The sequence below is a fragment of the Pseudophryne corroboree genome, chromosome 1, assembly GCF_028390025.1.
Source record: "Pseudophryne corroboree isolate aPseCor3 chromosome 1, aPseCor3.hap2, whole genome shotgun sequence".
In the NCBI taxonomy this organism is placed as follows: Eukaryota; Metazoa; Chordata; class Amphibia; order Anura; family Myobatrachidae; genus Pseudophryne; species Pseudophryne corroboree.
Genome location: NC_086444.1, coordinates 101,057,032 through 101,345,389, shown reverse-complemented (window position 1 = coordinate 101,345,389; position 288,358 = coordinate 101,057,032). Strand labels below are relative to the sequence as shown.

Sequence of the window (288,358 nt, the reverse complement as noted above, 5' to 3'; positions counted from 1 at the left end):
CCACCGGAAAAGGGGATACCCCAAGGGTGGCGGCGACCTTCAACGGTTGGGTGTAAGGTCATCGCTGGCACAAAGCCTCAGTCACCCAGATTTCACACACTTGCACTCTCGCGCATAGAGTGATGAAGGGGTTCTCACGTCTGTGAGCAAACCCCTATTCCGGCGCTCGGGGACAGACAAGGGGACAACCGTACACAGATGCTACTCACCGTCGTCAGTCTTGAACTGCGATCTTCCTCTCCACTTACAGGTCCCTGTAAGGAGGCAAACAAACAACAGCCGTGCAGGGCCTAACTCTACCCTAGTGTAACACCCCTATACCAACTATAACAGCAGAGCCCTCAAACTAACTCTGTGAGTGTGGTGCAACAGAACTAGACACAACCTTAAACTCTTTGCCCTGCACGGTAACAACATACATCACAATACACGGTGCGAGTAACAACCACGGTGCTGTCCCTTTAATTACCTGAATCAGAACCCCAGGGGGTGGGTGCCGTACAGCTCACCCACCTCCCATACACTGTCTTTCCAGGGGCTCAGGCCGAGCGGGCCTGCCTACCGAAACACCTCGGGTTGGAATGGACCTATTGCCCAGTGCCACCTGTATTCACCTTCGGGGGGAAACTCTTATTGACTGGGCCTAGTGCCCCCTATTTGCGCACAGGCCAGAGGCCTGACATCACTCACGGGCCTAGCGCCCGCCTAACTTGTCGCCCGTTGGGTGACCTGGGCCTAATACCCAGGGCCACCTTATACATACCTAATGGCCCAGTGAACTAGGGCCTAATGCCCTCTAACGCGGCTCAGGCCTAATGCCTGTTTTTGTCCCCCGGGCCTAGTGCCCGCCTATAGCGCCAATTCCCGTGGCTTGGGCCTAATGCCCAAACCACCAAATCGGGGGGGGGGGGGGACTGAAACTCCTAACTGCGCCACAGGTCTTGTGCCTGAACTGTGCCTCGGGCCTAATGCCCGTCCCTGATGGTCTAGGGAGGACAGGGGAGGGGGTGAGAGTAGCCTCACTGAGGCCTCACCTGCTCCAGGGGTCTCCGGCGCCCTCTTCTGCTGCTGACCCATCCTGGCCAGCAGCGCCGCCTCCGCCGTCCTTCTGAGTCCAGCCGCCGCTGGACATCTTCTTTCAGGAGGTCGACGTCTTCCGGCCTCTCCAGCGGCCACCGGAGCTCTTCTCCCCACGGCCACCGTCTTCTTCTTCCACGCCGCATCTGCTCCCCGTCCGGCTCTTCGCCGCTCTTCCACGCCACCTCCTTCTTCGGCTCCCGCCCGGCATCTTCAGCGCTCTTCCGCACGCTCCGGGTCTTCAGCTCCCGCCTGGCGTCTGACGTCAGATGCCGGGGGCGGGGCCTATGACGCGGCGAGCGCTGATTGGCTCGCTGCTCCCCTCTCCGATTGGCCGCCGCGATTGGCTCCCGGAGGGCGCCAATATTCAAATGCCTCCGCAGTCTCCGGTCCGTTGCAGGGAAAAGTCTAATCCCTGCACCGGACACCCGCGGCTCCTGCACACTGACAGGCGCTGGGGACAGACAAGCTGCCCCAGCGCTGTCCACAGCCAGGAACTACCGGGGATGCAGATCCCCTGCACCGTGCCGGTCTGATGTGCCCTGGGACACGGGGCACATCTCTACATTTTCCCCCTCTTTTTCCTTTGTAGTCCTTACAAAAATACTCACGATATCCATTGTCCGCGGGTCAGGGAATTCCAAGGTCCTTCCGGCGAGGTTGTATTCGAGGGCCCAGCCCGGACAGACTGTGACCCCACATCCTTCCTCCACCGGTTCCGGATTCCTCCTCTTCGTTCCTCCTGACCTCCATCGGTGGATCCTCTGGGGGAGTGACATCTCCTCACGATCGCTCGACGTGGGCCACCAAGGGGAATCTTCCTCCACGGGTACAACAGTCACCCACTCTTGGCCTCCCATATCGTCTGGGGCATCGCCCCTGTCTTCAGGGTGTGGTACCGACCACTACCCAACAGCGGAATCCTCCGGGGCATCCGTTTCCTCATGGGCAACAACCACCATCTGTCGCATTTCCTCGTGGGGCTTCTCCAAAGGTCTTCCTCTGGAATGGGTCCTCACACGGCATCACGATCCTCTCCCCGTACGTACGTCCAACTCAGCACTTCCGGCAGGTATTCTTGCTCCAGGACTATCTCCTCCTCTTCACGGAGGGCAATCAACTGGGAGCACGACTCCACCTGATCCTGCCAGTCACACTCGTCGGCACTCCCGATGCCCGAGTCGTCCTCCATCTGCTCTTGGAGGGATTCGTCGGCGGACATCTCACAGTAGTCCGAGTCCTCCTCCACCGATACCTGGACTAGGGGATTATTTTCCTCATCAGCGTACTTAGGCCCTCATTCCGAGTTGTTCGCTCATTATTTTCCTTCACATCGGTGCGATTTTCCGCTAACTGCGCATGCGCAATGTTCGCACTGCGGCTGCGCCATGTAAATTTGCTAAGAAGTTTGGTATTTCTCTGTCCTCCATCTGGGGGACGCTGCGCCGTTACTTGTGGGTTAGAGGTGTGTGGTAGTGGAGTTTGGCACAGAACTATCAAAAGCTGACTCCTCCCCCCTCTAACCCCTCCCATCTCCTTCCTGCTCAGCCCTGTTCAGTTTTAGTTTTGTGCCTGTGGGGTACAGACACAGTTTTTATTTCTCTTTAGATTTTCTGTTTATTTTTATTTCTTTTGACAAGTACCTAGTCCCTGTTTACAGGTGACAGGTATAACAGTGGAAGGGGTTAGTATCCCATTCCAGACTGCTGCATGGAGGCCACTATACCTTGGTCACTGGGGCCTTCAGAGAAGAAAGCAGAATCAGGTACTGGACAGCCACAATCTGTCACTGACAGTATTGGGCTGTCCCTATTTCCTATTGCCTGGGGATTTTATCCTTATCTATACAGCATGCGGCCGCCGTTTCTCTCCCCCCCCGGAGCACGCGCGACCATCCACAGACAGCCGGATGGCTGAACTGTGATGGAATGCGGTGGGGGCGGACTGTGTTTAGGTCCGGGAGGGTGTTATTCACTCCCTAGGACCGTTGCTGTGCTGCCGTGACAACCGCTCTGTGTAGCGGCGCACGGGAGCCGAACTTCCGGTTTTGCCGGAGAGAGAGAGAAGTTACGTCAGGCGGGCAGAGCCGTCTTCCCGCCCAGCTCTGCCCGCGCGCGCGCTGCTGTTCACGGCGCCATCTTCTCTGCCTGCAGACGGGGGGACGCTGTGCTACGGAGGGGGATCACACTTACACAAAAACCGCAAGTATAAGAGGGGGGGGGATCACACAAACTTGGGGGACAAGACATAGTACACCAGAGTACAGGATGACCAGTAAGCCAGAGAAACTTGCAAAGTGAAAAACAACCTCAGTGGTTTATTTCTCATGTTCACAATGTGGCACAAAGCTGGCTAAGGGGAGTGCTGACGCAGGGACCCTCTGTACATCATGCTCTGGTGCACCAGCGGCAGATCAGCAGGGCAGATCCACAGATCAGTCAATGCCCCCTTGGGTCAAGGCCATGGTGGATGCAATTTCAGATTTGCGTCAGTCAAGGTCGGAAGCAGCTTTGGCCCAGACTCAGGTGGAACCGCTGTGGGCCCAGAATATGGGAAAGTGTCTCACTGATTTGACTCAGTCTGTAAATAAATTTGTAAATTCTGCCAGTAGTTCGGCGGCTTCTAAGCGAACGCAGCCGTTGCCCGCTATTACGTTTCCGGGAGAGGAGTTGGATACTCTGACATCTCCATTGGAAGAAGGGGAGGTAGATCCTGAATGGGACGAAAATTCGGCTTGGGAAGATGAGGAATTATCTACTAGTTCAGGTGTTAGGCTACTAATCGAAGCCATTCGTCAGACCCTTAATATTCAGGATGAGGCAGTAGCCGAGACTTCTTCCCCTTTCTTCAAACGACAGAAGAGACAGGTTACTGCCTTCCCTTCTTACTCGCACTTTGCGGATATTTTAAAAGAACCCTGGCTAAAACCGGATTCTCGTTTCCAGGCTCCTAAAAAGTTAAAATTTCTATATCCTTTTACAGAGGAGGATACAAAATTTTGGGAGACTGCCCCAAAGGTAGACGCTCCTATTTCGCATTTAGCAAAAGCTACGGTTATTCCGTCAGTACAGTCTGTGACTTTAAAAGACTCTACCGATAGGAAGATAGAAGCATTACTAAAATCTATGTTTTCCTTATCAGGTGTCTCTCTCCGTCCAGTTCTGGCGAGTGCCTGGGTGCTTAAAGCCGTAGATGAGTGGCTTGCACAGGTTGTATCTGGGATGCAGTCAGACGATCCGACGGAGGCCATTCAATTAGCAGAACAGATTTCTGAGGCCCTTACTTACGTGGGTGAGGCCTTATTGGATTCGGTGGCGCTACAGTCCCGTATTTCTGCCTTAACAGTATCCGCAAGACGGTCTCTTTGGCTTAGGGTTTGGAATGCTGATTCGGACTCAAAGCAGACCTTGACGGCAGTTCCTTTTGAAGGCGAGTTTCTCTTTGGATCAGAGTTAAAGAAGATCATTTCAGATACTACGGGAGGAAAGAGCCCTTTCCTTCCGTCTGCTCCTAACAAACCAAAACCTACAAGATTTCGGTCCTTTCGTACGCAGGGCAGAGGTAACTTCCGGTCCTTTCGTACGCAGGGCAGAGGTAACTTCCAGTCCTTTCGGCCCTTCTCCAGATTTCCACGGAGGGGATCATTCAGAGGTAGAGGAGCTCAGGCTACTCGCAGACCGGCCAGTAAGCCTGCCGACAAGCCTGAGGCATGACGCTTCGGGCCCTCTGGAGGGATCAATACAGGTTGGGGCTCGTTTACTTCACTTCAGGGAAGTGTGGCTCCTATCGAAACCAGATCGGTGGGTAATGGGGGTCATTTCCAGAGGATATATGTTGGACTTCGAAGAGACAGTCCCAACCCGACTATTTGTCACACCTCTCCCAGACGACCCCTCCAGACGTCAAGCTCTCCTTCAGGCAACAGCAACATTATTACAAAATGGAGTAATCCTTCCGGTCCCAGCTCCTCAGAGAGGTCGGGGCTTTTACTCGGGTCTTTTTCTCGTGGACAAGCCGGACGGTTCGTTTCGACCCATTCTAAATCTAAAAGCTCTCAATCCGTACCTCTCATCCCAAAAATTCAGGATGGAATCCATTCGCTCCATTATCGCAGCCATGGAGCCAGGGGAATATTTGGCTTCAATAGACATAAAGGACGCATACCTACATGTTCCAATTTGGATAGGACATCAATCCCTTCTGAGATTTGCAGTAGGGCCGTGGCATTTTCAGTTTCGGGCCCTTCCCTTTGGTCTCTCTACGGCTCCCCGGGTTTTTACGAAGGTCCTGGGTCATGTCGTCGCAGTTCTCCGTTGCAAAGGGGTCAACATCACCCCATACTTGGACGACCTGTTGATCAAGGCCCCGTCACCGGAGATTCTCACTCAGAACCTGCGTCTAACGACAGAGACTCTACAGTCGTTTGGGTGGATAATCAATTTTCCAAAGTCGTCTTTACTCCCGTCACAGAAAATGGTTTTTCTGGGTCTTCTATTCGACACCAACAGCCAGAGGGTGTTTCTTCCTACAGACAAGATTCAGGACTTACAAGCCAGAATCAGAACCCTGTTAAAATTGCCGGCAGTGTCAGTCCTCAGATGCATGCAGGTACTGGGCAAGATGGTGTCCTCATTCGAGGCAGTTCCATACGCCAGATTTCATGCCCGACCTCTTCAAGCTCAGATTCTCCACTGTTGGACTCGGACGGATTCACGTCTCGAACTGCAGTTGATACGCTTGTCGATAAGGACTCGTCAGTCGCTCTACTGGTGGCTTCACAGTCACAATCTGAGGAAGGGTGCGCCGTTCACGGTCTGGTCTTGGATGATGGTAACCACGGACGCAAGCCTCAGCGGTTGGGGAGCAGTGTTCCAGACTCATCATTTACAGGGGCGCTGGAGCACTCAAGAGTCAAAACTACAGATCAACATTCTGGAATTGAGAGCGATCCGGTATGCTCTCATTCGGATTCAGACCATGGTGCAAGGCCATCCAGTTCGGGTGCAATCCGACAATGCCACGGCAGTGGCTTACATCAACAAACAGGGAGGAACTCGCAGCTGGTCCGCAATGAGAGAGGTTGCTCAGATTCTCACGTGGGCGGAGCATTGGATTCCCGTGATTTCAGCAATTCACATTCCGGGAGTCGAAAACTGGGAGGCAGATTTTTTGAGTCGTCACACGATTCATCCGGGAGAATGGGAACTTCACCAGGAAGTGTTTCTTTCTCTAGTGGATCGCTGGGGAATGCCAGACATAGACCTGATGGCGTCACGCCTCAACAAAAAACTTCCTCTTTACGGATCAAGAACTCAGGATCCTCAAGCATTTCTGATCGATGCACTAACAGCTCCGTGGCAATTTCAGCTGGGTTACGTGTTCCCGCCAATTCCATTGCTTCCACGTCTACTCCAACGCATTCGGCGAGAAGGCCTTGCAGTAATTCTGGTGGCTCCGGATTGGCCGCGCCGATAGTGGTACACTCTTCTAAGCAGCATGGTCGTCGGAGATCCCTTTCGCCTCCCTCTGCGACCAGATCTTCTTCTTCAAGGACCTTGTCGCCACCCAGATTTAAATCGGCTGGCTTTGACGGCTTGGTTCTTGAATCCAACATTTTGAAGGCAAAGGGTCTTTCTCGTGCGGTTGTTCAGACAATGATTCGGGCTAGAAAACCGGTGACTTCTGGCATTTACCATAGAGTATGGCGTATTTACATTGCTTGGTGCGGGAAAAGGAACTTGACTCCACATTTGTTTAGACTTCCTCGCCTGCTCTCCTTTCTCCAGGAGGGTCTTGACAAGGGTTTAAAACTTTCTTCCCTGAAGGGTCAGGTTTCGGCCTTGTCGGTTCTTTTTCAAAAGAAATTAGCAATCATCCCAGAGGTTCAAACATTCCTGCAGGGAGTACTTCGAATTCAACCACCTTTTGTTCCTCCGATTCCTCCCTGGGATTTAAACTTGGTACTTAAGGCCCTTCAAAATTCTCCATTTGAACCTCTAGAATCTGTGGAACTACGTTATCTAACACAAAAAGTTGTTTTTCTTTTGGCTATTGCCTCAGCTAGACGAGTGTCTGAGTTGGCGGCTCTTTCTTGCAGGCCGCCCTTGTTAGTGTTTCATGAAAATCGGGTGGTTCTGCGGACAAAGCCTTCATTTCTTCCAAAGGTTGTTTCAGCATTCCATTTAAATCAGGACATCGTTCTTCCAGCTTTTAATCCGTCATCTTCTCAGGGGGAAGATTCCCATTTGGCTCTCTTGGATGTTGTTCGGGCCTTACGTATTTATTTGTCTCGCACGGAGTCTTTCCGTCGTACGGATTCCTTGTTGGTATTGATTGATGCTCCCAAACGAGGTTGGCCTGCCTCTAAGAACACTGTGGCCCGTTGGGTAACTTCGGCCATCAGACAGGCTTACGTGTCCTCAAACGTTTCGGTCCCTGACTCAATTAGGGCTCATTCGACTAGAGCAGTTGGAGCGTCTTGGGCTGTTCGCGGTGGTGCATCTGTTGAGCAACTATGCAGGGCGGCGACCTGGTCGTCAGTCCATACGTTCACAAAGTTTTACCGGTTTCATACGGTTGGTTTGGAGACTGCCTCTGTTGGGCGTCGTATTTTACAGACGGCTATGCCGTCAACGTCTCCCTCCTCTCATTAGCTTGCTTTGGGAAGTCCCACAAGTAACGGCGCAGCGTCCCCCAGATGGAGGACAGAGAAATTGGGATTTTTGTTTACTTACCGTAAAATCTCTTTCTCTGAGTCCATCTGGGGGACGCTGCGATCCCTCCCATAGTTTGTCTGGTTTAATTGGTTAATTTTTTATTCTGGTCTATCTCCTTTGGCTTGGCTAAACGTTAACTGAACAGGGCTGAGCAGGAAGGAGATGGGAGGGGTTAGAGGGGGGAGGAGTAAGCTTTTGATAGTTCTGTGCCAAACTCCACTACCACACACCTCTAACCCACAAGTAACGTCGCAGCGTCCCCCAGATGGACTAAGAGAAAGAGATTTTACGGTAAGTAAACAAAAATCCCAATTTTACTCACGGCATTACTAGGTTTTTTCTTCGTTCTGCTGATCGTAGTGTGATTGACAGGAAGTGGGTGTTTCTGGGCGGAAACTGGCCGTTTTATGGGAGTGTGTGAAAAAACGCTGCCTTTTCTGGGAAAAACGCGGGAGTGGCTGGAGAAATGGGGGAGTGGCTGGGCGAACGCTGGGTGTGTTTGTGACGTCAAACCAGGAACGACAAGCACTGAACTGATCGCACTGGAAGAGTAAGTCTCGAGCTACTCAGAAACTGCACAGAGAAGTCTTTTCGCTATATTGCGAATACTTCGTTCGCAATTCTGCTAAGCTAAGATTCACTCCCAGAGGGCGGCGGCTTAGCGTGTGCACTGCTGCGAAAAGCGGCTAGCGAGCGAACAACTCGGAATGAGGGCCTTAGTCCCTTTCGCTGACATCTCTACTTCCTCAGCGTACTTCTTCTCTTCTGCTGGCATCTCTACTTCCTCAGCGTACTTCTTCGCTTCCGCTGGCATCTCTACTTCCTCAGTGTACTCCTTCGCTTCCGCTGGCATCTCTACTTCCTCAGCGTACTTCTTCTCTTCTGCTGGCATCTCTACTTCCTCAGCGTACTTCTTCTCTTTTGCTGGCATCTCTACTTCCTCAGCGTACTTCTTCGCTTCCGCTGGCATCTCTACTTCCTCAGTGTACTCCTTCGCTTCCGCTGGCATCTCTACTTCCTCAGTGTACTCCTTCGCTTCCGCTGGCATCTCTACTTCCTCAGTGTACTCCTTCGCTTCCGCTGGCATCTCTACTTCCTCAGCGTACTTCTTCGCTTCCGCTGGCATCTCTACTTCCTCAGTGTACTCCTTCGCTTCCGCTGGCATCTCTTGGTACCCAGTACACACCTGTTCCACACGTCCTGGTCGTGGACAGTTCCAACGCGGGGAGATTCCGGACGTCCCGCCTCTGCTCCCCGTCCGGCTCTTCGCCGCTCTTCCACGCGGCCTCCTTCTTCGGCTCCCGCCCGGCGTCTTCAGCACTTTTCCGCGCGCTCCGGGTCTTCAGCTCCCGCCCGGCGTCTGACACCAGGGGCAGGGCCTATGATGCGGTGAGCGCCGATTGGCTCACCGCGCCCCTCTCCGATTGGCCGCCGCTCCGGGAGCTGCGGTTGGCTCCCGGAGGGCACCAATATTCAAATGCCTCCGCAGCCTCCGGTCCGGTGCAGGGAAAAGTCTAATCCCTGCACCGGACACCCGCCGCTACTGCACACTGACAGGCGCTGGGGGGCAGACAAGCTGCCCCCGCGCTGTCCACAGCAAGGAACTGCCGGGGATGCAGATCCCCTGCACCCTGCCGGTCTGATGTGCCCCGGGACACGGGGCACATCTCTACACTATCCCTATTAATTTGAGGCTTTTAGGATCACCATTATGGAAATCACTGTGTTGTGAGGAAAATCTCTTCAAAACATTTCTGTGGTGTTCGAGGAATCTAGTTCTAAGTTTCCTCATGGTGCGGCCTACATAGCTAAGGCCTCATTCGCATGATAAAATGTAGATCACATGAGTCGAATTGCAGTTGATATGGCTTTTTAATTTCATACTGTTTTTCCTTTCTATCGGTCTTCACAAATTGTATTTAATTTTCTATGTGATTGCAAGTAATACATTTATTACCTCCACATTTATAAAAGCCTTTTTTTTTTGGGTAAAGACCACAAATCTCTGTCAATTATTTGTTTCTTTTCAGGTTTCAGAAAACTAGGTGCAAGTGAATTCCTCAAGGACTGGCCTTTTTGGAAGATGAACACCGGTTCTGCTGGAAGTATTAATCTGTAAACAGATTAATATTAATCTGTTTATATAAATAGTCCCTCTATGGAAGTGGGTCTGTCTCCTGTCTATATTTTTATTGTTTTTATGCATACTATAATTGATTGATTGTACCAAACACCCAGGTGTTAATGAAGCCACCATATTGCTTAGGGTATATAAACCCCAAACAGAGACAATGCATCATACCTTTGAAAAAGCTGCAGGCTATACGCAGCAAAACGTGTCAGATGTTACTGATTGGGTCAGGACATTTCATCTATTTGGATCCGAACCAGCCCTTGGGATTTACCTATTTACCAGAAGAGTCTCAGAGAGGATTCCGACACATTACCGACACCGTATTGCATAAGGAACCCACCAACCAAACGGGACAATTTACAGCTGTTATTCCCTCAGGGTGCATTGGACATTGCATTATTGATCGGACTCTCCACATCGCCAAGAGACTTTCGCTGCATTGAACTTTATTTCCTAAAGGGCACTTTAAGAATGGACTCCTTTACCGACTCAATTATATACTTCCTGACCCATTACACAGGGAAATATATACTGTACCTTTTTAATATTGCACATGAATTCATGTTATATAATGTTTTATGCATACATTTGTGATTTTTTAATAAATTGTTATTTTTAAATGTATCGATTTGAAATCCGCTATTATCATTTAAATCTAAAGAGAGCGCAGCCTCATTCTGCTTTACCCTATATGTATGTGGGAGTGACTTCCCTCTAATCTTTGGCTGCAGCTTGGCAAAGGATCCCATACACCTAGTACCCGAATATATCTTGGTATAACCTTGCTTTTGGAGTCCGAGATCTAATCCAGCTTGAAAAAAGCAAGGATCCGAGAAACTCGAAAAACCTTAGGGTTGTAGCATCTGGCAACACACCATTGGAAATAGCTATGCCACACACGGTAATAGATATGGTCTGAAGCCAGTTTCTGTGCTCTGAGCATGGTCTGGACCACAGAGCGAGAGAAACCTTTGGACCTTAAGAAGGATGACTCAAGAGCCACACCATAAAAGACAGACGGGCTAGGTCTGGCTGTAGACAGGGACCCTGAGACAACAGGTCTGGTTGCAGTGTAAATGGAAAGGGGACGTCTATGGCGATCGGAGAACCAATGACACCTGGGTAATGCAGGGGCCACCAACAGGACGGTGCCTCCTTCTTGCTTGAACTTCCGAAGAACCAGCGGAAAAAGGGAGACTGGAGGGAAGACATATGGCAGCCGGAAGGTCCATCTCACTGCCAGGGCATCCACAAAGACTTCTTCAGGATCTTGTGTCCTGGACCCATAGACTGGAACCTTTTGGTTGTGTTGTGAGGTCATGAGGTGCACGTCCAGTAGGCCCCATCTCTCCACCAGAAGCTGAAAGACCTCTGGGTGTAGAGACCACTTGCCAAAGTGCACATCGTGATGGTTGAGGAAGTCCGTTTCCCAGTTGAGGACTCCCAGGATAAATGCTGCTGAGATGGATGGGAGATGACGTTCTGCCCAGCGGTGTATGCGAGTCACTTTCTGCATCGCCAATCAACTGCGGGTGTCTCCTTGATGGTTAAGGTAGGCCACCGTATTGGCATTGTCAGCCTGGAGTTGAACTGGCCTGCTCTGGAGAATGTCCCATGCCAGCGTGGGTGCTCTGTAGATGGCACGGAGTTCCAGGATGTTGATTGGTAAATGACTTTCCATGGGAGTCCAACGGCCCTGAAAGGAGTATGGCTCAGACACTGTCTCCCAGCCACAGAGACTGGCATCCATAATCAGGAGAATCTAATCCGGGATCCAAAACATGCAACCCTTGTCCAAGTGGGATTTGTGTAGCCACCAAGCTAGAGACAGACGAACTTCCGGAGAGAGGACCATCATTTGGGACCTGATCAGATGCGGTTGTTTATTCCATCTGGAGGGGATAAGGTGTTTCAGGGGTCTGGAATGGAACGGAGCGCACTCCACCATGTCGAAAGTGGACCCCATGGACCTTAAGACCTGCATAGCTGAGTAGATTGACACTCGCCGACTGTGAAGCACCTTGCGGACCCACTGCTGTAGTGAGGAAGTTTTGTTTGCTGGTAGGAAAAGACATTGTATCTGAGAATCCAGGAGAGCTCCCAGATGCAAAATCCTTTGAGAAGGCAGGAGGGATGACTTCTTCCAGTTGATGAGCCAGCCGTGCTTCTGTAGGAATGCAATGGTTAGGTGAAGATGGCAGTGAAAGACATCCGGAGAGTGTGCTAGGATCAACAGGTCTTCCAGGTATGAGAGTATTCTGACCCACTGATAATGCAGCTGTGCCACGATAACAGCCATAACTTTGGCAAAAGACCCCTGGAGAAGTAAAAAGACTAATGGGCAATGTCCGAAATTGGTAAGGTTGCTGAAACACAGCAAACCGTAGGAACTGCTGATGAGAAAGTGCTATAGGTACATGCATATAGGAATCCTGAATGTCCAGAGACATGATGAAGTCCCCTGGCTCCATAGCCAGAACAATAGAGTGGAGGGTTTCCATACGTGAGAAAAGGAAGAGAGGTGAAGCTGACCGCTGTTCCCTAGCAACTGGCTCTGACAGCCAGAGTTTCCGCAGTGCTGGCCTTCCTAACACCAACCCCATTGGTAGACAATAGCCATGAATGTGGACAGGCAGGGAAAACTCAAGAACTTATAGGTTGTAGCTTAGTATGTAAACCCTTAGGATTCTATAATGAGTCTTTGAAATAGAGAAATAAGGATATGCATTTTGGAGCTCTATAGAGGTCATAAAACCTTCCAATTGTGTAGCTGCAAGTATTGACCTGCAGATTCCATAAGACATTGGGACAGATGCATGGGTGGATTGGGATGGAAAACCAGCCCGGGAAATTGATGGAAGCAGCCCTAATGGGGGTGCGGTCTGATGAGGGGGTGGGGTCTGTTGAGAGTGGCGGCATCCTACCTCATAGGGCCTGACTGTATGCAATTGTGGCCTTCCTTGCATCTTTTGCTGCAGTCCAGGGGTGGATTGGGAACTAAAAGTGTCCCTGTAAGATTTTGTGGAAGTGGCCCGACATGGGCAGCACAAGGGGTATAACATACCGTGTAGCCATGGCGGCATCACTGGATGGCAGAGTTGCTTTACTACAGAGGTGTTATTACAGAATGAATTGCGACAATGCAGTGCACTGAGTGTGGTTGGCTGCCTGTCATGTGGGAGGTGGGGCCCGATCCTCACAACACACAAAACTGGCTCCACATACGACGTGAGCCCGATCGCCAATCCGCCCCTGGACAGATGCATTAAGTCTGGAGATGTGGTTAAGCAGTGATAAGTGGAAGGTGATAACGCACCAGCCAATCATTACAGGTTTGAAAAATGACAGGAGCTGATTGGCTGGTGCATTATCACCTTCCACTTATCACGGGTTATAGTTATGTGACCGGCGGTCAGAAGACCGCCAGCCAAAATACTGGCACCTATATCCTGCCCCCTCACTATCTCAACAGTCGGCATTCCGACCAACATGGACTATTCCAACTCGTGGGTGTCCATGACACCCATCATAGAGTGGGAATGGAACCTGTGGTGAGCGTTGTGCTCCACTTCCCCTGCTGGGTATCTATATGCTCCTGACTGCCAGTCACACATACCCAACCCCTTATCACTGCTTTATCACTTCTACAGGCTTAATGCATCTGCCCCAAGTATTTGTTCTGATGCATATAAGGTCCAACATAGTTGAAAAGCCTCCATTGCTTTTTCCTACGACCATAGATATGGTAAGAACATACCTTTGTTAAATCTCTTTCTGCAAGGTACACTGGGTTCCACAGGGATAACATCGGGGTGTAGAGTAGGATCTTGATCCGAGGCACCAACAGGCTAAAAGCTTTGACTGTTCCCAAGATGCTCAGCGCCGCCTCCTCTATAATCCCGCCTCCGTGCACAGGAACTCAGTTTTGTTAACCAGTCCAATGCAGTAGCAGGTAAAAGAGACGACAACCGTTAGTAGCCACATACACCACATTCTCATGACAGGAGAAGGTATCAGCGGCTAATGCCATACAAACCCAAAGAAGCTTAGTGCGTCAGGGTGGGCGCCCTGTGGAACCCAGTGTACCTCGCAGAAAGAGATTTAACAAAGGTAAGTTCTTACCATAAATCTCCTTTTCTGCAGCGGGGTACACTGGGTTCCACAGGGATAACATTGGGGATGTCCTAAAGCAGTTTCTCATGGGAGGGGATGCACTGTAGGAAGCATCCTGGGAGGCAGAAGTATCAAAGGCATAGAACCTTATGAACGTGTTCACTGAGGATCACGTAGCCGCCTTGCACAACTGCTTAAGGGTCGCACCACAGCAGGGTGCCCAAGAAGGTCCAACAGACCGAGTAGAATGGGCCTTGTGGTAGCAGGAGCAGGAAGACCAGCCTGTACATAAGCCTGTGCAATCACCATTCTAATCCATCTGGCCAGGGTCTGCTTATTCGCAGGCCAGCCACGTTTGTGAAAACCAAAAAGTACAAAGAAAGAATCAGACTTCCTAACGGAGGCTGTCCTCTTCACATAGATACGGAGAGCCTGTACCACATCCAAAGACCGCTCTTTGGAGGACAAGTCAGGAGAGATGAAGGCTGGAACCACAATCTCTTGGTTAAGGTGTAAAGAAGACACCACCTTAGGTAGATAACCAGGGTGCGTCCTAAGAACCGCACGGGCACGGTGAAAAAGCAGAAACGGTGACCGACAGGATTAAGCACCCAAGTCTGAAACCAGTCTAGCAGAGGCAATAGCCAGCAGAAACAAGACCTTAAGAGTAAGCCACTTAAGGTCCACAGATTCAGGAGGTTCAAATGGAGACTCTTGCAAGGCCTCCAGAACCACCGGCAAATCCCAAGGAGCCACAGGGAGGTTGAATCCGTAAAACACCCTGAGTGAATGTATGAACATCAGGCAGAGTCGCAATTTTTCTCTGAAACCATACAGACAAGGCCGAAATATGAACCTTGAGGGAGGCCAGACGAAGGCCTAAGTCCAGGCCCTGTTGCAGGAAAGCCAACAGCTTGGCTGTACTAAACTTGTAAGCGTCATGATTGTTAGATGCGCACCAAACAAAGTAAGAATTCCAGACCCTATGATAAATCAGAGCAGAAGCTGGTTTACGGGCCTTCAACATAGTTTGAATGACCGCCTCAGAAAATCCTTTGGCCCTCAGAACTGAAGCTTCAAGAGCCACGCCGTCAAAGCCAGCCGGGCCAAATCCTGGTAGACACAAGGGCCCTGAACAAGGAGGTCTGGACGTTGCGGTTGCGGAAGCAGAAGAGGATGCTCTAACGAGAGACCCTGTAGGTCTGAGAACCAATGCCATCTGGGCCACACTGGAGCAATCAGAAGTAGGATTCCTCCTTCTTGCTTGAACTTCCTTATTACTCTGGGCAGGAGTGACACCGGAGGGAACACGTACGGCATCCGAAAGTTCCACGGAATTGCCAGTGCGTCCACGAACGCCGTTTGGGGATCCCTTGTCCTTGCTCCGAAGACCGGAACTTTGTGATTGTGTTGAGACGCCATCAGGTTTACGTCTGGTAGGCCCCACTTGGCCACTAGTAGCTGAAATACTTCTGGATGGAGGCTTCACTCTCCGGCGTGAACGTCCTGACGACTGAGGAAGTCCGCTTCCCCGTTGAGGACCCCCGAAATGAACACTGCCGATATGGCTGGCAGATGGCTTTCCGCCCACTGAAGAATCCTTGACACTTCCCTAATTGCCATGCGGCTTCGAGTGCCGCCTTGATGATTTATGTACGCCACCATGGTGGCGTTGTCCAACTGTACTTGAACAGGCCTGTTCTGTATCAGATGCATTGAACACTGCCCGCAATTCCAGAATGTTTATCGGTAGGAGAGACTCCTCCCTGGTCCACCGACCCTGAAGAGAGTGTTGCTCCAACACTGTGCCCCAACACCTCAGACTGGCATCCGTTGTCAGGAGTACCCAGTTGGAGATCCAGAAGGGACTACCCCTGCTCAATCGTTGGTCCTGTAGCCACCAGCTCAGTGACAGGCGAACCTCCGGAGACAAGGAGATATTTTGAGACCTGATCTGGTGAGGCAGATCGTCCCACTTGGTAAGAATCATCTTCTGCAGAGGGCGGGAAAGAAATTGAGCGCACTCCACCATGTTGAAAGCTGATACCATGAGGCTTAGTACTTGCATCGCCGAGTGTATCGACAGCCGCGGGCGAGAGAGGAAGCATTGAATCCTGTCTTGAAGGTTCAGGACTTTCTTCTGTGACAAGAACAACCGCTGGTTGTGAGTGTCCAACAATGCCCCCATGTGCACCATGCTCTGAGCAGGGACCAGGGAAGATTTCTTTCAGTTGATGAGCCACCCGTGGGCTTGCAGAAACTGGACCGTCAGATCCAGATGACGGATGAGAACTTCTGGTGAATTCGCCAGGATCAGCAAGTCGTCCAGATACGGTAGGATCCTGACGCCCTGACAGCGGAGCAGGGCCGTCATCACCGCCATGACCTTCGTGAAGACTCGCGGAGCCGTGGTCAATCCAAAAGGTAAGGCCTGAAATTGATAATGGAGGTTGCCAATAGCAAACCACAGGTATTGCTGATGCGACATGGCAATAGGAATATGGAGGTAAGCATCCAGGGATACCATATAGTACCCGGGCTCCAAAGCCAGAACAATAGAGCGAAGAGTTTCCATACGAAACTTGGAGACCCTCACAAACTTGTTCAAGGACTTGAGTTTGAGAATGGGCCAGGAGGAACCATTCGGTTTCGGGACTAGGAACAGTTGTGAATAGTACCCCCTGCGTCTCTGAGCCAGAGGCACCAGCACTACCACTCCTGTGTCCAGGAGGGACTGTACCACCAAATGAAGAGTTTTTGCCTTTACCTGATCCGAAGGGATGTTTGTCAGGCAAAATTGATGAGGGTGATGTTTCTTGAAGGATATGGTGTATCAGTGAGTGACGACTTCCCTTACGTAAGCGTCTGAAGTGATCTTCAACCATACCTGGGTAAACTGTAGAAGTCGGCCTCTCACCGTCATGCAGCAGGCTTGTCTGATTTTGAAGCAGGCTGACGGGCAGCCCAGGCACGTTTAGGTTTGGGCTTAGTGGTTTTGGAAGTGCGAGCCTGTTTCGGGTACGCCTGACCCTTTGCTTTACCTGGAGGTCGAAAGGAACAAAAGGAAGTACTCTTAACCATCGGAGCCGAAGGAACAGTACTAGGTAGACATGCCATCTTAGCAAAAGCTAAATCAGCCACTATCTTGTTGAGATCTTCACCAAAAAGGATGTTCCCCTTGAAGGGGAGCACCTCCAGGGTTTTCTTAGAGTCCAGATCCACAGACCAGGACTGCAACCAGAGAATCCGGTGAGCCAGAATGGACGTAGTAGAGGCCTTGGCCGCCAGAACACCGGCATCAGAAGCCGCCTCCTTAATGTAATGAGAGGCTGTGACAATATATGAAAGACATTGTCTAGCATTATCAGAAAAATTGGACGGCAGCTCTGCATCCACCTCCTGAGCCCACGCTTTAATAGCTTCTGCAGCCCACATAGCCGCAATAGTGGGCCGATACACAGCTCCTGCAAGGGTATAAATAGACTTTAAGCAACCCTCCACACACTTATCCGTAGGTTCCTTCAGAGAGGTGACTATAGTGACAGGAAGAGCAGACGACACCACCACCCGAGTGACTTGCGAGTCCACCGGTGGCGGCGTTTCCCAATTTTTGCCTAACTCCACAGCATGGGGGTAGCGAGCTAGCATCTTCTTGTGAGGTGTGAATTTCTTTCCTGGATTTTCCCAGGATTCCTGACGTATATCAACTAAGTGGTCAGAATGAGGCAAAATTAATTTGGTAACCTTCTGACGTTTGAATCTATCAGGTTTCTTAGAAGCAACGACAGGTTCTGGGTCATCATCAATTTGAAGAATCAGCCTGATAGCCTCTAATAGGTCAGGAACATCCACCTGTGAAACAGACTCCCCATTAGAAGCATCTGGATCAGTGTCTTAGGGCTCAGTATACACGCCATCCTCATCGGACGAAGTATCATGAGTGGATTGCGAGGAAGTAATGGCCCGCTTAGAGGACCCCTTGGTCTTAGGCGGGCAAGGGGAAAGTTTCTGTTTAGTCAATGAGTGATTCAATTGCTGTAACTGAGTGGACAGGAGATCTGCCCCATAGGGGGCGTAAGTCTAGTTACCGGCGTAGTCAGTAAATTAGAGAAAGTACCCCAAGGCGGGTCGTGATGTGCTCCGTTGCTACAGACTGACTGGGGGTAAGGAACCCCCAGAACCTGAACCCTCCGCTGCTATGTTTTCCTCTAATGCATCTGTGACATCACCACCGCATATTGCGGGATCAGCCAGAGAACCATCGCCCTTTGTAGCTGACATGATATGAAAGCGTAAACAACGGGCGACACAGTACAATATCAGCAGATATAATACCTAACCAAGAACCCCCTGTGCAGTGTGACAGCACAAACAGAAGATTCAGGAGGTATATGGTGACTGAAAATCACAGAGAAAAATACAAAATAAGTATATCCTGTTAAATACGTATATCAGATAGTAACTCTGATGCACTTAGCCCCCCTCAGGGTACAGAATATAGAGATAGCAGTATGAGTGAGATACACAAAGTAGATATCACACAGCAGCTGTATGCACACACACAGTCACATGTACAATGCAGAAATTATGACAAACAATAAAACTGCACTGGACTAGCAATACTAAGTAGTACTAAGTAAAACTATATAGACTTATATATCAATGCACAGTAAAGACTGGATGTATATCACAGGGTACTTGTACTAAATAGCCCTGTAGTAATGCACTGTTTCTTAACTAACACTGTCAGCAGACATGTAGAATACTTAAGTGTCCTGTAAAATGCACAGCGCTGATGAAGCAGGCGGCTTTACAGAGGAGACTTTGCCCGTGCAGTCCCAGAATCAGCTCAGCATGTAGTTATGGCGCCAAACGCTGACAGGGAGTGAGGGAGACAGAGAGATGCAGCTCCAGGGCGGGAATATTTACTCTAAATGGCGCCCTGGGGCTGGGGGAGGGACTACAGGCCAGGGCCCTCTCCCCTAGCTGGACTTCACCACCGAGTACTGTGGGCCTTAGAAAAATGGATTATAAGAGAATCCGACCTGTGCCCCTGCCCTTGTGGTCTAGTGGGGTCCCTGTACCAATGCAGTGTCCACGCCAGCACGCTCGGCCCATCTCCTAATGGCCGCGTCGGATTGCGATTTGCAGCAGGTCCCGCATGGGGGACCCTCTTACCTCCTCCCTAGATGCGGCAACGCGATCCCGGAGAGCTGCGGCGAGTGTGTGTGCCTGATGAAAAAGACCGGAGCCCTCCGCTGTAAGTACCTGGCAACCAGGGCACGGGAGTATACAGCGCCGCCTGGGGAGGTGATGGAGCTGCAGCATGAGATGTCAGAATGACATCTAGCACTAAGAGTGCCTATGCTGCAGCCGTTGAAGTCTTCTATCTTCTTTAAAAAGCTCTTTTCAGGTCTGCTCCACCTGTTAGTGTTCTGCACTGCAGGCACCAGCTTACAAACTGAGCTCCTGTGCACGGAGACGGGGTTATAGAGGAGGTGTCGCTGAGCATCTTGGAAACAGTCAAAGCTTTTAGCCTGTTGGTGCCTCGGATCAAGATCCTACTCTACACCCCGATGTTATCCCTGTGGAACCCAGTGTACCCCACTGCAGAAAACTTATTTTCTTTATTAGTAATACTTCTGTGATGACCCTCTCTTAGTCATGACAGCTTCTGGATCATGGCATGGTTTTCTTCAATGAAATAATTCCCAGTAAGGGAAAAGTAATGCAACCTTTCCTTGACCATGGTCTGAACTACAAGTCTGTACTAACAATAGCTTGTGCCACAGATCCGACAAAAAGACTGGAGAAATCCTGTACGTTTGTCTCTAAGCTGGCGCTCCAAATTCTTATCATTCCAGCTACAGAGGCTGTAGTTTCTGGAGACATTTCCTGTCCATATCAAAACCAAAATTGCCACCTGAGTATTTAGTGCTTATCCTATCCTTTTCCATAAAACAGAATTATTTCCACATTCCTGACTTTTATAAACTCAGGGGAACTCTCATTTGAAAGAGGGGGGTAACCCTACATTATGAAAATACATGAGCCTGGAGATGGTGTTGGGTGGGGTTATTATTAAAGGGACTGACCTCCCCGATCCTGGCACCTTACACATAGAGGCACACTCTCTTCTAAATAATGTGCCCCCTCAGCAGTTATTATCTGCTGATCACCAGACAAAAATGCCCTGAATGGCAGACGTTAAGCTTTCCTAGACAGGGATACCATTTTATTAACATTAACCCACATTAAAGACGCAGTCTTATTTATGAGGGACGCTAAAAGAGACGGGCTGCTGGGTTCCAGAGCCAATGCGATGGCTATTTCTGCGAGGCGAGCTCTATGGACCCGCCAATGGACGGGTGACGCAGACTCCAAGAAACATATGGAGGTTTTACCTTACAAGGGTGAAGTGTTGTTTGGGGAGGGGCTCGCGGACCTGGTTGCCACAGCTACCGCGGGTAAATCTACATTTTTACCTTTTGTTCCCCAACAGCAAAAGAAAACTCCACAGTATCAGATGCATTCCTTTCGGTCGCATAAGGCCAGAAGGTCGGGGCTCCTCTTTCCTTGCCAGAGGTAAGGGTAAAGGGAAAAGAACACCTGCGTTGGCTAGCTCCCAGGAGCAAAAGTCCTCCCTGGCTTCTACAAAATCCACCGCATGACGCTGGGGCTCCCCTAAGGGAGTCCGCACCGGTGGGGGCACGTCTTCGACTTTTCAGCCAAATCTGGGTTCTTTCAGAAGTGGATCCTTGGGCAATCGAAATTGTTTCCCAGGGCTACAAGCTGGAATTCGAAGAGGTGCCCCCCCCCCCCCCCCCCCCCCACCGATTTTTCAAGTCGGCCTTGCCAGCTTCGCCACCGGAAAGGGAGGTGGTGTTAGCTGCAATTCAAAAGCTGTGTCAACAGCAAGTGGTGGTCAAGGTTCCCCTGGTTCAACAGGGAAAAGGGTATTATTCAACCTTGTTTGTGGTCCCGAAGCCGGATGGTTCGGTCAGACCCATTTTAAATCTGAAATCCCTAAACCTGTACTTAAAAAAGTTCAAATTCAAGATGGAATCGCTCCGAGCAGTCATATCCAGCCTGGAAGGGGGGGATTTTATGGTGTCACTAGACATAAAGGATGCATACCTTCATGTCCCCATATACCCTCCTCAACAGGAATACCTGAGATTCGCTGTACAGGACTGTCATTACCAGTTTCAGACGTTGCCATTTGGGCTTTCCACGGCCCCAAGGATTTTCACCAAGGTAATGGCAGAGATGATGGTGCTCCTGCGCAGGCAGGGAGTCACAATTATCCCATACTTGGACGATCTCCTGATAAAGGCGAGATCGAGAGACAAATTGCTGGAGAGCGTGTCGCTCTCCTTGAAAGTGCTGCAACAGCACGGTTGGATTCTCAATCTGCCAAAGTCACAATTGGTTCCAACGACTCGGCTTTCGTTCCTAGGCATGATTCTGGACACGGAACAAAAGTGGGTCTTTCTCCCATTGGAAAAAGCCCAGGATCTCCAGAACATGGTCAGAGACCTGCTAAAACCAAAAAGAGTGTCTGTTCATCAATGCACTCGAGTTCTGGGAAAAATGGTGGCAGCCTACGAGGCCATCCCATTCGGCAGGTTTCATGGGAGGACTTTTCAGTGGGACCTTCTGGACAAGTGGTCCGGGTCTCATCTACAAATACATCAGAAAATAACCCTGTCCCCCAGGGCGTCTCTCCTGTGGTGGCTGCAGAGTGCTCACCTTCTAGAGCAGGCATTCCCAACCACGGTCCTCAAGGCACACCAACAGTGCAGGTTTTAGTGATATCCAGGCTGCAGCACAGATGGTTAAATCAAAATAACTGAGCTACTAATTAAGTCACCTGTGCTGAAGCCTGGATATCACTAAAACCTGCACTGTTAGTGTGCCTTGAGGACCGTGGTTGGGAATGCCTGTTCTAGAGGGTCGCAGGTTCGGAATTCAAGACTGGGTTCTGGTGACCACGGACGCGAGCCTCCGAGGATAGGGAGCAGTCACACAAGGAAGAAATTTTCAAGGAATATGGTCAAGCCAGGAGGCTTGCCTACACATCAACATACTGGAATTGAGGGCCATATACAATGGCCTGCAACAAGCGGAGACTCTTCTTCGGGGCCTTCCGGTTCTGATTCAATCAGACAACATCACAGCCGTGGCTCATGTAAACTGCCAAGGCGGGACAAGGAGTGGCGATGGCGGAAGCCACCAGGATTCTTCACTGGGCGGAAAATCACGTAAGTGCTCTGTCAGCTGTCTTCATTCCGGGAGTGGACAACTGGGAAGCAGACTTCCACAGCAGACACGATCTCCATCCAGGAGAGTGGGGACTTCATCAAGAAGTTTTTGCAGAGATAACAGGTCTTTGGGGAATTCCTAAAATAGACATGATGGCGTCACGCCTCAACAAGAAGCTTCGGAGGTATTGTGCCAGGTCACGGGACCCTCAGGCAGTAGCAGTAGACGCCCTAGTGACACCATGGGTGTTTCGGTCGGTCTATGTGTTTCCTCCTCTTCCTCTCAAAGATATTGAGACTCATAAGACTAAAGAGAGTGCAGGCAATACACATTGTCCCAGATTGGCCTCGAAGGGCCTGGTACTCAGATCTTCAGGAAATGCTCACAGAAGATCCGTGGCCTCTTCCTCTCAGGGAGGACCTGTTACAGCAGGGGCCATGTGTGTTCCAGGACTTACCACGGTTACGTTTGACGGCATGGCGGTTGAACACCGGATCCTAGCTAAGAAAGGTATTCCGGAGGAAGTCATCCCTACTCTCATCAGGGCTAGGAAGGAGGTGATGGCTAAGCATTATCACCGTATCTGGAGGAAGTATGTATCTTGGAGTGAAGCCAAGAATGCTCCTACGGAAGATTTCCATTTGGGCCGATTTCTCCACTTTCTACAGACAGGAGTGGATATGGGCCTGAAGTTAGGCTCCATTAAGGTACAGATTTCGGCCCTATCTATCTTCTTTCAGAGGGAATTGGCTTCTCTCCCAGAAGTCCAGACGTTTGTGAAGGGAGTGCTGCATATCCACCCCCCCTTTGTGCCCCCAGTGGCACCGTGGGACCTTAACGTGGTCTTAAAATTCCTGAGTTCTCACTGGTTTGAACCTCTTCAAACAGTTGAATTAAAATTTCTCACGTGGAAGGTGGTCATGTTATTGGCCTTGGCATCTGCAAGGCGGGTGTCAGAATTGGCGGCCTTGTCCCACAAAAGCCCCTATTTGATTTTCCATGTGGATAGAGCTGAGTTGAGGACGCGTCCTCAATTTTTGCCTAAGGTGGTTTCTTCTATTCATATGAACCAACCTATTGTGGTGCCTGTGGCTACGGGGGACTGGGAGGACTCCAAGTCCCTGGATGTAGTCAGGGCCTTAAAGATTTATGTAGCCAGGATGGCTAGGGTTAGGAAAACAGAGGCTCTGTTTGTCCTGTATGCAGCCAACAAAGTTGGCGCTCCTGCTTCTAAGCAGACTATTGCTCGCTGGATCTGTAACACAATTCAGCAGGCTCATTCTACGGCTGGATTGCCGTTACCAAATTCCGTAAAGGCCCACTCCACTAGGAAGGTGGGCTCTTCTTGGGCGGCTGCCCGAGGTGTCTCGGCATTACAGCTTTGCCGAGCAGCAACTTGGTCGGGTTCAAACACCTTTGCAAAATTCTACAAGTTTAATACCCTGGCTGAGGAGGACCTTGCGTTTGCTCAGTCGGTGCTGCAGAGTCATCCGCACTCTTCCGCCCGGTTTGGAGCTTTGGTATAAACCCCATGGTCCTTACGGAGTCCCCAGCATCCTCTAGGACGTAAGAGAAAATAAGATTTTAAACCTACCGGTAAATCTTTTTCTCCTAGTCCGTAGAGGATGCTGGGTGCCCGTCCCAGTGCGGACTAAATCTGCAAGACCTGTATATAGTTATTGCTTGCTTAAGGGTTATGTTACAGTTTTGATCGGTCTTTGACTAATGCTGTTTGTTTCATACTGTTGACTGGTTCGTATAGTCCAGGTTATACGGTGTGGATAGTGTGGGCTGGTATGAATCTTGTCCTTGGATTAACAAAATCCTTTCCTTATATTGTCCATCTCCTCTGGGCACAGTGCTCAAACTGAGGTCTGGAGGATGGGCGTAGAGGGAGGAGCCAGTGCACACCCATACTAAAAGTTCTCTATAGTGCCCATGTCTCCTGCGGAGCCCGTCTATACCCCATGGTCCTTACGGAGTCCCCAGCATTCTCTACGGACTAGGAGAAAAAGATTTACCGGTAGGTTTAAAATATTATTTTCTCGTAGTCCGTAGAGGATGCTGGAGTCCATATTAGTACGATGGGGTATAGACGGGTCCACCAGGAGCCATGGGCACTTTAAGACTTTGATAGTGTGGGCTGGCTCCTCCCTCTATGTCCCTCCTACCAGACTCAGTCTAGAAACTGTGCCCGAGGAGATGGACAACTTCGAGAGAAGGACTTAACACAGATAGTGGCGAGATTCATACCAGCTCACACATACAAGGCAAACCAAGCTAACCAGCTTGAAAACTCGGCAACAGCTGAACAAGAATACTTAACCAAGTAACAAACAGTACTTAACCAAGAACAAAGCAGTACTGAACCAAGTAACCACTGAAGAATCACGAAGCGCTGGGCGGGTGCCCAGCAACCTTTACAGACTACAAGAAAAAGATTTACCGGTAGGTAATTAAAATCCAGAATGGGAGGTAGAGCACGGAGGCTCCTGCAGAACTGTTTGACCAAACTTTAGGTCCTCAGAGGCCAAAGTATCGAACTTGTAAAACTTTGCAAACGTGTTCGACTCAGACCAAGCTGCCGCTCGGCAAAGCTGTAAAGCCAAGACACCCCGGGCAGCCGCCCAGGAAGAACCCACCTTACGAGTAGAGTGGGCCTTAACAGATTTTGGACACTGCAATCCTGCCGTAGACTATGCATGCTGGATAGTGACCCTGATCCAGCGAGAGATAGTCTGCTTAGAAGCAGGACACCCAATTTTCTTGGGATCATACAGGAGTCTGATTTTCTGTGATGAGCAGTCCTCTTCACATAGATTTTCAGAGCCCTTACAACATCCAAGGACTTTGACGGAATAGAGGTGTCAGTAGCAACTATAGGTTGGTTGATATGAAAAGCCGACACAACCTTTGGAAGGAATTGCTGACGTGTCCGGAGCTCAGCTCTATCTTCATGGAAGATCAAGTAGGGGCTTTTACAAGACAAAGCCCCCAACTCCAACACACGTCTAGCAGAAGCTAAGGCCAACAAAGTGACAGCCTTCCACGTGAGAAACTTGACCTCAACATCCTGTAGAGGCTCGAACCAATCCGATTGGAGGAACTGTAACACCACGTTAAGATCCCAGGGTGCTGTAGGCGGCACAAAGGGAGGCTGGATGTGCAGAACCCCTTTCAAGAAAGTCTGAACCTCAGGCAGGGAAGCCAGTTGTTTCTGGAAGAAAACGGATAAAGCCGAAATATGGACCTTTACGGATCCCAACTTCTGGCCCATATCCACACCTGCTTGCAGGAAGAGGAGAAACCGTCCCAGTTGAAACTCCACCGTAAGAAACTTCTTGGATTCACACCTAGATACATACTTTTTACAAATGCGATGGTAATGTTTAGACGTTACTCCTTTCCTAGCCTGTATCAGGGTAGGAATAACCTTGTTCGGAATGCCCTTCTGAGCTAATATCTGGCGTTCAACCTCCATGCCATCAAACGTAGCCGCGGTAAGTCTTGATAAGCGAACGGACCCTGTTGCAGCAGGTCCACCCAAAGAGGAAGAGGCCTCGAATCTTCCAGCAGTAGATCCAGAAGATCCGCGTACCAAGCCCTTCTTGGCCAGTTCGGAGCAATGAGGATTGCCTGAACTTTTGTTCTCTTTATGAGCTTTAGAATCCTGGGAATTAGTGGAAGTGGAGGAAACACGTACACTGACTGGAACACCCACGGAGTCACCAGGGCGTCCACCGCCACTACTTGCGGGTCTCTTGACCTGGAACAGTACCTCCGAAGCTTCTTGTTGAGACAGGAGGCCATCATGTCTATTTGAGGTACACCCCAAAGATTTGTCACCTCCGTGAACACCTCCGGATGGAGGCCTCACTCTCCTGGATGGAGATCGTGTCTGCTGAGGAAGTCCGCTTCCCAGTTGTCCACTCTCGGAATGAAGATTGCTGACAGCGCCAATGCGTGCCTTTCTGCCCAGAGGATGATTCTTGTTACCTCTGACATTGCAGCTCTGCTCTTCGTTCCGCCCTGTCAGTTTATGTAGGCCACCGTCTTTACACTGTCCGACTGCACTTGAATGGCCCGATCTTGTAGAAGATGTGCCGCTTGTAGAAGACCGTTGTACACGGCCCTTAGTTCCAGAATGTTGATTGGAAGAATGGATTCCAGACTTGACCACCTTCCTTGGAAGGTTTCCCCTTGGGTGACGGCGCCCCAACCTCTGAGACTTGCATCCATGGTTAGAAGGATCCAGTCCTGAATCCCGAACCTGCGGCCCTTTAGAAGGTGAGGCAATTGTAGCCACCACAGGAGTGAAATCCTGGCTTTCGGCGACAGACGTATCCTCTGGTGCATGTGCAGATGAGATCCCGACCACTTGTCCAGGAGGTCCAGTTGGAAGGATTGTGCATGAAATCTTCCGTACTGATGAGCCTTGTAGGAGGCAACCATCTTCCCCAGAAGGCGAATGCACTGATGAACCGATACCCAGGTAGGCTTCAAGACATTCCGGACCATACTTTGGATCACTAACGCCTTTTCTACCGGAAATACCCTCTGCACTTCCGTGTCGAGGACCATCCCCAGGAAAGACAATCTCCTTGTCTGCTCCAAATGTGATTTTGGAAGATTCAGGATCCATCCATGTTCCCTGAGCAGTCGAGTCGTAAGAGCAATGGACTGCCACAACCTCTGAGTGGAAGATGCCTTTATCAGCAGATCATCCAGATAAGGAATTATATTCACCCCCTGCCTGCAGAGGAGGATCATCATCTCTGCCATTACCTTGGTGAACACCCTCGGTGCAGTGCAGAGGCCGAACGGCAGTGCCTAGAACTGATAGTGACAGTCCAACAGCGCAAATCTGAGATAAGCCTGGTGTGGTGGCCAAATCGGAATGTGGAGGTATGCATCCTTGATGTCCAAGGACAGCAGAAACTCTCTCTCCTCCAGCCCTGATATCATCGCTCTCAGAGACGCCATCTTGAACCTGAATTCCCTTAGATAAGGGATTAGCGACTTCAGGTTCAAAATTGGCCTGACCGAACCATCCGGTTTCGGTACCACAAAGAGGTTTGAATAGTAACCCTGGTTTACCAGATGAGGTGGAACTGGAACAATAACATCTGCCCTTTCCAATTTGTGAATGGTTTCCTGATGGATAGCCCTGTCAGCAAAGCTGGCAGACCTGATTTGAAGAACCTGTGGGGTGGGAGCTCTTGAAACTCCAGTTTGTACCCCTGGGACACAATATCCTGTACCCAGGGATCCAGACCGGACGACACCCAGACGTGACTGAAACGTCTGAGCCTCGCTCCCACCTGCCCGTTCTCCAGGCAGGGAGGTCCACCGTCATGTTGAGGATTTTGAGGACACAGAGGCAGGTTTCTGGTCTTGGAAACCTGAAGGTGCCGTTTTTTTTTATCTAGCTCAGCCACCCCTGAAGAACGTGATAGGAGTCTTGGACATTTTAGCTTTTGCAGACCGAAAGGACTGCACCAAATACGTAGAAAAGAAGTTCTTAGTCGTCTGAGAAGCTGAGGGAAGAAAGGTAGACTTACCAGCTGTTGCCGTGGAGATCCACGCATCCAATGCTTCCCCAAAGAGAGCCTGACCTGTGAAGGGTAGGTTCTCCACACTTCTCCTGGATTCCGCGTCTGCAGACCATTGGCGTAGCCAGAGTCCCCTGCGTGCTGAGACAGCCATGGATGATGTCCTCGCAGTCAGATTACCCAGGTCCTTCATGGCCTCCACCATGAAACTGACAGAATCCTGTATGTTACGTAAAAACAATTCAATGTCACTTCTATCCATAGAATCTAAGTAATGTGCCTGACCACTTTACTATGGCTTTAGAAATCCATGCACAGGCAATAGTGGGCCTTAACGCCACTCCTGAAGCAGTGTATATGGATTTGAGCGTAGTTTCAATTTTGCGGTCTGCCGGTTCTTCCAAAGCGGTAGACCCCGGGACAGGTAAAACCACCTTTTTAGACAGTCTAGATACAGAAGCATCTACTATAGGTGGGTTTTCCCACTTTTTCCTATCATCCTCAGGGAAAGGAAAAGCCACAAGAACCCTCTTTGGGATCTGGAATTTTTTCTCTGGATTTTCCCAGGATTTTTCAAATAATGCGTTTAATTCCTTAGACGCAGGGAAGGTCAGGGAAGCTTTCTTATTGTCTGTAAAGTAAGTCTCCTCTACCTGTTCAGGTGGTTTGTCAGTAATGTGTAACACATCCCTAATAGCCTCAATCATGAGTTGCACCCCTCTTGCCAGGGAAGCCTCACCCCCCGCAAATCCGCATCACCCTCTGCAGTGTCAGAGTCGGTGTCCGTGTTGACCTGCATAATCTGAGCAATCGCACGTTTCTTGGACACACCAGGGCATTTTGAGGTAGTGGGGACAGAACCAGACAAATCTGTGATTCAGTCTCATCATGTGCAATCCTAGTAGAAATCTGGGATATCATTCCCTTATAGAAGCTACCCACTGGGGCTCGGATTCGAAAGGCTGAGACAAAATATTACATTCCTGAGTACATGGAATGAAGATACATATTCTGCCGCACAAGACACAGAATCCCTGGACATGGTTATGTGACAATTTGCATACACACACACAGGAAAATGTCAAGACACCGTTTCCCCCAAGTACCTTCAGAGAAACAGAGATTGGAGCCAGCACACACAGCAGAGCCGGATTAAGGGGGGGGTCCCGGGGATACGTACCCCGGGCCCCCCTTTCTAAAAGGGGCCCCCTTCCACAGAACGGATCGCTTTACCGATCCGCTATGTGGTGATGCTGCGCTCCCGGCTCCCCGCTGCGGCGCTGCATAGCAGAGAGTAAAGGACAGCTGAGCGACGGCTCAGCTGTCCAATAGCGGTTGAAGCAGCAGCAGCCTGCGGCTCAGTCATTGGCTGGGCGCGCAGGCTGCAGAGGGGAGGAAGGAAGAAGAGACCGAAGCATGTGGAGCCAGCCCAGCAGAGGAAGCCTGGTGCCCTTAGAGACAGAGAGGATGGAGCTCTCGATCGCCTCTGTCTCAGCAGACACTGACAGCAGCCTGATCAAGTAAGGCTGACTGTCTTTCATTGTTTTTTTCCCTGTTGCAAAAAATTAAAAACATTTAGGCTCTGGGTTATATATGTATATATATAGTGTGTGTGTGTGTATATGTATGTATATATATATATATATATATATAGTGTTCACTCTAGGCTGTTTTAGCAGGGCGCCGTGCCCTGCCCGATTTTATTAAGGCAAAACCCGCCCATCCCTTTCTGCGGCGCCCTGCTAAACAGCCTGCCCGCTTCCTGCTGTACCCGCCCCCTTTAGTGACGCCGCCAGCCGCCCACACCCCCTTTAGTGACGGCGCCAGCCGCACATGCCCCCTTTAGTGACGCCGCTGCCCACCCATGCCCCCTTAAGTCTGAAGAGTGCCGCATTTACAGAAGTTTGTTTTACATATTTATTTATTTATTTCTTCATTGAAAAAATGCCGGCACTCCAGTGGTAAATGTTTTTACTTGTTCCAGTGCCCTCCCGGGTCATCTATATATATATATATATATATATATAATCTACTTCCTCTTTAGTAAGGGCCCCACAGTCTGAAGTGCCCCGGGCCCCCCATAGCCTTAATCCGGCTCTGACACACAGCGCTCCAGTAGACAGTTACAGAGTAATTGCCTGGCGCTGACTGTGTACCTTAATAGATTACACAGTAATTTTGCAGCCTCCCCCCCCTTCTACAACTCCCTGGTACTGCACAGGATAGCTGGAGTTGTGTGGAGGCAGGGCCGGCGCTTCCATTAGGCAGCTTTAGGCAGCTGCCTATGGGCGGCGAGACTTGAGAGGGTGGCCCGATTCTCCCCTCCCCATATGAGGAGGTCAGTGCTAGACCACTCCCAAAGCTCGCTCAAGGGCCGTTAAATAGGAGCGGCAGAAAGGTAAGGGCAGAGTACGCCAGCCACTGCTGACTGTTACCTATGACCATACCCTCCAACTGTACCTTTTTGGCCGGTACAGTACCGTTTTTATAAGGTCTGTACCGGCCAAAAAGGGCTTTGTACCGATTTTTGACTCACTGCATCTCCATTGAAAGTACAGTTCCTTGTTTGTACCGGTTTTTACGTGTACAATGTTGGAGGGTATGTATGACTGCAGCTGACAGACAGCTACCAGCAGCACCTTGGTGAGGGTCCGGCGCCACTGACTCACCGGCCGCCCACTGTGACGCTTTGTGCTCCAGGGTGCCCCGCGCTGACTCTGCGCTGCTTCGTTGCTGTTCTGCGGCTGCCTGCAGTCTTAACCCTCCCAATCCTGTGTTGAGTCCTCGGCCCGGCCAAGCAGGGGCCCGAATGGCAGCTGTGTTTAACTGTGGATTAGTTCTGGGCCGCCAGCCTGCTGTAGCTGGTACACCTGCAGGCAGCCGCAACCATAGAGAGACACTTAAGAGCCGACGGCATTTCGGATTCCTCCTAGTAAGGAGTGCAGGGCGGGCTGTTCCACTCTTGTGAAATAACTCTGCCCCCTCATGCTACAGCTCCTCCTCCCCAGCAAGTACTTCCCCCTGCGCTGGAGTCTCTGATGGTGGCTGCTGGGTGCTTTCCTGTGTCCAGGGCAGTGAGTTGGACTGGGGTAAGTTTTATTATTCCCCAAAGGGAATCACAAATTTCAGACTCCGCCCCTTTTCCACGAGGGGCAGAGCTTAGCGGGCCGCGATCGCTCGGGTTGGGGGGTTACTGGAGACACTACTACCAAACTGCCTCACTAAATACAGTGGCAGCGTGCAGCTTGTCTGTGGGTCCAAGTGAAGATGTGCCCATCATATCAGTGAGGTGGGAGGAGCCACACAATCCATGCAGCAGCAGCACCATACAGGAGGAGGAAGAGGGTACCAGCCCAGGTGCCGTTCCAGGTCTGGATTTAAACACTTTACTTGGCTCTGCTCCAGACATGAAACTTGACCTGCTACTCCCCCACCCCCATCACTCTGTCTAAGCTCTCCCAACCATACCTGCATTGCAACCATGTGTGAGACATAGCCAGAGGCGTAACTAGGGTTTTTGGAGCCCAGGGCAAGATGGAAAATGGCGCCCCCCCCCCCCTTTTAAAAAAAAAAAACAGTAAAAGAAGCATGTGCGCGCGCCTTCGGCGCGCGCGTCAAAAAAATGGGCGTGGTCACACCCAAGAAGGGGTGTGGCTACGCTCCAGAAGGGGTGTGGCCACTGAAAATGGCCCACAGTGCCAGTTACATTGCCCCACAGTGCCAGTTACATTACCCCACAGTGCCGGATACATTGTCCCACAGTGCCAGTTACATTGTCCCACAGTGCCAGATACATTGTCCCACAGTGCCAGTTACATTGTCCCACAGTGCCAGTTACATGCCCCACTCAGTGCCAGTTACATTGTCCCACAGTGCCAGTTACATGCCCCACAGTGCCAGATACATGCCCCACTCAGTGCCAGTTACATTGCCCCACAGTGCCAGTTACATTGCCCCACAGTGCCAGATACATGCCCCACTCAGTGTAAGTTACATTGTCCCACAGTGCCAGTTACATTGCCCCACAGTGCCGGATACATGCCCCACTCAGTGCCAGTTACATTGCCCCACAGTGCCAGTTACATTGCCCCACAGTGCCAGATACATTGCCCCACAGTGCCAGATACATGCCCCACAGTGCCAGTTACATTGCCCCACAGTGCCAGATACATGCCCCACAGTGCCAGATACATTGCCCCACAGTGCCAGATACATTGCCCCACAGTGCCAGATACATTGCCCCACTCAGTGCTAGATACATTGCCCCACAGTGCCAGTTACATTGCCCCACAGTGCCAGTTACATTGCCCCACAGTGCCAGTTACATTGCCCCACAGTGCCGGATACATGCCCCACAGTGCCGGATACATGCCCCACAGTGCCAGATACATGCCCCACAGTGCCAGATACATGCCCCACTCAGTGCCAGATACATTGCCCCACAGTGCCAGATACATGCCCCACTCAGTGCCAGATACATTGCTCCACAGTGCCAGATACATGCCCCACTCAGTGCCAGATACATTGCTCCACAGTGCCAGATACATGCCCCACTCAGTGCTAGATACATTGCCCCACAGTGCCGGATACAATGCCCCACAGTGCCAGATACATTGCCCCACTCAGTGCCAGTGCCAAAACCCTTCCATACAGTTTTTGAATTGAGGTAACAGCAGCCCCCCTGCCACTCCCAGCGCAGTGATCAGTATGCAGTCACTTCTCTTTTAGCTCCCCCCGTCTTCTGGCCAGCCAGCACTGTCCGCCCCCATAAACCCGTACCTTACAGATAGTGCTGTCGGACTCGTGTCAGTTCCAACCCGTACGTTGGATTCTGGACCCCCATCCGCCACCGGCGCCCGCAGCTCCCCCGCCCACCTGGCATTTTCTTACCACGGCTAGTGTGGCTATAGCAGCCAGGTCCCGGCCGGCGCCACCAGCTCCCACGATCACCCGACGGCAGCACCGTCTCAGCGTGGCCAAGTCCTGCACTCCCGGCCAGACCCCGCAACGCGACCTCTGCTTCAAACAGCAAGTGGGCGGGGTTGGCTCTGAGTGTCACGGGGGCGAGGATCCGCCACTGGCATACCCGTCCTTTACTGGCCGACCGCAGCGTCAGCGCCGAAATCCTATCGCACGGGGCGAGCGGGCCATGCAGGTGCCGGTGGCGCCCCCCTCTGCTGGGGCTGCCATGGCGCCCAGGGCACATGCCCTGCTCGCCCCGTGCTAGTTACGCCTCTGGACATAGCTCATTTTATGGCAGGGTGTGTAGTGCAATGTACATCTTTTCTGTTTTCTAGCATCCCTGATGTTGTAAACATGGGGAGGTTGTATTTATCTCCACTTTCTCAGGCTGTGGGTCATGTCACATACATGGCAGCAGCACTAGCACAGCCCTCGTCCTGATAGGAGTTTTGCACCGCAATCAATAGGGTGGTACTGCTGGGATGCGGTTAATATCCTGGCTGTCGGGATCCCGGCTGCTGAAATACCAACACCGGTATCCCGACACCCATCGGAATTCCAACAGGGTCAGGATACCAATGCCTAAACTTCAACAGTCAGGATCCCGACCGCTGTAAGTATAGCCGCCGGAGCTCTCATTAGTGCTGGGGGGGTTTAGGTTTAGCCAACATCGGAGGGGTGAGGGTTAGGCTGCAGGGGTGGGTGGGAAGTTAAGGGTTAGGCTGTGGCCAGGGGGGTTAGAGTCAGGCACCACTGTGGGGAGGTAAGGTTTAGGAACTAAGGGGGGAGGATTAGGTTTAGGCTGCGGGGATAGGGGGGGCTAGGTTTAGGCACCAGCAGGGAGAGGTTAGGGTTAGGCTGCGGGTACGGAGGGTTAGGGGACAGGGGTTAGATCACTAAAATCACCCCTGTCGGGATTTCACAAATCAGAATGCTGGCGTCTGTATTTTTACAGTTGGCGTCCCGTCTGCCGGTCATTCATTCCGCACCCGTACTGCTATTAGAAACCACAGACAGCAGCTACATAAGAGAATATTTATGTTTCTGTCTAATATGTTACTGTGTATTTCTGACTTTTATATACCCTATGTTGTAGAGGACTGTGTAATGGCCCTGATTCCAAGTTGTTCGCTCGCTAGCTGCTTTTAGCAGCAATGCAAACGCTAGGCCGCCGCCCTCTGGAAGTGTATTTTAGCTTAGCAAAAGTACGACCGAAAACATCGCAGTGCGGCAGCAAAAGACTGTGCAGTTTCTGAGTACCTCCAGACCTACTCCTTCCTTGCGATCACTTCAGACCATTCAGTTCCTGATTTGACGTCACAAACACGCCCAGCGTTCTCCCAGCCACGCCTGCGTTTCTGCAGGCACGCCTGCGTTTGTATCTGACACGCCTGCGTTTTTTCTCACACTCCCTGAAAACGGCCAGTTACCTGCCAGAAACGCCCCTTTCCTATCAATCACTCTGCGGCGTGTAGTGCGATTGAAAAGCGTCGTTCGAGCTTGTGTGAAAGTACAATGGATGATGTGAAAGTCCGCCGCGCGTGCGTATTGCGAACCATGCGCAGAAATGCAGTTTTTTCACTTAATAGCAGAAATGCGTCCGAAATCTGCTAGCGAACAACTCGGAATGAGGGCCAATGTTTGGTGTGAATTTGGAATGTGAAACGACGGGAAGTGGTGATGTTATGTCACATGTGTGTGAATGGTAATCTTTAATTCATTATACTGGATTTTGCACTGTAAATGATAGTGTATTTTATTAAAATCAGTGGAGTCACGGTGCTCACTGTCGGGTTGGTCACTTGTGACTACCCTTTCCACTGTATACCTTCCTCAGTAGTATACTCCCACTATTAGGGGTACCCACTAGTAGTGGGAATTATATGAACTTTTAGAGAACACCATTAACATAGGGTCTTCACCCAGAGCCTATGTTCCTATATACATGTGAAACATCCTTTGTAAACGTCAGTCCAGGATGGGGATAAAACCTCTAGTGGCGTCCCATGTAATGTCTAAGCACACTGTCAGGGTGTGGAGTTACAGCCATGTAGTATACTCACTGGAGACTCGCTCTGCGCGCCTGTGCCGGCTTAGTAGCAACACCCACATTATTCACAGCTCCGCCCACCTCTGCACCACTGTCCTCACCCAGAGGGGGGCCCTGCTTATTTGGTCAGTCCCGGGTCCCACAATTTCTGATGGCAGCCCTGCATACACACAGCATACTTACATACAGACATGCATAGATACATACACACAGCAGACACACACAGTATAGTATACATACTGTACACACACACACCTCTTTCATATAAAAATAAAACATAGGCACCATAATTTAATATAGACGCTGCCCACCCCCGCCGGTTCAGAGAGTGCTCACCCGGCCAGCATCATTTATTAAAGATGCCCGCATCCCGATCCCCCTACTCGACCCGCCGCTACCACTGGCACCCCCTGACAGGCGACACATACCTGCACTCAGGCGACACTGCTTCTGACTTGGCCAGGCCAGCTCTATCTGCAAGCCCCATGGGAAGGGAAATGCCTGAGGAGCTGCTCTCTGCAGCTCCCACTAATTCACCCAGCGTGATCTCCAAGCACTGACCCCGCCGCGTCACCGATGACTTCACCAACCCAGCCTGAGGCGGTTCGCACCCTGGAAGCTCCTGTGTCAGGGTCCCGGGTGCGACCCGCCCCAGGTGGTCTGTAAGGGGTATTATCCACTACATCTGGTAAAAAATAAGATTTTACTTACCGATAAATCTATTTCTCGTAGTCCGTAGTGGATGCTGGGGACTCCGTCAGGACCATGGGGAATAGCGGCTCCGCAGGAGACAGGGCACAAAAGTAAAAGCTTTAGGATCAGGTGGTGTGCACTGGCTCCTCCCCCTATGACCCTCCTCCAAGCCTCAGTTAGGATACTGTGCCCGGACGAGCGTACACAATAAGGAAGGATTTTGAATCCCGGGTAAGACTCATACCAGCCACACCAATCACACTGTACAACCTGTGATCTGAACCCAGTTAACAGCATGATAACAGCGGAGCCTCTGAAAAGATGGCTCACAACAATAATAACCCGATTTTTGTACCAATAACTATGTACAAGTATTGCAGACAATCCGCACTTGGGATGGGCGCCCAGCATCCACTACGGACTACGAGAAATAGATTTATCGGTAAGTAAAATCTTATTTTCTCTAACGTCCTAGTGGATGCTGGGGACTCCGTCAGGACCATGGGGATTATACCAAAGCTCCCAAACGGGCGGGAGAGTGCGGATGACTCTGCAGCACCGAATGAGAGAACTCCAGGTCCTCTTTAGCCAGGGTATCAAATTTGTAGAATTTTACAAACGTGTTCTCCCCCCGACCACGTAGCTGCTCGGCAGAGTTGTAATGCCGAGACCCCTCGGGCAGCCGCCCAGGATGAGCCCACCTTCCTTGTGGAATGGGCATGTTCATATTTTGGCTGTGGCAGGCCTGCCACAGAATGTGCAAGCTGAATTGTACTACACATCCAACTAGCAATCGTCTGCTTAGAAGCAAGAGCACCCAGTTTGTTGGGTGCATACAGGATAACAGCAAGTCAGTTTTCCTGACTCCAGCCGTCCTGGAAACCGATATTTTCAGGGCCCTGACAACATCTAGCAACTTGGAGTCCTCCAAGTCCCTAGTAGCCGCAGGTACCACAATAAGCTGGTTCAGGTGAAACGCTGACACCACCTTAGGGAGAAACTGGGGACGAGTCCGCAGCTCTGCCCCGTCCGAATGGACAATCAGATATGGGCTTTTGTGAGACAAAGCCGCCAATTCTGACACTCGCCTGGCCGAGGCCAGGGCCAACATCATGGTCACTTTCCATGTGAGATATTTCAAATCCACAGATTTGAGCGGTTTAAACCAATGTGATTTGAGGAATCCCAGAACTACGTTGAGATCCCACAGTGCCACTGGAGGCACAAAAGGGGGTTGTATATGCAGTACTCCCTTGACAAACTTCTGGACTTCAGGAACTGAAGCCAATTCTTTTTGGAAGAAAATTGACAGGGCCGAAATTTGAACCTTAATGGACCCCAATCTGAGGCCCATAGACACTCCTGTTTGCAGGAAATGCAGGAATCGACCGAGTTGAAATTTCTTCGTGGAGCCTTCCTGGCCTCACACCACGCAACATATTTTCGCCACATGTGGTGATAATGTTGTGCGGTCACGTCCTTCCTGGCTTTGACCAGGTTAGGAATGACCTCTTCCGGAATGCCTTTTTCCCTTAGGATCCGGCGTTCAACCGCCATGCCGTCAAACGCAGCCGCGGTAAGTCTTGGAACAGACATGGTACGTGCTGAAGCAAGTCCCTTCTTAGCGGCAGAGGTCATGAGTCCTCTGTGAGTATCTCTTGAAGTTCCGGGTACCAAGTCCTTCTTGGCCAATCCGGAGCCACGAGTATAGTTCTTACTCCTCTACGTCTTATAATTCTCAATACCTTGGGTATGAGAAGCAGAGGAGGGAACACATACACCGACTGGTACGCCCACGGTGTTACCAGAACGTCCACAGCTATTGCTTGAAAGTCTCTTGACCTGGCGCAATACCTGTCCAGTTTTTTGTTCAGGCGGGACGCCATCATTTACACCTTTGGTCTTTCCCAACGGTTCACAATCATGTGGAAAACTTCCCGATGAAGTCCCCACTCTCCCGGGTGGAGGTCGTGCCTGCTGAGGAAGTCTGCTTCCCAGTTGTCCACTCCCGGAATGAACACTGCTGACAGTGCTATCACATGATTTTCCGCCCAGCGAAGAATCCTTGCAGTTTTTGCCATTGCCCTCCTGCTTCTTGTGCCGCCCTGTCTGTTTACGTGGGCGACTGCCGTGATGTTGTCCCACTGGATCAATACCGGCTGACCTTGAAGCAGAGGTCTTGCTAAGCTTAGAGCATTATAAATTGCCCTTAGCTCCAGTATATTTATGTGGAGAAAAGTCTCCAGACTTAATCACACTCCCTGGAAATTTTTTCCCTGTGTGACTGCTCCCCAGCCTCTCAGGCTGGCCTCCGTGTCACCAGCATCCAATCCTGAATGCCGAATCTGCGGCCCTCTAGAAGATGAGCACTCTGTAACCACCACAGGAGAGACACCCTTGTCCTTGGAGATAGGGTTATCCGCTGATGCATCTGAAGATGCGATCCGGACCATTTGTCCAGCAGATCCCACTGAAAAGTTCTTGCGTGGAATCTGCCGAATGGAATCGCTTCGTAATAAGCCACCATTTTTCCCAGGACTCTTGTGCAATGATGCACTGACACTTTTCCTGGTTTTAGGAGGTTCCTGACTAGCTCGGATAACTCCCTGGCTTTCTCCTCCGGGAGAAACACCTTTTTCTGGACTGTGTCCAGTCCCTAGGAACAGCAGACGTGTCGTCGGAAACAACTGCGGTTTTGGAATATTTAGAATCCACCCGTGCTGTCGTAGAACTACTTGAGATAGTGCTACTCCGACCTCCAACTGTTCTCTGGACCTTGCTCTTATCAGGAGGTCGTCCATTTTCTTCGAAGAAGAATCATCATTTCGGGCATTACCTTGGTAAAGACCCGGAGTGCCGTGGACAATCCAAACGGCAGCGTCTGAAACTGATAGTGACAGTTCTGTACCACGAACCTGAGATACCCTTGGTGAGAAGGGCAAATTGGGACATGGAGGTAAGCATCCCTGATGTCCCGGGACACCATATAGTCCCCTTCTTCCTGGTTCGCTATCACTGCTCTGAGTGACTCCATCTTGATTTGAACCTTTGTAAGTGTTCAAATATTTCAGATTTAGAATAGGTCTCACCGAGCCTTCTGGTTTCAGTACCACGATATAGTGTGGAATAATACCCCTTTCCTTGTTGTAGGAGGGGTACTTTGATTATCACCTGCTGGGAATACAGCTTGTGAATTGTTTCCAATACTGCCTCCCTGTCGGAGGGAGACGTTGGTAAAGCAGACTTCAGGAACCTGCGAGGGGAAACGTCTCGACTTTCCAATCTGTACCCCTGGGATACTACTTGTAAGATCCAGGGGTCCTGTACGGCCCCAGCGTCATGCTGAGAACTTGGCAGAAGCGGTGGAAGGCTTCTGTTCCTGGGAATGGGCTGCCTGCTGCAGTCTTCTTCCCTTTCCTCTATCCCTGGGCAGATATGCTTATGGGGACGAAAGGACTGAGGCTGAAAAGACGGTGTCTTTTTCTGCATAGATGTGACTTAGGGTAAAAACGGTGGATTTCCCAGCAGTTGCCGTAACCACCAGGTCCGATGGACCGACCCCCAAATAACTCCTCCCCTTTATACGGCAATACATCTTTGTGCCGTTTGGAATCTGCATCACCTGACCACTGTCGTGTCCATAAACATCTTTTGGCAGATATGGACATCGCACTTACTCTTGATGCCAGAGTGCAAATATCCCTCTGTGCATCTCGCATATATAGAAATGCATTCTTTAAATGCTCTATAGTAAATAAAATACTGTCCCTGTCAAGGGTATCAATATTTTCAGTCAGGGAATCCGACCAAGCCACCCCCGCGCTGCACATCCAGGCTGAGGCGATCGCTGGTCGCAGTATAACACCAGTATGTGTGTATATACTTTTTAGGATATTTTCCAGCCTCCTATCAGCTGGCTCCTTGAGGGCGGCCGTATCTGGAGACGGTACCGCCACTTGTTTTGATAAGCGTGTGAGCGCCTTATCCACCCTAAGGGGTGTTTCCCAACGCGCCCTAACTTCTGGCGGGAAATGGTATACTGCCAATAATTTTGTATCGGGGGAACCCCGCGCCTCATCACACACTTCATTTAATTTATCTGATTCAGGAAAAACTATAGGTAGTTTTTCCACACCCCACATAATACCCTTTTTTGTGGTACTTGTAGTATCAGAAATATGTAACACCTCCTTCATTGCCCTTAACAAGTAACGTGTGGCCCTAAAGGAAAATACGTTTGTTTCTTCACCGTCGACACTTGAGTCAGTGTCCGTGTCTGTGTCGACCGACTGAGGTAAAATGGGCATTATAACGTCCCTGACGGTGTTTTAGACGCCTGGACAGATACTAATATGTTTGCCGGCCGTCTCATGTCGTCAACCGACTTGCAGCGTGTTGACATTATCACGTAATTCCTTAAATAAGCCATCTATTCCGGTGTCGACTCCCTAGAGAGTGACATCACCATTACAGGCAATTTGCTCCGCCTCCCAACATCGTCCTCATACATGTCGACACACACGTACCGACACACAGGGAATGCTCTGATAGAGGACAGGACCTACTAGCCCTTTGGGGAGACAGAGGGAGAGTTTGCCAGCACACACCAAAAACGCTATAATTATACAGGGACAACCTTTATATAAGTGCTTTTCCCTTATAGCATTTTAATATATGTAGTCATATCGCCAAATCAGTGCCCCCCCTCTCTGTTTTAACCCTGTTTCTGTAGTGCAGTGCAGGGGAGAGCCTGGGAGCCTTCCCACCAGCATTTCTGTGAGGGAAAATGGCGCTGTGTGCTGAGGAGAATAGGCCCCGCCCCCTTTTCGGCGGGCTTCTTCTCCCGTTTTTCTGAGACCTGGCAGGGGTTAAATACATCCATATAGCCCCCAGGGGCTATATGTGATGTATTTTTAGCCAGAATAAGGTACTATCATTGCTGCCCAGGGCGCCCCCCCCAGCACCCTGCACCCTCAGTGACCGCTGTTATGAAGTGTGCTGACAACAATGGCGCACAGCTGCAGTGCTGTGCGCTACCTTATGAAGACTGAAAAGTCTTCTGCCGCCGGTTTCTGGACCTCTTCACTTTTCGGCATCTGCAAGGGGGTCGGCGGCGCGGCTCCGGGACGAACCCCAGGGTGAGACCTGTGTTCCGACTCCCTCTGGAGCTAATGGTGTCCAGTAGCCTAAGAAGCCAATCCATCCTGCACGCAGGTGAGTTCACTTCTCTCCCCTAAGTCCCTCGATGCAGTGAGCCTGTTGCCAGCAGGACTCACTGAAAATAAAAAACCTAACAAAACTTTTACTCTAAGCAGCTCTTTAGGAGAGCCACCTAGATTGCACCCTTCTCGGCCGGGCACAAAAATCTAACTGAGGCTTGGAGGAGGGTCATAGGGGGAGGAGCCAGTGCACACCACTTGATCCTAAAGCTTTTACTTTTGTGCCCTGTCTCCTGCGGAGCCGCTATTCCCCATGGTCCTGACGGAGTCCCCAGCATCCACTAGGACGTTAGAGAAACAATTATATTGATCAACTGGGCCGATCCATCTGTAGGCAGGGGGGGGTGTTCAGGTACTTATATATATATATCCCCAGCTCCAGAAATATCTATATACTGTACATCCCTCTATCTATCTATCTGTCCAACCACCATATATATATTTACACTATAACATTCCTGGGGGTCTCTGCAAAATATTGCGCATAGTTTTTACAGATTTTTTTGGTGGGGGCGTTTCCCTATTTGACAATGGCTGTGAAACATCTAGGAAGCCAACTTTACACCTGGGCAGCGGGTATTGGGGGGGGGGGGGGGGGGGGTGGGTGCGTGTGCATGTGTGTGTAGGGGGAGGGGGGGGGGGAGGGAGGGAGGAAGGAGAGGGGGGGAAAAAGCATATGGTTTTCCTAGGGTGCTGGGAAACCTTGCACCGTCCCTGTGTGGAGGGCAGCGCTCCCTGTCAGCGCCTCTTAGTGATGAACTGCAGGAAGAAAATGGCGCTGGTGAGCTGCTGGGTCCGCTCTGAGAAGCTCTGCCCCCAAACATGGCGCTGCTTCCCGCACTTTACAGGATTATTCTGGCCTGAGGTAATGCATTCTAGCAGTAGAACGAACGTCACTGATAGGAGAGGTGACCAGTTTTTAGGATATATGCGCTGGCCCAGGGCGCCCCTCACAGCGCCGCACCTGATGTATCGCTGAGCCATCCGGAGCGCAGTGTCAGTACTGCGCTCCCACCCTGATGCCGCCATTTATACCGGCTTCCCTCTTGTCGGGTCACCGGTGACACACTCACCACCGCGATCTTCTGGCTCTATTGGGGGGGCGGCAAGCTGCAGGAGTGAGCGGTGGCCTCGGGGGCTAACGATCATCACCCTCAGGAGCTTAATGTCCTGTCAGCGGAGATAGTGGCCATTAACCTCTGAGGGTTGGACACTACTCCCCCCCCAAGTCCCACGAAGCAGGGAGGCTGTTGCCAGCAGCCTCCCTGCACCTAACATCTTTAAAAAGATTAGAAAAAACTAGAAAAGCACTAAGAGCTCCCCTAGCTGTGACCAGCTCCTCCGGGCACATTTTCTAAACTGAGTCTGGTAGGAGGGGCATAGAGGGAGGAGCCAGCCCACACTATCAAAGTCTTAAAGTGCCCATGGCTCCTGGTGGACCCGTCTATACCCCATAGTACTAATATGGACCCCAGCATCCTCTAAGACATAAGAAAAATTTTGGTTGACAGTATGTAAGTACATAAAAGATGCCTATGGTATTACCCTTACTCCTACACCAGAATGGGCCCTCTGGGACATATACACGGCTCCAGTACCAACCAGGCCACATGTTGGTCAACGATTATTGTTGGCTAAAATAGCGGCAGCAGTGAGGAAAACCATATCGTCTCAGTGGATCTCCCCTGATACCCTGACATTATCGCTATTACTGCCCCAAATCTCCTATTTATTCCACATGGACTGGAAAGAGATGTCCCTCAATAAGGAACAAAAGGCTGAAAAGTTCTTTGATATATGGCTGCCCCACGTCAAATCCTTGTCCCCATCTCTCCGTAATACGCTGCGGACAGCAGTGTCTCTGACCTCATGGTATAATCTTGCAGTACTTACAACTGGTCATCCTCCATTCTAAAAATGCTATGTCTGTTTCTGCTCACCTATTTGTTCATTGCTTCCTCCATTGCTGGAAGTATACTCTCTATTTAGTGTATCTTTTGATATTAAACGCCCGTGTTTTTGTATACATTTGCTACCAACGTGTTTTCTCAATGATTTTCCTGCTCTTACCCTGTTATCTGGCCTTTGTGATTACATATGCAGTTCACCAATAAAATGTTTGGAAAAAAACAAAAACCTTAAGACAAAGGTTTGTTAGCAAACAAAAAATTTTAGTAATTGGGCAAAACCACGTGCACTGCAGGTGGTACAGATGTAAACAACATAACGTGCAGAGAGATTAAATTTGGGTAGGGTGTATTCAATTTAAATTGCAGTGTAAAAATAAAGCAGCCAGTATTTACCCTGCACAGAAACAAAACAACCCACCCAAATCTAACTCTCTCTGCACACGTTACATCTGCCCCACCTGCAGTGCACATGGTTTTTCCTAAAAGGCTAACTTTTTTGGTTTGCTAACAAATCTGACTAATCCCCTAAACACACACATTTGCTTGCCGTTCACTTTCTAGCAATCTCAACAGAAAATAAATGAAAACTTTTTTTTAGATATTTTCTGTACATTCTATTTGCCATGTCAGAAACAGTAAGCATACTAATGGTATTTTCTCAAAGCCTTCTTAAAAAAACAAGGTATCATTTGTAGAATACTGCATAAACAAATGATTGATCTTACAATGTGACAAGCCGAGAAAGTGCCAACACCGGAGTGAGAAAATAGGATTTTAATACCTACCGGTAAATCCTTTTCTCTTAGTCCGTAGAGGATGCTGGGGTCACATCAAGAACCATGGGGTATAGACGGGATCCGCAGGAGACATGGGCACTTAAAGACTTTCAAAGGGTGTGAACTGGCTCCTCCCTCTATGCCCCTCCTCCCGACTCCAATTATAGGAACTGTGCCCAGGGAGACGGATATTTCGAGGAAAAGGATTTATTGTTAAACTAAGGTGAGATACATACCAGCTCACACCTCAAGCACGCCGTACAACATGGCATTCAACATAACGCAAGTCAACGGCATGAACAACATCAGCAACAGGCTGACTAAAAACGTAACACAACGTGTTGAAAAGTAACAAAAAACTGCAGATACAGTACGCACTGGGACGGGCGCCCAGCATCCTCTATGGACTAAGAGAAAATAAGAATTTACTTACCGATAATTCTATTTCTCGTAGTCCGTAGTGGATGCTGGGGACTCCGTCAGGACCATGGGGAATAGCGGCTCCGCAGGAGACAGGGCACAAAAATAAAGCTTTAGGATTAGGTGGTGTACTGGCTCCTCCCCCTATGACCCTCCTCCAAGCCTCAGTTAGGATACTGTGCCCGGACGAGCGTACACAATAAGGAAGGATATTGAACCCCGGGTAAGACTCATACCAGCCACACCAATCACACCGTATAACTTGTGATCTGAACCCAGTTAACAGTATGACAAAACGTAGGAGCCTCTGAACAGACGGCTCACAACAAATAACAACCCGATTTTTTTGTAACAATAACTATGTACAAGTATTGCAGACAATCCGCACTTGGGATGGGCGCCCAGCATCCACTACGGACTACGAGAAATAGAATTATCGGTAAGTAAATTCTTATTTTCTCTAACGTCCTAAGTGGATGCTGGGGACTCCGTCAGGACCATGGGGATTATACCAAAGCTCCCAAACGGGCGGGAGAGTGCGGATGACTCTGCAGCACCGAATGAGAGAACTCAAGGTCCTCCTCAGCCAGGGTATCAAATTTGTAGAATTTTGCAAACGTGTTTGCCCCTGACCAAGTAGCAGCTCGGCAGAGCTGTAATGCCGAGACTCCCCGGGCAGCCGCCCAGGATGAGCCCACTTTCCTTGTGGAATGGGCCTTGACAGATTTAGGTTGTGGCAAGCCTGCCACAGAATGTGCAAGTTGAATTGTGCTACAAATCCAACGAGCAATCGTCTGCTTAGAAGCAGGAGCACCCATCTTGTTGGGTGCATACAATATAAGCAGTGAGTCAGACTTTCTGACTCCCGCCGTTCTTGAAATATATATTTTCAATGCCCGGACCACGTCCAACAACTTGGAATCCTCCAACTCGTTAGTAGCCGCAGGCACCACAATAGGCTGGTTCAGGTGAAACGCTGACACCACCTTAGGCAGAAAATGAGGACGCGTCCGCAGTTCTGCCCTGTCCGTATGGAAAATCAGATATGGGCTCTTATATGATAAAGCCGCCAATTCTGATACTCTCCTGGCTGAAGCCAGGGCCAGTAGCATGGTTACTTTCCATGTAAGATACTTCAGCTCCACCGATTTGAGCGGCTCAAACCAATGGGATTTGAGAAAATCCAAGACTACATTAAGATCCCACGGTGCCACTGGGGGCACAACCGGGGGCTGTATATGTAGTACTCCTTTTACAAAAGTCTGGACTTCAGGAACTGAAGCCAATTCTTTCTGGAAGAAAATCGACAGGGCCGAAATTTGAACCTTAATGGACCCCAATTTGAGGCCCATAGACAATCCTGTTTGCAGGAAATGTAGGAATCGACCCAGTTGAAATTCCTCCGTGGGGGCCTTCCTGGCCTCACACCACGCAACATATTTTCTCCAAATGCGGTGATAATGTTGTGCAGTCACCTCCTTCCTGGCTTTTACCAGTGTAGGAATGACCTCTTCCGGAATGCCTTTTTCCTTTAGAATTCGGCGTTCAACCGCCATGCCGTCAAACGCAGCCGCGGTAAGTCTTGGAATAGACACGGTCCCTGCTGAAGCAGGTCCCGTCTTAGAGGTAGAGGCCACGGATCCTCCGTGAGCATCTCTTGAAGTTCCGGGTACCAAGTTCTTCTTGGCCAATCCGGAGCCACTAGAATCGTTCTTACTCCCTTTTGCCGTATAATTCTCAGTACTTTTGGTATGAGAGGCAGAGGAGGGAACACATACACTGACTGGAACACCCACGGTGTTACCAGAGCGTCCACAGCTATTGCCTGAGGATCTCTTGACCTGGCGCAATACCTGTCCAGTTTTTTGTTGAGGCGGGACGCCATCATATCCACCATTGGTTTTTCCCAACGGTTCACAATCATGTGGAAGACTTCTGGATGAAGTCCCCACTCTCCCGGGTGTAGATCGTGTCTGCTGAGGAAGTCTGCTTCCCAGTTGTCCACTCCCGGAATGAATACTGCTGACAGTGCTATCACATGATCTTCCGCCCAGCGAAGAATCCTTGCAGCTTCTGCCATTGCTGTCCTGCTTCTTGTGCCGCCCTGTCTGTTTACGTGGGCGACTGCCGTGATGTTGTCCGACTGGATCAACACCGGCTGACCCTGAAGCAGGGGTTTTGCCAGACTTAGAGCATTGTAAATCGCTCTTAGCTCCAGTATATTTATGTGAAGAGACATCTCCAGGCTTGACCATACTCCCTGGAAGTTTCTTCCTTGTGTGACCGCTCCCCAGCCTCTCAGACTGGCATCCGTGGTCACCAGGACCCAGTCCTGTATGCCGAATCTGCGGCCCTCTAACAGATGAGCACTCTGCAACCACCACAGAAGAGACACCCTTGTCCGTGGCGATAAGGTTATCCGCTGATGCATCTGCAGATGCGATCCGGACCATTTGTCCAGCAGATCCCACTGAAAAGTTCGTGCGTGGAATCTGCCGAATGGAATCGCTTCGTAAGAAGCCACCATCTTTCCCAGGACTCTTGTGCATTGATGCACAGACACTGTCCCTGGTTTTAGGAGGTTCCTGACAAGTTCGGATAACTCCCTGGCTTTCTCCTCCGGAAGAAACACCTTTTTCTGAACCGTGTCCAGAATCATTCCCAGGAACAGCAGACGTGTTGTCGGGGTCAACTGAGATTTTGGAAAATTCAGAATCCACCCGTGTTGTTGCAGCACTACTTGGGTTAGTGCTACTCCGTCCTCCAGCTGTTCTCTGGACCTTGCCCTTATCAGGAGATCGTCCAAGTAAGGGATAATTAATACGCCTCTTCTTCGCAGAAGAATCATCATTTCGGCCATTACCTTGGTAAAGACCCGAGGTGCCGTGGACAATCCAAACGGCAGCGTCTGAAACTGATGACAGTTTTGCACCACGAACCTGAGGTACCCTTGATGTGAAGGGCAAATTGGGACATGCAGGTAAGCATCCTTTATGTCCAGGGACACCATAAAGTCCCCTTCTTCCAGATTCGCTATCACTGCTCTGAGTGACTCCATCTTGAACTTGAATTTTTGTATGTACAGGTTCAAAGATTTCAGATTTAGAATAGGTCTTACCGAGCCGTCCGGCTTCGGTACCACAAATAGCGTGGAGTAATACCCCTTTCCCTGTTGTAGGAGGGGTATCTTGACTATCACCTGCTGAGAAAACAGCTTGTGAATGGCTTCCAATACCGTCGCCCTGTCTGAGGGAGACGTTGGCAAAGCAGACTTTAGGAACCGGCGAGGGGGAGACTTCTCGAATTCCAACCTGTAACCCTGAGATACTACCTGCAGAATCCAGGGGTCCACCTGTGAGCAAGCCCACTGTGCGCTGAAATTCTTGAGTCGACCCCCCACCGTTCCTGAGTCCGCTTGTAAGGCCCCAGCGTCATGCTGAGGGCTTTGCAGAACCCTGGGAGGGCTTCTGTTCCTGGGCAGGGGCTGCTTGCTGCCCTCTCTTACCCCTTCCTCTGCCCGGAGGCAGATATGACTGTCCTTTTGTCCGCTTGTTCTTATAGGAACGAAAGGACTGCGGCTGAAAAGACGGTGTCTTTTTCTGTTGGGAGGGGGTCTGAGGTAAAAAAGTGGATTTTCCGGCAGTTGCCGTGGCCACCAGATCCGATAGACCGACGCCAAATAATTCCTCCCCTTTATACGGCAATACTTCCATATGTCGTTTGGAATCCGCATCACCTGACCACTGTCGCGTCCATAAACTCCTTGTGGCAGATATGGACATCGCATTTACTCTCGATGCCAGAGTGCAAATATCTCTCTGCGCATCTCGCATATAAAGGAAAGCATCCTTTAATTGCTCTATAGTCAATAAAATACTGTCCCTATCCAGGGTATCAATATTTTCAGTCAGGGAATCCAACCAGACGACCCCAGCACTGCACATCCAGGCTGAGGCGATGGCCGGTCGCAGTATAACACCAGTATGTGTGTATATACTTTTTAGGGTAGTTTCCAGTCTCCTATCCGCTGGATCCTTGAGGGCGGCCGTATCAGGAGACGGTAACGCCACTTGTTTTGATAAGCGTGTGAGCGCCTTATCCACCCTAGGGGGTGTTTCCCAGCGCGCCCTAACCTCTGGCGGGAAAGGGTATAATGCTAATAACTTTTTTGAAATTAGCATTTTTCTATCTGGGTTAACCCACGCTTCATCACATACATCATTTAATTCCTCTGATTCAGGAAAAACTACAGGTAGTTTTTTCACCCCCCACATAATACCCCTTTTTGTGGTACTTGCAGTATCAGAGATATGCAAAGCCTCCTTCATTGCCGTGATCATATAACGTGTGGCCCTACTTGAAAATACGTTTGTTTCATCACCGTCGACACTAGATTCAGTGTCTGTGTCTGGGTCTGTGTCGACCGACTGAGGTAAAGGGCGCTTTACAGCCCCTGACGGTGTCTGAGACGCCTGGGCAGGTACTAACTGGTTTGCCGGCCGTCTCATGTCGTCAACTGATTTTTGTAATGTGCTGACATTATCACGTAATTCCATAAACAAAGCCATCCATTCCGGTGTCGACTCCCTGGGGGGTGACATCACCATTATCGGCAATTGCTCTGCCTCCACGCCAACATCGTCCTCATACATGTCGACACACACGTACCGACACACAGCAGACACACAGGGAATGCTCTTATCGAAGACAGGACCCCACTAGCCCTTTGGGGAGACAGAGGGAGAGTTTGCCAGCACACACCCAAGCGCTATAATATATATGGGAACAACCTTATATAAGTGTTGTTCCTTATAGCAGCTTAAATATATCCAATATATCGCCAAAAAATGCCCCCCCTCTCTGTTTTACCCTGTTTCTGTAGTGCAGTGCAGGGGAGAGTCCTGGGAGCCTTCCTCACAGCGGAGCTGAGCAGGAAAATGGCGCTGTGTGCTGAGGAGAATAAGCCCCACCCCCTATTTCGGCGGGCTTTCCTCCCGTAGATTTAGATAACTGGCATGGGTTAAATACATACATATAGCCTTAATGACTATATGTGATGTATTCTTTTGCCTTAAGGTATTAAAATATTGCTGCCCAGGGCGCCCCCAGCAGCGCCCTGCACCCTCCGTGACCGCTTGGTGTGAAGTGTGTGACAACAATGGCGCACAGCTGCAGTGCTGTGCGCTACCTTCATGAAGACTGAAGAGCCTTCTGCCGCCTGTTTCCGGACCTTCAATCTTCAGCATCTGTAAGGGGGGTCGGTGGCGCGGCTCCGGGACGAATCCCAGGGTGAGACCTGTGTTCCGACTCCCTCTGGAGCTAATGGTGTCCAGTAGCCTAAGAATCCAATCCATCCTGCACGCAGGTGAGTTGAAATTCTCTCCCCTAAGTCCCTCGATGCAGTGAGCCTGTTGCCAGCAGGACTCACTGAAAATAAAAAACCTAAAAAACTTTTTCTAAGCAGCTCTTTAAGAGAGCCACCTAGATTGCACCCTGCTCGGACGGGCACAAAAACCTAACTGAGGCTTGGAGGAGGGTCATAGGGGGAGGAGCCAGTACACACCACCTAATCCTAAAGCTTTATTTTTGTGCCCTGTCTCCTGCGGAGCCGCTATTCCCCATGGTCCTGACGGAGTCCCCAGCATCCACTTAGGACGTTAGAGAAAAGGATTTACCGGTAGGTATTAAAATCCTATTTTCTCATATGTCCTAGAGGATGCTGGGGTCATACCAAAGCTCTAGAACGGGCGGGAGAGTGTGGATGACTCTGCAGCACCGATTGACCAAACATGATGTCCTCATCAGCCAGGGTATCAAACTTGTAGAACTTCGCAAAGGTGTTTGAACCCGACCAAGTAGCCGCTCGGCAAAGTTGTAATGCCGAGACCCCCCGGGCAGCCGCCCAGGACGAACCCATCTTTCTGGTAGAATGGGCCTTCACCGATTTCAGTAACGGCAATCCAGCCGTAGAATAGGCATGCTGAATCGTAAGACAGATCCAGTGCGCAATAGTCTGCTTGGAAGCAGGAGCCCCAATCTTGTTGTGAGCATACAGGACAAACAGAGCCTCCGTTTTCCTAAACTGAGCCGTTCTGGCGCCATAAATTTTCAAAGCTCTGACTACATCGAGAAACTTCGATTCCAGCAAGGCGTCAGTAGCCACTGGCACCACAATAGGTTGGTTCAAGTGGAATGACGAAACCACTTTTGGCTGAAATTGCTGACGAGTCCTCAACTCTGCTCTATCTTCATGGAAGATCAAATAAGGGCTCTTGTGAGACAGGGCCGCTAATTTAGACACCCGCCTTGCGGATGCCAAGGCCAACAGCATGACCACTTTCCAAGTGAGGAATTTCAACTCTACCTTCTGTAAAGGTTCAAACCAACAAGATTGAAGGAATTGCAACACCACGTTAAGATCCCACGGTGCCACTGGGGGCAGAAAGGGAGGTTGGATGTGTAACAAGCCTTTCACAAAAGTCTGAACTTCTGGAAGGGAGGCCAATTGTTTTTGGAAGAAAACTGATAAGGCTGAAATTTGTACTTTAATTGAGCCCAACTTTAGGCCCACATCCACAACAGATTGTAGAAAATGGAGAAAACGTCCTAACTGAAATTCTTCCTTAGGAGCCTTCCTGGATTCACACCAAGACACGTATTTTCTCCAAATACGGTGGTAATGTTTAGACGTTACTCCTTTCCTGGCCTGAATAAGAGTGGGGATGACTTCCTTGGGAATACCCTTTCGGGCTAGGATCCGGCGTTCAACCGCCAAGCCGTCAAACGAAGTCGCAGTAAGTCTTGGAACACGCACGACCCCTGCTGTAACAGATCCTCCCTCAGAGGAAGAGGCCAGGGATCTCCTATAAGTAATTCCTGAAGATCTGGATATCAAGCCCTCCTTGGCCAGTCTGGAACAATGAGGATCGCTTGAACCTTTGTTCTTCTTATGATCTTTACTATTTTTGGAACGAGTGGAAGCGGAGGAACCACATACACCGACTGAAACACCCACAGTGTCACTAGGGCGTCCACTGCTATTGCTTGAGGGTCTCTCGACCTGGAACAATATCTCTGAAGTTTCTTGTTGAGGCGAGACACCATCATGTCTATTTGAGGAATTCCCCAAAGACTTGTCACTTCTGCAAAGACCTCTTGATGAAGACCCCACTCTCCTGGATGGAGATCGTGTCTACTGAGGAAGTCTGCTTCCCAGTTGTCCACTCCTGGAATGAAGATCGCTGACAGAGCGTTTGTATGCCTTTCCGCCCAGCGTAGAACCTTTGTGGCCTCTGCCATTGCCGTTCTGCTCTTTGTTCTGCCCTGGCGGTTTATGTACGCTACTGCTGTTATGTTGTCCGGCTGAATCAAGACGGGCCGATTGCGAAGATGTTCTGCTTGCAGAAGGCCGCTGTAAATGGCCCTTAGCTCCAGAACGTTTATGTGTAGACAAATTTCCTGGCTTGACCATCTTCCCTGGAAGCTTTCCTCCTGTGTGACTGCTCCCCAGCCTCGGAGACTCGCATCCGTGGTCGCTAAGATCCAGTCCTGGATCCCAAACCTGCGTTCCTCTAGGTGGCGAGAGCTGTGCAGCCACCACAGGAGTGAGATTCTGGTCTCAGAAGACAGGATTATCCTTCGGTGCATGTGCAGATGGGACCCGGGCCACTTTTCCAACAGGTCCCACTGAAACACTCTGGCATTGAATCTGCCAAACTGAATGGCCTGGTAGGCCGCCACCATCTTCCCCAGCAACCGAGTGCATTGATGGATCGATACTTTTGCTGGTTTCAGAATTTGTTTGACCAGGTTCTGAATTTCCAGAGCCTTTTCCACTGGACGAAAAACTCTCTGTAATTCTGTGTCCAGAATCATTCCCAAAAACGACAGCCTTCTCGTCGGAACCAACTGAGATTTTGGCAAGTTTAGGAGCCAACCATGTTGCTGCAGAATTGTCAGGGAGAGCGTAATGTTCTGCAGTAATTGGTCCTTGGATCTCGCCTTTATCAGGAGATCGTCCAAGTACGGGATAATTGTGACTCCTTGCTTGCGCAGGAGAACCATAATTTCGGCCATTACTTTGGTGAAAATCCTCGGAGCCGAGGACAGACCAAACGGCAACGTCTGAAATTGATAATGACAATCCTGAACTGCAAACCTTAGGTAAGCCTGATGTGGAGGATAAATGGGAACATGTACGTAGGCATCCTTTATGTCTACCGACACCATAAAATCCCCCTCCTCCAGACTGGAGATCACTGCCCGGAGAGATTCCATCTTGAATTAGAATTTTCTTAGGTAGAAATTTAGGGATTTGAGGTTCAGGATTGGTCTGACACAATTTTTGTATTGCGGCGCATACCACCTCCCTGTCCGTAAGAGAAGCTGGTAAGGCCGATTTGAAAAATCGGTGAGGGTGAACGTCTTGAAACTCCACTTTGTACCCCTGGGACACTATTTCTAAAACCCATGGGTCCAGGGCCGAACGAGCCTAGAACTGACTGAAGAGCTTGAGACGTGCCCCCACCGGTACGGACTCCTGCAGAGGAGCCCCAGCGTCATGCGGTGGATTTGGCAGAAGCTGGGGAGGACTTCTGCTCCTGGGAACCGGCCACGGCCGGTGATCGTTTACCTTTACCCTTTCCTCTAGTAGCAAGGTAGGAAGACCCTCGGCCTTTTCTGTATTTATTGGGCCGAAAGGACTGCATCTGATAGTGGTGTGCTTTCTTTTGTGGTGCAGGCACATAAGGTAAAAATTATGACTTACCCGCGGTAGCCGTAGATACCAAATCAGCGAGGTCGTCACCAAACAATACACCACCTTTATACGGTAGAGACTCCATAGCTTTCTTAGAGTCAGCATCAGCATTCCATTGATGAATCCACAATGCTCTCCTAGCTGAGACTGCCATGGCATTGGCCCTTGATTCCAAGAGGCCAATATCCCTCACAGCTTCCTTTAGGTAGACTGCAGCGTCCCTGATATAACCTAGTGTCAAAAGAATGCTATCCCTATCCAGGGTATCTATTTCAGATGACAAGTTATCTGCCCATTTTTCGATAGTGCAACTCACCCACGCAGATGCAATGGCTGGTCTGAGTAGCGTACCCGTGGTGACATAAATGGATTTCAATGTATTTTCCTGCCTACGATCCGCAGGATCCTTTAGGGCTGCCGTGTCAGGGGACGGAAGAGCCACCGATTTTGGACAGCCGTGATAGAGCTTTGTCCACAGTGGAGGAAGACTCCCATTTTTCCCTTATCCCCAGAGGGAAACGGATACGCCACTGGAATCCTTTTGGGAATCTGAAACTTTTTGTCAGGATTTTCCCAAACCTTTTCACAAAGCGTGTTCAGTTCATGAGAGGGAGGAAACGTTACCTCAGGTTTCTTTCCTTTATACATACAGACCCTAGTATCAGGAACAGCAGGGTCCTCAGTGATATGTAATACGTCTTTTATTGCCACAATCATGTACTGAATGCTCTTTGCCAGTTTTGGATCTAATCTGGCATCACTATAGTCGACACTTGAGTCAGTGTCCGTGTCGGTATCCGTGTCTGCCAGCTGGGCAAATTAACGTTTTTGTGACCCCTAGGGGGTCTGGACTTGTAACAACACATCCTCTATGGATTTCTTCCATGCCTGGTTCTGAGACTCAGATTTATCCAATCTCTTATTTATCAGAGACACAGCATTCAAAGCACCCAAAACATTCACCCAATCAGGTGTCGGCGGTGCCGACAGGGTCACTCCCACAGCCGTTTGTGTCCCTAACATAGTCTCCTCCTGGGAAGAGCACTCTGCCTCAGACATGCCGACACACGTGCACCCAACACACACAGACACACTGGGCCTATAGGGGACAGACCCACAGTAAAGCCTGTCAGAGGGATACAGAGGGAGTCATTGCCAGCTCACACCCCAGCGCTCAATCCCGGTCTGAAACACCACTGAAAATGCCCCAGACCTGCAGAGCTTTTATAATTAACATATAATGCTCCAAAATAACTGTCCCCCCCCCCCCCCCAGTTTTTCACCCTGATACTTATGTAGCAGTGTGAGGAAGGACAAGCGTCTCTGCAGCCTTGTGTAGAGAAAATGGCGCCAGGCTGTGTGCTGTGAGTGCTAAGCTCCGGCCCCGTAATGGCACGCTTCAGACCCGCTCTTTTCAAATACATTTTTATACTGGCGGGGGTCCGGACAGTGCCCTGGCACTATGTCCGCTCTTGCCAGTTACTTATAGAGGTCATATATGCTGCCCAGGGCGCCCCCTCCCCGCACCCTGTAGTGTCGCTGTGTGTGGGAGCATGGCGCGCAGCGTGCGAGTGCTGCGGTACCTCAGAAGCCGTCACTGAAGTCTTCTTTTCTTCTTCTACTCACCTGTCTTCTGACTTCTGGCTCTGCAAGGGGGGTGACGGCGGGCTCTGGGAACGAGCATCTAGGCGTACCTAGCGATCAGACCCTCAGGAGCTAATGGTGTCCTGTAGCCAAAGAAGCAGAGCCTTTAAACTCACAGAAGTAGGTACGCCTCTCTCCCCTAAGTCCCACGAAGCAGGGAGACTGTTGCCAGTACTCCCTGAAAATAAAAAATCTAACATAAGTCTTTTTCAGAGAAACTCAGTAGAGCTCCTCAAAGTGCATCCAGTCTCATTGGGCACAGATGCTAAACTGGAGTCTGGAGAAGGGCATAGAGGGAGGAGCCAGTTCACACCCTTTGAAAGTCTTAAAGTGCCCATGTCTCCTGCGGATCCCGTCTATACCCCACGGTTCTTGATGTGACCCCAGCATCCTTTAGGACGTATGAGAAAACCTGAGCGGGGAAGGGGTTACGGTTTCAGCTTGTAGAAGTTCACAATGTGCTTCTACCAGGAATACATTCTAAGTTATTCAGGGTTAAAGGGCCGCACTGCCGGGGAGGTTTCCCCAGAGTTGTGTGCTGAGCGGTCTAGCACATCTTTCTTCCCCGCTGAGCACAGCGCGATGTGCTGAGGGAGGGGGAAGACGGACACGGGGGGCAACTCATTTCACCCAGCGGTGAAATGAGCGACCTGCTAGATTGTGCCTGCATGCAGGCCATTCTAGCACCAGCAATAGCGCAGTGCAGGACCGCGCATCGCTGTCGCCGGCACCCCTACACACGGAGCCATGTTCAGCTAATTTCTAAGCAATCTAGTCAGATTACTTAGAAATTAGCTGTACATCGCTCCGTGTACACCCCCCTTTAGGTTCAAGGATTTTCTGCATCATATATATAGGAAGAAGGGACAAAACGGAAACATCTAAATAAAATGTGAGACACCAAACACATTGAAAGTTAGTGGTTCCTCGTGGGCATGGCTCATGCTATAATTAAGCAAGTATCATTCTGCATCGTCAGGGTGATATCTAAAAAATATTTCTGGCCCTTGTTGCCTATGATTACGGCTAAAATGGCTGCAACAAGAGACATCAGTGAATGTGAAACAGGTGTGACTAAGGGCGTGTTTGGCAGGAGCTTGCTAATGTTTCACAAGCAAGTGTCCTAAGGCAATGGTTCCCAAATTTTAATGAATCATGGTGCCATAGCGTATCAGTATTTTTTTTCACGCACCTCTAGGCCAAAAGTTTGAGAAATTCAGCAAACATGGGGGGAATAAAAATCTTACCCTGGGGGTAGCGAGCTGAAATAAACTTGTCACGCCGGTCGCCAGTAACATTAGAATAAAGCCGGCGGGCGAGACGGGGACATTTGAATCCTGCCCTATAAATGTAACTGAATTGCGCTTACCTGTCACCCGTTGCGTCAGTTATGTGGTGGTGGCCATGCTGCAATTTTGTTGTCCACGTAATTGTTTGATTGGCAGCTGCCAGCACTGGTTTTGACCATCACATTGAGCATAAATAATTTAATTTGGTCCTGAGCTCACCAACCTGTGGCACCCGGTTTGAAAACCACTGGTATAAGGTGAGGTTTGTCTTTAGGAGGAGATGTACTAAGCAGTGATAAAAGTGGAGAAGCTGCCCATGGCAACCGATCAGCTGCTCTGTATACTTTTGTAGTTTGCAAATTTTAAATGTTACGTCAATGCTGATTGGTTGCCATGAGCAACTTCTCTACTGGCTTACTTCTCCACTTTTATCACTGCTTAGTACATGTCCCCCTTAATCTCTTAAGGAAAAACCACCATCACCGGCAAAGGACAATAGTAGGAGGGCATGTGTTTTTCAGGATCGTCTTATTCGCTTGAATGTGCGTCTTAGTTGATGCCACAAAACCGCTTAACGAGACTTCATTAATTAATTTGATATGCGACACTTGTACATGTGTGTGTGATGAGTCTGTATCTAAATGCACAGTGCTACGATGCAGCAACTGCAGCTTTATTCACGCCAAGTTCCGCTGTGCTTCGTCTGCAACGTTGTACATATTTAAAACTAATTCCTGGCAGTTAAAGTTGCAGCCCCACATGGAAGCATCTCCTATGGGCCCTTTGTTTATTTTGGCGTGTCAGGAATAAAAACTCAATGTGGCAACCCAGTATTAGCAACCTGCCGGGGAGAACACTATCTAAATTAACAAACATTACAAATAAATTCATTAATTTAGTATACATTTAAATATAATAAAACACCTACCCGTCAACTTTTTATTCCTTTGCGATGACAGAAAGCAGGACAGCAGTGAAACCATTTAAGTTAACTTGTTTAATGGATTTCAAGATGGTACAGCTGAGAATTAACTTATTCAGTGCTAGAGGAATCGTCACAAATAATAAGTGTGTGGCCACGGTCACGTCAGTTTATCATCATCATCTACCAATAGGAACCTGTATCACTTCAAAAGGAAAACTCCTAATGTTATACACAAAGCCAAAAGGTTAATGTGTTTTATGTTCTGAAACAAACTGGGAGATGACCGACACAAATGACATCAGTCAGAAAACATGGAGACAAAATGCGTTTACAGCTGATGAGGTCTGAACATAAGAATCTACATAAAAACCACCAATCCTGTTCTATCATCTGTCGCTGTGGAGAACAATGACAAGAACTGGAAGAGAAATGCCTTTAAAATGGCACCTGTTGCCCACATGAAAAAAAGGCGTCCATTTTGTGGGCTGAGCTAAAATATGTGAGAACACAGCCTGTCATGGGGGAAATGGCATAATCACTGCCCCGCGGTATTTCCTAGGGACGTCAAAGAGGCACAGTCTGCAGTGTCACATAGATTACCTGCAGCCCTTAAATCTTAATAAAGACTCTCCCCATATATATATATATATATATATATATATATATATATATTTATTTTCCAATCCATGGATAGTGCTAGAAGATAACCTGAGATGTGGAAATTTTAAGAACTGCACGTGACCAGTCGACCACATAATGTTACACGGCCTTGCGTGTTGTTGTCTGTTTCCTTCTCTACAGATGGTTACCTGAGAGCAATCATGATGCCATGGTTTCAGGCTAGCATCTTACTGAACAAACATATACATGTATGTGTATATATATATATATATCTATATCCTATGAATCGTTTTGTTTCATTTCGGTAAGGTTACTCTTTCTAAGGCAGCAGGTGAGGTGCGAAACGTTCTGTATCTTATTACTAAAAGCTGCTTCAACATTAGATAGTGTTAACATGACAAACTTGATATGGATGTTTAGTAAAAAAAAAAAAATTTAAAGTGATTAATGGTATAGTTTATGGTCAAGTTAAGTCCTTTATCAACACAAATCCAGTGACACCCAATTAGTGATTAATGCAAAGAATTCTGTATAGATGATTGCTTTCGAGTTCAATCTCAACTTTAGAGAAGTAGTTTGTGTTGCTAGCTTATCCCTTTAATACGCAGTATTCAGCTTGTACCTACAGTGGTTCTATAGTTACATTCTCTATACATATGCAATAAAGAACAGTTCGTTCTATTCTTCAAGTGCATGCCACAAACTAGTCCTTCTGTAATGTTCACAATGCTGTCAGAAATTAACAAAAATACTACTTTGTTACAACATACCACAATAATACAGTCAGAACATAATATATTGGTGTTAGAAGTGGGGTGCATGGATGTTATGCTAGCATATTTCACACAATTTGTATTACGGTTTCTTTGACAGCTGGCAGCATTACCCTTTGCGTGCATTATCTAATGCTTGGATTGGCTGGATAGTGTAAACCTCTGAATATTGTTATGCTCTACTTGACTGCAAGTCTTCGTTGTTGCAATGCTCCGTTAGCTACAAGTTGGGCCATTCCCCCGTTAACACTAACTGGCAACAACATTGGTTATTAAACGGACTTTTGATCGTCACCGTAACAGTCTGGATAAGTCTCTAGACTTTTGGCATTATAGGATAAATTACTTAAATTAATTAGATTAAACAGGATTGCGTGTGCTGGGTTCATGTATATTTATCATTGAAAATGTAAAAAAGTTCACCTAAAAATGTGCCTTTTTTTTTTTAATTAGCATCTATTTCTTCATGAAAACAGCTTTGTTTATTTCAACATTATTCAACATATGGTGCACCATGAAGAATTACCTACATGGAAGCTGTGTCATCGTATAGGTAAAACTTAGGAGCAAATCGATTGGCCGCAGCTCCGCCGTAAAGTTTGCAATGTTCTGATTGGCTACACGTTGATCTAGCCCTTGAACAATCTAACGCATCGATGAGCTACAACTTGGTGGCCACTCTTTGAATGTTCCAAAGCTTAATTGAGTCAATGCTGCAATTGGCTACAGTTTTGTCTTAGCCCAGTCAACTTTCCAGTGCTCCAGCTGGTTACAAACTGGTTTGTGAGAAGCTAGAACCAATATCCCCAACAGATTGGAAACTTCTTGTGTCACTGAATACATTACTGGGACCATTTCAGTCAAAATGCAGAACTCACTGAGATCAGGAGGGTAACAAAATAAGGTCTCTAAACTTCACATTATAAAACTTCAATGCATTGTAATTGTTAAGAAAGGCCGTATGCTACAGTTACTTAGAAATATATAAAACATTAATTGCTTTCATGTACAGTATTCTTCTTTTGAACAGGCTCATGCAAAAACTGGCATCAACGGCTCATAATACCAGGTCCCATATTCTGTTTGTTTCAGCCACGTAATACCGGTCTTCCTTTAAAGCGAACAAGTTCTAGCATAAAAATTGGGTTTTATTTCAAAACGGGCAACACTGGCCAGTAGAGAGTGTTTGTATAAAATCCACTAGGGGCCTCTAGTTGTGCAAGGCCTCCCGCACTTTAGACTGCAGAGCATCACAGGTCTTCTTGGCATCTCCTAACAGCATATTAGTGTTGGGTTTGTAGAAGATGGGGTTGTCAACAGCAGCGTATCCAACACCAAGAGACCTCTTCATTACAATAACCTGCAAGTAAAACATAAACATCAGCTTGTAGCAAAATTACCAGTTTAATCTATAATTATGGTACAAGGAGAAAGATATGTTGTAAATCGGAAAGGACAAAGCTATTACCGCTTTCACATCACAAACCCAGGTCTTTTGAATATGGGTCCAAGCAGCCTCAGACCCTTTCACATTGTAATTTCAACCCGGGTTATTCCCAGGTTGGTGCCTTTCACGCTGAACCCAGGTCACCCATGTTAAATACTGCGATGTGATTTAAAATGGACTTCTGAGCAGACACAAACAGCCAATCAGCACCTTTTTCTGAGACCCGGTTGATTATCCCGGGTTGAAATGCAGGGTTGCTCAACCCGGGTTATTCACTTTGGCGCTTTCACACTGCGCCTCGACCAGGGTATGTGAAAGGGGTATAACTCTCCTGGTGTAGCAGTTAAGGGAGCACTAGAGAATGCAGTAAAGTGTGTCTGAAGCTGGGTACACATTATAACGATGTGTAACCCAGCTGATGGCACGACTGTTACCGATGGGACAACAAAGAGAACGACCCGTGGGAGTGCATGTTCGGCCGCACAAACTACACAATATGGCCGATATATATTGTTCCGATCTGCACCAAGATGACATATCGTCTTATGTGTACCTAGATTTTATTTTTTTTAATAATAAAAATGAACAAATATATAAATATGTCTAAAGCTAGGGCCACACAGGATTTTCACTTGACCCGTTTCACAGGGCTTTGGTCTGGTGAGAACACTATGTGGATTCACACAGACTTTTTGCAGGATGCCACAGTACAGCACTGTGTGAACACATACATTCAAATGTATGTGTTCTCCTTGAAATCAGGTTGTCCTTTCGTCCGGCTGAACCACAGCATGCTGCGGTTGGGTGCGTTGAATGCCGCATGTGTGCGCGGCCGCATAGGCCGCCATGAACGGGACCCACTAAAACGCAATGTGTGGCCACAACCTTAGCAAAAAAGAGTAACTGGCATTAAAGTATCTAGGGGCTGTGATTAAGGTCCGTACCTGTTTAGCTTTCCACACCTCCAGAACGGGCATACCAGCAATTATAGAATTGGGATCCTCTTGAGCAGCGGAGTTGACTGTGTCATTGGCACCAATCACAAGGACCAGATCAGTTTCTAGGTAGACAGGGAATCGGCAACAATCAGTTGTATCAGGAAATATAACACATTGCTTAACCCTTTCATCAATACTCTTCATAGGACAGCTGCCCCATGGTTTACTTTCCCCATTTATTCCTTTGCTAAACTAAAGAAAAACACTTCACGTTTAGGGCTGACTGATTCGATGACACTACTGCCTTCGAATTCAATGCGAATGATCAGGATGTAATCCCTCTTACCTGGGAAATCTTCATTGATCTCATCCATCTCCAGCACAATATCGTACGGAACACCTGCTTCAGCCAAAAGTACGTTCAGTTGACCGGGCATACGTCCTGCTACCGGGTGGATACCAAACCTAGAAAATAACATATAATAGCAGATTAGTGATTACAGATTAAATTCCATATCATTTAATATTTGGTAGAATTATTATTTTATTTATAAAGCACCACCATATTGCAAGAGGTATACAGGACCATGACAGAACATCTCAGCAGACCAGAACAGCAGGTACTGAGAACCCTGCCTGTCAGACAGAGATTACTGTGTGAAGTGAAAGGGAGAAATCACAAGGGTACATATATTGGCTTCCACTGGCAATATGGTGACCACAAATAGTAGCTGGTGTCTAATGCCTTTTGTAAACGACTTAAATAGTCTGTTTTGATTACTGGAGAATATTATTATTCTAAGAAATATACACTTGCATTGATAACTAGCTGTTCTACCTGTTCTTCGCACGGGAGTTTCTTGTTTTCACTATTGCAAATATAACAGACTGTTAAAAATTGGGTAAATCTATAGAGATGTACATTTGAGACGTCTTAATGTAAGTAAATAGGTTCTTGGCGTTACCCGAGGAGCACCCGTAGCACATACGGTAAAAAGTGACAGGACCACTTTTGTAGTTTATTCAAGTCTACACACTGGAGGTGCAATCCAAATTTTGATCAGATTGTCCGTTTGGGCGTGATCGTTGAAGCAATGCAAGCCACGCATTGGTAATGATGTCATTATGTCATCCCCCTTTTTATCCCCTTGGGGAGGTTTATTAAAATTCGAACTACCTGCAGAATACCTGTTACATTTCAGCTTTCTAACATATCAGGAAATAAGAGTATTAGTGATGAGACAGTAAGTGAGGGCTTTCACACACTCACACAGATAGATAGATAGATAGATAGATAGATAGATAGATAGATAGATAGATAGATAGATAGATAGATAGATAGATAGATAGATAGATATCTCTTCCATCCCCCCCAAAAAAATAGAGATCTCCCCCTTCTCCCAAGAAAAAAATATATATTAAAAAAAGATAATGATCTGTTAAAGGATCACAGACTGCTTTTTCACCAACAAATAAACTAGGATAAATATATTGAAACAAAGCAGAAAATAAATATACCCACACTCTGTTTTGCCCAAATTGCACATGGTACCAGCTGCATGGCAGTATTAATGCCATATTTATACAAAACAGAGAGACATTTGCTATCAGCGCTAACAATAAGATACTGCAAATCTATATGTATGTAGCAAATATAACAGAGGGGATTTTTTTGATCAAAACAGTTAAGCCTGCAGCCCATCGTCACGGGACCCCAATTTTAATAAACCTATACATATGTAGAGAGACAGGGAACAGAAAAAGTGAGTCAATTTATTAATACAGAAAGAATGGATGCTTACAGCAATTAGTTCATTGTTAGGCTCTCGGTAGGTAATGAAGAAATCAACTAAATAAATTTGACTGGGAAAATAAGCTTTTTACACAGACTTGACAATATATCATTTTTTGCAATCTGTATTTTAGCTAGCAGAGAAACCCAGCTGTACATAACGACAAATGTTCAGAAATTGCATGATATGTGTACAGGAATCAGACAAAAGGCTACATTACAGCAGGAAAATTCCTAGCACCACCAGCATCAATTGTTCTCCAGCAGAATTATATAGGACTAATAAAAAGTTATGGGAAAACATTAGGGGTGGGAAAAATGTTGAAAGGATGGAAAAAATTCCGGGAATGCCAAACGCCTTTGAAGAGCGTGAGTCATCGATAATTAAGAGAGTGAGATGGAAGGTCTGCTAAATATACAGAGGTAGTTAGATGTGTCAGATAATAGGCATTAGCAAGAGGCTGCAAATTGTCCCAACCACCTGGACCAAACACGCTGTATTCCTGACTCTTCTCAGTGGATGCGAGAATTAAGTCATCCGTGCTTGTATAGAAGTCAGGCACAGAGAAGGGGAACACTGGTATCACAGCCATAGGCTTGGACCGGACTTCATAATGCGTCTTCACAACAGAGGCGCTTAACAGGCCTGGGGTGTGCGGAGCATTCCTGTCCGATACACATCTCCCTCCACACCATCCAGTTATAGACCTATAACCCAGCTTTACACAGATGGTGTTGCCACTTGTCCATCTTTCGAGCCCCTTATATATATATATATATATATATATATATATATATATATATATATATATATATATATTTATACCGTTTTGAGAAGTGGTGCAACAGATCTACTTCCCTAAAAGGATGCTTCACTTGATACAAGGATTAAATGGGTTCAAATGCATATATTAACCGGCATTACATGTTACAAAAGGGGAGAGATGAGGGTACAAATACAAAAGAGGGTGAAATGGGATAAAATTTAGAAGACAAGTTCCTCTGGAATTGCCAATACGAAGAAACTCTGACACCTAAACGTATAGCTTCTTTTCCTCTGGAATGGTTTAATAATTTTCTCAAAAGAGTACAGTATTTAATTCCAGTAATCAAAATCTTTTGGATTCAATTTGAACCATTAATTAAGAATATTTTAGACTTTCAAACCCAGTTTGGGAAAACGAAAAGGTGGCCCGAAACAGACATCGATCATTTTCCAACATATGATAAAATCTGGTCCTTGTGGGGGAAATATTCAATTCACTAATGTTTGTAATGTTGAAATTTCCATGTCCACAGAGTTTTTCAACTTCATACACTCTCATGCTGACTACGGTATGATATCGTCAGTGGCTTCCGGATGTGCAAGATGCCAACTCCTGGAAGGTAAGTAAGCTAACCCTTACCTTCTACCCCCTTAACCCTCCCTTCCCACAGCCTGACCCAAACCGCCCCTCCCCCACGCCAGGTCTAACCTAACTCTCCCTGGTGGTGCCTAAACCTAACCATCCCGCCCCAGCAGCCTAGCCCTAACCATCTCCAGTGGCGCCTAACCCTAATCCCCCCTCCCCGCAGCCTAAACCTAACCACCCCCCTCCGTCCGACTTACTTCAGGATGCCGGCAGTTGCGATTCTGACGCTGGCATTTTGATCCATGTTGGGATTCCGGCGTCTATTTTCCAACTGCCAGTATCCCAAACGCTGGTAAGCTGACCGTATCCCCTTATTATTATGTCACTATAGTAAAGTGTTTTTACTTAAATTTTGTTTTGTTATTTTCTTGTTTTCTTTTTTCACTGTGCAAAACAATTTTTTGCAGAATGTATTGTAATGAAATACTCCATTGTTTTCATGTTAACAAAAAAATCAAGGAAAACCGAAAAAAAAACCTAAAAGGATAAGCAAATTATACGTTTGCAGTTTTAATTGTGGGTTCTGACATGTAGCCATCAAAACGTATTCAGGATTAATTATATTTTAATAAGTAGAAGACAATTCTAAAACTGGCCAATGTGCCACATGATTGAACAAGAAAGAATATTTGCAGAATACTAAATAGCAAATAATAATTTAACAAAGCTAGACGACAACGATCAATTACGTTTAGAGCAGACCGAACAAAAACCAGTTATTGAAATCATAGGATATGTTTTCATAAAGAGTGCCAAAGTATGTGGAACTAATGGTTGTGCTTTTATACGGCATACTTGCGCAAGACATGTGGTGTGTGGTGAAATATAAAGCCAAATGAACGGTGACCAAATACTTGCAAACAATTGACCTGATGCTCTACACTGCGTTAAGTAAGGGTCTATAAGGTCATCTGGACTTTACTATATAGGTAAGCTCGGAAATCAAAACTCAAGCAGATAAACTTTATGCAACTTATCATCCCTAAGTAATGTCTGCTTCTGTATCGCTTAAGCGTAAGGTCATTATTATTTTGGGTATATCAAAACGTAAAGCTGTCGAAATGGACAGGAGAAATTGCAGCATTTCTTATGAGGAGAAAATTTTAACTACTGACATATTTTACTTGTGCGGATCAGGCAGCCATTTTGTAGACTCTCTGGTTATTAGTGAATGGATAGTAAAATGCATCCTCATGAATGCAAACTCCACCCACAAAATGGCAACCCACAGGATTTATAGGTGATAGGCGCATAGTTTAATATAATAACCATACATAAATAACGATTTTCCATTTATAACTAAATAAAAATGAACAGTACTTTTGTTTGTATATATTTATGTATGGCAGGTATTTGCTGTGGTGAAATGAGGGAGTACCATCATTTGTTTAGTCATGTACTTTGTCCCTCACACAATGAGAATAAAAAACAGATCCCTTTTATAGCCCTAAATGTAAATGCATATATCACTGCTCTTTTAGTCGCAGATTTATCAAGCCTTGGAGAGTGATAAATAGCACGGTGATAAAGTAAATTAGCTCCTAGCTGTCCTTTTTTCAAACTCGGCCTGTAACATGACAGTTAGGAGCTGATTGGCTGGTACTTTATCACCGTGCAATTTATCACTATCCAAGGCTTGATAAATGTGGGCCTTAGTCTAAAGCAGAACCATTATGAGATAGAAAGGGCTAAACGTAATAACCTCCTAGTTGCCGGAGGTGAGGAACTTTCTGCAAGTCTGTCCGTCTTTTTTTAAGGCAGCCATCATTTACAAGGAAAACCCTACCTGGTTTTGCCTTGCAAATTATTGCTGCTTTAAGAAAAAACTGACAGACTCGCAGAAAGTTCTGCAACTCTGACAACTCGGAAGGCTATTACATTTAGCCCAATACGATACAATAGTTTCTGCGCACTTTCAGTGAGGTATAAGGTACCGGGTTTTCCACATAATAACCCAAAGAACCTGGTTGTTGTAATTGTGGAAAGTAATCCTCTAGGAAATGTCAAATCAATCAGTCTGCATAGCAAAGTACTCTATCTTGATGTCAACCCAGTTCCTCCAATTGTTTCAGTAATCCACACACTTGGGGGTATATTCAATTAGGGTCGAAAACTGCCGTCTGTCGAAAAGACGGCAGTTTTCGACTTTTTAAGGTCGAATAGTGAGTCTGTCAGTTTTTTCTGGGATATATTCAGTCCCAGCAGTTTTTATTCGACAAGTCGTGGAATTCGACTTGTCGAATAGTACGTGAATCGGCGGTATAGCTGCCGATTCACGTACTTTTGAGGGAAACGGGACCAAATTCGACAAGATTAGGCCCCGTTTCCGACCATCTCAGTCCGACATAAAAAAAAATGTCGGACGGAGATGTGGGACCCGAGAGGAGGAGAGGGGGGGGGGGGGGGAGCAGCGCTACAGCACAGCACGAGGATATGTCACAGCCGCACCGCTCACTGCAGCGTCCACCCGGCTCCAGCAAGTGAGGTCACGCTTGCTGGAGTCGGATGGACACTGCCACGAGGTCGGGCGGCTGTGTGACATACTCCTGCAGCGCTACTGTAGCGCTCATCTCCTCCGTCTGCCCGCCGGCTGTGCGCGCGGCTCCCCCCCCCCCCCTCCCTCTCGGTCCCTCATTTCAATTCAACTTTAGAAGTCAAATTGAGATGAGATTGAATAGGAGAGGTCGGATCCATTCCAACAAATGCATGTCAGAATGAATCCACCCTTATTGAATATACCCCTTGATCTGTTGGCTCCACCTTGTTTGTTCACTCTATGTGGTTTCTCTGTGTGGAACCTCTGAAGAATTTGTTCCTCCCTGGGCAGACAGTGTCTCCAGTCGGTAGGAGTAGGAGTTTACACGGTCCGGAAGCCACCTTTATACACGAATAATCACCAAATGTGCAAGTGCCCAGTGCAGACCAGCTCCCACGTTTCTGCACTGGGCACTTTCACATTTGGTGATTAATCATGTATAAAGGAGGCTTCCAGACCATGTAAGCTCCTACATGAATTGTGAACACCGACTGAAGACACTGTCTGCCCACTGAGGAACAAATTCTTCAGAGGTTCCACACAGAGAAGCCACATATAGTGAACAAACAAGGTGGAGCCAACAGATCAAGTGTGTGTATTACTGAAACAATTGGAGGAACTGTGTTGACATCAAGATAAAGTACTTTGCTATGCAGACTGATTAAATTGACATTTCCTAGAGGATTACGTTCCACAATTACAACAACCAAGTTCTTTGGCTTATTACGTGGAAAACACGGTACCTTATACCTCACTGAAAGTGCGCAGAAACTATTGTATCGTATTTGTCTCATGTTTTTGTGATTGGTGATATTCACATCCAGTTTCAGCAGCCTCTCACAGCAAGGGGCGCAAGTGGTTTATTTTTATTTATACACATTTAGCTCAATGTCTGAAGGCTTCTTAGTAAAGTAGAATGATCTGCTGCACATTTCAATCTATGACTAGCGGTATAGTACATGTCCCACAAATGCCACGTCATGTTTTAGACACGCGAGATACGGCTTCCTATTATTTATGATTAAATAGGAATTTTAGCTTTGTCTGGTCTCCAGAAATATCTATTTGTCCTACAGGTCTTTAACAGAAAATAACATGCGTTGCTGGAGCATCTGGCACACTTCTGCTTTCATCCTTGGGAGTATTTGATGCATTATAAGACAACAGAATAGGGCCATGGGACATAATATTAGGAGTCTCTCACAACATACACAGTAAGCCAATAACTGAAAGCGTAACATTGGAGTGGTCTTATGCAGCTCATCTGTGACTGCCTACTCCTGTCATATGCAATTTCCAGTAAGTGTTTAACATCTGTCCATTACCCAACTCTGCACAAAAGAATGACATACAAATACATTACAGAGGGAGCAATAGCTGCTGTGAGGTCCAGCTCCTTTCACCTTAACCAAAGGACCTGATAAGCTTCATATTTTATCTGGTGATGGTGGACCATAGAGAAGAGGAGACACAATGAGTAAGACCCTTGACATGTACTGGTGAGCTAATTAATGAGGGAGAATCTAGGCTGCAACCCCAGAAAGCAAACAGTAAATCACATTAATTCCTGTCTCAATAAGGCAGATGCAACAGGATAAACATGTACAGTGCATCTGGAAAGTATTCACAGCGCTTCACTTTTTCCACATTTTATTATGTTACAGCCTTAATCCAAAATGGAATATATTTATTTTTTTTCCCCTCAAAATTCTACACACAATACCCTATAATGACAAAGAGAAAAAAGTTTTCGAGATTTTTGCAAATTTATTAAAAATAAAAATTAAGAAATCACATGTACATAAGTATTCACAGCCTTTGCTCAGTACTTTGTTGATGCATCTTCGGCAATTACAGCCTCAAGTCTTTTTGAATATGATGCCCTATCTTTAGGCAGTTTCGCCCATTCCTCTTTGCAGCACCTCTCATGCTCCATCAGGTTGGATGGGAAGCGTCGGTGCACAGCCATTTTCAGATCTCTCCAGAGATGTTCAATCGGATTCAAGTCTGGGCTCTGGCTGGCCACTCAAGGACATTCAGCGTTGTCCTGAAGCCACTCCTTTGATATCTTGGCTGTGTGCTTAGGGTCGATGTCCTGCTGAAAGATGAACAGTCGCCCCAAGAGCACTCTGGAGCAGGTTTTCATAAAGGATGTCTCTGTACATTGCTGCATTTATCTTTCCCTCTATCCTGACTAGTCTCCCAAGTTCCTGCCGCTGAAAAACATCCCCACAGCATGATGCTGCCACCACCATGCTTCTGTAGGAATGGTATTGGCCTGGTGATGAGCGGGGCCTGATTTCCTCCAAACATGACGCCTGGCAAAGAGTTCAATCTTCGTCTCATCAGATCAGAGAATTTTGTGTTTCTCATGGTCGGAGAGTCCTTCAGTTGCATTTTGGCAAACTCCAGGCAGGCTGCCATGTACTTTTTTTAATAAGGAGTGGCTTCCGTCTGGCCACTTTACCATACAGGCCTGATTGGTGGATTGCTGCAGAGATGTTTGTCCTTCTGGAAAGTTTTCCTCTCTCCACAGAGGAATGCTGTAGCTCTGACAGAGTGACCTAGGAAGAGTCTTGGTGGTTCCGAACTTCTTCCATTTATGGATGATGAAGGCCACTGTGCTCACTGGGACCTTCAAAAGCAGCAGATATTTTTCTGTACTCTTCCCCAGATTTGTGCCCCAAGACAATCCTGTCTCGGAGGTCTACAGACAATTCCTTTGACTTTTGTGCTCAGACATGCACTGTCAAGTCTGGGACCTCATATAGACAGGTGTGTGTCTTTCCAAATCATGTCCAATCAACTGAATTTACCACAGGTGGACTCCTATTAAGCTGCAGGAACATATCAAAGATAAGTGGAAACAGGATGCACCTGAGCTCAATTTTGAGCTTCATGGCAAAGGCTTTGAATACTTATGTACATGTGATTTCTTATCTTTTTTTATTTTTAAGAAAATTGCAAAAATCTAAAAAAAACAACCTTTTTTCACATTGTCATTATGGGAAATTGGGGGTCGTTCCGACTCGTTCGCACGCAGTTCCTTGCTGCGGTGCAAATGGGTCGGAAATGCACATGCGCGGCGTACGCATTGTGAACGTGCGTCGTTGCCTGGCGACAATTGTCACCGGGCAACGACGCCGCCAGCGACAAATGCCACAAATGCGATCGCAAGAAGATGGACAGGCGGGAGGATACTCACCGTTTCCAGCGAGTGGTAAGAAAAACGCAGGCGTGTCCAGGCGAACGGAGGCTGGATGTCTGACGTCAAAGCCGGGACCTGCATCGCTGGATCTGTCGCATAGAGTAAGTAGGTTTAGGGCTAGTCTTGTTTTGTGTGAAACTTTAGCATAGCAAAGCGTTCGCAGCCCTTCTATGCTAAAATACACTCCCCCATAGGCGGAGATTAGTTGATCGCACCAGCAGCAAAAAGTTGTTTGATGCGATCAACTCGGAATGAGGCCCATTGTGTGTAGAATTTTGAGGGGGAAAAATTAATTTATTCCATTTTGAAATAAGGCTGTAACACAAAAAAAATGTGGAAAAAGTGAAGCGCCATGAATACTTTCCGAATGCACTGTATACTGTGAGCGGAACTTTGAAACAGCTAGTATTAGCATGTGTAATTATTTAACAATGTAACACTCACATAATTTAATGTTTGCTTTGCTGATATAATGGAGGTCAGGGAAACAGAAACCAATCGGCACAGGAAGAACAGGACTGGAAGGTAGTCCGTGCTCGGGTGGTTATGGCAGCATCTGCCACAGCCAGCCAGTGTAAATGTGTGCAATTAGATGTCGCCTTTATACAAATCCATCCACCACTTAGCCATGTCTCCTTGTAGCCCTTCCTCACCCTCCTGCCTCCGCCATGTCTCCCACTTCCTACCTTGACTTTCTTACCCTGTGTTCCTTTTTCTGTATTGTCTTAGCATGTACGGTCTTTTTGTATGTTCAGTGTACAGCACTACTGACCACTTGTGGCTCCTTAATAATAATGTTTATTAATAATAATAATAATAATAATAATAAAATATTGAACTCATGCAAGGAAAGAAAAAATATCTGAGACCCCAATGTTAGAGCACTGGCTGTATAGGGTATGAACCTGATGTAACCTGCAGCAAGACATCCCATGTAAGATACTGTATTTTCTGATTCCATGATATTGTGGAAAGACAGAGGATGGAACATTTGAAGTCTGCACAAGATCAGGAATATGGGTTTTATAGACAGTCTGAAGGATTAGGTGATACCCGAGACAAAGTGAAAGGCTGCATACTTGATATAAGAAATAAAACAGATCATCCTCGGTGCAAATGAACGTCTGCTGTTCTTGTAAGATAAAGACACAAATGTATATGGCACTTTCCAGGTAGATACTAAAATGTCATGTTACAAATGTACTTTTTCAGAGGTTTTACATTATGTCCCCAACTGAAATCAGATCTACCAATTAATATGGGGATTTGCAGATGTTATGCCTTTATTTCTACAGCATTAGGACTTAAAAACATTTTAACCCATCAGCTTTGATGCGGCACCTGTGTTGGAGAGTAGTCCAACATGGATTCAACAGAGTAATGGCCACCTATCACGTTTACTACAAGGAAACATTGGAGTTTAAAGTAGAGAGGCCTGGGGCTTTGCAAATGATACATGTCCAAAGCAGACGATTGGACAGCTGACACAACCAATCCGTGTGTTCCCCATACAACGTTGCCAGCAGCACTGACCATCAACTTTCTCTTACCAGCAGGGGCAGGAGAATAATATGTTATATGACTGTCTTGTGAATGGAGGAAGCATCAGCCACCTGAGCAGGGGATGTGCTTGCCACTTAAATGGGGAAGTTAATCATTGAGCATTTGGTAAAGGTTGCAGCTTTCATCTACTGGGTGAAGTCAAATCGTAAAAGTTGGCAAACTCTTCTAATTGGAAAGGACTAAGCTAAACATTCATTACCCCGCACTAAATAATCTGTCCTTAGAGCATTACATAGTTATTTTGCTCTGTTAAACCGTGGAAAAATAAAAAATAACAAAAGTGAAAAACGCGAATTAAACAAATATGTAAACAACGTTTACGATTCACAAGAGGATTCTAGAAAGTAATTGTTTAAACGTGTGCATAATTAGCAACACAGTGCCGTATTACAACTACTCGAGGCCTCACACTGCTAACCGCTCTGCATGAGGTCCATGATAAATCACCCCAGACCACGCTGCCCAGTGACACAGAGGATTTGGAGAGAGATCTTCATTCTATTGTGTCAGCATACACTGTGACCAGATTTTGCAGCCTTCAAACAAACATGGTGGTTAAGCAAAGGCGGGAATGTGTTAAACTGGTGTCCATCTCGCAGCCATTCAGGACACTATCTGCAGCACTGGCCATACTGCTCAACTATGGCCCAGTCACTAGTGTGTGCACGTGAATGGAGACATGTTGGTTTATGCTGTTGGCTGTACGCGGACTGTACACGATCGCAGCAAACGTCTCTGACTTCCATCATTGACTGATGCTAGAGAACTGAAATGATGAATTATCCACCAACAAACACCTGAATTCAGTGTGGATAAGCACACTATTCGGTAATGCATGGTCCCCAATCACTATGAAGCGCCCTGCTAAACAATTCAACGCCAACATGTAAATTGTTTAGCAAAGTGTAATTTAAACTTAGGCCAGGGAAAGTATGAGGCAAGATAGGCCCAAACATTCTGTTCCATATATCACTCTCCCTCTCTCTCTAATTACAGTATCTAGCAGGAAAACAGGAGATCTGGAAATAACACTGCCGGGAGCAGGACTAAGTGACATTTAGCTAAACGACGCAGTATCATTGTCAAAATGATCTCTCAATCAGGGGCGAGACAGACAGACACACACACACACACACACACACACACACGTATATAAAGTGATGTTAATGGCAATGTGTGAGGTTGGTACAGCTTGGCGTCTGGTTTTCGGTCTCCTAAATCTGGATCGCATTAAGACTTTGTACTTTTTTTTTTCTACTTAATGAACTCTGAAAAAGGCAGTTGTAGATGACATAAATCATTTGGCACATGTTGTGATCATGGCAAAGGCTTACGGGCTTGTCTGCCTTTTGGGCTCTCTTAGACAAGGGCGAAAGCTTCGGGAGGATGTGCGGGACGTGTTTGGAGAAATGTAATTTTTCAAGTAGTCTCAACGTACAAAGAGATGGGATGTATTCAGAGCACATGAAGGATATATTTTTTGGAGCAGGAAGGATGTGGATAAAAATAAAAAAATCTGTCATCCACATACAATTCAGGTTGGCAGGACCACGATGAGGTGTTTACAGTGTGGAATAAGGCACAGCTAACCTACCAGAACACCAGACACAGTGGATACAAAAAGACACACACCCTTATGTGACTTTGAAACCAAAAATATGCAAGTGAAAAACAAATATACAATTTTTAGGTTAAAGTAATAAAATACAAAATCCGCAATACCCCGGTTGCATAAGTGTGCATACCCTTACATAATGGGACTGTAGCTGTATTCAGAGGTAACCAACCACATTCACAAACGGGTGGTCTTCAGGTTGCCGGCGGCCGGGCTCCCGGCGACCACCATACCGGCGCCGGAATCCCGACTGCTGGCATACCGACACCTTTTCTCCCTCTTGGGGGTCAACGAACCCCCTGGAGGGAGAATAGATAGCGTGGTGATATGGGCTCATTTGCGCTCGCCCAGCTGTCGGAATGCCGGCGGTCGGGATTCCGGTGCCGGTATGCTGGTCGCCGGGACCCCCACCGCCGGCAAACCATACTACACCCTCACAAACATATGCAAAGTTAATCTATACACCTGCTAGCAATGAAAGCTATTCTGGTATATCTCCAAACATAGATCAGCTCTCGCTGTAGGATTTCCTTACTTTCCTTTGGTTGCATCCTATTTGGACAGTGCTGGCCCTCAAGAAACTTTCAAAATATCTACAGGTTCTTACTACACAAGAATTTCCATTTACTATAGAACACTGTGAATCTATACAATCAGCAGCAGTGATTTGTCACACCTCTGTCATACGCAGTGAGGACGGAACACTAAATATTCTAAATGTTAGACTGCTGCTAATTTGTCTGATTTATAAAAATTGCAGGACTTTCTTCAGGCAGCACCCTTATGGAATTCCTTCCCACGCACGATAAGACTCTCCTCTAGCCTCCAAACTTTCAAGCGTTCCCTGAAAACTCACCTCTTCAGGCAAGCCTATCAAATTCCTGAACCGCCCACATGACTTTCAGAAGCATTCATATCTATTTACATCCTATCAGGACTGTCTTTGCAAGCTGGTGGTATGCTACGATATAGATAGCGCCTATCATTGTGTATCCTGCCTAATTCCCTATAGATTGTAAGCTTGTGAGCAGGGTCTACCTACCTCTATGTCTGACTGTTATTACCCATTTTGTCTTATCACTGTTTCCAATTGTAAAGGGCAACGGAATATGCTGCGCTATGTAAGAAACTGTGAATAAATAATTATTTATCATCCAGAAAGCCTGGGAAACAGTTTTCTGGATGTGTTTTCCAGAATTTTAAGCATTATATTATTGTGTAAACTTATCCAGGTCATTTACAAACAATAGTATGGCCTTGGTACGGATTAGTTTTCCACATAGTCCCTATACTTGTCTAAGCATTTGTTCCAACGGTACACAACGCAAAGCATCTATCCTGGCATAGAAGAAATCAATGTCAAGCACCTAAAGACAGCACATGACAGCTTACTGAACTTCACAATCTGAGGCAAATCACCTTCCACCCTGGTGCTTCTACAATGGTCCAAAGAGATGGAAGTTACTTGGTGAATGGTCAGGGCTGTAGGAAGGATGGTCTAGTGCCTCCTAACATCGTAACCCCTCACACACATGGGCAGCTGAGTGTGACCTGGCGTAAACATGTAGCAATACACCACCTGTTCACCTCGGCAAGTTGGCGATGAATTTCACCTGCGGATGTGCCCTTTAGGTGCAGGAATCTGAACACGCAACGCACCTCAAATGTGTGACCATGTTTCCGCCAGCCCGCCATCTTACGCCTGATGTTGGGACAGTATGGGTAATATGAAGCGCAGTCTAATGGCCGTGAGGGGAAGCAGTGGTCTACCTGCTCTGGCCTGGTGGAATAAAGAACATTACACACAAGAGGTCTTGTTACCTTACTTACTGAGCCACTCTCTTATAGATGACCCCATGGCATATGGCACATAGTGTTTGGTAATCATGTTGATACACACACCATTACCATGGAGATGCATCAATTCCTCTTTAATCTCTTCTCCTACGTGCACCGATTACCCAACCAAGAAAAAACAATGTTGTTTAATTGCCAAGGATATTTGAATGAATTTAGGATATTTTGAGGTTGCCGAATTCAAAAAAAGTTGTTTTTTTAAATTGGATCTAGTTAACAGAGACCATCAATTAATAGGGAACTTAGCCATAAGGCATGCATATGGAAATCTTATCAGAATGTCCTAGAAGGGGGAGTACATGAGTATCCTAGATCACAGGTTCTCAAACTCTGTTCTCAGGACCCCACACAGTGCATGTTTTGCAGGTCTCCTCACAGAATCACAAGTGAAATAATTAAGTCCACCTGCGGACCTTTTAAAATGTGTCTGTGAGTAATTAATACACCTGTGCACCTGCTGGGTTACCTGCAAAACATGCACTGTGTGGGGTCCTGAGGACAGAGTTTGAGAACCACTGTCCTAGATCATTCTAGAATATTCCCCAAAATAAACGCTCCAGAAAGTATTGATCAGTGTTATCAGCCACCCCCCTCCCCCCCCACCAAGTGTGAGTTTTTATTACTAGATATTTCTATAATCATGAAAACCACATTCTTTATTTTTAACAGCAATATTTGCAGTGTATCTAATTGTAGGAGTGGTGCAGTATTTTCAGAACTGCTTCCTGGGCAGACAACGCAGAATATTGTTACTCTAATCCCGTGTCATGTTACATTTTACTTTTCCTGCTACAACGATACAAAATAAATGTAATTGAAGAATCTCAATAGCTACTTTAGGTTAGGAAAAATAAAAACTAACGTGAAGATCGAAGATAGCGAAGTGAGATGAAGCAAAATAAAATCTGTAGCCTACTGTATGTACACTTTTTAAAAAAATCTTAAAAATAAACAAAAATATACATATTTTTTTTTTTAAAAAGCAAAGCCGAATCGTCTCACAAAGCGTTCTTTTGTTGAATAAGAGAATCGTCTACCTTCTCCCCGTTTCTGTGCCTTGTCTGCTTTTAATATTCGAGTGATTTCCTGAAAGTTAAGCCCCAGGATTTTGCTGTGAAATCCGCTGTACTAGGAACATAACAAGTTTATGTAACTAAAACCTTCCTAGATTTGCAAACACACCACAGATCACTGGTGTCAGCTTTCTGAAGCTTGGACGATTAAATAATACACCAATCTTGGAGATCTCTAAACACTGCCGCATTTGTACGGAATACCGAGTGCCAATCGTAAAACTGATGCTGCAAATACAATTTTCAGTTTAACTCTTATTTAAAAAAAAACAAAACTTTTTAATACTACTTTTTCCAGAGCACCTGGTTGCAGAACACCTACTTGAAACAGAGACGGGAATCAAACAATAATGAAACAAGTTATATTTCCTCTTGTGAACAAATGGGATACAAAAAACACCCCACTAAGAAAAAAAAACAACTTAAAAATACTTTTTATGGCAATGATATGATACGGCGCTAAGTATTCGCAGATGACCGAGGCCACCAGGCTGTAGCAAGGACAGCCATACACAGTAGCTCCATCACACCTAGCAGGTCCTTCACGGCAAAAAACCTCCTGAGTAGGGTCTGTAGATATCAATTCTGCAACAGCAGCCTAGGAGAGCGTAGCGTGTTATGGCTATGGCCAGATCTGAAACTAAGCATTTGCGTGTCGGAATCTGTCATAAGTCACATAGCTCTATTGACAGATGGGAATGGTTTCTTGGCTAAGTACGGGCATGACTAATTGATGACAGCCGTATGTCTGTGTTGGCATGTTTCCAGGAGGGATGGGCGTGTGTGTGTTGTGTCACTGTGTCTGGAAAGCGAACAAGACGTGGTCCTGAGGCAGTGCAGAGCAACAAAAACCATAAGGGGGCAACGAGCAGCTGCAGTCAATGAACACCGTGGGAGCACCACAACATGATGAAAGACCCAGATTAAACAAGAGGTTCCTGTCGCGGTTACATAGTAATTGTATGAAATAAATCTGTATTTACAGTTTGCGGTAAACAGACAGGGCATTTAGAAGTCATTTACAATGATTAGGTAGAGCTTAGACACATCTAGCTGCCGGAGTGACATGGTAAATCTTTGATCAGGTTTCCACTCTGCGCAGATCAAAGCGCGCGGCAGACGTTGTTTTCATTCAGTGTTTCATTGACTTTTCATTGCCGCTTAGGGCCGCGCTACTTACCTGTCAAATGAGTCAAGAGAAAAACAGGCTGCGCTTATCAGTTTAGCCAACAGACCTTTCCAGCCCTCCAAAACAAAGGAGCACGATGTTGGGGATTTAACTAAAGTGACGTTCGTCTGCAACGGACAGCAATGCCGCCGGAGACTAGAAAATGCTCGCCGCTGGCTATTTTACCAATCGGTAAAACACATAGACCTTAAAAATGTTACACACACTGAAAGAGTAGATACTTATACTGACTTGGCGTAAGAGAATCTGCCTTGTCCGCATTTTTGCGCAATTGGTCGGCCATGTGATGACCAAGATCAGGGCACACAATAAGAGCAAGGGGACCAGTACTTATTTCAAATATCCAAAATGCTGTTATCAATGTGCCAATATTACCTACGCCAATTCCAGTTCAGTCCAAAACCAGACTGAATCCAAAACAGTGGTGTATGTTAATTTAATTTGCTGAATTTGCAAGGTGCTCATATTGATTTTTTCAATAAAAAAAAACAAAAAAACGTACATGTGCATTATATATTAAGTTATTTATATAGCGCACGCATATTACACAGCACGTTACATAGAATACAATCCCTGCCCCAACGGAGCTTACAACCCATATTCCCTAACACACACTAGGGTTAATAGTTTTGTAAGAAGCCAATTAACCCACCAATATGTTTTTGGAGTGTGGGAGGAAACCGGAGCACACGCAGAAACCCATGCAAACACAGTTGCACTGCCTTGGTCAGGAATTGAAGTCATGACATCTGGCCTGTAAGACCGCAATGCTAACTGCTACGCCAACCATACTGCCACAATGTGTGTATAAGTATGGGGCGTAAGAGTGCTGTATTGAGACAGAGCTTTCCCGCATCACATGCGCAAATCTCACACCATCAGAGAGCGCCATCGGGCCTGTGTAAAGCTCTGAATCACAGTATGCCCATCATTTCATATAGAGATGCGCTACATGCAAGCTTTTACATACAGGAAAGGTGAAGCAAGGACACGGGCAGTTACTCGAAAGCATTCTACTGAAACAAAACAAAAATTATGCTCAGCACAACCAAACTACAGTGTCCCAGCGCAAACTCAGCTCCAAAGTCGGTCCATAGGGACATGGCCAATTTTAGATGGAACACAAAAGGAGCCCTTAGTGCGATGTGCCTAAAAATGTGTTTTTCTTTGGCAAATTCCATTCTTCCCTGAAGCAGCTGCAGAAACAAAAGGATGCTCGGGCACACTGCAAACTAAATGGAATCTATATGGAACAAGCCACCGGAATGTACAGGAATGATGTAGGATGTACCAACACCAGGAGGACACAAGAGATAGGCAGGGGAGGATGGCAGGAATGTTAGAGGACAGTGCATGGGACAAGCAGTATACATTTCTACGAAGGACACTGACGCCTAGAATGTGTACAGACTGTATGACCTAGAGCAGAAGCCCAGTAGCTGGAGACGTGCAAGTCCAGAGAATATTGCTAGCACTACAAAGGTTTCCTTTGGCTAACAGTTGGTGCAAGATAAGCAGATGGTCAAAGATGGATCCCGAGGGGTTTGAATGGGAAGCCAGAGATGAAAGGGAATAACTGCCAGAAAAACATGACATGTGTGTCACTAAACACTGGCTGACAAGTGCCTGAAAGCAGCACATTCAGCCTGAGAAGAATTCCGCATAGGTCAATGGCGAGTGAGAAGTTATAGTGAACAGTCAGACACGTGAAAAACACCCTGTAAACCACGTCAATGTTCCTTAGAGAGAAAAGGTGATGGCAGCTGGGCACAAGGGTCTGAAAAACAAGTGAACAATCAAAGCTTGCCTGGCACCTAGGCACAGCGAGGCAGCCGTTTTGTTAGCACACCCAATATCCATGCCACACCTAGAGACTGACGACGGTCTCCTGCCTCCGTCATGTCACTGGCATCTAGCTAGTGGACAGCCTTACCCACAAAATGTGTGACACGCTTTAGACTGCCCAAAATGCCGCACTGTGCTCCAGCAATATTTTTACGTGCTGAGTCCAACATATATTCCTGCAACACATGTTGACAATTATACATTGGGCCATATTGTGACATTAAGACATTTTGAAGTTAATAAACTCGTTTATTCTCCCCTAGGACAACTTTACAGCCACGATTGTCCATTGAGATTAAATAGAGGAAGAGAGTTTTTCTAAGAACTCAGCGCACCATGGCCCTCATTCCGAGTTGTTCGCTCGGTAATTTTCTTTGCATCGCAGTGATTTTCCGCTAATTGCGCATGCGCAATGTTCGCACTGCGAGTGCGCCAAGTAAATTTGCTAAGAAGTTTGGTATTTTACTCACGGCATTACAAGGTTTTTTCTTCGTTCTGGTGATCGTAGTGTGATTGAAAGGAAGTGGGTGTTTCTGGGCGGAAACTGGCCGTTTTATGGGTGTGTGTGTGAAAAAACGCTACCGTTTCTGGGAAAAACGCGGGAGTGGCTGGAGAAACGGGGGAGTGTCTGGGCGAACGCTGGGTGTGTTTGTGACGTCAAACCAGGAACGAAACTGACTGAAATGATCGCAGTGGCAGAGTAAGTCCCGAGCTACTCAGAAACTGCTAAGAAATTTCTATTCGCAATTTTGAGAATCTTTCGTTCGCAATTTTGCTATGCTAAGATTCACTCCCAGTAGGCGGCGGCTTAGCGTGTGCAATGCTGCTAAAAGAAGCTTGCGAGCGAACAACTCGGAATGAGGGCCCATGTACGGAGAAAGGGGGCAGGAGAGATAGGGGTTGTGTGCAATCATAGGAGAATGTATTCCCTGCTTCCAGGAACAGTTCAGTTACAAGTAAGCAATTTACATTTCATCCATTTACTCAGCTGTTACTTTCCCTTCTAGGAAGGGAGGGGAACTAAAAGCCTATTTTAAGATTAGTTGCTGACATGCACAAGGAGAGAGCTGGACATAGGGAGACAGTTACAGGAACAGTCAAAACGCATTTAAATTGGTAACTAGATTGATGACCGGCGGCGCTGTTCCACCATGAAGCGCAACAACGTGATGCAGGCTCGCCATACAATTAGTGATTGCTACAAACAGTAAACAAAGTGGGGCAGTGCTATGTGTAGTAAGAAAATGAAGAGCACGATGATCTTGATTCACGTAAAACATTAAACTAAAATGATTTTAGTGCACATGTAAGGGGGGGATCAGTACTAAATGCCGCCGGCCGGAATCCCGGCGGTCGAAATACCGACCACACAATCCCGACAGGGGTGGCGAGCGGAACGCAGCCCCTTGCGGGCTCGCTTCGCTCGCCACGCTGCGGCAACGGTGCCTCGCTACGCTCGGCACACTATTATATTCTCCCTCTATGGGTGTCGTGGACACCCACGGAACGAGAATATGTCGGGATTGTGGCGGTCGGGATTCCGGCGTCGGTATTTCGGTTGACCGCATCCCGTAAGGGGGGCAGGGGTTTTCTTTTTTTTTTAATATGGTCCGAGGGGCAGATTGGGAGATTGAGTCATCTGAAGGGGACACAATAAAACTCAACTTTGGTAAAACAACGTAGTACAGTAAAAAAAATAAAAAAAATAAAAATCCTTGTAGCAGTCACGCCAAACCTGGCAATATTGTTACTAAGGGGTATATTCAATTGATGTCTGATTCTTTAGGACGGAAAGGATCCAACATCGGAGTATTCAATGTACGGCCAACTTGCCGGCATTAATTAGGTTGGAACCCCTTCTGACCTAAACACGTCGGAAACTGCCGTCTTTCCGACAAGCCGGCAGTTTCTGACAATAATTGAATACCACACAAAGTCTCCATGGAGATACATTTGTAATTACTGCTGCTTAGCACTGCCACTGATGGGGCATGGTCAGATCGTGCAGAGGGCACGGCATGCTCCTCCTCTGATGCAAATCTGCCCCACCCTCTGCATATCACTCCCCCATCCCAAGTAATTCCCTCCACCATCTACTTACCTGTCCTGGTGGCACAGTCTCCCAGCCAGCAAAACTTAGGGGGGCATGTACTAAGCAGTGATAAAAGTGGAGAAGTGAGCAAGTGGAGTGACCATGGCAACCAATCAACTGCTCTGTATACTTTTATAGTATGCAAATTATAAATGTTATATCAATGATAATTGGTTGCCATGGGCAACTTCTCCACTGGCTCACTTTTCCACTTTTATCGCGGCTTAATACATGTTCCCCTTAGTCTCACAAGATAAGGCCTTGTAGCTATCATTATGGTCCCCGTGTGTTGTGTACCAATGGTCCATACAGAAAATGCACTATACATATATTCATTACATTTATTCAAAATGCATAGTTTCATTATTCTTATTTGCAGGAACATAAAATGGTGAAGAAAACAGCCACGTAATCTGAAGCTATTGAGAATTCCAGTTGGGGTAACGGCTCTCTGGTGGGGTACAGTGACTCCCGAGGATTGCACCTACCTGACGTGTTTGCCATGTTCTGCCAGCATCTTCACTAAATCTGCGATGGGGTACTGAGCTTTGGCAGCACACAGGCCATAACCTGGAAAGGACCAATGTAAACATGAAATAAACGTGGCACATGGGTTTTTTTTCCCCTTATTTACTTTGTTTTAATAAACACTAATTTGAACAATATAAACTACATGTTGTATGTCACGTCCCAGTGACCTGTGACCCCTGTTCCATTCCATATTGGATCAATTTGTAGTTTTAGGTTGGTGGCTCTGCTCACCAGAGCTGCACATCAGGCCTTGAAGGTGATCAGAGATGATATTATGGATATTGCCAATTATTCCCAGTTGTGAAAAATTCCTGTGCTGATAAAATCGTATCCTTAAAGGTCAAGAATGCTACTGACCTCTGTCAGTAAATCACTGCGAGCCAACGTGAGAGCTGTGTATCAGCGCAAACTCGCACACAAGGAAAGTGCAATAAATAAGAACAGCCACGGTTTCGTTTTCAGTGTTACAACATATAAAGTGAAACAGGTGTAACAGACGGAGAAACACATTGAGGGAGTAGTGTAATCGACTCGGATTTGGAAAAACTGGCAAAACTTGACGAATTTCAAGTAATAGCGTTCCCGCTAGGCTGTTTCAGCGGGGTGCCGCACACTGCTGCAACTTAAAGTATTAAAATGCGCCCTACCCTTACAGATGCGCCCTATTGATCATGCAGCTGCTATGTGCTCAGCGGATGGATGTGTGTGTGGGGGGTGTATTCAATAGCTGCCGGAAGCTGCCGTCTTGTCGGAAAGACGGCAGCTTCCGGTCGGAAGGGGTTCCGACCTATTCAAATAAAGAGCATTTTTTTTCCGACAAGGAAAACACGTGGATCAGCGGAATAGGAGCCGATCCGCGTACTTCTGCCGGAAATGGGGCCAAATCCGACAGATTTTGGCCCCCTTTCCGACAATCTCAATCCAACTTTAAAAAAGGTCGGATTGAGCAAGGCGTTTCCCCGCAGACATCTCCCCCACTGCCACAGGCTTTTCCCTCCGCCGGCCAGCTCCCCTCCGCCACTGCTGTCAGCACACCCAGCAGCGGCAGGACAGGACCCCGGGTATGGCCAAATCCGACAGTCGGATCTGGCCGTCCATTAAATAGCCATTGTCGGATCTATTCCGAAAAATGGATGTCGGAAATGGATCTGACACTTATTGAATACACCCCTGTGTGTGTGTCGGTTGAATAGATGCCATGTGCAGTGGGGAGAGTTTGGGGGCAAACAAATATCTCTGTGTGTACTAAGAGAAGCCGCCTAGAGTGACGGAAAGAGGGCATGCAATGAGACCATGTCCCTTTTTAGGGCGTGTTAATGCGCCCTCTCTGGTGATCTATGTCCTGCCCTAAACAGACCCTAGACTGATCACTGAGTAATAGAAACTCTCCAGAAATCCGCCAGAATCACTATACAAGCCGCCATCCTGATTTTGGTAATATCACTCATACAACAGTCTGGGACTTGTAAACTCACCGGTAGAATCAGCAGAAAAACTCGCTGAATAAAAGTGCAGCCACTGGCTGGCGAGATTGCCCAAACTACAGGCGGAAGATAACTAAAGAGCCACATTAAACACATGTATCACTTTGTCACTACTTTAAACTCAATTAAGAGGCCGCAGGAAGTAATAAATATCTTGATGTGCCATAATTATTTAATTCGTTTATTACTGGGGCAATAATGTTAAAATATAAGAACATTTAAAATTCTAAAGACAATATTTTTATGTTGAGGAATTCTTAATTAATGATATAAGTACATCCATGTTAGCATTTGTAGTGCTACACATTTATAATCTAATTTGTGCTTCTATCAATGAATATGGCCCCAATTAACATAAAAAGATTATCCGCATCATTTAAAATTATATTTTTAACCGTGGTTGCCCTTAATAATAAGAATTTACTTACCGATAATTCTATTTCTCGGAGTCCGTAGTGGATGCTGGGGTTCCTGAAAGGACCATGGGGAATAGCGGCTCCGCAGGAGACAGGGCACAAAAAAGTAAAGCTTTACTAGGTCAGGTGGTGTGCACTGGCTCCTCCCCCTATGACCCTCCTCCAGACTCCAGTTAGGTACTGTGCCCGGACGAGCATACACAATAAGGGAGGCATTTTGAATCCCGGGTAAGACTCATACCAGCCACACCAATCACACCGTACAACTTGTGATCTAAACCCAGTTAACAGTATGACAACAGAAAGGGCCTCTTAAAGATGGCTCCTTAACAATAACCCGAATTAGTTAACAATAACTATGTACAAGTATTGCAGATAATCCGCACTTGGGATGGGCGCCCAGCATCCACTACGGACTCCGAGAAATAGAATTATCGGTAAGTAAATTCTTATTTTCTCTATCGTCCTAAGTGGATGCTGGGGTTCCTGAAAGGACCATGGGGATTATACCAAAGCTCCCAAACGGGCGGGAGAGTGCGGATGACTCTGCAGCACCGAATGAGAGAACTCCAGGTCCTCCTTTGCCAGGGTATCAAATTTGTAAAATTTTACAAACGTGTTCTCCCCCGACCACGTAGCTGCTCGGCAGAGTTGTAATGCCGAGACCCCTCGGGCAGCCGCCCAAGATGAGCCCACCTTCCTTGTGGAGTGGGCTTTACAGTTTTAGGCTGTGGCAGGCCTGCCACAGAATGTGCAAGTTGAATTGTGTTACAAATCCAACGAGCAATCGACTGCTTAGAAGCAGGTGCGCCCAACTTGTTGGGTGCATACAATATAAACAGCGAGTCAGATTTTCTGACTCCAGCCGTCCTTGCAATGTATATTTTTAAGGCTCTGACAACGTCCAACAACTTGGAGTCCTCCAAGTCGCTAGTGGCCGCAGGCACCACAATAGGTTGGTTCAGATGAAATGCTGATACCACTTTAGGGAGAAAATGCGGACGAGTCCGCAGTTCTGCCCTATCCGAATGGAAGATTAGATAAGGACTTTTATAAGATAAAGCCGCCAATTCAGATACTCTCCTGGCAGAGGCCAGGGCTAGTAACATAGTCACTTTCAATGTGAGATATTTCAAATCCACCTTTTTCAATGGTTCAAACCAATGGGATTTGAGGAAATCTAAAACTACATTTAGATCCCACGGTGCCACCGGAGGCACCACAGGAGGCTGTATATGCAGTACTCCCTTGACAAAAGTCTGGACCTCAGGGACAGAGGCCAATTCTTTTTGGAAGAATATTGACAGGGCCGAAATTTGAACCTTAATGGATCCCAATTTGAGACCCATAGATAATCCTGATTGCAGGAAATGTAGGAAACGACCCAGTTGGAATTCCTCCGTCGGAACCCTCCGATCCTCGCACCACGCTACATATTTTCGCCAAATGCGGTGATAATGTTTCACGGTGACTTCCTTCCGTGCCTTAATCAAGGTAGGAATGACTTCTTCTGGAATGCCTTTCCCTTTTAGGATCTGGCGTTCAACCGCCATGCCGTCAAACGCAGCCGCGGTAAGTCTTGAAAAAGACAGGGACCCTGCTGTAGCAGGTCCCTTCTCAGAGGTAGAGGCCACGGTTCGTCCGTGAGCATCTCTTGAAGTTCCGGATACCAAGTCCTTCTCGGCCAATCCGGAACCACTAGTATTGTTCTTACTCTTCTTTGCCGTATGATCTTCAATACCTTTGGTATGAGCGGCAGAGGAGGAAACACATACACTGACTGGTACACCCAAGGAGTTACCAGTGCGTCCACAGCTATTGTCTGTGGATCTCTTGACCTGGCGCAATATTTGTCCAGTTTCTTGTTGAGGCGAGACGCCATCATGTCTACAATTGGTCTTTCCCAACGGTCTATTAACATGTTGAAGACTTCTGGATGTAGACCCCACTCTCCCGGATGAAGATCGTGTCTGCTGAGGAAGTCTGCTTCCCAGTTGTCCACGCCCGGGATGAACACTGCTGACAGTGCTATCACGTGATTCTCCGCCCAGCGAAGAATCTTGGCAGCTTCTGCCATTGCACTCCTGCTTCTTGTGCCGCCCTGCCTGTTTACATGGGCGACCGCCGTGATGTTGTCCGACTGAATCAACACCGGCTTTCCTTGCAGGAGAAGTTCCGCCTGGCTTAGAGCATTGTAGATTGCTCTTAGTTCCAGAATGTTTATGTGAAGAGACTTTTCCAGACTCGTCCATACTCCCTGGAAGTTTCTTCCTTGTGTGACTGCTCCCCAGCCTCTCAGGCTGGCGTCCGTGGTCACCAGGATCCAATCCTGAATGCCGAATCTGCGGCCTTCTAATAGGTGAGCCTTCTGCAACCACCACAGAAGTGACACCCTTGTCTTTGGTGACAGGGTTATTCGCAGGTGCATCTGCAGATGCGACCCTGACCATTTGTCCAACAGATCCCTTTGGAATATTCTTGCATGGAATCTGCCGAATGGAATTGCTTCGTAAGAAGCCACCATTTTTCCCAGGACTCTTGTGCATTGATGTACTGACACTTTTCCTGGTTTTAGGAGGTTCCTGACCAGATCGGATAACTCCTTGGCTTTTTCCTCTGGAAGGAAAACCTTTTTCTGAACCGTGTCCAGAATCATTCCTAGGAACAGCAGACGAGTTGTCGGGATTAAATGGGATTTTGGAATATTCAGAATCCACCCGTGTTGTCTTAGCACCTCTTGAGATAGTGCTAAAGCTGTCTCCAGCTGTTCTCTGGACCTTGCCCTTATTAGGAGATCGTCCAAGTATGGGATAACTAATACGCCTTTTCTTCGAAGAAGAATCATCATCTCGGCCATTACCTTGGTAAAGACCCGAGGCGCCGTGGACAATCCGAACGGCAGCGTCTGAAACTGATAGTGACAGTTTTGAACAATGAACCTGAGGTACCCCTGGTGTGCGGGGTAAATCGGAACGTGTAGATACGCATCCTTGATGTCCAAGGATACCATAAAGTCCCCTTCTTTCAGGTTCGCTATCACTGCTCTGAGTGACTCCATCTTGAACTTGAACTTTTTTATGTAGAGGTTCAAGGACTTCAGATTTAGAATAGGCCTTACCGAGCCATCCGGCTTCGGTACCACAAATAGAGTGGAATAATACCCCTTTCCTTGTTGTAATAGGGGTACTTTGACTATCACCTGCTGAGCGTACAGCTTGTGAATGGCTTCCAACACCCTCTCCCTTTCGGAAGAGACGGTTGGTAAGGCAGACTTCAGGAAACGATGAGGAGGATCCGTCTCTAATTCCAACCTGTACCCCTGAGATATTATCTGCAGGATCCAGGGGTCTACCTGCGAGTGAGCCCACTGCGCGCTGTAATTTTTGAGACGGCCACCCACTGTCCCCGAGTCCGCTTGAGAGGCCCCAGCGTCATGCTGAGGTTTTTGCAGGAGCCGGGGAGGGCTTCTGTTCCTGGGAAGGAGCTGCCTGTTGGTGTCTCTTCCCTCTTCCTCTGCCTCGTGGCAGGTACGACAAGCCCTTTGCTCTCTTATTTTTGTAGGAGCGAAAAGGCTGCGGTTGAAAGGTCGGTGCCTTTCTCTGTTGGGGAGTGACTTGAGGTAAAAAAGTGGATTTCCCGGCAGTAGCCGTGGCCACCAAGTCTGATAGACCAACTCCAAATAACTCCTCCCCTTTATACGGCAAAACCTCCATGTGACGTTTTGAATCCGCATCGCCTGTCCACTGTCGTGTCCATAAGGCTCTTCTGGCTGAAATGGACATAGCACTCACCCGAGATGCCAGTGTGCAAATATCCCTCTGTGCATCACGCATATAGATAAATGCATCCTTTATTTGTTCTAACGACAGTAAAACATTGTCCCTATCTAGGGTATCAATATTTTCAATCAGGGATTCTGACCAAACTACTCCAGCACTGCACATCCAGGCAGTTGCTATAGCTGGTCGTAGTATAACACCTGCATGTGTGTATATATTCTTTTGAATAACTTCCATCTTTCTATCTGATGGATCCTTAAGTGCGGCCGTCTCAGGAGAGGGTAACGCCACTTGTTTGGATAAGCGTGTGAGCGCCTTGTCCACCTTAGGGGGTGTTTCCCAGCGCGCCCTAACCTCTGGCGGGAAAGGGTATAATGCCAATAACTTTTTTGAAATTATCAACTTTTTATCAGGAGCAACCCACGCTTCATCACACACGTCATTTAATTCTTCTGATTCAGGAAAAACTGTTTGTAGTTTTTTCACACCATACATAATACCCTGTTTTACGGTATCTGTAGTATCAGCTAAATGTAACGTCTCCTTCATTGCCAAAATCATATAACGTGTGGCCCTACTGGAAAATACGTTTGAATTTCTACCGTCGTCACTGGAATCAGTGCCCGTGTCTGGGTCTGTGTCGACCGACTGAGGCAAAGGGCGTTTTACAGCCCCTGACGGTGTTTGAGGCGCCTGGACAGGCATTAATTGATTGTCCGGCCGCCTCATGTCCTCAACTGACTGTTTAAGGGAAGATAAACCATCACGTAATTCCACAAATAAAGGCATCCATTCTGGTGTCGACCCCCTGGGGGGTGACATCTGCATATTTGGCAATTGCTCCGCCTCCACACCAATATCGTCCTCATACATGTCGACACCACGTACCGACACACACCGCAAACTCACAGGGAATGCTCTAATGAAGACAGGACCCACTAGCCCTTTTGGGGAGACAGAGGGAGAGTCTGCCAGCACACACCACAAAGCGCTATATATACAAGGGATATCCTTATATTAAGTGCTCCCTTATAGCTGCTTTAATATATATATATATAGCCATTAATGTGCCCCCCCTCTCTGTTTTACCCTGTTTCTGTAGTGCAGTGCAGGGGAGAGACCTGGGAGCCGTTCTGACCAGCGGAGCTGTGACAGAAAATGGCGCCGTGTGCTGAGGAGATAGGCCCCGCCCCTTTTTCGGCGGGTTCTTCTCCCGCTATTTTTCCAGTCAGGCAGGGGTTAAATATCTCCATATAGCCCCTATGGGCTATATGTGAGGTATTTTTAGCCTTGTATAAGGTTTATATTTGCCTCTCAGAGCGCCCCCCCCCAGCGCTCTGCACCCTCAGTGACTGCCCAGTGAAGTGTGCTGAGAGGAAAATGGCGCACAGCTGCAGTGCTGTGCGCTACCTTATGAAGACTGAGGAGTCTTCAGCCGCCGGTTTCCGGACCTCTTCACGCTTCAGCATCTGCAAGGGGGTCGGCGGCGCGGCTCCGGGACCGGACTCCACGGCTGGGCCTGTGTTCGATCCCTCTGGAGCTAATGGTGTCCAGTAGCCAAGCAGCAAATCCACTCTGCATGCAGGTGAGTTTACTACTTTCCCCCTAAGTCCCACGTTGCAGTGATCCTGTTGCCAGCAGGACTCACTGTAAAGAAAAAAACCTAAACTAAACTTTCTCTAAGCAGCTCTTTAGGAGAGCCACCTAGATTGCACCCTTCTCGTTCGGGCACAAAATCTAACTGGAGTCTGGAGGAGGGTCATAGGGGGAGGAGCCAGTGCACACCACCTGACCTAGTAAAGCTTTACTTTTTTGTGCCCTGTCTCCTGCGGAGCCGCTATTCCCCATGGTCCTTTCAGGAACCCCAGCATCCACTTAGGACGATAGAGAAAATAATATATTTAAATAATTATAGCGTATTAATATTTGTATTATTTTTGGGGCCGTTAATTCAGCATTAATTAGTGACAAAGTAATAAATATGTTTAATGTGGCTCTTTACTATGTACTAACTGGAGAGACAGCTCACGTTGTTTGATCGGCCTCTCTGGTCAGAGCCATTTTCTGGTGAGTTTTAGGCGACTGTGTTTTTGTGAGCTTATCCTTTTTACCTGGCAAAAATCACTGAACCTCAACATTAAATTTCATACTAAGACCCAGGTTCATCGCGCCATGGAGTTATAAACTGCACATTGATAAAGTACCAACCAATCAGGTCCTAGGTGTCATTTTTTCATCATACCCTGTAACATGACAGGAGCTGATTGGTTGGTACTGTTATCACTCTGCAAGGCTTGATAAACCTGGGCCTAAGCCACAAAATGTCCTACTTTTACATCTGTTGAACTTGAAGCAGCTGTGATTTCTGGCAATTTCAAACTCGTTGAAGAAAAAACATTTGTGTTGGGTTCTCCATTACTGGCACACTATACTTATTTCCATATTGCACATGCACACTAATAACACTAACTTAGACTTCTCTGTACTGCAGACTTGCGTTACCTTATGTGTAAGTGAAGCACAATAAAAGTGTATTTATGTAACTGCAACATATTTAGACATGGAGGCATCCCAGAAATGCTATAAAACTGTGTATCCGTTGTGGAGAATGGAGAGGTGAGGTGAACATAGGGGTAATTCAGACTGGATCACTGCCAGAGTATGAATTACTATGCACAGTGCAGCCAGTGAGATGCCATCAACATCTCACTGGTGCGATTGCCTCTGCCTGATTGACAGGCAGAGACGGTCGCGGGGCGGGAGGGGCCATGCCAATGGCGTTAGAACGCCATTGGCGGGGCACGGTCCGGACAACGTAGGCGTGTCCCGACCGTTGGGGGGGCCCGCGGCGGCTGCGTGACGTCACACTCAGCCGATGCGACAAGTAACTACATGCTAGAGTATAGAGCAGGCCCGGCCAACTTGCGGCTCTTGTGTTGTGGAACTATACATCCCAGCATACCTTGCCACGTTTTAGCATTCCCTAATAGCAAAACTATGGCAGGGCATGCTGGGACTTGTAGTTTCACAACAGCTGGAGAGCCACAGGTTGGCCAGGCCTAGTATAGAGTACTTAACCCGTCAGCATGGTGGATGCACTGTAACAAGTTACAGCCATCTATTTGCGATCATTTCCATTTAGACTGCAGCAGGAAAGAAGACTGTCAGCGGATTTTTACACGGGGGAAGTTACATTAGTATTTAATAACACTGTACTTAATATAGTAAATGCGTTTTTGCCTTTATGGACACTGGGGTAGATGTAAGACCAGGCGATATGGGGGAGAAGCGATATAAGCGCACGTTATGTATGCTGATACCGCGTCTCACCCATGTACGACAGCAGTAATTACCGGCAAATGTCGGGGACACTGTATGATTGACCGTTCCCACACCGGCAGCTATGTATTGCAACAGCTGCAGGTGTCGTTGTGCATTCACCACAGCAGCGACAGCCCCGTCACCCTGGCTGGGGCGGCTGCTGGCTCCGGGCTGCATGAGACCTTGCAAATGCCCAGTGAGCCGGCCGGGAGGAGAGACACAGTGCATCAGCACTAGGCTATGGCGCTACGCACTCTAGCAGGGATCGCCGGAGGGGGGGTTTCACTCCCCTACTTCAGCAAACGAGATGTTTATACATCCTGTCGCTACTGCTTCACCTTGGTAAGAGGCGAAGCAGGAAGCGCTAATTGCGTGGTTATAATACATCAACCCCTCTATTCTCTCTTGCTCACGACACTAAATGACATTCTTATATTGTGTACAAATAGGGTAATGTCATCAAAGCCTCTGTAAGCTTTCTCAAATCAACTTGCGCAGCACACTCCATGAATGAATGAATGCGAGACAGCCGAATCTGGAACATAGGACCAATAGCCTACAAGTCTCCATCTCTAAAGGACACATTACCTGGTGTAATGATGATGTTATTTGCATCCTTTATCAATTCCACTGCATTTTCCAGATTTATTTCTGTGTGGGTACCAGTGATCTCCATAGGCTTGCCCCCTGCAGTAGATGTAGTTCCGTATCCCCCGAGGATCACATTAGCAAGGGATCTGTTCATGGCCTGGTGAAAAATAAAAGTCAAAGACTTTATTACCTTTAGATCGCTAAATTTCAGATCTTTCATAAAGTGCTGTGGAGCTATTTGGTCCAATGGAAGAATTCCTCTTAGCTGCACAGAATACCAAACTACTAATAATGTAACACAATACGCTGATTCACAAGCATGGGATTATACCATCAAAACTAAAGATCACAGGGAAAATGTTTAGTCTGTGAATGGGAGTTAAATGGTATGTATGGTATGTGGCAAGACGATTCTCTCTCCTCACCTCCACATACTCCAGTGGCCGGCATAAATGGGTATTAACTTGATTTTACTTTGATACAGTTCAAAAGAGGTGAGAATAGACAAAACATTACACAGACACTAATCTCCCGAAAAATTATACTCTATAGAACTATCATTTCCTGAAAGACATTTCACAGAAAAATATGTTCTTGTATGCACACTCGATAAGTGAATTCCTGATACATACTTGTCGCAGGCTTGCTGTGTATTTTATCTTCGACTATTTATAATATATATATATATATATATATATATATATATATATATATATATATATATACACATACATATACACACAGGTTGAGTATCCCATATCCAAATATTCCAAAATACGGAATATTCCGAATTACGGACATTTTTGAGTGAGAGTGAGATAGTGAAACCTTTGTTTTTTGATGACTCAATGTACACAAACTTTGTTTAATACACAATGTTATAAAAAATATTGTATTAAATGACCTTCAGGCTGTGTGTATAAGGTGTATATGAAACATAAATGAATTGTGTGAATGTACACACACTTTGTTTAATGCACAAAGTTGTAAAAAATATTGGCTAAAATTACCTTCAGGCTGTGTGTATAAGGTGTGTATGTAACATAAATGCATTCTGTGCTTAGATTTAGGTCCCATCGCCATGATCTCTCATTATGGTATGCAATTATTCCAAAATACGGAAAAATCCCATATCCAAAATACCTCTGGTCCCAAGCATTTTGGATAAGGGATACTCAACCTGTATATATATATTAGATAGATCAATAGATAGATCGATAAAACAAACTGCATTGCCACTACAAAGTGTGGCTGCTGTTAAAATGGTCTTCTTGGGTTTGTTTTTTTTAAAGAAAATTTTTTTCATGTATAATACAAGTTAAAAAATGTTTTTATCCTTCTCAATCCTTTATTTTTAACTGCTTGTTTACATGGATTGAAAATTCGAAAACAGTTTTATTAAATGTAAAAAACAGCCAAAAGATGGAAATTTAAAAAAAAAATAGGAATTTAATACCTACCGGTAATTCCTTTTCTCGTCGTCCATGGTGGATACTGGGATGACATTAGTACCATGAAGTATAGATCAAGTACATTGGAGCCTGGCACTTTAAGAAATCATTAGTGTGTGCTGGCTCCTCCCCTCTATGCCCCTCCACCAGACTCTAGTCTGGTCAAACTGTGCCTGAGGAGATGGACAAACCATGAGAGAAGGAAATACAAGGAAAGCAGTGAGGTAACGAACCAACACACAACAGTAATAAAAGATAGCAGCGCTAACCAGAACAGAGGATCGCCACGCTAACTATAACAAGGATAGCAATGCCAGTGCCACCCAAGCATGGAACAGGGACAGCAACAGCAGACCCAACCAAAAACACTTACAACCAGGCAAGCAGGAACACGAAGCACTGAGGCGGGCGCCCAGTATCCACTACGGACTACGAGAAAAGGAATTACCGGTAGGTATTAAATTCTATTTTCTCGAACGTCCTAGTGGATATTGGGATGACATTAGTACCATGGGAAAGTCCCAAAGCTCCCAGAACGGGTGGGAGAGTGCTGAGACCCCTGCAAAACCGCCTGACCAAACTGAAGGTCATCTCTGGCCAAGGTGTCGAACCTACAGAACTTTTACGAATGTGTTCGAACCAGACCAAGTAGCTGCACGGCACAACTGTAAGGCCGAGAAGCCCCGGGCAGCAGCCCAGGAAGAACTCACCAACCTTGTGGAGTGGGCCTTGATAGAACTCGGCAGCGGCAATGCTGCCGAATAGGCTTGTTGAATGGTCAACCAGAGGCTTAGAAGTAGGACTACCAATTTTGGTAGTCATAAAGGACAAAAAGCAAGCCAGATTTCCTGTGACGAGCCGCCCTCTTGACGTAAATTTTCAAAGCCCTCACAACGTCCAGGTACTTTGGAGCAACTGATGTGTCAGCCAACACTGGAACCACTATTGGCTGATTTACGTGAAAGACGACACCACTTTCGGAAAAAAACTGTGGGCGTGTCCTGAGTTCCGCCCTATCCATGTGAAATATCAAATACAGGCTCTTACAGGATAAGGCTCCCAACCCTGATACACGTCTTGCAGAGGCAAAAGCCAGCAACATGACGTTCTTTCAAGCTAGATATTTCAAGTCCAACCTTTGCAAGGGTTCAAACCAATCCAAATTGAGAAAGGTCAAGAGCACATTGAGATCCCACGGAGCCCTGGGAGGGACAAAAGGTGGCTGAATGTGAAGAACACCTTTCAGGAATGTATGTACTTCTGGTAGTACCGCTAGTTGTTTCTGGAAGAAGATAGAGACGAAATCTGAACTTTGATGGAGCCCAACCTTAGGCCCTTATCCACGCCTGCTTGCAGGAAGAGCAGAAAACGGCCCAGTCGAAACTCTGCAGGAGAATATCTTCTACCCTCACACCACAAAACATATTTCTTGCAGATACGGTGGTAATGTTTTGACATGACCACCTTACGGGCCCCGACCATAGTGGAAATAACCTTGGATGGGAGACCTTTTCTGTCTAAAATCTCCCTCTCAACTTGCAAGCCGTCAAACATAGCAGCTGTAAGTCTGGACAGACGAACGGTACTTGTTGAAGAAGGTCCTTGAGAAGCGGCAGAAGCAAGGGTTCCTCCAGAGACATGGTCTGGAGGTCTGCATACCCGGCACTTCGAGGCCAATCCGGGGCAATGAGAATTGCACAAACGCTTTCCCTTTTTAGAACTGTGGGAATGAGAGGGATTGGAGGAAACAGGTATACAAACTGGTAAGTCCACAGCGCCGTCAGAGCGTCCACCACTGCAGCCTGCGGGTTCCTCGTTCTGCTACAGTAACAGAGCTTCTTGTTGAGATGAGAAGCCATCAGGTCTATCTGCGGACAGCCCCATCAGTGAACCAGTTGTCAAAACACCCGAGAGTGAAGGCCCCATTCTCCCGGATGGAGGTCGTGCCTGCTGAGTAAACCCGCTTCCCAACTGTCCACGCCTGGAATGAATATGGCTGAGATGGCCCTTGCGTTTGCCTCTGCCCAGAGGAGTGTCCTTGACACCTCTTGCATTGCGGCCCTGCTTCTTGTTCCTCCCTTTCAGTTTATGTACGCCACCGTCAGGGTGTTGTCCGACTGCAGCATCCTGAATATGATGCAGTAGTGTAGTGTAAAGATATCTTCCTGAGGCAGGGAGTCTAACCCCCTTATTATATTAACAGACCATTTTGCCATGGACCTGGAAATCCATCCGCAAGCTATAGTGGGCCTTTGAGCTGCGCCCACCGCAGTAGTTTCTGACTCTTTATCTGGTACGTTGAGGACTTCTCTAATAGTATAAATCAGGGCCTCAACCTCCGGGGTCAGATAATTCTCATCGTCCACGTCTAACTCTCCCTCATCCAGCTCTGGAATGTCAGTATCAAAGTCAGACTGGAGCACCTGTGGGAGTGTGCGTTTATGAGAGACCACCAGAGGGGGATGAGGAGCCTGTCTGTGGTCAGCAGCTTTAACCAATAAATCACCTACAGATTGTTTAAGGGTCTGCCTATCCTGTCTGGCGGTAGCCAACTCTGTATTAATGTTAGTAATCATGGTTTTGAATGAATCTAACCACTCAGGTTCCTGCATACTTCTACCCTGTGAAGGGAGAGAACACTGGGTACACAGGAGAGAACCCCCTGGGGAAGGTGTAAACTTAGTGTTACATGAGGGGGACACACTCTTTTTCCCAGACATTCTTATTGCAGAAAACACACAGAGTTAGGTGAATACACACAGTGCAGTGACAACACAGATAGTGAAGCGGCACAACAACCCCAGACAGCCTGAATGGAGTGACAGAGAGGATTGGGACCAGCACACAATACGTCAATCAGAACAGTGCTCCGCTGGGTATGGGGGGAGGGGGGGGGGGGGGAAGTGTGTGTGTGTGTGTGTGTGTGTGTGTGTGTGTGTGTGTGTGTGTGTGTGTGTAGCTCAAAAAAATAAAGGAAACACTAAAATAACACATCCTAGATCTGAATGAATGAAATATTCTTATTAAATACTTTGTTCTTTACATAGTTGAATGTGCTGACAACAAAATCACACAAAAATTATCAATGGAAATCAAATTTATTAACCCATGGAGGTCTAGATTTGGAGTCACCCTCAAAATTAAAGTGGAAAAACACACTACAGGCTGATCCAACTTTGATGTAATGTCCTTAAAACAAGTTAAAATGAGGCTCAGTAGTGTGTGTGACCTCCACGTGCCTGAATGACCTCCTTACAATGCCTGGGCATGCTCCTGATGAGGTGGCGGATGGTCTCCTGAAGGATCTCCTCCCAGACCTGGACTAAAGCATCCGCCAACTCCTGGACAGTCTATGGTGCAACGTAGCGTTGGTGGATGGAGCGAGACATGATGTCCCAGATGTGCTCAATTGGATTCAGGTCTGGGGAACGGGCGGGCCAGTCCATAGCATCAATGCCTTCGTCTTGCAGGAACTGCTGACACACTCCAGCCACATGAGGTCTAGCATTGTCCTGCATTAGGAGGAACCCAGGGCCAACCGCACCAGCATATGGTCTCACAAGGGGTCTGAGGATCTCATCTGGGTACCTAATGGCAGTCAGGCTACCTCTGGCGAGCACATGGAGGGCTGTGCGGCCCCCCAAAGAAATGCCACCCCACACCATTACTGACCCACTGCCAAATCGGTCATGCTGGAGGATGTTGCAGGCAGCAGAACGTTCTCCTTGGCGTCTCCAGACTCTGTCACGTCTGTCACATGTGCTCAGTGAGAACCTGCTTTCATCTGTGAAGAGCACAGGGCGCCAGTGGTGAATTTACCAATCTTGGTGTTCTCTGGCAAATGACACACGTCCTTCACGGTGTTGGGCTGTAAGCACAACCCCCACCTGTGGACGTCGGGCCCTCATACCACCCTCATGGAGTCTGTTTCTGATCGTTTGAGTAGACACATGCACATTTGTGGCTTGCTGGAGGTCATTTTGCAGGGATCTGGCAGTGCTCCTCCTGTTCCTCCTTGCACAAAGGCGGAGGTAGCGGTCCTGCTGCTGGGTTGTTGTCCTCCTATGGCCTCCTCCACGTCTCCTGATGTACTGGCCTGTCTCCTGGTAGCGCCTCCATGCTCTGGACACTACATGAGTCTGGTGGAGGGGCATAGAGGGGAGCAGCCAGCACACACTAATGATTTCTTAAAGTGCCAGGCTCCAATGGACCCGATCTATACCCCATGGTACTAATGTCATCCCAGTATCCACTAGGACGTTAGAGAAAATAAGATTTTACGTACCAATAAATCTATTTCTCGTAGTCCGTAGTGGATGCTGGGGACTCCGTCAGGACCATGGGGATTAGCGGCTCCGCAGGAGACAGGGCACAAAAATAAAGCTTTAGGATCAGGTGGTGTGCACTGGCTCCTCCCCCCATGACCCTCCTCCAAGCCTCAGTTAGGATACTGTGCCCGGACGAGCGTACACAATAAGGAAGGATTTTGAATCCCGGGTAAGACTCATACCAGCCACACCAATCACACCGTACAACTTGTGATCTGAACCCAGTTAACAGTATGACAACGTAGGAGCCTCTGAACAGACGGCTCACAACAAGAACAACCCGATTTTTTTGTAACAATAACTATGTACAAGTATTGCAGACAATCCGCACTTGGGATGGGCGCCCAGCATCCACTACGGACTACGAGAAATAGATTTATCGGTAAGTAAAATCTTATTTTCTCTAACGTCCTAGTGGATGCTGGGGACTCCGTCAGGACCATGGGGATTATACCAAAGCTCCCAAACGGGCGGGAGAGTGCGGATGACTCTGCAGCACCGAATGAGAGAACTCCAGGTCCTCTTTAGCCAGGGTATCAAATTTGTAGAATTTTACAAACGTGTTCTCCCCCGACCACGTAGCTGCTCGGCAGAGTTGTAATGCCGAGACCCCTCGGGCAGCCGCCCAGGATGAGCCCACCTTCCTTGTGGAATGGGCCTTGACAGATTTAGGCTGTGGCAGGCCTGCCACAGAATGTGCAAGTTGAATTGTGCTACAAATCCAACGAGCAATCGTCTGCTTAGAAGCAGGAGCACCCAGCTTGTTGGGTGCATACAGTATAAACAGCGAGTCAGATTTTCTGACTCCAGCCGTCCTTGAAATATATATTTTCAATGCCCTGACAACGTCCAGCAACTTGGAATCCTCCAAATCGCTAGTAGCCGCAGGCACCACAATAGGCTGGTTCAGGTGAAACGCTGACACCACCTTAGACAGAAAATGAGGACGCGTCCGCAGTTCTGCCCTGTCCGAATGGAAAATCAGATATGGGCTTTTATACGATAAAGCCGCCAATTCTGACACTCTCCTGGCTGAAGCCAGGGCCAGTAGCATGGTTACTTTCCATGTAAGATATTTCAAATCCGCGGATTTGAGTGGCTCAAACCAATGGGATTTGAGAAAATCCAAAACTACATTAAGGTCCCACGGAGCCACTGGGGGCACAACCGGGGGCTGTATATGTAGTACTCCTTTTACAAAAGTCTGGACTTCAGGAACTGAAGCCAATTCTTTCTGGAAGAAAATCGACAGGGCCGAAATTTGAACCTTAATGGACCCCAACTTGAGGCCCATAGACAATCCTGTTTGCAGGAAATGTAGGAATCGACCCAATTGAAATTCCTCCGTGGGGGCCTTCCTGGCCTCACACCACGCAACATATTTTCTCCAAATGCGGTGATAATGTTGTGCAGTCACCTCCTTCCTGGCTTTAACCAGTGTAGGAATGACCTCTTCTGGAATGCCTTTTTCCCTTAGAATTCGGCGTTCAACCGCCACGCCGTCAAACGCAGCCGCGGTAAGTCTTGGAATAGACACGGTCCCTGCTGAATCAGGTCCCGTCTTAGAGGTAGAGGCCACGGATTTTCCGTGAGCATCTCCTGAAGTTCCGGGTACCAAGTTCTTCTTGGCCAATCCGGAGCCACGAGTATCGTTCTTACTCCCCTTTGCCGTATAATTCTCAGTACTTTGGGTATGAGAGGCAGAAGAGGAAACACATACACTGACTGGAACACCCACGGTGTTACCAGAGCGTCCACAGCTATTGCCTGAGGGTCTCTTGACCTGGCGCAATACCTGTCCAGTTTTTTGTTGAGGCGAGACGCCATCATATCCACCTTTGGTTTTTCCCAACGGTTCACAATCATGTGGAAGACTTCTGGATGAAGTCCCCACTCTCCCGGGTGTAGATCATGTCTGCTGAGGAAGTCTGCTTCCCAGTTGTCCACTCCCGGAATGAACACTGCTGACAGTGCTATCACATGATCTTCCGCCCAGCGAAGAATCCTTGCAGCTTCTGCCATTGCTCTCCTGCTTCTTGTGCCGCCCTGTCTGTTTACGTGGGCGACTGCCGTGATGTTGTCCGACTGGATCAACACCGGCTGACCCTGAAGCAGGGGTTTTGCCAGGCTTAGAGCATTGTAAATCGCTCTTAGCTCCAGTATATTTATGTGAAGAGACCTCTCCAGGCTTGACCATACTCCCTGGAAGTTTCTTCCCTGTGTGACCGCTCCCCAGCCTCTCAGACTGGCATCCGTGGTCACCAGGACCCAGTCCTGTATGCCGAATCTGCGGCCTTCTAACAGATGAGCACTCTGCAACCACCACAGAAGAGACACCCTTGTCCGTGGCGATAAGGTTATCCGCTGATGCATCTGCAGATGCGATCCGGACCATTTGTCCAGCAGATCCCACTGAAAAGTTCGTGCGTGGAATCTGCCGAATGGGATTGCTTCGTAAGAAGCCACCATCTTTCCCAGGACTCTTGTGCATTGATGCACAGACACTTTTCCTGGTTTTAGGAGGTTCCTGACAAGTTCGGATAACTCCTTGGCTTTCTCCTCCGGAAGAAACACCTTTTTCTGAACCGTGTCCAGAATCATTCCCAGGAACAGCAGACGTGTTGTCGGGGTCAACTGAGATTTTGGAAAATTCAGAATCCACCCGTGTTGTTGCAGCACTACTTGGGTTAGTGCTACTCCGTCCTCCAGCTGTTCTCTGGACCTTGCCCTTATCAGGAGATCGTCCAAGTAAGGGATAATTAATACGCCTCTTCTTCGCAGAAGAATCATCATTTCGGCCATTACCTTGGTAAAGACCCGAGGTGCCGTGGACAATCCAAACGTCAGCGTCTGAAACTGATAATGACAGTTTTGCACCACGAACCTGAGGTACCCTAGATGTGAAGGGCAAATTGGGACATGCAGGTAAGCATCTTTTATGTCCAGGGACACCATAAAGTCCCCTTCTTCCAGATTCGCTATCACTGCTCTGAGTGATTCCATCTTGAACTTGAATTTTTGTATGTACAGGTTCAAAGATTTCAGATTTAGAATAGGTCTTACCGAGCCGTCCGGCTTCTGTACCACAAATAGCGTGGAGTAATACCCCTTTTCCTGTTGTAGGAGGGGTACCTTGACTATCACCTGCTGAGAAAACAGCTTGTGAATGGCTTCCAATACCGTCGCCCTGTCTGAGGGAGACGTTGGCAAAGCAGACTTTAGGAACCGGCGAGGGGGAGACTTCTCGAATTCCAACCTGTAACCCTGAGATACTACCTGCAGGATCCAGGGGTCCACCTGTGAGCAAGCCCACTGCGCGCTGAAATTCTTGAGTCGACCCCCCACCGTTCCTGAGTCCGCTTGTAAAGCCCCAGCGTCATGCTGAGGGCTTTGCAGAACCCGCGGAGGGCTTCTGTTCCTGGGAAGGAGCTGCTTGCTGCCCTCTCTTACCCTTTCCTCTGCCTCGGGGCAGATATGACTGTCCTTTTGCCCGCTTCTTATAGGACCGAAAGGACTGCGGCTGAAAAGACGGTGTCTTTTTCTGTTGGGAGGGGGTCTGAGGTAAAAAGGTGGATTTCCCGGCAGTTGCCGTGGCCACCAAATCCGATAGACCGACGCCAAATAATTCCTCCCCTTTATACGGCAATACTTCCATATGCCGTTTGGAATCCGCATCACCTGACCACTGTCGTGTCCATAAACTTCTTCTGGCAGATATGGACATCGCACTTACTCTCGATGCCAGAGTGCAAATATCCCTCTGAGCATCTCGCATATAAAGAAAAGCATCCTTTAATTGCTCTAAAGTCTGTAAAATACTGTCCCTATCCAGGGTATCAATATTTTCAGTCAGGGAATCCGACCAGACCACCCCAGCACTGCACATCCAGGCTGAGGCGATGGCTGGTCGCAGTATAACACCAGTATGTGTGTATATACTTTTTAGGGTAGTTTCCAGCCTCCTATCAGCTGGATCCTTGAGGGCGGCCGTATCAGGAGACGGTAACGCCACTTGTTTTGATAAGCGTGTGAGCGCCTTATCCACCTTAGGGGGTGTTTCCCAGCGCGCCCTAACCTCTGGCGGGAAAGGGTATAATGCCAATAACTTTTTTGAAATTAGCACTTTTCTATCTGGGTTAACCCACGCTTCATCACATACATCATTCAATTCCTCTGATTCAGGAAAAACTACAGGTAGTTTTTTCACCCCCCACATAATACCCCTTTTTGTGGTACTTGTAGTATCAGAGATATGCAAAGCCTCCTTCATTGCCGTGATCATATAACGTGTGGCCCTACTGGAAAATACGTTTGTTTCTTCACCGTCGACACTAGATTCAGTGTCTGGGTCTGTGTCGACCGACTGAGGTAAAGGGCGTTTTACAGCCCCTGACGGTGTCTGAGACGCCTGGGCAGGTACTAACTGGTTTTCCGGCCGTCTCATGTCGTCAACTGATTTTTGTAATGTGCTGACATTATCACGTAATTCCATAAACAAAGCCATCCATTCCGGTGTCGACTCCCTGGGGGGTGACATCACCATTACCGGCAATTGCTCTGCCTCCACACCAACATCGTCCTCATACATGTCGACACACACGTACCGACACACAGCAGACACACAGGGAATGCTCTATTGAAGACAGGACCCCACTAGCCCTTTGGGGAGACAGAGGGAGAGTTTGCCAGCACACACCCAAGCGCTATAATATATATGGGAACAACCCTATATAAGTGTTGTATCCTTATAGCAGCTTAAATCTAGTAATATCGCCAAAAAAAGTGCCCCCCCTCTCTGTTTTACCCTGTTTCTGTAGTGCAGTGCAGGGGAGAGTCCTGGGAGCCTTCCTCACAGCGGAGCTGAGCAGGAAAATGGCGCTGTGTGCTGAGGAGAATAAGCCCCGCCCCCTATTTCGGCGGGCTCTTCTCCGGAGTTTGTGAGATCTGGCAGGGGTTAAATACATCCATATAGCCTCAAGGGCTATATGTGATGTATTTTTTAGCCATAAAAAGGTATTATACATTGCTGCCCAGGGCGCCCCCCCAGCGCCCTGCACCCTCCGTGACCGCTGTGTGAAGTGTGCTGACAACAATGGCGCACAGCTGCAGTGCTGTGCGCTACCTCAGGAAGACTGAAAAGTCTTCTGCCGCCTGCTTCTGGACCTCTTCCATCTTCGGCATCTGCAAGGGGGGTCGGCGGCGCGGCTCCGGGACCGGACTCCATGGCTGGGCCTGTGTTCGATCCCTCTGGAGCTAATGGTGTCCAGTAGCCTAAGAAGCCAATCCATCCTGCACGCAGGTGAGTTCACTTCTCTCCCCTAAGTCCCTCGATGCAGTGAGCCTGTTGCCAGCAGGACTCACTGAAAATAAAAAACCTAAAAACTTTTTCTAAGCAGCTCTTTAGGAGAGCCACCTAGATTGCACCCTGCTCGGACGGGCACAAAAACCTAACTGAGGCTTGGAGGAGGGTCATGGGGGGAGGAGCCAGTGCACACCACCTGATCCTAAAGCTTTATTTTTGTGCCCTGTCTCCTGCGGAGCCGCTAATCCCCATGGTCCTGACGGAGTCCCCAGCATCCACTAGGACGTTAGAGAAAATGTAAATAATAATACAATTTTAAAAATAATAATAGAAAAAAATCAAAGAAAAAACAAACTGTTCTTCTGCATTGATATTTCTATCATTGAAAGATAATATTAGCTTTGTATTGGTCCCCGTGTTATTTTCTATAAATGGGGGGAGCTTTATAAACAGCTATAGAAATATCCACAGGCATACGATCGCTTCCTACTGTATCGTTACAGTCCTATGTTCATCTTGTATCACTGACTGCACTCTCTCTGTGGAATATATTTGCTTTCAATAAAAGATCATTAGGTTAATAACAACAGTCATTACACTAATTGCTTCTGTATCTGAAAAAATAAAATAAATCATGGCGACTTTAAGAAATAAGAACTCATGTTCCACTTCAGTAATCTGCTTCGTCCATGTCATTATCCCAGGGCGGAAATAAGTATTCTAAATGATGGAAAGCACCAAACTGAAAGTCATGCGTGCACGGCCTGGATGCAGGGGACACAAGTGTGTGCCAAGCTCTGCAATTCACACTGTACGCTCTCACTGTGGCCCCAGACTGACCTGGCTGATTATCTGCTTATAAGCATCTAATCACTCTGTGTCTGCATCATCAGACACAAAAGTGGCAAACACAGCAGAGGAAGCCCCCAGTGGCAGGTCTCCCCAGACACGCACAGCATGGGATAATACAACAAATATGCGTCCAGCCTGCCATAAGAGATGTTCTCTGAAGAAGAATGCTGGAGCAATCAAAATATTTCGACTGTCACCTCCTCATCTGCAATAGATTATCTCCAGTAGATAATCCTGCACACTGGGGCCGCTCGCTAAGCCAGGCTGTTATGTAATGTCTTAATGCTGCCCCACAGTGGAGGGACCAATTTAGGACACGATGGTTCAATAATAATAAAAGTATATACTTATGACAGCTATACAATACATATTTAATACACAAGCACAAACACGGGCACTGGGGTTAAGGTTCTAACAAAATAAGGATTTATCAGAAAACTCCTTTAATTGCAATAACGCAAGACACAAAACCATAAATTGCTAATTGGCTGCCATGACTTAAAACTGCGCTACTTCCGGTGTTTTCAACTTCAAACCTCAAGTACTCCTAAGAGGTCATATTTTGTAGATCGATTCAATCATGCTGAGGGGAGTTCATCTGTTTTGCTGGGTCAGTAATAATTCTACGTATTTCCATAGACAGAAATCCTGAAAACATGACTGGTCGGGTCATACTGTACATGCGGATTGGCGTTGCAAACTCCTGCGCCTAGTTACACAGGAAGGAACTTTTAACTTGATGTTTAGCAGGAAGTACCAATCACTGTATGAGACTGAACAACAGTAGGTACCATTGTAGGTAGTTATGGCAGGGCCTTTAATAAAAGCCGTGACGAACAATATAACCAAATTCATGAATGGATTCTCTCTGGCAATTCTACCTGCTACTTGGACAAGAGATACCCCCATACGCGCAATCCCCCGATATGTAAGCACTTCCAATCGGCGGCCATCGATTATCGTCAATCCAGAGGACTGGTGAAAGTATGCATGTTAAACATGCCCAATTCCACGGAATCAGGAATTTTTAAACATGTTTAATAGTCCCGATCCCCTTGACGCAACCGTCGCAGCAAATATCCATGTGCCCAGGTGGGCACATGGATATTTGCGGAGCCTGAGACTGGTCCAGCTAGCCGGGAAATTTGCCTACATGTGAGAGGGGCGCCACAGTGCTAAGTGGGTAGGGAGCCCTAATTCATTGTGTGACGACATATACGGCTGCCAGACCTGGGAACCTTTATTTTAAACTCGATTCTCGGGTAAATAAACAGCTTCTTTTTACTTGCTGGCCCGATGGTATGTTTCTGGGATTCGTAGTTCCACACGGCAAATTGGATTTACTATAGAAAATATATCAGAACTTTGAATTGGACAATTATGTGGGGCTATACCTTATTTCAGCATAATGAACTATTTGTTTAAGGCCTACATATGTAAAATTATATATATATATATATATATATATATATATATATATATATATAGTCAATACTCTGCTATATATATATATATATATATATATATATATATATACACACACACATATATATTTATATATATATACAGTATAAATGTGTGTATGTATATATACATACACACACACACAAACAAACCGTATATAGTTTCTTTTTTTAAATTTATATTTATATTATTATTATTAAGAGCGTGTCTTGGCACTGCCCTATCAGTGTTATATAACTTTATTTATTATATATTTTCTATTAGCGCAGTTCTGCACTCTTTTTCTTGTGCTTAGATTGGATTTTTTACTAGTTCAATTATTTGGAACCAGTTGCTGTATTTCGTTTGCACATATGCGTTGATTAGTTTTCTATTATAGAGAAAGAAATAATGGGATTTATGGTCTTACCTTGATAAATCCTTTTCTTCGAGTCCATAGGGGGGCACAGGAGATGACGTTGGGTAAAGGGTGGCTGGGAGCAAAGCAGGCACCAAAGGGGTTACTTTTAATTACCCAGCAGGCCTTGCCTCCCTGTCCACTATACCCCACCAGCTTTAGTAGCAAGCCCAAGTAGGAACGGGCAGGAAGTGGAAGGAAGGACACATCACACAAAAAGACACTGAGCAGATGAACGGCCACACACCACCGATACAGGAAACCCGGTCCCGCAAGACAGGTGCGTCAGGGAGGGCGTCCTGTGTTCCCTATGGACTTGAAGATAAGGATTTATCAAGGTAAGACCATAAATCCCATTTTCTTCCACGTCCACTAGGGGGCACAGGAGACAATGCTGGGACGTCCTAAAGCTGTCCCCTTATGGGCGGGGACGCTCCTGGACTGCGCTAAGGACCCTTCGCCAGAAGGCTGCGTCATCGGACGCAAAGGTGTCAAAACACACAGACTTTATGAAAGTCTGGGAAGACGACCACGCGGCAGCTTTGCAAAGCTGTTCCGTTGAGGCCCCACGAGAGGCTGCTCACGTAGCCCCCACAGCACGGGTGGAAAGAGCTTCAACCCCCTTTGCAAGAATCCAATAAGATAAAGAGAGAACCGAGCGACGGACATATCTAGTTCTGTCAACATAAATACGGAGAACCCGCACCACATCCAAGGAAACCTCCTGTGGAGAGGTGGCCCTCATGGCAGGTACCACTATTTCCTGATTCAGGTGAAATCGGGAAACCACCTTAGGAAAGAAACCTGCGTGGGTTCGAAGAACCGCACTATCCGGGTGAAACACAAGGTACGGTGAACGCCAGGACGAGGCACTAAGATCCGAGACCCGTCTGGCCGAAGATATTGCCAAGAGGAACAAGGTCTTCCAGGTAAGCCAGTGTAGGTCAGCTGAGTCCAACGGTTCAAAGGGAGCAGATTGTAACACCAGGGAGAACCAGGGAGAGATCCCAGGGAGCTACCAGAGCCACAAAAGTTGGCTGTACATGAAGGACTCCCTGTAAAAAAGTCCTGACATCAGGTAAAGAAGCCATCTGCTTCTGAAAAAGTACAGAGAGGGATGATACCTGAACCTATAGGGACGACAATCGAAGACCGAGGTCTGAACCCGACTGCAGGAAGGCCAAAAGCCTGGCTAGTCAAAAAGACCTAGGATTAAATTGATGAGAAGAGCACCAGGTAAAAAGTCTTCTAGATGTGATGGTAGACTTTGGCCGACGAAGACTTCCGAGCTCCGAGCATAGTTTTGATAACCCTCCTGGAAAAACCCTTCTTCCTTAGAACGGATGCCTCAATAGCCACACCGTCAAAGCGAGGCGGCTGAGATCCGGATGAAGACAGGGCCCCTGTGACAGGAGATCTGGGTATAGATAAAGATGCCAAGGGGCTTCTATGGACAAGCTGAGGAGATCTGCATACCCATAGGCGACGTGGCCAATCTGGAACCACTATGATCAGTGTGCCTCCTTCCTGCTTGAATTTCCAAACTACCCGGAGTATGAGGGAGAACGGAGGAAACACGTATACAAGAGGAAACGTCCATAGAGCTATCAACGCATCCACACTGTTCCGGATCCCGTGTGCGAGAGCCGAATCTGCTGACCTGTTTGTTGTGACGAGACATCATGAGGTCTATGTCCGGCATCCCCCACTTGGAGACCAACATCTGGAATATCGCTGGATGTACATCCTGCACCCCGAGTGCACATCCTGACGACTTAGGAAGTCTGCTTCCCAGTTGAGTACTCCGGGAATGACAAAGCCGGAAGGTGGTGCTCCGCCCAGAGGAAAATCTTGAGGACTTCCAGCATGGCACCACAACTGCGCGTGTCGCCCTGGCGGTTGATGTAAGCCACAGCTGTTGCATTGTCCGACTAAACCTTGACCGTCCGGTTTCTAGGAGAAATTGAGCAGATAGGAACGCCTTGAGGATTGCTCTCAGTTACAAGATATTGATTGGAAGTGTACTTTCCCGAGAGGACCAGCGGTCTTGGAACGTATGAGTTCCTAAGACTGCCCCCCATCTTCGGAGACTGGCAGCCATGGTGACAAAGGTCCAGTCCTGTTTCCAAAAGAGACGTCCCTTGTCCAGATTGGTACTGAGAAGCCACCATGCCAATGACAGCCGAACTTCCAAAGAGAGGACCATGTGAACGAATGTGGAGCGGAGAGCTGTCCCACTTACAAAGAACTTCCAACTGCAGTGGACGAGAGTGGAACAGAGCGTACTCCACCATGTCGAACGCCGCCAACATGGAGCCCTGAACCCCCATGCAGGTATGGATGCATACTGCTCGGTGGTGGAGAAGCATTCAAATTCTTGTCTGAAGAACAAGGATCTGGTCTTGGGGCAGAAACACACTGTACCCTGGAATCCAATAACGCCCCTAAATGAAGGATTGTTTTTGAGGGCGTCAAAGATGATTTTGTCCAGTTTATCTTCCAGCCGTGTGATTGTAGGGTCTCCACCACCAACTGCAGCTGTACTGAGAGCCCTTCTTGGGACTGATTCAGAAGAAGGTCGTCCAAAGTAAGGTAGTATGCAAATTCCCCGGCGTCGTAAGTGCGCAACAATCACTGCCATGATTTTCATGAACACCCTTGGAGCCGTGGAGAGGCCAAACAGCAAGGCTCTAAACTTGAAGTGATCCCCATTCACACAGTGAACCTGAGAAACCGGTGGTGACTTGAACGAATCGGCACATGTAGGATAGGCATCCTTGATATTCAAAGGCGCCATGTAGTCACCCGGTTCCAGAGCCAATATGATGGACCTTACAAACTCCATGCGGAACTTGGGGGCTCACAGGAAAACGTTTAACTCTTTGAGGTTGAGAATCGGTCGGAAAGAACGGTCCTGTTTCTGAACCAGAAAGAGCAAAGTGTAGAAACCTTGACCTCTTTGATCCCGTGGCACTGGGACAATGACGTTGGAGGCGAGTAGGGAACCGATTAACCATTGTAGAGCCTCTGCTTTTTTGGGATCCCCAGAAGACCCGTGGTGAAGAAACTTGTTGGAGGCCGGTGCCAGAATGTCAGAGCATATCCTTGAGACACAACGTCTCTGACCCAGGTTTCCATCATGATCTCCAACCAACGAGGCACAAAGGACAGAAGTCGGCCCCCTACCCTGGGATTCCCCAGTGGGGCCCGCCCCGTCACACTGCTGGGATTGTCAGCCGGTTTGGAGGCTGGGGGTCTGGTAGCCCAAGGTTGCTTAGTACGAGCCTTGGAGCCATTTGCAGGTGCCTGGTATATAGAGGAGGCCTGACCCTTGGCTCTTCCTTGTGGGCGAAACGGACATCTTGAATCTAGGGGCCACTGATAGAAGAAAGGACGTTTTAGAAGTTGCCAGTGATGCCTCAATTTTGACCAATTCTTGGCCAAAGAGGGTATCTCCCGCATACGGAAGAGCCTCGAGAGCTTTCTTGGAGGAGGCATCTGCTCTACATGAGCGAAGCCACAAGGAGCGTCTGGCTGCCACTGTTGAATCCCAAACTTTCGAGGTAAGAACCACGGTATCCATGGCTGCTTCCCAGAGATAGGCATGTGCTTTCTGAATATGTCCTACAAGAACCAATAATTGTTTTCTACTGACATTGGACGACAGGCCCAATTGTAGCTGTCCAACTACCGACCGCTGTTGTCACCCAGACCGATGCCAGGGCCGGTATGGTAATTGCGCCCGCATGGGTATATGCAGTTTTAAGAAAAAAAAGTGTCCAACTTCCGATCCGTAGGGTCCTTAAGACACAAGGTATCTGGAATGGGAAGCACTGAAGAACGTATGAGATGCGCCACATGGGCGTCTACCGGTGTCCCACTTGGATCTATCCTTGAGCGGGAGTGGATAAAAGGTGCTATACCTTTTAGAGAGCTGGAACCTTGTCCAGCTTAGCCCATGCCAGCTCCAGTATGTCCTCTAATTGTGCAGAAGAAGGAAATTGTGTCGATTCCTTTTTAGTTTTTTTAAAAACCAGAGTCTTAGATTGGGAGTGAAGTCCTCATCCTCAATATCCCGGACTGACCTTACTTCCCGGACAAGGGCCTCCACTTCTGCCGCTGACAATGAGTCCTCCATACCAGATGAGGTGTCTAGATCTGATCCCCAATACGCGCTGTCTTGATCCGAGTGGAATTCTGAATCCGAATCCCCGTCGGACCGCGGAGTAGAGGTTTTGGCCGACGCGTGAGTGTCTGGGTCGCTTTTTTCTCCTCATGAGCTGTTGCATGGAAGCAGAGAATTTTGTAAGGCCCTGAATAGACTGTGCAAAAGATTGCATCCATGGGGGCTCCACCTGAGGAGGGGCCGCCTGCGCTGACATGGAAGTACTAGGGGGCGCTGGTTCCAGCGGAACCACTTGCGTAGTGGCTAAGCGCTCAACAAGCTGCGCCATTACCTGCGTCAACGAGGTTGCCCAGGCTGGTTCCTGAGAAACTATCACCGGTACAGGGATGTCCTGAGACGGAGCTGTCACACATTCCTTGCACACGTCAGCATCAATAGGATCCTGTGGAGACAAAATGTTCTAACAGACACGGCAAGTGCAAGGCTCAGGAGCCACTGTCTTCTTGTCTCTGGACGACATGATAATATTTGAGAATGTAGTCGTGAGTAATAAATGGGAAAAGGGAGTGAGAACTTCACAGCCCAGTGAGTGTTAAATAATAACCACAGTGCAGTGTAAGATGACCGTGAGGCCCCCACTGAAGGAGCAGGTCCTGTATCAGTGGTGCTAGGTTAAATCACCTTAAACTCCAACACCCCACAACAGTCACACAGACACCCAATGCTTCAAAAGAAATAGACCAAGACACTCAACTGGCCAGCATTAATATGCAGGCAGGAGAAAAAAGCTGGACCCGACTACTGGAACGAGGTACAGTGGAGACAGAGGCCAGACCTTCCTTACTCCTGCAAGTCCCAGCCACCTAGTGATCTAAAATGGCTGCCCAGTGTTTTTAGGGTGGGACTGATAGAGGAAGTAAGAGGAGAAACCTAAGGGCAGGTCATGAGCTATGCTATTAGCAAGCCCTAGGGGCGGGGGAGGGGCTGCAGGTTGGGCACCCTCCCCCTCAGATAAGAAACCCCAGGACCTGCATGCCTAACCTGCTTTTGTGCCCTGGTGGTCCAGTGGTGATGGCGCAGAACATTGGGCACCCACTCATCTGCCCTCCCGCTGTCTCCTGTAAGCGGGAGGGGATTGCCGCTAGGCGCAGCTCCCAGCGCACCGGGAGCCGGTCATCTTACCCTCCGGCACAGGTATGGCTGCGTGGTGAGGTCACTGTAGTGGCTCAGAGTCCCGTGGCGGAAGACGCTAGCCCCATCACTAGCACTGCCGCCAGAGGCTGCCGGGTGATGGAGCGGACTTGCTGGACGTTAAGTCTGCCAGCAGCCCGCTCATCTTCGCTGCAGCACTAAGAAGAAGAAAAAAAAGTAACTAATAGCTGGTGCCTGAGGCACCAAAAAACCCTGGCGGGCCCGAGATGGGGGGCGGGGTATACTGGACAGGAAGGAAAGGCATGCTGGGTAATTAAAAGTAACCCCTTTGGTGCCTGCCTTGCTCCCAGCCATCCTATACCCAGCGTTATCTCCTGTGCCCCTAGTAGACGTGGAAGAAATATATATTATCACTGAGGAAATTGTATTTTATGGCACTAACCAGCCATGGAAATATTAGGCCTACGGTGTGGTCTTCTTGGAGCAGTCCTACAAGGTGTGTGGGATGGACCGTCAATTGTCAGTAACCCTAGAACTCAGGGGCACCATTCAGTGCGGTCATAATAAACAGCGGAAACTACTACCGAATACGAAACACACATCTTTCAAGAACCAACAGACTCTTAGAAAACACAAATAAGCCAGACAGCCAAACACAGCTTTGATGTTAACAAGACTTATCCGCACAAATCAGACGGTTAAAAACAAAATAATAATTTAGAATTAGCTAAATAACCATTACATGACTTGGAGGTAAACAAATATTGTGTTATCTGCACGCTTTAAAGTAAACTGATTAAAGATGACACTGATTAAAAGCACACAATATAGAAGACGGCCACAACTTTGATGCAGATCCCCCCACTTAATTCCCTCATTTACATGCTTCCGCTGCTCCTCAAACCACTTCAGACATCAAAGCCCCCAGCGCCATGTAGCCCCTTCTGCTAGCAACAGACACTGCTTTTCCTTGCTGGGACATTACACATTTAGTGTAGACATCAATTAAATGTCTACACTAAAACTCTTTATACAGGTTGAGTATCCCATATCCAAATATTCCGAAATACGGAATATTCCGAAATACGGACTTTTTTGAGTGAGAGTGAGATAGTGAAACCTTTGTTTTTTGATGGCTCAATGTACACAAACTTTGTTTAATACACAAAGTTATTAATAATATTGTATTAAATGACCTTCAGGCTGTGTATATAAGGTGTATATGAAACAAATAAATTGTGTGAATGTAGACACACTTTGTTTAATGCACAAAGTTATAAAAAATATTGGCTAAAATTACTTTCAGGCTGTGTGTATAAGGTGTATATGTAACATAAATGCATTCTGTGTTTAGATTTAGGTCCCATCACCATGATATCTCATTATGGTATGCAATTATTCCAAAATACGGAAAAATCCGCTATCCAAAATACCTCTGGTCCCAAGCATTTTGGATAAGGGATACTCAACCTGTATTCAGGTTACTTTTAAAAGTTCAGTTAGGTCTGTGCCCCAACCAAGAGAGTACTTTTCTTTTTCTGTATACTCGTTTTTATTCTCGTGGGAGCACCTCTACAGCATAATTTTACTGATTACAGAACCATCTATTCACCACTGGCATTGACCTACCTCTTTCTGATATAGGGGGGAATTCAATTGAGAGCGAGATAAAATAGGATTTTAAATACCTACCGGTAAATCCTTTTCTCGTAGTCCATAAGGGATATTGGGGACAGATTAGTACGATGGAGTTTAGACGGGTCCAAAGGAGCCAGTGCACTTTAAATTTCTTTAACTGGGTGTGCTGGCTCCTCCCCTCTATGCCTCCTCCTACAGGGCAGTTATAGGTAAAACAGTGCCCGAAGGAGAATGACATACTTGAGAGAAGGAACATAACAATAAGTGTCGTGAGATTTACGCACCAGCACACCAAAACATGACTGGGCCAGCAACATTAACAGCAATAGCTGAACAAGTAACACATAACAGAGAACCTGCAGAAAGTCACCGCACAGAGGCGGGCGCCCAATATCCCTTAAGGACTACGAGAAAAGGATTTACTGGTCGGTATTTAAAATCCTATTTTCTCTAGAATCCATAAGGGATATTGGGGACAGATTAGTACGATGGGGATGTCCCAAAGCTTCCAGAACGGGCAGGAACGTGCGGAGACGTCTGCAGTACCGCCTGCCCAACCTGGGTATCATCTTTGGCCAGGGTATCAAATTTGAAGAACTTCTCAAAGGCGTTCTTCGCCGACCAGATAGCAGCTCGGCACAGTTGGAGGGCCGAGACTCCACGAGCAGCCGCCCAGGAAGATCCCACCGATCTCGTAGAGTGGGCCTTCAGAGTGTGTGGAACAGGTAAGGCTGTCAACACATAGGCCTGTTGGATAGTAAGCCGAATCCAATGAGCAATGGACTGCTTTGAAGCAGGGCAACAATTCTTCTGCGCATCATACAACACGAACAAGGAATCCGTCTTTCTGATCCGAGCCGTCCTCTTGATATAGATTTTCAAGGCTTGCACTGCATCCAATGCCTCCGGAGGGGCAGAAGTGCCAGAACTGGATGGAATCACAATAGGTTGATTCAAGTGAAACGCGGAGACTACCTTCGGCAGGAACTGATGTCTAGACCTGAGCTCTGCTCTGTTTTCGTAAAAGACCAAGTAGGGACTTTTACACGATAAGGCCCCTAATTCTGAGACACATCTAGCAGAAGCCAGGGCCAGTAACATCACCGTCTTCCACGTGAGGTACTTGTCTTCTACCGTCATCAGAGGTTCAAATCAGGAGGACTGTAGAAAGTATAACACCACATCCAAATCCCAAGGTGCCGTAGGCGGCACAAACGGAGGTTGTATGTGAAGCACCCCTTGCAAGAAGGTCTGAATTTCCGGCAGGAAATCCAACTTCTACTGGACGACGACGGAAAGAGTGGAAATCTGGACCTTAATGGATCCAAGACGTAAACTTTTATCCAATCCAGTCTGCAGGAAACGAAGGAAACTTCCCAAGTGGAATTCCGCAGATGGATATGTGCGTTCCTCGCAGCAAGAGACATATCTCTGCCAGATATGATAGTGTTTTGACATCACAGGTTTTCTGGCTTGCACCATAGTGGCAATGACCTTTTTGGAAAGCCCTTTGTGAGCTAGGAAGTTCCGCTCAACTTCCATGCCTTCAAACGAAGCCACCGTAAGTCCGGGTAGACGAACTGTCCTTGCTGAAGATCTCTTCTTAGCGGCAGAGGCCAAGGGTCCTCTACGGACATGTCCAGAAGAGCAGCATACCACGCTCTACGGGGCCAAGCCAGGGCAATCAAGATTGCCTGTACTCCTAGATGCATGATCCTTCTTGAATACCCTGGGGATCAACGGAATTGGAGGAAATAGGTAGACCAGCTGGTAAGGCCAAGGCTTTGTCAGCGCTTCCACTGCGCTCGCCTGAGGGTCTCTGGTTCGTGAGTAATAGCAATGAAGTTTCTTGTCGAGGCGAGAGGCCATCATGTCGATCTGTGGGCAGCCCCACCTGTCGATCTGTTGAAACACCTGAGGGTGTAGTCCTCACTCCCCTGGGTGGAGATCGTGGCGACTGAGGAAGTCCACTTCCCAGTTGCCCACCCCCAGAATGAAGATTGCGGACAGTGCTCTTGCATTTCTTTCTGCCCAGAAGAGTATTCTTGACACTTCTCGCATGCAGGCTCTGCTTTTTGTCCCTCCTTGTCGACTGATGTACTCCACAACCGTGGCATTGTCCGACTGGGCCTGGATCGCCTGATCCCTGAGTAGAGGGGAGGCCCGAATCAGAGCATTGTAGATGGCCCGAAGTTCCAGGATGTTGATCGGAAGGAGGGCCTCTTAGGAGCGCCTGCCCTGGAATTGCACCCCCTGGGTGACAGCTCCCCATCCTCTCAGACTCGCAAGCGTCGTGAGGAGGATCCAATCCTGAATCCCAAAGAGTCTACCTTCCTGCAGGTTGGAAGACTGTAGCCACAACAGGAGTGAAATCCTGGCCTGGGATGACAGCCGAATCATCCGGTGCATCTGAAGATGGGAGCCGGACCACTTGTTCAGGATATCCAATTGGAACGGTCTGGCATGAAACCTTCCGAACTGTAATCGCCTCGTACAAGGCCACCATCTTTCCCAACAATTTTATGCAAAGATGAATGGATACTCGAGCAGGTCAGAGCACCATGCAAACCATTTCTTGAAGTGTTCTCACTTTTTCCTCTGGGAGGAACACTTTCTGTGCTACAGTATTCAGGAGCATCCCCAGGAACAGGAGCCGCTGAGACGGTTCCAGGAGTGACTTCTGCAGATTGAGGATCCACCCGTGGTAAAACAGAAGTTGGATAGTGCGATCTATATGGAGCAATAGAAGCTCCCTGGAACTCACTTTTATCAGGAGATGATCCAGGTATGAAATTACGTCGACCCCTGGACCCTGAGCTGAAACATAATTTCCGCCATCACCTTCGTGAACACACCTTAAACTGGTAGTGATCGTTCAGTAGGGCGAACCGCAGATAGGCCTGATGAGGAAGCCAAATTGGGATATGGAGGTAAGCGACCTTGATATCCAGGGACACTAGGAATTTCTGTTGGTCCAGGCCTGTGATCACTGCTCTCAAAGATTCCATCTTGAATTTGAAAACCTTCAGGTAAGGATTCAAGGACTTCAGATTCAGAATGGGTCTCACAGACCCGTCTGGTTTTGGTACAACAAACAGACTGGAGTAGTAACCCTGTACTTGTTGTAGGGGTACTGGAACAATGACCTGGGACTGGACCAACTTGTTTATGGCCAGTAGTAGCATACCACGCATATTTTCCAAAGCTGGTAAGCCTGATTTGAAAAATTGTTGGGGAGGAGCACCGTCGAACTCCAGCTTGTAACCCAGAGAGATAAGGTCCCTTATCCAAGCATCTTGGCAGGAACCCTCCCAGATGTCGATGCAGTGACGTAACAGAGTTCCCACCACGAGATCCCCTTGGGGTGGGCACCGTCATGCTGAAGTCTTTGCGGAAGCAGAACTGGTGGCTCTGCTCCTGAGATCCGGCAACAGCAGGTTTCTTTGGTTTTCCTCTGGAGCCTCTAGCTGCGTTGGAGGCCCCCCTGGCCCTAGATCGAAATCTGGAGGACCGAAAGGACTGAGTAGACGGTCCCGGGTAGGTACGTCTAGCAGGCGGAGCCCCCGAAGAGAGAAACGTGGATTTCCCAGCAGTTGCTTTGGAAATCCATGCGTCCAATTCACCTCCAAAAAGCCATTCACCTGCGAAGGGAGGAGATTCCACATTACGTTTGGAGTCAGCATCAGCAATCCACTGATGCAACCATATGGTTCTGCGCGCAGACACAGCCATAGCCGTGGTCCTAGCATTAATACTACCAATCTCTTTAAGGGAGTCAGAGGACTCTTGCCGTGTCCTGAATGTGTTTTAGGAAAGTTACAGTAGTAACTAAGGTCATATCACCCGAGAGACCTTCCTGAATTTGAGTAACCCAGGAATGAATTGCATGTGTCATCCAGCAACCTGCAATGAACGGCCTTTGAGCTACACCTGCAGCAGTGTAGCTAGATTTCAGATCTCAATTTTCCTATCTGCCGGGTCCTTTACCGTAAAGGAGCCCGGAGCAGGAAGTACCGCCTTTTTAGAGAGGCGAGAGACTGAGATGTCTACTGCTGGAGATTCTTCCCAGAATTTCCTGCCTTCAGGGGCAAAGGGGAAGGCATGCAAAAACCGCTTGGACACCTTTTTTATCTGGATTTTTCCAGGCTATTTTAAAATCAATCATCCAAAAATGACTGCTGATTATTAGCATCCTCCAGGGGGGGCTTTAACACATCCCTAATAGCCAATATGAGCGGTTCAATACCCTGTGTAGGTGTGGCGTCCCCACTAATGGGATCCACATCATACTGTATATCATCAGTATCTGACAGTAGTGCAGGTAAAGCACGTTTTTTGTGCACCTGCAGTAGACAGGGCGATATGTTTAGCAGCCAGATTTGCCACTGCTTGTTGCAGTTCCTGAGTCTTATTGGCATTTGCAGTGTGGTTGGGATGACATATCAGACATCATAGTTTTGATAGCCCCCAGCCAGGAGGGCTCTTGACAATCCCCCATATCGTTATCAGCATTTTGTGATGACCGACTACATTGCTCACATGATATTGAGTAATGAACAAGAGAGAAAAGACAACTCCTTTTTATGGGGCACTCTAAATCTTTTTAGATTACTAATAATGAGTGCCCCATAAAAAGGAGTTGTCTTTTCTCTCTTGTTCATTAACTAATGTGTCCTTAACAACTCAAGGGAGCACCGCCGGGCGTTTGTCATTTTGATAAGTTTAAAATTCAACAAGCAATGGTTAACATTAGATATCATTAAAATTAAAGATTCTTCTGATTCCGGTCTCTTCAATTTTGTTATACCACTAGACAGGTAGCTCAGTGCGCTATTTCCCCCACAATAAATCCATTTTCGTTTTCACATGATATTGAGCCAGATGAGATAGGGGAGAATCTAGCATTACATACACTGCATAACTTCTGTTTTACCATTATGAAGAAGAAAATCAGGTACAATACACATACAACACAGCCTGAAATACAATACAAGCCTGCCCTATTGCATGTGAGGACACAGGAGAGAGGACACCAGCGCACCCAACGCTGCACAGCTCCAGCGAGGCTATCAGCGTTTTAAATATACATAACCAACAGTGAGACTGTCTTCTGAAAATTCCCTCAGAGGAATGATATTAGTGCACGATATAGCGGCTCTTCCCCTTGTCAAAGTCAGAAAAATATCTCTATACACACTACCATATTTGCACCTCACACAGGTCCGTGCTGCGCATGCGTACGCTCTCCCGTACGTGCGCATACTCACAGTCGCGGGCACCCGCAGGCGCACGGTATGCGTATTTACGGTAGAGTTTATGTGATCGTAGCGTGCGACTCAATCATTACATATTTTGACTATATAATGTATTTTGTAGATCATGGTCCCTTTGATAGATTCTGAAAGTTTGGTTAATATAGAATGTTCATGAACAGAGAAATCCCTCTTTGTTTGATACGAAGGGTCAGACAGGAGTAATACAGTGGTGTTTGGTACCCATCGGAAGAGTATTTAATTAGCAATATTCCGGTGTTGGTTTGAAACATATTAATCGCTCGTGCGAATAGTTATGGACATAAGAAGTTTATGAACATTTACTTTATTTGCACTTTATTACCCATGCGGCGGGAAACCCAGTTTCCCTCCCACCTGAGCTGTTGGAAATAGTCACAGCCCACCTGTATGAATCAACCTATGACCTTTTGTTATAATGCGAAGCCGAATTCCTGTGTCCAATGAACAATGAGATTGTAGGGACCATTGAATTGCATTGTGTGTGGGGCATAAATAGGCAGGCCGACCATATCCAGTTCACTCTCTTCAACGGTTCTCATTGCTGATAATCGGGAGCTGGATATCGAGGCGCATGCGATCGTTTCCCCTTGTGCGTAAGTGTTTCTCCGCAACTATATTGATCTTCTTGTTATTGTGGGCCAATTTCTCTCTCTCCCTCTCCCTTCTCCTCTTTCTCTCTTATTTTCCTTTAAATAGTAATTGTATTATATTTCCTGTGTAGTTATCTGGTTAGGTAGTCTATGTTATATTGTAGTGTATGATTTGTATTTGTATTAATTCTTTTGCAAGTTTATCATTCAAAATATATACATATTAGGCGTTGGACCCTAAGCCCAGGTATCGGTGTATTTCTTATAGTGTCTAGTATTCTCAGAGCGTTGGTTAAGCTCAAACAGCTTTTAAGGTAATAAGGTTATACTGTGTTGCATTTACACTCTAACATTACACTAAGGTTTTATTGCACAATACACTGTTTATGGTTTAGATACAAAGGTTTAATAGAGTGAGCGTCAGCGCCGCTGGTGATCTCCTCGTGGTCCCGAGCGTCCGCTACGCTATAGCGAATCATTACGTTAGTCAACAGCCAATAACGTGCCTGCCTGTGATCTCTTGGCCGTGAGTGAACGTGACGCTTGAGCGTCTCGATCACGGCAAAGCGATTGTTACGCAACTAGCGTACCCTTACGGTACTTCATACGTAGATAGCGTACAGTGTTCTTAGACCTGATAAAGGGTATTATATACGATAAATATTTAGCTTTATCACCCTCTACACCCGGTACCAGTGATCCAGCGTGTGACCATTATGGAGAAGCTGTATGAGGCTGCTGCTGCTTATGCAGAGAAAGGCGCCAAAATGCCGCTGAGCCCGCTCTGATGTAGCTCCTCCCCCTCGTAATGGCGCTGGAGATAATGTGTAATATTTATACTGGCCATGTCTGCTTATGTGCTTGTAGCCTCACATAAATGCTTGGCACAAGAATATTTAGCCAGTCTCACCCAGGGGCTACAGCAGGTCCCCCCCACAGGAGAGACCCGTATGCCTCACCCACGTTTCTGCCGCACAGTGAACCGGGGGACCCCCCAAGCGGGGTCCCCAGTGTGTACTCACCACCGATGATCAGGGAGCGTTAGGGGTGTACTGCATGCTGCGGCAGCCAAGGCGCCATGCCCCACTCAACAAACCGCTCCTCAGGACGGTGGTCCTGCAGCGGGGAAGCAGCTCTGCACATCAAGAGGCTGGTGACCATCCCCTCCTAACTCCCACGGCGCAGGTATGCTGTTGCATAGAGGGGAGGAGCCAGCAGACCCAGTTGAAGAAATTTAAAGTGCACTGGCTCCTTTGGACCCGTCTATACCCCATCGTACTAATCGGTCACCAATATCCCTTATGGATGCTAGAGAGAAAAAACCTTACCTCCCGCCAAATTTTGGAGTACCGCAGGTATGCACGCTCCAGATGTCTGCGGTATCCAATTAAAAAAAATGGTTCTGGGGTTTTCGGCACTCACTGGGAGGAGGCTGCTGGGAGATTTAGTTCTCATTTTTTTACATTTGCTTTTAAAAGGTTTCAGATGTTTCAATGGAATGAGATGAATACTTTTTGTACAGATCAGGACCATCCAACTGGCAGAATGTGGCCCTAAGTGTGAGTGTGTGGTTGCAATAGGCACTGAACGGTGGGTTTCAGATTATCGTCACTTTGTTCTCCAGGTAAATCTGTTTAGCATTGTTTACCACTGGACACGACCGGAAAGCACAGGTTTGTACTTTGTATACATTGTAACTAGACAGTAGTTTTGTTGCTTGGCCTAAAAAATAAATAAAACATCCATTTACACCTTAAGGGCCACATACACTAGAGCGATAATGCCCGATTTCGGCCATTCAGCCCGATATATCGGATGAAATCGGACATTTTGGAGGTGTTTCCGATCCGATCTGCGTTCCCGTGAGCATCAGATCGGATCCTCCAGATTGAATGTGCTGCACATTCAATCAGGTCCGACCTGGGGGCATGGTTGGGATAGCCCAAGACACATCGTATGCAAAAGAACAGCATACAATGTATCTTGGGCAATCCTGCCCTCCGGGAGGCTGCCGGGGTGATCACGAGTGTATGGGGCCCTTTAGCACCTGCTACATTGGGGGTGGGTGGGATGGTCGGGGGGGGGGGAGTAGATCAGCAGTGTGCTTGTTTAACATCCCTTATTGCTTGCTTGGCAAACAAAAAAAAAGTCTCTTTCATAACAAAGAATGTACGGTTTCCTTACCACACACATGATGTAGGACAGGATTGCTCCGGAGGATCCGATGAGAGCTCCAACAATGGTCAGCAAGTTGTTGTTCAGCAGGAATCCCTCGGCACACAGGGCCCAGCCAGAGTAACTGTTTAACACTGTGATGACAACTGGCATGTCAGCCCCTCCGATGGCCGCTGTTAGGGTAACGCCCTGCAGGGAACACACAACAAAAGGCAAGTTTAACTAACAGGCCAAATATAGAGGAAATACACATTATAAAGTATTTTCATTGTTTTCTAAACCTTTGTGCTTCTTGTAACCTGTTCTGTGTATCTTACAACCCACCTCTGCTTTGTCAGAGCTCCACAGGCAGAACCTCAGGTTATAGGGCTGATTCTACGCCACATCAGTGTCTTTTGCCGGTTGCACAGAACAACAAAAGAAACTACTTGTTCAGCGCCTCAAACAAATCAATCATTTAAATAAAGCCAACAAATTAAGGTACAACAGGCTCCTGAGACACTGCGCTTGCTACACCACTATGTGAGATGGATTGGAAGACTATAGAACAAGAAAAGTGGCTGCGCTGTGTGTCAGCAGCTATATAAAATAGAGAGCACAACGTATAAAATGTAAAGAATTTATTCTCTTAAACAGTACAGTTATAAAACATGTAGGTTAATAATACACCTATATCTGTCTCAGGTGATATAAAGGTTCAGCCGTGTGATAAAATGGCTATCCAATATATTAAATCCTAATTGTGCAATAGGGAGGGAACAGGAGAATTTGTAGATGTAGTTCCAGATAAATATAAACGTATACTACCTCTCCGGCAAGGGCTGGTATAAACTTGGCCGGGCGTCCCCGGCTAGTGAGTCCTGCACGCCCGCAAATGCCACTACAAAACCCTTCCCTGGTGTAGATGAGAATGAGAATGTGCAAGGACTGACGTCCACTGTAAGTGTCCATACCTGCTGAAATACCCATGGGTGAATCTTTAAATGCACCATCCAAACTTGGACCATTGCCTTAAATCGCAAATCTGACTCTAGGGTGAAATGATTTAGCCGCGGAGTTTCAACACCGGAAACGGCACCCCAATTCGCCACAAAACTGCTCTGACCTCTATGGGGTGGCGAGCACTTTTGTGTAAATTCAGCCTACCGTAAAGTGCGCCCGCTACCACCACGGCTCTAAGATCACCGCTGCTAATTGGATTGACCCCTCTGTGTGCATGCTATCGAGATGCATGCACAGATACAAAACAAATCAGTCCATTGCGTCCGAATAAGATTCAGGCCCCATGAGGCATATTCAATTAGTTGTTGAGCTTACCACCGACATGTAGCAGTGCCTGGGTCTATTCAATTGCAGGCCACAGGCTCAGTTTACAGCTGACTTCTGTTTGCACCCTCCTGAGGTGCAAACAGAGATATGCGGTAAGCAGGGGCGGAACTCCCAGAGGCAATGGAGACGCCTGCCTCCGGGCACCAAGCTCTGAAGGGGTATGTACGGCAGTACCTGTGTGGTTCACAGCTGGATCCAAACATGACTGCTGCTCTTCCAACTGAGCTCTGGGGCGCACCCGCTAATGCAGAGTTAATCAGCTCTGCCCCAGGAGCCCTGCTAACTCCAGCAATGGGGTATAGGATGGCACCTGTCTGGTACCGCTTAGCCCGCGCTGCAGTAAGTGACACTACTGCTGGACCTTGAGATGGGACCCGTCGTGATATTTATTCACGCACACTATATTTGTTTTCCCCTTTTTTAAGGAGGGGGGGCACCAAATTTCAACTTGCCTCCGGGCGACTGGGAGGAACTTACACCCCTGACGGTAAGTAAGGCTTTTTGGCCTTACCGCAGCGAGAGAGTTAACCATAGCTCCGTGCACTTAAACCGGAATCTATGGGTTAACGAGCATTACCCATGGCTTTCTACGGGAGCAAAAGTTGGCTTAAAGTTGAACAGCTTTGGGCGTTAAAACTTGAGGCTATCCTCCCACAGTAAGCCCCGCAGCTAACTGAATATGCCCCAATGTGTACTAACCAAAAGGTGCTATTAAATGCCACTATAGTAAAAAAAAACTGTTACACAATAAACGCTCTCGCACTCTTTCCTATTTAGAAGCATTCCATTTAATGAGCGCACTGAACGACAGACGGGGAGGTTTGTTTTGACACTTACCATAACAGCAGAGAGGGCAGAGACGGAGCCTAGGCACGCAATGCCAGTTGTGTAACTTGGGTCCAGCATGTACGGGATCATCCCACCGACACTGGCTGCGAGTAATCCAGCATTTAGAGCGTGTCTTCCCGGCAGAAGGAGAGGGGCAGAGTTCAGGACTCCTGTTTATGGAAGGAAAGTAAGAAGAGACTTTAGAAAATAAAGCAGCACTGTCACATAACATCAGTTTCCAGTAGAGTGGGAGATGAATGCAGGAAAACTCCCTGAGGTTAAATACCTGCAAATGATCCAGTGGTTTTTGCAAACATTATTCTAGCGCAGGGCGGACAGACTACTTTTAAAAGAAATTTATTTTTGTTTTAGACTTAATACAGGTAGTTCTGTGATTTCTCTTACGTCCTAGAGGATGCTGGGAACTCCAAAAGGACCATGGGGTTTAGACGGATCCGCAGGAGCTTGGGCACACTATAAAGACTTAAACTGGGTGTGAACTGGCTACTCCCTCTATGCCCCTCCCCCAGACCTCAGTTAGACTTTGTGCCCAGGAGTGAATGGACACGCACTAGGGGAGCTCTACTGAGTTTCTCTGAAAGACTTTATGTTAGGTTTTTTATTTTCAGGTAGACCTGCTGGCTACAGGCTCCCTGCAGCGTGGGAGTGAGGGGAGAGAAGCAGGACCTACTTCTTCTTAGTTCAAAGGCTCTGCTTCTCGGCTACTGGACACCATTAGCTCCAGAGGGTTCGAGCACTTGGTGCGCCTAGCTGCTTGTTCCCGTAGCCACGCCGTCACCCCCCTCACAGAAGCCAGCAGAAAGAAGCCGGGTGAGTATGTGAAGAACAGAAGACTTCAGACGGCAGAAGACTTCAGTGACGGAGGTACAGCGGTCGCGCTGCGCTCCATGCTCCCACACACCAACGCACTCACAGGGTGCAGGGCGCTGGGGGGGGGGGGGAGCGCCCTGGGCAACAAGTTACTGTTTTCTGGAAAAGGGCCGGCAGTGAAAGTTTTTGGTGCCTTGGCACCGTGTCTCATACCCTCGCCAGCAACGGCGCGCTGCGCGCCTTTGATCCCCCGCCGCCGGCTTCCACGGGTGCGGGGCCTGGGGGGGGGGGGCGCCCTGGGCAGCAAGGTACAGGTTTTTATTAGCACTGTATGGTAGTTGAGGGGCCGGGGCTCCGTATCCCGGACCCCGCCGGCGGCTTATAGCGCGCTATGCGCCATTTCCTCCAGCGCCGCCGGCTTCCATGGGTGCGGGGCGCTGGGGGGGAGCACCCTGAGCGGCAGTTACGGAGCGGGGAGAGGAGGTACAAACGATCCCCGGACGCCACGGCCGTTACCCCCGCCATTTGCTACCTGCGGGCGCGCTGCGCGCCGGTGCGCCCACGCGCTGAAGGGCTTGCTTGGGTGCGGGGCGCCCTGAGCAGCATTAGTTTCATATGATATAGTGTGTTTACACTATATACGGTGCCAGACCTGTATATCTGTAATATAAGGAGCTATAGCGCGACGAGGGGGGCGGGGCTTAGCCCTCACACAAACAGGGTCAGCGCCATTTTTTCCCTGTCCCCGCCAAGATGTATGTATTGCACAAACAAGGGGGGGGGGGGGGGGGCACTGTGTTTTAGTGTTATATACACATATATAACACTAGTTGAGTTAGGATTGGACATGCAATCATTCTTGTGGGTAGTTTTATGTGCTCCCTGTCAAAAATATCCTGTTTAGTACACTTGTGTCGACAGGCGTGAGTGTTCACTTATAAACACATATGGGTTCACGGTCGGCATCGCCGACGCACGTGGGTACTTGCTACAACTAAGAAGTATATATTTATGGGGGACACAATGGTATGTGGGTGACCCTGTCGGCACCAACGGTCACCGGGGGTAACTGGACATGCTGTATATGACTTATACCTGTGTATATAAAGTTGTACGTTACTTCCCTCTGACCCCTTGGGGTCGCAAGACGGTAATTTTCCCTGGTTACTAATCCCTGCTGTCGACGAATACTGGGGTTTTCTGTCGACTATAATGTTTCCTGGTAGATCCACAACTGTGGCTTTTCAGTTCATGGTCATACACGTTCAGAACACATTAATGTCACTGGGGACCAGAAGGCTCGGGGCAATCCGACTATATGTATATTATATATATATATTTAGGATATGTGGCTATATGTGTATTACAATATGTAAATTCATATTATGATTTATGATGAATACTGGATTAATAGTATTCCTTCTCATGTGCTGATCGCTCTGTTGATAAAGCTCTAGGTCGGCTGTGACTCACACCCTCTCCAGAAGTCCGAAGGGTTATTCCTTTTCCGCCACGGATGGAATATTGTGAAAGTCAACAACAGGTCGACACGGGGCCCTGTCTCAATGGATCGTATACAGGAAAGCTAAGTGATATGATTATTTTTCTATACTGTGGGCCTTTTTTGCATTGCGGACACATGAGGGAGTGTTTGTGTTCGGTAGGTCATTAAATAGATTTACCCTAAAGAGAGAAAGGTGGTTCCTTATGTTGGATCCTCTCTATAAATTTGCGGCAGGTTGTCGTCTGTATACAGGTAGTGTGGCTGGGGGAGTGCTGAGGCTGACTCCGTGAGTTACTGGAGTTTTTCTCTGGGATGGTGTACCGCTCGCTGATTGGGGGGTGCATCCGTTCATCCAATCTCGGTGGATATTCCTGGTAAGTCTAACTTCGGGAGTTAGATTCCCTAGCAACAGTTAGTGACGCATTCCTTTGAGGGATGCAGTCTTTTTAATCGGTTAAAAATAAGATTTTAAACCTACCGGTAAATCTTTTTGTCGTAGTCCGTAGAGGATGCTGGGGATTCCGTAAGGACCATGGGGATAGACGGGCTCCGCAGGAGACATGGGCACTTTAAGAAAGACTTTAGGTATGGGTATGCACTGGCTCCTCCCTCTATGCCCCTCCTCCAGACCTCAGTTAGAGAAACTGTGCCCAGAGGAGACGGACAGTACGAGGAAAGGATTTTTGTTAAACCAAGGGCAAGATTCATACCAGCCCACACCATTCACACCGTATAACTTATGATAAACTAACCAGTTAACAGTATGAAAAAACAACATAGCATCAGTCGGAGACCGATGAAAACTATAACATAACCCTTATGTAAGCAAAACTATATACAAGTCTTGCAGAAGTAGTCCGCACTTGGGACAGGCAAGACTTGTACGGACTACGAGAAAAAGATTTACCGGTAGGTTTAAAATCTTATTTTCTCTTACGTCCTAGAGGATGCTGGGGACTCCGTAAGGACCATGGGGATTATACCAAAGCTCCCAAACGGGCGGGAGAGTGCGGATGACTCTGCAGCACCGATTGAGCAAACAGGAGGTCCTCCTCAGCCAGGGTATCAAACTTATAGAACTTTGCAAAGGTGTTTGAACCCGACCAAGTAGCAGCTCGGCACAGCTGTAGTGCCGAGATCCCTCGGGCAGCCGCCCAAGACGAGCCCACCTTCCTAGTGGAATGGGCCTTAACCGATTTTGGTAACGGCAATCCAGCCGTCGCATGTGCCTGCTGAATCGTGTTACAGATCCAGCGAGCAATAGTCTGCTTTGAAGAAGGAGCTCCAACCTTGTTGGCTGCATACAGGACAAACAGTGCTTCTGTTTTTCTGATTCTAGCCGTTCTGGCCACGTAAATTTTCAAAGCCCTGACCACATCAAGGGACTCGGAATCTTCCAAGTCTCGTGTAGCCACAGGCACCACAATAGGTTGGTTCATATGAAAAGATGACACCACCTTCGGCAAAAATTGAGGACGGGTCCACAATCCCGCTCTATCAATATGGAAAATTAGATAGGGGCTTTTATGAGACAAAGCCGCCAATTCCAACACTCGCCTAGCCGAAGCCAAGGCTAACAACATGACCACTTTCCGAGTGAGATATTTTAACTCCACCGTTTTAAGTGGTTCAAACCAGTGCGACTTAAGGAAACTCAACACCACGTTAAGGTCCCAAGGCGCCACCGGAGGAACAAAAGGAGGCTGAATATCCAGCACTCCCTTCACAAAAGTCTGTACTTCTGGGAGAGAAGCCAATTCTTTTTGAAAGAAAATGGATAAGGCCGAAATCTGAACCTTAATGGATCCTAATTTTAGGCCCAAATTCACTCCAGTCTGTAGGAAGTGAAGGAAACGGCCCAGATGGAATTCTTCCGTAGGAGCATTCCTGGCCTCACACCAAGAAACATATTTTCGCCATATACGGTGACAATGTTTAGCCGTCACGTTCTTCCTAGCCTTTATCAGAGTAGGAATGACCTCATCCGGAATGCCCTTTTCCGCTAGGATCCGGCGTTCAACCGCCATGCCGTCAAACGCAGCCGCGGTAAGTCTTGGAACAGACAGGGCCCCTGTTGCAACAGGTCCTGTCTTAGAGGAAGAGGCCACGGATCTTCTGTGAGCATCTCCTGCAGATCCGGATACCAGGCCCTTCGTGGCCAATCTGGAACAATGAGAATTGTCTGTACTCCTCTTTTTCTTATTATTCTCAACACCTTTGGGATGAGAGGAAGAGGAGGAAACACATAGACCGACTGGAACACCCACGGTGTCACTAGGGCGTCTACAGCTACCACCTGAGGGTCTCTTGACCTGGCGCAATACCTCTGCAGCTTTTTGTTGAGGCGGGACGCCATCATGTCTATCTGGGGCAGTCCCCACCGACTTGCAATCTGTGCGAAGACTTCCCGATGAAGTCCCCACTCCCCTGGATGCAGGTCGTGTCTGCTGAGTAAGTCTGCTTCCCAGTTGTCCACTCCTGGAATGAACACTGCTGACAGTGCGCTTACATGATTATCCGCCCAACGAAGAATCCTGGTGGCTTCCGCCATTGCCACTCTGCTCCTTGTGCCGCCCTGGCGGTTTACATGAGCCACTGCGGTGATGATGTCTGACTGGATCAGAACTGGTAAGTCGCGAAGCAAGGTCTCCGCTTGACGAAGGGCGTTGTATATGGCCCTCAGCTCCAGGACGTTGATGTGAAGACAATTTCTTGACTTGCCCAAAGACCCTGGAAGTTTCTTCCTTGTGTGACAGCTCCCCAACCTCGGAGGCTCGCGTCCGTGGTCACCAGAACCCAGTCCTGAATGCCGAACCTGCGGCCCTCTAGAAGGTGAGCACTCTGCAGCCACCACAGGAGAGATACCCTGGCCCTGGGGGACAGTGTGATCAACCGATGAATCTGTAGATGTGACCCGGACCACTTGTCCAGTAGGTCCCATTGGAAGGTCCTCGCATGGAACCTGCCGAACGGAATGGCCTCGTAAGATGCCACCATCTTTCCTAGGACTCGAGTGCAGTGATGCACTGACACCTGTTTTGGTTTCAATAGGTTCCTGACCAGAGTCATGAGTTCTTGAGCCTTTTCCGTTGGAAGATAACCCCTTTTCTGGTCCGTATCCAGAATCATGCCCAACAAGGTCAGACGAGTCGTAGGAACCAGCTGCGACTCCGGGATACTGAGAATCCAGCCGTGTTGCTGTAACACTTTCAGCTAAAGTGACACGCTGCTCAGCAACTGCTCTCTTGATCTCGCTTTTATGAGGAGATCGTCCAAGTACGGGATAATTGTGACCCCCTGCTTGCGCAGGAGCACCATCATTTCCGCCATTACCTTGGTGAAAATCCTCAGGGCCGTGGAAAGCCCAAACGGCAACATCTGAAATTGGTAATGACAATCCTGTACCGCAAATCTCATGTAAGCCTGATGAGGTGGATATATTGGAACATAAAGGTATGCATCCTTTATGTCTAGGGATACCATAAAATCCCCCCCTTCCAGGCTGGCGATGACCGCTCTGAGTGATTCCATCTTGAACTTGAACCTTTTCAAGTATAGGTTCAGGAATGTTAAATTTAAAATGGGTCTGACCGAACCGTCCGGTTTCGGGACTACAAACAGGGTTGAGTAATATCCCCTCCCTTGTTGCAGTAGGGGAACCTTGACCACCACCTGTTGAAGATACAATTTGTGAATTGCATTTAACACTAACTCACTTTCTGAGGGAGAAGCTGGCAGGGCCGATTTGAAAAACCGGCGAGGAGGCACCTCTTCGAATTCCAGCTTGTAACCCTGAGAAACAATTTCTACTGCCCAGGGGATCCACCTGTGAGTGAACCCAGATGTGGCTGAAAAGTTGAAGACGTGCCCCCACTGGGGCGCACTCCCGTAGCGGAGCCCCAGCGTCATGCAGTGGATTTTGTAGAGGCCGGGGAGGACTTCTGTTCCTGGGAACTAGCTGTGTTGTGCAGCTTTTTTCCTCTGCCCTTACCTCTGGCAAGAAAGGACGCACCTCGTACTTTCTTGTTTCTCTGTGACCGAAAGGACTGCATCTGATAATGTGGCGCTTTCTTAGGCTGTGAGGGAATATAAGGCAAAAAACTGGATTTACCAGCTGTAGCTGTGGAGACCAGGTCCGAGAGACCTTCTCCAAACAATTCCTCACCCTTGTAAGGTAAAACCTCCATATGCCTTTTTCAGTCGGCATCACCTGTCCATTGCCGGGTCCATAGGACTCGTCTAGCAGAAATCGACATAGCGTTGATTCTATAACCCAGTAGACCAATGTCTCTTTGAGCATCTCTCATATATAAGACAGCATCTTTTATATGTCCTAGGGTCAATAAGATGGTATCCTTATCCAGGGTTTCAATTTCCGCTGATAAGGTATCCGCCCATGCTGCTACAGCGCTACACACCCAGGCCGACGCAATAGCCGGTCTGAGTAAGGTACCCGAATGCGTGTAAATGGACTTCAAGGTAACCACCTGCTTGCGATCAGCAGGATCCCTGAGGGTAGCCGTATCCTGGGATGGCAGCGCAACCTTCTTGGATAAGCGTGTCAACGCTTTGTCCACCCTAGGGGAGGATTCCCACCGTATCCTGTCCTTTGGCGGGAAAGGATACGCCATAAGAATCCTTTTGGGAATCTGCAGTTTTTTGTCTGGAGATTCCCAAGCTTTTTCACATAACTCGTTCAGCTCATGTGAGGGAGGAAGGGTTACTTCAGGTTTCTTTTCCTTATACATGTGTACCCTCGTGTCAGGGACAGGGGGTTCCTCTGTGATATGCAAAACATCTTTTATTGCAATAATCATATATCGAATACATCTAGCCAATTTTGGCTGTAACTTTTCATCATCGTAGTCAACACTGGAGTCAGAATCCGTGTCGGTATCTGTGTCTACTATTTGGGATAGTGGGCGCTTTTGAGACCCCGAAGGTCCCTGCGACATAGAGACAGACATGGGTTGATTCCCTGGCTGTTCCCTAGCTTCCGCTTTGTCTAATCTTTTGTGCAATAAATTTACATTAGCACTTAAAACATTCCACATATCCATCCAGTCAGGTGTCGGCGTTGTCGACGGAGACACCACATTCATTTTCTCCTCCTCCTCCTCCCCCGAAAAGCCTTCTACCTCAGACATGTCGACACACGCGTACCGACACACCACACACTCAGGGAATCCTCTTATCTGAAGACAGTTCCCCCACAAGGCCCTTTGGAGAGACAGAGAGAGAGTATGCCAGCACACACCCAGCGCTATATGACCCAGGAAAAAACACAATATGTTTACCTAGATAGCGCAGCGCTGTAATCTGTATATTGCGCCAAATATGTGCCCCCCCCCCCCCCCCCCTCTTCTTTAAAACCCTCTTTCACCGTGGATAAGCAGGGGAGAGTACGGGGAGCTTCCTCTCAGCGCTGTGCTGTGGAGAAAATGGCGCTGGTGAGTGCTGAGGAAGAAGCCCCGCCCCCTCAGCGACGGGCTTCTGTCCCGCTCAAATATGTAAAAAACCTGGCTGGGGCTCTTTATATATACAGTGCCCAGCTGTATATATATATATGTATATATATATACTTTTGCCAGAAAATGAGGTTTATTGCTGCGCAGGGTGCCCCCCCCTGCGCCCTGCACCCTCACAGTGTCTGCCTGTGTGTGCTGTGTGGGAGCAATGGCGCACAGCTTTACTGCTGTGCGTTACCTCAGTGAAGATCTGAAGTCTTCTGCCGCCCCTGAAGTCTTCTTACTTCTCATACTCACCCGGCTTCTATCTTCCGGCTCTGCGAGGAGGGCGGCGGTGTGGCTCTGGGACGGACGGCGAGGGTGAGACCTGCCTACCGATCCCTCTGGAGCTAATGGTGTCCAGTAGCCTAAGAAGCAGAGCCTTGAAACTCACAGAAGTAGGTCTGCTTCTCTCTCCTCAGTCCCACGATGCAGGGAGTCTGTTGCCAGCAGGCTCCCTGAAAATAAAAAAACCTAACAAAATACTTTCTTTCAGGAAACTCAGGAGAGCTCCCTGTAATGCACCCAGTCTCCTCTGGGCACAGTAATAAACTGAGGTCTGGAGGAGGGGCATAGAGGGAGGAGCCAGTGCACACCCATACCTAAAGTCTTTCTTAAAGTGCCCATGTCTCCTGCGGAGCCCGTCTATCCTCATGGTCCTTATGGAGTCCCCAGCATCCTCTAGGACGTAAGAGAAATACAGTTTTTTGTTTTTTTTACCCTTTCTGTACAGCCTGTGAAAGGTGAAAAGGTAAGAGTTCTGCAGCCTGGTTAGGTTCGTGGAGGAGGATGTTGTTTCTATGTCTACCGCATACACCACATGTCACAGAGTCTATGTGGAGGGACCCTGCTCCGGTGAGGACTCAGTTACTACTTTCAGTTAGTCCACGAATAGCCTAGGACTGGTGTATTACTTATAGAATCCACAGGGGGACATTCTGGAGTACAGATGTTTCCCCTCACTGGTTTTCTAAGGGATTTGGCCGTCTCCCCTCTGGAAGGGGAGGTAGTACACAACGCCGTACCAGAGGTGCGTCAGGTTCAGGGCCTTGTCCTCCTGTCCCGGTTATAAAAAAGTTTTACATGCGTTGTTCTACGCATTCAGATTTCCTGGAGGGATAGCCAGGATTGTCTTGGCCATTTCACGCGAGTGATGGTAGTATAATGGGTTATAAAAAAGTTTTACATGCGTTGTTCTACACATTCTTTCAATAGTAGGAGCCATTGTTATTCTATACTGAGATGTTCGCCTGAGTGGGGCGAGGTCAAGAAACATGTAGTGCAAATCATTGTTTCTCTCTGCCTGTTTTCAACACAGGGATGAGCTGTTGTTCCCAACGGCGCAGATGTCGGAGATAGTATCAGGGTAGATACTGCATGGTTGAAGTTCTGTGTTTTCCTGTGGAAAAGAGGTCTGAGGATCCTGAGTCGAATCAGATTTGTAGTGCCACTTCATCAATATGTTAAAAAGTTGGGTGCGGCCTCAGAGGCCTTTTTTTCGGTGAGCAGGTTGAATGCCAGAGTGGTTTTCATGGGACCTGTTGGGAATGTGGTCTGGGTCTCACCGGCGCAGACACCGGAATATTGTCTAATGGCTAGGATATCACTCCTGTGGTGTCTGCTCAGTTCTCATCTCCTGGAGAGACGAAGGTTCAGGATCCAGGATTAGATCCTGGTGTCCATGTATGCAGCTCTCCGAGGCTGGTGGGCAGTCCTTACATAGGAAGTATTTACAGAGGAAAAAGGTCAAGCTGCGAGGCTGGTCTACATTAAGCTTACTTAAATTAAGAGCGGTTTTTCAGCAACCATATTCTTCGCGATCTGCCCGTGTTAATTCTGTCGAACGACTTGACAGCAGCGGAGTAAGTAACTCGCTAGGGCGGAACAAGGAACAAAGCGGCAATGGCAGAAGCTGAAATTGTTTGCCGCCGAGTGGAAAGACTGATAAACGTTATATTAGCAGTCTTTGTTCTGGACGTAAACGAAGGTGAAATAGATTTCCTCTACAGACGCGCTTCTCCATTCAGGGGGGAAAATTGTCGTCATCGAGAAATTTCACAGAAGTGACAAGTCTTTGAGGAGTGTCTCAATTGGGCATGTTGCCGTCTCGCCTCAACGAGAGACCTCAGGAATAGGATTCCAGGTCAAGGATCACTCAAGCTATAGCGGGGGACGACCTTGTGACACCTTGGGGGTTTTCAGTCGGTATATGTGTTTCCTCCGTTTTCACTCTGCTGAAGGTGATAAACGTAAGAAGAATGGAGGTTCCGGCGATCCTCATTGTTCCGGTCTAGCCAAGGAGAGCTGGGTATACAGTTCTTCAAGCTTTGTTCATATATGATCACTGGCATCTTCCTCTACGGGGGGGGTACTGTTACAACAAGCTCCGAGTGTGTATCAGGAATTACCGCGGCTGTGTTTGATGGCGTGGCGGTTGAACGCCATATCCTAGTCCGATTGGGTATTCCCTATGAGGTCATTTTCACATGCTATCAAACTAGAAAGAATTAATGGCGAAGCCTTACTACCGTATTTGGGTTTCAGGGCAGTTTGGTCTTATAGTTTAAAAAAAAAAAAAAAAAATTGCCCACCTTTCCGGAAGTTCAGACTTTCGTGGAAGGAATACAGCATGCCCCACCTCCATTTGTGCCCCTATTGGCACAGTGGGATCTTGCCGTTGTGATGCGTTTCTTGTGTCTCACTGAGTGGAACCTTTATTACAGGTTGTGTTAAAATTTTCTCTCTTGGAGAGTGGTCATGAGTTTGCCTTTGGGGAAACTGCGAGGCGGTTGTCGGAAGTAGCGGCTTTGTCTCACAACAGTCCCTGTTTGATCTTCCAAGTGGAAAGATTGGAGAAATCGGATAGTAGTTCTGCCGAAAAGGTTTCGGGGTTTATCAAAAGTCTGCCTATGTTGATGCCTGTGGTAACTTCAGCATGGGCTGAGTCAAAGTCTCTAGATGTAGTCAGGGCTTTGAAGATTTTATGTCGACAATTGGGCTCAATTTGTGGTAACAGAGGCTCTGTTGTCAGTATGCTCCCAGCGTGCTTGGGGCGCCTGCGTCTCTGCAGTCTGTTACACGTTGGTTCTATGATACGATTCGGCGTGTTAGTTCTAAGGCTGGTTTGCCGTTACCGAAGTTGGTGGAGACCCATTCTACTAAGAAGATGGGTTCTTCTTGGGCGGATGCACGAGGTGTCTCGGCGGGTTAACTTTGCCGAGCGGATACTTGGTCGGGTTTCAAACACCTTTGCTAAGCTCTACCGGTTTGATACCCTGGATGATGGGGACCTCATGTTTGCTCATTCGGTGCTGCAGAGTCGTCCGCACTCTCCCGCCCATTTTGGAGCTTTGGTATTGACCCCATGGTCCTTTTGGAGTCCCCAGCATCCTCTAGGACGTAAGAGAAATAGGATTTTAGTACCTACCGGTAAATGCTTTTCTCCTAGTCCGTAGAGGATGCTGGGCGCCCGTCCCAGTGCGTACTGTGTCTGCAGTTATTGATTTTGGTTGCGCTTTGTAATTCATTGTAATTCTTCTCTGTCAGGCTATTGGCATGTGGTTTCTTATTGTTGGTTGGGTTGACACACAGGTTGAGTTACATATTCTCTCAGCATATGGCTGTATGTTTTTCATACCGTGGGCTGGTATTCTGCTGAAGGCCATGTCTTGCGGTATGTTCGTGGTGTGAGCTGGTATAACACTCACTGTGTTTAAATTATAAATTCTTTCCTCGAAATGTCCGTCTCTCCTGGGCACAGTTTTCTAACTGAGGTCTGGGGGAGGGGCATAGAGGAAGGAGCCAGTTCACACCCAGTTTAAGTCTTTATAGTGTGCCCAAGCTCCTGCGGATCAGTCTATACCCCATGGTCCTTTTTGAGTCCCCAGCATCCTCTACTGACTAGGAGAAAAGGATTTACCGGTAGGTACTAAAATCCTATTATTTCATTGTAATTAAGGGGGAAGCGTAGTAACATATGCTTCTATCTCCTAATAGTATCAACTAAAGATGGTCAGAAGATTTCTGTAAGGCTGGGGGAGCCGGAGCCACAGTGTACAGTATTTTTTATTACAGTTACTGCAAGTCTGTGTGTAAAGGGCCCCATACACTTATGCGACGGCAGGATCGCCCAAGATACATCGTATGCTGTCCTTTTGCATTCGATGTATCTTGTGCGATCCCAGCCATGCCTGTGGGGTCGGACGTGATCGCTAGTGCAGCACGTTCAATCTGGAGGATCCGATCCGATGCTCACAGCAACGCGCATCGGATCGGAAACACCTCCAAAATGCCCGATTTCATCCGATATATCGGGCCGAATTACCAAAATCGGATGAAATCGGGCATTATCGCTCTAGTGTATGGGGCCCTTTAGCCATCAGCATATTGATATACAATCTTCACACAGCGTACCTACCGAGCCAATGTGGCAGACACAGACCTTTACATTTGTACTTTTACAGAATTCATGCAGGTCTGTGCTCCTGTGGGAGGGAAATGTACATGACCGAAGGTTTCCAGATCAGGCTTGGGCTAGAGTTTCTGATTTGATGGATCAACCAAGCTCAATGACTATAAAGTGTTTTGATTTTACGCCTTACACCACAGTCAGAATAGATGTGAGACACTGGCAGTCGGAAGATGCATACTGTAGATACAGTTGTTCTGACGAGCGCAAGTTGCAATGTTGTGGACACACTGCAGGCCGCAATCATCTAACAGAAAGCTGACGGGTTATTGGCAGGAAACAGGACTGGAACTACAGCTGTAGCCATACTCATCTTGTGCAGGTCAAAAAGATTCATAGCTGTCCCATAGTTCCAGAGTACTACGAACACTAAACCAACAAGGCTGAAAGTAGATTCTCTGTCCATTAACAAATGCAGAGGCATCATGTATATGCAGTGACAAAGGCAATTCACACTACACATCCCAGAATGCATAGCCAAAGGGTGGCTAGCACTGTGGCGGGATGGGGAGGAGGACTGGAGCAGAAAGGGGAGAGGGCAAGCAAAAGTGGAGAAGAAAGGGGCGGGGCAAGCGGGAGCGGTGCTGAAAGGGGGGAGACTGCCGTAACCAGGGTCCCTTTACTGGTAGATTTAATGATGTAATATTGAACTGCAAGCTCTTGTCAAGAATTGCAAGCTTGCACATTTAGGGGCTAGTTCTGACTTGGGAGCAACGCAAATAAAGCAAGTAACAGTGCACCTCGGTAACACCATGCTGCACTGCAGGAGGGAAGATGTAAAATGTGCAGCAATCTAGATTTGGGAGGGGTGTCCTCCTGAATTGTAAATTGCAGTGTAAAAATAAAGCTGTTCAGCATTTGTGAACTACATGCAAAAGAAGCCAGTATTTACCCTGCATGCAAAAATAATAAACGCATTGCCATCCCTTGCATTGCAACGTGGTTTTGTAACCTAACTCAGAGCCAGCCACTAAATTGGTCAGTGGCAGTGGAGACACAGGCTGTCTAACACGCCGCAAAGCAACATTTACAGCAGTGCACAGCTATGGTCCAAGAGTTCTCTTAATATAAAGTAGTACACCTGTGTTTTCTACATCCTGCACACCAGGGGGCGACTGTTTTTTTGGGCACCCATCAGAACAATTAAATTGTTACTCTGATCAGGCGGCCATTACTTGTTAAATGCTCAAACAGACAGGATTTAGCCGTGAATAGAGGCTAATCCCGCCTAAAGTAGACACCGCAACGCAAAGTCTTGTTTGGACACTTTTCGTACATTTCCGTCACCACCTCAGGAGGCTACAAGCAGACATTTCAGCGCCAGCGGTGCTCGTGCCCGAACGCCAGAACAGTTGAACTTAATTGCTGTCATCGGGCACCACTTAGTGGCTAGCCTGAAAAACAATTGAATGGCCCTTCCCCCCATAATAATAATAATAATTAATAATTATAATAATAATTTTATTTATATAGCGCTCTTTCTCCAACAGGACTCAAGGCGCTTTACAGACATCAAAAACAATGCACATGATACAGAGGATTTGAGTAATACAACAATAGACAAGCAACACAGACATAAAAGAAAAACCTGGGTGCCCATGAGTAGTAATTACCAAAAACTTGGCTGCAGCTAAATCCAGTTCAATATCCTAAATCACTAACTTAAGAGTCTTAACAGCAACGTACAGTATGCATGAGCAGACATTAAAAAAAAAAAAGTGAATCCATTATTTACTATATACTAAACAATAATATATACTGGGGACAGCATGGTTGGTGTAGTAGTTAGCATTCCTTCCACAAAGCCCTGAGGTCGTCAGCTCAATTCCTGACCAAGGCACTATGCATGTTGTTCTCATGTCTGTATGAGTTTCCTTCCACACACCAAACTACTAGTAGCTTGACTCCTGCCAAAAAAGTATTAACCCTCTATAGTGCTGCAGAGTTTGTGCACACTATACAAATAACAGATTAATAATATAGACTGTGCAGTATTCTAGCCATGCTCACTTTCTACCCTGTGCAGCAGGCCACCCTGTAACGAGGAGGGTAATCTGTACTGTAGAAACGTTTAGCCGGCATATAACCGCACAGCAGGAATGGAGTCCGTATTAGGAATATTAACCTATTGACTCATTTTTAAAGGTCATGGGAGATTTAAATGAAGCTAATGAATAGCCCAGGTCCGCTCTCAGTCATCAATAACCCTTTTTTTTTGCCAGCACGATTTTATAAACATGTGTATTGTATATTCTTGTCAATGTAATTCCACAACTGTGAATGCACCAAGTAAATTGGTAAAAGGGATAATGGAAAGGACCATGTGTTGTGAATTAATCAGCACTTGGAAGCGCTTTAAGGGACAATGCGAGAACAGAGAGGCTCCAGAGGTAAGGAAAGCCGGGGAAGAAAAGGTTGGCGTTCCCTTGGTTTTCGTTTGGGGTATAATTTCATTTTTAAATTACAGCTGTACTGAACCATCAAAATAACGTCATTTTCCCAAATCCCAGATAGCGGAATAAATAATCTGTTTATGGCTACAAAGTTTGTTTCTTTAATATTTCTTTTAAGCGTATTATTAGATACATGGTTCAGAGACCAATTATATAAACTTCTGGACTTAGCAAAAGCAACTTTAGACGTGCCAAAGTGGATTATTTGTGGATGAAGCAGACCTACAGGTAACGTCATTAAAAGGGCTATGAAACCTGCTGTCCTTATGCAGGTTAACCCTTTGCTGAGTGAGTGTTAAGATTAATATTTAAATGAATCCACGGATAATGTAATATAACCTACACCAGGGGTTACTAAAGGTCTCACGAAGTATGGCAGCATAGTTTCCATAGTAACAGAGATGCAGAGATCCATTTTGTACTATGCAATTAAATGGGTTTTCAGAACACATACTGGGGAACTGCTCAGAACCAGTACGGCTAGCATGGATGACCAGCAAGCCCAAGTCGTTGCCATTTTAGGGGCAAATACAAGCAGAGAATACTGTAGCTACTCTTACAGTAAGTTCTGATTTCTGCTTGTACCTCCACAGCACTCAAATAGTTTTTTTTCTCTAAATAGCATGTTGAAGTATCTGTTAAGCATGTATGGGTCATTTTTCTTAGATATCCTCTAACAATTTATCATCTCCTTTTCAATATCTCAGCACTCTGGAGCAGGTTAGTCACGACTGGGCCACCAGGGGCAAGACGACCACATTCCAACATGTTGACATTTTGTTACTGCCTACATGATGAATGTTGACACGGTTGACACTGATATTATGACAAAGTTGAATATCGACAATATGACTGTTGGCATATCATACCACTTCAAACTTGAGTTTTGTGCAGCAATATACCTCATGGCCTCTATCAATACTATAATGTTTTTTTGTGCAAACTGAGTTTTTTTGAGAGTAAAGAAAAAAAAAAAACGTTTTTTACATGGAAGGTACAAACAAGTACGAGGGTGGCTCAATAAGTAAGGTAACAAGACCTCTCATGTATGTAAGGTTCTCTATTTCATTATAAGTTCCTGCCAGGCCAGAGTAGGTAAGACCACTGTTCCCCCCTCACAGCCATTAGACTGCACCTCATATCACACATACTGACCCAACATCAGGCGTAAGATGGCGGGCTGGCGGAAACATGGTCAGACATTGATGTGCGTAGTGTGATCAGATTCCTGCGTCTAAAGGGCACATCTGCAGCTGAAATTCATCATGCCGTGGTGCACGGTGATAGCGTCATGTCACAGAAACAGGTTTGGTGCACTGCCTGTGGTGGATGTGCTTGGTCGGCAAGTTCGCTGCTCATCTTAAACGTCAGTCCTGCTGTTATCAAAGGCAGTGCACCAAATCCAACCAGTCTCCGTGACAGAACATGATCACTGTACACCTTGACAAGCTGGCGATGACTGTCAGCTCCTGAGGTGCCCTTTACACGCAGAAATCTGATTACGCTACGCACCTCAATGTGTGACCATGTTTCCGCCAGCCCGCCATCTTACATCTGATGTTGGTACAGTATGACTGATATGAGGCGCAGTCTATTGGCCGTGAGGGGAAGCATCGGTCTGCCTGCTCTGGCCTGGCGGGAAATCAAAATGGAACAGAGAACATTACACACGAGAGGTCTTGTTACCTCACTTCCTGAACCACTCTTGTACTTGTTTGTACCTTCCTTGTTAATTTTTTTCCCTTCACTCCCAATATGCCACCGAGTTTTCTGTGTTGGGGGTGGGGCTTCTGTAATAGAGTATTTATAGAGGCTTTTTGTTGGAGGACCCAGTTATGTCACATGTTGGGATGAAGTACTTGCTGTATTTTGCTGCTTACATTTTGGAGATAATGGCTAGTTTACATTCTGTTAGTTACTTCGTACTAATCTTATAATAAGAATTTACTTACCGATAATTCTATTTCTCGGAGTCCGTAGTGGATGCTGGGGTTCCTGAAAGGACCATGGGGAATAGCGGCTCCGCAGGAGACAGGGCACAAAAAAGTAAAGCTTTTACCAGATCAGGTGGTGTGCACTGGCTCCTCCCCCTATGACCCTCCTCCAGACTCCAGTTAGGTACTGTGCCCGGACGAGCGTACACAATAAGGGAGGCAATTTGAATCCCGGGTAAGACTCATACCAGCCACACCAATCACACCGTACAACTTGTGATCTAAACCCAGTTAACAGTATGATAACAGAAAGAGCCTCTTAAAGATGGCTCCTTAACAATATAACCCGAATTTGTTAACAATAACTATGTACAGTATTGCAGATAATCCGCACTTGGGATGGGCGCCCAGCATCCACTACGGACTCCGAGAAATAGAATTATCGGTAAGTAAATTCTTATTTTCTCTATCGTCCTAAGTGGATGCTGGGGTTCCTGAAAGGACCATGGGGATTATACCAAAGCTCCCAAACGGGCGGGAGAGTGCGGATGACTCTGCAGCACCGAATGAGAGAATTCCAAGTCCTCTTTTGCCAGGGTATCAAATTTGTAGAATTTTACAAACGTGTTTTCCCCCGACCACGTAGCTGCTCGGCAGAATTGTAATGCCGAGACCCCTCGGGCAGCCGCCCAAGATGAGCCCACCTTCCTTGTGGAATGGGCCTTAACAGATTTAGGCTGTGGCAGGCCTGCCACAGAATGAGCAAGTTGAATTGTGTTACAAATCCAACGAGCAATCGTCTGCTTAGAAGCAGGGGCACCCAACTTGTTGGGTGCATATAGTATCAACAGCGAGTCAGATTTTCTGACTTCAGCCGTCCTTGAAATGTATATTTTTAAGGCTCTGACAACGTCCAACAACTTGGAGTCCTCCAAGTCGCCAGTGGCCGCAGGCACCACAATAGGTTGGTTCAGGTGAAACGCTGATACCACCTTAGGGAGAAAATGCGGACGAGTCCTCAGTTCTGCCCTATCCGAATGGAAGATTAGATAAGGGCTTTTATAAGATAAAGCCGCCAATTCAGATACTCTCCTGGCGGAAGCCAGGGCCAGTAACATAGTCACTTTCCATGTGAGATATTTAAATTCCACCTTTTTCAATGGTTCAAACCAATGGGATTTGAGGAAATCTAAAACTACATTTAGATCCCACGGTGCCACCGGAGGCACCACAGGAGGCTGTATATGCAGTACTCCTTTAACAAAAGTCTGTACCTCAGGAACTGAGGCCAATTCTTTTTGGAAGAATATTGACAGGGCCGAAATTTGAACCTTAATAGATCTCAATTTGAGACCCATAGACAATCCTGATTGTAGGAAATGTAGGAAACGACCCAGTTGAAATTCCTCCGTCGGAACACTCCGATCCTCGCACCACGCGACATATTTTCGCCACATGCGGTGATAATGTTTCGCGGTGACTTCCTTCCTTGCCTTAATCAAGGTAGGAATGACTTCTTCTGGAATGCCTTTCCCTTTTAGGATCTGGCGTTCAACCGCCATGCCGTCAAACGCAGCCGCGGTAAGTCTTGAAAGAGACAGGGACCCTGTTGTAGCAGGTCCCTTCTCAGAAGTAGAGGGCACGGGTCGTCCGTGACCAACTCTTGAAGTTCCGGGTACCAAGTCCTTCTTGGCCAATCCGGAGCCACTAGTATTGTTCTTACTCCTCCTCACCGTATAATCTTCAATACCTTTGGTATGAGAGGCAGAGGAGGAAACACATATACTGATTTGTACACCCAAGGTGTTACCAGTGCGTCCACAGCTATTGCCTGTGGATCTCTTGACCTGGCGCAATACTTGTCCAGTTTCTTGTTGAGGCGAGACGCCATCATGTCTACCATTGGTCTTTCCCAACAGTTTATTAGCATGTGGAAGACTTCTGGATGAAGACCCCCCTCTCCCGGGTGAATATCGTGTCTGCTGAGGAAGTCTGCTTCCCAGTTGTCCACGCCCGGGAAGAACACTGCTGACAGTGCTATTACGTGATTCTCCGCCCAGCGAAGAATCTTGGCAGCTTCTGCCATTGCACTCCTGCTTCTTGTGCCGCCCTGTCTGTTTACATGGGCGACCGCCGTGATGTTGTCCGACTGAATCAACACCGGTTTTCCTTGCAGGAGTGGTTCCGCCTGGCTTAGAGCATTTTAGATTGCTCTTAGTACCAGAATGTTTATGTGAAGAGACTTTTCCAGGTTCGTCCATACCCCCTGGAAGTTTCTTCCTTGTGTGACTGCTCCTCAACCTCTCAGGCTGGCGTCCGTGGTCACCAGGATCAAATCCTGTATGCCGAATCTGCGGCCCTCCAATAGATGAGCCTTTTGCAACCACCACAGAAGATATACCCTTGTCCTTGGCGACAGGGTTATTCGCAGGTGCATCTGAGGATGCGACCCTGACCATTTGTCCAACAGATCCCTTTGGAAAATTCTTGCATGGAATCTGCCGAATGGAATTGCTTCGTAAAAAGCCACCATTTTTCCCAGGACTCTTGTGCATTGATGTACAGACACCTTTCCTGGTTTTAGGAGGTTCCTGACAGGTCGGATAACTCCTTGGCTTTTTCCTCGGGAAGAAAAACCTTTTTCTGAACCGTGTCCAGAATCATCCCTAGGAACAGCAGACGTATCGTCGGAAAACAGCTGCGATTCTTGGAATATTTAGAATCCAGTCGTGCCGTCGAAGAACTACTTTAGATAGTGCTCTTCCGACCTCCAACTGTTCTCTGGAACTTGCCCTTTTTAGGTCGTGCAAGTAAGGGATAATTTAGATGCCTTTTTTCTTTGAAGAAACATCTTTTCGGCCATTACCTTGGTAAAAAGGCCCGGGGTGCCGTGGATAATTCAAACGGCATCGTCTGAAACTGATATTGACAGTTCTGTACCATGAACCAGAGGTACCCTTGATGAGAAGGACAAAATTTGGACATGGAGGTAATCCTTGATGTCCAGGGACACCATATAGTCCCCTTTTTTCCGGTTCGCTATCACTGCTCTGAGTGACTTTATCTCGATTTGAACCTTTTATGTAAGTGTTCAAAACATTTTAGATTTAGACTATGTGTCACCAAGCCGTCTGGCTTCAGTACCACAATATAGTGTGGAAAAATAATACCCTTTTCCTTGTCGTAGGAGGGGTACTTTGATTATCACCTGCTGGATATACAGCTTGTGAATTGTTTCCAATGCTGCCTCCCTGTCGGAGGGAGCCGTTGGTAAAGCAGACTTCAGGAACCTGCGAGGAGAAGATGTCTCGACTCTCCAATCTTTACCCCTGGGATAATACTCGTACGATCTAGGGGTCAACTTGCGAGTGATCCCACTGCGCCCTGAGACTCTTGAGACTACCCCCCCACCTTGAGTCCGCTTGCACGGCCCCAGCGTCATGCTGAGGACTTGGCAGACGCGGTGGAGGGCTTCTTTTCCTGGGAAAGGGCTGCCTGCTGCAGTCTACTTCCCTTACCTCTATGTCTGGGCAGATATGACTGGCCTTTTGCCTGCATGCCCTCATGGGAAAGGAAAGATTGAGGCTGAAAAGACGGTGTCTTTTTTAGCTGAGATGTAACTTGGGGTAAAAAAGGTTGGATTTCCCAGCTGTTGCTGTGGTCCCCAGGTCCGATGGACCGACCCCCAAATAACTCCTTCCCTTTATACAGCAATACTTCCATCTGCCGTATGGGATCTGTATCACCTGACCACTGTCGTGTCCCTGACATCTTCTGGGAGATATGGACAACGCACTTTTCTTGATGCCAGAGAGCAAATATCCCTCTGTGCATCTCCCATACATATATATAGAATGCATCCTATTAAATGCTCTACATGAATAAAATATTTTCAGTCAGGGAATCCGACCAAGCCAACCCAGCACTGCATCTCCAGGCTGATGGCGATCGCTGGTCGCAGTATAACCACCGTATGTGTGTATATACTTTTTAGGATATTTTTCCAGCTTCCTATCAGCTGGCTCCTTGAGGGCGGCCGTATCTGGAGACGGTAACGCCACTTGATAAGCGTGTGAGCGCCTTATCACCCTAAGGGGTGTTTCCCAACGTACCCTAATTTCTGGCGGGAAAGGGTATAACGCCAATATTTGCTATCGGGGTAACCCTACGCATCATCACACACTTCATTTTATTTTATCTGATTCAGGAAAAACTACAGGTAGTTTTTTCACTCCCACATAATACCCTTTCTTGTGGTACTTGTAGTATCAGAAACACGTAACACCTCCTTCATTGCCCTTAACGTGTGGCCCTAATGAGAAATACGTTTGTTTATTCACCGTCGACACTGTATTCAGTGTCCGTGTCTGTGTCTGTGTCGACCGACTGAGGTAAATGGGCGTTTTTAAAACCCCTGACGGTGTTTCTGAGACGCCTGGACCGGTCCTAATAGATTGTCGGCCGTCTCATGTCGTCAACCGACCTTGCAGCGTGTTGACATTCTCACGTAATTCTCTAAATAAGCCATCCATTCCGGTGTCGACTCCCTAGAGAGTGACATCACCATTACAGGCAATTTCTCCGCCTCCTCACCAACATCGTCCTCATACATGTCGACACACACGTACCGACACACAGCACACACACCGGGAATGCTCTGACAGAGGACAGGACCCACCAGCCCTTTGGGGAGACAGAGGGAGAGTCTGCCAGCACACACCAAAAACGCTATAATTATATAGGGACAACCTTATATAAGTGTTTCTCCCTTATAGCATCTTTTATATATATACAATATCGCCAAAATCAGTGCCCCCCCTCTCTGTTTTAACCCTGTTTCTGTAGTGCAGTGCAGGGGAGAGCCTGGGAGCCTTCTCTCCAGCTTTTCTGTGAGAGAAAATGGCGCTGTGTGCTGAGGAGATAGGCCCCGCCCCTTTTTCGGCGGGCTCGTCTCCCGCTATTTTTGAAGTTAGGCAGGGGTTAAATATCTCCATATAGCCTCTGTGGGCTATATGTGAGGTATTTTTTGCCTCTAATAAGGTTTTTATTTGCCTCTCAGAGCGCCCCCCCCAGCGCTCTGCACCCTCAGTGACTGTTGTGTGAAGTGTGCTGAGAGGAAAATGGCGCACAGCTGCAGTGCTGTGCGCTACCTTTATGAAGACTCAGGAGTCTTCAGCCGCCGATTTTGGACCTCTTCTCTCTTCAGCGTCTGCAAGGGGGCCGGCGGCGCGGCTCCGGTGACCATCCAGGCTGTACCTGTGATCGTCCCTCTGGAGCTAGTGTCCAGTAGCCAAGCAGCAAATCCACTCTGCACGCAGGTGAGTTCACTACTTCTCCCCTAAGTCCCTCGTTGCAGTGATCCTGTTGCCAGCAGGACTCACTGTAAAGTAAAAAACCTAAGCTAAACTTTCTCTAAGCAGCTCTTTAGGAGAGCCACCTAGATTGCACCCTTCTCGTTCGGGCACAAAATCTAACTGGAGTCTGGAGGAGGGTCATAGGGGGAGGAGCCAGTGCACACCACCTGATCTGGTAAAAGCTTTACGTTTTTGTGCCCTGTCTCCTGCGGAGCCGCTATTCCCCATGGTCCTTTCAGGAACCCCAGCATCCACTTAGGACGATAGAGAAATTTGTTTGTTACACACCAGCCTTCTGTAGACAAGTTCACACCTCTGACACTACTTCTCCTGCTGCTCTCTCGGCTGGGGGCCTCACATTCACACCCCCACCCCGACCTGGGGGTCGCCATGGGGGTGGTGTTGGGGTCCTTTTACATTCTAGTTACTCCTACCAACTCATACCATCAGAACCATCCCTTACATTCTCTACATTTGAGGTCCATACTATACGCCTCTTCCAACCAGTACATCTTAGAGTAGATGTCATTTACCGCCCCCCTGGCACTGCTTCCAAATTCATCGACAACTTTGCTTCCTGGCTTCCTCACTTCCTCTCTTCTGACATTCCCTCCATTATCCTAGGTGATTTCAACATCCCTATTGACATCCCCACACAATCCCCTGCCTCTAAACTCCTTAACCTCACCTCCTTCACTTGGTCTCTCCCAGTGGACCTCCTCACCCTCCCATGTGAATGGGAGCTCACTGGATCTGGTCTTCACTCACCGCTGTGATATTTCAGATTTTTCCAACTCCCCATTTCCCCTCTCTGACCCCCACTTGCTCTCCTTTAACCTATCTCTCTCGACTTCCCCATCTCTACCTCCTAAGGCTACCATCACTAAGCGTAACATTGAAGCTATTGACACCACATTCCTTTCCTCCTTGTTTGACTTACTTCTCTCTCATGCCCTGAACAAGCCACTTCCACATACAATGCATCCCTTACTTCTGCTCTTGACTCTGTTGCTCCACCAACCACTATTCACCCTCGCAAATTACCACCTCAACCCTGGCACACCAAATGCACCAGATATCTGCAAAAATGCTCACGTTCTGCTGAGCGACACTGGAGGAAATCACGCTCTAAGGCAGACTTTCTCCATTTCAAACTTGCGCTCTCATCCTTCAGTGCTGCCCTTTCTCTTGCTAAACAGTCATACTTCAAGAACCTCATCTCCTCCCAGTCTACCAACCCCCGGCGCCTCTTTGCCACTCTAAACTCACTCCTCTGCCCACCTCCACCTCGTCTCCCTTCCTCACTCTCTGCTCTTGACTTTGCCACTTACTTCACATCCAAAATTTACTCCATAAGTCAGGACATCACATCACACCAGACCATCAGTAACCAGCCTTCTCCCATCCCTTACCAACCCTCCCCATCCCTCGCACCAACTCTGACATCTTTCTCCCATGCATCTGGAGAGGAAGTCATGGCCCTCATTCGTTCCTGTCCCCCCACCACCTCCCCACTTGACCCTATCCCATCCCGCCTCCTCCGCTACCTCTCTCCTTCTGCTTGTTCCCATCTTTCCCACCTTCTCAATCTCTCCCTCTCATCAGGCACTGTCCCCTCTGCCTTCAAGCATGCACTCATCTCTCCTATTCTTAAAAAACCTACCCTTGATCCAAACAATCTCTCCCAACTACCGACCCATCTCTCTCCTCCCTTTTGCCTCCAAACTCCTTGAGCGTATTGTCTACAACCGCCTTACTTCCTTTCTTTCCTCACACTCACTGCTTGACACATTCCAGTCTGGCTTCCGTCCTCTCCACTCCACTGAAACTGCCCTTACAAAAGTATGTAATGACCTCCATGCTGCTAAATCTAAGGGACACTACTCTCTACTTATTCTACTGGATCTCTCTGCTGCTTTTGACACTGTGGACCATCCTCTCCTACTGCAAATTCTTCACTCCATTGGTCTGCGTGACACTGCCCTCTCTTGGCTGTCCTCCTACCTTTCTGACCGTTCATTCTCTGTCTCCTCTGATGACTCTACCTCCCCCTCACTTCCCCTAACTGTAGGGGAACCCCAAGGTTCTGTCCTTGGTCCTCTACTCTTCTCTCTCTGCACGTCCTTACTAGGTAAGCTCATTAGTTCTTTTGGTTTCCAATATCATCTCTATTCTGATGACACTCAAATCTATCTTTCCTCTCCAGACCTCTCCCCTGCTCTCCTCACTCGTATCTCCAACTGTCTCTCTGCTATCTCTTCCTGGATGTCCCAGCGCTTTCTTAAACTTAATATGTCTAAGACCAAGCTGATCATCTTCCCTCCCTCCCGCATAACCTCACCTCCTACAATCTCATTATCTATTGATGGCACTACTATCTCCTCTAGCACCCAAGTGCGCTGTCTTGGAGTAATCCTTGACTCCTCCCTCTCCTTCAAACCACACATTCAGTACCTTTCACAAACCTGCCGTTTACATCTAAAAAAATATTTCCAGGATCAGACCATTTCTGACCCAGGATGTTACTAAGACTCTTATCCACTCACTGGTCATCTCCAGACTGGACTACTGTAATCTCCTCCTAACTGGCATTCCTGACAAATACCTCTCTCCACTCCAATCTATACTCAATGCTGCTGCCCGGCTCATCTTCCTCAACAAACTCCCCTTCCCTTTCAGAATCCATTTCAAGCTTCTCACACTTGCTTACAAAGCCCTCACCCACTCCTCTCCCATCTACATCTCTGACCTTATCTCCCTTTACACTCCCACCCGTCCTCTTCGCTCTGCTAATGCACGTCGACTCTCCTGCCTACGGATTACTTCCTCCCATTCCTACCTCCAAGATTTTTCGCGTGCTGCACCACTTCTCTGGAATTCCATACCTCTCCCCCTCAGACTCTCCACCTCTCTACAAAACTTCAAACGGGCTCTCAAGACCCACTTCTTCACCAAACCCAGCCAAATCTCATCCTAAACCTCTGTTTCACGCTCTCTATGTACCCCATCTGTGTCACCCCTGTCTGTCTACCCTCCCCTTTAGAATGTAAGCTCTCACGAGCAGGGCTCTCTTCCCTCATGTGCTTATCCTTTCTCTTACTTTAATAATCTTCAACTGCACCAAATCCAGCAGTCTTCTGCCACCTGATACTTATTCCAGTGTCATCTGCTGATGTAGCTATGTTTATTTACCCTGCACTTGTCCTATATTGTCAACTGTAAGTTGCTGTTTTCCTGCTTATTTATGTACTCTGTAATTGGGCGCTGCGGAACCCTTGTGGCGCCATATAAATAAAGGATAATAATAATAATCAATGCGGCTTTGGGTTGAGGTCTAGATAGCCCCAATAATTTCTCTACAGCTGGGTTTATTTTCATCATACGGATGTGTCCTCATACATCCAGCCTCAATACGCCACACAGTGTGAGATGTGCCTGGCACGAGTGATCCGCCAGGTCCCCTGCAACACTGCTAGCGTCAGGCGTCTTTTAGTTGCTAAAAGTACAACTTAGTCGCAAGGCAATGCGACTAGGACTGTTGCAATTAATCTGATAAGCAACACTTGTATATTATGTGTGACAGAGTCTTTATACGGAGCAGAACGGAACGTGTACTGGAAAAAAAAGCTACATCTGCTACATTGCAGCACTTCTTATACTGATTCGCATACAGATATACAAGTGTAGCATCATGTTACAACTAAAATGCTTTTCCAGGAAAAAAAAGACGCCCTATGCCAGCAGAGACTCACGGGACCTGGCGCACCGAGGGGGGTTGTTTGGTGCGACTGCAGCAATGATGCATGAGGACACATCTGGAATGTTACCCACTCTTCTCCTGATTTGTGTAGCGTGGGCCTGAACGCTGAATTCGGACACTGGCTTCACTACTTTTATATCATAAGGGGTTTCCATATGTGCACATTTCTTGTATTGGGTGAGTTACTATTCGTCAGCTTTTATCTCCTCACAGATACGCTCTGTTTTGACTTACTGATCTATACAGAGTCTCTGGTTCTGTGCTCCATTTACGATGTCGGGATTCTCTGCTCCAGGATGCCGGTGTTGGTCATGTGACCACCGGCATCCCATCCGTCTGGATATTATATGTATGCCGTCTCCTGGACATGCTGTTTATTGGATTATTTTTGCAGGTGTAAGTTTGAAAACTCCATAAATGCAATTTTAAAACTAAAAACCTATAATGTTATGATTTATGTGGATTATATTTCCAGAAACCCAGATAAAAGCTATCATATTCTAAAGGTAATCCACAGAAAATAAGAATTTACTTACCGATAATTCTATTTCTCGGAGTCCGTAGTGGATGCTGGGGTTCCTGAAAGGACCATGGGGAATAGCGGCTCCGCAGGAGACAGGGCACAAAAAAGTAAAGCTTTTACCAGATCAGGTGGTGTGCACTGGCTCCTCCCCCTATGACCCTCCTCCAGACTCCAGTTAGGTACTGTGCCCGGACGAGCGTACACAATAAGGGAGGCAATTTGAATCCCGGGTAAGACTCATACCAGCCACACCAATCACACCGTACAACTTGTGATCTAAACCCAGTTAACAGTATGATAACAGAAAGAGCCTCTTAAAGATGGCTCCTTAACAATATAACCCGAATTTGTTAACAATAACTATGTACAGTATTGCAGATAATCCGCACTTGGGATGGGCGCCCAGCATCCACTACGGACTCCGAGAAATAGAATTATCGGTAAGTAAATTCTTATTTTCTCTATCGTCCTAAGTGGATGCTGGGGTTCCTGAAAGGACCATGGGGATTATACCAAAGCTCCCAAACGGGCGGGAGAGTGCGGATGACTCTGCAGCACCGAATGAGAGAATTCCAAGTCCTCTTTTGCCAGGGTATCAAATTTGTAGAATTTTACAAACGTGTTTTCCCCCGACCACGTAGCTGCTCGGCAGAATTGTAATGCCGAGACCCCTCGGGCAGCCGCCCAAGATGAGCCCACCTTCCTTGTGGAATGGGCCTTAACAGATTTAGGCTGTGGCAGGCCTGCCACAGAATGAGCAAGTTGAATTGTGTTACAAATCCAACGAGCAATCGTCTGCTTAGAAGCAGGGGCACCCAACTTGTTGGGTGCATATAGTATCAACAGCGAGTCAGATTTTCTGACTTCAGCCGTCCTTGAAATGTATATTTTTAAGGCTCTGACAACGTCCAACAACTTGGAGTCCTCCAAGTCGCCAGTGGCCGCAGGCACCACAATAGGTTGGTTCAGGTGAAACGCTGATACCACCTTAGGGAGAAAATGCGGACGAGTCCTCAGTTCTGCCCTATCCGAATGGAAGATTAGATAAGGGCTTTTATAAGATAAAGCCGCCAATTCAGATACTCTCCTGGCGGAAGCCAGGGCCAGTAACATAGTCACTTTCCATGTGAGATATTTAAAATCCACCTTTTTCAATGGTTCAAACCAATGGGATTTGAGGAAATCTAAAACTACATTTAGATCCCACGGTGCCACCGGAGGCACCACAGGAGGCTGTATATGCAGTACTCCTTTAACAAAAGTCTGTACCTCAGGAACTGAGGCCAATTCTTTTTGGAAGAATATTGACAGGGCCGAAATTTGAACCTTAATAGATCTCAATTTGAGACCCCTAGACAATCCTGATTGTAGGAAATGTAGGAAACGACCCAGTTGAAATTCCTCCGTCGGAACACTCCGATCCTCGCACCACGCGACATATTTTCGCCAAATGCGGTGATAATGTTTCGCGGTGACTTCCTTCCTTGCCTTAATCAAGGTAGGAATGACTTCTTCTGGAATGCCTTTCCCTTTTAGGATCTGGCGTTCAACCGCCATGCCGTCAAACGCAGCCGCGGTAAGTCTTGAAAGAGACAGGGACCCTGTTGTAGCAGGTCCCTTCTCAGAAGTAGAGGGCACGGGTCGTCCGTGACCAACTCTTGAAGTTCCGGGTACCAAGTCCTTCTTGGCCAATCCGGAGCCACTAGTATTTCTTACTCCTCCTCACCGTATAATCTTCAATACCTTTGGTATGAGAGGCAGAGGAGGAAACACATATACTGATTTGTACACCCAAGGTGTTACCAGTGCGTCCACAGCTATTGCCTGTGGATCTCTTGACCTGGCGCAATACTTGTCCAGTTTCTTGTTGAGGCGAGACGCCATCATGTCTACCATTGGTCTTTCCCAACAGTTTATTAGCATGTGGAAGACTTCTGGATGAAGACCCCCCTCTCCCGGGTGTATATCGTGTCTGCTGAGGAAGTCTGCTTCCCAGTTGTCCACGCCCGGGAAGAACACTGCTGACAGTGCTATTACGTGATTCTCCGCCCAGCGAAGAATCTTGGCAGCTTCTGCCATTGCACTCCTGCTTCTTGTGCCGCCCTGTCTGTTTACATGGGCGACCGCCGTGATGTTGTCCGACTGAATCAACACCGGTTTTCCTTGCAGGAGTGGTTCCGCCTGGCTTAGAGCATTTTAGATTGCTCTTAGTACCAGAATGTTTATGTGAATAGACTTTTCCAGGTTCGTCCATACCCCCTGGAAGTTTCTTCCTTGTGTGACTGCTCCCCAACCTCTCAGGCTGGCGTCCGTGGTCACCAGGATCAAATCCTGTATGCCGAATCTGCGGCCCTCCAATAGATGAGCCTTTTGCAACCACCACAGAAGATATACCCTTGTCCTTGGCGACAGGGTTATTCGCAGGTGCATCTGAGGATGCGACCCTGACCATTTGTCCAACAGATCCCTTTGGAAAATTCTTGCATGGAATCTGCCGAATGGAATTGCTTCGTAAAAAGCCACCATTTTTCCCAGGACTCTTGTGCATTGATGTACAGACACCTTTCCTGGTTTTAGGAGGTTCCTGACAGGTCGGATAACTCCTTGGCTTTTTCCTCGGGAAGAAAAACCTTTTTCTGAACCGTGTCCAGAATCATCCCTAGGAACAGCAGACGTATCGTCGGAAAACAGCTGCGATTCTTGGAATATTTAGAATCCAGTCGTGCCGTCGAAGAACTACTTTAGATAGTGCTCTTCCGACCTCCAACTGTTCTCTGGAACTTGCCCTTTTTAGGTCGTGCAAGTAAGGGATAATTTAGATGCCTTTTTTCTTTGAAGAAACATCTTTTCGGCCATTACCTTGGTAAAAAGGCCCGGGGTGCCGTGGATAATTCAAACGGCATCGTCTGAAACTGATATTGACAGTTCTGTACCACGAACCAGAGGTACCCTTGATGAGAAGGACAAATTTTGGACATGGAGGTAATCCTTGATGTCCAGGGACACCATATAGTCCCCTTTTTTCCGGTTCGCTATCACTGCTCTGAGTGACTTTATCTCGATTTGAACCTTTTATGTAAGTGTTCAAAACATTTTAGATTTAGACTATGTGTCACCAAGCCGTCTGGCTTCAGTACCACAATATAGTGTGGAAAAATAATACCCTTTTCCTTGTCGTAGGAGGGGTACTTTGATTATCACCTGCTGGATATACAGCTTGTGAATTGTTTCCAATGCTGCCTCCCTGTCGGAGGGAGCCGTTGGTAAAGCAGACTTCAGGAAGCTGCGAGGAGAAGATGTCTCGACTCTCCAATCTTTACCCCTGGGATAATACTCGTACGATCTAGGGGTCAACTTGCGAGTGATCCCACTGCGCCCTGAGACTCTTGAGACTACCCCCCCCACCTTGAGTCCGCTTGCACGGCCCCAGCGTCATGCTGAGGACTTGGCAGACGCGGTGGAGGGCTTCTTTTCCTGGGAAAGGGCTGCCTGCTGCAGTCTACTTCCCTTACCTCTATGTCTGGGCAGATATGACTGGCCTTTTGCCTGCATGCCCTCATGGGAAAGGAAAGATTGAGGCTGAAAAGACGGTGTCTTTTTTAGCTGAGATGTAACTTGGGGTAAAAAAGGTTGGATTTCCCAGCTGTTGCTGTGGTCCCCAGGTCCGATGGACCGACCCCCAAATAACTCCTTCCCTTTATACAGCAATACTTCCATCTGCCGTATGGGATCTGTATCACCTGACCACTGTCGTGTCCCTGACATCTTCTGGGAGATATGGACAACGCACTTATCTTGATGCCAGAGAGCAAATATCCCTCTGTGCATCTCACATACATATATATAGAATGCATCCTATTAAATGCTCTACATGAATAAAATATTTTCAGTCAGGGAATCCGACCAAGCCAACCCAGCACTGCATCTCCAGGCTGATGGCGATCGCTGGTCGCAGTATAACCACCGTATGTGTGTATATACTTTTTAGGATATTTTTCCAGCTTCCTATCAGCTGGCTCCTTGAGGGCGGCCGTATCTGGAGACGGTAACGCCACTTGATAAGCGTGTGAGCGCCTTATCACCCTAAGGGGTGTTTCCCAACGTACCCTAATTTCTGGCGGGAAAGGGTATAACGCCAATATTTGCTATCGGGGTAACCCTACGCATCATCACACACTTCATTTTATTTTATCTGATTCAGGAAAAACTACAGGTAGTTTTTTCACTCCCACATAATACCCTTTCTTGTGGTACTTGTAGTATCAGAAACACGTAACACCTCCTTCATTGCCCTTAACGTGTGGCCCTAATGAGAAATACGTTTGTTTATTCACCGTCGACACTGTATTCAGTGTCCGTGTCTGTGTCTGTGTCGACCGACTGAGGTAAATGGGCGTTTTTAAAACCCCTGACGGTGTTTCTGAGACGCCTGGACCGGTCCTAATAGATTGTCGGCCGTCTCATGTCGTCAACCGACCTTGCAGCGTGTTGACATTCTCACGTAATTCTCTAAATAAGCCATCCATTCCTGTGTCGACTCCCTAGAGAGTGACATCACCATTACAGGCAATTTCTCCGCCTCCTCACCAACATCGTCCTCATACATGTCGACACACACGTACCGACACACAGCACACACACCGGGAATGCTCTGACAGAGGACAGGACCCACTAGCCCTTTGGGGAGACAGAGGGAGAGTCTGCCAGCACACACCAAAAACGCTATAATTATATAGGGACAACCTTATATAAGTGTTTCTCCCTTATAGCATCTTTTATATATATACAATATCGCCAAAATCAGTGCCCCCCCTCTCTGTTTTAACCCTGTTTCTGTAGTGCAGTGCAGGGGAGAGCCTGGGAGCCTTCTCTCCAGCTTTTCTGTGAGAGAAAATGGCGCTGTGTGCTGAGGAGATAGGCCCCGCCCCTTTTTCGGCGGCCTCGTCTCCCGCTATTTTTGAAGTTAGGCAGGGGTTAAATATCTCCATATAGCCTCTGTGGGCTATATGTGAGGTATTTTTTGCCTCTAATAAGGTTTTTATTTGCCTCTCAGAGCGCCCCCCCCAGCGCTCTGCACCCTCAGTGACTGTTGTGTGAAGTGTGCTGAGAGGAAAATGGCGCACAGCTGCAGTGCTGTGCGCTACCTTTATGAAGACTCAGGAGTCTTCAGCCGCCGATTTTGGACCTCTTCTCTCTTCAGCGTCTGCAAGGGGGCCGGCGGCGCGGCTCCGGTGACCATCCAGGCTGTACCTGTGATCGTCCCTCTGGAGCTAGTGTCCAGTAGCCAAGCAGCAAATCCACTCTGCACGCAGGTGAGTTCACTACTTCTCCCCTAAGTCCCTCGTTGCAGTGATCCTGTTGCCAGCAGGACTCACTGTAAAGTAAAAAACCTAAGCTAAACTTTCTCTAAGCAGCTCTTTAGGAGAGCCACCTAGATTGCACCCTTCTCGTTCGGGCACAAAATCTAACTGGAGTCTGGAGGAGGGTCATAGGGGGAGGAGCCAGTGCACACCACCTGATCTGGTAAAAGCTTTACTTTTTTGTGCCCTGTCTCCTGCGGAGCCGCTATTCCCCATGGTCCTTTCAGGAACCCCAGCATCCACTTAGGACGATAGAGAAAATATAAGAGAAGCAATGCTATTATGCCATGGTCACTCAGGTCCCAAAATGTAAATACTCGAGTACTATTGGAGAAAGAGCGCTATATAAATAAAATTATAATTATTATTACTCAGCAGAAGTGGCTGCAATTTAACCGGTAGCCGCCATCTATGCAGTGGGGGCAGCCATATTGTGACCCAAACCAAAATTACAGAGGGTGACGCCTAGAATCTCATTGTGAACTAATACCAGCAATTTGCTGGACAAGCTAAAAGTGGCTCCGGCTCACAAAATAGTTGCTCCCGCTGTGTTTAGGTACACATTAGGATGAAGAATAAGATTAGGTGCGTGTGTTTAAAAGGAAATTGATCGTCCCTGGACATTGACAAATGCGAAATGTATTTCATGTGTCCAATGGAGGTAGTATAGCTATGCCACACAATTATAAGCACTTTAGGGAGAAGTGTTATTTAATATGGTTTGGCAGCACTATTGCGCTGAATAAGTGTTCCAAGTCCCCTTGATTTGCAAGATGCGTATCTTTGGTCTAATTGATGAGTTTAATATTAGCCGTTACCAAAAGTTTATGCTAACAGAATAATTTGATTTGAGACAAGATGATGTAGTCAGGCCAAAAATAATTTGCAAGACTCTGGAACGGCTGAGAGATGTTATTCTAAATGATTGTACAGAATTACAGAAAGTGTGCAGCTATTTATACAGACTTAGATAGCATGGGGTCGCTGACCAGTCATTGTACATCTTTGACAAGAGCAGAAGCTCCACTGATGTAGAACGCTAATAGATAGTATGCTGAGGTTTGGGCAGGAGATCTCAGCTAACTGCTAGAAAGGGCAGATCCAATCGTCCTATAAGATTTCCAGCAATGGACCAGAATGATATGTGGAGAACAAGAACTACTGTACAATAAAGGTGTGGGGATCTGTCCTAAATGATCAAAGGACACAGAGCGCTTCTGTGACTGAAGTACCCAGTGCTTTATCCTATATGCTGGGGGAGATTTATCAAAGCTTGGAGAAAGAAAAAAAATGTGTAGAGAGATAAAGTACTAACCAATTGGCTCCTGACATGTTACAGGCTGGGTGTGAAATGACAGTAAGGAGCTGATTGGTTGGTACTTTAACTCTCTCCAAGCGTTGCTATATCTCCACCAAAGTCATGAGGGATCTATTCATGAAGCAATGAAAAGAGCGGAGAAGTGAGTCTGTGGAGAAGTTGCCCATGGCAGCCAATCAGATGCTCCGTACAATTGTATAGTATGCAAATTATAAATGTTACTTCAACGCTGATTGGTTGCCATGGGCAATTTCTTCACTGGCTCACTTCTCACTGCTTTATGAATAGACCCCCTCAGGTACATCTGGCATAAGAGAGCAGAGCAGATTGGTTAATTTATAGTGATATTTATCAAACCTTTGCTCATAGCAACCAATCATATTCAGGCTATCATTTTACAAAAATGGTCTAGATCATGGGCAGGCAACCTGTGGCACTCCAGCTGCTGTTACACTACACGTCCCATCATGCCCTGGAACAACTTTAACATGACCTAACTGAAAACGTGTGGCAATAAATGCTGAGATGTGTAGTTCCACATCTGCTGACGTGTCACAGGTTGCAGACACCTGTACTAGATAGCTAGCTTGAATCTGATTGGTTGCTATAGACAACATCTCCACTTGTCCTTTGTAGGTTTAATGAATCTCCATATTAAAACCTTATAGTCCTTACGCAATGACCTGACTACAGTAATCTGCTTTCGCAGGCCACAATTACTACCATACTGTATGTATGGTTACGGACTGGCAGCGACATAAGTTACACTGGACGGGAGATACGTAGAGAGGAAGAAAAAGAAAGGGAAAAGCCCCTTTAACGGACTATGGCAAAATGGCTGCAACCTTTCCAGCCAGTAAGCGCAGGAAAGATGTTGGGGCTATGCCAAAAATGGGCTGGAACTGGACAGGACACATTGGGAGGGTGCCTGGCAGATGCACAGGATGGGTTTTGTATGTGTGGCAGATGGTATGGCGGTAATCACAATACCGATGCTGGCATCCCGAGCTTTAAAATCCTGACAGGGGAGAGGCAAGTATGCTATTCCCTCTCCCCTACCCCCTAACGTCCCACGGTGGTGACTAAACCTAACCCAACCTCCTCGTAGCCTTACCCTAACCCTCCTCCTTAGTGCCTAAACCTACCCTAACCCTCTCCCTGCAGCCTAACCCCCTCCGGGGGGCACCTAAACCTAACTTCTCCCCTCCCACCCTCAGTCCTAACCCGGCCGCTATACTTACAGTCGGGATACCGGCGTCGGCATTCTGGCGTCCCGACACAGGCGTTGGGATCCTGATAGCCGGTATCTTAACAGCATTCCGACAGGACACACAAGGGTCTGGCACTACTAAGTGTGAGGGAGGAAACGCAGCCTTCCCCTAGCCTGCTTCAGAGAAAAGGATTTAACGGCCAGTGACCAAAAATCCTATTTTCTCTGTCAGCAAGGCTGGGGAACAGTGGACCACTGGACATTCAAAAGCCCCCAGGGGAGGGAACGCCCAGGCTACCTGCCTGGAAAACTGTACGTCGAAAGTGGGTGCTGCCGGAGGAATAAACATGAAAATTGTAAAAAAAAAAAAAAAACAGACAATAAAATACAAATTACTACCTAAAATGGCCTCCACAAAAATATGCCCAACTCCTATGGGCACTTAAACACTGGCATTATGGGGTTGCAGGAGGGAGGAGCTTAGGTTTAAAGCTACAGTTTAATTTTAAAGTGCCAGCTCCTCCAGCCTACATGCAATCCCGTGGACCAGTGTTCCCCAGCCTTACTGACACGAGAAAGCATGTCATTTATATAGGGGGAAAATGTAAACATTTTAATGCATTTTAAAAATAAAAAAGGTTATTAAAAAATGATCACATCACAGAAAATGAAACATTTTGCCAGATTACGTGTTGCCTTCTGAAAGCTGCGGACGCTTCTGACATTATAAAAATGGAAATAATTCTAGCCGATTAAAGGACAGCCACGAGAGCATGAAAAGAAACACATGGCAGCGTTTTGGGGAGCAACACACAGAATTAGAAGGTTATTTATAGAATTCCCGCCTGTGTCACATAAGACATTTGAAAATCTGGGTGGAAGGAGGAGCGGAGTCAGAGCCGTGAATGGCGCCAGAACACCAAATCTACCTCGTTCACCAAGGGAACACTCTCAGAGAGCCGCAGCAGAAAGGAAAACACATGGAGGGGAAAATTGCTCCCAGACCTCCTTATACACAACACCTGGAGCTACACTTATTGCATCCAGTTGTCTATTTGGAATAAGACTGCGGGATTACTATTTATCCTTGTTTGTTTTAAGCAAAATAACTTGGCACTAAGGATATGGAAGGGACGGAGGGATGAATAGTAAACACTTACACACACAGAAATGATATTTTGTTTTGCATATCACTCACCCTGTAGTTTCCCATAGGCGATGAGAGAGCCGCTGAAAGTGACGCCGCCAATGTATGTCCCCAGATAAGCAATGATCTTAGTGAGGTTGGCTGCGGGGTCTGTTGCAAAGTGTGGGTACTCAATCATGTATTCAGCCACACAGGTGAGGACAGCCGCCAGACCCACCAGACTGTGGAAAGCAGCCACAAGCTGAGGTAGGTCGGAGATCTGGATACGCTTGGCAATGGTAAGACCTGGAATCAGATGAATACAATGAATTAATCTTTACAGACTGTGATCCTAAAACAAGATGACATTACTTAAGAAAACAAGTTAGTTTTACAGTCCGAAAAAAGTCTACGTCAAATGCACCGTTCTGCCTGAAACGGAATTTCCGCACCAGCTTTGCAATGTGTGTTGGAGTACTCTTACTCCTCTTGACAAATTGAAGGTGAGAGTCAACGGTTTTCAGAATTATGGAACACAGCTAGCGGAATGTTTCTGTGCTTTGTGGAAAACACGCAGACTTCAAATTCACTAAGCTAGCTGCCTGGCACTAGATGGTTTGCTATGTCCTATTTTAATACCAATTAGAGGATATTAATACCTACACTTTCCTATGTTGCAAGAACATGTCTCAAGGCCCACCATAAGATTATCTGATAGGGCCACGTTTAAACTACTCCGAGTATTTAGATGAAATAAAGGCGTATCAATACAGACTTTGCTGGTGAGCAAATAGATAAATTCATCCTGATAAGAGACTCTGGGGGAGATTTATCGAAGCTTGGCGAGAAATAAAGTAGAGAGATAAACCGCCAATCCCCTAATCCAATCCCATCGGTCATTTTTCGAACAGTCTGGAAAATTAGTTAGAAGCTGATGGTTAGTACTTTATCCCTCTCCAAACGTTGATGAATCCTGCCCTATACTTATTAAACCCTTCTGTGGTACCATGGTTTGGGTCTCGCCTCTATAACCGCATCCCAGTGTCCCCTATGGATGACAGAGAAAAGGGTAGGATAATTGTGACCTATTTTCTTATGGTTTTCATGATGACCTTTTCATTATATATTTTGGCGCATCCGCAAACCCGGGTACAGACACATTTAATGGGGGCGTTTGCAGACTGAATTGAACGTGCACCTTAAAACGTGCTCAACGGGCCATCATTTTATTTACCACATCAGAATTGACCCTGTTTCCCAAGTGATAAGACGTGCTAAAGCAATAGCATTGGTGCTTCATTAAGAGAATCATTACCAGTATTAACTAAATGGGGGGGGGAAAAGGTAAGTAAAACAAATTGTAGGTTGTCAAGAAGTCTACAAACCGAGTGTTCATTTTCTATCTCGGTAAGATATTGCAATACACTGTCAAAGACTGTTACTGCCACCTGCAGGCATTAAAAAGGTACTGCATATACTCAGCTATAGCTCACTTTCAACGGATGCAACATCAACATTTAAAGTTCACCTGTCACCTACACATACTTATGGTGAGGGAGCAGACTCTGGGAGCTGAACCAATACTTATGAAAACACAATTTATCACCAAGTTCTTCAGTTGTGTCAATGGGACCCCATTAAATTGATCACAATGAAAGACTATCCAGGCTAAATAACGTATCCTTTTCATCCTAACACGTAAGTTCAGGAACAGGCGTTTCTCTAATATAATGTAAATGCAACAATTAAAGACCCCATCTTCCTACTTCAACTCACAGCGTGCTGGTGTTGCCCATATAATGCAGGACTTAAATGAGTTACTAATCCCAGATTTAATGTAAGCATCTGTGTATTATACAGCTCTGGGTTAATACAGCCAGCATTATATTGATGGTGGCATTAGAACAATGACGTTGTGAATGGAACATATTAAGTTTTAATGACAAAAACACACGTAGGGATTGATTCAATTAGGAGCAATGTAGTGCACGCATCACCTGCGCTTACGATATCCCCCAAACTGCACACCTATGGATCTACAAACTAAGATGAACCATTCAAGGATGAAATTGGGGCGATTTAGGGTGCTATCGCCAGCAATACAACGCTGTCACAGCGGCACAGCATGGGTGTCACATGCAATTTGCCCCTAGTTGAATAGACCAGTCAGTGGTAAGTGAGGGTGTTGTAAAGAAGAATTTCTGGATCTGCATTTGTAGATACCGATAACCCGAGACTGATTCCAGCAGACAAACAGCTGCGCACACAAATACTCATTACACAACCTGACGGCGGGCTCGGCATTCAGGATTATTGGCTGTTTGAAGATAAAAGGCTTGTTCAGGGATCATGCCATCAAAAGGCACAGCATTCCGACTCTATACCCAACAACAAGTCAGCAACATGCCTTGGAGGAAGGGAGGCGTGCTGCAATCGTTTGGAAAAGTTTGTTCCTTCTAAAATAACTCTCCTTCACTTCAAAGACGCATCCGAGACGGAGCAGACAATGAAATAATAGGGATAAGAGGGGAGAACTTTGATTGTGTGCGGCAGCACGAAGCCTGACAGTAGCTCAGGTCCTTGAGTGAACTATTTCTGAGAAGCTGTCAGGATAAATTAATATTTTTGGTTCTGAAATACTGTCTTTACACAAAGCTGGCCATTTATGCTAGACAAATTCTAACATTTTAAAGATGCCAGACAGTTTTGTAATAGAAACACAGGAGAACCTGAAAAGCACGACACTTACCCATAGTGCCACCAAGTGCCATTGCTCCTGACATCTGCGCCAGCAACTCGGGACTTGGCTTGAGGGCACCCAAGGTGGCGGCTATCCCTCCAGCAACTCCCATCATACCCAGCGTGTTACCGAGACGCGCAGTGCCTTGTGTGGACAGGCCAGCCAGGGCACCAACACAGCAAAGACCAGAGCCCAGGTATATCATCTGAAACACAAGAGAGAGATTGTCTATAGCCGATTCATTACTTTATTGTCCCCAAGTCTGTGTGCATAAGAATGCTTCCACATAAAGACAGCGCTCATCACTAGACCGTTAACAAATTCCTACAATTGCAAACAAAAAATATTTGTGAACCCAGAGGAAGATGGGGCCCAATTTAGGTCCAGATGCAGCAGCTTCACGTCCGATGTTCAGTACTTTGCACATGTGCAGTACGAGTCCTGCAACGTAAATAACAGATCGGCTGCAGACTGTCAGTGAGTGACAGTCTCCTGCCGTTTGGGGCGGGGCGTGGTCGCTGACAGTCGCCAGTTCCCAAGACAAGGTCTTGTCGCTGCAGTTTTGTGGATCTCTGTCAGAAGACACATTTCCTGGCCTCTTTGTAGGAACTAAGGCAGCTGGCTAATGCGACCCCATGGGTCATACATTCGGCTGATAGCGGCACAGGTAAACCAGTGCTACATCCTATGACGCAGCACGGATCATAATGCATGCAGGAGGCAGCTACTGATATCAAGCGCCCCCTGCAGCCCAGTCATAGTACTAAATGGACTAACAGAAACGTGCACTTACCTGCATACCAAATAAAACTATATACTATGGTTTCTCAAGACAGGAGTCTTTAGGGGAAATATATCACGCTTTGGAGAGAGATAAAGTGGAGTAGTTTCCCAAGGCAACCAATAAGCTTCTGTAATTTTAAAGACTGCTCTAGATAAACGACAGTTAGCCGATTGGTTAGTTTGGGCAACTTCTCTACATTATCTCCAAGACTTGATACATCTCCCCCCTTGTATGCTGTGCCTACATATTGCAATATGATCAAATTGTACCACTGAGTAGGGAACGCCTTGTCGTCTCTGGCAACGAGACCATATAATCGGCATACAGTGGGACTCTGCTACGCTGCCCGAATAATCCATGTAAGAACATGTTGAACTTCATGGACCTTTATCAATTTTGAACCTTGCCAATACTGCACACTTATAAGGCTCAGCGGATGACCTCACAAGTGAGTGTAACAGCGTCCTGAGTTAGACAAATCATACATATTGCTAAAATAAACCCAACTGATTTCAACCTGATTATATTAGCCCAGGACAAGTCCATACGTGAAATAAAAATAAAAACATTGGACATATGTGAATGACTTTAGCACCTATTTAAAAATTATACAATCGTATTATACACTTTAAAAAAAGTTAGGACTTAATATAGCAATTGTATTTTTAAAGTGATACACCCCATGAAATATATAAACACTCCAACTCCCAGTCTTCAAAAGGGGTGTTCCACCATGCATTCTATTTAGCATTAATCTGCAGCAGATTGGCGTCTGTGGGGCATACTTTTAAGAAGGAGAAGTATGGGGATATCTACATATAAAACAAATAATAGTAAGGGTTCATCTTTCTATATAGGAGACAGACTAAGGTTTCTATTAATCTTACAGAGTTGGCAGAATGTACAAGTAATCATTACAAGGAACGCTGGCTCCCTCCCTTGGCACAAACTTTCTATCTTCAGTAAACAGGAGATTAGTGACATTTTCATTTACATACATATAGTTCACTCATCATCGTGTCAGATGTCATAAGGATTGCAAAGGACCCAACGGAATTTATACAACTCCGCTTAATAGACATTTGTTTTCAATAGGGCAGAGAAAAGGGGGGTGGAATTTATAGTCCGTGTATTTGAGGCTGGCCAGACATTGTGTATTTCTGTCAATATGATGGGCAATAAGCTTGATGTCTGAATGTGTGTGTGTGTCAAATAAAAGCAATGACTTGTAGTAATCGCATAGAAATTATCAATCAGATTGCCTGGACGCAGTTCACCTTTATCACTGCAATGAGAGGCCCCAGTGACTGCGGAAGTGATGAGCTTCTGTAACAGAGTACTGCACTGCCAGATGTGCCCGTGTGTGGCCGAACAAAAGTTTCCATCTCTCTTATCGATGGGGCAAATCTTATTGCAAGCTATTTATAACTTTGTAATATATCATTCATTCTGTATCTCTCCAGATGCTTGTTCCAGTAGTATGCAAATACGAGCCATTTAGGAAGGAAAACAGCCATTGTGCTCCCGGAGTGGATTAAAAGTGATGCAGAGGATGTAAATGCAACTTTTTAAACACACTCCTCCCAAAACACAACAACAAAAAAACACAACACAACATTTGCTTTCCAAGCATAGATAAAAGATAAATGCAATTAAAGTTATCCGACTTCATACACACAGATTGGAGGCAGCTGCAATCACAACGTAGTCTATAGGTTCAAAAGGAACCGGGGCTATCACTGGTTCCTAGTAAACAGATAAAACGTATAGACGCAATAATTCAGCGTACAACAAATTCTGCCACTACTGCGTGCAGGCAACAACGAGCCTCAGAGCTGTCACTTGTCCGAAGGGAATTCAGACTGTTTTCTAGATGGGTATTGGTGCAGCCAATAAAAGCACCGGGGGATGCAGTCGTGTTGACATTATCAATGTCAACAGTTATTTTGACACTGTTGAAATGTCGACATTGAATATGTTAGCATCTGCAGAATGCAGCCCTATTCACAATGTTGACAGTCTGCATGGACTGGCAGCGGAGGGTTAGGGTTAGACACTAGGGGGGGAGGGGGGGGGCGTAGGGTTAGGCACTAGGGTAAGGCTAAGGAGGGGTTAGGGATACACTCGAAAGGGCTGCACCATGAGAAGTCTTGAAGACATCACTGCCAGACCCAGAAGACCCCACTGGAGAAGGCGCACCAGGTTAAGTCACTACTAGACCATCAGGAACATTTTGTCGACATTCCCATCATGTTGACATGTCAACTGTGACGGCACGATGAATGTCAATGTGGTCAACGTCAACATACGAAGCATGTTGGCATTAGAACCATGGCGACAAAATATACCACACCCCTTTAATGACTTGGCAATTGTTTTCCCAGGACGACTACTCACCTGCTCAATGTTATATCCACTTAGAAGGGAAGCCCCGTATCCCCCCACAAACACGCCTCCAGGGAGTAAGTACAGGTAGTTATACTCTGGGGGGTCGGTAGGCCGTTTGAACATGTCCAGCATTCTCTGCGTCACCAGGAAACCACCTGCAGAAGGAGAAGAGGAGACATATGAATTACAGTCCCAGCAATGGAAGCGGTGTTTGAGTGTGGACAGACACAAGGTGAAGCCTCCCTGCTCGGCTACTACTCGGTGCAGGAAAGCACGTTTTATTGCGAGTTTGGTTGCAAAGAGAGGTGGTCCAAGAAGAGGTGGTCTATGAATGAAAGGTGTGGGGTCTTTGTTATTTTGATTCAATAGTTAAGAAAAAAACCAGCTTGTCTGCATCCTTTTCCTAACCTAAAACATACGTCTGTGATTAGGCTTTGTATCACGGGGATGCATGATAGAGTCTCCCAGAACACTGTCCTGTTAGGTTACTGCAGTGGCAGAACAGAACGGCCCTATTCTCTTTGATCATTAATCACTTCACATGTCCTTGGCTTATACTTTAAGTCGGTTTTATCTACAGCACAGTATTGCAAAAGGGCTGCATTCAGCAAAGCTTGTGCTCATTACGCGATCCTGCTTTAGATTTGCAGAGTAGATCTGCTTGGCTCTATTTGTGACAACCATTTAAAGAATGACTTACACAAAGACAGTGAGTAAGGGAAAGCAATATGCTGGCTAGAATAAGCTTTGGCTCAATTAGCATAGTATAATTTCCATGTTGAATTTATTATTGAAGAATCTCTATGCTGATGCCAACAAAATCACTTTCCTTGTTAATTTGAGCACTGAAGCAGTGACCCCCCCCCCCCCCCCTCCCCGCTCCACCGCCCATTTCCACTGGGCGCGTTTAAAAAAATGATCCCTTACAAACAGATCCTTACCCCATAAGGGACGTGGGGCTAGATTTACGCAGCTGTGGCTTATGCTTTCAGCAGCAGCTTCCCGGCAGGAAAGACATGGAAATTTAAAGCAGGAATAATATTAAGCGCAAAAACATGTCGTGCTTCATGCTATTGCTGCTTTAACACCCCAGAACAGGTGGCTTGTAAAAGCTGCTACTTCATAAACCGATGTATCCTGTTTTATTTCCCCTTTAATTAAACTCCTATACGCAGCAAACTGTGTTTAAAGTGTTGTGATGAGACATCTCCTGGTGCCATGTATTTGCCCAATCAGATATAAGGTCTTAAGGGCCCTACACACTGGGCAATTTTAGCGATTTTTAACGGCCAACGATATTATCATTGGTCGTTTTTTTTTCATCTACGATGTTTGCAAATATACTGGACGATATCGATTGCCAATTTGGACGATATGACCGTAAATACATCTATATCGTCCATATTGACTTGCATGTACAAACAAGGCTAGATCAACGATGAACGACTGCGGGGACACGCATCGTTCATCGTTGATGCATACACACTGGAAGATGTGAACGATTTATCGTTCATTTATTAACAATATCGTTCATATCAATCACTGTATTCGCTAAGTGTGTAGGGCCCTTTACACAAGCAGTTGCCTTATCCTGTTTCTGAGAACAGTAGTGCCGTACTTAAGAGTTAATGAAAAAACAAAAACACTTGATTTGTTCGCATCAATAAGCAAATTAAATATAGATTATTATGTTTTTATAAAAAATTAATAACACTTGAATACAGAAAAGAAAACAAACGTAAATCTACCAGCCTAAATGATAATTACTAATTTTATGGGGTATATTCAATTAGCGTCGGATCCATTCCGACATGCATTTGTCGGAATGGATCCGACAACCCCATGTCAAATCTCATCTCAATTCGACTTTTTCAAGTCGAATTGAGATGAGGGACCCAGAGGGGGAGAGGTGGGGGGAGCAGCGGGGAGACCAGCAGGTACAGCCGCCGGCAGACGGAGGAGATCAGCGCTAACAGCAGCGCTTGCAGGAAGATGTCACAGTCGCCCGACCTCACACGGAAGTGTCCACCCGGCTCCAGCAAGTGTGACCTCACTTGCTGGAGCCGGGTGGAAGCTGCCGTGAGCCGCGTGGCTGTGTGACATCCTGCTGCAGCGCTGACCTCCTATATGCCCGCGGCTCTCCCCGTCTCCTTGCGGGCCCCCCCCCCCTGCTCTAATCCCTCATCTCAGTCCGACATTTTTTTATGTCGGACTGAGATGGTCGAAAAGGGGGCCAAAACCTGTCAGTTTTGGCCCCCTTTTTCGACACAAGCACGTGGATTGGCAGCTATTCCGCCGATCCACGCGCTTTTTTCGACAAGTCGAATTCATCGACTTGTCAAAAAATTTTGGGATATATTGAATAGGTCGAATCACGATTCCATTAATAAAACGGTTTTTGCAAGGCACCATTTCCTGGGCCGTCAAGCCCAGATGATAACCTGGTGTAATAAGCATTTCTTAATTTACAACTATCTGTTTTAATGTGATTTCTCATGTAATCCTGCACTATGCATAACGTTACCGGCAATGTTGATGGAAGACACAAATGCTGCAAGGACAGCAAGACCTTCAGCGGTGCTGGAGGGGAGGTAACTACCGCCCATGAGGGCAAGTCCTCCAACAGCTGTCAGACCTAAAAAAGATTAAAAACAATGTATAAATAGAAGCAATGAAATCACAAGACCGTTACGATGCCTATTGCCCATCACTGATATAAAGGCGCTGTTAACTAAGGCAACGAAGCACCCACTGGGGTACAGAGAAGAGGGGACCCTGAGTATCTACCAGAATGTAAACAGGCGGTTTCAGAGCTAGAGGTGGTGTTAGGCTGCGCTTAGGGCTAGGCTTTGTTTAGCGTCAGGGCAGGTTGAAGAATAAACACTAAAATGAATTGCCAAAATGCCGACTGTCCACTGATTACACAGTGTTGACACTGTAATTCTGTGCATGTCATCATTTGACATGTCGACATCCTGAATGTAAACTTTTTGTACCATTTTAAAGAGATTCCTGCACCACCCACTATATATACCCAAAGGCACTACTCCAGTGACCAATAAGTGTGGCAGGAAACAGTTGTCTATCCCTCCTTCCCTCCCCTCCTATCAGCTGTGAAGACAGCCTACATCTTTCGTTCTGGACCCAGAGAGTTTCGCCCAAACTGCTTGGGTACGTGCGTTACCCTGCATGCTGCTAGTAAGGGGTAAGAGTGGGTTCACTTCCTAAATATTAATTTCGTGGTGTTTTCCTTTAAGGAAACTGTGGGCAGCACACCACAGCAGAGCAAAACACCATCAGTCTTTAACCATTTCCATACTGCAGAGGGCTAAGCGGTAAGGTAAGAACAGGGCAGACAACTGCAAACTCATGTAATAAAAATCGGAAAAAATAATATTGTTACCAGCCATTTAAATATTCACTGAATCGTACCGGCAATAACCTAGTGTATATATGTATAGGGCCAAAACAGCTCCTACCCAAAAGGCTGCCAGCCTGCCCGAAGCCACTATAAATGTAAGAACTGTTAAATGTTCAACAAGAATTGCCATAATGAATACATTGTATGCTTTTGTTTTTTTCTCTCCCCCCCTGAAAGGAGTTTTGCTGGAAAGAAGAGAAAAGACTTGTGTCCATAACTATTGTTTATAAGCAGGCACAGTTTCATATACTCTGTTCCCCATAGGGGGTATGATCACCCCAGCAGGATGTATATTACTGAACTGTGGTGCGCTGCTTCATAAAAATCATTTTTTAATGAACATGTTCAGAAACCAGACGTTTGCCAATTCACAGCAGGAGCCCTGCAAACACTGTATTTGGCCTGAAAATAAAAGGGGGGTAAAGAGGAAGGGAGGGAAAGTACAGAGAAAGAAAAAAAATCATCTGCACAGAAGATTGGAGAGAGTTTGAGAAGCAGGAGAAAGTGGACTATTACAAGACAACGTTTGAATGAAAGATTCTAAAGAATTTTCTTCTATATAGGGCAAGGCTTTTGTTTACTTTTGATTTGATTTATCTATGTGTTTTTTCAGAAAATACTCGAATACTCCTTTCACACTGCACAAATAACCCGGTATCGACCCAGCATATTGCCGAGTCGACACGGGTCAGCGTGCGGTGTGTAAGGGGCATAGCCGAAACCCCGGGTCGCCTGACCCGGCAATTCAACCCGGGAATAAAGCAGTGTTATACCCGGGTTGAATACCAGGTCAGTGGCTGCGTAAACAGGCTCCCGGATCGATGCGTCCCGGGACCCTTTTACTACAGAAGGGAGAGGCGGCGCGGAGATGATCTCATCTCCCAGCGCCGCCTCCACTGCCGCCGCCGGCTCCCACATGGTTTCAGGTACTAGAACCGGCTTTTTCAACCAGTGTGCCGTAGCTTCCTGCACCTTCAGAACTGTTGGCCCGGGCTCTTCTAGAGGATCATTCATGCTCCGGCTGTGACCTGTGCCTTGATGACACGGCGGTGTGATATCATAAGTCACGGCCGCCGCATCTCACCACCCAGCCAGCCCACCCGCCTGCATACACATCTTCCAGTTCCCACCTGCATACACAGCTTTCCTTGCCCACCCACATCCACACCTGCCCGACCGCCCGCTGTTCAGTATTTGCAGCAATCCACTATGAACAACCCCCACCACTGAGAGACAAGGAGGAGGACAGCTGACCGGTAGGGGATAATATTTGTTATGTTATTTCTCCTGTGGGGAGCAATAGGGTTTATGGATTTATAGGGGGAACAATGTGAATAATTCATGTGGGGAGCAATAGGATTTATGTGGGGAGATGTGTGATTCATTTATGTATGAGCAACATGATTTATGTGGGGAGCAATGTGATTGACTTATTTGGGAAGTAATAGGATGTATGTAGGGAGCAACATGATTTATGTGGGGAGCAATGTGATTATTTTTTCTGTGTAGGCCAATGTATGTGTGGATTTTTTATTACTGTGAAGGCCAATGTGTGGTTTTTGGGGCAATTTTCTGTGGGGAACGGATGGTGCGCCTTGGCAATTTTAAAATATTGTTCGGTGTGGCGTGAGTAAAAAAAAAAGATTTTACTCACCGGTAAATCTATTTCTCGTAGTCCGTAGTGGATGCTGGGGACACCGTAAGGACCATGGGGAATAGACGGGCTCCGCAGGAGACTGGGCACTCTAAGAAAGATTTAGTACTACTGGTGTGCACTGGCTCCTCCCTCTAGGCCCCTCCTCCAGACCTCAGTTAAAGAAACTGTGCCCGGAAGAGCTGACACAACAAGGAAAGGATTTGGAATCCAGGGTAAGACTCACACCAGCCACATCAATCACACTGTACAACTTGTGATAACCATACCCAGTTAACAGTATGAATAACAACTGAGCCTCAGTAACAGATGGCTCATAACAATAACCCTTAAGTTAAGCAATAACTATATACATGTATTGCAGAGAGTCCGCACTTGGGACGGGCGCCCAGCATCCACTACGGACTACGAGAAATAGAATTACCGGTGAGTAAATTCTTATTTTCTCTGACGTCCTAGTGGATGCTGGGAACTCCGTAAGGACCATGGGGATTATACCAAAGCTCCCGAACGGGCGGGAGAGTGCGGATGACTCTGCAGCACCGAATGAGCAAACACAAGGTCTTCCTCAGCCAGGGTATCAAACTTGTAGAACATTGCAAAAGTGTTTGAACCCGACCAAGTAGCTGCTCGGCAAAGTTGTAATGCAGAGATGCCTCGGGCAGCCGCCCAAGAAGAGCCCACCTTCCTTGTGGAATGGGCTTTTACTGATTTTGGAGGCGGCATGCCAGCCGCAGAATGAGCCTGCTGAATCGTGTTACAGATCCAGCGAGCAATAGTTTGCTTTGAAGCAGGAGCACCCAGTTTGTTGGATGCATACAGGATAAACAGCGAGTCAGGTTTCCTGACTCCAGCCGATCTGGCTACATAAATCTTCAAAGCCCTGACTACATCTAGTAACTTGGAATCCTCCAAGTCACGAGTAGCCGCAGGCACCACAATAGGTTGGTTCACATGAAAAGATGACACCACCTTTGGCAGAAATTGCGGATGAGTCCGTAATTCTGCCCTGTCCATATGGAAAACCAGATAGGGGCTTTTACATGACAAAGCCGCCAATTTTTGACCACTTTCCACGTGAGATATTTTATCTCCACGGTCTTAAGCAGCTCAAACCAGTGAGATTTCAGGAAACTCAACACCACGTTAAGATCCCAAGGTGCCACTGGTGGCACAAAAAAGGGGCTGAATATGCAGCACTCACTTTACAAACGTCTGAACTTCAGGTAGAGAAGCTAGTTCTTGTATGAAGAAAATGGATCGGGCCGAAATCTGGACCTTAATGGACCCCAATTCTAGGCCCAAAGTCACTCCCGACTGTAGGAAGTGAAGGAAACGGCCCAGCTGGACTTCCTCTGTAGAGGCATTCCTGGCCTCACACCCAGCAACATATTTTCGCCGTATACGGTGATAATGTTTAGCCGTCACGTCCTTCCTAGCCCTTATCAGCGTAGGAATAACCTCATCCGGAATCCCTCTTTTCTACTAGGATCCGGCGTCCAACCGCCATGCCGTTAAATGCAGCTGCGGTAAGTCTTGGAACATACAAGGTCCCTGCTGCAACAGATCCTGCCCTAGAGGCAGAGGCCATGGGTCCTCTGTGAGCATTTCTTGCAGCTCTGGATACCAAGTCCTTCTTGGCCAATCCGGAACAATGAGTATTGTTCTCACTCCTCTTTTCCTTATGATTCTCAGCACCTTGGGTAAGAGAGGAAAAGGAGGAAACACATAAACTGACTGGAACATCCACGGTGTCACCAGTGCGTCTACAGCTATCGCCTGAGAGTCTTTTGACCTGGCGCAATACCTCTGTAGCTTTTTGTTGATGTGGGATGCCATCATGTCCACCTGTGGCAGTTCCCACCGACCGACAAGCTGCGCAAAGACTTCTTGATGAAGTCCCCACTCTCCCGGGTGGAGGTCGTGCCTGCTGAGGAAGTCTGCTTCCCAGTTGTCCACACCCGGAATGAACACTGCTGACAGTGCGCTTACGTGATTCTCCGCCCAGCGAAGAATTCTGGTGGCTTCTACCATCGCCACCCTGCTCCTTGTGCCGCCTAGGCGGTTTACATGAGCCACTGCGGTGATATTGTCTGACTGAATCAGAACCGGTTGGTCGCGAAGCAGGGTCTCCGCTTGACTTAGGGCGTTGTATATGGCCCTTAGTTCCAGGATATTGATGTGAAGGCAAGTTTCCTGCCTTGACCACAGCCCTTGGAAATTTCTTCCCTGTGTGACTGCCCCCCACCCTCAGAGGCTTGCATCCGTGGTCACCAGGACCCAGTCCTGAATGCCGAATCTGCGACCTTCGAGAAGGTGAGCACTCTGCAGCCACCACAGGAGAGACACCCTGGCTCTGGGGGATAAGGTGATTAACCGATGCATCTGAAGATGTGATCCGGACCACTTGTCCAGTAAGTCCCATTGGAAGGTCCTCGTATGGAACCTGCCGAAGGGAATGGCCTCGTATGATGCCACCCTCCTTCCCAGGACCCGAGTGCAGTGATGCACTGACACCTGTTTTGGTTTTAATAGGTTCCTGACCAGTGTCACGAGCTCCTGAACTCTCTCTATCGGGAGATAAACCCTTTTCTGGTCTGTGTCTAGGATCATGCCTAGGAGAGGCAGATGAGCTGTAAGAACCAACTGCGACTTTTGAATATATAGAATCCAGCCGTGTTGCCGTTACACTTCCAGAGAAAGTGATACGCTGTTCAGCAACTGCTGTCTTGATCACGCGTTTATGAGGAGATCGTCCAAGTACGTGATAATAGTGACACCTTGCTTCCGCAGGAGCACTATCATTTCCGCCATTACCTTGGTGCATATTCTCAAGGCCGTGGAGAGACCAAACGGCAACGTCTGAAATTGGTAATGACAATCCCGTACCGCAATTCTGAGGTACGCCTGATGAGGTGGATAAATGGGGACATGAAGGTATGCATCCTTTATGTCCCGAGTCACCATAAAATCCCCCCCCTTTCAGGCTTGCAATCACCGCTCTTAGCGATTCCATCTTGAACTTGAACCCTTTCAGGTATATGTTCAGGGATTTTAAATTCAATATGGGTCTGACCGAACAGTATGGTTTCGGGACTACAACATGGTCGAATAATAACCCCCTCCTTGTTGAAGGAATTGCAGTTAACACGGTTTCCCTCTCGTGGGGGGAAGCCGGCAGGGCCGTCGGTGAGGGGGCATCTTCTCAAAGTCTAGCTTGTATCCCTGAGACACAATATCTATTGCCCAGGGATCTAACAGGGAGTGAACCCACTTGTGGCTGAACTTACGAAGGCGTGCCCCCACCGGGCCTAGCTCCGCTGTGGAGCCCCAGCGACATGCGGTGGATCTTTGTAGAGGCCGAGGAGGACTTCTGTTCCTGGGAACTAGCTGTGTTGTGCAGCTTCTTTCCTCTGCCCCCGGCTCTGGCAAGAAAGGACGCACCTCGGACTTTCTTGTTTCTTTTTTCGAAAGGCTGCATTTGATAATGTCGTGCTTTTCTAGGCTGTGCAGGAATATAAGGCAAAATATCAGAATTACCAGCTATAGCTGTGGAGACCAGGTCCGAGAACCCTTCTCCACACAATCCTCAGCCTTCCATATGCCTCTTAAGTCGGCATCATCTGTCCATTGCACATTCTACAGGACACGTCAAGCAGAAATCGACATAGCTTTGACTCTAGGACCCAGTATACTCATGTCTCTTTGGGCATGTTTTATATATATATATATATATATATATATATACCTATCTCTTAAGACAGCATCTTTAATATATATATATATATCTCTATATATACACATATATATATATATATATATATATATATCTATATGCATACTAGGGTCTCAATCTCTGCTGATAAGGTACCTGTCCACACTGCCACAGCGCTAGGGGAAGATTCCATCACATCCTGGCCCTAGTGGGGAAAGGATACTGCCTGAGAATTTTTTATGGGAAGCTGCCGTCTCTTGTCTGGAGATTCCCGCTCTTTTTCCTCATGAGAGGAGGGAAATTTACCTCAGCTTTCTTCCCCTTAAACATGTGTACCCTTGTGTCAGGGACAAATGAGTCATCAGTGATATGCAAATCATCTTTTATTACAATAATCATATATTGAATACCTTTCAGCCATTTTGGCTGTAACTTTGCATTATCGTAGTCGACACTGGAGTCAAACTCCGTGTCGATATCAGTGTCTATTATTTTGGATAGTGAGCATTGTGAGACTCTGAAGGTCTCTGTGACATAGGGACAGACATGGGTAGATTTCCTGTCTGTTCTCTAATCTTTTGTGCAATAAATTCACCTCAGCACTTACACATATCCAAACAGGTGTCGGCGTTGTCGACGGAGACACCCTCTCACACACATATTAGCTCCATCTCCTCCTTAGGGGAGCCTTTTACCTCAGACATGTCGACACACACTTACCGACACACCACACACACAGGGGATGCTCTATATGAGGACAGGACCCCCACAAGGCCCTTTGGAGAGACACAGAGAGAGTATGCCAGCACACACCCCAGCGCTATATGTCCCAGGAATCACACAGTAACTAAGGGGTCTATTTACTAAGCCTTGGATGGAGATAAAGTCGCTGGAGATAAAGTGCCAGCCAATCGGCTCCTAACTGTCATTTTTCAAACACAGCCTGTGACATGGTAGTTAGGAGCCGATTGGTTGGTACTTTATCTCCAACGACTTTATCTCCATCCAAGGCTTAGTAAATAGACCCCTTAGTGTTAAAACCCAGTAGCTGCTGTATATATTGTTTTTACGCCAAATTTATGTGCCCCCCCTCTCTTTTTCACCCTCTCTATCGTGCTTCTGCAGGGGAGAGCCTGGGGAGCTTCCTCTCAGCGGAGCTGTGGAGAGAAAATGGCGCTGGTGAGTGCTGAGGAAGAAGGCCCCGCCCCCTCAGCGGCAGGCTTCTCCCGCGATTTTGTGTAAAATTAATGGCGGGGGCTCATGCATATAACAGTGTCCAACTGTACATATGCTGCTTTTTGCCAGGAGGTAATCAATTGCTGCCCAGGGCGCCCCCCCCTGCGCCCTGCACCCTACAGTGACCGGAGTGTGTGGGTTAGTGTGGGAGCAATGGCGCACAGCTGCAGTGCTGTGCGCTACCTCATATGAAGACAGGAGTCTTCTGCCGCTGATTTTGACGTCTTCTTGCTTCAACCCGCCGGCTTCTGACTTCTGGCTCTGCGAGGGGGACGGCGGCGCGGCTCCGGGAACGGACGACAAGGTCAGGTCCTGTGTTCGATCCCTCTGGAGCTAATGGTGTCCAGTAGCCTAAGAAGCGCAACCTAGCCGCAGTTAGTAGGTTTGCTTCTCTCGCCTCAGTCCCACGTAGCAGAGTCTGTTGCCAGCAGAAGCTCTCTGAAAATAAAAAACTTAACTAAAATACTTTCTTATTAGCAAGCTCAGGAGAGCTCACTAAAATGCACCCAGCTCTGTCCGGGCACAGATTCTAACTGAGGTCTGGAGGAGGGGCATAGAGGGAGGAGCCAGTGCACACCAGTAGTACTAAATCTTTCTTAGAGTGCCCAGTCTCCTGCGGAGCCCGTCTATTCCCCATGGTCCTTACGGAGTCCCCAGCATCCACTAGGACGTTAGAGAAAAAAGGTTGAAAATCACTGTACTAGAAGGTACATTTAGATCACTGAGATATCCATAATAAATCATGTCACCAGTTATGGAATTCAACATGGCTCCATGGACAAAGTGCGCCACCATGATAGTTCAGGTAAACCACCAAACTATCACAGTCTTTTTGGACCAAAAACATAACCCTGGCTCCTGAGAACGACATCCTGGGGATCGGGGACAGATAAAATGGAGCGTATTCCTAAAACGAACCGGTGGTAATGGCACACCAACTCCAATCCCAAAAGACTGGACTCCATAGTGACCATCTTTAATGTTGGTGAGAGCCTTCTCAGTCACTGTTTTAGACGACTCCACAGGTTCCGTTATATAGTAGTATCTCTACAAAGTAGTGGGCAACCCTTGGAGTCTAATAAAATTGTTTAGCTTTCATGATCTTTAGCTTTAACGATACAGAGATCAAATTTCCTGTATACACACTACAAAATTATCTTTCCTATATGAATGATATATTCCCCTAGAGACTGTTAAGGTGATGCTTTATAGATGCAGTTGGACAGACCGACCGTGTATGTTGCATCATCGGCTCGCCTGATGTCGGGAGCTAATGGAGGTTTAATAACGACAGTCAGCCTCAGGAATTACAGTATATGTAACGTATGGTACCAAGTTTAGTCAATCCCAGTAGAACTTTTTAGAACATACCTGTTGTTTTTTTAGAACAATAGCATACTTTGACTGTACCAATCCACCATCTTCAATGTCAAAGCAAGAATGTGCAATTGTGAGAGATGGTCACTTACCTGAGATGGCATTTGTTACAGACATAAGCGGGGAGTGTAGAGCAGGGGTGACACCCCACACGGTGTGATAGCCCACGATCCCAGCCAGACCAAACGTAGTCACCATCTGAGTGAATGCAGAATGAGGAGAGGCGATGCCCAGGCCTAAGAGGGTGCCAAGGCCTAGAAGAGACATAACAAATATTTCAGCATCTCAATGCACAGAAAGCAAAAATCACACTGAGATAGAGTATTTGTGGCATAGCGACAACGTACCGGCAGTGTACGCGGTGGCGTTCGTCATGGTTTTCCTAAAAGGGGAAATGGCTGCTGCCTTTTCAGCTGCCAACTCAGCCACAGATTTCACTTTCACGGCGACTGGTGCTACTGGGATGTTGTTAGGAGGTGGCGCTGGGAAGATGTTTTTTCCATCCTAGAGGAAAACACAGCAATGATGACATGAGTGTGTGTGTCTGTCTGTGTTCTAGGTCTTAACTTTGTATGCAACTTTCTTGGCGGTGGAAGATCTTAAGCATGTATCAGGCAACAATAACTGGTTATAAGCAGAGATGAAGCAAAGCTTGGAAAGTGAAAATCGAAGGAGATAAAAGTACCAGCCAATCAGCTCCTAACGGTCATTTTACAGACTACGTTTGAAAAATGTCAGTTAAGCGCAGATTGGTTGCTACTTTGGCGTCTATGTACTAAGCCTTGGGTGGAGATAAAGTGGAGAGAGATAAGCTACCAGCCAACCAGATCCTGTCTTTTTTCAAACCCAGACTGTGACATGGCAGTTAGGAGCTGATTGGCTGGTACTTTATCTACGTCTACTCTATTTCCATCCAAGGGTTAGCAAATAGACCCCATCTCTCGAAACGCACTCTCTCCATGGTTTGATAGATCGCCCCCTATCTTTGGTCTCCTTTTCCTATGAGTAAGGCTGCTTTAGATTGCTTTAGTAGGGAATTGTGGTGCTGATGAGGTAAGTGGTGAAAGGGGGGGGGGGTAGGAATAGGTGTTTAGCAGGTACCATAACATATTAACCAGAGAGGCAACAAAACGATGGTGCTTCAAATGGCCTGTTGAAGTGCTATCTGTAGACGGCAAAAGGGGGTAATTCAATTAGCTGGTAAATTATCACGGCTGATTGATCACCGGGGAGGGGGTAATTCAATTGACAACGACACCTGGCATTATCAAGGATTTTGTTTTACCTGCCCGGAGGCAGGAGAAACACAATCTGCATTAAGTGCCATTTTTTGTGGGACCGTGGAACATATGGAACCGGGAACTTGTATATGGCAAAATTATTCCAGCAGCATTAATGTGTTATTAATAGGGAGGGGGGGGGGGGGGGGGGGGAATTAGTGATTTTAGCCTGAGGACAATCAAACTATAACAGGATGGACACTGAGAAGAACCAGCAAAAGACCAGACATGACCGGTAAGCTACCCGACGGGGGAGCAGGCCTAACAGGGCTTTTTGTTCTGCTATTTTAATAAGTTCAATACTGAAGTCTGATGTGCGCTGCCAGCCCGACAGTAAAACTTGTACTTGTCATTTGCAGCCTCACATTTATTTATTACTGTGCTAAATGGAGCTGGTTTTCCTAGAAATAGCAAACAATTGTTTTGTTTTGGAAGGGATTTGCATTTCCAGCAAAAGTAGTTGATTAAAAAGTAAAATTGGCACTGGATGCGTTGTTGGAGTTATATACATAGCAGACGCGGGAAAACATGGTCTGCACCGCTTGGGCCTATGCTGACCGTCAGTCTGGCTATTCCTAGACTTGGCATAAGCAGGGGAGATGGCAGCCAGTAATTAGACCGGTGGCGTGCAATGGGCTTACACCAAGACATTTATTAAATGCTATGTACTTTCAGCTCCATATTAACATTTATTCTCAGCTGGAAGGAGATGAGGCCCATGCGTCACAAAGGAGAACTGTAAATCAACTGCAGAACTTATTTTATGTAAAACGAAGAGGCTGCCAACATAAAGGAATCAACAATACAAAACTCCTAAATAAAACAACATGCAACAATGTTCAAGTCTGCTAGAACTTCAGGTATTTGAAATCAAATATGTGGTTTATATGTGTGATAGTGAACTCTCTACTGCGGCCAATGCATAGGTTCCAGACTGCAGTACTGAAACCTCTGGAGTGTATTCCAAAAGCCCCCTAAAGTGTACCTCCTCATCTGGGAGGGGGGGGTGGGGGGGGACGGGACATATTATTCCTTATTGAAAAAATTAATTCCTAAAGAATATCAAATATGCTCAGTCTCCAAGCCACCCCGCTCACAGTACACCTAACATACACTTATAGAATACTCTAACAAAGCAGTCATAAGATACCGAAAATTCTGTAAATTCCTATGTTCAATACATTATTTGCTTAAAATGGTTTTCAAAATGCCAGAAAAGTGATACTCATTCATTAAAGAGCAGCACCCCCCCCCCCCCCCCCCCCTCACTACTGCTCCGTTCCCCCAATGCAGTGGTGGACACTGTGAACCTTTATTGATGAGACTGTGGCCTTTCAACTGCATTCTCGCAATGATCAATATTCATAATCACTGGTTCCTAATTAATTCATGTGCTGCAGTCTTAATGGTATACATTCATGTTGACCTTCAGATTGTTGACACTCGAAATGTCGATATGATGTCAATGTCAACACCAGAATGCCAACACGGACAGAAAGTCAAAAGCTGATTTTTGAGCTAGGTTTAGGTTGCAGTTCTGTGTAGTGTTAGGTAATAAGTGAAATCCGCACTGGTTGAGGCATCATGAGGGCACCTTCCAATGACTCCTAGGCAAGAGCTTCAGGTAAATCGCTCATCGTTGTCACTGTCAAAGTCTGTCCTCCACATCATCATATTATAAGTACATTAAAAGAACAAAATCAGAAAAGTGGTGTTTGTTTTCCTTGAAGAGATGCTAAGCTTTCCTGTACTGATAAGATGATACAATTAAAACTTAGGGATTTTATTCATAGAGCTTCTATTCCTCACGGGCGCCTTATGGTAGAAGGGGAGTACGGCCACTGTCCACAATGTCCCATTGAGAATGCTTCTGCTATTCATGTTTCAAAATTAAAAAGCTTTGGAACAAGGATTTATTGTTTATTAATCAAACACTTCAAACGTGTGTGCCGCTGTTCCCTATTCCTTTGTTAGTCACTCAGTTTGACATATGGCAAGAGGCCTGTAATACTATTAGACACCTTATTGCACTTCTCATACTTAAGATAGATGGATTTAAAAAACCGCCCCTACTATTGACGAACTGTAAGTGGCTATCAGGCTATGGAGGAGGGAATTCTATAACCCGCTGTACATTAATGGAAAAGGAAGGTAGTCTCAGGCTTTAATGCCTGTGGCTATTCAATTGCACTCCCTTTTTTCACCCGAGACCCTGTTTAACACTCGTTAAACGTGTAAACAGGGGTTAACGGGTGTTAACACACAGAATCCATGAAAAGTTAACAGATGTGTGTGTTTTCAAACGTGGTCCTCAAGGCACCCCAATGGTCCAGGTTTTAGCTATATCCATGCTTGGCCACAGGTGACTTCATTAGTACCTCAGTTACTTTGATTTAACCATCTGTGCCGAGCCATGTACATACGTAACATCTGCAACATTAGGGTGCCTTGAGGACCACGTTTGAAAACCTCTGTGCTAAGCTATTAAAAATGGGCTTTCCCCAGATGGTGTCACACAAAAATTTGTTTCGTTCTGGCAGTTCTTAAAAAAACAACAACTGTAAAATAATAAATAAATACATTTTGGACCAGCAGGAAAACAGCTGAAGCAAAGCAGTAGTTAATAGAAACGTATGTCATCACTGAAGCACTCGTCGCATTAGGTACTAAAGAGTTGGTTAGATATTAGAGCATTTAAGGCAATGTCCTCCTTTGCCTGCTGGAAAACTGCTCTGAAATACTGAAACGGTTAATGGCAAGTAAAAACTGCTTGTCTAACACCAACCTTATGGTACAAAAAATAGGATTTTAATTACCTACCGGTAAATCCTTTTCTCGTAGTCCGTAGGATGCTTCGTTCTTCCTGCACGGTTACTTGTTTAAATACTGTTGTTTGGTTCAGATGTTGCTGTTCCTGTTTACAAGTTTTGGTTAGCATGGCTTTCCTCTTGTTATGGCTGTGCTGGTTCGAAATCTCACCACTTTCCTTTTCCTATATCCTTCTCTCAAAGTATGTCCATCTCCTCGGGCACAGTTTCCTAGACTGAGTCTGTTAGGAGGGGCATAGAGGGAGGAGCCAGCACACCTAATCAAACTTTTAATAGTGTCCATGGCTCTTAGTGGACCCGTCTATACCCCATGGTACTAAATGGGTTCCCAGTATCCCCTATACTGACTACGAGAAAAGGATTTACCAGTAGGTAATTAAAATACTATCTTCTCTTACGTCCTAGGGGATACTGAGAATCCATTTAGTACCATGGGGAAGTAGCAAAGCTCCCAAACCGGGTGGGAGTGCGCCGAGGTTCCTGCAGAACTGATTGACCAAACTGAAAGTCCTAAGAGGCCAAAGTATCGAACTTGTAAAACTTAGCAAACGTGTTCGAGCCTGATGAAGTAGCTGCTCGGCAAAGCTCTAAAGCAGAGACACCCCGGGCAGCCGCCCAAGAAGTACCCACCGACCTAATAGAGTGGGCCTGTACAGATTTTGGAACCGGCAAGCCTGCCGTGGAATATGCATGCTGGATAGTGAGCCTGATCCAGCGTGCTATTACTGCTTTGAAGCAGGACACCCAATTTTATTGGGATCATAGAGAACAAACAGTGAGTCCAATTTCCAGTGACGAGCTATCCTCTCTTTACATATACCTTCAAAGCCCTCACAACATCCAAAGACTTTGAAGTAGCAGAGGAAGAAATTGCGGACGAGTTCTGAGTTCAGCTCTGTCCTCATGGAAAATTAGGTACGGGCTCTTGTAAGACAACGCCCCCAACCCCGACACACGTCTTGCTGAAGCCAAAGCCAACAGTGTGACGGTCTTCCACGTAAGGTACTTTACGTTTACCTCCTGTAACGGTTTAAACCAGTCCAATTGGAGGAACTGCAGCACCAAATTGAGATCCCAAGGTGCCGTGGGAGGCACAAAGGGAGGCTGGATGTGCAGAACACCTTTCAAGAACGTCTGGACCTCAGGGAGAGAAGTCAATTGTTTTTTAAAGAAAATAGACAAGGCCGAAATCTGGACTTTTATGGAGCCTAGACATAGGCCCAACACCCACTCCCGACTGCTGAAAAAAGCAGGAAACTTCCCAGATGAAATTCCACTGCAGAATATTGTCTTCTCTCATACCAAGAGACATATTTCTTCCAGATATGGTGGTAATGTTTAGACATTACCCCTTTCCTGGCTTGGATCATAGTCGGGATGACCTTGTCAGGAATCCCTCTCCTGGCTAGAATCAGCCGTTCAACTTCCATGCCGTTAAACGTAGCCACGGTAAGTCTTGATAGACGAATGGGCCCTGTTGCAGAAGATCCTCGGGAAGAGGTAGAGGCCACGGATCTTCGAGCAGCATCTCGAGAAAAGCCGCATACCAGGCCCTTCGTGGCCAGTCCGGAGCAATGAGGAATGCTTGAACCCTTTCCCCTTTTATCCTTTTTTAGAATTCTATGGGATCAGAGGAAGTGGAGGAAACAAGTACACCAGCTGGTAGACCCCCAGAGTTGTCAGGGCGTCTACCGCCACTGCCTGTGGGTCCCTCAACCTTGAATAATAACGCTTGAGCTTCTTGTTGAGTCGAGAGGCCATCATGTCGATTTGTGGATATCCCCACCGACTTGTCAACCACCGAACACTTCCAGGTGAAGGCCCCATTACCCTGGGTGCAGGTCATGTCTGCTGAGGAAGTCTGCTTCGCAGTTGTCTACTCCTGGAATGAAGACCACCGACAATGCCACGGCGTGTTTTTCCGCCCAGAGGAGAATTCTTGACACTTCTGTCATTGCTGCTCTGCTTTTCGTTCCGCCCTGTCGGTTTATCTATGTTACCGCTGTCACATTGTCCGACTGGACCTGAATGGCTTGATTCTGAAGAAGAAATGTGGCCTGCCGAAGGGCGTTGTAGATAGCCCTGAGTTCCAGGATGTTGATTGGAAGGACGACTTCCTGACTTGACCATCTTCCCTGAAACTGCACCCCCTGTGTGACTGCACCCCAACCTCTGAGGCTTGCGTCTGTGGTTAGCAGAATACAATTCTGAATCTTGAACCTCCGACCCTCCACTAGGTGAGAAGTGTGTAACCACCACAGGAGGGAGATCCTGGCTTTTGGAGACAGACGAATCTTCTGGTGCATGTGAAGATGCGATCCGGACCATTTGTACAACAGATCCAGCTGGAAGGGCCTCGCATGAAACCTTCCGTACTGAATCGCCTCGTAAGAGGCCACCATTTTCCCCAGAAGGCATATGCAGGGATGCACCGTAATCCGTGTTGGCTTCAGGACAGCCGGAACCATCAACTGGATTACCATTGCCTTTTCCAAGGGAAGGAATACTTTCTGCAACTCCGTGTCCAGTATCATTCCCAGGAAAGGAAGCCTCTGTGTTGTGTCTAGGTGGGATTTTGGTAGGTTAAGAATCCACCCGTTATCCAGGAGTAGTCTGGTACAGAGAGCAATGTTGTCCAACAATCGCTCCCTGGACAGTGCCTTTATCAGAAGATCGTCCAGGTACGAAATTATGTTCACTCCTTGTTTGCAAAGTAGTAACATTATCCCTGCCATCACTTTGGTGAACACCCTCGGTGTCGAGGAGAGACCAAATAGCAGGGCCTGGAACTGGTAGTAACAGTCCTGCAGCGCAAACCATAGATGAGCCTGCTGAACGGCCAGATTGGAATATGAAGGTACGCATCCTTGATATCCAGAGACACTAGGAATTCCCAGACCTGAGATCACCACTCTCAGACACTACATCTTGAATTTGAACACTCGTAAGTACTGGTTCAACGACTTGAGGTTCAGAATTGGTCTTACCGTCCGGCTTCGGTACTACAAACAAGCTGGAATACTAACCCTTGTTATGTAGATGAGGTGGAACTGGAACAATGACCTGGGTCTGTAACAATTTTTGAATGGCGTCCTGTAAGGTTATTCCTGCCTCTTGTGAAACTGGTAAGCCTGATTTGAAGAATCTGTGAAGTGGGAGCCCCTAGAACTCCAGTCTGTAGCCTGGGATACAAGGTCTATGACCCAGGGATCCTGGCACGATCTTGTCCAGATGTGACTGAAGAATTTTAGTCGGGCTCCCACTCGACAGTCTTCCAGGCATCGCGGTCCACCATCATGCGGAAGGTTTTGAGGAAGCAGAGCCTGAACTCTGTTCCTGTGAACTGGCAGTAGCTGGTTTCCATGGTTTACCTCTAGCACTTCTGGCGGCAGCAGAGGAACCTCTGGCCTTGCCCCTAAATTTAGCCGTCCGAAAGGACTGTGAGTTGGATCCTGAATAGGCCTTCCTAGCTGGGGGAGCTGCAGAAGGTAGGTATGTGGACTTACCCACAGTAGCTTTGGTCTAGTTCAGGGGTGGACAACCAGTCAGTGGCAAAGAGCCAGAAAGATCTGTAGTCAAGGGTAAGAGCCATAGAAGGCGCGCAAGCAAAAATGGGGGTGTGGCATGGTTGTCACAAAGCCACACCCCATTTTTTTGTGCACACCTTTCGGTTTGACGTTTGTAGGAGTATGACCTTGTGTCATAACCCCATTTTTAGTCATGTTGTACAGTGCCACATACAAATAAAGCCCCTGTACAGTGCCACATACATATAAAAATACCAAAAAATGGGTGCCTCCACAGTGCCAAATACATATATGCCCCCACAGCGCCAGATACATATATTCCTCCACAGTGCCAGATACATATATGCCCCCACAGTGCCAGATACCTATATGCCCCCACAGTGCCAGATACCTATATGCCCCCACAGTGCCAGAGACGTCCCCACTGCCAGATACACATCTCCCCAGTGCCAGATATGCCCCCACTGCCAGATACACATCTCCCTAGTGCCAGATATGCCCTCAGTGTAAGATACACGTCCCCCCAGTGCCAGATATGCCCACAGTGCCAGATACACATGTCCCCCCAGTGCCAGATATGCCCACAGTGCCAAATATGCCCCCACTGTCAGCTACACGCCTCCCTAGTGCCAGATATGCCCCCACTGCCAGATATGCCCCCAGTGCCAGAAAGACGTCCCCCCAGTGCCAGATATGCCCCCAGTGTAAGATACACATGTCCCTACACTGCGACCCCCCCCCTCCCAAGTGTTGCTCACCACTGCGCTGCTGCTCTGCTCAATCTGCTGCTTGTGAGGGGTGGAGAGCGCAGTGTGCGCGTCTCCTGCCCCTCAGTCTCCCCTCTCCAGCGGCGTTGATTCTCTCTAATTAGGCGCCGGTCCGTGAGCCAATCAGAGTTCGCAGACCGGCAGCTAAGACTCCTGATTGGCTGCCGGTCCGCGAGCTATCATTGGTTCACAGCCCGGCGCAGACTAGGGCAGCGGGAGGCGCCGCGGGAGCCTACAAGCCGCATGCGGAGACAATTCGAGCAGCATGCGGCTCGAGAGCCGCGGGTTGGCCACCGCTGGTCTAGTTCATCTCCAAATAAGGCCTCGCCTGTGAAAGGTAGGCCTTCCACACCTTTCCTGGAGTCAGCATCCGCAGTCCACTGACGTAGCCATAAACCCCTGCGTGCAGACACTGCCACAGCTGTAGTGCGTGCATTAAGCAACCCTATCTCTTTTATGGCTTCCACCATAAAGTTCGCAGGTCCTGTATATGTTGCAGGAGCAAAATAATCTCCCCTTGAGGCAAGGTATGTAACCCCTCAATTAGGTTACCCGACCATTTAGCAATGGCTCACGTAATCCACCCACATACTATAGTGGGTCTCTGGGCCACCCCGGCAGCAGTATACAAAGATTTGAGTGTAGTCTCAATCTTATGATCAGCTGCATCCTTTAGGGAGGCTGCACCAGGAACAGGTAACCCTATTTTACATGAGAGCCTGGAGACCGATGCATCCACTACCGGTGGATTCTCCCATTTTTTCCTATCCTCAGAAAGAAAGGAAAAGAGAACAACCGTTTAGGGATTTGAAATTTCTTATCAGGATTAACCCACAGTTCTTCAAACAGGGTATTCAGTTCCTTTGACACAGAAAAGTGGCTGAGGATTTTTTCTTGATATTAAAGTAAGATTCCTCACTCTCTTCTGTCACCTTATCAGGGATATTCAGAACTTTTCTAATAGCTTCTATGAGAACCACTATTCCCTGCAACAAAGTACCCATTTCTGACCCGTCATCATCAGAGTCAGACTGCAGGATATGGCCAAAGTATGTTTTTTGCGGACAAATGGCAGGGGACTGAGACACTGGTTTGGGGACCAAGTCTTCTTTCATAAACTCAGTCATAGATTGTCTTACGTATTGCGTCTCTTTCTCATTCTGAGATAACTTAGTAGAAATTGTGGAAATCATTCCCCTGATGGAGTCCAGCCATGCTGGTTCTGCCCCACTAGTCTGGGAAGGGATACTACACTGAGTACACACTAGTGAACCCCTTGGAGAAGAGGAACACTGTGCCTTACATGAAACACACTGTTTACCTGACATACTGTAACAGTGACAGCGCACACACACACAGGAAAAAGTTAAATGCACAATTAACCCACAAAGAGCCCTCCCAGGGAGATACATAGAGAGTATGGAACCAGCACACTGCACCCTCATCTCTAATGACAAGCTTAGCTGGGTCACAGACTAAGTACCTAGATTAGAGACTTAGTACACTAATAATCGCTCCCCCTATGTCCCCCTGGTACCGCTGAGGTAATCTGGAGTCTCTCCGGAGGAGCTGCGCGTCCCTGTCAGTCAGCATCTATGTCAGCTGCAGTAGGGAAAATGGCTCTTGGGAGCTGCTGCATCCGCTCGTAGTGAAGCCCCGCCCCTTCAATGGTGCGCGGTCTTCCCACTCTTCTTTATACTGGCTGTATGTGTCTATGTGCATTAAATAGAGACAGACTCCTTTTATGGCTTTGTTGCCAGTCTGGGTACTGTGTCCGCTGTTCAGCGTCTGTGTCTGTACACAGTCGGGAGACGCAGTCCACCCCGTTTAGAAGCCGAATGTCTCCGTACCCTCAAGCCGCCACAATGGCCGGCGACTCGCTAACTGGGACGCCGGCCTAGTACTCACCACTCTTCATTCTTCTACCTCTGTTAGGGGTGGCAGCGTGCTTAGGGAATGTACGCTCGTCGTGGTGTGGCTTGCGAATAGTTCCCTCAGGACTCGGCGTCCTGTCAGCTGGGAACGGGACCATTAACCCTGGGAGCGGGTGGGCCCACCCCCCCGCCCCCTAAGTCCCACGAAGCTGGCAGGCCGATGCCATCAAGTCCTGCCTGAAAATAACAAACTCAGAAAATAAATGCAGAAAACTCTTCAGGAGCTTCCAGAGATGTGACCGGCTCCTCCGGGCACATTTTCTATACCGAGTCTGGTAGGATGGGCACAGAGGGAGGAGCCAGCACACCTAATCAAACTTCTATAGTGCCCATGGCTCCTAGTGGACCCGTCTATACCCCATGGTACTAAACGGATTCCCAGTATCCCCTAGGACGTAAGAGAAACCATCTTTATTTATTACCAGTTATTTACATACTGTAGTGCACGCATAATTTGCAGCACTTTACAGAGCATATTTGGAATTTACAGTCTATATTCTCTACCACATGTACACGCACACACACATACACACTAGGGTTACCTTCATGACCACTGTTCCTCTAATCACATGGCCCATGGTTCCATAATCAAACTGGTCTTTTAAATCATAGTAGAAGTTGTCTTTATCTGGACTGATTGCCTTCAGCAGTTTGGTAATGTTGTTTGAGTACAGTGTGCTCGCTTGTGTAGCCATGCGGCTAGGAAAATCTGTGTAGCCGATGTGCGTCACTCCCTGGTAACAAATAGAACAACCACGTAACAATTAACAGTAAAATCTAAATAATGATAAAACAAAAACAATTCAAAACATCAAAGCGGCGTTTCTATAATATGGCTGCTGGACCATAGGTGCTCAAACACAACTGCTCATGACTTTATCAAAGATCGTCAGACACATTCTGTAATCCCAGCATATATCCAGGTTTGCGAATTCTTGTTACACAACATATGCAGAACCAGAAAATGTGATCTCTTACACAGGGGCAGATGTACTAATCCTGAGAGAGTGACCAAGCGGAGAGAGATAAAATACCAGCCAATCAGCTCCTAACTGCCATGTTACTGGCTGTTTGTATAATGACCGGAGCTTAGGGTGTTTCATTTTTCCAAAGATGTGATTTTCATATGACTTTGCTTACGCCCCGAGTCTCAGTGATGTAAAAGATATATATGCCAAATTTCAAGAAGATTGGATAATATTTAGGGGTTGCACACATTGATCACTTTTATCTCAAACTAGTGAAATTTCTAATATTGAAGTGCTTTGTACTAATGGGCTTCTCATGTATTTCTTTCATCTTCTACAGGTAATTGAACTTTAAAATGTGAACCAAAAGAGGAATTTGGCTGCTAGAAAAGGTGCCTAGTGGCTCAGCTCCCTTCAAAGGAACAAGTACTTTTAGTTTTTATTTACCATCACAAGGAAATTAAAGAAACTTTCAGATGCTGCTAAATCTACCAGTACTAAACTACAGGAGGAGTGGAGGAAAGCAAATATCCCTGTTAAGACGGAGAAGAATATCCGTGCTGGTATACAGAAGCTGAACAAATAATACCAAAATCTGGGTAAAGAGAAAATCGAGAAACACGGATAAAGCAAATATGAAATGGCAGATTTGGAAAGGTGATCTCGTCGATTAATTTGACATTTCCCGGCAAAATGTGATAGACATGACTAGCGTACCACAAGAAGATAAAGAATTTCTTAGGTCACAAAGAGAAGATCGTATGAGTTCGTCAATGAGTGGAGTAGACAAGGTTTTCGCCTCGAAAATAAGAACTAAGTGTACAAAAGGTGGTCAGTGATACCGCAGAAAAGAGGAATTGCTCTGATAAAAAAAGTTTAACGAATCGGTCAGGGACAAACAACAAAAACAATTCTTGTTGAGAGTAGTCGAGCATCACAGAAAAGTCGTCACCAAGCGAACAAAAGAAGGGATTGCATCGTTCAAAGTTGATTAATATAACACATTTTTTGCCTATCATACTACCTATTAATCTTAGTGTCTAGTTTTAGTATTATTTTCAGTTTGTGATTTGTAGTTTTTCCAATAAAAGTAATTAACATTGAAAAATCGTATTTTCTGCCTACTTTTACAAAACTGATCAAAGTGTGCAAGCTCTAAATGTTATCCAATCTTCTTGAAATTTGGCATATATATATTTTACATCACTAAGACTCAGAGCGTAAGCAAAGTCTGCAAAAATGTTACATTTGATTTTTTGCCTTACAAAATGAAACACCCTACCGGAGCTGATTGGTTGGTAGTTATATCCCTCCAAGGCTTAGTACATCTGCCCCATAGTGTACAGTGCTGAAACAATGAAACATTGCACACAGCTGACATACCTTATGGACATACAGTTCCCCTGGTTTGGTGGTTTCAATGTTTCCTCCGGCCTCTGACGCCAGATCAACCACAACTGAACCTTCCTTCATCAATTCAATCATGTCTTTACGGAACAAAATGGGCGCTCTTCTACCTGGGTACATAAATCAGAGAAATACTGCTTGATTTTTTTTAAACAAAACAGTATAACACATCACAATGTCCAATAATAATCCAATTGAACTACAGTAGATCAAATTACTACTATTGGGAATAAAAGGCAGGGGGGATGGAGTACTTCTCTATCTGATAATACTTGTACATAAACTTGTTAGTGATCTAGTATGGGCTTCTTTAACCATTTGCTTGGCGTGGCACCATGGGATGTGACTGCAGGCAGTTGGGGTTTCACCAACACAGTGGCATCCTATGTATCTACTGCTCCACCCAGCAGCGATTAAGAGGAAATCTGTCCTGCTCCTTTGGACCCCTGCCAACAATGCAGTGATCTGTCACCACCGACATCGCTACCAAATCTGCACCCTAGAATTCTGCATGAAAGGCATTCTAAAGCACATGTCCAGCATTAAAGTTATATTTCAGTGCAAAGAGGGGAACGGAAGTCCATCTTACATGATTGACCGCGGCATCCTGACGAGGATCCTGACACCGGACATGGGTAAATACTTTACCCCTCTCCTGCTCCCTACCCTAACCCTTGGGGGTGGCAGCTAGGACGAACCCACAGGGGGTGGCAGCTACGGCTAACCACCCCCTTAGTGCCTAACCCTAACCCTGATACTCACCTTCGGCATTCCGGCTGTTGGTGTTCTGGTGCCTGTGTCCCAAGTGGTGTTGGTATTCCGACGTCGGTCACATGACCGCCGGCATACAGGCCGCCGGGATGCCGAACGCATCCCCATCTTAGAACACCATTGCTGATCTCTGCAGAGGGAGGGGTCCGTTCCACAAACTGAATAACTGCCATGGGAGGACAGTCTCTATTTAAAAGGGGCTGTGTTGGGGAGAGCTAATGCTATATACAAGTAGAGAATCTGCCACTCCATATGGCAGGGGAGCTGTATCCTTATATTGGCAGGGGGTTTTATATGCTGCCGTAGTCATTTATAACAGTGTAGTGTACGTTTCAGAAGCAGGAGAGAGTATACGCCTTTTGTCCTCAGACTTCATACCAGGAATGAGGGCAGTGGTGATGATGATGTCCACATCCTGGCACTGTTTGGTAAAAAGCTTCATCTCAGCGTCGATAAACTCCTTGGACATTTCCTTGGCATAACCACCAGTTCCTTCTCCGGATTCCTTCAAATCCACCTCCAGAGGTTCCGCCCCAAGAGACTTAAACTGCTCCAGAGCCGCAGCCCTATAATATATACAGAGGACAGCAGTCGGCATATCACAAGTCAAAGGCACCACACAAGCTGCAAGACCACAAACCACGTAGAGTTTAACACGTGACCTAAGCGCAGACCAGCACAGGAGCACGTTTAATGTCACTTATGTTCTCTAAATGCTGCTTTCATTTAAATGGGCAAATCGCGTAGTTCACGTGAAGCAGCACTTGTAACCTCCGTAGCTTTTTGCCATCAGTCTCCCCCCAAGCCATTAACAGATAGGCAGCTCACGACCAGTAATTAGCTGATAGCGTTGCCTACTGTACACCTTAACTATCATGAGCCAGCCTGTAAGAGCTAGAGAAACCACCACGAGAAGTAGCGGCTGGGCATGACTCCTGTAGGAGGCACTGTGGACCAGCACACGAGGATTACAAGTGAATAAAACAAGGAACTGTAACGTTATATTTGCAACACTAATAACAAGACACTACCTTAAAATACAGAACCGTTAAAATAATATAAGTTGACTACAATTTTAAAAATAGGATGCACCAATTATTTAAAGATCTCAGTATCATTACTGGGTAACTGCGGAACTATAAGCAATGTCTGGACTATAAAAACAAACCCCATGGCGACACTAAGCTAAACTGATCATTATATTGTGGGTCGTTGGTGGAAAATTCTCCCTATGTGTGCAGACAGCGTCCAACCACACTAAGTGCCGCTGGAAGAAAGCTAGCTGCTCGGGATGTGCTCCGGGTAGCGGGATCTTGTCCAGTTTGGAAGTCTACGTGTTGGACACTGATCCGTAACTTGGAGATCAAGTCATGTGGCCCGATGAGCTGCTGTATATGTGATCTGCATTAGTCTTAAGTGACCTACAGGGATATTAAGGATACCCTTTTAAAGCATTCATTTGATAGTTGGACAACCCACTGCTGACATTACCTCCTCCTCTTCTCCCTTGTTACCAGGGGACAGGCAGACAGCCAGGCCATTCACCTTTTTTCTCCCCTAAGGGGATCATACATCAGGGTAGAACTGGGGGAATTTCCTTATTTTTCTGACGCCCGGGTCAGGGGATTGGGGAATACCAAAACGTTGGAAATCCTCGGTTACGACTAAAAAATTGATCAGGACGGACGAGTCTGGGATTTTTGACATGCAGTTTGTTCCCCGATTCCCTGGAGGAATGGATCGGCATTAAGGAATCAGGAAATTGCCCGTCTGATGTATGGCCTGCATAAGGTAAGCTGCATGTAGCACCCGCTAGCTTCCTCTCCTTTTTTTACTCTCTCTCTTTTCAAATTAACAGATACATTATTTATGAGGTGTCAGCTCCAACTACAGATGATCGATTCCCATTACATGAAATGATCAGACTGTGACTTTACTCAACTACAGCAACATCTACACAAATCGCTCCCACAAAAACAATGACCATGTGGCGTTTCCTCATACGGTATGAGATGTACCTGGTGTCAAATCCACGGACGATTGCTCCCATAGACTTAGCGGCTCCTGCAGCAGCCAGGCCAGCGACACCGCCTCCAATAATAAGAACCTACATGACAGGTAAAGGACAGTTTATTATTAGGATTATGGCACCACCATATAGAACAATACCACTTATCTGAACCAAACCTCCCAGAATCAATCGTCCAATGAGAAGTATTGTTTAACAGATCAACATAAAACTGAATGTCAATTACTAGCCAATCAAGGCAGACGTGAGAGATCCTTCTTAACATGAACTTTATGTGAAATTTTACTTAATCCCTTCCTTTCCCAAGAAAAGCACTTCGGTGGGCTTCTTCCCCTGGGCCAATGCCACGTTATATATATGGCAGAATGCCAGCACTTGCATAAAGCCAGGTCCTCTGCCAAACACATTTACTGCTTTTTGGTTCTCTCCTTAGCAGGGAATACCTGACAGTGTGACTCTAAGGGGAGGATTTAACTACACACATGAGGTTCCACATGAACGGCTCTGAGGTATCTCTTCATCATTTCTGCTTGGGTCTCCATGGAGGTGTGAGCAAAGATGAGCATGCAACCTTTACGTTAACTGCGTTTATGTGCACAGCGCAAGTCACGTATACTAGAATTGGCCAGTAAGACAACCCATACAACTTTGTTAAGAGACGGTGCGGACAACCCCTTTAAATTAGCCAATCGTGTCAATAATGCTTGAGATTGGCCAAAGATTTATCAGTGGGGAATTATTTTTTTCTGTGTTTTCATGTGGGAGAGAGAGATGCAAGAATTATTACATGTCTTAAGCCTTCCTCAGACATCAGACAGTGCAAGGCAATGGGACCATTAGGGTCATCCCTGAAATTTACTACAATCTATATAAATCGACTAAGCAATTTGTTTGTGAGAGCAATTACTCCGCAATGAGGACACCGTTTTTGATGGTTGAGGGGTCATTTGATAGGGTGTGTGACATAGATGTGCAATAAGGTCGCTGAATTTTTATAAGTGGTCAGGTTGTTGAAGAGTAGCACATAAAAGTCATTAATTTTTACCCATAGAAAATAAGATTTTACTCACCGGTAAATCTATTTCTCGTAGTCCGTAGTGGATGCTGGGGACTCCGTAAGGACCATGGGGATTAGCGGTTCCGCAGGAGACTGGGCACAACTAAAGAAAGCTTTAGGACTACCTGGTGTGCACTGGCTCCTTCCACTAAGACCCTCCTCCAGACCTCAGTTAGGATACTGTGCCCGGAAGAGCTGACACAATAAGGAAGGATTTTGAATCCCGGGTAAGATTCATACCAGCCACACCAATCACACCGTATAACTCGTGATACTATACCCAGTTAACAGTATGATAACAACTGAGCCTCTCAACAGATGGCTCAACAATAACCCTTTAGTTAGGCAATAACTATATACAAGTATTGCAGACAATCCGCACTTGGGCTGGGCGCCCAGCATCCACTACGGACTACGAGAAACAGATTTACCGGTGAGTAAAATCTTATTTTCTCTAACGTCCTAAGTGGATGCTGGGGACTCTGTAAGGACCATGGGGATTATACCAAAGCTCCCAAACGGGCGGGAGAGTGCGGATGACTCTGCAGCACCGAATGAGCAAACTCTAGGTCCTCCTCAGCCAGGGTATCAAACTTGTAGACTCTTGCAAGAGTGTTTGAACCCGACCAAGTAACAGCTCGGCAAATTTGTAAAGCCGAGACCCCTCGGGGCAGCCGCCCAAGAAGAGCCCACTTTCCTCGTGGAATGGGCTTTCACAGATTTAGGGTGCGGCAGTCCAGCCGCAGAATGTGCAAGTTGAATCGTGCTACAGATCCAGCGAGCAATAGTCTGCTTAGAAGCAGGAGCACCCAGCTTGTTGGGTGCATACAGGATAAATAGCGAGTCAGTTTTCCTGACTCCAGCCGTCCTGGAAACATATACTTTTCAGGGCCCTGACTACGTCCAGAAACTTGGAATCCTCCAAGTCCCAAGTAGCCGCAGGCACCACAATAGGTTGGTTCACATGAAAAACTGCTACCACCTGTTAGGGTCTCCTGCCCTGTGCTGCCACGTCGTCATGGCAACCGGGAGACAAGTGCTAGTGGAGTAACCTGAGCGCAGCTGATACTCCGGTTCGGGTCTTTTGCTGTGCAGTGGTTATAGGCTCTGTGCACGGCAGGGGATCCGGTGCTGGTTTTTGTGCTCACAGTCTGTGAGGTCTGAGTGGGGCGTGGACAGCACCTGCTTTATAAGGCCTCTTTTCAGGGTAAGCAGATGCTGCTGAATCTTTGTTGGTTAGTCAGTTCATGAAAGTTAGCCAGTACTGTGTAGCTTTGTATTTGTTTGTTGCTTACTGCAAATAGGCCTGGGAATTTGGTATTGCACTCTGCCAATCCAGACCTAACAGTAAGACTGGAGTCAGTCGTTTAGCTTGCTGGGGTTCTGTTGCTGCTCTGTGAACTTGGCAAGTTTGCGGCTGTATTCTAAGACTTGCCTGTCTAATCCTGTCTCACTGTGCTAGGTGTCAGGGGTCAGTTTAGTGGCAGTGAGCTAAAACCTGTGCACTGCAGGTGAGAATTAGGATTGTGGAGATTCTCCTTGTGTCTATCGTTCCATCTCTGACCAAGGAGTTTACTGCCACACCCGTTGGTAACCCTTTAGGGTTTTGCTGTTGCCCTTAGCAACAGCATTTCGGGTTCTCTACGTATTAAAACACAACATCTTGCTTTTTCCATCTTAGCAGTTCTAGTGCAGGGGAGATACCCAGTTCCTTAGCCTCTGGGCTTCTCTGTTCACTTTGTGTGTATTTTGTTGCCCTATCACCTTCTGTGTACGTTGTGTCGTGTTCCCCAGTTTGTCTGTGAGTCCATCTGTTTTGCATAACAGTTCAAACACCAGTACATTCCTGCAGACACTGGAGTGCATAACAGTTCTGACACCAGTACTTTCCTGCTGGCACTGGTGTGCATAACACCACCTTAGGAAGGAATTGGGAACGAGTCCTCAATTCCGCCTTATCCATATAAAATACAGATAAGGGCTTTTGCATGACAAAGCCGCCAATTCTGATACACGCCTGGCCGACGCCAAGGCCCACAGCATGACCACTTTCCACGTGAGGTATTGTAGCTCCACGGATGTAAGTGGCTCAACTCAATGCGACTTCAGGAAATCCAACACTACGTTGAGATCCCACGGTGCCACTGGAGGCACAAACGGGGGCTGACAATGCAGCACTCCCTTAACAAAAGTCTGAACTTCAGGCAGTGAAGCCAGTTCTATTTTGGAAGAAAATCGATAGAGCCGAAATCTGGACCTTAATGGAACCCAATTTTAGGCCCATAGTCACCTCTGACTTGTAGGAAGTGCAGAAATCGACCGAGCTGAAATTCCTCCTTTGGGGCCTTACTGGCCGCACAGCACGCAACATATTTCCGCCATATGCGGTGATAATGGTTTGCGTTCACTTCTTTCCTAGCTTTAAATAGCGTAGGGATAACTTCCTCCGGAATGCCCTTTTCCTTCAGGATCCGGCGTTCAACCGCCATGCCGTCAAACGCAGCCGCGGTACGTCTTGGAACAGACAGGCCCCCTGCTGCAGCAGGTCCTGTCTGAGCGGCAGAGGCCATAGGTCCTCTGAGATCATTTCTTGGAGTTCTGGGTACCAAGCTCTTCTTGGCCACCCGAAACAATGAGTATAGTTCTTACTCCTCTCCTTCTTATTATTCTCATTACCCTGGGTATGAGAGGCAGAGAAGGAAACTTATACACCGACTGGTACACCCACGGTGTTACCAGAGCGTCCACAGCTATCGCCTGAGGATCCCTTGACCTGGCGCAATATCTTTGTAGCTTTTTTTTGAGGCGGGACGCCATCCTGTCCACCCGTGGCCTTTCCCAACGGTGTACAATCATTTGGAAGACTTCTGGATGAAGTCCCCACTCTCCCTGGTGGAGGTCGTGTCTGCTGAGAAAGTCTGCTTCTCAGTTGTCCACTCCGGGAATGAACACTGCTGACAGTGCTAACACATGATTTTCCGCCCATCGGAGAATCCTTGTGGCTTCTGCCATCGCCACCCTGCTTCTTGTGCCGCCCTGTCGGTTTACATGAGCGACCGCCGTGATGTTGTCTGACTGGATCAGCACCGGCCGGTGTTGAAGCAGGGATCTAGCCTGACTTAGGGCATTGTAAAGTTCCAGAACATTTATGTATAGGGAAGTCTCCTGACTTTTCCATAGGCCTTGGAAGTTTCTTCCCTGTGTGACTGCCCCCCAGCCTTGAAGGCTGGCATCTGTGGTCACCAGGACCCAGTCCTGTATGCCGAATCTGCGGCCCCCTAGAAGATGAGCACTCTGCAGTCACCACCACAGCGACACCCTGGCCCTTGGAGACAGGGTTATCCGCCGATGCATCTGAGGATGCAACCCGGACCACTTGTCCAACAGATCCCACTGGAAGATCCTTGCATGGGACCTGGCGAATGGAAATTCTTCGTAAGAAGCTACCATCTTTCCCAAGGCTCGCGTGCATTGATGCACCGACACCTGTATTTGTATTAGGAGGTCTCCGTCTAGAGACGCCAACTCCTTGGACTTCTCCTCAGGGAGAAACCCTTTTTATCCTGTTCTGTGTCCAGAACCATACCCCAGGAACAGTCGACGCGTCGTAGGAACCAGTTGCGACTTTGGAATATTCAGAATCCAGCCGTGCTGTTGTAGCACTTCCCGAGATAGTGCTACTCCGACGAACAACTGCTCCCTGGACCTCGCCTTTATAAGGAGATCCAAGTACGGGATAAGTACTTCGGCCATTACTTTGGTAAATACCCTCGATGCCGGGGACAGACCAACGGCAACATCTGGAATTGGTAATGACAATCCTGTACCACAATTTTGAGGTACACCTGGTGAAGAGGGTAAATAGGGACATGCAGGTAAGCATCCTTGATGTCCAGTGATACCCTGAAATTTTCAAGGCTTGCAATAATCGCCCTGAGCGATTCCATTTTGAACTTGAACCTTCGTATATAAGTGTTCAAGGATTTCAATTTTAGAATGGGTTTCACCGAACAGTCTGGTTTCGGTACCACAACAATTTGGAATAGTAACCCCGGCCTTGTTGAAGGAGGGGTACCTTGATTTCACCTGCTGGAAGTACAGCTTGTGAATTGCCGCCAGTACTACCTTTCTCTGAGGTCAGCAGGCAAGGCTGATGTGAGGCAACGGCGAGGGGGAGTCGCCTCGAACTACTACTTGCAGAACCTAGGGATCCACCTGTGGGCAAGCCCACTGGTCCCTGCAGTTCCCGAGACGCGCCCCCACCACACCTGTCTCCACCTGTGGAGCCCCAGCGTCATGCGGTGGACTCAGAGGAAGCGAGGGAAGATATTTGATCCTGGGAACTGGCTGACTGGTGCAGCTTTTTCCTTCTTCCCTTGTCTCTGTGCAGAAAGGAAGCGCCTTTGACCCGCTTGCTTTTCTGAAGCCGAAAGGACTGTACCTGAAAATATGGTGCTTTCTTAGGCTTTTGTGAGGAAACCTGGAGGTAAAACATTTTTCTTCCCAGCTGTTGCTGTGGATACGAGGTCCCAGAGACCATCCCCAAACAATTCCTCACCCTTATAAGGCAGAATCTCCATGTGCCTTTTAAAGGCAGCATCACCTGTCCACTGCCGGGTTTCTGGCAGAATGGACATTGCATTAATTCTGGATGCCAGCCGGCAAATATCCCTCTGTGCATCCTTTATATATATAAGACAACGTCTTAAATATGCTCAATGTTAGCAAAATATTATCCCTGTCTTAGCGTATTAATATTATCTGACAGGGTATCAGACCACGCTGCAGCAGCACTATTTATGCTGAGGCAATTGCAGGTTTCAGTATATAACCTGAGTGTGTAAAATAAGAATTTACTTACCGATAATTCTATTTCTCGGAGTCCGTAGTGGATGCTGGGGTTCCTGAAAGGACCATGGGGAATAGCGGCTCCGCAGGAGACAGGGCACAAAAAGTAAAGCTTTAGGATCAGGTGGTGTGCACTGGCTCCTCCCCCTATGACCCTCCTCCAAGCCAGTTAGGTACTGTGCCCGGACGAGCGTACACAATAAGGGAGGAATTTTGAATCCCGGGTAAGACTCATACCAGCCACACCAATCACACCGTACAACTTGTGATCTAAACCCAGTTAACAGTATGATAACAGCGGAGCCTCTGAAAAGATGGCTCACAACAATAATAACCCGATTTTTGTAACTATGTACAAGTATTGCAGATAATCCGCACTTGGGATGGGCGCCCAGCATCCACTACGGACTCCGAGAAATAGAATTATCGGTAAGTAAATTCTTATTTTCTCTATCGTCCTAGTGGATGCTGGGGTTCCTGAAAGGACCATGGGGATTATACCAAAGCTCCCAAACGGGCGGGAGAGTGCGGATGACTCTGCAGCACCGAATGAGAGAACTCCAGGTCCTCTTTTGCCAGGATATCAAATTTGTAGAATTTTACAAACGTGTTCTCCCCTGACCACGGAGCTGCTCGGCAGAGTTGTAATGCCGAGACCTCTCGGGCAGCCGCCCAAGATGAGCCCACCTTCCTTGTGGAATGGGCCTTAACCGATTTAGACTGTGGCAGGCCTGCCTCAGAATGTGCAAGTTGAATTGTGTTACAAATCCAACGAGCAATCGACTGCTTAGAAGCAGGCGCACCCAACTTGTTGGGTGCATACAGTATAAACAGCGAGTCAGATTTTCTGACTCCAGCTGTCCTGGAATATATTTTCAGGGCCCTGACAACTTCTAGCAACTTGGAGTCCTCCAAGTCCCTAGTAGGTGCAAGGCACCACAATAAGCTGGTTCAGGTGAAACACTGACACCACCTTAGGGAGAGAACTGGGGACGAGTCCGCAGCTCTGCCCTGTCCGAATGGACAAACAGATATGGGCTTTTTTGAGAAAAAACCACCAATTTGACACTCGCCTGGTCCAGGCCAGGGCCAAGAGCATGATCACTTTTTATGTGAGATGCTGCAAATCCACATATTTGACTGGTTTTAAACCAATGTGATTTGAGAAATCCCAGAACTACGTTGAGATCCCACAGTGCCACTGGAGGCACAAAAAAGGGGTTTGTATATGCAATACTCCCTTGACAAACTTCTGGACTTCAGGAACTGAAGCCAATTCTTTCTGGAAGAAAATTTACAGGGCCGAATTTGAACCTTAATGGACCCCAATTTGAGGCCCATAGACACTCCTGTTTGCAGGAAATGCAGGAAACGACCGAGTTGAAATTTCTTTGTGGGGCCTTCCTGGCCTCACACCACGCAACAAATTTTCGCCACACGTGGTGATAATGTTGTGCGGTCACCTCCTTTCTGGCTTTGACCAGGGTAGGAATGACCTCTTCCGGAATGCCTTTTTTCCCTTAGGATCCGGCTTTCCATCGCCATGCCGACAAACGCAGCTGCGGTAAGTCTTGGAACAGACATGGTACTTGCTGAAGCAAGTCCCTTCTTAGCGGCAGAGGCCATAAGACCTCTGTAAGCATCTCTTGAAGTTCCGGGTACCAAGTCCTTCTTGGCCAATCCGGAGCCATGAGTATAGTTCTTACTCCTCTACGTCTTATAATTCTCAGCACCTTAGGTATGAGAAGCAGAGGAGGGAACACATACACCGACTGGTACACCCACGGTGTTACCAGAACGTCCACATCTATTGCCTGAGGTTCCCTTGACCTGGCGCAATACCTGTCCCGTTTTTTGTTCAGACGGGACGCCATCATGTCCACCTTTGGTATTTCCCAACGGTTTACAATCATGTGGAAAAAACTTCTCAATGAAGTTTCCACTCTCCCGGGTGGAGGTCGTGCTGAGGAAGTCTGCTTCCCAGTTTCCATTCCCGGGATGAAAAACTGCTGACAGTGTTATCACATGATTTTCCGCCCAGCGAAAAGTCCTTGCAGTTTCTGCCATTGCCCTCCTGCTTCTTGTGTCGCCCTGTCTGTTTACGTGGGCGACTGCCGTGATGTTTTTCCCACTGGATCAATACCGGCTGACCCTGAAGCAGAGGTCTTGCTAAGCTTAGAGCATTATAAATTAACCCTTAGCTCCAGTATATTTATGTGGAGAAAAGTCTCCATACTTGATCACACTCCCTGGAAATTTTTCCCTTGTGTGACTGCTCCCCAGCCTCTCAGGCTGGGCTCCGTGGTTACCAGCATCCAATCCTGAATGCCGAATCTGCGGCCCTCTAGAAGATGAGCACTCTATAACCACCACAGGAGAGACACCCTTGTCCTTGGATATTGGGTTATCCGCTGATGCATCTGAAGATGCGATCCGGACCATTTGTCCAGCAGATCCCACTGAAAAGTTCTTACGTGAAATCTGCCGAATGGAATTGCTTCGTAGGAAGCCACCATTTTTACCAGGACCCTTGTGCAATGATGCACTGTTTTTAGGAGGTTCCTGACTTGCTCGGATAACTCCCTGGCTTTCTCTTCCGGGAGAAACACCTTTTTCTGGACTGTGTCCAGAATCATCCCTAGGCACAGCAGACGTGTCGTCGGGATCAGCTGCGATTTTGGAATATTTAGAATCCACCCGTGCTGATTGTAGCAGTATCCGAGATAGTGCTACTCCGACCTCCAACTGTTCCCTGGACTATGCCCCTATCAGGAGATCGTCCAAGTAAGGGATAATTAAGACGCCTTTTCTTCGAAGAAGAATCATCAATTCGGCCATTACCTTGGTAAAGACCCCGGGGTGCCGTGGACAATCCAAACGGCAGCGTCTGAAACGGATAGTGACAGTTCTGCACCACGAACCTGAGGTACCCTTAGTGAGAAGGGCAAATTTGGGACATAGAGGTAAGCATCCCTGATGTCCCGGGACACTATATAGTCCCCTTCTTCCTGGTTCGTTATCACTGCTCTGAGTGACTTCATCTTAATTTGAACCTTTGTAAGTGTTCAAAAAAAAATTCTTTAGAATAAGTCTCACCTAGCCTTCTGGCTTCAGTACCACAATATAGTGTGGAATAATACCCCTTTTCTGTAGTAGGAGGGGTAATTTAATTGTCACCTGCTGGGAACACAGCTTGTGAATTTTTTCCCATACTACCTCCTTGTCGGAGGGAGACTTGGTAAAGCAGACTTCAGGAGCCTGCGAAGGGGAAACGTCTCGACATTCCCATCTGTACCCCCGGGATACTACTTGTAGGATCCAGGGGTCCTGTACGGTCTCAGCGCCATGCTGAGAACTTGTCAGACGCGGTGGAACGCTTCTGTTCCTGGGAATAGGCTGCCTGTTGCAGTCTTCTTCCTTTTCCTCTATCCCTGGGCAGATATGATCTTATAGGGACGAGAGGACTGAGGCTGAAAAGACGGTGTCTTTTTCTGCAGAGATGTGACTTAGGGTAAAAAAACGGTGGATTTTCCAGCAGTTGCCGTGACCACCAGGTCCGATGGACCGACCCCAAACAAGTCCTCTTCCTTTATACGGCCATACTGTGCCGTTTGGAATCTGCATCACCTGACCACTGTCGTGTCCATAACATCTTCTGGCAGTTATGGACATCGCGTTTATTCATGATGCCAGAGTGCAAATATCCCTCTGTGCATCTCGCATATATAGAAATGCTCTATAGTCAATAAAATACTGTCCCTGTCAAGGGTATCAATATTTTTAGTCAGGGAATCCGACCAAGCCACCCTAGCTCTGCACATCCAGGCTGAGGCGATCGCTGGCCGCAGTATAACACCAGTATGTGTGTATATACTTTTTATTATATTTTCCAGCCTTGTCAGCTGGTCCTTGAGGACGGCCCTATCTATAGACGGTACCGCCACTTGTTTTGATAAGCGTGTGAGCGCCTTATCCACCTTAAGGGGTGTTTCCCAACGCGCCCTAACTTCTGGCGGGAAAGGGTATACCGCCCATAATTTTCTATCGGGGGGAACCCACGCATCATCACACACTTCATTTAATTTATCTGATTCAGGAAAAACTATGGTAGTTTTTTCACATCCCACATAATACCCTCTTTTGTGGTACTTGTAGTATCAGAAATACGTAACACCTCCTTCATTGCCTTTAACGTGTGGCCCTAATAAGGAATACGTTTGTTTATTCACCGTCGACACTGGATTCAGTGTCCCTGTCTGTGTCTGTGTCGACCGACTAAAGTAAACGGGCGTTTTAAAAACCCTTGACGGTGTTTTTGAGACGTCTGGACCGTACTAATTGTTTGTCGGCCGTCTCATGTCGTCAACCGACCTTGCAGCGTGTTGACATTATCACGTAATTTCCTAAATAAGCCATCCATTCCGGTGTCGACTCCCTAGAGAGTGACATCACCATTACAGGCAATTGCTCCGCCTCCTCACCAACATCGTCCTCCTACCTGTCGACACACACGTACCGACACACAGCACACACACAGGGAATGCTCTGATAGAGGACAGGACCCACTAGCCCTTTGGAGAGACAGAGGGAGAGTTTGCCAGCACACACCAAAAACGCTATAATTATATAGGGACAACCTTATATAAGTGTTTTCCCTTATAGCATCTTAATATATATATAAGCATATCGCCAAATTAGTGCCCCCCCTCTCTGTTTTAACCCTGTTTCTGTAGTGCAGTGCAGGGGAGAGCCTGGGAGCCTTCCCTCCAGCCTTTCTGTGAGGGAAAATGGCGCTGTGTGCTGAGGAGATAGGCCCCGCCCCTTTTTCGGCGGCCTCGTCTCCCGCTCTTAACGGATTCTGGCAGGGGTTAAATATCTCCATATAGCCTCCGGAGGCTATATGTGAGGTATTTTTAGCCAAAATAGGTATTCATTTGCCTCCCAGGGCGCCCCCCTCCCAGCGCCCTGCACCCTCAGTGACTGCCGTGTGAAGTGTGCTGAGAGGAAAATGGCGCACAGCTGCAGTGCTGTGCGCTACCTTTAGAAGACTGAGGAGTCTTCTGCCGCCGATTCTGGACCTCTTCTTACTTCAGCATCTGCAAGGGGGCCGGCGGCAAGGCTCCGGTGACCATCCAGGCTGTACCTGTGATCGTCCCTCTGGAGCTGATGTCCAGTAGCCAAGAAGCCAATCCATCCTGCACGCAGGTGAGTTCACTTCTTCTCCCCTAAGTCCCTCGTTGCAGTGATCCTGTTGCCAGCAGGACTCACTGTAAAATAAAAAACCTAAGCTAAACTTTCCTAAGCAGCTCTTTAGGAGAGCCACCTAGATTGCACCCTTCTCGGCCGGGCACAAAATCTAACTGGCTTGGAGGAGGGTCATAGGGGGAGGAGCCAGTGCACACCACCTGATCCTAAAGCTTTACTTTTTGTGCCCTGTCTCCTGCGGAGCCGCTATTCCCCATGGTCCTTTCAGGAACCCCAGCATCCACTAGGACGATAGAGAAATACAGACTTCAGGATCGCCTCCTACTTTTTATCAGCAGGGTCCTTCAAGGTGGCCGTATCCTAAGACGGCAGTGTCACCTTTTGACAAACGTGTGAGCGCCTTATCCACCCTAAGGGATATCTCCCAACGTGACCTATCCTCTGGCGGGAAAGGGTACGCCATCAGTAACTTTTTAGAAATTACCAGTTTCTTATCGGGGGAAACCACGCTTCTCTACACACTTCATTCATTCATCTGATGGGGGAACAAAACACTGGCTGCTTTTTCTCCCCAAAAATAAAACCCCTTTTATGTGGTACTTGGGTTCATGTCAGAAAATGCGTAACACATTTTTCATTGCCGAGATCATGTAACGGATGTTCCTAGTGGATTGTGTATATGTCTCAACCTCGTCGACACTGGAGTCGGACTCCGTGTCGACATCTGTGTCTGCCATCTGAGGTAACGGGCGTTTTTTGAGCCCCTGATGGCCTTTGAGACGCCTGGGCAGGTGCGGGCTGAGAAGCCGGCTGTCCCACAGCTGTTACGTCATCCAGCCTTTTATGTAAGTAGTTGACACTGTCGGTTAATACCTTCCACCTATCCATCCACTCTGGTGTCGGCCCCACAGGGGGCGACATCCCATTTAGCGGCCTCTGCTCCGCCTCCACGTAACCTTCCTCATCCAACATGTCGACACAGCCGTACCGACACACCGCACACACACAGGGAATGCTCTGACTGAGGACAGGACCCCACAAAGTCCTTTGGGTAGACCGAGAGAGAGTATGCCAGCACACACCAGAGCGCTATATAATGCAGGGATTAACACTATGTGATTTTTCCCCAAATAGCTGCTTGTATACATATATTGCGCCTAAATTTAGTGCCCCCCCTCTCTTCCCTTTGAGCCTGAAAACTAAAGGGGAGAGCCTGGGGAGCTGTCTTCCAGCTGCACTGTGAAGAGAAAATGGCGCCAGTGTGCTGAGGGAGAAGCCCCGCCCCTTTTTCGGCTGACTTTCTCCCGCTTTTTCTGGAATACTGGCAGGGGTAATTTTACATCTATATAGCCTCTAGGACTATATATGATGTAGATTTGCCAGCCAAGGTGTCATATATTGCCCTCAGGGCGCCCCCCCCCAGCGCCCTGCACCCATCAGTGACCGGAGTGTGAGGTGTACATGAGGAGCAATGGCGCACAGCTGCAGTGCTGTGCGCTACCTTGGTGAAGACCGAAGTCTTCTGCCGCCGATTTTCCGGACTCTTCATGCTTCTGGCTCTGTAAGGGGGACGGCAGCGCGGCTCCGGGAACGAACACCAAGGTCGGGTCCTGCGGTCGATCCATCTGGAGCTAATGGTGTCCAGTAGCCTAAGAAGCCCAAACTACAACCTGTTAGGTAGGTTTGCTTCTTCTCCCCTTAGTCCCTCGCTGCAGTGAGTCTGTTGCCAGCAGATCTCACTGTAAAATAAAAAACCTAAATATACTTTCTTTCTAGGAGCTCAGGAGAGCCCCTAGTGTGCATCCAGCTCAGCCGGGCACAAGAATCTAACTGAGGTCTGGAGGAGGGTCTTAGTGGGAGGAGCCAGTGCACACCAGGTAGTCCTAAAGCTTTCTTTAGTTGTGCCCAGTCTCCTGCGGAGCCGCTAATCCCCATGGTCCTTACGGAGTCCCCAGCATCCACTTAGGACGTTAGAGAAAAAGCATTTAGTGAAGGGGGGCGCTTTTTCTCTTTGGTTTGTAAATTGCAGCGAAGCAGTTGCCAAATTCTTTCTGCCCTAAATTCAGTTGATGTAATTAGTGTTCATTCTAGCACCCTGCACCTTTCAACACCTGTGCAGTTCCTCTTTACTGCCTGGGGTGTCGCTCTCTGCTATGGTGCAAGAAGCACAAACCAGAGTGTGCTAGAAGCACCAAAGCAGAGATCAACATCCCAGGCAGTAAAGAGCAACTGTATGGGTTTTTAAAGGTGCAGGTTGCTAGATTGAACACTAAGGGGTAAAATTTACTAAAGCTTCTAAAACAGAGAATTGGTTATGCTGCCCATAGCAAACAATCAATGCTGACTCAATTCTCTATTACGTTTTAGAAAATGATAGACAGCACCAATTTTCTGTTTTAGAAGCTTTAGTAAATTTACACCTAATAATGAATTCTTTCTGAGCTAGAAAAATTAGTTAGAAGCTGATGTTTTGAGAAACTTCCCAACTTTACCTATCTCAAAATCTTGGTACATCTCCCCTATCTCTCGCTAAAGCTTGATACGTCTCCCCTTGCATGAAACGTAACACTGTTTGCCTGGCAGTTTCCATTTGGCACAGAAGCGCAGCCGGTTTGACATCTACCCATAATGCACTGCTTTATAACTGGTATGTAAACAATCAGCCTGGGGCCTCGGTCCTTTGCATGGTGAATTATAATATCCTCGTATTTTACAACAGTAGATACTCATCAGTCGTTTGCCTGGAATAAAGGAATCAGGACAAGGACTCGCTGGTAAATGACTGGACTATTGTATTTTATCTCACATGTCTAGTGCACTGCACATTTTCCAGGTACATCACAACATAATGAAGTCATTCATGAGTTACACTTTCCATTAAGCACTACACGTGCGCCGGCCCTATTCGGCCGTCTGGAAAATATCTGGATGTTTATTTTAGAATCCGGGAAGAACACGAGTCAAAATAAATTAACTTTTTCTAATTCATTGATCAGATGGCAGGAAAAAGTCACAGGTGCACGTAACTATGCAGAAGTGTATAAACAGTGCCAGACACTTAGCTAAAGATGAATGGTATTAATGTGTGTGGTACAGGCCTTGGGGAACTTCAGGAGTAGATGATTCCTACATGGACACTATTTACATGTGGTCATTGTCTCACAGTGGTTTGGGATATAACAATGTCATTTTTACACTTCATAATTGTTGTGAGGCTCCCAGCATGTGTTGTACAGTTGGTCCACTAGAGGGGGCACTACTTATACATAAAGCTTTGAATTATTTTCTTTTTTGCAAACACAAACATGACATCTGCAATCTGGAGTGACTGTACTCTAGATCAATGATAGGCAATAGAGCCTCCAAGCCTTCATGTGTAGCCCCCAGCACCTTATTGCTTAACTGTCACATTTGTAATGACTGATTAAAAAAAACTGCTGATATTACAGATAGATGTCTCTTTCATTAAAAAGGTGTATTAATTTTTTTATTTATTTACATTTGTATATCTAATTTCCATGTATTGCTTATCTCGTACATTGTAACTTTTGTAGCGCGCCCAAGATGGCTGCCTTGTCTGCTACTCATGTATAGGACGAATACATGGCTCGTATCATGTAAGGATCAGTTATCTTGAAGGTCCCCCCTTGTGTTTCATCTCTTCCAGGCATTGACTATTCTACCCAGTGTAAACTATGCAGTCGCCTAAAATGGCTGCTCAACCGGTTACCTTCGTGGGTAGGCTGAATAATCCTAGGAACTAATGACCCACAATGGCTGCCTCACATTTTATATGATGTTCATGGTTTCTGTATTTTACGCAAATTTAAATGCTCTGTATTATGTCCATGGTATTTAAAATAAGAATTTACTTAACGATAATTCTATTTCTCATAGTCCGTAGTGGATGCTGAGAACTCCGTAAGGACCATGGGGATAGCGGCTCCGCAGGAGACTGGGCACAAAAGTAAAGCTTTAGGACTACCTGGTGTGCACTGGCTCCTCCCCTCATGACCCTCCTCCAAGCCTCAGTTAGGATACTGTGCCCGGACGAGCGTACACAATAAGGAAGGATTTATGAATCCCGGGTAAGACTCATACCAGCCACACCAATCACACCGTACAACCTGTGATCTGAACCCAGTTAACAGCATGATAACAGAGGAGCCTCTGGAAAGATGGCTCACAACCACAATAACCCGATTTTTGTAACAATAACTATGTACAAGTATTGCAGACAATCCGCACTTGGGATGGGCGCCCAGCATCCACTACGGACTATGAGAAATAGAATTATCGGTAAGTAAATTCTTATTTTCTCTGACGTCCTAGTGGATGCTGGGAACTCCGTAAGGACCATGGGGATTATACCAAAGCTCCCAAACGGGCGGGAGAGTGCGGATGACTCTGCAGCACCGAATGAGAGAACTCCAGGTCCTCCTCAGCCAGGGTATCAAATTTGTAGAATTTAGCAAACGTGTTTGCCCCTGACCAAGTAGCTGCTCGGCAAAGTTGTAAAGCAGAGACCCCTCGGGCAGCTGCCCAAGATGAGCCCACTTCCCGTGTGGAATGGGCTTTTACAGATTTTGGCTGTGGCAGGCCTGCCACAGAATGTGCAAGCTGAATTGTACTACAAATCCAACGAGCAATAGTCTGCTTAGAAGCAGGAGCACCCAGCTTGTTGGGTGCATACAGGATAAACAGCGAGTCAGATTTTCTGACTCCAGCCGTCCTGGAAACATATATTTTCAGGGCCCTGACTACGTCCAGCAATTTGGAGTCCTCCAAGTCCCTAGTAGCCGCAGGTACCACAATAGGCTGGTTCAAGTGAAACGCTGAAACCACCTTAGGGAGAAATTGAGGACGAGTCCTCAATTCTGCCCTGTCCGTATGAAAAATTAGGTAAGGGCTTTTATATGACAAAGCCGCCAATTCTGAGACACGCCTGGCTGAAGCCAGGGCCAACAGCATTACCACTTTCCATGTGAGATATTTTAAGTCCACAGTGGTGAGTGGTTCAAGCCAATGTGATTTTAGGAACCCCAAAACTACATTGAGATCCCAAGGTGCCACTGGAGGCACAAAAGGAGGCTGTATATGCAGTACCCCTTTGACAAACGTCTGAACCTCAGGAACTGAAGCCAGTTCTTTCTGGAAGAAAATCGACAGGGCCGAAATTTGAACCTTAATGGACCCTAATTTTAGGCCCATAGACAGTCCTGTTTGCAGGAAATGCAGGAAACGACCCAGTTGAAATTCCTCTGTAGGGGCCTTCCTGGCCTCGCACCACGCAACATATTTACGCCAAATGCGGTGATAATGTTTTGCGGTTACATCCTTCCTGTCTTTGATCAGGATAGGGATGACTTCATCCGGAATGCCTTTTTCCTTCAGGATCCGGCGTTCAACCGCCATGCCGTCAAACGCAGCCGCGGTAAGTCTTAGAACAGACAGGGTCCTTGCTGGAGCAGGTCCCTTCTTAGAGGTAGAGGCCACGGATCCTCCGTGAGCATCTCTTGAAGTTCCGGGTACCAAGTCCTTCTTGGCCAATCCGGAGCCACGAATATAGTGCTTCCTCCTCTCCATCTTATAATTCTCAGTACCTTGGGTATGAGAGGCAGAGGAGGGAACACATACACTGACTGGTACACCCACGGTGTTACGAGATCGTCTACAGCTATTGCCTGAGGGTCCCTTGACCTGGCGCAATACCTGTCGAGTGTTTTGTTGAGGCGGGACGCCATCATGTCCACCTTTGGTTTTTCCCAACGGTTTATAATCATGTGGAAGACTTCTGGGTGAAGTCCCACTCTCCCGGGTGGAGGTCGTGTCTGCTGAGGAAGTCTGCTTCCCAGTTGTCCACTCCCGGAATGAATACTGCTGACAGTGCTATCACATGATTTTCCGCCCAGCGAAGAATCCTTGCAGCTTCTGCCATTGACTGCTTCTTGTGCCACCCTGTCTGTTTACGTGGGTGACTGCCGTGATGTTGTCCGACTGGATCAACACCGGCTGACCTTGAAGCAGAGGTCTTGCTAAGCTTAGAGCATTGTAAATGGCCCTTAGCTCCAGGATATTTATGTGAAGTGATGTCTCCAGGCTTGACCATAAGCCCTGGAAATTTCTTCCCTGTGTGCCTGCTCCCCAGCCTCGCAGGCTGGCCTCCGTGGTCACCAGGACCCAGTCCTGAATGCCGAATCTGCGGCCCTCTAGAAGATGAGCACTCTGCAACCACCACAGGAGGGACACCCTTGTCCTTGGTGACCGGGTTATCCGCTGATGCATCTTAAGATGCGACCCGGACCATTTGTCCAGCAGGTCCCACTGGAAAGTTCTTGCGTGGAATCTGCCGAATGGCTTTGCTTCGTAGGAAGCCACCATTTTTCCCAGAACCCTTGTGCATTGATGCACTGAGACTTGGCTCGGTTTTAGGAGGTTCCTGACTAGCTCGGATAACTCCCTGGCTTCCTCCTCCGGGAGAAACACCTGTTTCTGAACTGTGTCCAGAATCATCCCTAGGAACAGAAGACGAGTCGTCGGAACCAGCTGCGATTTTGGAATATTGAGAATCCAACCGTGCTGTCGCAACACTACCTGAGATAGTGCTACACCGACCTCCAACTGTTCCCTGGATCTTACCCTTATCAGGAGATCGTCCAAGTAAGGGATAACTAAAACTCCCTTCCTTCGAAGGAGTATCATCATTTCGGCCATTACCTTGGTAAAGACCCGGGGTGCCGCGGACCATCCAAACGGCAGCGTCTGAAACTGATAGTGACAGTTCTGTACCACAAACCTGAGGTACCCTTGGTGAGAAGGGTAAATTGGGACATGAAGGTAAGCATCCTTGATGTCCAGAGACACCATGTAGTCCCCTTCTCTTGAATTTGAACCTCTGTATGTAAGTGTTCAAAGATTTTAGATTTAAAATCGGTCTCACCGAGCCGTCCGGCTTCGGTACCACAACAGTGTGGAATAATACCCCTATCCCTGTTGCAGGAGGGGTACCTTGATTATCACCTGCTGGGAATACAGCTTGTGAATGGCTTCCAAAACTGCCTCCCTGTCTGCTTGTAAAGCCCCAGCGTCATGCTGAGGGCTTGGCAGAGGCGGGAGAGGGCTTCTGTTCCTGGGAACTGGCTGATTTCTGCAGCCTTTTTCCTCTCCCTCTGTCACGGGCAGAAATGAGGAACCTTTTGCCCACTTGCCCTTATGGGAACGAAAGGACTGCGCCTGATAATACGGCGTCTTCTTATGTTGAGAGGCGACCTGGGGTAAAAACGTGGATTTCCCAGCTGTTGCCGTGGCCACCAGGTCTGAAAGACCGACCCCAAATAACTCCTCCCCTTTATAATGCAATACTTCCATATGCCATTTGGAATCCGCATCACCTGACCACTGTCGTGTCCATAACCCTCTTCTGGCAGAAATGGACAGCGCACTTACTCTTGATGCCAGTCGGCAAATATCCCGCTGTGCATCACACATATATAGAAATGCATCTTTTAAATGCTCTATAGGCAATAATATACTGTCCCTATCTAGGGTATCAATATTTTCAGTCAGGGAATCCGACCACGCCAACCCAGCACTGCACATCCAGGCTGAGGCGATTGCTGGTCGCAGTATAACACCAGTATGTGTGTAAATACCTTTTAGGATACCCTCCTGCTTTCTATCAGCAGGATCCTTAAGGGCGGCCATCTCAGGAGAGGGTAGAGCCCTTGTTTTGACAAGCGTGTGAGCGCTTTATCCACTCTAGGGGGTGTTTCCCAACGCACCCTAACCTCTGGCGGGAAAGGATATAATGCCAATAACTTTTTAGAAATTATCAGTTTTTTTATCGGGGGAAACCCACGCTTCATCACACACCTCATTTAATTTCTCAGATTCAGGAAAACTACAGGTAGTTTTTCCTCACCGAACATAATACCCCTATTGGTGGTACTCGTATTATCAGAAATGTGTAAAACATTTTTCATTGCCTCAATCATGTAACGTGTGGCCCTACTGGAAGTCATATTTGTCTCTTCACCGTCGACACTGGAGTCAGTATCCGTGTCGGCGTCTGTATCTGCCATCTGAGGTAACGGGCGCTTTAGAGCCCCTGACGGCCTATGAGACGTCTGGACAGGCACAAGCTGAGTAGCTGGCTGTGTCAATCATTGTCTTTTGTAAAGAGCTGACACTGTCACGTAATTCCTTCCAACAGTTCAACCACTCAGGTGTCGACCCCCTAGGGGGTGACATCCCTATTACAGGCAATTTGCTCCGCCTCCACATCATTTTCCTCCTCATACATGTCGACACAAACGTACCGACACACAGCACACACACAGGGAATGCTCTGATAGAGGACAGGGCCCCACTAGCCCTTTGGGGAGACAGAGGGAGAGTTTGCCAGCACACACCAGAGCGCTATATATATACAGGGATAACCTTATATAAGTGTTTTTCCCCTTATAGCTGCTGTATTGTTAATACTGCGCCTAATTAGTGCCCCCCTCTCTTTTTTAACCCTTTCTGTAGTGTAGTGACTGCAGGGGAGAGCCAGGGAGCTTCCCTCCAACGGAGCTGTGAGGGAAAATGGCGCCAGTGTGCTGAGGAGATAGGCTCCGCCCCTTTCTCGGCGGCCTTTTCTCCCGTTTTTCAGTGTAATCTGGCAGGGGTTAAAATTCATCCATATAGCCCTGGGGGCTATATGTGATGTATTTTCGCCAGCCAAGGTGTTTTTATTGCTGCTCAGGGCGCCCCCCCCTAGCGCCCTGCGCCCTCAGTGACCGAAGTGTGAAGTGTGCTGAGGAGCAATGGCGCACAGCTGCAGTGCTGTGCGCTACCTTGGTGAAGACAGGATGTCTTCTGCCGCCGATTTTCCGGACCTCTTCTTGCTTCTGGCTCTGTAAGGGGGCCGGCGGCGCGGCTCTGGGACCGGACTCCATGGCTGGGCCTGTGTTCGATCCCTCTGGAGCTAATGGTGTCCAGTAGCCTAAGAAGCCCAATCCACTCTGCACGCAGGTGAGTTCGCTTCTTCTCCCCTTAGTCCCTCGATGCAGTGAGCCTGTTGCCAGCAGGTCTCACTGAAAATAAAAAACCTAAAACTAAACTTTTCACTAAGCAGCTCAGGAGAGCCACCTAGTGTGCACCCTTCTCGGCCGGGCACAAAAATCTAACTGAGGCTTGGAGGAGGGTCATGTGGGGAGGAGCCAGTGCACACCAGGTAGTCCTAAAGCTTTACTTTTGTGCCCAGTCTCCTGCGGAGCCGCTATCCCCATGGTCCTTACGGAGTTCCCAGCATCCACTAGGACGTCAGAGAAAAATCACTTTGAGTCCTATTAGAGAAAAGTTATATATAAATAATAAGAATTTACTTACCGATAATTCTATTTCTCGTAGTCCGTAGTGGATGCTGGGGACTCCGTCAGGACCATGGGGAATAGCGGCTCCGCAGGAGACAGGGCACAAAAGTAAAAGCTTTAGGATCAGGTGGTGTGCACTGGCTCCTCCCCCTATGACCCTCCTCCAAGCCTCAGTTAGGTTTTTGTGCCCGGCCGAGAAGGGTGCAATCTAGGTGGCTCTCCTAAAGAGCTGCTTAGAGTAAAAGTTTTGTTAGGTTTTTTATTTTCAGTGAGTCCTGCTGGCAACAGGCTCACTGCAACGAGGGAATTAGGGGAGAAGAAGTGAACTCACCTGCGTGCAGGATGGATTGGCTTCTTAGGCTACTGGACACTAGCTCCAGAGGGACGATCACAGGTACAGCCTGGATGGGTCACCGGAGCCGCGCCGCCGACCCCCTTGCAGATGCTGAAGAGAGAAGAGGTCCAGAAATCGGCGGCTGAAGACTTCTCAGTCTTCATGAGGTAGCGCACAGCACTGCAGCTGTGCGCCATTGCTCTCAGCACACTTCACACCAACGGTCACTGAGGGTGCAGGGCGCTTGGGGGGGCGCCCTGGGCAGCAATGAAAGTACCTATGCTGGCTAAAAATACATCACATATAGCCCCCTGATGTATTTAACCCCTGCCAGGTTGTCAGAAAAACGGGAGAAGAAGCCCGCCGAAAAGGGGGCGGGGCCTATTCTCCTCAGCACACAGCGCCATTTTCCTACACAGCTCCGCTGCTAGGAAGGCTCCCAGGCTCTCCCCTGCACTGCACTACAGAAACAGGGTTAAAACAGAGAGGGGGGGCACTTATTTGGCGATATTATTATATATTAAGATGCTATAAGGGAAAACACTTATATAAGGTTGTCCCTGTATAATATAGCGTTTTGGTGTGTGCTGGCAAACTCTCCCTCTGTCTCCCCAAAGGGCTAGTGGGGTCCTGTCCTCTATCAGAGCATTCCCTGTGTGTGCTGTGTGTCGGTACGTGTGTGTCGACATGTATGAGGACGATGTTGGTGAGGAGGCGGAGCAATTGCCTGTAATGGTGATGTCACTCTCTAGGGAGTCGACACCGGAAGATGGCTTATTTAGGGAATTACGTGATAATGTCAACACGCTGCAAGGTCGGTTGACGACATGAGACGGCCGGCAAACCAATTAGTACCTGTCCAGGCGTCTCAAACACCGTCAGGGGCTTTAAAACGCCCATTTACCTCAGTCGGTCGACACAGACACGGACACTGACTCCAGTGTCGACGGTGAAGAAACAAACGTATTTTCCATTTGGGCCACACGTTACATGTTAAGGGCAATGAAGGAGGTGTTACATATTTCTGATACTACAAGTACCACAAAAGAGGGTATTATGTGGGGTGTGAAAAAACTACCTGTAGTTTTTCCTGAATCAGATAAATTAAATGAAGTGTGTGATGATGCGTGGGTTTCCCCCGATAGAAAATTATTGGCGTTATACCCTTTCCCGCCAGAAGTTAGGGCGCGTTGGGAAACACCCCTTAGGGTGGATAAGGCGCTCTCACTTTGAGTCCTATTAGAGAAAAGTTATATATAAATAATAAGAATTTACTTACCGATAATTCTATTTCTCGTAGTCCGTAGTGGATGCTGGGGACTCCGTCAGGACCATGGGGAATAGCGGCTCCGCAGGAGACAGGGCACAAAAGTAAAAGCTTTAGGATCAGGTGGTGTGCACTGGCTCCTCCCCCTATGACCCTCCTCCAAGCCTCAGTTAGGATACTGTGCCCGGACGAGCGTACACAATAAGGAAGGATTTTGAATCCCGGGTAAGACTCATACCAGCCACACCAATCACACTGTACAACCTGTGATCTGAACCCAGTTAACAGCATGATAACAGCGGAGCCTCTGAAAAGATGGCTCACAACAATAATAACCCGATTTTTGTAACAATAACTATGTACAAGTATTGCAGACAATCCGCACTTGGGATGGGCGCCCAGCATCCACTACGGACTACGAGAAATAGAATTATCGGTAAGTAAATTCTTATTTTCTCTGACGTCCTAAGTGGATGCTGGGGACTCCGTCAGGACCATGGGGATTATACCAAAGCTCCCAAACGGGCGGGAGAGTGCGGATGACTCTGCAGCACCGAGTGAGAGAACTCCAGGTCCTCCTCCGCCAGGGTGTGCCCCTGACCAAGTAGCAGCTCGGCAAAGTTGTAAAGCCGAGACCCCTCGGGCAGCCGCCCAAGATGAGCCCCCTTCCTTGTGGAATGGGCATTTACATATTTTGGCTGTGGCAGGCCTGCCACAGAATGTGCAAGCTGAATTGTACTACACATCCAACTAGCAATCGTCTGCTTAGAAGCAAGAGCACCCAGTTTGTTGGGTGCATACAGGATAACAGCAAGTCAGTTTTCCTGACTCCAGCCGTCCTGGAAACCTATATTTTCAGGGCCCTGACAACATCTAGCAACTTGGAGTCCTCCAAGTCCCTAGTAGCCGCAGGTACCACAATAAGCTGGTTCAGGTGAAACGCTGACACCACCTTAGGGAGAAACTGGGGACGAGTCCGCAGCTCTGCCCTGTCCGAATGGACAATCAGATATGGGCTTTTGTGAGACAAAGCCGCCAATTCTGACACTCGCCTGGCCGAGGCCAGGGCCAACATCATGGTCACTTTCCATGTGAGATATTTCAAATCCACAGATTTGAGCGGTTTAAACCAATGTGATTTGAGGAATCCCAGAACTACGTTGAGATCCCACAGTGCCACTGGAGGCACAAAAGGGGGTTGTATATGCAGTACTCCCTTGACAAACTTCTGGACTTCAGGAACTGAAGCCAATTCTTTCTGGAAGAAAATCGACAGGGCCGAAATTTTGAACCTTAATGGACCCCAATTTGAGGCCCATAGACACTCCTGTTTGCAGGAAATGCAGGAATCGACCGAGTTGAAATTTCTTCGTGGGGCCTTCCTGGCCTCACACCACGCAACATATTTTCGCCACATGTGGTGATAATGTTGTGCGGTCACCTCCTTCCTGGCTTTGACCAGGGTAGGAATGACCTCTTCCGGAATGCCTTTTTCCCTTAGGATCCGGCGTTCAACCGCCATGCCGTCAAACGCAGCCGCGGTAAGTCTTGGAACAGACATGGTACTTGCTGAAGCAAGTCCCTTCTTAGCGGCAGAGGCCATGAGTCCTCTGTGAGCATCTCTTGAAGTTCCGGGTACCAAGTCCTTCTTGGCCAATCCGGAGCCACGAGTATAGTTCTTACTCCTCTACGTCTTATAATTCTCAGTACCTTAGGTATGAGAAGCAGAGGAGGGAACACATACACCGACTGGTACACCCACGGTGTTACCAGAACGTCCACAGCTATTGCCTGAGGGTCTCTTGACCTGGCGCAATACCTGTCCAGTTTTTTGTTCAGGCGGGACGCCATCATGTCCACTTTTGGTCTTTCCCAACGGTTCACAATCATGTGGAAGACTTCCCGATGAAGTCCCCACTCTCCCGGGTGGAGGTCGTGCTGAGGAAGTCTGCTTCCCAGTTGTCCACTTCTGGAATGAACACTGCTGACAGTGCTATCACAAGATTTTCCGCCCAGCGAAGAATCCTTGCAGTTTCTGCCATTGCCCTCCTGCTTCTTGTGCCGCCCTGTCTGTTTACGTGGGCGACTGCCGTGATGTTGTCCCACTGGATCAATACCGGCTGACCTTGAAGCAGAGGTCTTGTTAAGCTTAGAGCATTGTAAATTGCTCTTAGCTCCAGTATATTTATGTGGAGAGAAGTCTCCAGACTTGATCACACTCCCTGGAAATTTTTTCCTTGTGTGACTGCTCCCCAGCCTTTCAGGCTGGCATCTGTGGTCACCAGGACCCAGTCCTGAATGCCGAATCTGTGGCCCTTTAGTAGATGAGCACTCTGCAGCCACCACAGAAGAGACACCCTTGTCCTTGGAGACAGGGTTATCCGCTGATGCATCTGAAGATGCGATCCGGACCATTTTTCCAGCAGATCCCACTGAAAAGTTCTTGCGTGAAATCTGCCGAATGGAATCGCTTCGTAAGAAGCCACCATTTTTCCCAGGACCCTTGTGCAATGATGCACTGACACTTTTCCTGGTTTTAGGAGGTTCCTGACTAGCTCGGATAACTCCCTGGCTTTCTCCTCCGGGAGAAACACCTTTTTCTGGACTGTGTCCAGAATCATCCCTAGGAACGGCAGACGTGTCGTCGGAGACAGCTGCGATTTTGGAATATTTAGAATCCACCCGTGCTGTCGTAGAACTACTTGAGATAGTGCTACTCCGACCTCCAACTGTTCTCTGGACCTTGCCCTTATCAGGAGATCGTCCAAGTAAGGGATAATTAAGACGCCTTTTCTTTGAAGAAGAATCATCATTTCGGCCATTACCTTGGTAAAGACCCGGGGTGCCGTGGACAATCCAAACGGCAGCGTCTGAAACTGATAGTGACAGTTTTGTACCACGAACCTGAGGTACCCTTGGTGAGAAGGGCAAATTGGGACATGGAGGTAAGCATCCTTGATGTCCAGGGACACCATATAGTCCCCTTCTTCCTGGTTCGCTATCACTGCTCTGAGTGACTCCATCTTGATTTGAACCTTTGTATGTAAGTGTTCAAATATTTCAGATTTAGAATAGGTCTCACCGAGCCGTCTGGCTTCAGTACCACAATATAGTGTGGAATAATACCCCTTTCCTTGTTGTAGGAGGGGTACTTTGATTATCACCTGCTGGGAATACAGCTTGTGAATTGTTTCCAATACTGCCTCCCTGTCGGAGGGAGACGTTGGTAAAGCAGACTTCAGGAACCTGCGAGGGGGAGACGTCTCGAATTTCCAATCTGTACCCCTGGGATACTACTTGTAGGATCCAGGGGTCCACTTGCGAGTGAGCCCACTGCGCGCTGAAACTCTTGAGACGACCCCCCACCGCACCTGAGTCCGCTTGTACAGCCCCAGCGTCATGCTGAGGACTTGGCAAAAGCGGTGGAGGGCTTCTGTTCCTGGGAATGGGCTGCCTGCTGCAGTCTTCTTCCCTTTCCTCTATCCCTGGGCAGATATGACTGGCCTTTTGCCTGCTTGCCCTTATGGGGACGAAAGGACTGAGGCTGAAAAGACGGTGTCTTTTTCTGCTGAGATGTGACTTGGGGTAAAAAAGGTGGATTTTCTAGCTGATGCCGTGGCCACCAGGTCCGATGGACCGACCCCAAATAACTCCTCCCCTTTATACGGCAATACTTCCATGTGCCGTTTGGAATCTGCATCACCTGACCACTGTCGTGTCCATAAACATCTTCTGGCAGATATGGACATCGCACTTACTCTTGATGCCAGAGTGCAAATATCCCTCTGTGCATCTCGCATATATAGAAATGCATCCTTTAAATGCTCTATAGTCAATAAAATACTGTCCCTGTCAAGGGTATCAATATTTTCAGTCAGGGAATCCGACCAAGCCACCCCAGCGCTGCACATCCAGGCTGAGGCGATCGCTGGTCGCAGTATAACACCAGTATGTGTGTATATACTTTTTAGGATATTTTCCAGCCTCCTATCAGCTGGCTCCTTGAGGGCGGCCGTATCTGGAGACGGTAACGCCACTTGTTTTGATAAGCGTGTGAGCGCCTTATCCACCCTAAGGGGTGTTTCCCAACGCGCCCTAACTTCTGGCGGGAAAGGGTATAACGCCAATAATTTTCTATCGGGGGAAACCCACGCATCATCACACACTTCATTTAATTTATCTGATTCAGGAAAAACTACAGGTAGTTTTTTCACACCCCACATAATACCCTCTTTTGTGGTACTTGTAGTATCAGAAATATGTAACACCTCCTTCATTGCCCTTAACATGTAACGTGTGGCCCAAATGGAAAATACGTTTGTTTCTTCACCGTCGACACTGGAGTCAGTGTCCGTGTCTGTGTCTGTGTCGACCGACTGAGGTAAATGGGCGTTTTAAAGCCCCTGACGGTGTTTGAGACGCCTGGACAGGTACTAATTGGTTTGCCGGCCGTCTCATGTCGTCAACCGACCTTGCAGCGTGTTGACATTATCACGTAATTCCCTAAATAAGCCATCTTCCGGTGTCGACTCCCTAGAGAGTGACATCACCATTACAGGCAATTGCTCCGCCTCCTCACCAACATCGTCCTCATACATGTCGACACACACGTACCGACACACAGCACACACAGGGAATGCTCTGATAGAGGACAGGACCCCACTAGCCCTTTGGGGAGACAGAGGGAGAGTTTGCCAGCACACACCAAAACGCTATATTATACAGGGACAACCTTATATAAGTGTTTTCCCTTATAGCATCTTAATATATAATAATATCGCCAAATAAGTGCCCCCCCTCTCTGTTTTAACCCTGTTTCTGTAGTGCAGTGCAGGGGAGAGCCTGGGAGCCTTCCTAGCAGCGGAGCTGTGTAGGAAAATGGCGCTGTGTGCTGAGGAGAATAGGCCCCGCCCCCTTTTCGGCGGGCTTCTTCTCCCGTTTTTCTGACAACCTGGCAGGGGTTAAATACATCCATATAGCCCCAGGGGCTATATGTGATGTATTTTTAGCCAGCATAGGTACTTTCATTGCTGCCCAGGGCGCCCCCCCAAGCGCCCTGCACCCTCAGTGACCGTTGGTGTGAAGTGTGCTGAGAGCAATGCCGCCGATTTCTGGACCTCTTCTCTCTTCAGCATCTGCAAGGGGGTCGGCGGCGCGGCTCCGGTGACCCATCCAGGCTGTACCTGTGATCGTCCCTCTGGAGCTAGTGTCCAGTAGCCTAAGAAGCCAATCCATCCTGCACGCAGGTGAGTTCACTTCTTCTCCCCTAATTCCCTCGTTGCAGTGAGCCTGTTGCCAGCAGGACTCACTGAAAATAAAAAACCTAACAAAACTTTTACTCTAAGCAGCTCTTTAGGAGAGCCACCTAGATTGCACCCTTCTCGGCCGGGCACAAAAACCTAACTGAGGCTTGGAGGAGGGTCATAGGGGGAGGAGCCAGTGCACACCACCTGATCCTAAAGCTTTTACTTTTGTGCCCTGTCTCCTGCGGAGCCGCTATTCCCCATGGTCCTGACGGAGTCCCCAGCATCCACTTAGGACGTCAGAGAAAAAACTGTTATTTTTGCTGATAACCTTCTGTGCTGCAATGAGACACACTTACCGCACTGTAACTATATTGATCTCGGGTGCAGGCGGCTTGGGCTTTGGAAAGCATTACATGAGCATGCAGCCTTTACTGTGAATACGGGGGAGATGTATCAAAGCTACGAGAGAGATAAAGTGGAGAAGCTATTTGGTTACTATGGGCAACTTCTCCACTTTATCTCTTGATGGTTTGATACATCTCCCGGTATACCTTCTCTGCTACAAGAGAATTACAGCTCTTCCCAGGAAACAGCTTAGAAGAAAGTCAGGCAGGCAGTGAGAGCTGGAAGGGGAGGAGCCTGTGCTAGCCTGACACACATTAAAATATAGGAGCCAGGCAGCCAGTGAGAGCTGGAAGGGGGGGAGCCTGTGCTAGCCTGACACACATTAAAATATAGGAGCCAGGCAGCCAGTGAGAGCTGGAAGGGGAGGAGCCTGTGCTAGCCTGACACACATTAAAATATAGGAGCCAGGCAACCAGTGAGAGCTGGAAGGGAAGAAGCTAGTCTGACACACACATATATATATATATATATAATAATTTTTTATTTTTTTTATTCATTATATGACTTACAATGCTGTGTAAGAAGCATGATTATTTTAACACTGCTTTTCAGTATGGGTGGGCAGCAGAGTTCTCAGGAGACCTCCACGTGTACCTATTCACCACCCTCCCCCGGATTATTTTCTATATTAGCAATACACACATGTAGCAGTCTGGCGCAGTATGCACCAATTATAACTTTAGACAATAAGAACATATGCCCACTTTGTATGGCTTTACCAGCTTTTAAGGAGTAACTTTGTTGGTTTGTGCCCCATGGTGTCAAATAAAACATAACCAAAAGTTATTTTGTCTTGAAATTACAAATAAAAAACTGTGTCCAGATGATAGTTTCCTATGATGTGAAACGGCGACTGTTCCTTGGATTGTGCAGATAAGAGATTTACCAGACATTACAGCAGCCCCTGGCACCTTACGCCTCCGCATCCCTTCAATGCTGTAGCCTAGAATAGCAGCTAATGAAGGCAAGAACAGCTGGCACATAAAAGCAGATAAGGGTATACACAGCAGGTGCAGCTTTGCATTCTACATCTGGATCAGTACAGGCTCCTGCACACCATGAAATATGCAGAGTAAACTAACTCATTAAATGTTTCACAGCAGCACGGCCAAGTCTGCTGCCTGTTTCAATGATACAACAGCACCACCTGCTGCCCTTGATAAAAAATGACCAGAGAAGAAGGAGCTGCGAATGAGCTGACATTGTATGTACTGACCTTGGCTGGTGGGACCTTGCCTGCTGCTGTGATTTGTCCAGTGAAAAAACGTCCAAAGTTGTTTGCGGCCAGAACAACAGCTTTGTAACTGTAAGATTAAAGGCATTTTACTATCAGAAACCACAGAACCTGCGAGTGTTTCAAGCGGAACGTAACAATCTATCCTATATGTGTATAGCGGAAGTTTAACGTTATTGTTTTATTTATTTTAAAGGCGTAAACTATGATCTGACACTGGGCCTGATTCGGGGATGGATGCAATGACAATTTTGCACGACCGATGTGCATCCAATGTTTGCCTTTTACCCTTAAGAGAAGTTTCTGGGCCAATTGCTGTCAAATACAATAAACCGGGTATGACTTATTGTACTTATGTGATTACAAGATCAAATAAATAGAAAATAGAAAAAGAAAAAAAAGATCAGGGCTACTTGGTCTAATCAAAATATTGCATCATTTACAATCAGATAACTTGATTAGTTAATGAAATTAAAATTACATACTGCTTCAGTACATATTAAATCACAGTACTGTAATGACAGAATACTATTGCTTTGTGCCCGAACATGGTTTGCAAAAAAAAGAAAAAAAAAAAGAGGTTTCCCAAAAATAAAAATAACACTGCAGACATTGGACATTTATTGGCAAGCTGCTCAGATTGTGATGTCACTCAGGTGCTAAAAAGCAGGGGTAATTCTGTGTAAGAAAAAACATTAGGTTATCCCTAATGCACATGGAGTGAAAAATACTACTACATAATAATCAGACAATACGGAGATCTTAGTTGCGTATATCTGCAGATATAGGTTAAGCCCCCAGGCCGATCGGCAAGGCTTCTCCGTCACTGGGGGTCCCTAATACTAGGTATGGGTCCGGGGAGCAGGACCCCATTACGTCGGCACAGGTCGGCCACCCCAGATAAGCACACAGGTGAAAATTAATAAGGGTTAATAAGAAGCACATAAGTGCTATATAGGTGAAATGTGATTAAAATAATACAAAAATATATACAAAGTGATCGGGAAAATCATAAGTGTTAATAAAGTGTTAGGGTGTGCCGACCTGAAGCAGCCCAGCCATACCGACATAGGGGCCACCGCACATTTCACCTATATAGCACTTATGTGCTTCTTATTAACCCTTGATAAAATTTTCACCTGTGTGCTGACCTGGGGTAGCCGACCTGTGCCGACGTGATGGGGTCCTGCGCCCCGGACCCATACCTAGTGTTAGGGGCCCCCAGTGACGGAGAAGCCTTGCCGATCGGCCTGGGGGCTTAACCCTATATCTGCAGATATACGCAACTAAGATCTCCGTATTATCTGATTATTATGTAGTATTATTACTCACTCAGTGTGCATTAGGGATAACAAAATGATTTTTCTTACTGCAGACTTTGGGCCTGATTCATGTCTGGAAGTAAAGCAAAATAGCACACAAATGGGCAAAGCCATGCTACACTGCAGGTGGGGCAGATGTAACACGTGCAGAGAAAGTTAGATTTGGATGGGGAGTGATCAAACTGAAATCTAAATTGCGGTATAAAAATAAAGCTGGCTAACATTTGTGGGCTACATGCAAAAGCAGCCAATATTTACACAGCACAGCAAGGCAACATGGTTAGTTCCAGACAAGTTACTTGCTTTTTTGCTTTACTAACAAACATGACTCAGGCCCATAATTCAATGAGATGGATGATTACTTGAGCAATCTTGAGAACTGTGGATTAAGGGCCTATGGATCGCTGTTGAAGCTGAATTAGCAATTTTCTTCAAAATCGCTACTGCTAAAAATTGCATGTGTAAGAGCCGCCCGGAAAAGATAAGAGACGCCCACTGATGCATCTGCAAATCTGCATAATCGCAATGCATACGCAAAAAATGTGCATTATCCGGCTGACCCATGCCTACTCAAATCAAGGTGAATGTAGTCGCACCGGATGCCATGTCTTTCATCGCAGCGTTCGCAGCTGGCGTCAGATACACGGGCCGAAAATTTTCCTCTACATGCCTGCGTTTTTTCAACCACTCCCTACAAACGCCATGTTACCACCCACGAATGGTCACTACCTGTCAATCGAATTGCGTTCTCTTTACAATCAGGCTGCATACGCAGAGCGATCGCATTTTGACCTTCGCATTAGCACAATGCATTTTTTTCTGGCCATAATCGATCAGTGCGTGCATTCTCACATTAGAGAATGATAGCGAATCAGGCCCCAAGTCACCTGGACAGGATTCCTGGAAGCCTCTAAAGATGAAGACTACAAGGGTAGTACAATAACCATTCATTTGTATAACAAGTAACACAAAGCCCTTAAAACATTCAGGTCACAGATGAAAATAAACAAACAACGGATGGTGCAAAGTTCAAACAGGAAACCATGCAGACGGTCTATGCCAATGGGAAAGGTCACCGTGTTTTCTACTCCCTGGATAATGTTCAATGACCATTACTGTGGTTCTAGGTACGCGGTAAACAAGCATGAAAGGATTCTCACCCTGCAATGTTTGCCATAGAGCTCAGAGCATCATATCCCTGTGCGATGGTTACACGTGGCACTTGGTCCATGGCCAACACAGTTGTTTTCTTCTCGGAAAGTTTGCTCAGCAGATCGGGGTTTTGTGCAGGGTAAATAAAGCTGATGAGGGTAGAGGAAGGTTTAAAGAGGTCTGCTTCATGTGCTCCCAGAAGCGGGTTCAGCATCGGTGCTCGTACCTAGTGGAGAAGAGAAGTATGTAATAATGTACAACGCTCATGCCAGCCTATGCCAATCCTGATTGGCTTATAATGAGGGTTCAGTGTATATGTAAGACATTCACAATAACAGTATTCAGTATATGGACACTGATGTTATGTCAGCACTGTAAGAATGTCGACATACTGCTTTTCTCATCATTCTGTCCCTATGACTGTCGACATGTATAGGTCAATGACCGATGACCATATAGTGCACAGATATACAACAAAAGTGTTTTACACACAGTCTCTGCTGGTGTCTCTTCCAGCTGGTTCCTGGGCACCTAAAGATCAGCAATAGTAATCCTTTCTTCCTCAAACCCTCACCCAGACCACATGTACCCAATCATGGAGCTCAGAGACATGAAGGTAATCACTACTTAACCTGAATTTATTTCCACAAACTATGGAGGGTTCCCAACAGGAAAGGCCAAAGAAAAGGGGGTAATGATTTTAGTAAGGCAGCGTGGGGGGAAAACAAATGGCCCATGGTACTGCCTTACCAACAACAGTGTTAATGGGGGTACACGCGTAGCGGTGTGTGCTTAAATTCTAACCAATCTGACTAGACTGCTTAGAAATTAAGCACATCTCTCCGTGTTTAGACCCGTTAGCGATGCGCGGCCCCGTGCAACGCTATCGCTGGTTCTAGATTGTGCCTGCAAGTAGGCCAATCTAGTTAGATCGCTCACTTCACCGATGTGTGCTGAGCGGGGGGAGAGATGTGTGCTGAGCGGTGCGTGCTAGATCGCTCAGCACACATTGATACGTGTGTACCTCCCTTTACACTCTAAGCCACCTACAAGTACAAGTAAGAAGAAAGAAATTATAGCCCATTATAAACTAGGACAGGCCTGGCTAACCTGTGGCCCTCCAAAACTACACATCTCAGCATTCCTTGCCATAGTTTTAGCATTCTCTAATTGCCAAACTGTGGCCGGGCATGCTGGGACTTGTAGTTTCACAAGAGCTGGAGCGCTAGAGGCTGGCCAGGCCTGAACTAGGAGCCATGTTCTCTGCAGTATAATCGCAGTCATTTATCCTACTGAAGCATTTCATGGGGAATATAATAAGAGCTAGGGACAATTTATGAGCCACTACATTGGTGCTATGCACGCTAATTATGCACTAATTATGCTGGCTGGGTGCATTAAATACCCCACACAAGCACCATTTACAAGTAATCTTGATTATGTCACTAGTTCTTTATCGAACCACAAAACATTGAAAAAGGACACATTAGAAACAGGATACTAGACAAATGAATGTCCAATCAAATATGTCGATGGACAAACTAGTACTTGCTCCTAAACCGAACCAGTTTCTTATGATCTATATAACAAAACAAAACAAAACAAAAGAATAAAAACTTAAAGTATAATGCAAAAGCAGTTAATTACTTTTACAACCAGGTCCGAGGCCAAAACTTCTTTAGCGCTGTTGATTTTGGCACCGGCCTCTTTGTACTGGTCATCAGAGAACTTGGAGGATTCGCCAGCTCCAGATTCCACCAAGACATTGAAGCCTTGTTTAACCAGAGCCTGGACCCCAGCCGGTGACAACGCCACCCTCTTCTCATTCTGGAAAATCTCCTTGGGGACGCCCACAGTCAGCTGTTTGTATGGGATTCCTAGAAGAAACAAGATCTACGCTTTATTGCCAAATCTGTGGAAGCCAAAACGGGTCACACTAAACCAAAAAGTTACATTACACTAGCTGTTGCCATGGGCACTTGAATGGTCATACACGTAGCCAGAGTAACCTTTCATAGACAAATGCTATCACGAAGCTCATTGGTTGCTATGGGCAACTTCTCCACTGTTTTCACTGCTTGATAAATCAACCCCATAGTGTTGGTCAATATATGGCCCACGTTTCACTGGCTCACCTATACAAGGCTTCAGGAAATGAATGTGTGATTAAAGATCAAATTCCAAGTATACCAGACGCACAATACTGAAAGCTGCCGATGGCTATTTTAATACTGTTGGCTGACCAATCTTCCCCACCAGCAGCTACAAATTAGATTGTCCTACTTGTCATGCACCTGTGACACAAGCATTGCTTTTAGACTATGCAAAGCTTTAGGAAGAGTTAATGCTCTGAAAATAGAATGTTAGCATTTCTCTGCTACAAGGAAAGCTCGTGTAACCAGATTCTCAGGCCAGTCTTCCCCCTGGAGATGTGGTAGAAGCCAGTGACACTGCATATCAAACGTGTCTGCACTTGGTCGGCGGCATCAAACAAGCGATTGCACGTGGTGTCAGGGTGCGGGTGAGGTGTTAACAGAGAATCATACAAATAGCAGTCCTTCCATGGCCAGCTTGGCGTCCACCTGGATCCTGTCAGGTTAATTGGTGTTTCTGGCTGGTTACCGTAGTCATTAGCAGATTGCATCTTTTGCTTGTCTGTTGATGCGGACTTATCCCAACCAGGTAATGGTCAGGATTGCTGGTTGCCCAAAACAGAGCATTTATGGCCTAAACTAAAGACGGGAACCTTGGAGGGGGATTTATCAAATCTTGGAGAGAGATAAAGTACTAATCAGCTCCTAAATGTCATTTTTCAAACACAGCCTGTAAAATAAGTTAGAAGCTGATGGGTTGATACTTCAGCTCTCTCCAAGCTTTGATAAATCTCCCCCCATATCTTTGAGATTTTGATACAAAAGGGCCAGCCAATATTTGAGGCACAGCCCTTCACAGAAAAACTTTTTTTGTAATGTAAATGATTTTTAATTTTACATTGAACTAACTGCAGGCCAACTGCATACTAACCTTGTTGTAATCACCAAGTAACGGGTTGGTATCAATATACCGGCGGCCGCCATCCCGACGGTCAGAATACCGACCGCCGGAATGCCGGCAGCGGGGCGAGCGCTAAAGAGCCTCTTGCGGGCATGGTGGCGCGAGTCTCCCTCCAGGGGTGTCGTGGACACCCCAAGTGGGAGAACAGGTGTCAGAATCCCGGCGCCAGTATGCCGACAGCCGGGATATTGAATGCATACCGTTCTGAGTTACCAAGACAATGGACCAAAATGTAACCGGCTCCGATTTGTTTGACTAGCCATAATTCTGACAATACAGCCAATAGATGTAAAGCGGCAATTCGTTTTAATACAAAACCAGGTTGTTTCTGTCTTAAAACTAACTGCCGCTTTAGATCTAGCAGCTATAGATTCTGACATATTCTTGTGCTTGTAATTACCATAACCTCAGTTCTGCGATTATCATCCTCGTTCTGGATATGTCCCGGAATCTGATGTAGGCCTCTCCTCTTTCATCTAGCTGTGTGTCCTCCTTACATAAATAGTAACAGATGCATAATTGTTCATTCAGAGGAGAACCTGGCAGCGGACTCCTAGCTAGCGGAGGAACATTACAAACCAAGAACGCCTGCTATACTTTTGCAATCCAGTGTCTAACAACACTTCTCTTTTACTCCTTAAGCAAATCTAGCAAAAATACTCATTTTACACTTGCTTTTAGATTTGTCGGTCTCACATGTTATTTTACATTGTGATGTATTCAATTTAAGATTCCTCATTTTAGTCCATTCTTCCTACTCACTTTTTTTTAAAATATTTCTCTATGCTTTTAATTTGCCCAATAAGGTATCAACCCTGTTACAATCTTTGTATCGTATGCTAAAAAGTTGGAAACCCAAGTAATATCTCCAATTAATAGATTAAATAAAACCAGACTGGTCCCTGCGTACTCCACTGGTTACCAGACTTCATCAGAGCTACGGACTTTTACACTCCTGTACAGTAGCCAAACATTCCGCCAGTGGAGCCAAATCAGTCAGATATTTCAGTTATGAACGCCAGATACTGAATCAGATGTCTGGCTAAACTATAAATCTAAGTATTTGTCGGAGGTGGGTTGCCAGCAGTAAATCCCTGCTGCCTGGCTCTGCCCATCGCTCTGACTCTCGATAATTTTATCTCTAGCTATAAAAGGTCTTTCATTACATTTATTACTGCTTTTTGTGTGTGTGGCCGAATTGCATTTTACATCCTCTGGTCACCTGGATTACACTGGCCAGCAGCGATGGTTAAAGTTTGGTTAATAACGCAGCAAGCACTTATCTAGTTTCTAGTAATGGGAACATCTAAACCCATTCATTTGTCATAGGTTTTATTTTGACAGTTCGCTTCTTTAGTAGTAATTATAGTGGATTTGTGTCAACCTTAAACAATATTATACCTTCCCCCTCTTCTCTAATGTTTAATAGTAAATACACTGCAACATAACTTAGGCAATGTCTAATTAATTTGTTCCCTCCAACATATCCACCCTCTTCAGTTTTTACGCTTAAGGGCCATATTCACGGGCCGATTTGGGGAGAGCGTACCGCTCAGCACACATCTCTCCCCCCGCTCAGCACAGCGCGATGTGTGCTGTGGGTGGAGACGGAGGGGGCGGTCATTTCACCCAGCGGGTGAAATGAGCGACCTGCTAGATTGAGCCTGCATGCAGGCCAATCTAGCACCAGCGATAGCGATGCGCGGGGTTGCGCATCGCTATCGCTGTGGGGGGTACACAGTCTAGTCAGATTGCTTAGATTTTAAGCAGCGATCGCTCCGTGAGTACCCCCCTTTACTATTCACTCTGGGATTTTTTAACCACCTGATTAGTTCTGATATTACTGAGATTCAGAGGGCTAGATGCATCATTGCGTAAAAAGTAATAAAATGGAGAGTGAAAAAGTACCAGCCAATCAGCTCCCAACTGCCATGTCACATGCTGTGTTTGAAAAATGGGGTGGTCTTCAGTATGCCGACTGACGGGATCCCGGCGCCGGAATCCCGACAGCCGGCATACCGACACTTATTCTCCCTTGTGGGGGTCCACGACCCCCCTGGAGGGAGAATAAAATAGCGTGGCGCGCGTAGCGTGCCAGCAAGGGGCGCATTTGCGTTCGCCACACTGTCGGTAGGCCGGCGGTCAGGCTCCCGGCGCCGGTATGCTGGTCGCCGGGAGCCCGACCGCCGGCATACCATACTGAACCCGAAAAATGAGCTAGGAGCTGATTGGCTGGTAAATTTTCACTCTCCATTTTATCACTTTCCAAGCTATGATGCATCTAGCCCAGGCCTGGCCAACCTGTGGCTCTCCAGCTTTTGTGAAACTACATATCCCAGCATGCCCTGCCACAGTTTTAGCATTCCCTAGTGCTGAAATTGTGGCAGGGCATGCTGGAACTTGTAGTTTCACAACAGCTGGAGAGCCACAGGTTGGCCAGGCCTGATCTAGCCCATAGCCTCGTAAGCATATCTGACAACTGACACATCCTAGGGGTACCTTATTGGTGTTCTCTTCCTTTTACCAACATATCAAAGACAAACCTCAGGTGCGCATTATAGTATTTTCCGCATATTCACTTCTACCAGGTCAGAAACGCAAATTAATGATTTCACATTTGCTTGTCAGGATCCTAAAATCTGAAACCTTTGGTCTCTTGCTGGCCTGACTTACTGCGACCTGTATAATAAGCCACAGACCGCAGGTTCTCAGCAGCGGGCACAGTACATACTACGTCTCTGCTTGTGGCAAACTCATAGATCAGTGTTTCTTTGCACGATAGCTTGAGAGATGCCCCCAAGTAATCCGGAACGTCACTTCTCCTGGCAGATGTAGCAATTAGTAGATTCCCATCATCTCCTCAGTGATCACAGTGATTTCCCCTGTTAATAATCTTCCCAACCCCTCATCTGTTCTGGGTCGTCTATCAGCTATTCCTATTCAAAACTTCTATCTCACTAGTATCTAATTAAACATATATTCTCAATTCCGGTGTTGAAGTTGCTTTTATTAGATTTACATGTAAAATAGGTTCTCCTTGTTACCAGGGAATATCCGTTAAGCTTTATGCCCTAGTCCAGAGGATCTCAAACGCGGTCCTCAAGGCACCCCAACAGTCCAGGATTTAGGTATATCCATGGCTCAGCACAGATTGTTAAATCAAATTGACTCAAGTGCTAATTAAGTCACCGGTGGCCAAGCATGGATAAACTTAATGGGGGAGCCTTGAGGAACGCATTTGAGAACCTCTGCCCTAGCATTGTTATGATTCTACCAAGACTCTGTAATAGCCACAAGAGCTAACTATCCTTTAACATAAGCCAAATCCATTCAGGGAGCTTACAGATGTGTGCACCCTCTTCTTGCACCATACGGTACAAGACACCTGACACAACGTTTCGCCAGGGGTAGTGATTCCCATGCTCGAGTACTTTTTCCCGAATTTAGCTTCTTAGTTCACTAATAGTGCGCTAGGTATTCAAAGTAGGATTAGTATTTTTTTGCTGCAAAGGAACTGGTGTAAAGTACCAGATTACGTAGAACAATGCAAGGCACCAATCACTTGTATAGGCCTTTGTACTGAAATTTGCATCATAATTCACTAAAAAAGTGCACAAAGGGCCTGATGCATGTCTGTAAGCAAAGCAAAAAAGCAAGCAACTGGGCAAAACCCATGTTGCACTGCAGGTGGGGCAGATGTAACATGTGCAGAGAGTTACATTAGGGTGGGGTATGTTCAAACTGAAATCTAAATTGCAGTGTGAAAATAAAGCTAACATTTGTGGGCTACATGCAAAAGCAGCTAGTATCCACAGTGCACAGAAACAATACAGATGTATTTGTTCCTCTTGCATGGCAGTGGTTTATTCCAGACACAAAGTAATTTCCTTTTTTTTGCTTTACTTACAAACATGAACCAGGCCTAAACACCTCGGATTATTTTGTTGCAAAACAATGCTTATAAAGCAGCAGCTAAAGACGCATGGGGTGGCTAAACTGCGAAGTTTGTGGCACACTAAACGGGACAATTTGAGGATAGTTACACGTGGACACATCTGTACTAAGCACCTCAAATATATACAAGTGTTGGGCCATGTCTTTGGTCAGTGGTGATCATTTAAGGGGGTGACTGGGGCATAGATATTTAAGATACAGGGGTATATTCAATAAAAGTCGGATCCATTCCAACATGCATTTGTCGGAATGGATCCGACAACCCCTATTCAATAGAGTGGCCAAATCCGACTGTCGGATTTGAGCCTAATCAGACTGTCGGATTTGTCGGTGTCCGTGCAGCTGTCAGCAGCTCCCCATGTGTGAGAACACAGGGAGATGCTGGAGCTGCACATCACGGCTGCCCAGTGCCGCGCTGCAGGGAGAGAGGTGCCTGGCCGGGAAATGGCCGTCAAGGTACCTCCCAGCCCCGATCCCCGTAGCCCGCCGCACCCCGTTTCTCACCTCAATCCGAATTTTTAAAGTCGATTGAGATTGTCAGAAAGGGGGCCTGTCGGATTTGGCCTCGATACCGACAGAAGGACGCGGATTGGCGGCTATTCCGCAGAGCCACAAGTTTTACGACAAGTCGGGGAAAAACTTGTCGGAAAAAGTTGTCAGACTTATCGGAAAAACACTGCCCATATTGAATAGGTCGGAACCCCTTCCGACCGAAATCTGTCAGAAGCTGCAGCTTCTGACACCACAAACTCTCAGACACAGGCTTTTATTCTGTATACTAAAGACACAGTAACATCAAATAACGGGCTACTGACCCACAATGTATTTGTGTTCAGGTATGGCAGGTTAAGGTTCATTGGGGTAAATGTATGAAGCAGTGATAAAAGTGGAGAAGTGAGCCAGTGGAGAAGTTGCTCATGGCAACCAATCAGCATTGTAACATTATAATTTGCATACTATAAAATTATACAGAGCAGATGATTGGTTGCCAAGGGCAACTTCTCCACTGGCTCACTTCTCCACTTTTATCACTGCGTCATACATTTACCCAAAAGTTACAGGTGAGTGGGACTTGGGGCCTAATTCAGACCTGATCGTAGCAGCAAACTTGTTATCTAATAGCAAAACCATGTGCACTGCAGGGGGGGGAAGATGTAACATGTGCAGAGAGAGTTAGATTTGGGTGGGGTGTGTTCACACTGAAATCTAAATTGCAGTGTAAAAATAAAGCAGATGCAAAAGAAGGTAATAAATACCCAAGGGTATTCGGGCGCTGTGAGGCGAGGTGCTCAGCTAAGCGGCAGCCAAATTTAAGAGGGAAGTCACTCCCAATATGTTTACACTGGTAAAGGAAAAAGAGGAGGCTGCGCTTCAAGAGGAAAAGAACAATGATCCACTAAGTGTGTACAGTTTTATGAATTTGAGTTAGTGTTTTTAATAAATTCATAAAACTGTACACACTTAGTGGATCATTGTTCTTTTCCTCTTGAAGCGCAGCCTCCTCTTTTTCCTTTACCAGTGTAAAAATAAAGCAGCCAGTATTTATCCTGCACAGAAACAATATAACCCACCCAAATCTAACTCCCTGTACATGTTATATCGGCCCCCTGCAGTGCACATGGTTTTGTCTATTAGCTAACATATTTGCTGCTGCGATCAGGTCTGAATTAGGCCCCTTGATCTCCCTCCTCATCACCATTGTAAAACTGTGTGAAGCTAAGCAGTACTTAAAATATATATATATATATATATATATATATATATATATATATATATAAATAAATAAATAAAAAGGCCTACAGCGCATATTTGGTTTTACATTTAATTTGATTTCCATTTTCTATTTTCGCAAAAAGTCCTGCAAATTGTGAATTTTAACCATTTCCACTTCAAACTATTAAATATCAATAGACAACGACTTATTTTATCATAATAAGGGAGAAACGAACTTCTTCTGTTTACACTTCACTTGACCTCTAATGGGAATAGTAAAAGTCAGGCAGGTTCCCCATTCAGAATTAATCATCAACTTACTGGCTTATCAAGTTTTCCACCACATACTGGTATGCACTACACATATCAGCATGTGACTGTCACTCAGCACAAGGCTATCTGGCTCTAGCAGGAAGACTCAGTTTCAGCCAGATTTCACTTTGTCAGGTGAGAGTTAGTATGGAGAAGAAAGTTATTTAGAATATACACATGGGCCCTCATTCCGAGTTGTTCGCTCGGTAAAAATCTTCGCATCGCAGCGATTTTCCGCTTAATGCGCATGCGCAATGTCCGCACTGCGACTGCACCAAGTAAATTTGCTATGCAGTTAGGATTTTTACTCACGGCTTTTTCATCGTTCTGGCGATCGTAATGTGATTGACAGGAAATGGGTGTTTCTGGGCGGAAACAGGCCGTTTTATGGGCGTGTGGGAAAAAACACTACCGTTTCCGGAAAAAACGCAGGAGTGGCTGGAGAAACGGGGGAGTGTCTGGGCGAACGCTGGGTGTGTTTGTGACGTCAAACCAGGAACGACAAGCACTGAAATGATCGCAGATGCCGAGTAAGTCTGAAGCTACTCAGAAACTGCTACGAGGTGTGTAATCGCAATATTGCGAATACATCGTTCGCAATTTTAAGATGCTAAGATTCACTCCCAGTAGGCGGCGGCTTAGCATGAGCAAATCTGCTAAAATTCACTTGCGAGCGAACAACTCGGAATGAGGGCCTTGGCTCATTGTCCTGTAAAGTATGGGACTCCACTTGGAGAAGAACCATGAAGGCTAATGCTGCATAGCACCAGTGATATTGAGTACTGCAATTAAAACCACCAATAACTGTACAGAAATAGCAATCTTACGCAGCAACAAAAAACACATCACATAGGATAAAATACATATAGAGAATAAAAATTAAACATGCTTTTTAGGACAAATCCTCTGGTTTACTGTAAAAATAGGATTTTGGTACTTACCAGGTAAATCCTTTTCTTTGAATCCATAGGGGGCACTGGAGTACTCTTGGGATATGGACGGCTTCCACAGGAACAAGGCACTGAATAAATTAATTTTGGAACTACTCCTCCCCTCCATATCCCAGAGTACCTCAGTGTTTTTTACTGAGCCGAACAGGAGCTATAGAGAGGTTGACAATGGAGAATTACATATAACATAACGGACAACAATAAAGTTGACATAACATTACTGACAACTAAACAGTTGACACCATAACCGATTAGAACTTGATAATTTGAACCAGTCGGTGAGAATGTGTTACCATAAGATCTACTGAACTTACCCCAAACCAGGTAAAACTGCTCTGGGTGGGCGTCCAGTGCCCCCTATGGATTCAAAGAAAAGGATTTACCTGGTAAGTACCAAAATCCTATTTTCTTTTTCATCCACTAGGGGTCACTGGAGTACTCTTGGGACGTACCAAAGTTTCCCCAGTGGGCGGGAGAGCTGTATGGCACCTGTAACACTAGGCGGCCAAAGCTAGATGCTGATGCCGCAAACGTATCAAACTTGTAAAAGCGCACAAACGTGTGCACTGAAGACCATGTAGCCGCACGGCAAAGCTGCGTCGTAGAAGCTCCACGACTCGCTGCCCATGACGTTCCCACAGCACGTGTGGAATGAGCTGTTACTGATGTAGGCGGCTGTAACCTAGCATGAAGGTAAGCCTGACGTATGGTCAGTTTGATCCATCTTGATAAGGTCTGCTTAGAAGCTGGCCAACCCATCTTGGCAGCATCATAGAGAACAAACAACGTATCCGTCTTACGAACTGTCGACGTTCGGGATACATAAACGCGTAATGCGCGTACCACATCCAACGTTCCAGAATCTCCTGTTAACACAGGAACTACTATTGGTTGATTGATGTGAAAAGATGACACTACCTTTGGTAGGAAAGCGGGATTCGTCCGAAGTTCCGCTCTGTCATCATGAAACACCAAATACGGTGGCTTGCACGACAAGGCACCCAAATCTGAAACACGCCTTGCTGAAGCTAAGACTAAGAGAAAAATTGTTTTCCAAGTGAGAAATTTAATATCCACTTGTTGTAAGGGTTCAAAGTATAAGGACTGTAAGAAATCTAAAACCAGATTCAAGTCCCATGGCGCAGTAGGTGGAATGAATGGAGGCTGTACTCTGAGGACAACCTGCAGAAACGTGTGTACCGACGGCAAAAGAGCCACTCTTCTTTGAAAGTAAATTGACAACGCAGATATCTGCACTTTTAGTGTGGATAGACGCAGTCCTCTATCTAACCCCATCTGTAGAAATAACAAAAGACGGGATAACTTGAAAGACGATGTCGGAAACTTTCGAGCTTCACACCAACCTATATAGGCACGCCAGATTCTGTAATAATGAGCTGCCGTAACCGGCTTCCTAGCTCGTAACATGGTTGGTATAACCGATTCTGGAATGCCCTCTCTTCTTAAGAGGGCGGTCTCAGCCACCCCGTCAAACGCAGCCGCGCTAAATCGGGGTAAAGGAACGGACCCTGTTGTAACAGGTCCGGACGTAGTGGGAGCGGCCAAGGATCGTCTGCGAGTAGTCCGCGGAGATCCGAGAACCAAGCTCTCCGAGGCCAATGAGGCGCCACTAGTATGACTGTGACGGACTCTCTCTTGATCCGTTTTAGCAACAGAGGGAGCAGCGGAAACGGTGGAAACAGATACACGAGGCTGTACGGCCACGCGATTGTGAGAGCATCCACCGCCACCGCCTTTGGATCTCTCGTTCTGGACACATACTGGGGCATTTGGTGATTGTGGCGAGATGCCATCAGATCCACCTGAGGGTAACCCCACCTCTGGACCAACATGTGAAACACTTCTGGATTTAATGCCCATTCTCCTGGATGAAAATCCAGACGGCTGAGATAATCCGCCTCCCAGTTGTCCACTCCCGGAATGAACACTGCCGACAATATCACTTGGTGATACTCGGCCCACCTGAGGATCCGAGCTACTTCCCGCATTGCCATGCAGCTTCTCGTTCCTCCTTGTTTGTTGATGTATGCGACCGCCGTCGCATTGTCTGACTGCACCTGGACAGTCTGAAACCGAAACATGTGCACTGCTTGTCGTAGCGCATTGTAAATTGCCCGGAGTTCCAGGACATTTATAGACAGCAATCTTTCGTGATCTGCCCAGAGACCCTGGAGCTGAAAATTTTTAACTACAGCTCCCCAGCCTCTGAGACTCGCGTCTGTCGATAGAATTATCCAATTCCAGACGCCGAACCGTTTCCCTGCGGTTAGATTGTGTACTTTGAGCCACCAGAGAAGAGACACTCTGGCCTGTGGCGACAACTTCACCCTGTGGTGAATCTGCAGATGCGAGCCCGACCACTGTGCGAGCACATCCAGTTGAAAAGGACGTGAGTGAAATATTCCGAACTGAAGCGCTTCGAAATCCGCCACCATTGTGCCTAAGAGGCGAATGCACAAATGTACAGAGACTGTGCGTGGCTTGAGTACTAATTGTACTAGATGACGAATGACCTGCACTTTCTGTTCTGGTAGGTAAATTCTTTGATTTACTGTATCGAGACTCATACCTAGGAATTGAAGTCGTTGAGACGGAATCAGATGTGATTTTTCGAAATTGACTATCCAACCGTGCCGAACTAGTACATTGTATGTTAGCAACGCCTGTTGGAGGAGCATCTGTTGAGACGGAGCCTTGATGAGCAAATCGTCCAAATACGGAACAATTATTACTCCCAGGGATCTGAGATGAGCTATCATCACCGACATCACCTTGGTGAATACCCGAGGCGCTGACGAAAGGCCAAACGGTAGAGCCTGAAACTGGTAATGGTCCTGCCGTATTGCAAACCGCAAGAACCTCTGATGAGGTGGCCAAATCGGAATGTGTAAGTACGCATCTTTGAGATCCACTGCAATCATGAATTCCTGTGGCTCTAAACCTGCAATTACTGACCGCAGAGATTCCATCTTGAATCTGTAGTAAGTGACGTACTGATTGAGACCTTTTAAGTTCAATATTGGCCTGACCGAGCCATCCGGCTTTGGTACCACAAACAGACTGGAATAATAACCCTGACCCTGTTGTTGTACAGGGACCGGAATCAAAACTGCTGCATTCAGCAGAGACTGAATGGCAATCTGCAGAACCGCCTTCTTGTCGTCCGACACAGGCAGACCTGTCTTGAAAAACCGCATTGGCGGAAGACAATCGAACTCTATTTTGTAACCTTTTAACACTAAATTGCGGATCCACCCATCTGTGGACGTCTGAAGCCACACCCCCTGGAACGTCTGAAGGCGTGCTCCCACAATTGGAGATCCGAGATGGGCTGGGAGCCCGTCATGCCACTGGCTTGTTGGCGACCTTAGCGTCCTGACGACTTGTGTTGGTTTGTTGGAAACCACGTCCCCGACCTCTTCTACCAGGTGTGGCCGCTCCTCTGCCGCGCCCACGAAAGGACTGAGGTCTAATGGATTTGTACGCCGGACCAGAGTATTTGCATCTAGGTACCGTTGAAGGCAATGGTAAGAAAACAGACTTTCCTATCATGGCCTCAGAAATCCATTTGTCCAATTCAGGACCGAACAGCTTCTCGCCACCGTAAGGTAACGCCTCTATACCTTTTTTGACCTCCGCTTGCCAAGAACGTAGCCAGAGTGCTCATCGTGCTGTAACTAGCGATGATGAAAGGCGAGAAGTGAGCTGACAGACGTCAGTAGAAGCTGTACATAGATAGTCAGCAGCTTCCCAGATTTGATCAGCGAGAAGTATAAGATGATCGTCCTGTAGAGCAGACTTGAGCTCTTTTATCCATACCATTAGCGCCTTAGTTACCCAAATGCCAACCAACCCAGGTCTAAGCAACACTCCTGCTGCTATATACATGGACTTTAGCATAGCTTCTATTTTACGGTCTGAAGGGTCTTTAAGCGTAGTAGCAGTTGGTACTGGTATGGTTAATTTCTTTGTAAGGTTAGATACGGACGACTCCACCAATGGCGGATTCTCCCATGTAGCGGTCATGGACTCTGGAAACGGGTAACTTGACTTAAGTCTGCGAGGTATAGAAAACCGTTTATCCGGATTCTTTCGTGTTTCTAGTAACATTTTATTAAGAGATTCCGAAACAGGAAAACACATCGGAGATCTCTGTCGTTTAGTAAAAACGACTTCATCATTTGTCAGAGGCTCCTCAGTTTCTGTAAACTTCAGAGACTGACGCACCGCTCTGATGAGATTATCAATGCCCGGGCTGTCAAAATCGTCACTATCTGACTGCTGGTCTACTACGCCACCCTCACCCTCAGTGAGGTCTAGCATAGAATTATCAGAAAACAACCTAGCAGAAACTGGCAAATTATAAGACAAAAGAAACTTATCCTTTCCACCCAAAAGTGGACTTGAACTTTTGGTAAGATTGAGACCCCTCCGGTAACTCTAGCGGTCTCACCTTAGACTCAGATCTTGCCGCTTCCCGCTCTTGACGAGTGGCGGCCAATTCTGACTGCAATCCAACCAGGACATTTGCAAGCATAGCCCATGGAGGGTCCGGAGATGAAACTGGCTTTAAAACCGGAGTGGAAATTGTATTTGTAGCTGAATTCACAAAACATACTGTACATGTGGTAGATCCATCAGGCAACACACTTTTACAGACATGACAAGGAAATTGCTTTTTAGTCTTTGCTGGTGCCTTACTCATTATGCAGACAGACAATACAAACTACAAACACAGACAATTTGCACGACTCAGTAAATAGCACTAAGGTTCTTGTATGTATATATATATATATATATATATATATATATATATATCTGGCTAAGTGCAGTGCACGCCAGCAATATGAAAAACCTGATCCCAAATTCCCCCCTAACACCCCTGCGCCTTTAGTGAAGTAGAGATGTAGTATAGGAACTCTGGAAACAGACAGGAAAAAAAAAAAAACAGGAAGCATGGTTAAATATGCCAAGTTTCCAGTATAACACAAAATGCAGATTATCCCCACTAAACTGCATATATATCCTGATAGCCAAGGCTTAATAGCCTACTAAAAAACCCCTGCAGCGCTGCTGCTGCTAAGGGCATTCACAACTGCCTTCTTTCTATGTCCCTCCCCCGTGCTCCGTGTACCGCTCTCTGTACACGGAGCCGGGCTTACATGCGGCTGAGAAGAGGCCGGGAGGCGGCTAGCGGGAGCCGGGGAGCGCACAGCATAGAGCCGTGGAGTGACCTATGCACGCGCGGCTCAGGGAGCGGTATCAGCGTGGACTTGTAAGCGGCGGCGGCCGGCTCTCCTAACATCCCCCCTAAGTCCAGCGCCTTAGAAGGATTGCCCAATACAGTTCCCCACACAGCGGGGCGGCAGCGTGAGCTGACCACCCCAACCCAACATACCTGGACTCCCTGTAGTGAGGGCTATGACGGGGCTTCTTGTTCAAGCTCCGTCCAGCTTTCCTGCAGGCAGTCCTGCACGTGGTGTGAGGGAGCTCTTTTTAGAGAGGCCCGACACCCACAGCTGCTAGTAGCAGCTTCCACTATCCTGGACCCACGCCTATTGGAAGGGGGGAAGGGATGTGGAAATTGTTGAAAAAAAAAAAAATTAGAAAAAAATTCCAATGAATGTGGGTAAACTCCACAAGCCTTCTTGCTGTGTTGAGCACAGAAAAAACACTGAGGTACTCTGGGATATGGAGGGGAGGAGTAGTTCCAAAATTAATTTATTCAGTGCCTTGTTCCTGTGGAAGCCGTCCATATCCCAAGAGTACTCCAGTGACCCCTAGTGGATGAAAAATAAATATATATTTCCAATGCTTTTTGATGAGGTGATTTCACAGAACGATGAAGATCTGAATGGTGTACACTACGTAATTTACAACATAAGCCAGCCTGCTGTGGTAGAGGAAAGGCGCCATTCTTGCTGCACCCACCGAATAGAAGATGTATGTGAACACGGTGCATTACAGGACAAAACATCTCGCACCATTTGCCTCAAATAAACCAATCGCTTTGTCAATAACCAGCACTCTACTATGCCCCATCTACAACCGCCTGATACCACTCCCTCTGGGTATTATACCAGCTATGTGTCCCATGTCCACCCAGCGGTCCACTAGATCCTACTGCCCTCTTCCTCTAGGCCATGGGTCTTCAACCTGTGGCCCTCCAGCTGCTGTGAAACTACACATCCCAGAATGCCCTGCCTCAATTTTAGCATGCCTTAATAGCAAAACTGGCAGGGCATGCTGGGCTGTGTAGTTCTACAGCAGCTGCAGGGTCACAGGTTGAAGACCCATGTTTCAGGCCATCCGTTCTAACGAGCAGGGCCCTCCCGACCCCGTCTAACATCTGTGCTTGTTATGTTACGTATCATTAGGACTTTGTGTGATGTCTCATTCTGGTGGTGGTGAGGATGCAGATGAAGTTCCATCTTTTGTGAAAACTGGTGGTCCAAAGAAAGACATATTCTTGCCGTAGTGCATACAGCAGAAAAACAGCGTGGAAAGCTGCAGTGGGCAACACAGTTACTCCCTCAGTAAATCCCCCTGCAAGTTATGGAAGTAGTAGACAGGTCATCAGCTGCTGAACTTTGGATCTATATAACTATTGGGTTAAGAGAGGGCTATACTGAAGAGATTACAGCCCCTATAGTTACAGTAGGTAGTTCATTACACCGCGTGTGATTGACAAGTCCGGATATCAGAATTTCCTCTTTGCAGTAATCGCTCAAGCCACAACCATCCATATGACCAGCATTCAACTCATGTCCGTGTGCAGAATTCAGTCACAGGAGATGGACAGTAAGTAACAGAGCTGCCGTCAGCTTGGCTGTAGCAGTCGCCCTGAACGAGTTGATGATATGGGGGACAGCAGTGGACTGGAAAGAAATGACTGGGTACCGAGTAAAGCTAAGGGCATTGGGGTACTGCCATGAGAAGTCTCTCCCACCTGAGTAATATCTCAGCCACTCCCCTGTCTACTGCGCAGTCTTTGCAATTTAATATGTCCTTTCCTCTTGTGTGCGCAGTTTTATGTAGGTGTCTGCGTGCTGTAACTGTATACACGTGATGTGTCCATCTCACTGTATTAGGAAGGACAACATTTGTACTGTACGTCAGTGGTGGGCAACCTGGGAGTCAAGTCCCCAAGTGGATTCCCAGGACCGGTTACTCTGTCTCTCTTATTGGTAGTTATGCTTTAGCATTTTGACATCTCACCCTGAATTCTTCTTTAAAGATACCTATAGGATGTCTGAGACACATGGTTACCTGATTTGATTGGCTGCTGGCACCAGAGGACCCGGTGGGTTTGAAACATCCGCAGGCATGGTGTCTTCACAGTCTGGACTTTCAGGGATATGACACTGCTGAACAGGGGACTTGAGCAGCTAGTAGCTACTGATCTTAGGATGCCCGACATGTTGACTGGATCTTACTCTAGGGCTTCTATGTCACACGTCCTCCTGTAAAAATAAAATAACTCAATACTAAAGAAAAAACACCCATACTGAACATACTTGTGGCATGGATTCAATGATTAGGACGGCTTTAGGGCAGTCTGCCACTAGAGGGCAGACTGCTCCCAACGACACGTGGCTCCACACACAACTGGTTACTATGATAGGAAAATCACGTTTGTTTCTTGATCACTCCTATATTATTTATTAACAGTTTCTTATATAGCGCAGTAAGTTTTGTTGCGCTTTACAATTGAAAACAATAGTGATAAAACAAAACTGGCTAATAACAGACAGTAAGAGGCAGGAGGGCCCTGCTTGCAAGCTTACAATCTATAGGGAAATAGGCATTGATACACAAGAATAGGTGTTAACTATTGCACAATGGTCCACCAGACTGCAAAGGTTCTTGGTGGACTGTATGATATGATCACACAACAATCTCCTCTATGGGATGAGCGTAAAAATAAGTGAGGTTTCCTGCCTAGATCCCCAAAGGAACCTCACTGCTAAGAGAATATACCCCAAGTGATGGGAACAACACAAACACACACAATCAAAGATGGAGGTGGTTCTTTACTGTAGGTGCTATACACAAATTCAAATAAATTATTAGGAATTGTAAAGATACCACAAAACTGTCATCCCTCCTGGGAAGATAAAACGTACTTGTTCATTTTAAGGGGGAATTTAATTTGCACGCTCATGAAACATCCACAAGACAAGGGCAGTTCTGTACGATCGTATGGTGCAGTCCGGAAACACCCATTTTCACAGAAAGACAAATCCGGCCAAGTCCCACCCACCCAACTCAGAATAGGATTTACATATGCAAAATAAGAATTTACTCACCGGTAATTCTATTTCTCATAGTCCGTAGTGGATGCTGGGGACTCCGTAAGGACCATGGGGATTAGCGGCTCCGCAGGAGACTGGGCACAACTATAAAGAAAGCTTTTAGACTACTGGTGTGCACTGGCTCCTCCCACTAAGACCCTCCTCCAGACCTCAGTTGGGACACTGTGCCCGGAAGAGCGGATACAATTAGGAAGGATTTTGAATCCCGGGTAAGACTCATACCAGCCACACCAATCACACCGTATAACTCGTGATACAATACCCAGTTAACAGCATGATAACAACTGAGCCTCTCAACAGATAGCTCAACAATAACCCTTTAGTTAAGCAATAACTATATACAAGTATTGCAGACAATCCGCACTTGGGATGGGCGCCCAGCATCCACTACGGACTATGAGAAATAGAATTACCGGTGAGTAAATTCTTATTTTCTCTAACGTCCTAAGTGGATGCTGGGGACTCCGTAAGGACCATGGGGATTATACCAAAGCTCCCAAACGGGCGGGAGAGTGCGGATGACTCTGCAGCACCGAATGAGAGAACTCAAGGTCCTCCTCAGCCAGGGTATCAAATTTGTAGAATTTTGCAAACGTGTTTGCCCCTGACCAAGTAGCAGCTCGGCAAAGTTGAAGAGCCGAGACCCCTCGGGCAGCCGCCCAATAAGAGCCCACTTTCCTCGTGGAATGGGCTTTCACTGATTTAGGATGCGGCAGTCCAGCCGCGGAATGTGCAAGCTGAATCGTACTACAGATCCAGCGAGCGATAGTCTGCTTAGAAGCAGGTGCACCCAACTTGTTGGGCGCATACAGGATAAATAGCGAGTCAGTCTTTCTGACTCCAGCTGTCCTGGAAACATAAATTTTTAGGGCCCTGACTACATCCAACAACTTGGAAGCCTCCAAGTCATTTGTAGCCGCAGGCACCACGATAGGTTGGTTCAGATGAAAAGCTGATACCCCTTTGGGGAGAAACTGGGGACGAGTCCTCAATTCTGCCCTATCCATATGGAAAATCAGATAAGGGCTTTTACATGACAAAGCCGCCAATTCTGAAACACGCCTGGCCGAAGCCAAGGCCAACAACATGACCACTTTCCATGTGAGATATTTCAAAGCCACGGTTTTCAGTGGCTCAAACCAATGTGACTTTAGGAAATCCAACACCACGTTGAGATCCCAAGGTGCCACTGGAGGCACAAAAGGGGGCTGAATATGCAGCACTCCCTTAACAAAAGTCTGAACTTCAGGTAGTGAAGCCAATTCTCTCTGGAAGAAAATCGATAGAGCCGAAATCTGGACCTTAATGGAACCCAATTTAAGGCCCATAGTCACCCCTGACTGTAGGAAGTGCAGGAACCGGCCCAGCTGAAATTCTTCCGTTGGTGCCTTCCTGGCCTCACACCACGCAACATATTTTCGCCATATGCGGTGATAATGGTTTGCGGTTACTTCTTTCCTAGCTTTTATCAGCGTAGGAATGACTTCCTCCGGAATGCCCTTTTCCTTCAGGATCCGGTGTTCAACCGCCATGCCGTCAAACGCAGCCGCGGTAAGTCTTGGAACAGACAGGGCCCCTGCTGCAGCAGGTCCTGTCTGAGCGGTAGAGGCCATGGGTCCTCTGACATCATTTCTTGAAGTTCCGGATACCACGCTCTTCTTGGCCAATCCGGAACAATGAGTATAGTTCTTACTCCTCTTCTCCTTATTATCCTCAGTACCTTTGGTATGAGAGGAAGAGGAGGGAACACATAAACCGATCGGTACACCCACGGTGTTACCAGAGCGTCCACAGCTATCGCCTGCGGGTCTCTCGACCTGGCGCAATATTTTTCTAGCTTTTTGTTTAGGCGGGACGCCATCATGTCCACCTGTGGTTTTTCCCACTGGTTTACAATCATTTGAAAGACTTCTGGATGAAGTCCCCACTCTCCCGGGTGGAGGTCGTGCCTGCTGAGGAAGTCTGCTTCCCAGTTGTCCACTCCCGGAATGAACACTGCTGACAGTGCTAACACGTGATTTTCCGCCCATCGGAGAATCCTTGTGGCTTCTGCCATCGCCGTCCTGCTTCTCGTGCAGCCCTGTCGATTTACATGGGCGACCGCCGTGATGTTGTCTGACTGGATCAGTACCGGCTGGTTTTGAAGCAGGGGTTTTGCCTGACTTAGGGCATTGTAAATGGCCCTTAGTTCCAGAATATTTATGTGCAGGGAAGTCTCCTGACTTGACCATAGTCCTTGGAAGTTTCTTCCCTGTGTGACTGCTCCCCAACCTCGAAGGCTGGCATCCGTGGTCACCAGGACCCAGTCCTGTATGCCGAATCTGCGGCCCTCTTGAAGATGAGCACTCTGCAGCCACCACAGCAGAGACACCCTTGTCCTCGGAGACAGGGTTATCCGGACCACTTGTCCAACAGGTCCCACTGAAAGGTTCTTGCATGAAACCTGCCAAATGGAATCGCTTCGTAGGAAGCTACCATTTTTCCCAGGATCCGCGTGCAATGATGCACCGACACCTGTTTTGGTTTTAAGAGGCCTCTGACTAGAAATGACAGCTCCTTGGCCTTTTCCTCCGGGAGAAACACTTTTCTCTGTTCTGTATCCAGAACCATCCCTAGGAACAGCAGGCGTGTCGTAGGGACCAGCTGTGACTTTGGAATGTTTAGAATCCAGCCGTGCTGTTGTAGCACTTCCCGAGATAGTGCTACCCCTATCAACAACTGCTCTCTGGACCTCGCCTTTATCAGGAGATCGTCCAAGTACGGGATAATTAAAACTCCCTTCCTTCGAAGGAGTATCATCATTTCCGCCATAACCTTGGTAAAGACCCTAGGAGCAGTGGAGAGACCGAACGGCAACGTCTGAAATTGGTAATGACAATCTTGTACCACAAACCTGAGGTACTCCTGGTGAGGATGGTAAATGGGGACATGTAGGTAAGCATCCTTGATGTCCAGCGATACCATGTAATCTCCCTCGTCCAGGCTTGCAATAACCGCCCTGAGCGATTCCATCTTGAACTTGAATTTTTTTATATATGTGTTCAAGGATTTCAAATTTAAAATGGGTCTCACCGAACCGTCCGGTTTCGGTACCACAAACATTGTGGAATAGTAACCCCTTCCTTGTTGAAGTAGGGGCACCTTTACTATCACTTGTTGTGAATACAGCTTTTGAATTGCCTGTAACACTGCCTCCCTGCCTGAGGGAGTGGTTGGCAAGGCAGATTTGAGGAAACGGCGGGGGGGAGATGTCTCGAATTCCAGTTTGTACCCCTGAGATACTACTTGAAGGATCCAGGGATCCACCCGTGAGCGAGCCCACTGACTGCTGAAATTTTTGAGACGGGCCCCCACCGTACCTGGCTCCGCCTGTGGAGCCCCAGCGTCATGCTGTGGACTTAGAGGAAGCGGGGGAGGACTTTTGCTCCTGGGAACTGCTGTATGCTGCAGCTTTTTCCCTCTACCTCTGCCTCTGGGCAGAAAGGACGCGCCTTTAACCCGCTTGCCCCTATTGGGCCGAAAGGACTGTACCTGATAATACGGTGCTTTCTTTGGTTGTGAGGGAACATGGGGTAAAAATGTAGACTTCCCAGCTGTTGCTGTGGAAACGAGGTCCGAGAGACCATCCCCGAACAATTCCTCACCCTTATAAGGCAGAACTTTCATGTGTCGTTTGGAATCTGCATCACCTGTCCACTGCCGAGTCCATAACCCTCTCCTGGCAGAAATGGACATTGCACTAATTTTGGATGCCAGCCGGCAAATATCCCTCTGTGCATCCCTCATGTATAAAAGTGCGTCTTTTATATGCTCTACGTTTAGCAAAATAGTGTCCCTGTCTAGGGTATCTATATTTTCTGACAGGGAATCTGACCACGCAGCAGCAGCGCTGCACATCCAGGCTGAAGCTATAGCCGGTCTCAGTATCACACCTGTGTGTGTATATATAGATTTCAGGATAGCCTCCTGATTTCTATCAGCAGATTCCTTCAGGGCGGCCGTATCCGGAGACGGTAGTGCCACCTTCTTTGACAAGCGTGTGAGAGCTTTATCCACCCTAGGGGATGTTTCCCAGCGTGACCTATCCTCTGGCGGGAAAGGGTACGCCATTAGTAACCTCTTAGAAATTACCATCTTTTTATCAGGGGAAGCCCACGCTTCTTCACACACTTCATTTAACTCTTCAGACGGAGGAAAAGCTACTGGTAGTTTTTTCTCTCCAAACATTATACCCTTTTTTGTGGTACCGGGGGTAACATCAGAAATGTGCAACACATTTTTCATTGCCTCAATCATGTAACGTGTGGCCCTACTGGAAGTTACATTAGTCTCTTCGTCGTCGACACTGGAGTCAGTATCCGTGTCGATATCTGTGTCAACCATCTGAGGTAGCGGGCGTTCTAGAGCCCCTGATGGTTTTTGAGACGCCTGGTCAGGCACAGGCTGAGAAGCCGGCTGTCCCACATTAGGTATGTCGTCAAACCTTTTATGTAAGGAGTCGACACTATCACGTAATTCCTTCCACAGCACCATCCACTCAGGTGTCGACCCCGCAAGGGGTGACATCACATTTACAGGCATCTGCGCCGCCTCCACATAAGCCTCCTCATCAAACATGTCGACACAGCCGTACCGACACACCGCAAACACACAGGAAATGCTCTGACAGAGGACAGGACCCCACAAAGCCTTTTGGGGAGACAGAAAGAGAGTATGCCAGCACACACCAGAGCGCTATATAACACTGGGATCCCACTATCAATGAGTGTTTTCCCTATAGCTGCTTTTTTATATATATTACATATATATAATATCTATACTGCGCCTAAATTTAGTGCCCCCCCTCTCTTTTTTACCCTTCTGTAGTATTCTTAGACTGCATGGGAGAGCCAGGGAGCTTCCTTCCAGCGGAACTGTGAGGGAAAAATGGCGCCAGTGTGCTGAGGGAGAAGCCCCGCCCCCTTTTCGGCGGACTTTCTCCCGCTTTTTCTGTAATACTGGCAGGGGTAATTTTACATCTATATAGCCTCTGGGACTATATATGATGTATATTTTGCCAGCCAAGGTGTTATTTATTGCCCTCAGGGCGCCCCCCCCCCCCCCCCCCACTGCCCTGCACCCATCAGTGACCGAAGTGTGAGGTGTACATGAGGAGCAATGGCGCACAGCTGCAGTGCTGTGCGCTACCTTGGTGAAAACCGAAGTCTTCTGCCGCCGATTTTCCGGACCTTCTTCGTGCTTCTGGCTCTGTAAGGGGGACGGCGGCGCGGCTCCGGGAACGAACACCAAGGTCGGGTCCTGCGGTCGATCCCTCTGGAGCTAATGGTGTCCAGTAGCCTAAGAAGCCCAAACTACCACCTGTTAGGTAGGTTCGCTTCTTCTCCCCTTAGTCCCTCGCTGCAGTGAGTCTGTTGCCAGCAGATCTCACTGAAAATAAAAAAACCTAAATATACTTTCTTTCTAGGTGCTCAGGAGAGCCCCTAATGTGCATCCAGCTCAGCCGGGCACAAGAATCTAACTGAGGTCTGGAGGAGGGTCTTAGTGGGAGGAGCCAGTGCACACCAGTAGTCTAAAAGCTTTCTTTATAGTTGTGCCCAGTCTCCTGCGGAGCCGCTAATCCCCATGGTCCTTACGGAGTCCCCAGCATCCACTTAGGACGTTAGAGAAATATGGGTTAACTTGCATCTGTGCATTGGCTGCACGCAAAATCTCGCCAAGTTGTAAGATGTCAGATTCAGGACCGTGACGTTTTTAATATTGACCATGTAGATGGCCTACAATGCAAGGGTTCTGGATTTGCTGAGGAGGTTAAGTTATTTATCAGAGCATGATAGTACTCTACTATAGAAATATTAGACAAATTACAAAACTTGATAGCAGCTTGGCAGGTGAAAAGTATTGTAGATGTATGCACCTACTCCAGGGTAATAATTACTTGCACATAAAATTATTTATTATTATTACCAGTTATTTATATAGCGCACACATATTCCGCAGCGCTGTACAGAGAATATTTGGCCATTCACATCAGTCCTTGCCCCAGTGGAGCTTACAATCTATATTCCCTATCACATGTACACACAGACACATTCACCCAAGGGTTAATTTTGTTGGGAGCCAATTAACCTATCAGTATATTTTTGGATTGTGGGAGGAAACCGGAGTACCCGGAGGAAACCCACGCAAGTACGGGGAGAATATACAAACTCCACACAGTTAGGGCCATGGTGGGAATCGAACCCATGACCTCAGTGCTGTGAGGCAGTAATGCTAACCATTACACCATCCGTACTGTCCATAACACCATCCGTATAAAATGGAATACAGCTGGTGAAAGCAGAGATGGAGAGGGACTTAATAAGCCGAGTAGCAGCACAGTGTCAGGCAGCCACTGCAAAAGGCAAATAAAATCCTGGACTGCCAAAAAGAGGGACCATGCATGTGATACAGGCCAGTATTACCATTGTGTATGTCACTACATAGACCATATAGTGAATATGGGGTACAGGTTTCAGCAACTCACTAGAAGCAGTACAACAGAGACCTGGAATGGGTTCTTCATTAATAAAGTGAATAAGCATTTATAAAAGCTATGTTTTCTGACTGTGGGTAAAATAGTGCCTCAGAGGTGACTTTGTGCCTAATTCTTGATTGTACGCAATGGCTGATTATCATGCAATGGACTGATTATCAGGCAAACTGCACATGTACTGCAATGCGCATGCGCGTGCCGTAGCGATCCCGCTCACAATGCGGATTTCACGGAGAAGTGATTGACAGGAAGTGGGCGTTTGGAGGCATTATGAGAAGTTTGCAGGGACTGGTTAGAAAAACGCAGTTGTGTCATGGCCATTTCCAGGACGTCTATCTGCCATCAGCTGTGAGCTCGTACATGCAAAAACATGGTGCCTGTGTCGCTACTGCTGTGTCCAGCCCGCACAGCCATAGGCAGACCCTTAACCTTGATGTTCCTTAGGCTGCGAATGTGTACGCAATCGCGATTTAGTTTGCCATGGCTCCGGTGGATGTCTCTTTATTTCTGTGCGGCAACTTCACTTACTAACATTAACAGTTCCACAGCCTAGAAAATCGCAATTGCATGTGCATACAATCATGAATGAGGCCCTAAGTTCATATATGTAAGTATATTAAAAAATAAATCAAAGTATTGCCATGAGGGTGGTAAAGTGGATGACTCACTTATACCCTTTTCCACTAGTGGAAACGGCCCCCCTTGCAAATTCCCGGATCAAGTGATCCGGGAATCCTACCCGGGTAGCTTGCTGGGTTGAACACGTGTTCAACCCGGAAAGCTGTGTAGTGGAAACGGAAGCTGTGTCGATGCGACACGGCTCCCGTTCACAGTGTATGGAAGGGCGGCTCTGGGAGATCTTGTGATCTCCCAGCGCCGCCCCTGCCGCGTCAGCAGCAGCGTCACCAATCCGGCTAGTTTAGACCCGAGTTGGTGAGCAAGTGTAGAAGGGGGCTCTAGCACGGGTCGCAGCCGTGTCAGGCTCCCGGCTGCGATCCGCGCTACAAGTGGAAAAGAGGTATTACAAGAAGTACTTTCTCTAACGTCCTAGTGGATGCTGGGGACTCCGTCAGGACCATGGGGATTAGCGGCTCAGCAGGAGACGGGGCACAAAAATAAAGCTTTAGGATCAGGTGGTGTGCACTGGCTCCTCCCCCTATGACCCTCCTCCAAGCCTCAGTTAGGTTTTTGTGCCCGTCCGAGCAGGGTGCAATCTAGGTGGCTCTCCTAAAGAGCTGCTTAGAAAAAGTTTTTGGGTTTTTTATTTTCAGTGAGTCCTGCTGGCAACAGGCTCACTGCATCGAGGGACTTAGGGGAGAGAAGTGAACTCACCTGCGTGCAGGATGGATTGGCTTCTTAGGCTACTGGACACCATTAGCTCCAGAGGGATCGAACACAGGCCCAGCCATGGAGTCCGGTCCCGGAGCCGCGCCGCCGACCCCCCTTGCAGATGCCGAAGATGGAAGAGGTCCAGAAGCAGGCGGCAGAAGACTTTTCAGTCTTCCTGAGGTAGCGCACAGCACTGCAGCTGTGCGCCATTGTTGTCAGCACACTTCACACAGCGGTCACGGAGGGTGCAGGGCGCTGGGGGGGCGCCCTGGGCAGCAATGTATAATACCTTTTTATGGCTAAAAAATACATCACATATAGCCCTTGAGGCTATATGGATGTATTTAACCCCTGCCAGATCTCACAAACTCCGGAGAAGAGCCCGCCGAAATAGGGGGCGGGGCTTATTCTCCTCAGCACACAGCGCCATTTTCCTGCTCAGCTCCGCTGTGAGGAAGGCTCCCAGGACTCTCCCCTGCACTGCACTACAGAAACAGGGTAAAACAGAGAGGGGGGGCACTTTTTTTGGCGATATTACTATATTTAAGCTGCTATAAGGATACAACACTTATATAGGGTTGTTCCCATATATATTATAGCGCTTGGGTGTGTGCTGGCAAACTCTCCCTCTGTCTCCCCAAAGGGCTAGTGGGGTCCTGTCTTCAATAGAGCATTCCCTGTGTGTCTGCTGTGTGTCGGTACGTGTGTGTCGACATGTATGAGGACGATGTTGGTGTGGAGGCAGAGCAATTGCCGGTAATGGTGATGTCACCCCCCAGGGAGTCGACACCGGAATGGATGGCTTTGTTTATGGAATTACGTGATAATGTCAGCACATTACAAAAATCAGTTGACGACATGAGACGGCCGGAAAACCAGTTAGTACCTGCCCAGGCGTCTCAGACACCGTCAGGGGCTGTAAAACGCCCTTTACCTCAGTCGGTCGACACAGACCCAGACACGGACACTGAATCTAGTGTCGACGGTGAAGAAACAAACGTATTTTCCAGTAGGGCCACACGTTATATGATCACGGCAATGAAGGAGGCTTTGCATATCTCTGATACTACAAGTACCACAAAAAGGGGTATTATGTGGGGGGTGAAAAAACTACCTGTAGTTTTTCCTGAATCAGAGGAATTGAATGATGTATGTGATGAAGCGTGGGTTAACCCAGATAGAAAAGTGCTAATTTCAAAAAAGTTATTGGCATTATACCCTTTCCCACCAGAGGTTAGGGCGCGCTGGGAAACACCCCCTAAGGTGGATAAGGCGCTCACACGCTTATCAAAACAAGTGGCGTTACCGTCTCCTGATACGGCCGCCCTCAAGGATCCAGCTGATAGGAGGCTGGAAACTACCCTAAAAAGTATATACACACATACTGGTGTTATACTGCGACCAGCCATCGCCTCAGCCTGGATGTGCAGTGCTGGGGTGGTCTGGTCGGATTCCCTGACTGAAAATATTGATACCCTGGATAGGGACAGTATTTTACAGACTTTAGAGCAATTAAAGGATGCTTTTCTTTATATGCGAGATGCTCAGAGGGATATTTGCACTCTGGCATCGAGAGTAAGTGCGATGTCCATATCTGCCAGAAGAAGTTTATGGACACGACAGTGGTCAGGTGATGCGGATTCCAAACGGCATATGGAAGTATTGCCGTATAAAGGGGAGGAATTATTTGGCGTCGGTCTATCGGATTTGGTGGCCACGGCAACTGCCGGGAAATCCACCTTTTTACCTCAGACCCCCTCCCAACAGAAAAAGACACCGTCTTTTCAGCCGCAGTCCTTTCGGTCCTATAAGAAGCGGGCAAAAGGACAGTCATATCTGCCCCGAGGCAGAGGAAAGGGTAAGAGAAGGCAGCAAGCAGCTCCTTCCCAGGAACAGAAGCCCTCCGCGGGTTCTGCAAAGCCCTCAGCATGACGCTGGGGCTTTACAAGCGGACTCAGGAACGGTGGGGGGTCGACTCAAGAATTTCAGCGCGCAGTGGGCTTGCTCACAGGTGGACCCCTGGATCCTGCAGGTAGTATCTCAGGGTTACAGGTTGGAATTCGAGAAGTCTCCCCCTCGCCGGTTCCTAAAGTCTGCTTTGCCAACGTCTCCCTCAGACAGGGCGACGGTATTGGAAGCCATTCACAAGCTGTTTTCTCAGCAGGTGATAGTCAAGGTACCCCTCCTACAACAGGAAAAGGGGTATTACTCCACGCTATTTGTGGTACCGAAGCCGGACGGCTCGGTAAGACCTATTCTAAATCTGAAATCTTTGAACCTGTACATACAAAAATTCAAGTTCAAGATGGAATCACTCAGAGCAGTGATAGCGAATCTGGAAGAAGGGGACTTTATGGTGTCCCTGGACATAAAAGATGCTTACCTGCATGTCCCAATTTGCCCTTCACATCAAGGGTACCTCAGGTTCGTGGTGCAAAACTGTCATTATCAGTTTCAGACGCTGCCGTTTGGATTGTCCACGGCACCTCGGGTCTTTACCAAGGTAATGGCCGAAATGATGATTCTTCTGCGAAGAAGAGGCGTATTAATTATCCCTTACTTGGACGATCTCCTGATAAGGGCAAGGTCCAGAGAACAGCTGGAGGACGGAGTAGCACTAACCCAAGTAGTGCTGCAACAACACGGGTGGATTCTGAATTTTCCAAAATCTCAGTTGACCCCGACAACACGTCTGCTGTTCCTGGGAATGATTCTGGACACTGTTCAGAAAAAGGTGTTTCTTCCGGAGGAGAAAGCCAAGGAGTTATCCGAACTTGTCAGGAACCTCCTAAAACCAGGAAAAGTGTCTGTGCATCAATGCACAAGAGTCCTGGGAAAGATGGTGGCTTCTTACGAAGCAATCCCATTCGGCAGATTCCACGCACGAACTTTTCAGTGGGATCTGCTGGACAAATGGTCCGGATCGCATCTGCAGATGCATCAGCGGATAACCTTATCGCCACGGACAAGGGTGTCTCTTCTGTGGTGGTTGCAGAGTGCTCATCTGTTAGAAGGCCGCAGATTCGGCATACAGGACTGGGTCCTGGTGACCACGGATGCCAGTCTGAGAGGCTGGGGAGCGGTCACACAGGGAAGAAACTTCCAGGGAGTATGGTCAAGCCTGGAGATGTCTCTTCACATAAATATACTGGAGCTAAGAGCGATTTACAATGCTCTAAGCCTGGCAAAACCCCTGCTTCAGGGTCAGCCGGTGTTGATCCAATCGGACAACATCACGGCAGTCGCCCACGTAAACAGACAGGGCGGCACAAGAAGCAGGAGAGCAATGGCAGAAGCTGCAAGGATTCTTCGCTGGGCGGAAGATCATGTGATAGCACTGTCAGCAGTGTTCATTCCGGGAGTGGACAACTGGGAAGCAGACTTCCTCAGCGGACACGATCTACACCCGGGAGAGTGGGGACTTCATCCAGAAGTCTTCCACATGATTGTGAACCGTTGGGAAAAACCAAAAGGTGGATATGATGGCGTCTCGCCTCAACAAAAAACTGGACAGGTATTGCGCCAGGTCAAGAGACCCTCAGGCAATAGCTGTGGACGCTCTGGTAACACCGTGGGTGTTCCAGTCAGTGTATGTGTTTCCTCCTCTGCCTCTCATACCCAAAGTACTGAGAATTATACGGCAAAGGGGAGTAAGAACGATACTCGTGGCTCCGGATTGGCCAAGAAGAACTTGGTACCCGGAACTTCAGGAGATGCTCACGGAAAATCCGTGGTCTCTACCTCTAAGACGGGACCTGATTCAGCAGGGACCGTGTCTATTCCAAGACTTACCGCGGCTGCGTTTGACGGCGTGGCGGTTGAACGCCGAATTCTAAGGGAAAAAGGCATTCCAGAAGAGGTCATTCCTACACTGGTTAAAGCCAGGAAGGAGGTGACTGCACAACATTATCACCGCATTTGGAGAAAATATGTTGCGTGGTGTGAGGCCAGGAAGGCCCCCACGGAGGAATTTCAATTGGGTCGATTCCTACATTTCCTGCAAACAGGATTGTCTATGGGCCTCAAGTTGGGGTCCATTAAGGTTCAAATTTCGGCCCTGTCGATTTTCTTCCAGAAAGAATTGGCTTCAGTTCCTGAAGTCCAGACTTTTGTAAAAGGAGTACTACATATACAGCCCCCGGTTGTGCCCCCAGTGGCTCCGTGGGACCTTAATGTAGTTTTGGATTTTCTCAAATCCCATTGGTTTGAGCCACTCAAATCGGCGGATTTGAAATATCTTACATGGAAAGTAACCATGCTACTGGCCCTGGCTTCAGCCAGGAGAGTGTCAGAATTGGCGGCTTTATCGTATAAAAGCCCATATCTGATTTTCCATTCGGACAGGGCAGAACTGCGGACGCGTCCTCATTTTCTGCCTAAGGTGGTGTCAGCGTTTCACCTGAACCAGCCTATTGTGGTGCCTGCGGCTACTAGCGATTTGGAGGATTCCAAGTTGCTGGACGTTGTCAGGGCATTGAAAATATATATTTCAAGGACGGCTGGAGTCAGAAAATCTGACTCGCTGTTTATACTGTATGCACCCAACAAGCTGGGTGCTCCTGCTTCTAAGCAGACGATTGCTCGTTGGATTTGTAGCACAATTCAACTTGCACATTCTGTGGCAGGCCTGCCACAGCCTAAATCTGTCAAGGCCCATTCCACAAGGAAGGTGGGCTCATCCTGGGCGGCTGCCCGAGGGGTCTCGGCATTACAACTCTGCCGAGCAGCTACGTGGTCGGGGGAGAACACGTTTGTAAAATTCTACAAATTTGATACCCTGGCTAAAGAGGACCTGGAGTTCTCTCATTCGGTGCTGCAGAGTCATCCGCACTCTCCCGCCCGTTTGGGAGCTTTGGTATAATCCCCATGGTCCTGACGGAGTCCCCAGCATCCACTAGGACGTTAGAGAAAATAAGATTTTACTTACCGATAAATCTATTTCTCGTAGTCCGTAGTGGATGCTGGGCGCCCATCCCAAGTGCGGATTGTCTGCAATACTTGTACATAGTTATTGTTACAAAAAAATCGGGTTGTTCTTGTTGTGAGCCGTCTGTTCAGAGGCTCCTACGTTGTCATACTGTTAACTGGGTTCAGATCACAAGTTGTACGGTGTGATTGGTGTGGCTGGTGAGTCTTACCCGGGATTCAAAATCCTTCCTTATTGTGTACGCTCGTCCGGGCACAGTATCCTAACTGAGGCTTGGAGGAGGGTCATAGGGGGAGGAGCCAGTGCACACCACCTGATCCTAAAGCTTTATTTTTGTGCCCTGTCTCCTGCGGAGCCGCTAATCCCCATGGTCCTGACGGAGTCCCCAGCATCCACTACGGACTACGAGAAATAGATTTATCGGTAAGTAAAATCTTATTATCTGTAACTATAATTAACAGAGGACACGTTGGGGGCAAATGGTACTGGGAATTTTTACTATTGCCACTTTTGGGGTTCAGGAAGGACAATTAGGACTGTTTTCATTTACTATTTTTGATTAAACCTTATTAAACATTTATGTACAGTGTATAGTGCTACCATTTCATATTGAGAACAGATCAGTAAAACGAGACTGGCTAATAACAGAAAGAGAAAGAGGCCCTGCTCGCAAGCTTACAATCTGTTATCTATTATTACACAACGTACATTACAGGGAGTGAACACTAATATGAAGGTGAAAAGTGCAAGAGAAACATTATTTAATGAAGGGCATGGAAACCAGCAGCCACGCTGCTTATTCTGAGGGCTGGGAGACTCACCAGACATAGGGCATGTCTGGCTGCAAAATGCCTCCCAGAACTGGATGTTGGTGTCATTTGATCAGCTGACAGCCTAGCCTGGGTCACAGTACCGAAATGTGCCACTTCCTAACTACTTTCTATTGTCAGCATAGGCAGCAAATAAGCAGAAACATATAAAATATACACATACACTCTGGGACCAATTCAGACCACAATGTGCCACTGGAACAGCATGCTGGCAGCGACGGCACATCGTAGACACATCACACTTTTTGAGCATTTAAGGATGAGAAGTCGCTGTGCCATAATTCGCACAATAATCAAAGATAACTCAATTGTCCCCACACAGTGTTTCTTCTAAAGCTTTAAACATAAAAATCCATTGCAAGTTCTGCATAATGAAAGCAAGCAGCTGTCCACACCAAAGCAGGAAAAATAAGAATTAACTTACCGATAATTCTATTTCTCGTAGTCCGTAGTGGATGCTGGGGACTCCGTAAGGACCATGGGGAATAGCGGCTCCGCAGGAGACTGGGCACATCTAAAGAAAGCTTTAGGACTATGTGGTGTGCACTGGCTCCTCCCCCTATGACCCTCCTCCAAGCCTCAGTTAGGATACTGTGCCCGGACGAGCGTACACAATAAGGAAGGATTTTGAATCCCGGGTAAGACTCATACCAGCCACACCAATCACACCGTACAACTTGTGATCTGAACCCAGTTAACAGCATGATAACAGAGGAGCCTCTAGAAAAGATGGCTCACTACAGCAATAACCCGATTTTTTTGTAACAATAACTATGTACCAGTATTGCAGACAATCCGCACTTGGGATGGGCGCCCAGCATCCACTACGGACTACGAGAAATAGAATTATCGGTAAGTAAATTCTTATTTTCTCTAACGTCCTAAGTGGATGCTGGGGACTCCGTAAGGACCATGGGGATTATACCAAAGCTCCCAAACGGGCGGGAGAGTGCGGATGACTCTGCAGCACCAAATGAGAGAACTCCAGGTCCTCCTCAGCCAGGGTATCAATTTTGTAGAATTTTACAAACGTATTTGCTCCTGACCAAGTAGCTGCTCGGCAAAGTTGTAAAGCCGAGACCCCTCGGGCAGCCGCCCAAGATGAGCCCACCTTCCTTGTGGAGTTGGCATTTACAGATTTTTGGCTGTGGCAGGCCTGCCACCGAAAGTGCAAGCTGAATTGTACTACAAATCCAACGAGCAATAGTCTGCTTAGAAGCAGGAGCACCCAGCTTGTTGGGTGCATACAGGATAAACAGCGAGTCCGTTTTCCTGACTCCAGCCGTCCTGGAAACATATATTTTCAGGGCCCTGACAACGTCTAGCAACTTGGAGTCCTCCAAGTCCCTAGTAGCCGCAGGCACCACAATAGGTTGGTTCAGGTGAAACGCTGAAACCACCTTAGGGAGCAACTGAGGACGAGTCCTCAATTCCGCCCTGTCCGAATGGAAAATCAGATAAGGGCTTTTACAGGATAAAGCCGCCAATTCTGACACGCGCCTGGCCCAGGCCAGGGCCAACAGCATGACCACATTCCATGTGAGATATTTTAACTCCACAGATTTAAGTGGTTCAAACCCATGTGACTTTTGGAACCCAAAAACTACATTGAGATCCCAAGTGCCACTGAAGGCACAAAAGGAGGCTGTATATGCAGTACCCCTTTTACAAACGTCTGAACTTCAGGAACTGAAGCTAGTTCTTTTTGGAAGAAAATTGACAGGGCCGAAATTTGAACCTTAATGGACCCCAATTTCTGGCCCATAGACACTCCTGTTTGCAGGAAATGTAGGAAACGACCCAGTTGAATTTCCTCCGTCGGGCCTTACTGGCCTCGCACTACGCAACATATTTTCGCCAAATGCGGTGATAATGTTTTGCGGTTACATCCTTCCTGGCTTTGATCAGGATAGGGATGACTTCATCCGGAATGCCTTTTCAGGATCCGGCGTTCAACCGCCATGCCGTCAAACGCAGCCGCGGTAAGTCTTGGAACAGACAGGGTCCTTGCTGGAGCAGGTCCCTTCTTAGAGGTAGAGGCCACGGATCCTCCGTGAGCATCTCTTGAAGTTCCGGTTACCAAGTCCTTCTTGGCCAATCCGGAGCCACGAATATAGTGCTTACTCCTCTCCATCTTATCAATCTCAGTACCTTGGGTATGAGAGGCAGAGGAGGGAACACATACACTGACTGGTACACCCACGGTGTTACCAGAACGTCTACAGCTATTGCCTGAGGGTCCCTTGACCTGGCGCAATACCTGTCGAGTTTTTCCCAACGGTTTATAATCATGTGGAAGACTTCTGGGTGAAGTCCCCACTCTCCCGGGTGGAGGTCGTGCTGAGGAAGTCTGCTTCCCAGTTGTCCACTCCCGGAATGAATACTGCTGACAGTGCTATCTCATGATTTTCCGCCCAGCGAAGAATCCTTGCAGCTTCTGCCATTGCCCTCCTGCTTCTTGTGCCACCCTGTCTGTTTACGTGGGTGACTGCCGTGATGTTGTCCGACTGGATCAACACCGGCTGACCTTGAAGCAGAGGTCTTGCTAAGCTTAGAGCATTGTAAATGGCCCTTAGCTTCAGGATATTTATGTGAAGTGATGTCTCCAGACTTGACCATAAGCCCTGGATATTTCTTCCCTGTGTGACTGCTCCCCAGCCTCGCAGGCTGGCATCCGTGGTCACCAGGACCCAGTCCTGAATGCCGAATCTGCGGCCCTCTAGAAGATGAGCACTCTGCAACCACCACAGGAGAGACACCCTTGTCCTTGGTGACAGGGTTATCTGCTGATGCATCTGAAGATGCGACCCGGACCATTTGTCCAGCAGGTCCCACTGGAAAGTTCTTGCGTGGAATCTGCCGAATGGGATTGCTTCGTAGGAAGCCACCATTTTACCCAGAACCCTTGTGCATTGATGCACTGAGACTTGGCTCGGTTTTAGGAGGTTCCTGACTAGCTCGGATAACTCCCTGGCTTTCTCCTCCGGGAGAAAAGCCTTTTTCTGGACTGTGTCCAGGATCATCCCTAGGAACAGAAGACAAGTCGTCGGAACCAGCTGCGATTTTGGAATATTGAGAATCCAATCGTGCTGCCGCAACACTACCTGAAATAGTGCTACACCGACCTCCAACTGTTCCCTGGATCTTACCCTTATCAGGGAATCGTCCAAGTAAAGGATAACTAAAATTCCCTTCCTTCGAAGGAATATCATCATTTCGGCCATTACCTTGGTAAAGACCCGGGGTGCCGTGGACCATCCATACGGCAGCGTCTGAACTGATAGTGACAGTTCTGTACCATAAACCTGAGGTACCCTTGATGAGAAGGGTAAATTTTGACATGAAGGTAAGCATCCTTGATGTCCCGAGACATCATGTAGTCCCCTTCTTCCAGGTTCGCAATCACTGCTCTGAGTGACTCAATCTTGAATTTGAACCTCTGTATGTAAGTGTTCAAAGATTTTAGATTTAGAATTGGTCTCACCGAGCCGTCCGGCTTCGGTACCACAACAGTGTGGAATAATACCCCGTTCCCTGTTGCAGGAGGGGTACCTTGTTATCACCTGCTGGGAATACAGCATGTGAATGGCTTCCAAAACAGTCTCCCTGTCAGAAGGAGACATTGGTAAAGCCGACTTTAGGAAACGGCGAGGGGGAGACGTCTCGAATTCTAATTTGTACCCCTGAGATATCACCTGAAGGATCTAGGGGTCTACTTGCAAGTGAGCCCACTGCACGCTGAAATTCATTGAGACGGGCCCCCCACCGTGCCTGATTCTGCTTGTAAAGCCCCAGCGTCATACTGAGGGCTTGGCAGAGGCGGGAGAGGGTTTCTGTTCCTGGGAACTGGCTGATTTCTGCAGCCTTTTTCCTCTCCCTCTGTCACGGGGCAGAAATGAGGAATCTTTTGCCCGCTTGTCCACGAAAAGACTGCGCCTGATAATACGGCGTCTTCTCATGTTGAGAGGCGACCTGGGGTACAAACGTGGATTTCCCAGCTGTTGCCGTGGCCACCAGGTCTGAAAGACCGACCCCAAATAACTCCTCCCTTTAATAAGGCAATACTTCCAAATGCCGTTTGGAGTACGCATCACCTGACCACTGACGTGTCCATAACCCTCTACTGGCAGAAATGGATAACGCACTTAGACTTGATGCCAGTCGGCAAATATTCCGCTGTGCATCACGCATATATAGAAATGCATCTTTTAAATGCTCTATAGGCAATAATATACTGTCCCTATCTAGGGTATCAATATTTTCAGTCAGGGAATCCGACCACGCCAACCCAGCACTGCACATCCAGGCTGAGGCGATTGCTGGTAGCAGTATAACACCAGTATGTGTGTAAATACATTTTAGGATACCCTCCTGCTTTCTATCAGCAGGATCCTTAAGGGCGGCCATCTCAGGAGAAGGTAGAGCCCTTACAAGCGTGTGAGCGCTTTATCCCCCCTAGGGGGTGTTTCCCAACGCACCCTAACCTCTGGCGGGAAAGGATATAATGCCAATAACATTTTAGAAATTATCAGTTGTTATCGGGGGAAAACCACGCATCATCACACACCTCATTTAATTTCTCAGATTCAGGAAAACTACAGGTAGTTTTTCCTCACCGAACATAATACCCCTTTTTGGTGGTACTCGTATTATCAGAAATGTGTAATAACATTTTTCATTGCCTCAATCATGTAACGTGTGGCCCTACTGGAAGTCACATTTGTCTCTTCACCGTCGACACTGGAGTCAGTATCCGTGTCGGCGTCTATAGCTGCCATCTGAGGTAACGGGCGCTTTAGAGCCCCTGACGGCCTATGAGACGTCTGGACAGGCACAAGCTGAGTAGCCGGCTGTCTCATGTCAACCACTGTCTTTTATACAGAGCTGACACTGTCATGTAATTCCTTCCAACAGTTCATCCACTCAGGTGTCGACCCCCTAGGGGGTGACATCACTATTACAGGCAATCTGCTCCGTCTCCACATCATTTTTCTCCTCATACATGTCGACACAAATGTACCGACATACAGCACACACACAGGGAATGCTCTGATAGAGGACAGGACCCCACTAGCCCTTTGGGGAGACAGAGGGAGAGTTTGCCAGCACACACCAGAGCACTATATATATATACAGGGATAACCTTATATAAGTGTTTTTCCCCTTATAGCTGCTGTATCTTTAATACTGCGCGTAATTAGTGCCCCCCCTCTCTTTTATAACCCTTTCTGTAGTGTAGTGACTGCAGGGGAGAGACAGGGAGCTTCCCTCCAACGGAGCTGTGAGGGAAAATGGCGCCAGTGTGCTGAGGAGATAAGGCCGCCGATAAGGGGGCGGAGCCTATCTCCCATTTTTCTATGTATTTTGGCAGGGGTTAAATGCATCCATATAGCCCAGGAGCTATATGTGATGCATTCTTTTGCCATCCAAGGTGTTTATTATTGCGTCTCAGGGCGCTCCCCCCCAGCGCCCTGCACCCTCAGTGACCGGAGTGTGAAGTGTGCTGAGAGCAATGGCGCACAGCTGCAGTGCTGTGCGCTACCTTGTTGAAGACAGGACGTCTTCTGCCGCCGATTTTCCGGACCTCTTCTGCTTTCTGGCTCTGTAAGGGGGCCGGCGGCGCGGCTCTGGGACCCATCCAGGCTGGGCCTGTGATCGTCCCTCTGGAGCTAATGTCCAGTAGCCTAAGAAGCCCAATCCACTCTGCACGCAGGTGAGTTCGCTTCTTCTCCCCTTAGTCCCTCGATGCAGTGAGCCTGTTGCCAGCAGGTCTCACTGAAAATAAAAAACCTAAACTAAAACTTTCACTAAGAAGCTCAGGAGAGCCCCTAGTGTGCACCCTTCTCGTTCGGGCACAGAGATCTAACTGAGGCTTGGAGGAGGGTCATAGGGGGAGGAGCCAGTGCACACCACATAGTCCTAAAGCTTTCTTTAGATGTGCCCAGTCTCCTGCGGAGCCGCTATTCCCCATGGTCCTTACGGAGTCCCCAGCATCCACTTAGGACGTTAGAGAAAACAGCATTACTGTGCCTGTAAATTATTAAACATAGGCCCCCATTTATCAAGCCTTGGAGAGTGATAAATAGCACAGTGATAAAGTACCAACCAATCAGCTCCTAACTGCCATGTTACAGGCTGCGTTTGAAAAATGATAGGAGCTGGTTGGCTGGTACTTTGGTGGTCATTCCGAGTTGATCGCTCGCTAGCAGTTTTCTCTAACGTCCTAGTGGATGCTGGGAACTCCGTAAGGACCATGGGGAATAGCGGGCTCCGAAGGAGGCTGGGCACTCTAGAAAGATCTTAGACTACCTGGTGTGCACTGGCTCCTCCCACCATGACCCTCCTCCAAGCCTCAGTTAGATTTCGTGCCCGGCCGAGGTTGGATGCACACTAGGGGCTCTCCTGAGCTCTTAGAAAGTTATAGTCTTAGAATTTGTTATTTTCAGTGAGACCTGCTGGCAACAGGCTCACTGCAGCGAGGGACTAAGGGGAGAAGAAGCGAACTCGCCTGCTTGCAGCCGGATTGGGCTTCTTAGGCTACTGGACACCATTAGCTCCAGAGGGATCGACCGCAGGCCCAGCCTTGATGTTCGGTCCCGGAGCCGCGCCGCCGTCCCCCTTACAGAGCCAGAAGCAAGAAGATGGTCCGGAAAATCGGCGGCATGAAGACTCTGTCTTCACCAAGGTAGCGCACAGCACTGCAGCTGTGCGCCATTGCTCCTCTCACACACTTCACACTCCGGTCACTGAGGGTGCAGGGCGCTGGGGGGGGCGCCCTGAGGCAGCAATAAAAACACCTTGGCTGGCTAAAATACCTCAATATATGGCCCCAGGGGCTATATATGAGGTAAATACCCCTGCCAGAATTCCATAAAAAACGGGAGAATAGGCCGCGAAAAAGGGGCGGAGCCTATCTCCTCAGCACACTGGCGCCATTTTTCCCTCACAGCTCGGCTGGAAGGAAGCTCCCTGGCTCTTCCCTGCAATTCTACAGTACAGTAAGAGGGAAAAGAGAGGGGGGGCATTAAAATTGGCACTGTATACAGTATATTATATAAAAAGCAGCTATTAGGGACATAACTCAGTTAGTCCCTGTATATATATATAGCGCTCTGGTGTGTGCTGGCATACTCTTACTCTGTCCCCCCAAAGGGCTTTTGTGGGTCCTGTCCTCGTTTAGAGCATTCCCTGTGTGTCTGCGGTGTGTCGGTACGGCTGTGTCGACATGTTGAATGAGGAGGCTTATATGGTGACAGAACAGAGGCCGATATATGTGATGTCGCCCCCTGTGGGGCCGACACCAGAGTGGATGGATAGGTGAAAGGTATTAACCGACAGTGTCAACTCCTTACATAAAAGGGTGGATGACGTAACAGCTGTGGGACAGCCGGCTTCGCAGCCCGCGCCTGCCCAGGCGTCTCAAAGGCCATCAGGGGCTCAAAAACGCCCGCTCTCTCAGATGGCAGACACAGATGTCGACACGGAGTCTGACTCCAGTGTCGACAAGGTGGAGACATATACACAATCCACTAGGAACATCCGTGACGTGATCCCGGCAATAAAAAATGTGTTATACATTTCTGACTTTAACCCAAGCACCTCTAAAAATGGGTTTTAGGTTTGGGGAGAAAAAACAGGCAGTGTTTTGTTCCCCCATCAGATGAATAAATGAAGTGTGTGAAAGCGTGGGTTCCCCCGTTAAGAAACTGTTAATTTATAAAAAGTTACTGATGGCGTACCCTTTCCCGCCAGGTGGATAAGTTACGCTGGGAGATATCCCCTAGGGTGGATAAGGCGCTCACACGTTTGTCAAAAAAGGTGGCACTGCCGTCTTAGGATACGGCCACTTTAATAGGTACCTGTTGATAAAAAACAGGAGGCTATCCTGAAGTCTGTATTTACACACTCAGGTACTAGACTGAGACCTGCAGATAGTGCTGCTGCAGCGTGGTCGGTGACCCTGTCAAACAGGGATACTAGTTGGCAAACATAAAAACATATTAAAGACGTCGTCTTATATATGGGGGATGCACAGAGGGATATTTTGCCGGCTGGCATCCAAAATAAATGTAATGTCCATTCTGTCAGGAGGGTATTAGAGACCTGTCACTGGACAGGTGATGCTGACTTAAAAAGCGCATAGAGAGCCTTATAAGGGTGAGGAATTATTTGGGGATGGTCTCTGGGACCTCGTATCCACAGCAACTGCTGGGAAGAAATAATTTTACCTCAGGTTTCCTCACAGACAAAGGTACAGTCCTTTCGGCTTCAGAAAAGCAAGCGGGTCAAATGGCGCTTCCTTTCTGTACAGAGACAAGGGTAGAGGGAAAAAAGCTGCACCAGTCAGCCTGTTCCCAGAATCAAGATTCTTCCCCCGCCTCCTGTGAAGCCACACCATGACGCGGGTGCTCCACAGGTGTAGCCAGGTACGGTGGGGGGCCGTCTAAAAAATTTCAGCAATTAGTGGGCTCGCTCACAGGTGGATCCCTGTTTCTTTCAAGTGGTATTTCAGGGGTACAAGCTGGAATTCGAGATGTCTCCCCCCAGCCGTTTCCTAAAATATGCCTTGCTGACAACTCCCTCAGGCAGGGAGGCTGTGCTAGAGGCAATTAATAGGCGGTATTCCCAGCAGGTAATACTCAAGGTGCCCCTACTTCAACAAGGACGGGGTTACTATTCCACACGGGTTGGGGTACCGAAACCGCATGGTTCGGTGTGACCCATTTTATATTTAAAATCCTTGAACACAAAAATTCAAGTTCAAGATGGAATCGCTCAGGGCGGTTATTCCAAGCCTGGACGAGGGGGATTACATGGTATCCTGGGACATCAAGGATGCTTACCTGCATGTCCCCATTTACCATCCTCGCCAGGAGTACCTCAGATTTGTGGTACAGGATTACCATTACCAAGTCCAGACACTGCCGTTTGGACTGTGCATGGCACCGAGGGTGTTTTATCAAGGTAATGGCCGAAATGTTGATACTCCTTCAAAAAAAGGGAGTTGTAATTATCCCGTACTTGGACAATCTCGTTATAAGGGCGAGGTCCAAGGAGCAGTTGGTAGTCGGGGTAGCACTATTTTGGAAAGTGCTACAACAGCATGGTTGGATTCTAAACAGTCCAAAGTCACAGCTGGTTCCTATGACACGTCTACTGTTCCTGGGGATGGTTCTGGACATAAACCAGAAATAGTGTTTCTCCCGGAGGAGAAAGCCAAGGAGTTGTCATCTCTAGTCAGAGACCTCCTGAAGCCAAAATAGGTAGCGGTGCATCATTGCACGCGAGTCCTGGGAAAAATGGTAGCTTCCTACGAAGCAATCCCATTAGGCAGGTTCCATACAAGAACTTTTCAGAGGGACCTGTTGGACAAGTGGTCCGGATCGCATCTTCCGATGCATAGGCTGATAACCCTGTCTCCAAGGACCAGGGTATCTCTACTGTGGTGGCTGCAGAGTGCCCATCTTCAAGAGGGCCGCAGGTTCGGCATACAGGACTAGGTCCTAGTGACCATGGATTCCAGCCTTTGAGGCTGGGAGGCAGTCACACAGGGAAGAAATTTCCAGGGACTTTGGTCAAGTCAGGTTATTTCCCTACACATAAATATTCTGGACCTGAGGGCCATTTACAATGCCCTGAGGCCGGCAAGGCCTCTGCTTCAAAACCAGCCGGTACTGATCCAATCAGACAACATCACGGCAGTCGCCCATGTAAACCAACAGGGCGGCACAAGAAGCAGGATGGCGATGGCAGAAGCCACAAGGATTCTCCGATAGGCGGAAAATCATGTGTTAGCACTGTCAGCAGTGTTCATTCCCGGAGTGGACAACTGGGAAGCAGATCTTCTCAACAGACACGACCTCCACCCGGGAGAATGGGGACTTCCTCCAGAAGTCTTCCAATAGGATTGTACACCATTGGGAAAGGCCACAGGTGGACATGATGGCGTCTCGCCTCAACAAAAAGCTATAAAAGATATTGCACCGGGTCAAGGGACCCTCAGGCGATAGCTATGGACGCTCTGGTAACACCGTGGGTGTACCAGTCGGTTTATGTGTTCTCCCCTCTGCCTCTCATACCAAAGGTACTGAGAATAATAAGAAGGCGAGGAGTAAGAACGATACTCGTGGATGGCCAAGAAGAGCTTGGTACCCAGAACTTCAAGAATTTATATCAGAGGACCCATGGCCTCTGCCACTCAGACAGGACCTGCGGCAGCAGGGGCCCTGTCTGTTCCAAGACTTACCGCGGCTGCGTTTGTCGGCATGGCGGTTGAACGCCGGATCCAGAAGGAAAATAAGAATTTACTTACCGATAATTCTATTTCTCGGAGTCCGTAGTGGATGCTGGGGTTCCTGAAAGGACCATGGGGAATAGCGGCTCCGCAGGAGACAGGGCACAAAAGTAAAGCTTTCCGATCAGGTGGTGTGCACTGGCTCCTCCCCCTATGACCCTCCTCCAAGCCAGTTAGGTACTGTGCCCGGACGAGCGTACACAATAAGGGAGGAATTTTGAATCCTGGGTAAGACTCATACCAGCCACACCAATCACACCGTACAACTTGTGATCAAAACCAGTTAACAGTATGATAACAGAGGAGCCTCTGAAAGATGGCTTCCTAACAATAACCCGAATTAGTTAACAATAACTATGTACAATTATTGCAGATAATCCGCACTTGGGATGGGCGCCCAGCATCCACTACGGACTCCGAGAAATAGAATTATCGGTAAGTAAATTCTTATTTTCTCTATCGTCCTAGTGGATGCTGGGGTTCCTGAAAGGACCATGGGGATTATACCAAAGCTCCCAAACGGGCGGGAGAGTGCGGATGACTCTGCAGCACCGAATGAGAGAACTCCAGGTCCTCCTTAGCCAGAGTATCAAATTTGTAAAATTTTACAAACGTGTTCTCCCCTGACCACGTAGCTGCTCGGCAAAGCTGTAATGCCGAGACCCCTCGGGCAGCCGCCCAAGATGAGCCCACCTTCCTTGTGGAGTGGGCCTTTACAGATTTAGGCTGTGGCAGGCCTGCCACAGAATGTGCAAGTTGGATTGTGCTACAGATCCAACGAGCAATCGTCTGCTTAGACGCAGGAGCACCCATCTTGTTGGGTGCATACAATATAAACAACGAGTCAGATTTTCTGACTCCAGCTGTCCTTGCAATATATATTTTTAATGCTCTGACAACGTCCAGTAACTTGGAGTCCTCCAAGTCACTTGTAGCCGCAGGCACTACAATAGGCTGGTTCAGATGAAATGCTGACACCACCTTAGGGAGAAAATGCGGACGAGTCCGCAGTTCTGCCCTGTCCGAATGGAAAATCAGATATGGGCTTTTGTAAGATAAAGCTGCCAGTTCTGACACTCTCCTGGCCGAAGCCAGGGCTAGTAACATGGTCACTTTCCATGTGAGATATTTTAAATCCACCTTTTTTAGTGGTTCAAACCAATGAGATTTTAGAAATTCCAAAACCACATTGAGATCCCACGGTGCCACTGGAGGCACCACAGGAGGCTGTATATGCAGCACTCCCTTAACAAAAGTCTGGACTTCAGGAACTGAAGCCAATTCTTTTTGAAAGAAAATCGACAGGGCCGAAATTTGAACCTTAATAGATCCCAATTTGAGACCCATAGACAATCCTGATTGCAGGAAATGTAGGAATCGACCCAGTTGAAATTCCTCCGTCGGAGCACTACGATCCTCGCACCACGCAACATATCTTCGCCAAATGCGGTGATAGTGTTGCACGGTTACTTCCTTCCTTGCTTTAATCAAAGTAGGAATGACTTCTTCCGGCATGCCTTTTTCCTTTAGGATCCGGCGTTCAACCGCCATGCCGTCAAACGCAGCCGCGGTAAGTCTTGAAACAGACAGGGACCCTGCTGAAGCAAGTCCCTCCTTAGAGGTAGAGGCCACGGATCTTCCGTGATCATCTCTTGAAGTTCCGGGTACCAAGTCCTTCTTGGCCAATCCGGAACCACTAGTATCGTTCTTACGCCTCTTTGCCGTATAATTCTCAATACTTTTGGTATGAGAGGCAGAGGAGGAAACACATACACCGACTGGTACACCCAAGGCGTTACCAGCGCGTCCACAGCTATTGCCTGCGGATCTCTTGACCTGGCGCAATACCTGTCCAGTTTTTTGTTGAGGCGAGACGCCATCATGTCCACCATTGGTCTTTCCCAACGGGTTACCAGCATGTGGAAGACTTCCGGATGAAGTCCCCACTCTCCCGGGTGAAGGTCGTGTCTGCTGAGGAAGTCTGCTTCCCAGTTGTCCACTCCCGGGATGAACACTGCTGACAGTGCTATCACATGATTCTCTGCCCAGTGAAGAATCCTTGCAGCTTCTGCCATTGCACTCCTGCTTCTTGTGCCGCCCTGTCTGTTCACATGGGCGACTGCCGTGATGTTGTCCGACTGGATCAACACCGGTTTTCCTTGAAGCAGAGGTTCTGCCTGGCTTAGAGCATTGTAGATTGCTCTTAGTTCCAGAATGTTTATGTGAAGAGACGTTTCCAGGCTCGTCCACACTCCCTGGAAGTTTCTTCCTTGTGTGACTGCTCCCCAGCCTCTCAGGCTGGCGTCCGTGGTCACCAGGATCCAATCCTGTATGCCGAATCTGCGGCCCTCCAATAGATGAGCACTCTGCAACCACCACAGAAGAGATACCCTTGTCCTTGGAGACAGGGTTATCCGCTGGTGCATCTGAAGATGCGACCCTGACCATTTGTCTAACAGATCCCTCTGGAAAATTCGTGCATGGAATCTGCCGAATGGAATTGCTTCGTAAGAAGCCACCATTTTTCCCAGGACTCTTGTGCATTGATGTACAGACACCTTTCCTGGTTTTAGGAGGTTCCTGACAAGCTCGGACAACTCCTTGGCTTTTTCCTCCGGGAGAAAAACCTTTTTCTGAACCGTGTCCAGAATCATCCCTAGGAACAGCAGACGAGTTGTCGGCATTAACTGGGATTTTGGAATATTCAGAATCCAGCCGTGCTGTTTTAGCACTTCTTGAGACAGTGCTAATCCCCTCTCTAGCTGTTCTCTGGACCTTGCCCTTATTAGGAGATCGTCCAAGTATGGGATAATTAATACGCCTTTTCTTCGAAGAAGAATCATCATCTCGGCCATTACCTTTGTAAAGACCCGAGGTGCCGTGGACAATCCGAACGGCAGCGTCTGAAACTGATAGTGACAGTTTTGTACAACGAACCTGAGGTACCCCTGGTGTGAGGGGTAAATTGGAACGTGGAGGTACGCATCCTTGATGTCCAAGGACACCATAAAGTCCCCTTCTTCCAGGTTCGCTATCACTGCTCTGAGTGACTCCATTTTGAACTTGAACTTCTTTATGTACAGGTTCAAGGACTTCAGATTTAGAATAGGTCTTACCGAGCCGTCCGGCTTCGGTACCACAAATAGAGTGGAATAATACCCCTTTCCCTGTTGTAGAAGAGGTACCTTGACTATCACCTGCTGAGAGTACAGCTTGTGAATGGCTTCCAAAACCGTCTCCCTTTCGGAGGGGGACGTTGGTAAAGCAGACTTCAGGAAACGGCGAGGCGGATCTGTCTCTAGTTCCAACCTGTACCCCTGAGATATTATCTGCAGGATCCAGGGATCTACCTGCGAGTGAGCCCACTGCGCGCTGAAATGCTTGAGACGACCGCCCACCGCCCCCGAGTCCGCTTGAGAAGCCCCAGCGTCATGCTGAGGCTTTTGTAGAAGCGGGGGAGGGCTTCTGTTCCTGGGAAGGAGCTGCCTGTTGGTGTCTCTTCCCCCTTCCTCTGCCTCGTGGCAGATATGAATATTCCTTTGCTCTCTTGTTTTTAAAGGAACGAAAGGACTGCGGTTGAAAAGTCGGTGTCTTTTTCTGTTGGGGAGTAGCTTGAGGTAAAAAGGTGGATTTCCCGGCTGTAGCCGTGGCCACCAAATCTGATAGACCGACTCCAAATAACTCCTCCCCTTTATACGGCAAAACTTCCATATGCCGTTTTGAGTCCGCATCGCCTGACCACTGTCGCGTCCATAAACTTCTTCTGGCCGAAATGGACATAGCACTTACCCGTGATGCCAGTGTGCAGATATCCCTCTGTGCATCACGCATATAAAGAAATGCATCCTTTATTTGCTCTAAAGACAGTAAAACATTGTCCCTATCCAGGGTATCAATATTTTCAATCAGGGACTCTGACCAAACTACTCCAGCACTGCACATCCAGGCTGACGCTATAGCTGGTCGTAGTATAACACCTGTATGTGTTTATATACTTTTTTGGATATTTTCCATCCTCCTATCTGTTGGATCTTTAAGTGCGGCCGTCTCAGGAGAGGGTAACGCCACTTGTTTAGATAAGCGTGTGAGCGCCTTATCCACCCTAGGAGGTGTTTCCCAGCGCGCCCTAACCTCTGACGGGAAAGGGTATAAAGCTAATAACTTCTTTGAAATTAGCATCTTTTTATCGGGGGCAACCCACGCTTCATCACATACATCATTTAGTTCTTCTGATTCAGGAAAAACTATAGGTAGTTTTTTCACACCCCACATAATACCCTGTTTAGTGGTACCAGTAGTATCAGCTAAATGTAACGCCTCCTTCATTGCCAAAATCATATAACGTGTGGCCCTACTGGAAAATACGGTTGATTCGTCACCGTCGCCACTGGAATCAGTGCCTGTGTCTGGGTCTGTGTCGACCGACTGAGGCAAAGGGCGTTTTACAGCCCCTGACGGTGTTTGAGGCGCCTGGACAGGCACTAACTGATTGTCCGGCCGTCTCATGTCGACAAACGACTGCTTTAGCGTGTTGACACTATCCCGTAATTCCATAAATAAAGGCATCCATTCTGGTGTCGACCCCCTAGGAGGTGACATCCCCATATTTGGCAATTGCTCCGCCTCCACACCAATATCGTCCTCATACATGTCGACACACACGTACCGACACACAGCAGACACACAGGGAATGCTCTTAACGAAGACAGGACCCCACTAGCCCTTTGGGGAGACAGAGGGAGAGTTTGCCAGCACACACCAAAAGCGCTATATATGACAGGGATAGCCTTATAATAAGTGCTCCCTGTATAGCTGCTTTTATAATATAATTTTTGCCACTATTTTGCCCCCCCTCTCTTGTTTTACCCTGTTTCTGTAGTGCAGTGCAGGGGAGAGACCTGGGAGCCGTCCTGACCAGCGGAGCTGTGTAAGGAAAATGGCGCTGTGTGCTGAGGAGATAGGCCCCGCCCCTTTTCCGGCGGGCTCGTCTCCCGCTCTTTAGTGTATTCTGGCAGGGGTTAAATATCTCCATATAGCCCCGGAGGCTATATGTGAGGTATTTTTTAGCCAAATAGGTTTTCATTTGCCTCCCAGGGCGCTCCCCTCCCAGCGCCCTGCACCCTCAGTGACTGCCGTGTGAAGTGTGCTGAGAGGAAAATGGCGCACAGCTGCAGTGCTGTGCGCTACCTTTAGAAGACTGAGGAGTCTTCTGCCGCCGATTCTGGACCTCTTCATGTTTCAGCATCTGCAAGGGGGCCGGCGGCGAGGCTCCGGTGACCATCCAGGCTGTACCTGTGATCGTCCCTCTGGAGCTGATGTCCAGTAGCCAAGAAGCCAATCCATCCTGCACGCAGGTGAGTTCACTTCTTCTCCCCTAAGTCCCTCGTTGCAGTGATCCTGTTGCCAGCAGGACTCACTGTAAAATAAAAAACCTAAGCTAAACTTTCTCTAAGCAGCTCTTTAGGAGAGCCACCTAGATTGCACCCTTCTCGGCCGGGCACAAAAATCTAACTGGCTTGGAGGAGGGTCATAGGGGGAGGAGCCAGTGCACACCACCTGATCGGAAAGCTTTACTTTTGTGCCCTGTCTCCTGCGGAGCCGCTATTCCCCATGGTCCTTTCAGGAACCCCAGCATCCACTAGGACGATAGAGAAAAGGGCATTCCGGAGGAAGTCATTCCTACGCTTACTAAAGCCAGGAAAGAGGTTACAGCAACTCATTATCACCGCATATGGCGAAAATATGTTGCATGGTGTGAGGCCGAAAGGGCCCCAACAGAGGAATTTCAACTAGGTCGATTTCTGCATTTCCTGCAAGCAGGAGTGACTATGGGCCTTAAATTGGGTTCCATTAAGGTACAGATCTCGGCTCTGTCGATTTTCTTTCAAAAAGAACTAGCTTCAGTACCTGAAGTTCAGACATTTATAAAAGGAGTGCTGCAGAGTCAGCCCCCGTTTGTGCCTCCTGTGGCACCTTGGGATCTCAACGTGGTGTTGAGTTTCTTAAAATCACATTGGTTTGAACCACTAAAAACTGTGGATCTGAAATATCTCACGTGGAAGGTGGTTATGTTATTGGCCTTGGCTTCTGCCAGGCGAGTATCAAAGTTGGCGGCTTTGTCTTGTAAAAGCCCTTATTTGATTTTCCATATGGATAGGGCAGAATTGAGGACTCGTCCCCAGTTTCTCCCAAAGGTGGTGTCAGCGTTTCACCTGAACCAGCCTATTGTGGTGCCTAGGCTACTAGGGACTTGGAGGACTCCAAGTTGCTAGACGTTGTCAGGGCACTGAAAATATATGTTTCCAGAATGGCTAGAGTCAGAAAATCTGACTCGCTGTTTATCCTATATGCACCTAACAAGCTGGGTGCTCCTGCTTCTAAGCAGACTATTGCTCGTTGGATTTGTAGTACAATTCAGCTTGCACATACTGTGGCAGGCCTGCCACAGCCAAAATCTGTCAATGCCCATTCCACAAGGAAGGTGGGCTCATCTTGGGCGGCTGCCCGAGGGGTCTCGGCTTTACAACTTTGCCGAGTAGCTACTTGGTCAGGGGCAAACACGTTTGCAAAATTCTACAAATTTGATACCCTGGCTGAGGAGGACCTGGAGTTCTCTCATTCAGTGCTGCAGAGTCATCCGCACTCTCCCGCCCGTTTGGGAGCTTTGGTATAATCCCCATGGTCCTTACGGAGTTCCCAGCATCCACTAGGACGTTAGAGAAAATAAGAATTTACTCACCGGTAATTCTATTTCTCGTAGTCCGTAGTGGATGCTGGGCGCCCATCCCAAGTGCGGTTTATCTGCAATACTTGTACATAGTTATTGTTAACTAAATCGGGTTATTGTTGAGCCATCTGTTGAGAGGCTCTATTGTTTCATACTGTTAACTGTGTTTCATATCACGAGTTGTACGGTGTGATTGGTGTGGCTGGTATGAGTCTTACCCGGGATTCAAAATCATTCCTTATTGTGTACGCTCGTCCGGGCACAGTACCTAACTGAGGCTTGGAGGAGGGTCATGGTGGGAGGAGCCAGTGCACACCAGGTAGTCTAAGATCTTTCTAGAGTGCCCAGCCTCCTTCGGAGCCCGCTATTCCCCATGGTCCTTACGGAGTTCCCAGCATCCACTACGGACTACGAGAAATAGAATTACCGGTGAGTAAATTCTTATTTTTAGCAGCCGTGCAAACGCTAAGCCACCGCCCACTAGGAGTGTATTTTAGCTTAGCAGAAGTGCGACCGAAGGGATCGCAGAGCGGCTACAAAGTTTTTTTGTGCAGTCTTAGAGTAGCTCAATACCTACTCAGCGCTTGCGATCACTTCAGACTGTTTAGTTCCTGTTTTGACGTCACACCTGCGTTTTTCCTGGCACGTCTGCGTTTTTCCAATCACTCCCTGAAAACGGTCAGTTGACACCCAGAAACGCCCATTTCATGTCCCATTACTCTGCGGCCAGCAGTGCAACTGAAAAGCTTCACTAGACCTTGTGTGAAACTACATCGTTCGTTGTAATAGTACGCTGCGCATGCGCAGAAGTGCAGTTTTTATGCCTCATCGCTGCGCAGCGAACGAATGCAGCTAGCGACCAACTCGGAATAACCACCTTTATCACTGTGCTATTCATCACTCTCAAAGGCTTGATAAATCTGGCCCATAGATTGTAAGCTAGCGAGCAGGGCCCTCCTTCATCTATTACTGTCTATTACCCAGCTTTGTTTTATCACAGTTTCAAATTGTAAAGCAAAATGGAATTTGCTGCGCTATATAAGAAACTGTTAATAAATAATTAACTATAGGCCCCTCCTGACTTCTTACTGCATTAGCACAAGCTATAAAGAGCATTACTGGCAGAGTTACCTAGGTAGAAGCATAAACCAGGCACAGCTTCTCAGTCAGTAGCGAAGGTGATTAGATAAAGGACTAAAGATAACACAGATTGTGCATCTCCCAGACAGCCTCCGTACACAGCGGAAGTGGAACACACAAGGAGAACCGCTAAGAGAAATATGGATCATAACGGCAATGCACATGTTCCGTTTACATGATCAAGTTCCTTCCATGTTGGCTATAGCTTCCCAAACTCGATCCACTGGTGCCACAACAGTCCAGGTTTTAACACTATCCATACTTAAGCACAGTGACTTAATACCTCAGTCAGTTTAATTATGCCATATGTGCACAAACATGGAATTACTTAAAACCTGCACTGTTAGTGTGCCTTGAGTTCAGAATTTGGGAAACCCTGGCTTATGAATACATAGCTTACGTTTTACTAAGGCAGTGGTTCCCAAATGCTGGAAGGCTGGGTACACACCTGTCCAACACGTCGATGGACCTGCCATCGCGCCGACTGAGCAGGTGATCCAGGTAAGTATACCAATTGGCTGCACGACGTGTTGGGCAAGACGCCCAGCTGTGATGTCGCCACCCCGCATAGTAAGTGTATACACACAGCCAGATATGCCAGTATGTCTGTGAATGATCTTTTTAGACAAATCGGGGGTACACACCAGCCAACGGGCTTGCGATATATCAACCAGGGTGTACCCAGCTTAACAGTCCAGGTTTTAAGGATATCCATGATTGTGCACAGATGGCATAATCAAACAGTACGGATGATGTAATGGTTAGCATTACTGCCTCACAGCACTGAGGTCATGGGTTCGATTCCCACCATGGCCCTAACTGTGTGGAGTTTGTATATTCTCCCCGTACTTGCGTGGGTTTCCTCCGGGTACTCCGGTTTCCTCCCACAATCCAAAAATATACTGATAGGTTAATTGGCTCCTGACAAAATAAACCCTAGGGTGAATGTGTCTGTGTGTACATGTGATAGGGAATATAGAGTGTAAGCTCCACTGGGGCAGGGACTGATGTGAATGGGCAAATATTCTCTGTACAGCGCTGCGGAATATGTGCGCGCTATATAAATAACTAGTAATAATAATAGGTACTAATTAAGCCACCTGTGCTTTAGCATGGATATCTATAAAACCAGGACTGTTTGAATATCTAAAGTGCACATTTGGGAACCACTGTACTATGGGAATAGCCCAGTATTATCCCTGCTGCACTCTCTCTACATAAGGGTATGATTTTGAGCGAAGCAGAGGAAAAAGAAACAGTGTCCTCAGTACCCTCCTTCACCCAAGTTCTCCATCATAGCTGCTACTCCAGTCCAAGGTAAGTGTTGTGGTAAAGCTCCCTCACCAATCCTATAGAGAACACCCTATATAATAAGGTTATAGCTGTCTACTTATACATGCTGCTTATAGAGAAAGATGCACATAAACCAGGCATGCTAGGGAAAGGTAGGTGATATGTCCTGCCATGAAATAGGCTTCATATGTCCACCCTTTCGCCCAATTCTGTGGAACCCACAGCAGCTACCTCTTCTACTTAACCCTTGTCCCGGTCCTGACTTGCCTATATCGTGCAAGGCTGTACTACACAGCATACTCTACTGGTATTTAGATAAGCTCCCTCAAAGTCAGTGCTATAGGACATGAGGAGAAAGCCGCGTAAGCCATATCTGGATGCATGACACCGCTGCAATATTTACACCAACATTTTCCAGGTAACAGGTCAACACGGTCACATCACAGTCACTTTGTAAGCTGCTGCCGCCTTCAGGAACTTCATCAGATATCAATCTAAAAAGAATATCCACTAAAAACAGTACGAATCCTTTATTATCCTTAATATAATGACGTGTGCCGTATTACATATATAAGGGCTTCCGGCAAGGACATTTCAAACATCCTTTCATACAACCCTTCAAAAATGAACTTGGGAAATTGACTTTAATGACCTTGATTTATCCTAATTGTGAATAGTGCCATTATGCAGAAACAAACACACACAATATGGATTGAGTATCTCAACTGTATAAAAATATGGCCATTTTCAAAACAAATTAAAAGTAAAATCAATACAGACATTAAAAAAAAAAATTTGCATTTACATCCGACACGGTTAAAAAAAAATAAAAAAAAAAATAAAAACCGCCCAAAACCATAATCCACAAATAGTGAAAACTACTTAGTAGTATCCTTTTTAGATAGAAATGTCTGAACTACCCAGCATTTAGGTGCCGGGTGATTTTGCCGGTCCCTGCCTCACCCCCCTTTCACACAGACAAGCAAATTACTGGGTTGGGAATTTCAGGTTGGGTATGCGTGACCGGCGGTCACCATACCAACGCCGGGATCCCAGCATCGAGATGGCCGGCAGGGGGTGCAGGCGCAAAAAGACCCTTGCGGGCTCAGTGGCGAGCTGTGCTTGGCACAGGTTCTATTCCCACTCTATGGGTGTCGTGGACACCCATGAGTGGGAGTAGTACCTGCTGGTCGGCATGCCGACTGTTGGGTTTGTAAGGGGGTGGGATGTAGGGGAAGGTATTGTGACCGGTCACATAACTACAACCCCGAGAATTTCTACCCGGTAATTTGCAGATCAAAACGGGTATTTCGTCTTTGTGAACGAGTCAACCCGGGTAGAAATTCCTGGGTCTCCAACTCCTGTCACTTCCTTGGTCGAAGTCCTGGGAATTTCAACTCGGGTTGACTCATTAACAGAAAAAGGACCCATGTTTATCAGCAAATTACCGGGTAGAACTTCTTCACCAGGGAATTTGCCTGTGTGAAAGGGGTATAGGACACTGCTTAGAAAAGGGGAAAAAAAAGTTCTGTGATCATAGTAAAGAGCAAAGCTATATCCATGTGTGAATGATGACCTAGCCCTGATAAGGAACGCAGAGATAATGTAGAGTCAACGAGCAAGGCAAACAAATCCACAACCCTTCTGTAATGACAAAAGGGAAAAAAAGTGCTCAGACACAAAGCTGCAAGATAAGAGATTGCTCATAAACCTTCAGCACTTCATAAAAAAGCCATCTACCCAGTATATAATAGAGCAGTGAATTACACGGCTATTATATGTAACAAACTACAACACTTTGTATTCCTGTTGACACATTGCACTGTTTCAGTAAATCCAAAGATGCTTGGGGGGGGGGGGGGTCCTATTGAAGAAAGAGTGCTATATAAATAAAATTAATATTATTCTTATACCACTATCACACATACATGAAAATCCCAAGTTTCTGTACAACACGCAGCAACCCAGGATTTTGGTATGTCTGAAAGCATTTACCAGAGATGGGCAAGTCAGAAAGGGGTACAAGTGGTGGCATATACATTATGACTGTGTGTGTGTGTGTGTGATATATATATATATATCCGGCACTCAGACAAGTGACTTGTTAAATGACACACTGGTGTGTGTGTGTGTGTGTGTGTGTGTGTGTGTGTGTGTGTGTGTGTGTGTGTGTGTGTGTGTGTGTGTGTGTGTGTGTGTGTGTATATACACACACACGAAAATTTGTCCTTCTGTCTTTCTATATGAATTCAGTTTACAATCGAAGGTCGTGAAATTTTACATACGGGACTATTAAAACACGGCGGACGCAACTAAAGCAATTAGAAACCCCTAGCACCCTGGGGGAAGGGGGGGGGTCAGACAGCAGCACAGAGTATATCAGGAGATAGCATAACTCCAGAATTGCTGGAGCAATGTACTCAACAATTAGTACACATATGCCTTACAATCTGGAAACAAACACTGTGGGGGTCAGACACCTCTAGCACCCCTAGGGGTGGCACAGCAGCACAGACAGCATAACTCTGGAATGCCTCCAGCAATTTACAACACACTTGGTACACATATGACTTAAGGTCCATACACACTTAACGATATAATGAGCGACGTCGCTCATTTTCCCCCTCCTTGAGCGACGTCGCTCATTATATCGTTAGGTGTGTATGCCGCCAGCGACGATCGATGCGCGGCCCCGCGGGTCGGCAACGATCGTCGCTGTCGGTAGGGCATGCATGAAGGATGTGGACTGTCGTCCACGACCTTCATGCAGGGCTGGCGGGGGCGTGACGTCACTGAGCGATATGAGCGGTCATATCGCTCAGTGCGTACAGGCGGCCGCCGGCCGGCCCGGGAGGGGGAGACGTTAGACGATGTCGCTCACAGAGCGACATCGTCTAATGTGTATGGGCCTTTACATGGTGTTCACTCTAGGCTGTTTTAGCAGGGCGCTGCGCCCTGCCCGTTTTTTACAAGGCAAAACCCGCCCTGCCCCTTTTGCGGCGCCCTGCTAGAACAGCCGCCCGCTTCCTGCCCTCCCAGCGTGTAAAGATGCCATGTGCATGCGCGCGGCATCCATTCACGCATTGGGAGAGCTGGGGGAAGCCCAGCACCGACGAAGGTGCTGGGCACGCCCCCAAAAGTGACGTCGCCAGCCACAGACGCCCTCTATAGTAGCGTCTGTGGGCCGCACCGCCCACTAAAATGACGGTGATGTGGCCACTCCCCCTAATTTGCATGTCTGCATCCCCGTTTTGCCCGCGCGCGCCAATGTGTCCCCGAACTCCGGCGCCCTGCCCCTGCCTCAACCTAGGGGGAACACTAACTTACACTCTGGAAACAAACACTGTGGGGGTCAGTCACCCCTAGCACACCTAAAGATGGGACAGCTGCACAGAGTATGTCAGCAGACAGCATAACTGTGGAAGGCCTGGAGCAATTTACACCAAACTTGAACACATCTGACTTACAAGCTGGGAACAAACTCTGTGGGGGTAAGACACCCCTAGCACCCCTAGGGGTGAGGCAGCAGCACAGAGATTTTCAGCAGAAAGCATAACTCTGGAATGCCTGGAGCAATTTACACCAAACTTGCCACACAAATGACTTACACTCTGGGAACAAACACTGTGGGGGTAACACACCACTAGCACTCCTAGGGGTGGGCCAGCAGCACACACTCTATCAGGACATGTGTGATATGTCAGTGATGACAGGGCTGCATGTGACAGGGCCAGTGACATGATGTGAGGAGGGGAATGCAGGTAGCACAAACCCACACACAGAGTTATGTAGTGGAAGTAGCAGGGTCCCCCAGCAGCACAGAGTATATCAGGAGATACATAATGTGCTGCGCTATATAAGAAACTGTACAAAAATCGATAAATTTCACAGGGGCACTGACATGATGTGAGGAGGGGAATGGAGACAGCAGGAAGTCACAGATTGAGAGTTGTATAGTGGGAAGAGCAGGGTCCCTTGGGGGACCAAAAAGGGGTCCGGGCACTACACAAAGTGCATCAGGGAAGCAAGATATGCCTATATACTAGATCTCCAACTAACGTAAATTAACGAACTATCATTCTAATTTACCATCCTCATCCCGTAGCAAAGCACGGGTGTTCAGCTATCTACAATGTTATATATACTGTGTGTTTAATATGTAAATTTATTTTTGTAAACATACATTCTTAAAATCCCAGGCAACGCCGGGTACTCCAGCTAAAATAAATATATTTGAAAAAAAACACACTAATATATATATAATAAGAATTTACTTACCGATAATTCTATTTCTCGGAGTCCGTAGTGGATGCTGGGGTTCCTGAAAGGACCATGGGGAATAGCGGCTCCGCAGGAGACAGGGCACAAAAAGTAAAGCTTTAGGATCAGGTGGTGTGCACTGGCTCCTCCCCCTATGACCCTCCTCCAAGCCTCAGTTAGGTACTGTGCCCGGACGAGCGTACACAATAAGGAAGGATTTATGAATCCCGGGTAAGACTCATACCAGCCACACCAATCACACTGTACAACCTGTGATCTGAACCCAGTTAACAGTATGATAACAGCGGAGCCTCTGAAAAGATGGCTCACAACAATAATAACCCGATTTTTGTAACTATGTACAAGTATTGCAGATAATCCGCACTTGGGATGGGCGCCCAGCATCCACTACGGACTCCGAGAAATAGAATTATCGGTAAGTAAATTCTTATTTTCTCTATCGTCCTAGTGGATGCTGGGGTTCCTGAAAGGACCATGGGGATTATACCAAAGCTCCCAAACGGGCGGGAGAGTGCGGATGACTCTGCAGCACCGAATGAGAGAACTCCAGGTCCTCCTTAGCCAGGGTATCAAATTTGTAGGATTTTACAAACGTGTTTGCCCCTGACTAAATAGCCGCTCGGCAAAGTTGTAAAGCCGAGACCCCTTGGGCAGCCGCCCAAGATGAGCCCACCTTCCTTGTGGAATGGGCATTTACATATTTTGGCTGTGGCAGGCCTGCCACAGAATGTGCAAGCTGAATTGTATTACACATCCAACTTGGCAAAAGTCTGCTTAAAAGCAAGAGCACCCAGTTTGTTGGGTGCATACAGGATAACAGCAAGTCAGTTTTCCTGACCCCAGCCGTCCTGGAACCTATATTTTCAGGGCCCTGACCACATCTAGCAACTTGGAGTCCTCCAAGTCCCTAGTAGGCGCAAGACACCACAATAAGCTGGTTCAGGTGAAACACTGACACCACCTTAGGGAGAGAACTGGGGACGAGTCCGCAGCTCTGCCCTGTCCGAATGGACAAACAGATATGGGCTTTTTTGAGAAAAAAACCACCAATTTGACACTCGCCTGGTCCAGGCCAGGTCCAAGAGCATGTTCACTTTTCATGTGAGATGCTTCAAATCCACAGATTTGACTGGTTTTAAACCAATGTGTTTTGAGGAATCCCAGAACTACGTTGAGATCCCACAGTGCCACTGGAGGCACAAAAGGGGGTTTGTATATGCAATACTCCCTTGACAAACTTCTGGACTTCAGGAACTGAAGCCAATTCTTTCTGGAAGAAAAATCGACAGGGCCGAAATTTGAACCTTAATGGACCCCAATTTGAGGCCCATAGACACTCCTGTTTGCAAGAAATGCAGGAATCGACCGAGTTGAAATTTCTTCGTGGGGCCTTCCTGGCCTCACACCACGCAACATATTTTCGCCACATGTGGTGATAATGTTGTGCGGTCACCTCCTTTCTGGCTTTGACCAGGGTAGGAATGACCTCTTCCTGAATGCCTTTTCCCTTAGGATCCGGCGTTCCACCGCCATGCCGTCAAACGCAGCTGCGGTAAGTCTTGGAACAGACATGGTACTTGCTGAAACAAGTCCCTTCTTAGCGGCAGAGGCCATAAGTCCTCTGTGAGCATCTCTTGAAGTTCCGGGTACCAAGTCCTTCTTGGCCAATCCGGAGCCATGAGTATAGTTCTTACTCCTCTACGTCTTATAATTCTCAGTACCTTAGGTATGAAAAGCAGAGGATGGAACACATACACCGACTGGTACACCCACGGTGTTACCAGAACGTCCACAGCTATTGCCTGAGGGTCTCTTAACCTGGCGCAATACCTGTCCCGTTTTTTGTTCAGACGGGACGCCATCATGTCAACCTTTGGTAATTCCCAACGGTTTACAATTATGTGGAAAACTTCCCCATGAAGTTCCCACTCTGCCGGGTGGAGGTCGTGCCTACTGAGGAAGTCTGCTTCCCAGTCTCCATTCCCGGAATGAAACACTGCTGACAGTGCTATCACATGATTTTCCGCCCAGCGAAAAGTCCTTGCAGTTTTTGCCACTGCCCTCCTGCTTCTTGTGCCGCCCTGTCTATTTACGTGGGCGACTGCCGTGATGTTTTATCCCACTGGATCAATACCGGCTGACCTTGAAGCAGAGGTCTTGCTAAGCTTAGAGCATTATAAATTTACCCTTAGCTATATTTATGTGGAGAAAAATCTCCAGACTTGATCACACTCCCTGGAAATTTTTTCCTTGTGTGACTGCTCCCCAGCCTCTCGGGCTGGCCTCCGTGGTCACCAACATCCAAAACTGAATGCCGAATCTGCGGCCCTCTAGAAGATGAGCACTCTGTAACCACCACAGGAGAGACACCCTTGTCCTTGGATATAGGGTTATCCGCTGATGCATCTGAAGATGCGATCTGGACCATTTGTCCAGCAGATCCCACTGAAAAGTTCTTGCATGAAATCTGCCGACTGGAATTGCTTCGAAGGAAGTCACCATTTTTTTACCATGGCCCTTGTGCAATGATGCACTGATTTTAGGAGGTTCCTGACTAGCTCGGATAACTCCCTGGCTTTCTCTTCCGGGAGAAACACCTTTTTCTGGACTGTGTCCAGAATCATCCCTAAGCACAGGAGACTTGTTGTCGGGATCAGCTGCGATTTTGGAATATTTAGAATCCACCCCTGCTGTTGTAACAGTATCCGAGATAGTGCTACTCCGACCTCCAACTGTTCCCTGGACTTTGCCCTTATCAGGAGATCGTCCAAGTAAGGGATAATTAAGACGCCTTTTCTTCGAAGAAGAACCATCATTTCGGCCATTACTTTGGTAAAGACCCGGGGTGCCGTAGACAATCCAAACGGCAGCGTCTGAAACTGATAGTGACAGTTCTGTACCACGAACCTGAGGTACCCTTAGTGATAAGGGCAAATTTGGGACATGGAGGTAAGCATCCCTGATGTCTCGGGACACCAGATAGTCCCCTTCTTCCCGGTTCGTTATCACTGCTCTGAGTGACTCCATCTTGATTTGAACCTTTGTAAGTCTTCAAATTTTTTTAGATTTAGAATAGGTCTCACCTAGCCTTCTGGCTTCAGTACCACAATATAGTGTGGAATAATACCCCCTTTTCTTGTTGTAGGAGGGGTAATTTAATTATCACCTGCTGGGAATACAGCTCGTGAATTTTTTCCCATACTGCCTCCTTGTCGGAGGGAGACCTTGGTAAAGCAGACTTCAGGAGCCTGCGCAGGGGAAACGTCTCGACATTCCAAACTGTACCCCTGGGATACTACTTGTAGGATCCAGGGGTCCTGTACGGTCTCAGCGTCATGCTGAGAGCTTGTCAGAAGCGGTGGAACGCTTCTGTTCCTGGGAATGGGCTGCCTGCTGCAGTCTTCTTCCCTTTCCTCTATCCCTGGGCAGATATGACTCTTATAGGGACGAAAGGACTGAAGCTGAAAAGACGGTGTCTTTTTCTGCAGAGATGTGACTTAGGGTAAAAACTGTGGATTTTCCAGCAGTTGCCGTGGCCACCAGGTCCGATGGACCGACCCCAAATAACTCCTCTTCCTTTATACGGCAATACACCTTTGTGCCGTTTGGAATCTGCATCACCTGACCACTGTCGTGTCCATAAACATCTTCTGGCAGATATGGACATCGCACTTACTCTTGATGCCAGAGTGCAAATATCCCTCTGTGCATCTCGCATATATAGAAATACATCCTTTAAATGCTCTATAGTCAATAAAATACTGTCCCTGTCAAGGGTATCAATATTTTTAGTCAGGGAATCCGACCAAGCCACCCCAGCTCTGCACATCCAGGCTGAGGCGATCGCTGGTCGCAGTATAACACCAGTATGTGTGTATATACTTTTTATGATATTTTTCCAGCCTCCTGTCAGCTGGCTCCTTGAGGACGGCCCTATCTATAGACGGTACCGCCACTTGTTCTGATAAGCGTGTGAGCGCCTTATCCACCCTAAGGGGTGTTTCCCAACGCGCCCTAACTTCTGGCGGGAAAGGGTATACCGCCCATATTTTCTATCGGGGGGAACCCACGCATCATCACACACTTCATTTAATTTATCTGATTCAGGAAAAACTACGGTAGTTTTTTCACATCCCACATAATACCCTCTTTTGTGGTACTTGTAGTATCAGAAATATGTAACACCTCCTTCATTGCCCTTAACGTGTGGCCCTAATAAGGAATACGTTTGTTCATTCACCGTCGACACTGGATTCAGTGTCCCTGTCTGTGTCTGTGTCGACCGACTAAAGTAAACGGGCGTTTTAAAAACCCCTGACGGTGTTTTTGAGACGTCTGGACCGGTACTAATTGTTTGTCGGCCGTCTCATGTCGTCAACCGACCTTGGCGCGTGTTGACATTATCACGTAATTCCCTAAATAAGCCATCCATTCCGGTGTCGACTCCCTAGAGAGTGACATCACCATTACAGGCAATTGCTCCGCCTCCTCACCAACATCGTCCTCATACATGTCGACACACACGTACCGACACACAGCACACACACAGGGAATGCTCTGATAGAGGACAGGACCTACTAGCCCTTTGGAGAGACAGAGGGAGAGTTTGCCAGCACACACCAAAAACGCTATAATTATATAGGGACAACCTTATATAAGTGTTTTCCCTTATAGCATCTTTTTTATATATTTCTAACGCCAAATTAGTGCCCCCCCTCTCTGTTTTAACCCTGTTTCTGTAGTGCAGTGCAGGGGAGAGCCTGGGAGCCTTCCCTCCAGCCTTTCTGTGAGGGAAAATGGCGCTGTGTGCTGAGGAGATAGGCCCCGCCCCTTTTTCGGCGGCCTCGTCTCCCGCTCTTAACGGATTCTGGCAGGGGTTAAATATCTCCATATAGCCCCCGGAGGCTATATGTGAGGTATTTTTAGCCAAAAAAGGTTTTCATTTGCCTCCCAGGGCGCCCCCCTCCCAGCGCCCTGCACCCTCAGTGACTGCCGTGTGAAGTGTGCTGAGAGGAAAATGGCGCACAGCTGCAGTGCTGTGCGCTACCTTAAGAAGACTGAGGAGTCTTCTGCCGCCGATTCTGGACCTCTTCTCGTTTCAGCATCTGCAAGGGGGCCGGCGGCGAGGCTCCGGTGACCATCCAGGCTGTACCTGTGATCGTCCCTCTGGAGCTAATGTCCAGTAGCCAAGAAGCCAATCCATCCTGCACGCAGGTGAGTTCACTTCTTCTCCCCTAAGTCCCTCGTTGCAGTGATCCTGTTGCCAGCAGGACTCACTGTAAAATAAAAAACCTAAGCTAAACTTTTCTAAGCAGCTCTTTAGGAGAGCCACCTAGATTGCACCCTTCTCGGCCGGGCACAAAAATCTAACTGAGGGTCATAGGGGGAGGAGCCAGTGCACACCACCTGATCCTAAAGCTTTACTTTTTGTGCCCTGTCTCCTGCGGAGCCGCTATTCCCCATGGTCCTTTCAGGAACCCCAGCATCCACTAGGACGATAAATATATATATATATATATATATATATATATATACACACACACACACACACACACACATATATATATACACATACACATACTGCAATACCAATCATTCCAAAAATAAAAAGGTTATATCAAACTGCTAGTTTTATTATGTAACAGCATGTTTCATAATCCGTGAGTAAACACTGAGGATAACAAGCACTGTTATCACAATGTTATTTTATTTTTTTTATATTACTACATTTTTTTTATTGTATTTTCTTTTTCATTAAGTTGTATAGTTTCACAGTTTGTAGCTAACTAGAGTTTTCCAGACTAACATGCTAACACAGGGAGCAGGTGTCACCCCCATGCATGTTACATGGGTGCTCAGAGATTAGCATGACCTAGATCAGGCATAAAGGGTGACAGAGAAGGAAGGTGCTTCCTACAGCGACATCTCGTTGCCTGGCAACATGCCGGTGACGTCACGCCTTCAAGGGCAAGTCGAGTGTCTCCTCTAGTCACGCTGCGTCCCCCCAACTACGTCATCACGTACGGCCCGCCCTGTAAAAGCATCTGATTGGCCAACAAACGAGAGAGGTCACCATCTATTTTTAAACCGGTGAACGCGGCAAGCCGGCGATTGGTCGGCTGCTGGTGTCAATCACCGAGTGTCCATTCATCACAGTGCAGACTGAGCTGCACTACAATGAGATAGACTTCCAAATACAGACATGGGCAGAGGACATCCCTGCACCCACTGCCCCTGTCCCGGGACCCAATCATGCACACACACACACACACACACTCCAGCTGCAGGGCACATTGGGACTTGTGGTTCTGCTGTAGTCCTAGAGTGCCAGCGCAGCGTGGTGTGTACTGAGGTGGTTTTTATGTATACTGTATGCAGGGACTGGCAGCGTGCTCACATTGAGCACAATATATGCAGATTGTAAAGAGGAGCCTGGCAGTGTGCCCACATAGGGGACAGCATATGTATGTGCATGCAGGGGCTGGCAGTGTGCTCACACAGGGCACAGTATACATATGTGCGTGCAGCTGCTGGCAGTGTGCTCACAGGACATAGTATAGTGTATGCAGGTGCTGGTAGTGTGCTCACATAGGACATACTGTAGTATAGTGTATGCAGGGGCTGACTGTGCTCACATAGGGCACAGTATATATGTGCATGCAGGGACTGGCAGTGTGCTCACATTGAGCATAATATATGCAGGTTGTAAAGAAGAGCTTGGCAGTGTGCCCACACAGGACACAGTATGTGCATGCAGGGACTGGCATGTGTGCTCACATTGAGCATAATATATGCAGGTTGTAAAGAAGAGCTTGGCAGTGTGCCCACACAGGACACAGTATGTGCATGCAGGGACTGGCATGTGTGCTCACACAGGGCATAGTATAGTGTATGGAGGAGCTGGCAGTGTGCTGACACAGGGCATAGTGTATGCAGGGGCTGACTGCTCACTGGACACAGTATATGTATGTGCATGCAGGGGCTGGCAGTGTGCCCACACAGGGCACAGTATACATATGTGCGTGCAGCTGCTGGCAGTGTGCTCACACAGGACATAGTATAGTGTATGCAGGGGCTGGTAGTGTGCTCACATAGGACATACTGTAGTATAGTGTATGCAGGGGCTGACAGTGTGCTCACATAGGGCATATGTGCATGTAGGGGACATACATTATCCTTGTCCCTATGTATTGTCCTGCACCACGTGACAGCCTGCGGACCCCCTCCCCCGCTAGCACTGTGCCCCCGTCCCCTACATGATCCCTGCAGACACCGGCCAGGCTGGGCTGCACATATGGTGTCTCTGCACACTCGGCGGGGGATGCATGCAGCACAGTCCGCTCCGCCCCTGTATCCCCGGGTCATACTGACCTGTATACACCGCAGCGCCCTGCAACTCCCGCTCCAGCAGCCGCAGGTAGGTGACTGAGAGCGGAGCTGCTGCCGGCCGGATCACTCAGTGCCCCGGAAGAGACTGAGCAAAGAGCGGCCGCTGACGTCACGTGTCCCGGCCCCGCCCCCTCCAGCTGATATTCCAATGCCCATACCATACAGTTATATGTAGCTGCTGAGACCGCTGTGTCCTTGTGTGTGATCCGCTGCGGTGGGGGTCATTCCGAGTTCATCGCTCTCTAGCAACTTTTTGCAGCGCTGCGATCAGGTCAAAACTCGACAAAACTGCGTATGCACCGCAATGCACAGGTGCGTCGTACGGGTACAAAGCGGATCGTTGCTGGGCCTTGGATTTAACAAAGAATCCATTCACATAGCCGATTGCAAGGAGATTGATAGGAAGAGGGTGTTTGTGGGTGTCAACTGACCGTTTTCTGGGAGTGTTTGGAAAAACGCAGGCGTGTCCAAGCGTTTGCAGGGCGGGTGTCTGATGTCAATTCCGGGTCCAAAAAGACTGAAGTGATCGCAGCGGCTGAGTAAGTCCAGAGCTACTCAGAAACTACACAAACTGTTTTTGTAGTGCTCGTCTGCAAAAGCATTCACACACTTGCAAAGCGAAAATACACTCCCCTATGGGCGGCGACTATGCGTTTGCACGGCTGCAAAAAGTTGCTAGCGAGCGATTAACTCGGAATCACCCCCACTGTGTCTCCCAACTCCCACTGCTACACTCTGCCGCTGCTGTGCATCACACTACCCACTGTACTGTATACACTGTGCTACTGCTGTGCATCACACTGCCCACTGTACTGTATACACTGTGCTACTGCTGTGCATCACACCGCCCGCTATACAGTATACATTGTGTCACTGCTGTGCATCACACCGCCCACTATATCGTATACACTGTGCCGCTGCTGTGCATCCCACTGCCTTCTATACTGTATACATTGTATCACTGCTGTGCATCACACTGTCCACTATACAGAATACATTGTGTCGCTGCTGTGCATCATACTGTATACACTGTGCTACTGCTGCGCAGCACACTGCCCACTATACTGTATACACTGTGCTACTGCTGTGCATCACACCGCCCACTATACAGTATACATTGTGTCACTGCTGTGCATCACACCGCCCACTATACAGTATACATTGTGTCACTGCTGTGCATCACACTGCCCACTATACAGTATACATTGTGTCACTGCTGTGCATCACACCGCCCACTATACTGTATACACTGTGCTACTGCTGTGCATCACCGCCCGCTATACAGTATACATTGTGTCACTGCTGTGCATCACACCGCCCACTATACCGTATACACTGCGCCGCTGCTGTGCATCACACTGCCCGCTATACTGTATACATTGTGTCGCTGCTGTGCATCACACTGCCCACTATACAGTATACATTGTGTCGCTGCTGTGCATCACACTGCCCACTATACTGTATACACTGTGCCGCTGCTGTGCATCACACCGCCCACTATACAGTATACATTGTGTCACTGCTGTGCATCACACTGCCCACTATACAGTATACATTGTGTCACTGCTGTGCATCACACTGCCCACTATACAGTATACATTGTGTCGCTGCTGTGCATCACACCGCCCACTATACTGTATACATTGTGTCACTGCTGTGCATCACACTGCCCACTATACAGTATACATTGTGTCACTGCTGTGCATCACACTGCCCACTATACAGTATACATTGTGTCACTGCTGTGCATCACACTGCCCACTATACAGTATACATTGTGTCGCTGCTATGTATCACACCGCCCACTATACTGTATACACTGTGCTACTGCTGTGCATCACACCACCCACTATACCGTATACACTGTGCCGCTGCTGTGCATCACACCGCCCGCTATACTGTATACATTGTGTCGCTGCTGTGCATTACACTGCCCACTATACAGTATACATTGTGTCGCTGCTGTGCATCACACTGCCCACTATACTGTATACACTGTGCTACTGCTGTGCATCACACCGCCCACTATACCGTATACACTGTGCTACTGCTGTACATCACACCGCCCACTATACCGTATACACTGTGCCGCTGCTGTACATCACACTGCCCACTATACAGTATACATTGTGTCGCTGCTATGTATCACACCGCCCACTATACTGTATACACTGTGCTACTGCTGTGCATCACACCACCCACTATACCGTATACACTGTGCCGCTGCTGTGCATCACACCGCCCGCTATACTGTATACATTGTGTCGCTGCTGTGCATCACACTGCCCACTATACAGTATACATTGTGTCGCTGCTGTGCATCACACTGCCCACTATACTGTATACACTGTGCTACTGCTGTACATCACACCGCCCACTATACCGTATACACTGTGCCGCTGCTGTACATCACACTGCCCACTATACAGTATACATTGTGTCGCTGCTGTGCATCACACCGCCCACTATACTGTATACACTGTGCTACTGCTGTACATCACACCGCCCACTATACAGTATACATTGTGTCACTGCTGTGCATCACACCGCCCACTATACAGTATACATTGTGTCACTGCTGTGCATCACACCGCCCGCTATACTGTATACATTGTGTCGCTGCTGTGCATCATACTGCCCACTATACAGTATACACTGTGCCGCTGCTGTGCATCACACTGCCCACTATACTGTATACACTGTGTCGCTGCAGTGCATCATACTGCCCACTATACTGTATACACTGTGCCGCTGCTGTGCATCACACTGCCCACTATACTGTATACACTGTGCATCACACCGCCCACTATACAGTATACATTGTGTCACTGCTGTGCATCACACCGCCCACTATACAGTATACATTGTGTCACTGCTGTGCATCACACCGCCCGCTATACTGTATACATTGTGTCGCTGCTGTGCATCATACTGCCCACTATACAGTATACACTGTGCCGCTGCTGTGCATCACACTGCCCACTATACTGTATACACTGTGTCGCTGCAGTGCATCATACTGCCCACTATACTGTATACACTGTGCCGCTGCTGTGCATCACACTGCCCACTATACTGTATACACTGTGCATCACACCGCCCACTATACAGTATACATTGTGTCACTGCTGTGCATCACACTGCCCACTATACAGTATACATTGTGTCGCTGCTATGTATCACACCGCCCACTATACTGTATACACTGTGCTACTGCTGTGCATCACACCACCCACTATACCGTATACACTGTGCCGCTGCTGTGCATCACACCGCCCGCTATACTGTATACATTGTGTCGCTGCTGTGCATCACACTGCCCACTATACAGTATACATTGTGTCGCTGCTGTGCATCACACTGCCCACTATACTGTATACACTGTGCTACTGCTGTGCATCACACCGCCCACTATACCGTATACACTGTGCCGCTGCTGTACATCACACTGCCCACTATACAGTATACATTGTGTCGCTGCTGTGCATCACACCGCCCACTATACTGTATACACTGTGCTACTGCTGTACATCACACCGCCCTCTATACAGTATACATTGTGTCACTGCTGTGCATCACACCGCCCACTATACAGTATACATTGTGTCACTGCTGTGCATCACACCGCCCGCTATACTGTATACATTGTGTCGCTGCTGTGCATCATACTGCCCACTATACAGTATACACTGTGCCGCTGCTGTGCATCACACTGCCCACTATACTGTATACACTGTGCCGCTGCTGTGCATCACACTGCCCATTTATACCCCTTTTACACCACCTGAAATATCCCAGGATTTTGCACGGGATCCCGCAAAATCCCAGAACTGCAGGCGTTGTAAAAGGTTCCTTTTCCTAAACCCCGGGTCCACTTTCCCGGGAATCCAACACGTCACATACGCAGGGTTGGACACGGGTAGGAGGCGGTGTGAATGGGTAAGCCGGGTCAGCTGACCCGGCACCCATTTACAGCATGGCAAACCTCGCGTACCGCAGTGTCCGGCGGGCGGTCGGGAGGCTGGGTGTCACGGCGCACGCTCTCTATGCATACAGCGTGCGACGTGCTAGTTGCCATGCTGCGGCTGGAGACATGGCACATGCTGTCTATGCAGACAGCAGCGCCATGTCTGGTGCCTGGAAGCGCCGGAGGCTGGGGGCAGCACAGCAGCTTCCAGATTGCTG

General features: G+C 47.5%; 1 protein-coding gene across 1 annotated transcript; it reads right to left on the bottom strand.

The window, feature by feature from the left end:
* Nucleotides 1–56,560: 56,560 nt before the first annotated feature.
* Nucleotides 56,561–284,269, bottom strand: NNT (nicotinamide nucleotide transhydrogenase). Its single transcript, XM_063961809.1, has 22 exons — nt 284,156–284,269; nt 238,386–238,579; nt 222,760–222,989; nt 221,121–221,338; nt 218,621–218,708; nt 189,676–189,764; nt 188,036–188,223; nt 186,863–186,996; nt 185,054–185,245; nt 174,523–174,679; nt 174,268–174,429; nt 165,297–165,407; nt 162,782–162,927; nt 159,610–159,805; nt 156,933–157,166; nt 121,522–121,682; nt 119,365–119,544; nt 90,584–90,743; nt 80,953–81,034; nt 60,629–60,747; nt 60,289–60,404; nt 56,561–59,257 (listed from the first exon to the last, which is right to left on the bottom strand). Exons 2-22 carry the CDS (start codon nt 238,534–238,536, stop codon nt 59,108–59,110), a joined length of 3,264 nt encoding a protein of 1,087 aa, XP_063817879.1. The 5' UTR covers nt 238,537–238,579; nt 284,156–284,269; the 3' UTR covers nt 56,561–59,107.
* Nucleotides 284,270–288,358: the final 4,089 nt, after the last annotated feature.

Coding starts and splice junctions, on each gene's coding strand:
- NNT (XM_063961809.1), bottom strand. CDS start 238,536: ATGTCGGGCATCCTAAGATCAGTAGCTACTAGCTGCTCAAGTCCCCTG. Junction 189,765..218,620: donor GCAAGGTCCCACCAGCCAAG/GTCAGTACATAC, acceptor CCTGTCATGTAG/GTTCTTATTATTGGAGGCGG. Junction 188,224..189,675: donor GTCCGTGGATTTGACACCAG/GTACATCTCATA, acceptor TATATATTATAG/GGCTGCGGCTCTGGAGCAGT.